Source organism: Siniperca chuatsi, linkage group LG21 (genome assembly GCF_020085105.1).
Source record: "Siniperca chuatsi isolate FFG_IHB_CAS linkage group LG21, ASM2008510v1, whole genome shotgun sequence".
Taxonomy (NCBI): domain Eukaryota; kingdom Metazoa; phylum Chordata; class Actinopteri; order Centrarchiformes; family Sinipercidae; genus Siniperca; species Siniperca chuatsi.
In genome coordinates this window covers 4,979,693-5,266,464 of record NC_058062.1, presented here as the reverse complement: position 1 = coordinate 5,266,464, position 286,772 = coordinate 4,979,693, and the positions used below count along the sequence as shown (strand labels likewise).

Below are 286,772 nucleotides of genomic sequence, written 5' to 3'. Positions count from 1 at the left end.
TAAAAACTTCAGAGCATCTGCATTGTCTATAGCATGAAAAGCTAGACAGCATTGGTCTGACCTTAGAGCAAGAGGTTACCTGTGGTGCTAACAGGGAAAGAGAGAATAGAGGTAAAGAAAGACAGGATTTAACCTCCTTTACCTCTGCTTCTCGTTAGAGGAGATATGAGAAAAGAAGGTAAAAACATGTCCCATCCACATGAAAACATTCTCTCTAGAACAAAATCCAATCCAAACCATCTTGACGTTTTGTTTTTTTATCCTGTATCATTTATATTTTTCCTCTTTGTCTGTTCTTCACCCCTCTGGTTCGATGCCACCCAGTGCGCCCACTTTTTCTAAGAAGGCCTTTCCGTCAATCTCTTCTCGCTGTGCCTCCTTCCCCTCCTTTTTTATCTCTTTCTGTCCCTCATGCTCTCTTTCGACAGCCAACGCAGCACCTTTAATGGGAGCTATCTCCTCATTAAATACCTGCAGGTGTCTGCAGCGCTTTGGCAGGGATGGAGAGAGAAAGAGAGACGGAGACAAAGAAAGATACAAAAAGAGAGAGAGCAGTGACTGGTGTTGTTCAGGCCCTCTCCGACATGACATATAGCTAGATTCCCTGTGCTTAATTTGAATTACTAATGTCTCCAGAGGCAAAAGAACCGAGCGTAGGGACCAAGGGTCAGGAGGAGAGGTTGGGCCAGTATCCCCCACCCGCAGTGATCTGGCTTCTCCACATAGCCTTTTCGCCTCTTTGACACTCTACTACACAGAATAAGACAGGAAGAAAGACAGGAGACGAAGGAGGGCAAAGAGGGAGAAAGGAGAAGTAGGGAGGCTGAGCAGAGGGGGGAGACAAGGGACAGGTGGGGAAGAGGTGAAGGCAGAGTTAGGGAAAAAAAGTAAGAAACTGTGATGTTCAAAGTGGGAGGCAGCAAGAGATGAAAGGAAAAGGAAAAAGAGGTGGAGGAGATTGGATTTGAATGAGAGATAAGATGGAGGGGGAAGAGAGGAAGTGGAGGGGATAAGAGAAGAGAGAAGAGGGAGAGAGCTGGACTCTGGGGCGATGGGGCTCTCTCAGATGCAGGACGAGACCATCTGGACGAAAGCGGAGCCAGGTCTCTGACAGTAAACACTGGGCTTCACTTTCACATGGAAAAAGACCAAGAAAAGAGATTCAAACACCCGTTCCGCACTGTCTTACCACCATCCGCCCAAAACCCAACTCCGCCAACCGTCCTGCCCACGTGCTGGTGGTAAACGCTACCAGACATCACTTGGCAATCTCAACATTTACTGCACACAACATGCCACTTCCAGACTGCCTTTTTTTCTACAACACACACAAATGTTTTAAAATTGATTTTAAAATACTGCTTCCTGTCTATATATCTATCTATATGCTTTAAGAATATGAACTCTTTAGACCTCTCAGGTCATCTGGGGATGTTCTGCTAAATGTTTCCTGAGGTTAAAAAATGGTAAAGCTTAAGTTACTATGCTACACACAGGTAGAGAAAACTTACTATAGAGACTACTTTTAAATCTTAAAAAATACTGAACAATACAATACAATACAAAAACTGATTTTACCTTGTGTATAAAATGTGCTATATAAATCAGGTTTGCCTTGCCTTGCCTGTTCATCAGCAGAGCTGGCTAAATACCACAGTACAACAGATATACACGGGGGAGGAAGTGGCCACCGAGAACTTAAACCAGCAACCCCACCTCCTCCCCTTCAGGAGAGTGGATGAATTCAGTGAGAGAGGACTCTTCAAGGTAACTAATCCCTCTCTCTTCCAGCTCATTCTCTCCAGCAATCAGTCCCATCCTCAAAATTATGCCCCAACGAGACACGCCTGCACAAACACACACAATATATGCATAAGATACTCCTACACCCACACACACACACACACACACACACACACAACGACTCTACCCTCCATCCCACATGGCTCAGGAGAAGGCACTGCCCCTCCTACCCCTCTGTCAATAAGCCCAGTTTGGAAACACTTTAAACAGACTTGCACATAGCTCCGCTACAAAAAGGGAAAACTTCAAGACATGCTCTCCCCCATACCCACAGGGTTAATTAGAATTGTTTTAAACAGCCACTGCCATGCTTTTTAAACATTTATGGGTGCATGCATTACAACTAAGGCATTAACATATCCAGGAAGTTTAACCTATTCTTTGCTCCCTGGCTCCATTATGAGGAGCAGAGGGGAATGAGAGGGAGGACAGTTGACCTCTGCTGCCCCCTATGTTACAGCTGAAAAACAACAAGGGGATTTTCAATGAGGAGCAGCAGCCAGCTTTGGATCAGAGGAATCGGAGCCAAGCCACCATGCCAGCTGAATGACAATCAGCTTGTATGTTAGTGATGAGAGAGAGATCTAAACCCAGAGGCTATGTAGTACCAATAAAAACATACATTATTCACTAACAGGGACATACAATGAGTGGCAGTGATGAATAAAAATATGAGTGAGACAGGAATTATAGTGATCACTCCAGGGCAAAACCACCAATCCAAACAATACATTTAGATATTTCAACAGTATTCATTATTTTTTGATTCTATTAAGATTATACATTCTGAGGTAATCCGAGTACTTCTACTAATGTACATACAACTCAGCATCAGTATGATCCAACATCCCAATTTTGGTTTTAAAGGTTAATCATAGAAGTCTGGGTTTGTCTGCAATGTTGAAATGTCTCATTTGATGAATAATAATTTTGATCTAGCAATATAAGCTATAAGGGTCATCATTTTTGAATGTGCCTGTACTATGAACTTTTGGGGGAACGATTTTGAGCTTAAAGATGAAGAAAACGTGAACTCTGTTTAACAAATAACCACAGTTCAGATAAACTGTCTCAACCCTTACCTCGCAGAAGAGTGTTAATTTGTCATCGGGCAGCAGACCGTTGGCCTCATCCAGCAGGAAGTCCCTCCTTATGAACTTTTTGAAACCCCAGTCCTTCCCCTGGACAAAACGGTACGCTCTCTGGCTCTCTGGAAAAGAAACACATGGACAAATAAGGAGAAACAAGTTTATTTGGAGACTTTCACAACGTGATTAAGCTCTGTGTGTGTGAATGTGTGTGCGAAACAGAAAGTTTGTTATGAGTCATGGCCATAAGCAGCGGAGGAACAATGGCGAAAGAGGCTGGGTGCAGGAAGTATTGCCTGCAGGGAGCTTTTAACACTTCAGAAGAAAACAGAATCTCTCTCTCTCTCTCTTTCCCTCTTTCACTCTCTGTATCCTCTCGCTGCCACATAAAGACTAGTGGTAAACATGAGATAGAACTGCTGTGCCTCTTTGGCCAAGAAGTGAGAAATTGCAGGGATCAAAGCAGTCCAATTATCATGTGTTTATGGAGTGCCAATTATCTCTGACAGTGGCAGGAAGGATTCTGTAACACTCAGTTGCACTACAAAGACACAGGAAAGGTGCTGGAGTTCTTGTGTGTACAATAGTCACACTGTGGGGGCGGTCACAGCTATCTACAGTCACTTAACAGTCACAAATGCTCACATACAAGGTCAAAAGTAACGACAGACTATGACTGCCTCAGAGATCACAGCAAATTAAAGCTAATTGCAGATAGAATTGAAGCAAGGCACTAACACATACATTCTGCAAGTAACTGGAGCTCTGTTGGAGGGACGTAACACCATTCTTTGGAGAAATTACATCATTAGCCATTTTGTTAATGAGAAGAAAATGCCTCCTCAGACACTGCTCTGGGATTTCTGAATGTATGGAGACATCTTTGTCTATTCCTATCAGGGTAGACATGCCTCACCACCTGATGAAGGTAATAACCTCAAGCTGTGTATCTGTGTTATTATGTATCCTGTCCTGTAAAGGGTTAAATGGCATCAAAAGATGTAGGAAAATGCACCCAAGCTACAAAAGAACCACTAAAAACCAATTCATTATTCAAGTATTTTAATTTCTTTGGCAGATGTCCCTATACACATGATGTTAACCTGCATCTGGATGATTGGATTGTGTTGTAAAAGAGCAGAAACACAATCCAGGAGCAAATTCACTAAAAACACACTGAAGATCCAATCACCAAAATCACCAGAAGAGGTTGTCCGATGCTCATTTGGCTGTAAGTGTAAAAGCGATGTGTCTCCAGTCTACACACAGTATATCAACTCCATATATGTAAATGAGCATTTCTGCATGAAAGCAAATCCTTTCAAATATGCAAACCAAATAGGGAACTCATAGAGTGGAACGCAAGTATTAAGAGGGTAGGCACCTTACGCCTAGCAGAATGTGATTTGCAAGAGACATCCGATTTCAACCTGTACATGAGGATTATTTTAATGTAAATGCTATCATATCCCTAAAGGCATGAAATATCATGACTTGAAATGTACAACTATTTGAGACTTTTAAAATGGAAAATAAGAAGAATGTGCAACTAAAAAAAGAGTCAAAATAAAAACAACTGTATAGAGCCCATGTCTGCTTGAGGTTATGGAGGGTTTTAAGGGTCAAAACAATAACTAATATATTAAATACCTAAAGAATGATATAGTTAAATGCTTAAGTAAATGAATACATGTATAATTACATAATAAAATGCTTAAATAAATAATTAATTACATAATTGAATCCTTAATTGTCACCATAAATGAATAAATCACAAATTAAAAGAGACATTAAATATATATGTTAAATTTGTGTATTTATATATTTATTCATTTATATATATTTACACATTTGCATATTTATTTATTCATTCATATATTTATTTACTTATTCATTTATTCACACATTTATTTATCTATAATTTTATATACTTTACTATATACTTTCATTTATCTATAGTGTAACTTGCTGCAGCAAAATAAATACATCTGTCAACTTCATCCATCAAAAGTCAGGGAGCGGGTTAAAGCCTCTGATTGGTGAATGAACAGTATTACAGACCCAGCAGGCTCAACCAGTCGATCGCAAATACAGCTTCATTAATTTCCGTGTCAGTCAGGGTCGATATCATTCCAATTCTGTTCAGCTACAGCCAACATACCTAGCTACCACTGTAGCATGCAAGATTTCATTAAGTTCTGCACCGGGTGCTGCCATCTTGAATTAGGCAAAAGCAGTACATTCAAGATCAACCACCAATCACAGGGCAGAGTCCGCCCCTGACTTCTGATGGATAAAGTTGACACATTTATTTATTTTGCTGCAGCAAGTTACACTATGGATAAATATTATTAAGTATTAATAAATCAATAAATAAGTAAATTAATAAATAAATATATAAATTAATAAATAAATAAATATACCAGTGTGTAAATATATGTTTTTATAAATAAATGAATATACAAATAAATTTAACATTTATAAAGTACTCGGGTCGGCTTTTCCGTGAAAATGCAAAGGATGTAATGTTTATGTGTGCTCTCGAGTGCCTTCTCTCTCCGCTTCCCCACAGTGTCAACAGTGTGTGACTGTGACACTAGCTAACATTAGCTTAGAAATGGAGTCCGCTAACGTCAACAAATGACTGGCACCCACTACAACACAGAATCGAACACAAAGTCCAAAGTCAAAGCTAACATTACTGTAAAACGTGAAATATATTGTGGTTTTAGCTGGTGAACGTTGGCTTGCATGCTAACGCGGATGAATTGTTAGCTAGGTACAGTAGCAAAATACTGTCTTGTGTGGATAACATCAGCTAAGTCTAGTCTTCTTTAGACCTGGTAAAAGGGCATGAAGTAGTAAAAGACTCCTGATAAAAGGCGACTGAAACAGGCTATAAGCTACACAGTCACCACATACCAAGAGGTCATCACCTCTCACGTTCAAATATCTGCAGTGTGTGCACACTACATGTGTTTAGCCCCAGCAGTTCAAACAGATTTCTCTTCAGGCTGCTCTTGCGTAGAGATCCCAACAGGAGATCTGCTGATAGATCACAGTGGGAAGCACTAAGATGAAGTGTCAATGCTGCTGTAAGATCCTTTATCAAATCCCCTGTTTGGATCTGAGGGAGCAGCCAGCCAAAGAGGGGATTGGTGGAGGACTGCAGTGCATATGCAGTTACTGCCACCACTGCTCATGCAGGGGGTCCTTCACTGTAATCCCCTGCCTCTAGAGACTGCTGACAAAGAAGCTGACAGAAATCACCATGCAAACACACACACGCATTAGCATACATGGAAACCAATGCACAAAAATTACATATCTATGCATTCCGCTTTTTCACAGCACTCTACTTTGTTCATTGTTCTGCCACTGTGTAATAGAGGGGGAGTGTCAAGAGTCACAGAGTTTTTCAGACCAAAGATTTCTCAAGCAAAGCTGAGCAGGTGTGAAAAGAGAGTCAAACTTTTGTGGCGTGTGTGCACTGTACTGTTTGTGGCTGGGTAGACACAAAGCAATAGACTTAGTACCTGGATCCTTCTCAAGGGTCTGAAGAAACTCTTTCTCTGCTGACTTTCACCCACTCTTTCATGTCCTTTAAACATGTTAGATAAGACCTAGCATGAGAGACCCAGATGAAGTCCAGAGGCACATAATCTCCTTGTTAAGTCGTGTTATTTGGGTATGAAACAAGACTAGCAGTGATGAGTGAGGACTTCCCCAGTGGCAGTTTCTAAAGCTAAACTCGGGTGTGAGGAGAGAGGTTGGCAGGAGAGTGAGACAGGGGGAAGCAAGCCAAGAGGAAGGGGTGAGGAGAGGTGAGAGGGAATGCTGAAAGAAGCTCCAGCAGACTAGGGGAATAGGAAAGAGAGGTGTGACTTCTTCAGTGCTTACCCATGACAGTGAAGTGCCTGTGTGGCTTGTGTGTGTGTGTGTGTGTGTGAATGTACACATGCATGCAGGCAGCGATAATGAAGGTGTGTGTGTGTGTGTGTGTGTGTGTGTGTGTGTGTGTGCTGAGCTCAGCTAATGCCATGCTGCCATCTCTAGTGGGGCATCAGAAACCTGCAATGGCAGAGAATCAAGTGCAGGTCAGATCACTGGCGCTCACTCTTTCAGTGAGCTGGCCAAGGTGGCGGGAGTGCAACCACTGCCAGAATACCAAAAAGAGCTGGACAGTGGTGGAGGGTGCAACTGACATATCCAACAGGGAAAGTGTGAGAGGTGAAAAAGACTGGTATGAAAGACAAATTGACAAGCGTAGATAGGAGATTGTGTTACGTGTCACAGCACACTTGTGGTGAGGACATTTACTGTATTGTATTTGTACTGGGAAAATGATTATGGAATTTGTGTTGAAAATCACAGTTACAATGTAGACGTGTACGGTTACCACTCAATAAATAAGATATGATTTTCAAGGATTTACCATACTGCGATGCACTTTGATAGTTCCCCGGCATTGAAGAGCAAAGTTTCTCACTGTGCCAAAAAAAGACTGAAGGTGATGAGGAAGGTGAGAAAAATGAGGTTTGAGCCGGAGACCAAAAGAAGAGGAAAGCGGGAGCGATGCCATGGTGTTTAAGTGAGCAGGCCATCCATATTCAGGCAGAGGGCTCAGGGGCACGGTTGGCACACAGAATGAGAAGGTCACTAGAAGACGAGCTGGCATGTAGAAAAATAACAGCCGACACAGCAGCCAGAGTCAACATCTCATCCTGTCTGTCACTCTTTTGGCCTTCTCTTTCACACATTCAACTTAGCAAAATTCCTACACTAACCACTACTCACAACCACCAACAGACGATACTTACATCCATTTCCCAATCTCTCAAAACTTACTGATGTGAAAAGGCAATTAGCATAGCCCCTAAGTGAGCAGACCTCAGTCTATACAACTGTATATTTATCTCACTAGTTACAGAGTTTCAAAATCTAATTTAAAACTTAATTCCCTCTACACACTGATTCACATTGGCTGGCATAAAGCAGACAGATACACATATAAACATGACATACAGTCTTTCAGAGAAGAAAATCTAATCTCTATTGAAGATTGAGCTCTATAAGCTAGTGTCAGCACAAACATGCCTATTGACATTCTTTCTACCAATGTCAATACTATCTGATTATGTCAAGACTGACCAATAGCTTCTACTCTATTAGCCGTGCTCCGCTCATCCACACAGAATGCCTGATCACCTCCATCAGTTACTGAGGGCAACAGACTCTGACAAGCTCACATCCAGAGCTTCAATTAACCGAGAACCCAAAAAAACACAGAATCTCCAGCTACAAAATATAGAAGCAGCCCACACCAAAAACCTGCTGTAACTAGACTCTCCAGCTAACTCATACACACATAAGCTCACTTAGCCTTTGGCTACAACACAACAAAACCATTGTCTGTAGGGGAGACTTAACAAGGAGACTATTTGAATACAGAACAGCTTGCGGCAGAGAATGAGAACTTTCCATCTCTCCTCTCCAAGCTGTCAGAACAGGAGTCTGCAGGGGGGCAGATGTTTTCTCTGGCAAAAGGAGGAGGACGGGGGAGGGGGGGTGTCAAGAGACAAGTTACAACCCACCCAACAGCCTCAGAGGAGAGAACCAGCACATTAAGCCAGGGAGAGAAATGATGTGGCCAAGCCGAGAGTACGGGAGTACGGTGTGGCGAGGGGAGGTGGTGGGCTGCCACTGCCGCCTGAATCTATCTTCATTAGCAAGTACAGACCATCAGAAGATCCAGACACAGACACACACTCTCTAGTGGGGGGCTCAAGGGCTGATGCGGATGTGTTGTTTCATCAGATAATGTCAAGCTTTCCAGTCAAAATCTGCCATCGTAGTGCAGCCTTCAAATCTTGGATTGTTTTTATACATCTTCCTTTAATTACTGCGGGTGTACTTTAATTGTCAATATGCACACGCCAGTTAGCCCATCAACACAAGTCAAAATTTATACCCGCTATCTGGGTAAAATTAAACAATGAGTACCAATTCTCAAACCCATTAGTGACACAAAATGGCTTGTAAATAAGGAGTTTGCCTCCTCCAAAAACTACAAAAACCAGAAATTCAAAACGACACCTCAAACACAAACATCAGCTGTTCAGCTGTTCAGCTGTTCAGCTCAGTACTAAGGATTTCCATCAGTAGGATTTTGACATGTGCATTCAATAGCAACATTACTCTGCTATGTTTCAACACAGTGTACTTACTACAGTTTCAAAACATTTCTTTCTTTACTGATTATCCACTCATACTTCTACCTAACTATTCCTGTTTAAAGTTCTCAGACTTAATATGCATTGTATTATAAATTGTCCCCACAGGGACAGAGTGTATAAGCAGGCTGAGCAGTGACCTGCCACATAAACAGTCCACAGCCACCCAGCTTTCTTAATTAAGGCACTTTGTTTTTATTTGGCCTCTTTTCCTAGAGGCCTGGATTAAATTGGATTCTAAATGATCCAGAACCAATAGAGCAATCTTTACTGCCATAATCTTAGACAGAGTGCTCACTAAACTGTCACAAATATGCTGGCAGTTGGGTAATTTTCTTTTGTGACAGGGCGAGCCAAGTGGAGAGCCCAGGTCTCCCTAGGGGGATTGTGGGAAGATTGGAGGAGGGCATATGGCAAGAATGGGGTAGGGGGTGCACCATAGAGCACACCATTTATAGCCGAAAGCCCCTTGAGACACAAAAAGAGACGAGGAGAGGAAAATGAGATCCTCTTCACTTCACTCAGTATTCCCCACATTCAGGCTTTTCTGGGGTCATTTAGGGAAGCAGTGCCCACGAAATGGCCAAGTAGTGAAGTCAAACACCTCAAAGATCTGTTTATTACTCATACTGCAGACAAATCCGCTCCACAATACCACATAGCCACCAGCATACAGTATGATAGGCAGGAGAGAAAGCTTTAAGGACAATAACCTTTTTTGTGAGCCTGTCGCCGAGAGTTAAATGGTGGTATTCCAACATTACAGGGCAGAAGTGGAATAAAAAAGGATAAAGAGAAAGAAAGTGACATTGTGAATGTGAAAGAGAGGAGCGAGAGGTCTTAGTTAGCAAATGAGGGACCGAAAGTACACACGAAGGGGTGGGGGCGTCAAGTTCACATGGGGGAATGTTTCTCAGCAGGAAAAATGATTTCCCTTTCTACACAACCTGCACCGCAGGGGGTTGTACACAGTTTCACTGCATATGCCTACGATTCAAACACACTTCCGCCTCCTACCTCCCCTCTCCCTACCTCGCACCCGCCCCGTCTTCCCTCCTCCACGCTTCCTGTGCAGTGTGCTGCAGGGTGCCGGGAGAGAGGGAGGCAGCCAGAAAGCCTGATAACCAGGAAGCGGTCACATCTGGCCCTCACTAATTCAATTCCACACAAGTTTGCTTTTCCTCCCCATAACATAACCTAATTTTTAAAAAAGCAGGAATTGGAGGCGCATTCATTTCCAATTCATCAACGGGTAGAGAGGCGGACGAAGACTTCTAAAAAGGTTGGGTCTTTTTTAATTAAAATCCAAATTGCCCCACGCTACTTTGAATTATACATTTACTAGAACCAGCAGTGATTACACAAGCCCATATGGCTATCAATACCTCACATTATTAGACACACTTGGAGTATTAGACACACTCCCCACCTCCTACATTTACAAAGTTCTGTGCCCCAAAGACACAGGTGTGACAGGAGTTTTTAATTTTGAACCTTTCAAACTTTGAGATATCCTCAGTTTTCTGCTGAACATAGACTTCTATGCCGGTTGGGCCTAAATAGTTTTTCAGTTATTAACACCAACTTATTTCCAATGACAAGAAAAAGAAGAAAATCATAGACAGTTAAAGAAAATGAAAATGAGGACTTGTCTATGTGTTTCAGAGTTCAGGCCAGTATCTGTTGTTTTTGGTTAGGGTCAGACTTACCCATGGCTTTGGTCTCTTCTCCCTTGGCATTGAGGATTGAAAACTTAAACTTGGCGCGCACCTCACTTTTTGGGCAGCTGACTAAGAGCAAGTAAAGTGACAGATAGTCTTTACTCTCCTCATCCAGACCTTTAGGGTTCACACGCAAACACCTGGAGGTAGGAAAAAAAAAAGAAACACACTGATCAGACAGATAAAGCTAAAAGGTAATGTGATGCTTCAATTCCTGGAAGTATTTTTCTTACTGTTTGTATGCAATAATAACTTTATTTTATTAGTAATGACACTCAACACATTTGTACTCACTAATAGCCAGACTTATTCTAAAAAGACCATTACAAATTTTCATCCTTGGCTTTACAGTCAGATCGATTGATTTCATCCACAACCCTTCACTTGTGCCAAAGTGATGGTTTCTGGCTCGGCCTGGAAGTTAACGTGTAGTTCATGATATAATAACATGAAATTTTGCCCACGTGAACAATAATATCTCAGCATAGGTGATTCTGCAATACACGCTACTGTATGCAGCATGAAACCATCTCAGATATATCATGACATCTGTTTAAGTGAAGTAGAAAATACAGCTCTAAAAAAGGGATTTTTTTACAAAGCTGTAATCAAAACCATACTCTTATTTATTCACTCAATAATGAATTTTTATAGACAGCTGAGATGAAACACGATGAACCAAAGCCTGAGCCTTTTTAACACAAACAGCAATATAAACACATATTACAATATATCAATGTCAAACAGCAACAAAATGGCAAAAGGAATAACTACGCAGAACATTTCACAGCTCAACGTGCACAGAAAAGGAAGGAAACACTTCTACCTCAGCAATGCAACTGTGTAACAATATCAATATGGTATCGTAGCCAAGACCGTAACACAACGATTATTTGACCCACCTCTATATCTGACCAGGGATGCAGCCTTCTAGCTAACCTCCTTGAACTTAAAATGAAAGGTGAGAATCCTAAATCTACTGTAGATCCAATATTCCAGGCAAAATGCATCCACTTTCTTTCAAAACAAAAATACATCAGGCACATGAACAATATATTTTACACAGGGTATTAAAACGATTTGCTGTGTTCAGGGCATCAATGCTACGGCCAAGTCATAGTCTTTTCATGTTTACATACAACAATTTCACAATTGTATATAGTTGTAGGACAGTTAAATGAAACACATTAACTTGGCCATATGGACTATTACTTAACATGTGAAGCACCTGGAAGCTGTAATTCTACTAAACCATTTGAGACAAATACATTTTATACAAACACTTAAAGATTGTTACTGAATTTCATAATGTGCTGGAGCTCTCTAGACTCAACAGTGATGATAAAAATCTATATACATATATTCTGTAATGTATTAATTTGGTAGGCAATTTCCCAATAACTCTTAATACTTGCCTAATCAAATGACCCCTATTAATAAACTGTTGGAAGGTAAAAGAAAAATGGTAGTGACTGAATTGAGTAAGTACTCATCTGCAATTCATAGTTGTTGTTTTTTTCCTGTATTGTAGATAACCTACCCAACATTCTTGACAGGTTCTTATTAATTCATCAGTATAAATCTTTTCATTATTATTATTATTGTTACAATTTGTTCCCTCTTGCTGTAATGCCTAATGGTGTGGGGCTAACCTGCAGTGCACTTTGGATCTAATTTCTCTAACAAGCATCGGTGAGAGCATTGGAGAAACAAGGATTAATGCTACTGACAGCGAGGTATGATACAGAGGGCTAGAAAAGAATTCACTCCAATAAGATGAAAAAGCTGGTAAACAGTCTTGGGTAGGCACTTAAGGAGGAAGTGGACTAATGGCATTATGTCCAAAAACAACTTAGGTTGATGTGGTATTTGAAAAAAGGTTTTTCTCTGAAATTGCACATCTCCGTTTGTTTCTAATTTAAGCAGGTAGCAGACCAATCCCAGACCCACTGTTGTGTGGTGTTTTACCTGGAGCTACAGTGATTACTTTCAGCCCCCTCAAAATGTCTATAAAATATCTGCCAATGCTTTTGTGTGAGATACAGAATCTGTTTCCCTGCTCTGTGGAAGCTCTTCTGTGAACATGAAACAGTGTCATTTTATTTCAATACTATTCAATACCAAAGTCTTGCAAGTGTATCTTGAGTCTAGCCTACTGTATACCTAATAAAAACAGGATAGCTGTTTATATGGATCTAATTTGTTGTCATAAGATGAAGTTCTCATCAATCCAGCCATCAACCCATCAGTCCATGGGAGTCTAGGTCACAGTCAGGCTAAGAAAGGTGGCCCAGAAGTTCTTCACCTCAGCCACTTTGTCCAGCTCCTTCAGGGGGGATCCTGGGGCTTTCCGAGACCAGAGGGGATAAATAATCCCTCCAACATGTTCTAGGTCTCCTTCAGGGTCGACCCAAGTCCACCAACTCCTTCCAGAGTGAACCAGTGCAGACTGAAATCGTACTGCTGCAACTAAATCTGTGTTTTAACAACTGACCAAAGCCTCCTTTCCAGTGCACTGTAATAGGCTTTCCTGGGAGGCAGAGCAGTGTGACACCTCGATATTTAGAGCAGAGCCTCAGGTACGTCAGCAATTCCTTTGTTTTTCATGAAGAATATGTCAAATGTACAGTAAGTCTGAGTAGTTAACTGGCTATACATTTTCAAATTTTCCCCAGTGTTCGTATGCTTACATTTATGTTTAACACAGACATTTATCCTGGCATTGATCCTGTTTTTATCTTTCACTCTGGGCCAGATTTGACTAAATTCAAGCATGACAAATTCAAGTGCTACAAAAATTATTATTCCAAACACGTGTGTAAGTAAACACCAGTGGTAATGTGGACTAGATGAAGGCACACGAAATGCCACTGAAGCAGTCAACTGTATGCTGATGGGTTTAATCTCTTGAAAACAATGTTCTACCGCTCAAAGATGCAAGAACTAGATAATACTTGTGAGATGGTATTTTCTCCAACATCTCTCTCAGAGCAAGAATGTTGTGTTTTCAATATCTGATAGCTGCAACGGCCAGCCTTCACCAACCATTTGAGTTTGTCGTTGGCTCCTGAGGAGAAAGTGGAGCTTTTGATGACTTCTCCCATCTCCTCGCGACAGAAGCTGAAGTTGTTGATGGTCCACATGTAGGAGAACTTCACCACTTTGATCTGTGCAGAAAAGACACAGGAAGGGCTGAAACCAGATCTCTTTATTTATATATTTATCTATTCTATATGGGTAAGTGGTGTTTGGTCAGCCTGGACTTCAAAACCGTACATCAAAACTGCCTTTCATCTTAATAAACACTGACAACAAACGAAGGGAAAGAAGAAAGGATATTGTAAAAGTGGCAAAAGAAAAAAAAAAGAAAAACAATTTTGCAAGGACATAGAGGAGATGAAAAAACAGACATCATCAATGACATACTTTATCTAGCTTGGATCTTAACAGGAAAGTGATGTCTGAACGAGCAAATCTTGTACTGCAATGACAAACACAATTTCACAGTATGGGTAACCTTTAAACAAACTCCTAAAAAGGCACATTTCTGTGGGAAACAAATTATACTCGTAATATCGAATCAGTCAGGAAAACACAGTAACTAGAACAATCCAGACTTTTTCATTCCATTCAACTGCTCATTGACCAGTCACATAAAATATGAAGCTTTTCTGATTACTGACGTTCTTTTAAAGTGAACTTCTTCTTTCTTGATAAACAGGCTTACTTTCAGATACAGAATGAGGTAGATAACACTTCTATCAGTCAATCAGTGATCACACCCTTCAAAGAGTACTCCACTGACTTAGCATTGCACCTGCATAACAATGTCGGACTCACAATGGACAGTTTTTTAAAAAAGGATCAAGAGAGGGATGTTTACGAATGTAGCGACACTGCTAATCATATCTTTCACAAATCAACGTTTTCTCATGTGAGCTCACGCTTAGTAGGTTTTCAAAACATCTGGCTATTGGCAGTCACAAGTAGGGAAGTGCTCTACTGGAAATATGTCTCTGTCAACCCTGAAACGTAAATTTGACAATGAGAACCGGTCAGTTCAACCCTGCCTGGACTGGCAAGTTTTTGTTTAATTTAAAGCCATTTTTAAAGCCATCTCCAAATACCTACTTGCATTTGTTTAATATTTGTCATTACCAAAAACAAAAAAAAAGGTTTTAAATAGGCTGCTGAAATCTACATTTCCTGGTTTTAAAATCTGGCCCAATTGAATTTGTAATTGAATAGCCTCAAGCAGAGATGAGGAGCGGGCTGCAGAGGTCTGGTAATCTCACTTTTTTCTGACTCCACACTTCCAAATGTTTTTCATTTTCAAACTTGTAGTCACTGACACAGCTCCCGCTGGAGCCACAAAAGGCTTTTTTCACATATGCAATTGTACTCGGCAAGAGCTGTAAACAGATTTTGATGTGTAAGTTAAGTTGAGTTCTCCTTTAATTCCTAACAGAGAAGTATCTCAGCTTGTACTGAGTAGTAATTGCGTGCTTGATCAACAACAACAACAAAAAAACTATTTGTTGACATGAAATTGAAATTGCATGAAGTCTTGTAATTAAAGCAACTACCAAAGAGGATAAATTAGGTTATGCGGCCAATCACATGCACTCCCCACACACACAGCAGAGTCATGCATCCCTCCTCACCTGAGTATAACACCAGCTCTCAGCCATGGGAATGCTGGACATTTCCACCGGGGGAGGGGGGCTTGGGACTCTGGACATTGCCAGCCTTGATGCAGAGATGATCGGAATGGGGCCGGTGCACCAGCCAGATGTGGGGTGAGGTGGTATGGGCCGTGTAGGGGAGGGAAGGGCCAATAATCAGTCAAGCTGGCCGCCTCTTAAACAACACCTGCCGTACGGAGAGCTGCAGAGAGATGAATCCAGTATAACAGGATGTCCAAACTCCAAAATAGCTACAGGCACCCTGTAGGGACACAGAAACACAGTCATTAAAATAACTCTGACTTTAAACTACTGAAGCACATTACTATGAAAAGCTGTGACCTTGTGTGAGTGCTAGTGTGTATGTGTCTGTATTTGTGGGTGTCACTGCAATTCCTTAATGAATGTTTAGTCTAATTGAGCGGTATTTCCTAGTAAGTAAGGGCTCTGAATTCATTCGTTTTAAAGGAGGGTTCAGCATTCAAAGCACAGCAGCAGCGCACGCTCTGCTTCACTGGGGGAAGCCTTCCTTTGTCTGTGCTTGGTTTTGTCTTTGTTTTGCTTTGAGAGGAGCAGAGCGCTGTGCCAACCATCTGATTCCAGCCAGGCTGCACCCGTCCACTGTGGCTCTAAGTGAAGTGCAAGACTTAAGACTTTCATCTCAAGCTGCCAGTCTGTACTCGCACAAACACACACACACACACACAAGGTCACACAGTACTTTCAAAAGCCAGTGCTGGCTTAGAAAGGTCAATGTTGTTTTTTATAAGAGCCTGAATTCAGAATTTTTTTTCATTCTGAAATGCTGCGATTGAGATTTACACTGCAATGGCCACGTCACCTCTCACAGGGAAACTTCATTATTTTTGCTACACTAGCAGTCTCATGGGATTGAAAATCGTGTTGAAAAAAAAAAAAAAACAATGCGACAGTTTGGTTTCAAAGCTTCATTTCTCTGCTGCCTAAATCTCTCATTTCCGCTGGTTTCATCCTCTGCTCCTCTCAAGTTCCTCTCCACACATTTCATACCTAAGTCACCACAAGGTCTCAGGATCTGGCTTTTCTCACTCAACCTGCACGTCCCCCCTATCTCCTGCCAAAGAAACCCTTCCACTCCGCTACTTAATTAGTGGCTGATTGAAAGAGAAGTTCAGGACCTGAGAAAACTTGGCAGAAACTGAGTATCAGGCCGAGAGCACAGAGAGACGGAGCGAGAAATGAGAGAATGGGTGAAAAGTGAAAGAGACCTCTGTCTTCGCGAGTGGGTTGGAGACAGGAGAGGCGACCTCGACAGCTCCAGACCCAGACACGACTTAATTAATGTTTAGAGATAACGCCTGCATCTGATCTTCCTCAATCTAGTTCGCCCCTTTTCTTCTTTTGTGCTATCTGTATCTGATGAAAAACACTGGTGGCATTTTCGCTCAGTAAAACAATAAAATATTAATCACAAAAGTTGGGAGAACAAGGCTGCACTGATTTGCAATTTAAATTACCTGAGACTTCCTGGCAATTAATTATAGTCTATATGAGTGAGTGAGGGCGTATACACGCACGCATGTGTGTTTCTCTGTGTGTGTGTCATCATTCGGGCTTGTTACACAGCATATCTAAAGCACAATTTACCAAGTGCTTTTCTTGTATCCTGTCCCTTAAAGAGCACCATGAATGCCAAGTAATCACAGGGAATCAATTTAAGAAAACATGACAACACTGGCAGCACTGCTAACAGCGTCACCGCTTTCTAAATAGACCCAGATGACACTTAACCATAGTAAAGCTAAGGATGTTTTTTTCATCCTTTTCATGACAAACATCAAGAGCAGAGCGGCAAGACGAAAGCAGCAATAACAACTCAGAGAGATGCAGGAGATGTGTGCTAATCATAGGACTCAGAAGAAATGTCGGCAGACAGTTCGTTTGTCATGGGAATCAGATGATGACAGCGTGAATGGGAAGAATGACGAATAGGTGATATGGCACAGAGAAAATAAATATTGTCACATTACAGTGTATGCCGGGCAGAGATTTACAAAGACTTGTGTGTTCCACCAAAAGGCCATTAAAAGACAAAGTAAGGAGGTAATGGAGGTGCTGTGCTTCAGATAACGGAGTGGTTATTGCTGCTACTTGGGCTTCATCAGCACCTCACAGGTTGGATAAAAAAGCAGTGGAAATAAGGATGAAGGTAAGGGTGATTAGAGCGAGCGATACGGAATGAGAGCAAACTAGTTCAGATTCTGCACAGTATACGTCTTTATCTCTTCTCTGGAAAATACAGCAAACTTAGGAACCAGATCATCATATTGCATACATGTATGGAAAGGCCCTGCTGTGAATACGACATTGTGAAGCCTATAATGTTTAGTTCTTGTGGGGATTCAACATTACAATTTATGAGGGCTGATGTTGTACTGAATTGCACTGAAGTAGAGAGTGGATTTTTCCTCAAGTCTAAATAACAATTGAACATCATAAGCTTCACAGAGATAGTATCTATTGCAAGGCATTTTTATTCAATTGCATTAGATTGTATAGGTGTTCATGAGCGTGTTTACCTTTGTACAAAGAAGAACACCTTACAGTATCTGTACATTATTTTTTGATTAACTGTTTACATGCTTAGTCTATAAAATGTCAGAAAATTCTAAAAGACAGTCTAAACAGTCAAAACCACAAATATATTGATCTTACAATGATGTGAAACTGAGAAAAGTAGCAAATCTTCAAACTTGAAACTGGAACCAGAGAATGTTTTGCCGTTTTGCTTGATTAATGACTTAAACGATTCATCGATGATCAAAATTGTTGGCGATTAATTTTCTGGTGATTGACTAATCGATAAATCGACAACCAATCAAACATGATTTGCATACAACAAAGAAGTTAAATTGCAAGTAAAATAGAAAGATTACAGTTTGAGTTAAATTTTTATGGTAACACACATTATCTTTCATATAAATACAACACCCTTGATTTAAACACAGTTACTTTGACAACACTACGATGAAGTTTCCTATTGCTAAGAGTCTAACAACAGTTTTGGCTGAACACCACAAAATCAAGGAAGAAACAAATTTGTATGATTGTGTGTGTTTGTGTGTGTTTTGCGTGTGCACTGCAGCACGTGTGTGAGTAAGAAGCAAGGGAGGGAAGGAGGATGGGCCACCTCCATCCCCCATCCTCGTACCATGCCTGTTTTCAGAGAGGGGAGCCAGATGAGGAGAGTGAGAGGAGACCTGGAAATCATTTATACTCATTACGGAGAGACAGTCTGCTCTCACTCTGCCAGTCCAGCCTCCGTCTCTCTCCATCTCTCTGTCACACACCTCAGCACGCCAGGGACGAGAGTCTGACAAACCAACAGACAGATAGATTCAACTTCCTCTGTATAAACAAGAGCTAAGCGAGGTGATGCTGCATCTGCCTCCCCCATCAGCATGAGAGCCGAAGGCTGCCAGCTGCCCAGATACTGACCAGACCATTACAGCCACACTACATACAGTAACCACATCACAAGCTCATGTTACACACTGAGTCAATACACGATACTCAGCTCATGGTGTAATAATGCTTGTGCTGTGATATTAATTCCATCTGTAAATTTTACATGGTGATAGCATATATTTCTGCACATATGTTACCTCCATCTGCGAATCTGATAATGAACAGCTTACAATGCATATTTACACTCGAGGACACATTTCTGTTCATTTGTTTTTCCATCTGTGCCCGTGACAATCTGAATAGCTGGGGATGCACATGTCGCCTGCACAGCCATCCCAACCTGCAGTCTGTCTATAAAGACAATGCTTATTTAACCGGTTTATTTTCAACATGTTCAGCTGTCGAACTGTGATTATTATTTTTATCTTTAGTACTTCCCTTATGCAAAAACGAAAGTGATGGTTTTGGCCCTCTGAGGCTGTAATGCTCATTATACACCAGAAAACTAAAATCTTGGGTGAATTAAAAATGGAGACACAGGTTTGCTATTCTAACACCTTTACCACTAGAGAGACAAAAAAAGTTTTGGTCTGAGCCATGGTGCCAAAGAAAAGCCCAGTTTGCAACATTGCAAGAATCAAAGATTTCTGGATAGAGTTTGTTGGATGTTGTACAGATTATAAAACCTTATACAGTAAATAAAACTGACTTGACTTGTTGCCTAAATTATAGGAGGTTATCTTCTGCACAGTGACCAATTTGAGATATTCAGGCTCATCTTGTCAGGCTCAGCAATATACTGTCAGACTGGGATCAACTTTCATTTCAGTGTAAGCTGAAAGTCACATGGTAAACATCAGCATATTAACGTTCATGTTAACTTTTGGATGTTAATATGCTGACATTTTAGCATTGGACGTTTTGCATGTTAGCACGTATTATGTTCAATATGTATCTGCAATTATTTGTTACATTTTCACCGCAGACATTTTGACACGTCAAAGCAGAAATAACACAGGTATAAATAGTTAGATAAATTAAGGATGGTCCTGGTATTGTGCATGCTGGCTCGCTGTCACACTGTGATGGCTTACTGGGACATTTAAGTAGAACCAAGTTATCGTTAATGTTATTAGTCAAGTTACAAGTTAAAATGTCTGCTGTGAAAAAAGCCTACCCATGTAAAATGTGTCTAAATATTTAACTCAAAATTGCTGGAACAGACTGACGACACTGCCATTGAGCCACGCAGTTAGCATGTTATTGCTATTAAACAAGTTCAACTTTAGCTACCCATCTCTTTCATAATATGAGTAATATAATGATTAAGGGAGCTACACAGTGAGTGTGGCTACACAGAGCCAGTTCATTGTAATATTACAAGTTTCTGGGCGTCCAGCAGCCTGGTGGTTTAAACACATACAATAGCTAACTTCCCGCAATGTCCCCAGTTCAGTTCCATGTTGCATGTCATACCCCTCTCTTTCCTAATGTTTCCTGTCTGATCTCCCTTGTCACTGTCACATAATGGCAAACACAAACTTCTGTATCTTTACTATCAGTCACTGTAAAGAGTCCTCCCTCCTAAGCAAATGCCAGCCCTGTTTAGCCATGAAAGGTTACATTAAATTAGATTTTGTTTATGCAATTATTAATTCAAAAGGCACATAAGATAACTTTACAGTATCTTTTCACTGGAAAGATACACACACAATACAGCTGCTGGTGGTGATGATAATCCCTATATATGCAGTTATATCAATGGATTTGAATGAAATAGTTTATCCCAAAAATCCTTCAATATGGCCATATGGCAGGAACTTCAGGCGACCAGGCCTGCTGTGAAATGGGAGGTTAAGAGTGACAGAATAGAGAGATGGAAAGCCTTCTGGAATTCATTACAGTTATTGCTGAGACTCTCAAAAAGAGAAAATAAATTCATTATAAAAAAGACAAAACAAAAACACATTCTACATGCGAGCACACAAGCAATTACAAACACACACACACACACACACACACGCACAAAACGTGTTAAACTGTAAAGCAAAATGAAAGGGAAACATCAAATACACAGAACCACCCACTATCCTCTCCCTTCAGGCCCCGCTTCCTGCTGGGAGGAGAAGAAAACGGGTGGCACGGCGCTGAGACATCACCACCAGGTGGACAGGGGGTGGAGCTGTGTGATTTGGCTGCTGCAGAAAAGGCTAAGATCACAGCAGGGATCCTGGAGTGTTTAGAGGGTCACCTTGTGCGACAATAGGCGGCGAATGAAACAGTGAGATACAGAGACGGGCTGCAGAGTTTAGAGGCACAGACTACAAAGGCTGAAAACATGCCAAAAAGCTGACGCTAAGTGACAGAGTGTTGCAGCTTTGAGCGTATGCGTGACGCATTTCTGAACGTAAATCAAATGCCCACATGCTAGCTCACCTCTCCACAGCTTAGAGTCAAGTGCTTTTTTAACAACCCCCCCACCACCACCCTCTTCCTTCCAGCTCTGGTGAGAAATCTGACAGAGGGTTAATGAAGCCTGTTCATTATAAGGTCAAATTCCATTAAAAGTGGAGGGGAGCTCCAATGAAAGCTTACAGGGAGCATGTGCAGATGCATCTGGGGGATCAGCAAGATTGATCAAGTGAAGTAGCTGACTCCCATTTCTAAAAATCATACAGCTGGCTGGAGGTGCACTTCCTGTCAAATAAGCACACACACACAGGGATCATATGACGGAAGTGATTCCAACTCTCCATTATGAGAGATTCAGGAGTTTTGGCAGCAGACAAGCAGAAGGTCACGAGAGAGGAAAGTAGTGCAGAGGTGACATTAATGTCAAGAAAATTTTAACTTTTTGGAGGTTGCTGCAGGTAAGACTGGCATGGAAAAATAGACAGGGGGGAGGAGAATTTCCTCTCAGGTGTGAGTGAAAGGCACATGTCTGAACAAGGCTGGATGTGGAGCATGTATGGAAGCATGTCTGCAGTAAAACAGTGTCTGTCCACCTTGCCTGTGGCTAGCCATGAGACTGTTGTGGAACATACCATTTAACTTTCACAACACTCACTCAGGGAGAGAAAAAGAGGGTGAAAACAGGAATAAGAAAATGCCGGGAACAGTGGGCACACATGCATGACAGGGCTGAGCGCAAACTCGCCGGCGGTTTGGGGAGACACTGGAGTGTGTCGGATCCAGGGCCAGAGGAGGTGTGATGGATTAAGAGGCGCCGGCAGAGACAGAAGCCCTCCCTGAACCGTGGAGCAAACCCCAGTGAAACAACATCACCATCCCTCTCCATATCACTGATGGTCTCCTCTGTCTCTCTATCTCTTTTTCCCATCACTTTACCTACCCATTTTCTCTGCCTCTCTTAAACCCAGTCAACTGCTATAAAACCAGGCAACCATGCCAGTGCCACACTTCTTCCTGATTGCTTTAGTCCCTCGTTTTGATCACATTTCCTACTTTAGAAGATATAAAATTGAGAAAAGTACTCATTTGTACAGCTAAGATGACAAAGGTACCATAAGAAGTCTCACATCAAGATAGTGAGAAAGCCCAAATTAATAATGTTAATATCCTAGCTGCACCTCACTGCATTAAGTGTACCTATCACTACTATGAGTGGTAATATTAATTAACTTAATTTTGGTGTCACATTTAGAGATAAGCAGTCATTGCATTGATGTTTTGGACTACATTTCTAAGAGAACACTTCACAGTGTTGCTAGTACTTCAACATAAGACTGACAGCAGTTTCCAAAATACATATAGACTACTGAAGTGACTAGTGAAGCAAGTACAAGTATAGTCATGCCAAAAAACAATCATGTCTTTAATGAACAGGGGCAAACAGTTAAATAATAACAATGTGATTACTCTATACCTTTTAAATTATTCAAACATTCCACATAGGGAACAGTGCAATGGTCAAACCTTGGTGATATGAGAGAAAAAGATCTCAGCTCTCATCGCTACATCATCATTTAACATAATCAATGGCCTAAACTGGCTAAAAGCTGTCTTAGCCTCGTAATGCCAAGACTGAAAAAGACAAAGAAGAGAGTATTTTGTCAGCATTTGGTCCTTGCCATCATCCTTTCTTCTCTCTCCCCATCTCTCCATCCTTTCTGATCTTCCCCAAATCCCTCCTCTGGTCCTGTGTCTCAGTATGAAGGTCCTGGAGGTCAAATCCTAAATCCAAACACAAACAAAAGAACAGCGCCTACATAACATTCACCTATACCCATTTAAACCATATTTACAAGTAACTGACTTTAACTACAGTCAAAATGTTGAACACTTGGTCCCCGTAACGTTTCCATATTTTGCCACAGAGCTGCAATCTGTGAATGAATGTCTGATAAGTACATGGTCTGGTGTACTTCATTACACACACAAATACCTTTACCGCAATGACTTTCAGTCTTGGTAAATCCCATTACACATGCAAATATATCTATCGGCATACTCGTCTCCCAATATTTTGCACACTCAGCTAGAAACATCGAATGTTACATTTTCAATCTGACCGACCTGTAAGAAAGATAAAGGGCTCATTTGACAGACACAATCTGCACTGCTGCTGTACTTAATTGGCAGTGATAACAGTTTTGCATGTGGTTCAAACACACAACCCTTAGATAAGGCCAAATGTGTACGTATGTGTACATAAACATAATGCCATGCTGTGAAAAACCCAGACTGGAGCTTTAAGTCCCACATCTAAAGCCTTTCAGTCTGTGCTCTTGCAATTTGTCCTTACACACTACTCCAATATGATCAATTCGCCCTTTACAGTATACTCACAGCACAACACTTCTGTGACAAAGCATAGCAACACTTCTAAACAAGAGCAGACAGGCACACAAACACACACACACACAGCAGAGAGAGCCAAATCCACTGAAAATTAGAGATTTGAAAAACTAAAAATTATATACTCTGAGGCAAACATCAAACCACAGTGGGCCTATGTAGCCAAGACAACAACAGAAAAGTGCTTTTTAAATGACATAATGATATTGGCAGCAGTCCACAGCTCTCTCACTCAGTCTTCTTCTCCAACACAGACAACCACTGAAACACAGCAAAGTCTGTCTAACCATCAATATAAAAATCTTTTTTTTTCTCGGAACTAAGCAGATAGAGAACAATATTTGTGCAAGAGCGTTTGCATGCGTGAGGTAAAGCTTCTTTCACCATCATCCACACGACTACTAATCTTACATATTACCCTGCCTGTTTATTTTCTGCCCTGCAGAGGCTCGCTCTCCACATGAAGTTTTATTCTCATGAAGTGAGCCGAGCCTAAAGAAAAAGGGAGGAGTGAATGGAGTGAGAGGGAGTTGTTTTGTTACCACACTCAGTGCAATGATGCAATTTATAATTAAAATGCAAATAGAACGACAGGGAGTGTCTCTTCACCTTGTTTTCACTTTACTCCAACATTCTCAGGGGAGACCCATCTTTGCCCGGGATCAATGTATCAGCCAGTAAATCAATTTTCATATGAAGCACTGAAATCAATTTGTGATTTAGGCTATACAAAATCTGTACAAGTACAAGCGAAAGCTTAGCTGCAAGAAAACTTGAGATGCAAAGACAGACACATCCAGCCTATGGCTATAAAACATTTTTCTACTATGCTATGATGATGTGTGAGGGATTTTTAAGAGCTCACATCCCTAAACTGAAGGCTAAAAGCAATTATTTCGGCAACAGGAAAACAGAGGCCTGTCTGACACATCCGCCACTGGCCTGTCTCTGTTTTGACTATAGCTTATCACAATAGGTGGCTCAAACATCCCTTAAGCTTCAATCTCAACAAACAACAAAGACAAACGCTGTGGAATGAATCATTTGGGGGAGTTTTATTTCAAAAGTGTGCCTGACAGAGAAAACGGGGGGAAAGTGGAGAGGAGGCCTTTTTTAGTGGTTGTCCTTCAGCGTGACTTTGTCATGTAACACATTTCCAGCTCAATTATCTGCATCCAGTGGATTTCAAACACATTTAGCAAGGACCAGAGAGTTTGGCAATTAGCAGGAGCCCTGGCTCATAAGGGGGCCAAAAACAAAGCCTGTCTTTAGCTCTATCTTTATCCCCTCCGCATGTCTAATCTCTTCTGATCCTTCTTTTTTCACAGAGAGCATTGGACATCATGTATACACTCAGTCAATACCTTTATGTGCCAACAGGTTTCAGCTTTTATAGACCAAAGCATGATGCAAAACAAGATACAGTCCCAGATTCAAGATAAAAAAGTGAACCTGTGGGTTATTAATGATGACACTGTATGCAACATAAAACACATTTACTAGATATTAGTTATTTCTGAAATACTGAGCAAAAAATGTCAAGTAAGAATTGTTCCTTACCTCCAAAAATGTACAAACAAAGAAATATAATATAATATAGCATGTATACTCACAGAACATCATCTATAGAACAAAGGGTCTTGGCCATGTTTGGGGATGTGAAAAGATACAGAGAGGAAGAAACCAAACTTCACCAACCTGCTAATGCTGCACTGTGTAAACCTAATGCATCTCTGATGAGACCAACAACCTTTGCTATTCATAAGAGAGCTTGATAAACAATCAATAACTACAATACACTATGAATCTGATTTCTATAGAAATCAGAACTTGTTGTGATGACATTTCACACAGAAATACAGCATTCTGTAAAAATCAATTCAGTGTTCAAAGTATGTCATGACATGATTAGAATTCCAAATATAAAAGGTTAAGACCATGTCAGACTTTGGTCACTAACCTCCTCCTCATGCTGTTCTCCATTTTAATTACGCTTTGAAATCATGTCAGCTTCCTTTGGCGCAGTAAATTGCTTTCAGTCCATCCCCAGATACCTATAAAGGCTCATTTCAGCAAGGGACAATTTCATCTTCCCTTCACCCTGCCCCTTCACTACGATGCTTTGTCCAGAATCGCTACATTTTTGCTACCAAGTGCAGTATACTACCTACTATATAAGGTCAGTGTATTTGAAAGTTTCTATTATATGCCGAACATGTATGTACTATAAAGCCATACAAAAATCCCTCGGTGGAACACAAAATGTAGAATTCAATGGTTCGCTGTTGCTCCTAGGATGACAATGGTAACACAAAATAATCATGCATCATTAGTGTCTGAAATCTCAAAATAGAGTAAACTATTGAGTGTTTAATATGTTTAATATGTAGAGAATAGTGGATGAGTAAATAAGGGAGTGATTTCAGACAGAGTGAGGTTTTACTCAATTTTTTTCTCCATTTTCTCCTCACCATTCCCTCCCTGCTTTCCAACAATTATAATGATGAACTGTGCCGGCAGCAGTACAAGTCACTGAATTTGTGAGATGTCATCTTAAACAGAGGCAGAGTGAGTCATGTGGGCAAGAGGAAAAAAACAAGAAAAAGAGTGGTGTGGGCAAACTTGGTGTGGATCTCCATTAATGTTTCCTAAATTAATCCCCAAATATAGAAAGCATAAATGACAGCAAGGTGTACCAGACTACCTTTTTAGCTGTTTAGTATCCTAGTTTCAAGAGACCATCAATAAACAGAATATCAATAAAAAGTAAACATCTTTTTGTTAAGCAGATGTATCCCTACTGTTGGTCTTTCCATTAGCATATTGTACTTCAAACCCAAGTGGATCCACACACAGAGACTCAAGAGGAGCCAATTAAGATCAACTGTTCACCTAACTTGTCATACTGTCTTATCACTGTGCTGAAATATGGGGATCAAGGGCAATCTAATGCCATGGGGGGAGAGGAGGGGTCAAAACTGGCATTTTTCCATACAACAGGCCAGCTTCACCTCAGGGGACAATATTCCTGCTTCTTACGAGATGTCACATCTAATCTCTTTCTCGCAGGAGAAGCTTACATTTGAGACCATTCAGCAGTAGCCGCTTAGACAGGGAGCCACAGTACAGCGTCCTCTTTCATCCTTTCTTGAGACTGTCCTCCCCAGAATAATTACAGACGTTTCAGCTAGTGCACCAAAACAACATTATGTTAACATTCAAGTGACAAAGTCCTCTAGCAGCCGTAGGAATTATGACTGCTGACCATCAGAAGCAAAGGAGAAAGTAAAGTGATGTTATTATAGAGCAATAATCCCGCGTAAGGAGGAGAGTGGATGGATGGGTAAACAAAACACGTGTTTTTGTTGTTGCTGTAACAACAAAGGTCCGCAACCTTAACGAAGTAGTAATTTGAACGCAAACCATGATCTTTCCCTAAAACTAACCTAGTCGGGTTTTGTGCCTAAACATAACCAAACCAACCATAGCGTTGTCACATCAAAAAAACTGATTCGTTTTTCACCAGTGAGTTGTAACGGTTGTGTAAGACACACCTTCCGATTGGGGCATCAGATCAGAAAATGCTTCTATGTGTTGTTCTAAGGTGAACACGGTGTGCATTAGAAGTAAGAAATATCACACATGCAAGAACTGAAAAGTCAAGCAAATTCTAAACTGATGTTTGAAATGCTGCAAAATGTAAAATGCAATTAGGTGTGTTTCCATCAGCTCTACCGAGGTTAGATTTGATCAGAATTGGCTTCCTGAATGTAAAGACTCAAAGTACACATCAACAACAAAGGTGTGAAGTCTTCAGAAACTTTCAGAAACAGAAATAACTAGACCTGCAAGCAGGTATTAACGGGGTCCAAGCCTCTGGTGCAAGTCGCAACATGGCCCACAGAGGCAATGTGAGTCAGACCTGCAGTCCCATGAGCGCGATGGAAGTCACAGGTGGAGATCAACACAGAGTTTGGAAAATATTCAGTTCAGAAACAGTAGTTTGGAAAATATTCAGTTCAGTAGTCTGGAAAAATAATTTACGCATATTTCATTGTTTTGCAACAATAGCACCACCTAGTGGCCGTTTGGTGCACTAAACCTCGTGGGGCATGGGAAATTACTGGCCCAAGTTTTGTGTTAATCGGACAAACATATATGGAGATATGACATCACTTCTTGTTTCAGGAAGTTGTTCCTTTATAACTTACGCATATATTGTTGTATATTACGAGTATAAATTCTTTAAATAACATTTGATCATGAGGGTCCATAGATTCCACATGAAAATTTCGTGCAGGTCAGACTCACAGCCAAGGAGGAGTTTGAAACAGTAGGTTTTGCATTTTAATATATATATTTTAAAAAAATATAGGCGGAAATGGGCGTGGCCTTGCATAACACTTACGGTGTACGCTGAAGTACCATTTTTACCAACAGAAAAATTAATTAATTAATTAAATTAAAAAATCTGAGCGATTTCAATAGGGTTCCCAGCACCGCTGGTACTGGGCACCATGATGCCTTGTATTTAGGGGTCCAAGCCCGAGTGGAGTGTTAAACAAAGACATTCACTAATTTATAATGTAATTCACTACCTAATGGTTATACAACCACAGGTATTTTATATTTAATTTAATGAGTGAATGCATCTATGTCATCATTTGTCAACTAAAATTTTATCAAGGGTTTTTCATTCCTATTCAGCTTTTCTCATTCACTACAGATAAAGAATTCACACGAATTCACTTACACTGTATGGAAACCCAGGCAGAGTCTCACAGACCTTGAGAAGATTTGGAGACAGGTGCACATGGTGCTCTCTTTCTTATTGCTTTGCTGTTGCTCTTTTCAGAGAAAGGAAGGGAGAGGAAAGGTAGTTGCGCTAATAAGTTCAGTTCTATCCATCGGTTGCACTTGGTACGACAAGGGTTAGTCCTTTTTGTGGCCCAACATCACTCTGCCTCCCAATTACCACATTTACACACACATACACACACACACACACACACATATATTCATTTATATTCTGGGAATTTTAAATGCTCTCCATTAAATTCATAAAAAATGGATTGTCTTTTAAAAGCAAAAGTGATCTCCTCACCTTTTATACATTGTTATATATACATTAAAGAGTACATACATTATACAGTGAGGGCTGAAAATGAGCCATCTCACTCTAAAAAGTGTCAAACTAGAGCCTTGATAATAAAAAAGGAAATGCCAGTAATACTAAGCAGAGAAAAATATTGCTGATCAGATGAGGCATTAAGAGTACGACTGAAAAAAGGAAACTTTTAAAATATAATCATCAGCAAAACTTGTACTAATACTGAATTTCACTGCTATTTCCATCACAAAGAAGTCAGATGAATGAGTCTTTACTTGTTGCTCAGTGTTTTTTTTCACATTTTTTAGCTAATTATGCACAGAATATTCAATTTGTGCGGCATATAGTATGTTAATGTGGTTTCAATGACACTATACATTTTTCATTCTATAGCTGTATGTAACTTCTTTTTAGGAGATATGACATTAAAAATGCAAAGATTTCAACAGTTTCAGTATTTACATATAATATTCAGGTGACATTTTCAATATTCACTCCCTGAAGAACCCTAGTTGAGATAGCGGTGGGCGTTGAGTGCCTGCAGTCGTATGTCTCTGTTTGGCTGCTGGCACCTAAATGCCAACTTCTATCTTCGCAGTACTGAAGTGGAAAAGACTGTAAAGTTGCAGCCACAAGCTAATGCCAGACAACTGTGAATGTGTCATATCATCTGTATTAATCAGCCAGTAGTCTGATTTGAGATCAGTTCATTACCTGCACACGGGGGCTCACAGAAAAGCCAATATGGAGGAATCAAATCTGAACTCCCACAACACTATTAAGATAACACCCACAAAATAACTGCTGGTGTTAGTAAAGGTGACAAGCCCCTGTTTGTCATCCTCCAAATTCAAGCTCCTAATTCATGTTAAGGTTACATGTGTCCCCCTCAATATTCTTTGCAGCGCTGAGCCTTTTGGAGGGTCATCAGATGGTTCCTGGTGATGTAGTCGGTTCTGAAAGCAGGAAATGCCAGGCAGATAAAGCTGCTAGACTACCACAAACACACACACACACACACACACACACTCATACACAGAGTGACATTTCAGATCTCCGCAGTGAATCTGGGACTGTAACCAACAGTTATGCTCTGAATCCAAGCCTTCCTAATTCATCTCACTCTCTTTCGCTATCTCTGAGAGCACTTCTGTCACAACCAAACTTTCAGCGCTAAAATTCATCATCTCAGCCTATTCTGCCATTTGAAATTACTCATGTTAACTATTCCACACGTTTCTTCTTTTGTCTAAATGGCTCTGACAAATCAGCCACATCAGGCTGCCTTTAGTGGAGACCCCCACTGAGATTATCACTCTAATGAAGTCATTTGAGTCAGACAGGCACATTCCAATCTCTGTACGAACAATCAAAAGCACCAGAGACATTCTGTGCTACGGCAGATGCCAAGATGGTGGCAACAACAGACAGTGATGGACAGAGGGACAGAGGTAGATAAACAAAGAAAGAAAGTGAAAAAACACAACAGTGGGGAGCCAGACAGCATTTATCTTAAACACATACAGTAAATACATCATGAATACTTAAAGATAATAGGAGACTTTAATAAAGGAAGAGTAGGTAAATAATGGAGGAATGAAAGCAAGCACAAATGAGAAGATGAAGGGACTTGCCTTATTCTTACACTAATGTATCTAAATACAAAGGTTTTGTCCAAAGAATATGACCAATGAGAAAAAGAGTAAGAAAAAAAGAACCAGGAATGTTCTGACAGACAGAAACTGAGAAAGCAAAGGAAACAAGGAAGACAGACGTCAAAACAAATCAGATTCCAGTCCCTGTAACTTTGGATAAGCAAGATAGACTTGTCTTGAAGAAGTAACAGAAGTAACTGAAAGAGGCATATTCGTCAGAGCCATTCAAAGAATTTCCAAATGCAAATATTTCTGTGTAGTCTTGACTGTGAGACGCCATCATCCATTTGATTATACTCATAAAGCTTTGCATTTTAGAATCATTTCCTGCTGTTAATATCCACTCAGAGAGAGCTGCGCCATATTACAATTTAAAGAATGTGAAGACCTGAAGTTTTAGACATCCTGGTGTGGTCATTTGTTGCTAATCAAAATATCTACAGTATAACAGTTTCAGAGACATTATTAAGAGATAAGTGCAGAAGGAAGAAAACCAGACATAATGAGGGAAGGAAGGATGAACAATAGGAGACAAGGAGAGAAAGAAAGGTGCAAGGTTCAGCTTTATTGTCCTTATACAACACAGGATTGCACAATGAAATGCAATTGTAGCCCCCTGCATGGTACACACAGAAAATGTATAAACAAATATTCTAACATTTTAAATTAGAATAGAATAAAACAATAAAATAGGCAATAAAACAGAACTAAGTATATAAAAGTAGCACTAAAGGAAAACTAAAATTACATTTACAAGGAAGATATACAGTTACGTATACACATATATGTATATATTATGGCTGGACCCGAATATTCGACTACTCAGATATTCGTTCATTGGGTAGGGGCATTTGATTTTCAGTTTGGGATTCGCATATTCACACACACACCTACACCTCTGTCTCTTACTGCACACTGCTACGTGCGCACGTGCGCGCGTACACACACACACAAACACAAACACTGGCTAACCCCGCCTCTCTCTCTCTCTCTCTCTCTCTCTGCAGAGCATGTGTGATTGTCAGTATACCTAGAGTGAGGGGAGATTGTCCACTAGTTAATCGATCGTGGATGCAGTCTCTCGGACAGATAAAAAATAAAAATAAAAAGTGATGCTGGGCAATAAACAAGCATGAAACTGTCCAGTCCCATGGTACATCCACTGTACATTGTGTACTGGTTCTCTTTTAGTATGTTTTCGAACTGAATTTAGGCTGCCTGTAAAGGTGCACAATATACTGGTCAGCTTGGGACCAATATGAAAATGAAAGCTGTTACATGGCGTCACTTTGACGTGTTGATGATTCATTTGTTAGTTAAAAGTGCATGAGCATACATTTTCACTTGTTTTTAGCTTTAACAGGCTATTTGTTTAAACTTGATAAATACTAGACAATTCTAAATTGTTACATTTTAATACAGAACTGTATGTATTTTTTACATTTGAACAAAATGATAAATAGTTAAGATAAATAGAGAGTTCCCTGTTGTAATATTCACAATAACTTGTTTTCACTTAAGGCAACAATGTGAAAGTCAGCATCTCACAGAAAACCTTTCAGGGATGCACTTGCTGTAGAAAAAAGAACAAAATGTTATGACAAATTGAATCTTCTACTGTTCATTTGAGTTCAAGTAATTTGTGCTCTTAAACAATGTAGTGATTAATAAATCAGGGCAGATATTAAAACAGCAGTGTTTTAGTGAATATCTAAATCTGCACCAAGCATTACAGTTAAAGTATAATAAGTGAACTCTACTGGTGGAGACTAAGTATATGGTGGCACTGCAATGAAATGAAAAATATAGGTCGAAATTATAGCTACGCTATCAAATAATTGTAAAAAGCTTAATATTATGCATCTCTTACAGTAAGTATGCTACAAATGTGTGAACTTTTACTAATGAACCAAGAGTTTGGTTGAACTTTAAACTTGATCAACATAAAAGCAAACAAACTGACAAGCAAAGTAATTTGCATCCAAGTATGCCATTGGACAAGCAGTGACGGTCCACCTAGTGTCCTTGAGTGACCACAATTTACTGCAGGACTGACAGCTAACAGTGGCCGTCTGCAGTGCCAAGAGAAAAACTAGAAAAACACAAAGACAGATGGTAACAAAACAGGAAAGGAAGAAAAATAAAGGCAAGAAGTGAGTGAGAAAGAAAGCAAACAAGTAAGCAAGAAAGACATGAAATGAAGATACAGTAGAAAGAAAGCCAGACTTAGTCAGGAGTCAAGACGTGTGTGGCCCATCAAAAGGAACCCTACTGGAGGAAAAATATAAATAAAACACAATCATTAACCAGCTCTGCCACACTTAACAAGGAGCTCGGAGAGACGAGGGAGGAGGAATAAGTGGAGGGAGCCGCAGGGTTGCCGCGGCAACTGAAATTAGAACCTGGGATAACAAGAGAAATGAGAATGTGTGGGACGACCCAGGTGAGACAGACAGACAGGGGAACGAGAGACAGGGAGAGACACGGAGAGAGAAAAGGATTCATAGAGTTGCCTCTAATCCGGTGAGCGCCGCTCATACAACAATGTGATAAAGAAAATGGCTGAATGCGTTTTCTTTTAAAATCTTAAAAAGCGATGGCAGTAGCTCATTCAACGTAATACACGAAGAAACCAAAAATGTGCTCTCCTGCGATGTGACATCATCTGAATAAAAAAATGCACACTTGCATACTGCAGCAGGATTATTGGAGCGAGACTAGATATTTATAAATACAGTGTTCAAAATAATAACTTCCAGTTATTAATTAAGTCAATTTTATTTGTATAGCCCCTAATCACAGTGAGTCTCGAAGGGTTTCTCAACACCCACACTATAAAAATAAATGAAAATGATGCCTTCCAACCTCAGACCTCACTGAAAATGAGGAAAAACTCCCACAAAAACTTAATTAAGAAAAACGGAAGAAACCTTTGACAGAGCCACTTCATCATCAGTAAACAACAGACATAATATACAGACAATGATTTTTACAACACTGTGATAAATTTGAAAGCATCCATCTCATCACAGCTGACAGAAATTAATTTAGATGTGAGCAGTTATAAAGCACCTTTCTCTGTCAGCTCAGAGGTTGCCAAGAGACAGATAATGCCAACTGGAGGCTGGCAGTTTGTAAGGTCTGAGTGGTAAGACCTAAAATGGCAATACTGGTCCCAAGGGAAGGAATAATTAAGGCATAAAGATCTAAAAGGCTTGTCACATATGGCTGACCAGCTGTCACATCTGTCTGTTCATATTCATGCCGGTAACAACTAGCCTATACTAAAGCAGCAGCAGAGTATGTAATGGCTGAGCATTAAATGTCAGCTGACTGAGCTACAACTAAAGGCTCGCACAAGAAGGCACACCGAATGAGGAGAAGCCTGGCATTTAAAACAATACACAACCTCCAATTCTCATTTTAGACGTTCACTCCCGAGTGGGATGTCTCAAAAAGATCTATTCCCCTGTGGTTCTACTTCACACATCCCCAGTGTTCAGTGTTAAGGAAGGCAGCATTGCAGAGCCAACAGAGGAGCACAATATTTAAGAGGAAAGCATTAAACTCTGCAGAATTCCTTAGACATGTCTCCCCTTTTAGGTCAACAAGGTGTTGCAGTGACAATCCCTCAAACGGAGGACCTTTAGGTGCAGCCCGTCAGCAAACATCTGCCCTGCTGATGTGTCAGTGAGCAAAGCACTGAGCCACTTGCCTGCTCCAGGAGAGCTGTGAGATTGTCCTCATCAGAAAAAATACAGCATTGCTTGTTTGTTCCAATTCCTACAATAACCTACATATGTTTACATTTCCCTAAGAAGCGACCTCTTGCGGTCATGTCAATGTCTTCTCAGCTCTCACAACGTGTGTGACTTCCACGCCGAAGACCTGTCTCCCACTTGGTTTCTTTTAAACATGACCACAATCTTTTCCTTTACCTTAACCAAGTCATTTTAGTTTCCTAAACTGGCCCAGACTTTAACCAATGAGTTGCCAAATTGTAAACCCTCAAATAACTGTCATATGGGACAGTTTGGAAGGGACTGACAAACAGACATTTTGTCCTTTAGGTATGAGGACTTGCTGGTTGTGCATCTAACCAAGTGCTCTGGCCAAAGAAAAAGAGAATTTCTCTGCAGGGATAATGAAGGTATCACTTTTATGGCCTTTGCAAACCATAGTCAGCTTGTTTTGGTCCAAATATGAGAACAAGCAGTTGCTCTAATGCGTTCATGCATTGGTTGTTTTTATGATAACCATACACAATTTTCAATTCAGCTGTAATCTATCAACAAAAGCCATGTGGGAGGCAAGTTAGTCAAAACTAATCCAATTGCTGTCTGTGTCACTTTGCTCAGCTTTGTGGACTTGCAGTCTTGGCTCTTTGTTTGCACTGAGCTTCAACACTTCTTGTCTGCTCTTTTGCAGAGTTTAGAAATGTATTGAAAAAGCATTTCACTGCATCTTGAGTGCAAGTTTGCCCTTGGTTCGTTTTATTTGTTTGTTTCAAGTCTCCTTATAGCCATAAAGGGTCACTTCTTGTAAATGAAGGTCTAACTCCTAACAAACTGCCTTGCTGTTCACTTCAGGTCCACATTTTCGAATGTCTCCGTGCGGTTATTACTGAGTTTAAAAGCCACCACTCTTACCTGTCTGAATGAAAGAAACTAAAAGATCAAGACCTAAAATACACTTCTTCAAAACTGCCTGGTGCAAATGCACCCTGGCTTAGGCCACAACGTGGACGGATCTAGTGAGTTGGGTTTGTGTGGGTGTATGCTGAACGTCTCCCTGGGAACCCTGCTGTGTCCTGATGTTTTAAATGTGTTGGGATGTGGTTGCGTGTGCCAGGTAACTGGCAGTAGTGACTGACAGGTCAGGTGAGCGCCGTGGTCTGCTCAGGCGTGCAGATCCAGCTCTTCTGACTGATCTGAAGTGGCTTCAATTAACTGGAGCAGCCAAGTGTGAGGGAGTGGTCTGTGAGGGAGTGGACGGGGGTGAGATGAGTGGGTCCCTCTGACAGGTCCTCTAACACCCCACCAACTCCAACCTTTCTCCATCTCCTCTTAGCTAATTGCTAAGCATCCATATGGAGACACTTGTCACTGTGATCACAGCAAATTGGCTGTAACTGCAGGGTCAGCAAGGACTGTCTTTCACTTGCGTATACAGACATACGTACAGAAAACACACATCTAGTCTTGCAGAAAAACAAAACACACCGTGGTTTTCATCATTTCCAATACTGAAACTATTTTGAGTTTCCTGAGAGAACAGAAATTAAGTCACAGCCAGGGAATCCAATATCGCAGGCACTGCCTCACGTACATCTGCAAAACCATATTCATGTTGATTCTGCATGATGCTCTGTCTGTGTGATAATATAGAAAGGAGGTGATTAAAATATCCCAGCATTTCTCAACAAATCCTACACACAGATTTAATTTTCATGGATATATGCAGCACCGCTGATGTTAGAAGACACTGCCAAGTGAAACGCTAGTTTCACTTTGATTATATGAAGGTAAATCACACTCCAAACATGTGGGAACATGGAGAATAGATTTCAACTGTGTCCTGGAATTTCTCGTGTCTCTAAATTTGCTCTACATTTACCTTTTAAACCAAAAAGAGAGATTTGCGCTTTTTTTTTACTTTTTATGAAACAATGAAACAGCAGACAAACCTGTACACACCAGCAGGCCAATATGTCACATCAATAATCATTTACTATTTTCTTCTCTCAGCACACACAAAAATGTGTCTTATGGCCTCTAACTGAACAGACTGTGCTATTTTATACTGTCTTTTCATCTAGCTTTTGCTCTTGCTTTCTTGCTTTCTTGCTGTTCTTGCTAGTTTTACATTACCTAATTAACATGAAAAAGTTTTCAGGGGAGGCGTGAAACTCACAGGCCCACATAATTTCCCCTGAAGGATATATTTTATTGTTCTTTTTTTTGGCCTCTCATGTTAGCACATCCTCCATGCCTCCGCCCTCATTTCCCCTTCTTAAGACCTGATCTCCTTCCTCTTTTCTCACTCTTTAGTCTTTTATTAGAACTGGGTGCAATTTCCACTTTTAAATGATAGCTGAATGCTACCTGAAACTTCTTAACCAGCTGCCATTTATATGAGCGAGTGTCTGCTGCATCCTCTGTTCTCTTGCTACTTGGTATTCCACCACTGGTAGGCTTTAGATTTTCTTCAGATTTTCACCTTCATTCATTTTGAAGGTTCGTGTTTTCTATTCAAACCATCCACCTTATTTCTCATTCTGGACCATCAATTTCTGCTTACCCACTATTTGGTTCAACGCTAGCCATCTGAGAATTGGTGTATGCATCTCAAAAAGCAAAACAAAATGTAGTTTACTTGAGAGAAATTACTGAACTACAACTTAGTGACTCGTTGCCACTCGCAGAACTACAAAGTAGACTATCAAAGACAACTTTAATGGCAAATCAGTGCAGAACACATGGCACCAGCGAGACTGCAATATTTATGAAACACACTAGTTACAAGTTAGTTTAAGACTTAATACACTTAATTTAAAGGACCAGCGTGTAGGATTTACTGGCAACTCGCAAAAAATGCGAAAGGCCCTATCTAGAGCCAGTGTTTGGTTTGTCCGTTCTGGGCTACTGTAGAAACATAGCGGTCCAACATGTCAGACTCCTCAGATAAAACAGCTTATCCTAAGGTAACAAAAACACAAGTCTTATTTTCAGGTGATTATACACTAATGAAAACATACCTACATATATTATATTCAATTTCTTCAAATAGCTCCTCCTAACTATTACACACTGGAATGGTATTAACATCAGTTTAAGGCCTTGAGTTTTGATAACATGGTTTTCATGTTTTTTTAAGACTTTTCCAGGACCAACAGAAACCATTTTATGTCAAATCTGTTCATATTTACCACTAAAATTTAACAAATGTATCATAGGCTGAAAATGTTTCTAACAGCCCCCACACCCCCCACCCCCCAATCCTCACCCCATTTGGTACTCACCTAGATCAAAGTTCCTCGCACATCTGTTCCGCTTGCTGCTGCCATGACTCGCCAGCTGGACTCTGTCTGTCAGGTCTCTCTGTCTGTAGGTGTGTCAGTGCTGCATGTCTGTCCAAAGCCTGAGCTTCTTGGCAAGCTGCAAACGCAAACAGCGGAAAGAATCAACAAGACTGTAGTTGTGAGAGCGGGTGTGTGTATGAGCCAGTGCCTTATCATATTCTTGCAAGAGACTCCTTGTCAAGTTGACTGTTTGTGTGCGCATCTGTTATGTAGGAGACTTGAATGCAGAACACTTTTGTGATGTGTGTGTGCTTGCGTGTGTGTCTGTGTGACAAGATATTACAAAGACACATGTTTTACGAAGACTGTAGTGAGGTTTACACAGCGAGACGGAACAAAGTGGGACAGGGACTCCTTACGTAATTACACCCAGCATTAAAACACTAATCCAAACACAAACTGTATCTGGACTGTATCCAAACTACAAACTAAACCACAGGTGTAAACAGAGCCATGAAGGAATGCAATTTCATTTCATCAAATTAAATGATGGTGCTTATAGCAATAAGATTCAAAGCAGGCTAAATGCTTTCTTAATACTTCTTGGGATATATTTACACTGACCCATAAATATGGATAAAAATCTTGTATATATAAATCTTGTGTATATAATTCAGATGTACACGCTGCATGTAAATGTGACGTATAAATTGCCCACAGAGGTCGCAATAACAGTACAACCGTCTGACAAAACAGACCCACTGGAGCCCACTGGACCCGCTGCGTAGAGCGTAGCGCGTAGAGCATACCCAGCGTAGAGGTATGCTCTGGCAGTCTCATTAAAATCCTCCAAGTCTAATTCTCTTTCAAATACCACCTCTACCTAAATAAACATGACCGAGGACGCTTACTCATACTCCACATGCCCGCCAACCACAGACGAACAGGATTTCACAGAGCCAGCTGGTTGTGTTTGGCCAACCATTATTCTAGAAAGGTCTGTGGATTGTAACAAATGTCTAAAGCTAATAATTCAGCAGCCAATCCATAAAGATGCCTGACATTTATGACATTTAAACTAAACATTAAAATTGGCTGATTTGGGTCAATTTTCTTTTATAACCAGCTCATAAAGTACAAAGCTGCATTTTAAAACAGACATGAATGACCTGAAACTATGGCAATAGCTACAGAAAAGAAGTTGCCTCAGAAGTTAAATAAATTCTGACACTAACTAAAATACTAAACACTAACTTACATTTGGCCCAGACGTACTGAACAAAGAATAGGCTACTTTTTACACTTAGGCTGTTTGTATTCATGACCAGTATCCAAGCTGCCTGTGGGCTTTTACCTCTGAGAGAGAGGAGATCTACATGAATGAATGAAATATCTTAAGATCCACATGTTTACACATACATACCAAGGAAATGTCAATCAGATGCAAAATACAGACGTGGAGCCCTGAAAGAAATGTCAAAAAGGGAGCCTGGCTCTGTGATGTGTGTATGGGCCCAGCACCTTCTGATCAATAGCACACCTTAAATGAATATGTGATCGTTCTCAGTGACTCAACAAAGAAGATGTGCACTCCAAACTTGGAAACAATACAAACGCAACCCGGATCAATAGGCCCCATTTAAAAAATCTATTTAATACCAACCTAGTTTATTAAAACATTTTCAACAGGCAAATGGGGACTGTCCATCCTGCCTAACACCCCTTCTGTACAATAAATCAGGATCTTTGTGGCTTTTGATTTGTGATATTTAGCAGTTAAAGTTGAGACTGTAACTTTAGTAATCCTTTTTTCTCATGGTCTTACATTGTTTCCAGTTTTCACCATTACAAAATGCAGTATGTAGCTTACTATAGCATACAAAGAATATTGGATATTTTCAGATAACTGCACAGCTTTGGCACAGCAGCCTCATCACTGTTCTACATTAATACCTGGCAATCTACTAGTTTCAAACAATTAGTCTACTGATTGATTCGCTGTGCAACAGAAAAATTAATTGCCAACCATTTTGATAATCAATTAATAGTTTAATGCATCGCAAAGATTCAAAACTGGTCCCAGCTCGTAGTATTTGCTGCTTTTCTCTATTTTATGTGGTAAATTGAATATATTTAGGTTTTAGACTGTTAGTCGGAAAAAATAAGCTTTTTTAAGATGTGCACCTTTAAAACGACTCTGGAAAAATTCATTGGCCTATCCAAAACGTATAATAGATAATGAAAATAATCCTTAGTTGCAGCTGAGTTCAATGTTTTGCCAGAAATCATTTGGAACATTAAGATCAAGAACAGATTCCTATCCCTAATCACCAATAAGTATTTTGGGGGACTTTCTTTAAAGTAGTTATAATCAATATGTTTTTATATTAACAATGGATCACATGACGCCTGTAGTAATGAACCCACAGAGAATTATAACCCAACTCTGCAGTTCTCCTCAGCTTTGCGGAGCTTTTGACTTTCAGCTTATTGTTTTGGTTTTAGGGCTCTCTCACCGCTCTCATAGTGTCATTTTCGGCTGCAGAAGGCAGCTCTTTTCAGCAAAAAAGCTCTAAAAACCAACTGCAAGCTACCTGCCCAGTACCAAACTGAAAATGGTCATCATTTTTGTAGTCTATACTTTCTGTATTCATACCAGTCGTAGGTGTGATACTGGGTTGTGACCACAGGAAATGAGGTATGACCTGGAGCTTGTAGCAACCCCATTAACAGTTTGGATAAGCAGGATGGGACCCGGCCTTCATGCCCTTCCTGTCTTCTCTGTCCTCTGTCGTTTGCCCTCCTGTGACTCTGGCAGTCTCAAGTGCTCAGTTAAGACAAGGACGGATGACAATAGACAATCCAACCAGTCGAGCCACAATGGCCTGACTGGTTGACCCCAGCAATGTCTGAGCATCATGAGACAGCACGATGTGTCCAGAAAAAAAAGCAAAGGAGAATGGAGCTGACAGACAGGGAGGTGGGAAACAAAAATACAAGAGCAGGGAAAATAGAAAGCAGAAAAATCAAGGGCCGACAAGACACAGAGGGGAGAGAGGCAGGATGAAAGATAGGTCGCTGTACAACAGGCTGATGAAATAGAGCAAGAAAGACAGAGAGAGAAACAGAAGCTCAAACAATAGTAAAGAAACAGAGGAACAAAAAAAGGAGACATACTAAAGGGATAGAAGACAAATTAAGCAGAGGGCAGAGAGGGACACAAAGAGATGGGGGTAGCCCAAAGAATATAAAAAATTGTCAGACTCAATTCTTCTCTCAAAAGAGAGGAGAATTAAGAAGGAAGAAGAAAGGCTTGCTCCTCTCCATCGCACCACTCCTAAAACCTGCACAGACTTAAAAAGACCAATATGTAGAAAGGAACAAAACGCCAGGGGGGTTACATCAAGCGCTTCACTACATCCAAAAAGAGCCACAGAGGAAGAATAACTGACACAATTAAGAGCATAACTGTCATCATAGCCAATCAACCCAGTGCCGCCCACACACGGGCACTGAGCAATAGGCCCATCATGAAGAAGGATGAAGGGCCGCTAATTCCCCCTAGCAATGCAGTACAGACTACTAATAGTGAATGCCAGATACCTTAAAGGCTTAAAGGCTACAGCATTGTAATGCAACACAAACATGAGATACGTGTACAAAATTGTTCCCATCACAACACGTTCCTGGCTCCTTTGCATCCTGAGAGAAAAGCTGACATTTAAATATAATCCTGCTGACATGCAAACTAAGTGCAGCCAATTCCATAACCCATATGTGCATCAGAAAAAAGAATGATGTGTGAATCTGAAACCAATCACAGGTGGATGCATGCTCTCACTCAATAAAATACAAACTAAATTTAATGAGCTCTCAAGCTCCTCCACAGTGACATTTCCTCATCCATTTCTCCATCTTTTACAACTATCATTCACCCTCCCTCCATTTCTCTTTTCCCCCCACTAACGCCCTCCCTCCGCCTCCCTTCGCCTCCCTCCACCTCCCTCGCTCAGTTTTTCATTCTAAATCCACTTCTCTGCCTCCATCTTTTTCTCTCTACATCCAAAACAACAGCCATTTCAGAAAGAGGGCCATCAATCTTCTTCAATGAGACCAGAGTGCGAGGGAGTGCCAAGGCTACAGCAGATAACTATCTCTCCTTACCCCCACTCAACACTGGGTAACATATAGAAGGAGAGGATGGGCAGACAGAGAGGCAGGGAGGTCGACAGCGAGTCAAAGAAACAATCTTAGATAGCAGGCGGACACGTTAGATCTTAACAGCCTCAAACCACTGACAACAGCGGAGGTTTGTCAAGTAAAGAAGTACAGCAGCTGAATTTAAAAACTCTAATCCTAACTGGCAACTCCAAACCTGACTCTTGATTTATTTCCACAGAGCGCTCCGCTAATGGAAAGGCATGAGCTACACTGCAGCTTTCATCTCCTGTAAATAGCTGGCTCTGGTGGAGGACTGGACTTCATTGGTCATTATTCTAATTTTTTTCATTATCAATTAATCAAATGATTATTTTTCAGTTAATCTATTGATCGTCTTGATCTGTCAAATGTCAAAAAAAGATAAAAAATCCCCATCACCTGCTCACAAAATCTAAGGTGTCCTCTTCAATTTACAATGTCTTTTGCTTGATAAATGACTTAAAGGATTATCAGAAATGTTGTTACTTTACAACTAATTTTATGTCCATGGAATAATCAATTTATTGACGGACTGTTAAGGTTGAGGTTCTACAACATTTTATCCAATCTGAATTGAGTATAAAATCTGCTTATTGTATCGGAATGCTTTCGAATCCCTTACCAAAACTGATTTGACATTTAGCTTTAAAATAACTAAAACTGTTCACTCTCTACTTTTGTTGGCTGAGAAGGCAGAAACACTATTTTTAGGGGTAGCTTAATTAATGTTCACAACCTGTTGATTAAATGTATCTGAATCCTTGAAATAACAAGTACAGCCTTTTATGTTGCACACTTTAACTGGCAGTTGAACTGGGAGATTATTTTGAAACTGATGTGACGCAATCAGCTAGATCACATCTCTAGAGAACAGTCAGTACCTGTTGGTCTCTATTCCTCTAGTTCAACAAGACCAATAGTCAACACTTAGTTGGTCTTGTTAAACTATAAAACACTCAGTCCACCTCATACCAGCTTGCAGAGCAGACAACAGCCAAAAGTTTCATTTTAGCTGTTACAGTCCTGTTAATGTCCTGAGCCGATCCAAAGGATAGCTATCAGGTCGATCTGGGTATATGTCAAGGGATAGAGATCGGCTAAAATACACCCAACCAAATCCGGATCCATCCTTTGTTTTTTGTCCACCTCTGCCTGCTAGTGTTGCTCTGCATTTCACTTACATATGCCAGTGAAAATGCGTAAATGTGTAAAATGATTTGGGCGTGTTCTGACACACAGGTTGGCAAATACATGGATTCACTGAGCTCCGACGATCGCTCCTCTCTCTCTTTCATATTAGAGAAAAGCATTGTACAAAACATTTATGTTGCAGCGTCTCATTTTTAGTCTCTCCCACTTCTCCCAGTAAAACTTTCATTCATATCATAACTATAATTCAAGTTTATAAACCTGTAAAAAAAACTTTATGGGGACATCCCTAGTTACAGAACTAATGTTAAATAGTTACATCTGATATTATCTGCACATTTGATATTTTAACGGGTAAAGCGACTGACGGCGCTGGGTAATAATGAGAAGCTTAAAAAGGGTGAGGAGAGAAAAGAGGTTTACTGAGAGACTAGTTAGCGTCAGAGCTCAACAAATCTGGGTATTTTGCGAAACGGGAACCAGATCCAAAATGGAACTCAACCATACTGACTGTTTCAGCACTTGCATGTATGTGAGTAAATAGAAAGGAGGTGGGGGACATGATGGAGCAGATGATGTTTATTTACTTGAAAAGACACCCCAAGCAAACAGTTATTGCACATGTGAATGTGTGTGTTTTATAAATTCACAGATTCATGATATTTAAGGACTCTAGAAAGTGTGTGAACGTGCGTGACGGTGCATTGACACTCAGAAAGGTGGAAAAGCCAGAGCCGTGACCTTGCAGCCGAGAGGGGTTTTTAACGAGCCGCCTCGCTGCCCTGTGTATTGCAGTGGCAATAATCCAGACACACACACAAACACACATTGTACAACACCAGTAAATCCAAGGCCGAGTGTGTATTTCTGAGGAAAGCCACAAAGAGAGAAAGCGATGGGATACATGGGAAAGTGTGGAGGAGAGATTTTGCACAGAAAATTCTCAACTAACACTAGTGTGGTGCAACAAAGGCTCTGTGATCTCTTACTTATACAACATGGTCGTCTCAAGCAAGTGTAACCACGTTCAATCCAAGGACACAACAAAACCACCAAGCCAGCTCTGACAGCTACATCCACAATTGAACATGATAGGGCTAATCGCTATGCAGCTTTCTCGCTGAGGAGAACCTACATGGGGGAGTTTTGTCAGGCATAACAAACTCTCCTTGCATTGTCACCGCTGTTGAGGAGGAAGGTTAAACTTAGAGCTGTCTGTAAAGCTGTCCCTCTGCAGCAGCAGTGCTCTGACTGGGGATCAGCGTAGTGTGGCTTCTGTTGGGCCTCTGGGCCACACAGTGATGAAGAGGAGGAGGAGGCAGCGGTGGGGCTCAGCCCAGCGCTAAAGACTTTGACACTAACATAATCACTGATAATTGATTCGGCTGGTGAGGAAGGTGCAACATTAAAGGATAAAAATGGCAGCAGTGGTGGTAGCACAGCGCTGGGGCTTAATGTGAGCTGATGGGGCTGACGCTGCCTGTCACACGCTGTCTAATCACACAAGAAGGGAAGATTCTGAAGACGTACACATTTCATCAAATCACTACCAGCCCTGGACCCGCTCAGCACCCTCAAAGGGGCTTTGATCAGCAATGGGCCAAGTAAAGCGAGGGGGCACTCAGGCCAAGGACGGCGGAGAAACAGAGGAGAACAATTGAAAGAAGACAGGCATCCCTCGCTGTTGCAGGACGGCCCTGAGATATCACATGACTGGACAGAAACAGCAGGGTGTATCAATGACTAGCACCCAAGGTTCAAACAGCATTACAACTTATTGAGCTTAACGTGGGCGATGACTTTGTCCAGTCCAGCCACCGTAATAAATATAGGCAGAGTTGATTTCACTTGCATGTGATTTTATTCAAATTTCATTTACAACTGATATTGGGTTCTGAGATACTCCAACTTGATGTTTGATTTGACTAATGCAGTTTTCAGATGCAAAGACTAGATCTTGAGCACTGAAATAAAGCTGAAACGATGACAGAAAATTAATCAGCAACTATTTTGATGACAGATTAATTGATTAAGTCATTTATCAAGCAAAAAATTACATAGTTCCAGCTTCTAAAATGTTAGGATTTACTGATTTCCTCTGTTTTATATCACTACATATTTAATATCTTTGGGTTTTGAACTGGAATTTAAAAAACGTCACCATGGGCATTAAGGACACTAATATGGGTATTTTTCACTATTTTCTGCCATTATATTTAGAAAAACAATCTACATATTAGTAAACATATTGGTCTATTTCCCTCTGTACCATGCACTAAAACTAAAGTAACATAAAGAAAAGGCAGCAAACTAAAATAAATGCAGCCTGTACAAGATGTTCAGAAGTTAATCTATTTGTTATTAGCTGTATATTTGCTTCTCGCTTCACACAATAATCAAAATGGAGCATAACAGTCAGCTAATATTGCAGTTACACTTTAGCTACTGTTATTTTCAGTATCTTATAATAAAATGACTACTATAATAAGTTTATTGTAACAAAATGCCATCCAGTAGGAAACACTTTCTACCTGAAATAAATCTGACGGCCTTCTCATTTTTTAGAGGTAATAAACACATTTTAACCTGTTCTAGATTCCTGATTTGAGCAGTTGTTGTTTCTTAACATGGCATAACATGGAGCACCAATTCTAGTCACCCTCACAGCTTTGTTATTAACGTGTAATGGAGATACATGAGGTAAGTCTAGTAGCGGTGACTGGGGTGTGCCTATCTGCTGAGTGAACTGATGAAGACGGAGGGCTCCCTGTAGCCTTACAGTCAGAGCACTGATAAATTGGCCACCCTCCATCCTTTGCCCAACCGCAGGAAGGATATGTGTGTTCATGAGAATCAGCATGGATGCCTGCTAGACTGGAACTGACAATATTAAGTGGCAGTGCAACCATTGTCATGAACACACGGGGCCAAGAGCACTGAGGAGCAGGAAGGCCTGAATACTAGACATAAAAAGGAGCCAGTCAGACTATCAGTCCTCCTCTACAGCACTGAGAGACTCAACTTAAATTAAAGGTTGCTGAGTACAAACAGCATGAAAAAGACACACATTTCCACCTTGTGCAGCAAACATAAACACACATCCCCTCATGTCGAAAATGGCTGGTGGGAGATCAAAGATTTTACAGATGTTTAAAAGAACCATAGGTTCACTGCAGGGGTCAGATATCTTACAGAGGAGCAAGGTAAGAAAGAGGGAGGCTGAGAGGGAAAAAAGTGTGGGGAATGGAGGGGAAAAGGGGAGCTTAAAAAGCTGCAGGCGAAAGACAGTAGGGAGAGAAGAGGAAGACTGGGATGACGAGTAAGTGAGAAAATGCAAATGCGAGGCTGCCAAAGAAAAAGAGGAAAGAGAAGAGAGAGAACGTGAGAGAGTACTATAGGGACTGTTGGAAGAGAATCTGAAGAGCAGAACAAAGCTGACAATGAAAAAATGTGGCAGGGGGGTAGAGAGCACAGGAGGAAATGGCAACACATGAGACTTGACGAGCACGTATCACGCAGCCTTTTGCTGCTAAAATGGACTGCATGCTTTCTTATATGTCCTTCAAAACGTAGTGCTGGCGGCTGTAGACATCACAGCACAATATGTTTCAAGAAAGAAAATGCAGGAGACAGAAAATGAAAAGATGAATACAGGTAGCAAGAAAGAGGGAGAAGTATAATAAAAAGGATGGAGTTGATCTGTTGGCATCTGTTTGTCACAAGCCAGAAGCACAGGGAGGAGTAGGAGGAGGAGTGTAGGCAGACTGAGAGGTAGCTCCTCCTCAGTCTTGTGCTATCTGGCTGTCCTCTACCAGCAGCTGGAGGCTAAACTAACCAGAAAGAGAGGAGAGGCCTTGGGAAGGGGTCATCCATAATTACCGACCAAAACAAAACTCAGGGATGCACATCTGCATCATTAGCAGAGGAGCCCAGAGTCCCCTGATGTCTACCTGCTGCACAACAGATCCCTCAGGCCACCACAGTGCCTGTGCACAATCGCCATACAGCGATGTCAGCCTCCTCTTCCTGAATATTCATCTGCCTCATTAACACTCAAGTGTGAAACACAGCATATTGCATGAGACTCCAGTTACTTGGAGAGAGAGCGAGAGTTGAGGGAGGGAGAGGAAAGGGGAAGAAGAGATGGGACACATGGTGACTGTAGAGGAAGCAAAGGGGAAGAGAGACCAAGTAAGAGGCAAAGCCTTCTTTTCATTGCAAGCAAACTTTTTTTGAATCTCAAGAGTGGAGGTGGGAAAAATGTCCTATATTGTTCCGGGAGCTGATGCCCTCCTGTCGCTTTTCCTTATGAAGCCAGACTAGGGCAGTATGAAAGCAGAGTCAGCAGCAGGGACAGCACAGCGGGAGCACAGGATGGGAATTTTACCCTGCAAATCCTCCAGCAATAAAAGCTTTAAAACAGCTGCAATTTCTCTGCTAAAGTCTGGCTGTTCACAGTAACTGCTAAACTGTGGAGGATATGTGTGAATACACATTAACACAAGTTGCAGCCGTACAGACATTCATACAACCCGTCCTTGTTCAGTAACAAAACACACCCGCACATACAGACGTACAAAGCCAGGCTGTCTTGTACGCAGACACTGATTCTGTCAGTCCACTCAGACAGACTCTTTCTCTCTGAGCCACTTGCCAACAGACACACATGTGGACAGATACTACCACACACAGAGAGAGGATTATTTTCTCTTTATGTTGTAATGCCAGTGAATCTCTTAACAGGAACTGCCAACAGGGGAAATCTCCCATCCTGCAGCTGTGTCCTCAGAGAGACCCTGGAAACTATAGAAACAGCAGACTCTATTTCCTTGACTTTCTCTTTGCGGCTTTGGTCACAGAAACAGCTGGCCACTCGGGGAGGAAGAGATGAGGCAAAGTCAGGCGATGCCCAAAATTTTGCCCCACCAGAGTCACTCTGGTCCTTTAAAGGGCACTGACAAACCCGCTGTAACATAATTGGACCAGGTCTCTGGAAATCAATACTGCGGCGTACATCAGGGGCCTCCACCAAAGCTATTTCATATTCCACCTTCTACACACGATTTCTGACAAATAAAACCCTTCAATTTCAGAACGGTATGAACTATCGATTTCACAGCCTTACTCTCCCTCCGCCTCCTCCTGTCCTCTCTCTTTTCCAGTCCCCTAACATTGACGTGCAACTCCTTTCCCACTCTGTTACAAGGAAACAGGAGTGGTTTCTGTTGGGGGTGAGGAGGGTGGAGTGGTCCTTACCAGTGAACCTCATAATTTTAGACCATTCAAACCCCTTACAAGTGGCTTCCCATGGATTTATTTAAATTGGTTTGGGACAAGGTCCTTCTACAAGAGAAGTTTCATCCATTTGTAACATGAATCATGAGGGCAACTACAGTAATATCTTTTAGTGTAGTTCTTTAATTATCTTTAAAATATTCAAATGTAACAAAGGAGCTTTTTTATAGATGCATTTCAGTTTTTTCAGTTGTTTAAATTCTCTGTTCTTTCTTTTAACTTGCTTTCAGTTATTACTCTGAAAGCACTTAGAGCTGCATTTCTTGTGAGAAAGGTGCAACATATACAGTTTGAAGTTTGTTATTATTATCTAGAGATGCAACTAATAATTATGTTCATTATTGAATAATCTGTCGATTACTCTTGATTAATCAGATAATTGTTTGTTCAGAAAATAGTGAAAAATGCCCCTCACAAGTCCCAAGAGCGCAAGGTAACATTTTTAAAAATGTAATGGTCCAAAATACAAATATATTCAATTTGTTTTTAGTAAAGACTTAAAAAAAACAGCAAATAATGAAACATGAGAAGCTGGAACCAGTTCATTTTGACTTAAGCGATTAATCAATTATCTAAATTGTTGCCTTTGTTTTTTGAAGACTAGTCAATTAATCGACAAATCATTTCAGCTCCATTATTTTTATTATTAGCCTATATCAAATGGTACATTACTAACTCAGGAGGCCACATTGTCTGCAAAAATAAAACAAAAATTGCAGGAAATGTTTCATGTCACACAATCACAGCATAGTATGACTCGAAATTTGTAATAATGTAAATATGCCATCTGTATGCAACAACTATCCATGTATATGAGTAATTGAGTTCTGTTAGACCCACATCTAGATGTTACTGTTATTGCTGTCATTAAACATCTAAACTCCAGTTTCGGGCTTCATGGACACTGTAGTTTTCATCAACACCCTCAACACTTTGTCAGACTGAGCCTCTCTTCGCTTTTGGGCATAATACATTATTCCCACTGCCTTCAACATTTTACCTAAAAATGTAATCCTTCTCAAATGCCAAATCAGACAATATTTAGATTTTTTAGATTAGATTCAACTTTATTGTCATTACACATGTACAAGTACAAGGCAACGAAATGCAGTTTAGGTCTAACCAGAAGTGCTATAAGCAAGTGCAGGATATAAAGTGTGTGCATAAATGCAGGATAGAGCAATATTATGAAAATGTTTTACAAGTGGTACTATGGACATTATATACAGATGGCATTACTATAAACAGAAGTATACTGATGGATATGTACAATAATGAATTGGACTGGGCAGCACAGCAGTGCAATGAATATTAACTAGTGCAAATTATGGACAGAAATAGTTAACAGTGCAGTAGATGAGTTATTGCAGTATTCAGTACATAGTACTGGAGTGCAAATGATGCAGTGTATGTATAAATAAATAGTCCGGTAGTGCAAATGAACATGTGGTACATGTATCAAAAACAATATAAAAGCAGCAAAAACAATATAGCAGCATTTAAAGTTAAGGTGTATGAGGGGACAGTGGAATCAGCAGGGGGCAGAGTTCAGTAGGAAGACAGCTCTGGGGAAAATGTTTCTCAGTCTGCTGGTCCTTGTCCGGAGGTACCTGAGGCGCCTGCCAGAAGGCAGGGGAGAAAACAGTCTCTGGGCAGGGTCAGAGGAATCCTTAAGAATGCTGCGGGCTCGACACAGACAGCGTTTGCTCTGGATGTCCTCAATGGCTGGAAGGGGAGTCCCTGTGATGCGCTGGGCAGTTCTCACCACCCGCTCCAGTGCCTTGCGCTCTGCAGCAGAGCAGTTCCCATACCAGACTGTGACACAGTTGTTTAGGATGCTCTCTACTGTGAGCTGAGGACATTTGGTTCTTCTTCAGTGTCCTCAGGAAAAAGAGGCACTGGTGAACCTTCTTGACCAGGCAGGAGGTGTTGGTGGTCCAGGACAGGTTCTCCGAAATATGGGTCTCCAGGAACTTGAAGCTGGAGACACGCTCAACAGCAATCCCGTTAATGTGGATGGGGTCATGTGTGCCTCCTCTATACCTTCGTGAAGTCCACGATGAGCTCCTTTGTCTTGGAGGTGTTAAGGAGCAAGTTATTGTCTGAGCACCATGTGGCCAGGTGCTGGACTTCCTCCCTGTAGGCAGTCTCATCATTGTTGTTGATGAGACCAATCACCGTAGTATTGTCTGCAAACTTGATGATGGCGTTAGATCCATGCACAGGCCTGCAGTCAAGTGTGAAGAGGGCGTAGAGGAAGGGGCTCAGCACACAGCCCTGTGGTACACCAGTGCTGAGTGTGATGGTGGTGGAGCAGTTGTGGCCTCACCTAAAAAGCTGAGGTCTGTTTGTCAGGAAGTCAGCCATGACAAAGCTGGAAATGGTAATCAAACCAGTAGGATGATTCACCATTTTCCAGGTTTAAATGCCAGATAATATCAGTAGAACTGGATTTGACTTTTAGGCAGTGACACTTTTAACTAACTGTGTTGTCAGTAATTCATATTCAGATGCCTACCCTGGGTCACGAGTTGTGCAGAGCAGCCTGGCAGAGACCGGGGACCTGACCAGTTCAGATCACAGGTCCAAACTCAGCATGCATGCATGAATTAAATACATCTAAATGGCAGATGGCGAGAGAGCTGGCTCGTGTCTGACTCCAAGACAGTGATGTAGAAGAAGCAGAGGATGAGGCTGCGTATTAGAGTGAGGAATGGCTTGGCTTGTCTTAAAGATTACTTTTCCTCTTAAAACATTCACTTCATCTGTGTCACTCCTGCTCCAAACTTGTTATTGGAAAATAGGAAAGGTGGAAAACCATTCGATGCCGGCACTGTCTACATCAGTCACACACTGACACACATATACACACAGAAAATACATTTCATCCTCCATATCCGAAACAGCCAATAGCACTGGAAGGCATTTGCGACCTCAATCCATATTTCAATTTCCCTCCTCTCATGCAAACTAATTCAATATTTGCTGCCTTCCCTCACAAGCGATCGGCAATGTGAGAAATGAGCTTCTTCTCATGCTGCATCTATAAAAGGCCCAATCAGAGACATTTTTGAGTGGGCCTCTGCCTATATCATTTATGTCTTTGTAGGCCTGCACACAGGCAGATTCTTGGAAGTAGCATTAGAGGACGAAAAATCTGTGCTTTGAAACATTTTCACCACACTAATACAAAATGCAGATCACTTTTCTCCATATTTTCTGTACTCAGAATGTATTCAGCCCACATTAGCTACATTTAAAACTCATATTTTACATCACACATTGTCAGTGCTTAAGTCAACAACTTAACTACTCATATTTTCAAACCAATTAAATAAGCATTAAGCTACCAGTGGGATGTGATGTCAGTCGAATGAGTAGTTCAAAAATGATATACTGTACCCTAATTCGAGATTTGACCCTTAAAGTGGAAATCAGCTTAAAACAAATATCGCACATCCATTTTTTCTACATTCATCAGTTCTGATTTGTTAACTTGTAAAAGTCCCTCACAAAGACAGAAACTCCAAAGCTGTAGGCTGTGATGCCATCAGCCAACACTTTTTGGAACTGATCTACTGACACAGCTCAGGAGACAGACTGGACATAGTGATAAGCCCAATTTTAGGCGAATTTACATATATTCTCTTAATCAGGCTCATTAGTGGAGTCAAACTCCATTCATTTAGAGAGTCTACAATGGATTTCTGACAAGTGAATGATTTCCAATTACTTTCTCCTCACTAACATTAGCATTTGATGCACTAACTGCTGTAGCATTTTACACTGTGACAACCTAGAAAAGACTCACACATTTTGACATTTTCCCCTGCAGCGCCATCAACAAAGCAATTCTCCAAAAGCACACAGCCAAATAAGAACATGAGTGTCAACAAATACAGTACATGGTTAGCTGGGTGCAGCAGAGTCACTGCTCCACTGAGAAGTGGTGCAGTGCAGATACATTTTACATGTTTACTAAAATGTACCATACTCCTCCAATCCTCACTGTTTACTTTGGACAGTATATTATTGATCCTTATATTCTTTCCTCCAATTCACTGTCAACGCATTCACGTGAGCATGCGTGCAAGTATGTACACACCAACATACCCATACTTATTTGATGTTGTTGAAATAGGCAAATATGGGTAAAAACACCTTCTCCAACTAGGATCCTGGCTACACTTTTCCTCACAACTCTTAAGCAAGCAGGTAATAGCGACAAATTTAGGGGCTTAAACGAAGACAGCTTTACGATGCCTGAGCGGCCTCTATGACTCGATTCCTGTCAGATTCTATTAGCTTGGCCTCCACTGTGTGTTTCGATTGGCTCTTGGCCTATTCCCAGCAGTTACAGAAGCACCTCCCGTAAATAAACCAAATGGCTGCATCTTGTAGTGTATGAAGAGGGGAGGGGGGCTCTGGGCAGCTGGGCGCTTGTGTATAACACATCTGACAGAGTGGTTGAATAGTTTAATATACAGCACCGAGCTGAATGGACACAGTTGACTAGAGGGAGAGCTCGACACACATCAGTGTAAGATTTTAGATTTGACTAGTGTTTAAGAAGAATACAAGCAGCCAGGCGAGAAAAGCACTTTTAAATCAAGACAAGTGGTTTCATTCCACTCCACACACACACACTCCTATAAACAAAAGAAAAAGTGTGTCTATCTGCCAGCTGCCAGGTGGAAGTCTAAGGAAAGGCCACCTGTCTAATAACTGTTTTTGATGCATACAGCTCAGCAATATGAAACTGAGCATCTGGCCTGTCCTCTCCAAACTGATCTTGTTAACAGCATGCGTATCTGTGTTCCTCTTATATATAATTTATTTGGGTGGTTCACCCAAATAGGTTTTCCCCTGCCAAAAAACTTTGTGTTTATTAATTCAACCAATCAGGGCTTGTGAATGCAATGCAGTTTGGCCACCAACACTGAGCTGCCAGATGTCCACTGGATATTTTCATAAGGAGCACACACTGTTTCCCTCAGTTTGAGAATGTATTTGTTGTTGTCCACCAAAAACTGAGAATCGTTTCAACTATTTTAAAACCAAGACACTTGTTCTTTATAAACCAAATACCCCAAGAGTAAAACAAAATTGAATAATAAATTCTAGCAACAATTATTAAAATGCAATGCTTGACATGCTGCGGCTGAATTGTGAGAAAACACAATGACATGACAATCAGCTACGTGTTACTTTGAATTTTGAAAATATCTATATACCAAAACACAGAAAAAAATCTATTTGGGAATAATACAGAAAAGCACAAGCTGTACTTCTTATTTAATAATCAATAGCATAATAATGATATTCTGTGGTAATATGGTAATGGTAAATATTAGTTTCATATACATATATGACTGTCACAGATCTTAATAAAATATCTACTTTATTGTTTGTGTATACTTCTGTATGGGCCTTTTTCACAGCGGACATTTTGACTTAGCAAGAAAAGCACAGGTGTAATTAATATCTTTAACAATGGCTTTAACAATGGCTTTAAGTCCAACAATGTATTTAAGTCCATCAGTGAGTCTTCGTCAGTGAACCAGCATACACAGTGACAGGGCCCTGAAACTAGTAAAGCAAAATGGAGTGCAGTACTTGTTAATATTATTAATTACACCTGTGGTTTTCCCTCTATGTCATGTCAAAATGCTTGCTGTGAATAAGGCCTATTGTGCTATAGTCTAATTTTTGCTGATTCTCATCAGCCGCGTGAGTGGTGGGCACCCATTTGACTTTTCTGGCACGTTTTTCTTCAGATTTGACTTGAAAATTTGCAAGGTCAGCCAATAGAAACAGCGTTGTCTCTATGTTTCTCTTGTTTTTAAAAATACAAAAGTAATTATTACAGTGATCATCACCCATTTTGTACATTATTACAGTATTTACAGTCGATGATCATTCTGGTCAATATTTTTTTATTACTTATGCTAGACGGTGACATCAGATCCTGCAGGGTAATTTTGTTAAGACTGGAATTGTGACTTAAGTGACTGAGTGATGACAGAGTTGCAGCACAATACAGTTTGATGATGAACGCTCGTCTTTTTGCTTTAACTTTCAGTTAGTGCTTATCCTTCCGTACTTCAGGCCACATACCTGTTACCACTTTACTTCCAGCAGGTCAGCCTCAGTCTCAGTGAATCTATTAACATTAGTACTTCCAGTCCATGTTTATCCTTCCGAAGAGAATTCAATTAACAGACAGCAAACTTTTTGATATCGACTGCATTTCTCTAATCCGCTGTTTTGTTTCTGTGCCCTAAAAGCTGCCAAGCTGTGCATGCCGCCCCCTCTCTCGCTCCCTCCCCTTCTCTCTCCCTAGCCTCTCCTCCTTCTCTTCTCTTGCACTCAGGCTTCTCTGTGCTGGACCATCAGCCGTCCTGGGACCTCTCTCTCTCTCCTGGCTGTCGGTGCCTCATCCAGTCGTTGATCTGGATCTTCGTCCCCCAAGAGTTTCAGCCTCTACCCTTCTCTCCCTCTCTTCCTAGTTTGCATGTTATCATGGCTCTCTCTCCCTCTGTGTGTTTGTTTGTTTCTCCTCTCTGTGTGAATGCTGTGTCCTATTCTGTTTGTGTGGCCTGTCCTCTTTCCAGGTCTCTATGGTGAAGAGGATGTGGTGTGGCTCAGAAGCTGCTCAATTGTCCTCCTGGATCCATCCTCTTCACTTATGTTTTACAATCTATATTTTGTCATCATAATTGAATATTGTCATGTATGACTTCCTGTTACGAATCTATTCTGTACACACGACATCTAAAGCATGTCTGTCCGTCCTGGGAGAGGGATCCCTCCTCTGCTGCTCTTCCTGAGGTTTCTTCCATGTTTTTTACCTGTTAAAAGGGTTTTTTGGGGGGAGTTTTCCCATATCCGAATCAAGGGTCTAAGGAAAGAGGGTGTTGTATACTGTACAGATTGTAAAGCCCCTTGAGGCAAAATGTGATTTGGGATATTGGGCTATATAAATAAAATTGACTTGACTTGACATGAACTCAAATCTTGAAAACAGCACTGAGGCCTGAGAAGGAAAGACAGTATTTTATTTTGCAGATGGAGCTGCAGCTCAGTAAAACTTGAGATATTTCACCACAATGTAAGTTTTGTGCATCAAGAATCCCTCTTTACCAGCTATGTAAAGAATATGTGTAACAGTAGGAGAGGAACAGTAAAATGAGAAGAATGCAAAGCCAGCCGACGAGTTATCTTTGAGATTCACATATTTTCACCCATAGACTGTTATCAATCAAACAAGAGTTCCATTCAGAGCATTTCTGAACTCCCACACACCTCCCTGCACATGCATACAATTCAGCTGAGCAGAAAACGCTGTGGGAACAACAAACTGAATTTTTAACATGCACTTTCATACAAAATAGAGAGGACTTATGCTGCCAAATACAACTTTATATGCAAGCATTCAACTGTTTCACCAACTATGCTTCTTTTTTATTGCTATTCAACAAATAAGTATTGAGATGAGTTTTTACATGCCCTTTCAAAAGACTTTGTGTTTAACGAAACACTGTTATTTTTTGTGACTTATTCCACCAATTCACTGTAGACTCATTTGTGAATTGTTCATTTTATTTTCTAGTTTAAGGCATTTTTTGTCTTGTTACTTGCCTCTGTGACTAAGTTTTGTGAATTGATTTGTTTTCTGATTTGGTCATTTGTTCTGACTGCTGTTCATTTGTAGGCCATGACCGTACCCACCACTGAGGTCACCGAGGTCCGGACCTCGTGAAGTTGTGAAATAATTGCCTAAAAATAACCTTACTTTGGTGCGGCAAAGATATTGTAAAACACCAAGATTACAGACTTGCTCATCTGATCACCATCATTGCTTGTGTGTGGGTGGTGAAGTGGATGATCTTGTCGTTACTACAAAAACTTTACTCAACACGGTGGTTCAATGCCATTCATTCTCAGATATCATCTGACGAATAGCTCCTGTGCGGTCGTGCTACATTACAGTAGCCATCCATCATGATGCCGGCTAGTTAGTTTCACGTGAATGAATTAACTAGCTAGCCAGCTAACGTTAACTCCATCCATCCAATGGTAGACTGATAAACTTTCAAGGAAAGATGAAATGCTTTTCTTTCAATTCAGTTTGTGTAAATGGTTGAAATGCATGTTAAAATGAGGTACCCCTATACATTTTTATTTTCACTGCAAGATTATCCTTGTGGATGCCGGTAACATTTACATATAAATATCACTTGACCCTGTGTTTACTTTCTTCCATTAATCAAAGCTCAGCTTTGAGAAGGGAAGAGATACAGGACAAGTTGAGGAGACTAAGAGAAAAAGAAAAAGAGAAGGCGATGGAGATGAGAGAGGAAGAGCAGGTACTGCCCACTGTGCCCAGGATATGATTAGCATTATGTCCCTGTGCCGTTCAACACAAACAAAAACTGACCTGATCGAATTCAAACAATGTAATTACCACAGAGATTTATGGGTTATTTGGTAATTACAGTGGAACCTATAGACTAATTTTAACAACAACACAAACACCTGGAAATATTATAGTGTAATAATATAGTATTAATGTATAAATATATTATGTATAACACACATTTTGCTTATGTTTATGTACTGTACTGACACATTTCTATAATTCAAATCTAAAATGATGCAAACTCAAACAAAGATGAAATAAAGAAGGTGTATATCGTTTTACTAAATTATTTTTAATACACTTTGGCAGGAGAGACAAGTGAGGAGTCACAGAGAAAGGGACAGACAGTGAATACAGGGGGTGAGAGAGAACAAAGAGTAGAGGACGGAGAGAGAAATGAACAGAAAGAATGTGATGTTGAAGGCAGTGAGACAAGAGGATATGAGAGCGAGGGAGCATGTTATGCAAAGCAGAGAGACACAGAAAAGGAGGCTGAGAGAAAGAGCACAGGACAGGAGACACAAAGGGAAAAGAGAGAGAGAGACCAGACAAGCAGAGCGATGCTGGAGGAGACGTGACAGGAGGAGAGGAGAGAGAGATGATGTCAGTCAAAGAGTCTTAAACGCCTTAAAATGCACATATTTATTGCCACAGCAAGCCCAGTTATTATGTTATGATACAGATTTGTACAGATTTACTTTTTTTGGGGGGGGGCACTTATAGGATTGGTACTCTGTATCAGCGAGAAAAGGTTGGATTGATGCATCCCTATTCATTTGTTTTGTGAAAAGTGTTGTTTTACTCTGCACATTCAAGTTGATTAAGTTTTAAAAGTGGCAACTGTGGGTTAATTCTAAAATTAAGGTCACTTACAAAACTGAGTCACAGTTCTTTCTCTGCTTAAATAAAAATACATCACTCACTTTCTTCTCTGGGGTTTGAACCCACTTTTACTTTGACAACTTAATTTTCAACCATGATGCAGAGGTAATGTTAGGACCTCACTCTGTATCGCAGTAGACTTTCTGCCGGACTCTCCCTCACTCGCTGTGTTTCTACCGTGGCAGGTTGCAACCTGCGGCTGTCCTGCACTGCGCATGGAGATGCAACAAAGGGGGAAACCGTGGTCACTATTTGGCAGGATACTCCGGCTGAGCCGGAGGATACAGCATCACATGTTTTTTTATAGTAGGATCATTATTTTGCATGTCCCTGATGAAATTTTCACACAAATAATTTTTGCTGTAACACATCCAGCCAACAGACCTCGGCATGGCATAGAAAATGACGAAAAGCAGCAGAAAAGTCATCCCCACTAGATCGACATCACAAATAACAAATCTGAGCCGTTGCTGAACTGCTAACATTAGCCAGCTAGCGGCTAATATTTAAGCCATGTAAAAGTGCTTCCAGCGTTAAATCAAGCCCAAACTTCAAACGTACTTTATACGGGGAAAATATCATAAGATACAAGCGATAAGTGTAGGAAGCACCAATTCTATAGCTTTAAAACTCACCTTTGTTTTGCTGTTCCGCGAAAGGGATGAAGGATTTTAAGAGGCGCTGTCACTGCACTTCCGGGTTAGACTGTGACGTGTACAGACGCCCAATAAGCGGCTGGCCATGCTGGGATTGTTTTGGTTTTGGACACTGGATGTTACACTGGAAAATCAATACATTTCTTACTTTAACTGCCTGATATTTAACACTTAATGTCAGTGATGTCCAACTGTAGTTTAGTTTAGTTTAATTTCATGATTTCTCTTATTAATGTTAATTTAGATATGCTAAGAGAAAACTTTATTGATCCCCTTTATTGATATTCAGCATTACAGTAAGAAATAGACCAGAGAGCAGTGGTGGAAGAAGTATTCAGATATTTTCTCTAAGTAAAAGTAGGTAAGTATTATTAGAAAATTGTACTGAAAGTATAGAATGTAAAAGTGCTAATTATGCAGAAGAAAGGCCCCTGTCAGAGTTATCTTAGTTTATGGATACATTTTTACTATTTATGCATTAAGATTTATGCATTTCATTGTAGGCATAAGTATAACTATCTTATATAGTGTTGGGCAGTTTAGCCTGGAGCAATGTATGATATTTTATAAGATCCTCAAATTGTCTTTAATCTGCAAAGTAACTAGTAACAATAGCTGTCAGATAAATGTAGTGGAATAAAACTTACAATATTTTCCTCTGAAATATTAGAGTAGAAGTATGAAGGAGTAGAAAATGAAAATACTCAAGTAAATTACAAGTATCTCAAAATTATAGCACAGAGTAAATGTTCTAGTATGCAAATCCAATTCTTTATTGAAAACCAAATTTAACTTTTAAACTATTTTCACCCAGAAATCCTGAAAATGTACACAACCCCCTTACTACACTTAATACACAGAGCTGATTTCTTTGGGTCCATCTTATTTCTTAAGGCGATGCAGCAACCTGAATTGTAGTTCCTTTGCTCTATTGCATATGGATATGTTATTAGCATACTCCTATATACCTGTCCCTGTAGCTTCATCTATCTCCACCCCAAGGTCTTGAGCCCATGTTTGCAAGATTGCATCATTTACTTTACTGAACTTATAAACTGCCTCCTAGCATCGTCCTGCTATAAACCTTTTGCAATGTATTCTATAAAGTAATTGCTCAGTTGGTGATATTTCCAGATTAAATTTACACCCAGTTTGATTCTGAATAAAACTTCTAACTTGTAGGAACCTAAAGAAATGTGTTTGAGGTAGTTTATAGTTCAACCTTAGTTCAAATGAAATAATTCTGTCCCCTTCAAATAGGTCTATCAAAACTGTAATACCTGCATTTTCCCACAGAGAAAACCCATTATCTGTCATTCCTGGAAGAAAATCTGTGGGGGGGGGTGTATTGGAGTAATTGGTTATAAAGCATCAGTTCTTTTTTCCCATTTGTTAATCACATCCCAAGCCTTTAGTTTAGATTTAACAATAGTAAACTCAGTTTTGACCAATATACCACCAATATCCGTAAATGATGGCAGCAAATGTCATCTGTAAACCCAGGACACGCTCTGTTGCCCCCCCCCCCAAAATCATTAGGCTCCTTACACCATGGCCATCCGCCATAGTAAATGACATCCCCCCCCCAATACTCTCTTCTTGGACTATCAATATGTTTCACTCTGAAAGAACAGACAATTCCATGATTATAATACTTCTTGAGCATGAAACTTAAATGACCCTGATGTCTAAACTATGTGCACATTAACATGCTTAAAATATGATATTTCTTATTATATGAAGGACAAAATGTAGCCAGATATCAATGTTGAAGGCATATCTAAAAGTGAAAATAAGTCCGTCTTTATTGCAGCATGCTGTGCCCGTTTTCCTTTTGGAGCTGGGTGCTTGATGATTTATAGTATGTCTTCAAGCACACACAGATAGATTGTATTTGTTTGTCACCAGTAATTGCTTCACTTTATTCCCAGAATTATGGTCAGTATAAGCGTAAATTTCTGATTTGGCAAACCCTATTAAATGCAGGAACTTTGCCATACATGTGGTTTTTGTGAATTCTTGCCCTCAGGAAAGTGGGGCATTACATCAGGATATATATCCAAGCAAGACATGTGAGGACACAGGAGATAATGCAACAAGCAATTAAAAATGTAATGCAAAATATAAATGATGGTGTCTTTGTAAAGATTTGCAGCTTCACTGGTTTGATGATATGACATGAAAAGATGTGCTATAATATGATTATGATCTTGATGCCAGCATTTAAATTGGCTATGAAGAGAATGGTGTGCAGGCTTGTTTATGTTGCAGATTAAAGTAGGCAGTGTTGCAGATGTTAAGTCACTACATGTGGGTAGCTGCCCATGTAGGGTATCTTGGCAAGTTCGCAATGTTATATGTTATCTCTTTTGAAGATTTAAATCACATTCATCCAACTTCAACAAAAGCACTTGGGATGCACTACAAATTTGCTGTGATGCTCATCCAAAAGGTTGTCTGGTGGGATATTTAGTTTAAGGCAAAGCAAATTAGAAAGATAAACAAAAAATGAAGAGGAATCTGGCAATTGAATAAAGGGAAGAAAAGAAAAGTTGTTATGACACCTGGATTGTTTTCTTCTCAGGAACACAATGCTGCAGGGATGATATTCATAAGATCTTTTCACGGGTGGAAATTGCTCCTTTGTTGTTTGAAACAGTCCATATTCCCACAGTTTTGAATTATGTACATCTGTGTTTACATTCTGCATTGCTATTCTGGTATTGGGAATAATGTTTTTTTCCAGCTTGTTGTTATTTAATGTACAGTGCATCCCTACGTGATTCATAATGTGGAATTTTCCCAGCTGGTGGGATGTTTCCGTACATGAAATTGTATTACTGTGTGACAATTCCAGCTTACTCCACAGGTCTGGCACCGTGTTCAGCCGTGGCTCAGCTCTGGAGTTTAATGCAATTATAAATAAATAAGCATGTGGTCGAGAAGAAGACAGGGCCCTATGGGGACAAGCTGAGAGAAAATAGAGGAAGTTTAATTAAAGCTGCAAGCCGCACTCCCACACACAGACACACAGTAATATGGGCAAACTAATACACACCAATTATTTAAGTTTTTGTGTGTGTGCACTTCACTTACATGCGTGTGTGCCTATAGCTACAACTATATAAAAGAGGAAATTGTGTGAGTGTGCATGCAGTGTGTGAGTATCTACATGCGCATTCTCGCGTTTGTGCCCACATCCATGTGTGCACTTGTCTACAGGAAAACCAATACAAGAGGAGGGAAATGTGAGTGTAGAGTAATCCCATGTTGTATTCGAGTACGGCCCTCTAAATTTCTTCACACCGGTTTTTGTCTCTTCCAGTATTTCACCTCCAGTAACCCGGCTATCACACTCTCTACACAGCCACAGTAAAATGATTTGGTGTATGCAGCTATGTTTTTGTTACATTATGTTCTGCAAAATGATTGAACTGACAGTCTCCTTGTAATTACCTAAGGGGTGCAGGCAAAGGCACAGCCAGTAAAAGGCTGATGAGAGAGTATTGAATTTGCACTTCAATTAGAGTGCTTATAAAGTGTGGATTACACAAGGACTCCAGGGCCACAGCTCTCACTCAATTACCACAGTGCACTATGGGAGGAAGGACAGCAGACAGGAGGGGTGGACAGTCAAGGCATCAGGGTAAAGGAGCGAGGTGGCAGAAGAAGACATGAAGAGAAAAATGTAAGAGATGTTGAATGTTGGTGCGGCCTAAGCCAAGTCTTTAATCTGAATGGATCCATGCAAAGGCAAGGGCAAAGAAATGGATTAAATGAGGAGAAACAAGTGGAAGAGGTCTCCCTCTCCAAGTTCTGGCCTTGGATTCATTCATTCATTTTCAGTCAACCTTTATTTAAATCTCATGGAATCATTTTCAATGATGTCAAGAGTAAAAAACAGAATAAATACACACAAAAAATAGTTACAGATGCAACAAGGGCATCCTAGCGCTGCATAGAGTAACACTACACTGATTTGAAATGCCTGTGTATGTGCATTAATTTCCATTTTGTGTGTTGTTTAAACAAGTCTCCTTCAAGTTGAAGGGGGTATACAGAGGAATCTGTTCAAAAGGAGCGTTGGGGGGAACCTCAACAACATGTCTGAGTCCCTGAGTTAATTCTCAAATGGATTATTGAGCCAATGAGTGAAATCACCGGCCATTTAGAGTGGATTTGTCTGTGAGGCAGCGATAAACGACAGCTAAGGCTTAGCTCCTCGATTGTGAGAAGGAGATGCTTGAAGGACATACTTTTAGAGTAAACAGGCCAATGGCAGTGAAGAAAAAAGAAAAATTTCAATGTGCTTGGCTGTACTTATAAAGACAATGTCAGATGATGTGAATAATTAATTGTTATAGAGTCTGATAAAGGGTTCTTGGTGCTTAATTACTGGTTGTGATGTTTGCATGAGGCACAATGAGATTTTAAAGATTTCAAAGTGAAAATGTGCAGAGGAGAATCACAGAAGAAAAAATGGGTTTTATTATCTTCTGTCTAACTCTGAAATCACTTTTACAGTACATAAGGAGGCTGCACAAACACAGCATGACAGTGTTATACGATACATATGGGGAGGTTACCTGAATTCAATTTGACAGTGTTATAAGATGTAACTGGCAGTTACATGAATGTGAAGCTCATGCTAATTGGATATGTGGATAAACAAATAAAGGACAACCTAATAGCTTACTGCAAAAAGGGATTTTATCTCTCCACGTATCTTTAATATCCCAGACTCTAGCAACTAGCAATTTTCTGTCTGTTTAGATCATCTCCCTCCATTCTACCTTTCTCTCCCTCACTCTCTCTCTCTCTCTCTCTCTCTCTCTCTCTCTCTCTCTCATTGCTACTGTCAACAAAGAATGTGCAGGCTTCCCACAGGCCCTAAAGGAATCTCTCACACTGCACTCACATAATCACTTTAGACCCGGCTGTTTAGGCCGACATCTCCACTGGGACTTACCAGCCGCTCACTGCAGGCCAAATCAGACCGCTGAGTAAAAAAAAAAAATAATAATCAACTGCAACAGTGAAACAAAGAAGTGCAAGTCAGACAGAGGAGCGTGACCAGTCTGAGAACATCAAGGACTCCTCTGCTAGTGGCGGAATGTCATACTCTCCTCCTTCAGTAATGGGATGATTTGGTGCCCTCCTGTATGAAAATGATAGACTTTAAGAGGCTTCCTTTGAGCACACAATATACACCCACATATTGTGTATGAACAGAGTGTGTCGCGTTATGTGTGTGGCAGGTCAGGCATGAGTCTTTCACTGCTATAAGACCAGTTTAAATTCCATCATTCTTTCCAAAGACCAAATGGGATCCAGAGCTTCATCAACTTACACCAAAGAAGCTGGATTTAATGACATGTTTAATGACTCCTTACGCTGGCAAATGGGCTTTATTTGAAATCTCCAGCGCCGTCAGAAAGAAGCCTTTTCTCCTCCAATTAGAGGCATCCTTTGGAAGACAGACTCGCTCAAGGATCATTTTTTCAAAGCTGGAGAAAGAAGAGCTGTTGACGCTTGGTCCCTCACTAATGTTAGGCTCGAACAGGCTAGAAATACATTAAACTATCAAGGAGGGGAAATATTTTTAACAATGGCAGGCAGCGACTGAAGCCTCATGGGAGTTGACAGCTTTTATGAAAAAGAGAGTTAAATGCAGTTGTGAAAAAGAGAGTTAAATGCATCTGCTGGATTAGACTCAATACCCACACTGGTTACTGCAAGGGTTAATGATGTCTTTATGTCAACATAAATGCTGCACTGTAAAGTTGCACACTTGCAGATGTGTTGCTCTGAATTAGACAAATTGTTATGTTCAAAGTAGCACATCCTTGTTCGGAGCATAGTTTGCCTCAGTGAACCAAATTATTAATATCTTAATTAACAACTACAATATGAAAAGTGTGAGACACAACCAAAATGAAAGATGCTTGTTTTTTTTTTTCAGGCTGTCAGGTTTTTTCAGAGGGCTGAGCTACACAGCTCAAATTGCCTGTCTCAAAAAGCTAATTCCCCTCCAGCAGTGAAATAGAAACATTTGCTTAGAAAAGGGATATAAAGAAACTGAAAGGGTTTCAGGCTAAAAAATTGTGAAATACTACATGTGAAGAGTAAGACACAAGAGCACATTAAGGTACAAGGTCTTGAAGACTTTTAATATGAAATTGCTGACATGTTTCACTTTAAAAAACTTGACACATTAATCCCTAAAATTTAAAGGGGTACTCCATCAATTTGGTAGTGTTCTTCTATAAAGTTGGGGGACTCAAAAGAGACTAAACGATCTTTACGTGGCCATTCACACATAGGGACTAGAGGCGTGACAGGCTGCCATTCAAGGTGAATGGAACAGCAGCTTGGCACCTCGCCTGTGATTCAATTCAAACATTTGCTACAGCACAGGTCAGGATGAGAAAGTTCAACTTTATGCAAACTGACATGCGTGAGCGACAACCTACAGACCTACACTTCCCATAATGCAACTTCATAGTTTCTTTTATTAGACCCTCTCTGTCTGTTAAATGCCCACATCTTTCAAACTCCACATACCGAGTTTGTAACACAGGTGTTCTCTTTTACATTTGAAGTCTCACCATTGTTTTGGGCTACAAATCACAATACAAAGAGAAATCATTAAGATCAGCGTAAAATATGATTCACTACATTTACTCCAAAGAGGCCCTCATCTGTGTCTTTCAAACTGCAGTCATTAATTTTAACTAAAGTCATTTCTGAGACAGAAAGGACACTGGCTGTCTTTCAAGGCTTTGACACGCTTGGCTCCATCTCAAATGTTGCACTATTACTCTGTTTCTAATTCAGAACATAAACAAGGACATGAAACAAATTGCCAAAAAGTTGCTGCATGAAGAACAAACCGAGCAGCTTTCTGTCAACAGACACTCCATTTGTTATTTCTTTTAACCACTTCATCTCCGTCCTGGTGTATCTGTAAAGGGCTTCACCTGTTAAATAAAATGTTAATAAAATGCTAAAGTACAGTGGAGTCGTACAAAACAGGCTTATCTGTTTTCCTGACACAGCTGGGGCATAATGACCTCATGTCACAGGTCGAAAACATTTTTCTGCCCTCTATCCCCCAAATGAGGCTGCCTCTGCTCATTAGGGAATCAGTGTTTTAAAAACACAGAAAAACAACCAGTGCTGCAGCCATTAAAGATGCCATTGACTTTTTAATTAAGTCTCATAAAGGGCCTATCAGTGTGAGGGCAGTAATGTACAACAGCGTAAAGCCAATCCCATCCCATTTCTGTGTTCTTTGAGACTTTAACAGATCTGTTCTCATTTCACGCTATTTAGAGAAAGTCTGGGACTGTAACACTTAACATCTCAGCAGTCTCGGGCATAATTTCTCATTATGTGCCATAATCCAATTCCACCATTTCATATGACCATTTTTTCTTTTAACCCCAACCAACATGTTAAGGAGAGTTTATTTGTACAGCACCTTGTAAGGCATAAAGAGACTTTAAAGTGGCTACAATCAATATTTTGATATTAGCAATGGATCATATGACTGCTTGCATGTGAAAGGGGTTGCTTTTACAAAGCTTAAAAGCAGCCTTTTACTTATTGTTTTTACTTATTTATTGATTTTCCCTTCCGCGACTTTTGGTTCATTTGTTCACTTTCACCGCTCTCATGGCGGCGTTTTGGCCACAGAAGGCAGATGTCATATTGGAGCATTTAGCTGCTAAAGAGCAAGATTTTTTTTCAGGAGCTCAAAAACAGAGCTAAAAGGAGAGTGAATATTGGACTTGCATTCACTTGGTGACCTTAAACACAACTCCAATGCTAATGTTGCTCTATGTTTTCTGCATGTGTAAATAAGCAACTGTTTTCTAACCAGTTCGCCATATCAACTAAAAAGCTGATAACATGTCACTTAAGAAGATGAATTAATGAATAAAGAAAGAAATAAAAAGCAGTGGAAAAAAAGATTTTGCGTTGCTCTTGTCACTTTCAATAAAAGTATAATATATTTTTATGGGTCGAGTGTGTGATCCCTACCACAAACACTTTTGGTTTGTTTTTTCTGTCTAGATATAAATGAGTTTGAAGTTGGATCAGGCCTCACATTTCCAGACATTTGTTCCAGATATGTGGTATATCCATTCTAAAAGCATGCTTCCCAATGTTTTTTTTCTGGTTCCTCTCAACAGTAAGCAAGCCAGCCCCAGACATACCCTCTGAGATGTCTGGCGGGTTTGTAATACAGAAGCAGGTCACAGGTGTATATTTTGGCCCTTAATCTTTCAGTGCTTTACAAGTCCTTTGACATACGGGTAGTTTGTGCAGAGTGCAGTAATCTGAGAACTGTAGTATTGTGCTTTGCTATCTTAGTCCGAGTAAGTACTCTAGCCCCAGCTGTCTGGTTGCTTTTTTGGAGAGACCTGTGAAGACACCATTATACTTGTCTAGCCAAATAGAAATAGAAACATGGATAAATTTACTAAAATATAGTCTTGGACATAAATCCTTCAATTCATGCTTTATTTTCATGGTGATATTCTTTATTTGGTTGTTGAAATTTAGGTTACTATTATTTCTCCAAGCTTTACGACTTATTTTCTTAAGCATTCAGTCTATTTAGTTTAACAATGTGGTGCAGCTGGTAAGTTGTATCTTTTCTGCAAAAAGTGTAAAGTATTTGTATGTGTTTGTGCCAGAGAAACATGAGTGAGAGGCAAAATTCAGATCAGGACAAAAATGCATGGCCTGGATTGACTACTTCAGACTCCCAGACCACCAAACAGACTTTGAATCACTCCTCTGATTCCCTCTGTAGAGGAATCATCCAGAGGGGAGGTGATATTGGAGAACCTTCACTCACCTCACACATGGGACAGGTCACAGTGACCTCAGATCTCCACAGATGAAGTTCTGAACAGGGGCGACCAGGGTGCAGTAACAAGACCGACCTCCTTATCTCCAGTTGGCACAAGATACCATATCTAATGATACATCCAGAAGATGTTACAAAGTCAGAAAGTCCAACTTTCTACATGTAGTGTGCAGTAGCAGTATGGGACAGTGCTACTGCAAGGAAATACAAGTCAGAAACTGGGTTGGGTTCATTGTGAGATTTCCAAGATGCAATTATCTGATATCATGTCAACCTGGCAGCGTATACCGTAAACGTAACTTTTAACATGATTATAATCCTCACAACAACCTTATGTTTTATTTCTAGCAGGCAACTTGTGAAGGAAATGAATTTTGCTAAAACTTGTTAACACATGCTATCCATCCAGCTTATGCTGATAAACATTACATTATCTGTTCCAAAGAGAACAGTATTAAACAAAATATTGTGGTTATCAATGCTAGTGGAAGTCACAAAATTTTAAGTTGAAAGTGCTCGCAACCAACCAACCTGAAATTTACAACTTCAAGTTTTCCTGATCAGGTTTGTATCTGACTTTCTTGCCCATGTTACAGTGTCGTTTCAGATGTAAACATGAATATGCCAAAACAACCAATAAACAACCTTTGCTCTCAGAGATAACAAAATAAGTTAAAGCTCCACAAGACAACATTTGTGACATTATATTTTGTGACATAATATTGATGTAAAATATTTTCTGGTACTGTCAATCCTACTCCTCGAATCAACACGACCAATCTACCGCTCTCTGCAGCTTTCACTGTTTTTCAGCTCATTGTACTGGTTTGCTGGTCTGTCTGGTTGAGTCATTCCAATTCTCACCAACCATCCATAGCTGCTCATGCTATAGGCTTCCTGTTTCGTGAGAAATGGCTCTGAGTAGCAGGTGACAAAAGCTGAATATATAGATATTTTCCTACGGAGTTTGCAGACCAAACCAGGGCTAAATCACAAATGACTATGGAACTTATAGCTGACCAGAAATATTTGACAAGAAAGAGGACTCCAATGGGATGCCCATGTTGATCTGTGTCTGCTGGATGTTTAAGTGACGTTAGAAAGAGTTTGCCACACATAAGAACCTTATAAGTCAGTATTTCAAGGCTCAACACTCTCTTCACACATAAAGAATTGATGGCACAAATCTGGGTTGCATATTGTTGATTGGTATGCAGGATATAATGTTTGATGGCATAATCTTAAAATCTTGGTCATGACTTTTGACCTCTACAACTCATTAAAAGTGCTGTTTTCTTTGTAGAGTACAGTATGTAAATAGATTTACAGTGCTTTGATGAACACATGCTGATGAGCACTTTTAACCTTAAAAGCATAAAAATGAAGTCAAGCTTGTGTTTTGCTCCCATAAATCTGGAGAAAGAGTATGGAGCTTTTTTAGTTCCTGAACACACTGTGCTGCTCTACTAATCAAAGACCTTGAGTCTGGTCCAGGACATTATCCTCAACCAATTGCATAAAGGCAGGAGAAAGAAGGTAATGGGGTTGGCAATATAAATCAGTGCACAAGAAACTCTATTATTGGTAAAGTAATGGGGACCGACGTTGTTTGTAAGCTTCAGCTGTTTGCTTAATTGCAGATTTACGAGCAACATTGGCTCTCATTTACATATGTAAATTCTAAGCAGGCCAACAGAGCTGTTCTTGGCAAAACTTCTGTTTGCCTGCAGGAGGAAAAAAGGGGCTGTGTGGCAAGAGAAAGAGGCAGAGAGATAAACAAACAGACGGAAACTAAAATAGAAAATGGAGATGGAAGGGATCGTTTAAGAAGTGATGAGCAGAAACCAAGCCAGAGCTCTGGGGTGTAGTGACGGTCTAGCAGAGGTGGTGGATGGATGACGAGCAGGGCTTTATCAACACAAGAAACTCAACACTTCACCTGAGGACACAGCAACTGTCTCCACTTTCCCCTACATATGGCAGCAGTCAGGACAAGTAAATAAAAGGACATGTTGCTCTTTCCTGTAGGTTAAACCAGAGAGCACCCCTATAGGTTGTCTGACAGTTGCAGGAGTCCTCAGTGCAGATTCCCCACTAAGTTCAAGGACTCTCAGGTTCACACTTATGTGCTCAGATGTGCACAGATGTTGTTGTGCCTGAGACTGTGATCTGCTAGCATTAGTGGCACTGTGTGTTATTAATTCATGTAGACAGCTGGGGACAGTAGGAGCAGGTCCCCAGTGTTTTACCCGCTTTCAGACAGCATGCCGTCAGCTAATATAGCCGGGGCAAGTGTGTGTATATGTGTGTGTATAAAGTCAGGCAAAGTTAGCGACTAGCTGGTGAACATAATGGAGCATTTAGCTGCTAAAGAACCAGATATTTTTTTCAGGAGTTAGTGGAGATCAAAAACAGAGTTAAAAGGAGAGTGATTGCTGGACTTACATTCGCTTGGTGACCAGAAACACGACTCAAGTGCTATTGTTGCTCCATGTCTTCTGGATGTGTAAGTAAGAAACTGTTTTCCATATCAACTAAAGGTGGTAACATGTCAGTGTTGTGTTCACAGCTTTGTTTCTGCTGCTCACAAATGGTCATGGTTATTGTAGGTTTGAGTCAACATTCAAAAAGTAGAAAATAAATTAATGAATATAGAATTAAATCAAAAGCAGTGGAAATAAAGATTTCAGTCTAGATTTAAATGAGCCTGATGCAGTGCTGAGCGAAACACGTTTCTCTTGTCACTTTCAATAAAAGATTCTTGATTATATTTTTCGGGTTGAGTTTGTGAACCCTACCTAAAGGAGAAAGTAGGGCCAGGTAATAGTACAACTGAGGAAGAAGGCACTTCTTACAGTCCATAAATGAGAGAGCAGAGAAATTTGAGTCAGACACATTTTGATCCTCATTGTTCCAGTGAGACGTCGTTTAAAAGTGAGAGCAAGCCAACATGGGAACATGCAGAAAAAAAGAGTTCAAAGTTCAAACTCAACCACCTGAGAGAAAAAATAAGCTTTGTTTAAAGGAATATTTGGCAACATTTTCACATAAATAAATGCTCGTCATTCTCTATCCTTGATTATGAGTAGCAATCTCTATGCCTGATTATATCAATCAGCAACAGAGATGATATAACATAAAAGTGAGTCAGCCTATTCCCAGTTCATGAATATACATTAACTCATCCAATCATCCAGTGTCTGGTTAGGGGAAAAACTCTAGCGTGCAGGAATTTAAGCATTTTACATTTACTGTACAGCTTGACTGAAACAAAATTGAAGAAGAAATGGGTGGTTAGCATTAGCAGTGACCACTACTGTACCTACAGTACCACAGCATGTGACTAATACGTGATTACCACCAACAAAAGAAACAAAACAACATGGTCTTGCATGTTTCCATTTTTGTTGCAACTATGTGCATTTAAATAAACTCAGTTAAAGCTATTAAACATGTTGGGCTGAAACCATATTACACCCAAAGATAGAAACCATTGGATGTCTCTCACAGAGCCCTTTCTGAAAAAATCATGGTGTTACTTGAAGCAGCATCGAGATATGCTACAGATTGGAGGAATGAAAGCCAGTTACTGATATACAGTTAATGTGACTTGGCAGCAGAGCAGGCTGGTGTCTCTGGTCAGTCTCTCTCTCTCTTTCCCTTATTCACACATGTGTGCATGCACATACACACAGACACAAAAGGCAGAAGCAATATCAATAAAATTCATTGCCACGTCGCCATGTATTCTCCCTTTGCTCTCTTTCTGATGACAGACTCCTCCTCTCTTCTGCTCATCTTCAGGCTGTCCTAATTCATAGATCCTCCTGAGGAACCATCAAAGTGCTACCTTCTGTATTATACCTCTTTCTTCTGCTTCTGCTTCATTTTACTCCTTTGTGTGCACACATGCACTCACACACTATTACACATTTGGTGCAAGGAATGTCCATAGTGGAGGTTGAGGAACAGTCCAGAAATGAATCCTACTCCCAGATGGTGAAGCTTATAGTGTGTGTATTTGTGGATATGTGTGTGTGCGTTTGCACATTCTTTTTTAATTTCTCACCTCCTCTTCTCTTCAACGTAGCTAAATCTTTTTTGTTTGGACCTCTGTGTGGGGAAATTTACCCACGAGTTGGTTACACAAGAGCATGATGTCTAAAGCTGAAATGAAGGTACTTCACTGCATGTATGTTAAAGGGGAATTCCACCAATTTTAGTTTAGTTTTCAGGTCTTGTACAACATATATAAACAAGTTGTATAAAGCCTTTTGTGGCTCCAGTGGGAGCTACGTAGAATCTGATAAATGGCCTCAAGTGATGTCACTTGAGTCAGCATCGATTGGGGCTGAAGACTACAAGTTTGAAAATGAAAAAAAATCTGAGGGTGTGGAGAAGTGAGCTTTCCAGACCTCTGTAGCCCGCTCCTCATCTCTGTTTGAGGCTAGCAGCTCGAGGCTACATTAGCTGCTACTAACATAAGACACCCAAATCTCACACCAAACTGTCTGCGTTTGAGTTGCATTGTGGGTAATGAATGCATGGAATAAAAAAGACAATATCTCTGGTTCTGCTGCTTTCATTTTGATCTTTTTTCCTTTAAACTGTCCATCGCAAGTCCAGCAATGTGATGGGAGTGAAATGGTAAATTGGTAGAGTACTCTTTTAGGTTAGATTAAGGGTAATTCTGGTATTTTTAAACCAATTTCGGGGTCTAAATGACTAATAGTTTGAAAAGGTTTTGGAAATGGTCCAGTAGATCACATCAGCTGGCAGCCGTGAAACAGGTTGCAATGGCTGTAACGTAATCCTGGAGAGCAATTGTGCCTGTCAAAAGTATGTCCACTAAAAGTGCTTGTTTTTGCCACTGACAGGCTCCGATTTTTATTCTAAGTGTCTGACAAAGTTATGGAAAGGATCCCTACAGAGACAAACCTTTTTGTTAAAGAGTAAGATCCTTTTTGTTTAACCAGAAACAGAAGTCTTGCTTAAGAAGTCTCACTCTGAAATCTCGCTAGAGGTGAGTTGTTGCAGGACGATGACAGTGGAAACGTGAGTCAGTAAGTCATCTTGTTCTTTGACAAAAAGACCCCAAAGTATGTAAAATAGGGCCCAGGTTTAAAAATTCCAGATTTAAAGGCTAACACCAAAGCACATTTTCTCCTTGCTGCTTTCAATCTGAAAAGAAAAAATGTCAGCTTCAGCACCACGGACAGCTCCATTCTGGAATTTTTCAAATGCCAGCATACAAAAAGAATTAGGATTTTTTTTCCCCTCCATTGTGCATTTTATTGGGTCACAGTTAGGCCACAATGAGCATGTTAGGCTTCTACAGAAAAATGCTGGTCTTTGAACACCTATAAAAACACATTCCCTCTCCAAATCAATAAATCCAATATGTTCAGTCAGAGATAACAGATGATCAGAAGATAGGTACTACGTGGTGCCAAGAGGTGCCTCCATCACGCCTGACTCACACATTTCAAGTAAAGAGAGTGCCCGCCAAAAAGCATCTCAAGGGACTGCCAATCACCTCCAGTAATGATAATACCGGAGACAAATGAAGGCAATAACTAGCAATAGGATTAGACCTCTTATAAAAGTGTGAAAGAGGGTGATTTGGGACATTTTTCTCTTCATAGTGCAAATATGGCAGTGCAGTGATAGCAAGTGTTGGACTGTTTTTAATGGGCCAGATTTTGCTGACGTTATCGTGGTACATGTTTAGCGAGTGTATATGCCTATTAAATGTGTATTTAGCTAATTTAAACCAGAATGAAAATGTAAAACTTTCAGCTTTTGAGCTAGAGGTTAAGACATAATATTTCACTTTTTCACCCAAATCCTTTACTTAAAATGTGAACCTCCAGTGTTTATATATTTCCATTGTTGGAAACATCAGCTATTGTCTCTCAGTAGAACCTTGTTACATTGCATATCTGTCATATCTGAAATGCTCTCAGGTTTTGGAAGCAAACTTTCCCTTCTAATAGTCAGCCTATTTTTGCTTCATGCAATTTGTTCTTTCTGTGCTTGCTGTTACCTACAGGAGAAATCAGATGCTTCAGAGCATCTATAATAGTATCATGTGCTCACAGAGGTCTGTTATCACACCTTGAAATACATATTTCCGCCTCATTTAATTTGGGATGTGGGAGCCTGTCACGTTTCATTTATTACTGCAGTGAACGTTATCCAAGGTTTTTGAAAACCTTACGGTTAATTGTGAGAGCGAACAAAAAAATCTGAATGTTTTTCAGCCATTAATTTCCATCCGATACAGGCAATTTAGTGCATTGTATTATTTATCACACATGATGCTGTGCACATTTTCTTTCCACCTACCTAGCTACCTATGTAGCTATAAATCTGGTTTATAGGTCTTATTACACTATACTGTAGTGAAAGGCACTGTAATAAGCAATGAGAAATTTATAGATAGATTCTATATTTGAGGAAAGCATATTAATACACACCTACTGGTCCCTGGGCTTTGAGTTATCAGGAAACCTATTGCAGCCTAATGCATTTCATGAAAGAATGTATCAAGGCTTTGTCAACAAACAACCTGGGTCATCAAACAGCACCTAACTGCACATCTATTAAGGCTAATCATCTGGAATAGATGGACATCGGTGTCCACGGAGACCTGAGATTAAACCCAGCAGGCAGCAGAGACAAACAATACGGGATACTGTAGCTAATATGCAGACAAAAACAAAACAGAAGCAATATTATTTTTGTACTGATCACTTGTTCATCTCTTTACGTGACCGGTGATTTTTTCGGATGATGAATTTACATTTGCACAGACAAGCTGTTTATAATACTGGCACAAGTGACAAAGTACATTATGTCTTGACTTCAAATAAAAACGTTAAGCATTTATTGCCAATTCTTTTTTAATTTCCAATTGCATTGTGGAAGCAAGTTTGCATTTCATATGCTGTTATGAAAGCAATATATAGGACTTCATTTGCATGTTATTTTGGGTAAGCCATCCACCAACTGCTGTTCCCTTTAAAACTCGTTCAAAGATTACAGGAAATTTTAAATTGGATTCCTCTCCTTTTGAAGGGAAAAAAACTCAAGGGATGATATTTACCAGCAAATGAGTGGTAAAGACCATAAACAAAAGAAACCTTCAGTAGAATACAGTCAAGAGGAAAATGTTACGTGGACTGTCAGTTCAGCAGTAATAAGCATACCAAAATGACACATACAGTATAGTGTAGATCCTGTTTTGTTCAGTTCTGTTCTAAAATGTATGTATGTTCTGTGAGTAGTGTAACCAAGAAAATTCAGTTCAGTTAATCTCTTGATTCACTTTGGACCTTCGAACCTCATGTACGTCAATACTGTTTGTCTGTTTATAACAAAGCGCTAAAAGAGAAAAAAAGTGCTGAGATGCAGTTATGTTTCTCCTCTGAACTTGAATCATTTCGTATTTGCACATTAGTTCATAAGCCAGTGGCTACATCAACATTATATTGAAATTTTAGGCTTATAGGCCTATCTAATGTGAGACATCAAACAGAACCACCAAATATGTTTATGTTATGATGGTTGCTGAAATTATAGATCTGTAAGCTGCATTTTGCCCTTTTGGTTTTATTGTTTGTCTGCACTTTAAAAGAACGTTAAATCTGACATGAATCTGATTAAATGTTATAGTGTGGGTATAATTATGTTATGGGACAGACGAAAAGCTCTCTAGTAGGCTAATGTGCCTGTGGTTGCTGCTCGCTCAACTTCAGATGGCAGCCAGTAGGCCTAATTGGCTACATACAGCCTAATCAGACTTGCTGGATTGTCTTGCTTAACATTTTATCCTCATCCTTGTATCAATTTTCAACTAAATTAGCCCGGTCCACCAGAGATGTAGCAGAATTAGGCAGAGGGGAGAGGAGGGGCTGCTATCACAGCCCTTCACTGCACCATCATTATTCACAGTCTGCCACGGTGAAGTCTGCACAGTGTGCCTAATGTCATTCATAAGCAAAAGAGTATACTAAATCCAGCATGTGTCCTGTTTTACCTGTCGTAACTGTCGTGCACTGTTGTCCTGCATTACTTCAGTATTCAGAGACGTTATACCGCCCCCTATAGACCAGGCTCATTGTGATATGCAGTACATTCCTGGGTCAGGACTAGAGTTTCGGGGGCCCTAGGTGATATGCCTTGTGGACCCCCTTCACATTGTGTGTGCTTGGGAGAGAATTGCAGACTTGGTGCTCTGTAAAGCTCTACAGTGAAGTAAGCAATGACATTTTAAATTGCCATGTTAGCAAAAGCTGGTAAAACAACACCCGGGGGAGGAAATGCCCTGATTTTTATTTTTTTAAAATAATCTTTCAAAGTTAATTCAATAAAACTCAGATGAAAACAAGGTCAAGAGACACTATAACAGTGTTAATTTTACAAAAACAGCAACCTCTTCTAAATCATTCGTCTTCAAACAAATATAATAAATGTTTCCATTATTTTACCTGCTAGTTCAGATGTTTTGCCTTTAACCGCAAAGGCCTTTGGCATAGGTTTCTAACTATCCAAAACTTGTCGCTAAATGTCACATCATGACAAAAAGTAATTTTTCAAAATTAGCATTTCCACCCCACTCAAGAATCAATTATCTGCAAAAATTATCCCCAACCGTGGACAAAAGGATGAAATTAGCGTAACATTTTTTTTACAAAATATAGAAAAACATACAGCCACAGATAACAGTCAATGGATTAAAACTGACTCAAAAACAAGCTTTTGGATGGCCCCTGGTGACCTAAGGCACTAACCATTTGGTGTGACCCCACTTAGAGTCTGGCTGGAGACATTTGATGCATGTCATTCCCCATCTTTCTCTCCTCATTTCCTGCCACCTCTCTACTATTGACAAAAGGCATTACATCTGAGTTGTCTCAAAGCATAAAAATCCTTTCCTAATTTGTCTTTTGTTTACATCCCTCTGCTGTCATTGATTTAGTATTGAACTGTGGAACTGTAGACTGACGACAGCAGCAGTAGTAGAACAATACAGGCAGTAGAGTAAAAGCTTTGCTCAGAATAGTGTTGAAGTTTACCCAAACTCACTATAAAAGCACCTAAAGGAAGTGTAGAAGGTGGAGGGATGAGATGAAAAACGCTGAGAGGAAAGGAATAGAGGCTGTGAGCTGTCTGAGTGGTGATGACGAGGAGAAAGAAAAGTTGCCTTGGCTGTGGGCAGATGCTGGTTGCAGTGCCAGCTGGTGGGGGGTGGGCCCACCTGTCTCTGGCTGTCCCCGTCTCCCTCTTCCCTACTGTGGAGGAAGCGACAGATGGAGTCGGAAGGTTCTGCTCCGGTCCCAGCGCTGCTTCTTCAGTCTGTCCAGCTCTCTCCCGCCCCTGCCTGAGGGCACCGTGCCAGGGGAACATGGGGACGGCGCCCAGCACCCAGCCCTCCACCGCCACAAGGGTCAATTGCTTACAGAGAGGGGTCGCCCCTCTGCCTCTTTCTCCCACAAACACTCTGCTACCTCCTCGTGGATGTAAGCAACAACTACATCTTCCCTCTTAAGTCGTGTGAGTGGAGATATTTCTTTATTCAGACAAAACATGCCCTCTCAAGGTCTATCAGCAATGCCAGCTTTGAAATTATCATGACGGGAGGCTTCATGTAAACGGCTCATTTTTCAGTGAAGTAGAGAGGGAGAGCGAGGGAGAGGAGCCAAATTGGATATGTTGCACATATTGATGTGAAGCTGTGTTATCCCTAAGGAGTGCTTTGGATGTATAGTGATGCATGTGGACTGTGTGGCAGCATGATAAGGAGAGAATCGTAAGGCATGGTGGAGGTCAAAGGGTCGTGTCAAATCCCCAAAGTACTGAAGTCCATCACAGGGTGGCTTGGTGACCTTTATGTCACTGGTTTAAATCAATGCATGAGGTCTCTGAAGAAGATCATTAGGGATCCGTGAAGGAGTGAGCCACAAACACCACTTGTTCTACTGGACCTCCTATTAACCTCCTGTTCATTTGTTTGTAACAATACACACAGCTCTCGTTAAGAGGAGCTGGTCCAAATAAAAGAGAAAGGAGAAAAGTCAGAACTGTCTGTCTTTATAGAAGCTCTTTCAGACCTTGTATCTGTTCTCTATTATCTCTCTGCAGATTAATAAATTCTTCCCTGCTTGGGTTTTACCAGATCAGCCTTCACATTTGTGAGTGTCTGTTTCATTAACAGTAGAGCTGAATTATGATGAAGGTCCTCTCTCCAAAAGCAGCATAACTGGAATGTTTCTCCTACCAGCAGCCCACGCTGCTGCCAGAGGTACCGTTAGAGCACATTAATCGATTCTCTGCCATTCAGGAAGAAAGTTATGGTTGTAGCAAAAGCTTCCTTTCAGAGATTAAGAAATCAGACCAAATCCCAAGGTAGTTATCAATATTTAAATAACAGACTTCTGTGGTCTGGTGTTTTACTGTAAAGAAGTGACAGTGGCCTCCTTCAGACTGTAGCTCTAAAGGGGACCTGGAGCCGAAAGGGAGAGCCAAAATTCCTCGACAGCTCTCTGATGAACTGCAGGGTATCGTGGGAGGCCGGTCTTTACTCACAGGAAGGTATAGACTTAAAGGTTTCTTCCACTGGCTTTTACGTTTCTTTTAAAGCCTCACAGTATTGTAATACATTGATTTAATAGAAATTATCGGGAGATTTTCCCACTACACGAAAAATTTAATTAGTTTTCTACTGGACCAAAGAATTCAGTGGTGAAAATATGAAGAAGATGGATGTGTAAAGGCAGTCAGTCGAACGGTTTGGTATTATCTAGACTGATAAAGCTTCTCAATTATCACCAAACATGAAATGAATCTAAAGAGACCAATTTTCGCCAAATAATCACGCCATTATCATTCATGACTCAATCACAGTGGAAATTACCAAGGCTCTGCTTGTGCCCAGCAGTGGAGAAGAAAAAAGAACAGACATGTGAGGAAACAAAGGGATGATAATGGAGCTCAAACCAGTTTGTGGCTCCGGTGGGACCAGTGTTCATGTGCATCACTGGGGTTTGGCAAGATATGGGCGCTCTGCCATACCTGAGCCTGATTGAGTGCAAATTAAATCTTGTTTCATCATTTGAATGGAAGGCAAAGAATGAGCAAAAATGGCCAACAATCTATTTGGAGGCAATATCTGTAAAGAAAATCATATCAAAAGAGCATTCAGGGACCATGTTTCCTCTGAGCTGAGTGCATTTGGTGAGTTACATCTAATATTTTATCGCAATGACAATACAGTAACATCTTGTTGGTCGGTTGTTGTTCCACTTTGTCCCCAGTATAAAGTCATTAGATGTTTTTGTGAACTGATGCCCCTAAAACTGCAATTCAGAAAAAAGAGAAGGATGACATGAATAACATTGTGTGAACTGGTTAAGGAGTGATGTAGGTCAAGCACATAGAGGTGATGCTGGTCAGCGGATGGAAGATGGAGGCCAAAATATTGAAAAGGTCCTGCATGTACTTACAATCCAACTTTTATCAGCCAGGAGAAAAGAGGGTTCCGTTTCCCAAAATGTCAACACTTCATTTTGGGAAATAAGCTTATTTGCTTTCTTGCCAAGAGTTAGATGAGATACCACTCTCATACTGTATCTGTTAGTTAAATATAATGCTACACACAGCAGCCAGTTAGCTTAGCTTAGCATAAAGACAGAAACCTGGCTCTGTGAAAAACGTTTTACAGGGAGGGGGATAGACTATTTCTTAGCCCAAAGTAGTGACTTCCTGAAGTCTTGTCATCACTGTGAGGTTTGGGAGACTTGGGAAGGTGGCTGCTCCCAATCAAGAATGATCTGGCACACCCGTAAACCACAACATGCCATTTTTATACAGACTAAACAAACTAGTTATAATCTGTTAATTAGTGAGATTTAGAGGTGCTGCCAGGTGAATTTTGATACCTTTGAACATAGCCAGGCTAGCTGAAAAGCCAGAGACTGTTTCCAGTCTTTGTGCTAGCTAATGGATCTTCTCATATAACTCTCAGCAAGAAGGCGAATAAGCGTAATTCCAAAAATGCTGAACTATTGCTTCAAGGGCACTTCACCTGGTCGCATGGCTGCTGAGAGACAAAATATTGCTGATCCTGACTAAAAGTATTGTGGAGTGCACATTAATGATGAGAAAGTAGACTCGGTGCAGGAAAAGATTTTTAATGCATAAGAATATTTGTATACCTTGTTGAAACGTTGACTCTTGTAAGCCATTAAAAGCCAATTTTTGCATCAAGGTTATGTGTCCGTTTTCTTTACTGTTGCTTTGCTCCCCCTCAACCTTCTTGTCAAGTCACCAAACATGTCTTTGAACATTGATCAACATTGATTCTATCATGTTTGAGTATGATAGAATGATTTTATTGCTTCCAAATTAATCTTTACAGATCAAAACTATTCAATTAAAATTGACACTATTTTGTCCTAAGAGGTTGGTCGGATGTTTGGATGCTGTTTGGATAGATTGTGGTGTGGTTGGTGGTGTGTGGATATGCTGTTTGGATAGCATGTGGATGGAGTCTGGTTGCTGGTGTCAGCATGGCTCTAATCAGCTGTTGGCAGGCGGATGAGCGGGCGGTCTCTCCCCGCGGCGGCACCCCGGGTCGAAAGCCGGTTTGAAGTTTAATGATGCCAGCTGCCAGCTCCACCAGGCTGTGAGCGCTAACGAGCTGGCACTGGCTGCGGACTGGGCCTCGGCGGCAGCACCTGGAAATGTAGCACATGTTTCAGAGGGGCGGGGCTCGGTCGGGGCTGCTGAGGGGCCTGCTGGAGACCCAGGACGGCACCGAGAGGCCCGCATCTCTTTGAAGAGCGCCCCAATTTCCATATTTCATTACGCACTGCTGACTGACAAGGCCGAGCCAGATGTTCTATTTTCAGCTATTTAAATTTTGACCTGCTTTCCTAGCATGGATGCAAAAAGAAAAAAAAAACAGATTTCATCAAAACACAGATGCTAAGGATGATGGGAACTTGGATCTAGCATGTCTGCTAGTTTTTGTTACCATTCTTTATGTCTTTCCATTCTAGTAAAGCATTGAGAGAATAATCACACATTAAGCGTTGCTCTTTAACTTACATATCCTTTTTCACGTCAGACATTTGACAATCTATCCTGAGGCATTTACTGTCTTACCCAAGGACACTTTAACAAGACACACTGGTTGTTTCAGGGATCAAACCTGAGACCTTGTATTTATGAGACAATCTCTAACCATCCAGCCAGCCCAACGCTGAGTTGGCTTCAATGTGAGTGATGCATGCTCTGAAACACCACATAAAGCATGCTCGCACAGCTTCTCTGTCCCTGAGATATCAGGGAAGATTAATTCCTGTGGTATTCCTGTTGAAACGGCTGTTAAATTGCAGCCTCCTTACTCAATCCCTCATGCAAAAATACATCGACAACCCTGACCTTTTTGTGCATTTGCTGCAAATGGCACTTTGTCATCCTGAGTGAGCAAGCTCAAGGATCAATGTGATTTTGTTGAAATAAAACTTCTACTATGCACTCTCTCTCTGCATGTATGAGTGTGTGTCCATGCATGGGCTTCATGAAAGTAAAACTGAAAAACTCTTAAAAGAGGAGGAATGAGGACGAGAGAAGGGAGAAAAACAAAAGACAAAGCAGGGGTGAAACACAGCAAGAACGAGTGGAGAGCAGCTCCGAGTTGATCACCAAATGGCAAAAAATGAGAGGCACCCTCTCTGCGAGAATCAGAGGGAGAAAGGCTTTCACTCATTACTCAGCACAGCTCACAGCAGGGGAGGGAAAGCAGTTTATTCCTTCTGTAATCTGTGTGAGTGTGCATGTCTATCAGACTGAGTGAAAATAGAGAGGTAATTGAGAGGTAACGAAGGCATTACAGAGGCAATATAGACACAGAGATAAAAGTGGATGAAAGCTATGACTGTTTTTTTCTTTTGTGTTTGGAATACTGGTTTGTTTCTGCTCACCATCATTCTGTGTGAAATATCTGTAAAATAATAAAATGAAGAGGGTGTATTTATTTGTGGCCACTGCGGATGTTGAACTCTTCTATATTGTTTGTGTAAAGAAATTTTATCATCTGCAAATCTGAAGTTTATAGAGAGTAAAAATAGGAGTTAGAACGATAAGGTGACATAATCTTTTAGCGTTTAGTTACAAGAATAGCTCTGAAGTGGAGGAGATATCACTAACAGCTCCCATGTGATAACATGATAACTATACTGTCAACAGTAAGTTTCTAAATGTGTGATTTCATGTTGCCAATTATGGCAAAAATTATGGCATATATTTAAATGTTGTTTAAAGACTTGGAATGTCACAACACTCTCTTCTTATGAATGAGGGATACATTAAAATAAGATGGATTGAGCATTTAGCTGTTGGACGGCCAGATATTTCCTTCCCGAGTTGGTGGAGACCAAAACAGAGGTAAAAAAAAGAGTGAATATTGGACTTACTTACACAAACACAACTCCAAATGAATGATAATGTTGCTCTGTATCTGTTGGATGCGAAAACTATTTGCTAACACAATGGCCACAACAACTACAAGATGATGATATGTGGATGTTGTGTTTGCAGCTTGTTGCGCTGCCCCCAAGTGGGCAAAAAAAATGTATTCAGGTTTAAAGCAAAACTTAACACAAGAAGTCAGTATCAGTTCTGTGGGGGGGAAAAGTTGCCAAAGAAAAAAGAGAAATGCTCTAGATTATTTTCTTGGCAGTGATGGTTTCATAAATGATAAAAAGCAGGAATTTCAGCCAGCTAAATGTCATCTGCATCTCTGTATACTCTTCACAGCTGAACTGATAAAATTTAAATACTCAGAATATAAATACTTGAAAAGTAATAACACAGGAGTCTAGCTGCTGCTGACAGACTGCACTTGGTCAGTGTTGCCTAAGCTTTATGTAAATTTCATGTTCATTACACAAAATAGAAAATCACGACTGCCATATTATGCATGGTAAACGACGGTAAACCATCTTGAATTCAAACTAAATAATATGGCTTTTTCAAGAGAATAATATTTCTAAGCAATCAAGACATCTGTGCTCACGCAAGGCTCTATGAAGATTCTTTAGTAAGGACTTGTTAGTATGAATGGTGCAGGATTCTCCGTTTCTGGGCTGCCTGACCTTTGACATGACCTTTAGAAGACAATTTGCAGCAGCAGCAATCGCCTTGCGCCTCGCCTCACATTATTTTCCCTCATTATTTTTTCAATGTTACCTTTGCAGTGTGGCAGAAAAGGGCTGGATTCAACAGAGGGGGCAGGGGTCAGGAGGAGGAGGGTAAAGATGCAGGTCAGATTGGCTATACAGTTGTGTTCAGCCAGTGTCCTCAGAGAATTCCCTGCCACAAAGCCATTTGAACTCTGAACCCTCTGGCTGTCTGTCAAAAGCTAACCCTCAGTTTTGTCTGTTATCTGGTTTGACGATTAGGAAAGCTCCTCAGACAGCAGTAAAGGACTGGACAGTGGCTACAGAGCTTCAGTGCAGGGAAACAAAACACAAAACGTGTGAGGAAAATCACTTTTCTCTGTACTGCATTATAAAAATCTATCTCTCAGGCCAAATGTAAACACAAATCAAGGCGGTCCATATAACCGTCTACTAAAACAATTCATTTTGATGTGTGGTTTATAAGATTTTTAGCCATGCTAGCAGAATGGCTTTTGGCATGCAATGTTGATCGGTCCACCACTGTGGTCCACACTGAAATATGTCAACAACTACTAGATTAGATGGATTGACAAAGAATTTTCTGCAGACACTCATGGTCCCCAGAGGATGACTCCTACTGACTTTGGTGATCCTCTTACTTTTCCTCTTACGCTACCACATTTGACATTTGTGGTTTTGAGTGAAATGTCTTGACAACTATTGGATGGATTTCCATAAAATTTGCTACAGACTTTTACGCTGCCTTCTTGGTGATCCCTTAACTTTTCATCTAGCGCCATGATCGGGCCAACATTTCCAATACTTTGGTTTGCAACTAAATACCTGCTGAACTAAAGGCACTCCCATCAGCCTCAGTTGTACTTTGTGTTTAGTGCTAATTAGCAAATGTTATCATGCAAACACAAACTAAGATGGTGAACATAGGAAATGTATACCTGCTAAACTTCAGCACGTTAGCATTGTCGTTGTTAGCATTTAGCTCATAAACCACAGTGGCTAAGTACAGCCTCACAAAGCCGCTATCATAGCTCTTGCTTGTTGATTTTAAACATAACAAAAAGTCTTTATTATAAGGCATTTTAATCTTCAGATTTAGCAATATTGACTTACAAAATCACCTATGCAAAACATTTATACATTTTGTAAGGTTTATAAAGTATATAAATACCCTGATTTGCAGAAGGATTTTCAGTCATCTGCAATGTACAGGCTGAATGGCAAACTTTGGGTTGCATGTACTTCCAAAGCAGATGTTTCTTTTTGCAATTTAACAGTTTATTTATATCAAGAATACCAGTTGTTACTGATTTTAATGCACTAAATTAAAGAAACCTGAAGCCCCAACATTTCAACATGAAATCATTTTTCTTAGTTAACTGAAATATTTCATCCTACACAGAAAGCTAATACTCCTAAACCTATTCATCCACCAGTGTTTGCTATCCAGCCACAAAGCATGTCACTTGCATTCATTTTGTTTCCATTAAACTGAAAATCCCAGGTTACATCAACAAATAAGTGAGCTCAGGAAAATAAAGCTATTTTGATGTTATTTCCATTTTCAAGAACTATTGAACTGATAGTAGTTATTTTGGTGGTGGTGGGGGGCTGAGTGATTAGAGTCAACAAGGTGAACACGCTGAAACAATTCAAATGTTCCAAAATGTAGCACTGTTACATGCTGTGCCAATAGTTCATTTTCATTTCCCCAGGTGAGAAATAAGAGATGTGTGTGGAGCTCTCCAGCGGTGGAAAGGGCGGGTGAAGTTTTAGACGTGGGCTTCTATTCAAATACGAAGGTCTCCTTGACATTTTCTGCACTGCGTTGGCTGCTCATCCTTGTCGCATTTTCCCAAGCTGCATATAGGACAGCACGACCTGTTGACATTTACAAGCTCATCTGGCTGAGCGCCTTCTATAAAGGAGAAACACTTCCATGTGTCCCACCACAGAGTCGTGTTTCCACTGCTCTGAGTGTTACACGTATCCATGTTATTGCTTTAGACAAACATAAATCAACCTTTGCAGGGAGAGAGCCATGTTGTCTCACTCTCCCCTTTGAAGTCTAACTACAGCATCTTCTGAAAGCTTAGAAACGTATGCAGCAGAAGCACTGGGCAGCTGGTTGGCCTCCAACTGGACTAAATACCGATGAGGTTTCATTACATCGACTGTACTGCCACCAGAGGGCACTCACTGTTCAATGTGACCAGGTTAAAGTCTGCCCCCGCCATACCGATAAGGATCTGAATAGCAGCCAAGAATCGTGTGCCACATAATTTACTAGCAGCTGGGTTAAGGCAGGACGAAGGTGACATGAGGTGAAAGCAAAGCCCATATAGGAACAGCAGAGCATAACATAACTGAGTGTGGAAGGTGGTCTGGGTGATAATGCAAATAAGTATATGTAATATGCATTAAAGTGACAATACAAATAAAAACATGACCCAAGATCAAGGACATGGAAAGCGAAATTCCCATAAATAGAACAACAATAAATGAAACAGGTTCTTTTCTCTGTATGGAGGAGAAAAGACTCCTTTACTTTATTGACAACCATTGAAAATGAGAAATAAAGCCAATGGGATGTAATGAGGAAATTTAAATATGAATCATTGTGCGGGTTTAGCCTCTGCATCCCTCAAGGTTCCCGGAGGAAGTTCAAAATGCGGCTGTGCGGATCAGCTCATCTTTGTGCTTTTGGTCCAGCAGATGTGATCTCTAGAAGTCTGGGCCCTGCTTCTTCAGCTTGCTGTAGTCCATGTTAACTGTGTAAAACTGAGAATACAAACATATCTTAGCTCAAGAACAAGTGCAGACATTTCAGATAAAAATGACTTAACAGCAAAAAGTGAGTTCAAGGTGAGTTTAGGGTGTGTGGCACAGCATAATGACATACTTTCCCTCCAGTTTACAGAATAATTCAATATAAAAAGATGATTTATAATATATTCTTGTAATAAAGTAAAATACTTGTCTCTGAAAACTTCAGGAATTAATTTGCCTTCTTGTTGTCCCCTGGAAACTCTTACTATTACTTTGATTAAGTGTGAGCAGTTAATGACTTCATCAGATTTGTTACTACAAGTCAGTGTTAACCAGATTATGCAATTTGATTAATCCAATTGAAGGAATAATCCATGGCTCTGCAACAAGTCTGGCAAAGATCCATACTATGATCCCTGAACATAACCCCCTACACTCTTCAGCACAGAAAATCAAGACTGTAACACAGCATGATTAGGTTTCCTAAGAGGTGAGTGATGCACACCTTGTACTGATCAGTTGGGGCCATCTTGTTCCAGGGCTCTGGGTTATTCTTGCGATCCCAGCTGCAGAGGAAAAAAATAGGTACACATTATGAAAGACTAATCAACAGAGACTGTAACTTGACAGACAATCAGAAGGCGGGTAGCAACAGATCTACTTGTGTTACAATAACTGAGCTGCAAAACTGTCAGCTTCTTTACCTTTTTACTCATCTGCAAATCTCATTAGATGCAGAATACATGTAACCCCCCACCCCCACCTGCCAATTTGGAAAAGGGCAAAAGATAAAAAGGTATAAAAAAAGACACATGAAAGTTTTATAACTGGAGTCCTCACCAGACATCAGGGTTTCTCAAGCCCAGACGAGCAAGGTACATCATGGACATGGCTGCCCCTCCACCGATGAAGAAGAAAAGGGGGATCAGCTGTGAGTGACAGACAGGAAGGTAAGAAACATTCACAGCTCAAGGAAGTACAATATCAGTAAACACAGAGACTGCTGACAGCTTGTGTATACTGAAAACACTGCCCTGCACAACTAACCAGGGCAAAAACTGCTTTAAAATTGACCGTTGCCTATAATATATATAACTTAATATTAAACATATGTTCACTCTGCCTCAAAGTCTTTGTCCTTGCGGACTACAGATATCATGTGTTGAGATGGGACAGTTTAAACCAACTACTTGCTATATTTACAACTTTCTTTCAGTCACCACTTCTTGAGTAAGTTAACTTAACGTTACTCATGTAAAATAACAAGATGTACAGAAATAACATGTGTGTTCTAGTGTGAGTAAACATCTCCAAGTGCTACGTGCTAACGCTACCTAGCCAGCTAACCTGCTAACCAGTAGCATCAGCAGACCCTCTTCTCGGCTAATGAGTTGCTATCGTCCTGTGGGTGAAACCGTGACCTAATTTGACTCGAAAGCATCAACTGCCAAAAGTCTTGGCGCACACGGCATTGGAAACTGAATTAATCCATACTTGTTAGAGAACAAAATAAATAGTGAAGCATCCCTTAGTTTTTTAAAATAATTTCTCAAAGTCAGTGCGGTCAAAGTCAGAGTACTAGCTTGCTAAAGCTAGCAACGCTAACTAGTTTAGTTAGCTAAGCCACAAAAATTCACAGATAACCCAAGTTTAGAACGAGATCTTTTAACGTTACACGAACTTTATTGAATATAACCCGGTTATACTTACAGCTGGGTGACTTCTAAGCTGTTTACGCACTGTAGCGAGCATTTTGGCGTTTGTGAAGGCTGATTTATCCCAATTTGTACAGCAATAAACGGATTACGAAAAGTCTTGCCAAAACGGTGCGCAATTTAATCCGCGAGATCGGGCGGAAGAAAGGCCGAGAAAACACACATAGGATGCTAGTCATACTGCCTGACAGACAATGGCGAAAACACATGATTATTAATTATTATGTGTATTATATAGAACATTTATGTGATGCTGCATGTAATAAATACCGAGTCATTGTGTATGGTTTCATCAATATGCTGCTGTGTCGCTTCAACCTTTATTTCCACACAGCATTTTATTCTGGCAAAGCTAAAGTTGGTAAAATGTTGCTACAATCACCAGTTTTCAACCCAAAAACAAAACCAATCCATACACCACCACAAAACACAGATATTTTTCTCTTTAACGAGTTGACGTTACACTCTAAATGTATATAATATATATATGTGTATTTAATCCTGTTTCACATAACGTCACTGTGGCTGTAGCTGATCATTTTATCAAGTTGTAGTATTAACTCTACCTCATGTTATATTAGTTTGATTCTCTTTAGATAATTAAAATGCCAGCATTTAATGAAAAATAAATAACAGGTCGATTTAATTCATTAATGCCAGTGACATAATGGAGATAGATAACGGAAACAGTTTACGGCTCCTGTCTCTCGTGTCAGTGTACAAATACAGGTGAACTGTCTGTATCACAATGTGACAGCAGGAGGCACTGTTTCCCTCCATCAGAGGAGAAGAAACTACATTAATTTTCAAGAAAATCAGTTTTAATCCTTTAAGGAGTTGTCCCCCAAATTATAATCATTATTCCACCTCTTTTAGTACTGTGTTTTCTCAGTTTCTCTCTTAAAAGATGGATTTTGAGGAGCCTCGTATTTAGGTTTTCTTTCATCCTGTTGATAACAGAGGTGCCGATTCCCTGCAATTGTGCTATTGGGGCAAATATTACCTTTATAAATCCAATGCACCTAGGTGCATTCCCACTATCAAAATGTGTTTAAATACTATTATTTGAAACACCCAAAAGACATGGCTTTAAAAAGAAAGATCAAAACATTGTATAAGCTACATGTTAGTTGCTGTTTGCTGTATGTCTATTTCTATCTTCCTGAGACAAATTCCTTGTATGTGCACACATACCAATAAAGCGGATTCTGATCCGATTCTGACTTTTTGATCAACAATACAAACCTTTCTCAACGTTAATAGTCAGAGAGTGTTAAGAGTTTAAGTGATAAGTGGTAAAACACAAAGTTGGTAATATACTTTTAAAATTTAAAAAACAAGTTGGCTAACATCTACATATGTTTCTGGTGGTCATGATTTTCACTTGTATTAATAAGTGCTGAACAATAACTGTTGGCTATTTTTCAGCCATTTGCAACAAGCAGCACCCAATCAGAGATGAGTATCTCAGCTAACTGATGTGAACCAATCAAGTGAAGTCTGTGTAATAAAAAGAAAATCACTATGACATATCACAATTTCCCTTTTATGGTAAGTTACTTTCAACTTGTAGAAAATAAAAGTAAAAACAATTCAATGATAAGATTGGACATAACAACAAGCTACATACAACCGTTTATATCTTATAAATGACATGATACTTGGCTAATTGTTTGCCAAGAAATAAACTACATATGTAATAATTACACATATTCAAGAAACAATTTGTAAACCAAGCCTTATTTGGTGATAAGTTCATGAGTTAAATTCTGGAAGAGTATAGGCCTTGTTTGGTTTAATATCCTTCCAAGGGAGGTGAGCTGGTTTCAGAAACAAGGATTTGTCTAAATACAGTATTTTCCACCTGTGTCTCTCAGCCAGTCCAAATTCCTCCTCAAAAGTGTGGCATCTTGTGGTCAAAAAAAGATGTTAATGGCTCATCACAGTTCATTCAGGACTTGATCCCAAGTGAAACGTGTCTCTTCAATGTATCAACAGTACACAACAGAAGCTGGAGTTGAAAACTACAAGAACTCTCTTTTAAATACAGTTAAGCTCAAAATCTGACCATACTTAAACAAATCATAGGCATGTACATTATACCTGTACAGGATGTCTTATGAAAATAAGAAACTGGCTCTAGAGTGTTTCCATTTGCTCTGCAATGTTTCTGTCTTTCTCTCATGTGCTCCAGATGTTTCAGTGAATAGTCTTCTTGGGGGCTTTGCCAAATTTAGCATCAAATCCGAGACCTAAAGAGAGAAAACCAAAGATGTGATTAAGGAGCAAGGGAAATCCAGAAATTATTTTACACTCCGGATTTAACCAATATAATTACTAATTTAACAAATAAAAATGTTTAAAAATATGAGCATTTCGGCATCTTCTCTAACTACGTCAGTGTTAAATTTACTGACTCCCCTTCAGTTATACTCTCAATGCATAATTTACCAGTCAACCAAGCGGTTTGCGTGGGAAGCTTAAGTATTCCCCAATTGGACCTAATTGTTATAACAAACACATACAGTTAACTGTCTTAGGCTCAGTTTAAGGCTTCAGCCGTGTTTTTGCAAGCACTTGGTAGCTCAGTCTGTCATCAATTTATTTTATATAGTGATACACTGCATTAATGACAAAAATGTGGGATCTTTGAATAAAGGCAAGGGGAAAGAGCAAGAGAGACAAACAGACGGCGACAATAAATCCAGAGAGGACAACCGAGCATTAAACCAGTATTAACTCTCACCGAGGAACACCAGGACAGTGCCAACCCACTGCATCATACTCATGACATTGCCAAACAGAATAACGGAGCCGAGAATGGTGAAGAACTTCCTCGTGGTGGTGACGATGGAGCAGGTCAGAGGCCCAAAGTACACTACCGTCATAAAGATGAAGGTCTGGTAAAGGAATTCAACAAAAAAAAAAAAAACACATTAAGGAATGTAATTTGGATATACTGTACACAGTCAGGAAACTCATCATCTGTAAGTTCAAAACTTTTATCACGGTAAAGGATTTCTTCCAACGGCACGTGCAACACAACATTACCCATCATCTTGTACACTGGCCACATCGAGTCCTTTTATCCATCAACCCACCTGGCCTAAAGCACTGGTCAGTCCAAACAGCAGAATGTTGTAGATGATGCTCGGGTGGCGTTCAGTAAAACTCAGGAACTCCCACACCTCCCCTGTCCACAATACCGCTGAGAGCAGAGAGGAAGAAAGCGTCGATAGAAAAAGAAAATTACATTAATGTCACTTAAAAACAACTTCGTAACTGAACATAATGTCACGTATTTCTCCCTTAGTTGCCTTATCTTTGGCACTGATGTGGTGAGAAAATCAGTGTTCATGGTGTGGACATACGACACCACCAAGTGGTGTAATACAGTAACAACAGTTAGATGAAGCCTTGGTGTTGGGGTGTGATGGATTCGTGGGAGTGGAGGTATAAGAATACCTTTGTATCTTGGGAAATAGCAGCACTTCAAAGCTATCAAAGTATCTTTAGATGCAGTTTTCACAAAGTAAAACTGAGGACTCTGAAGGCATTTTAATGCAACCTAGAACTGAATTTATCACTTTTGAAAAACAAATATAGCATTTTTTTAATGTAATATGGCCTATGAAAGTAGGAAGCAGATGTGCTGGAGAGATGGGCACTTACTAAGAGATAGCAGGCACTGCCAATTAGTTTGTTATAAGGATGATAACAGTCTCTCAGTTCTCATACTGGCTTTGACCTTTTGATCTTTGAGGTGCAGGATTCCTTATCTATAAAGATAACACTGAACACTTCGCCTCAACTGAATGAATGAGTTTTTGGCTCCTGAGAGAATAGTGTTCACCTTTTCTTAAAGAGCCTCTAATGCAGCCATTATTGGTGGGGGGGTTGGGTTTTTGTTTTTTTTACTTTTTTACTGGATTTCCATTAAATACTGCGTCAAAGCAGCTATTCATCCTGGGGTCCATGTAAGAATTCATTGTGACAATACAAGTCAACACAACAAATAATGACGTAACCTATACATAATCAATACAGCACAGTACACTGACAGCAATGATATAATATATACAGCTGTTGATATTAAAACACCCTAAAGCGATATGGCCTTTAACTGTAGTTTGATAAACTGTTGAGTGTACTAGCAGCTCAAGGAGACCAGCATGGTAACAAAATATATGACATGTTAATTGATCTGGGCCTTTAGTTCAGACCATTTTAGACCTTTTCAAGGAGCAGGCATGTTTACAGTACATGTACAAAACTGCAGAATAACCAAGTATACTGTATAATGTGCCACTGGTGAGCAGGTAAACACAATATATGACAATTACAAATTTTAGCTCAAGAACAAGCAACTATGTGCCATTGAGAGCCAGGATATAGAAACACTACACCAGTTTAATGCAAAGACAATGTTGTGTAGTGAAATTTATAAATGAGTTATACATAACATTACTATAATTATAAAGCAAAGCAAAGATTACAAATATTTAAATATTTGCTTTCAGCATTCTCTGAGAGTTATTCTGAGAAAGCTTTGCAAAAGGACGTTGAGTGCAGTGTTTCTCTTTTATTCTGCTATATTTTGGCAGTACTGAACCATATCAAGGTGATTTTGCTCATTAGTTTCTCCTCCCTGGCTGCAGGTGTGCCAATCAGTGAAATGGCCTGGTGTAGTTTTGGTTGGAATGAAACTCTCCATGGTCTTGGCACTTCACGGCACACATTCGGTTAGACAAGAGTTTGGCAGAGAGCACGGTTGACTCACCTAGTCCCAGCACCAGAGTGGACCACATGTTGATGTTCAGCATCATGTGGTTGGCACTTGTCTGGAAGCGAGCCCTCATGTGGTCCTGGGCCACACCAGTCAAACCGTCCAAGGTCAGAGAGACCAGCTATGAGACAGCAAAACACACCACCAAGCCACAAGACACATGTCATAGAAATGTCAAGTAACCATGGCTACAGTAGGGAGACATAGATAGATCGGCAACATATGGCAATAAATGGGACATAAGTGAAATGGATGGAACATAAAGCTATATTAACTCACCAATAGAATCTCTCCAAACCCAAAAACATGGTCATCTGCAACAGCTGAGCTCTTGTTAGGTTTGTAGAGGAAAAGAGCTACACCGCTCACGATAAGCAGCACACACAGGTACTTAGCCAGTGGGTATTTCTTCCTCAGTATTGTCACACCGAGGATCATCACTGTAACAACACAACAACAGTATGATGGATGTATTTTAGCCATGGATTCCAAGGTTGACATCTCTAGGGTTTGAGTTAATCCTACTCACACCGCTGAGAGTGGAAAATATGGATGGTGAAAGTGTGTGTGTGTGTGTGTGTGTGTGTGTGTGTGTGTGTGTGTGTGTGTGTGTGTTTCTATATGTGTAACGAGATAACCAAGCAGTGAGCGTTGAGATATAACCTTCTTGTACAAACAGAACATACTGTAAACTGCCATATATGCTCTCAACTCAAGAATTTGCTTACTCAATGTGTCCTTGTTCAGTTTAGAAAGATATCAGAATCTCGTTTGTCAAGTACCAAATACACATGGGTTATTAGACGTGGTGAGTAAGTCAATATTGACATAGATCATAGTAGGGCTGCACATTTAATCGCAATATTATCGAAATCACAATATGGCCAAGTGCAATATCCAAATCACAGAAGCTGCAATTTTTTGATAAAGGTGTGTATGACAAAACACCATAATAATGAAGTACTGTAATGCTGCAGAGATGCGCTGGCCTACAAATGTTGTTCTCCAAATGTAAGAAAACGTCTTTGTTTGATACAGACCCCAACAAACGTCACATCATCATGATTTTAACTAGTTTTTTGATATTTATTCATACCTCTATTACTGCTGTGCAATATCCTCTGTCTCATTATAATCTTAATAGCTACACTTATCTTGACAGTTCATGCACTATTACTTATACCGTATTATTATAAACCCACTTTGTACTTCACACTTATTTTATACTTATACCCACTTGGTACTTAATTTATCTTGACTGTATTATAGTGTATTATATTTTGATTTGCTTAAAACTTCTATTCCTGCTGATGTGATAGTGAGCTGCTGTAACAAAGAAGTTTCCCCTCGGGGATCAATAAAGTATTTCTGATTTTTTCAGTGAAAATGCAAATTGTGATGCAAAAATTATCATTCCCACTAATCGTGAATCATATCGCAATCGTAATATCTGTCAAAATAATCGCAATATGATTTTTTTACTATATCGTGCAGCCCTAGATCATAGCTGAGGCCTGAAACTTGCACTTACACTGAAGCAGAGGTGGGTAGTGACAAAATGGCAAAAATGCATCTGTTTGATAGAGCTGTTAATCCTCAGTTAATTAGTTGTATTTACTATTTGCAATGAGCACAAGTTGTATTGGACTTACCTGAGGGTTTTTACTAACTCAGTACTCTTCTAGATTTTGTAGCATATAATATATAACCACAAATATTCATGCATTGTCATTACATGTTACCAGCTAGTCTCCTATTAGGAAATAGTTTTAACTGTGATAATATTATTTCTTTCTTAAATCATATTATGTATGTGATGTGTGGGTATCCAGGTGATATGTAGGCAGAAAGCAGAAGGCTAACTCAAAGTGATATTATCAGATTTACCTGGTATGGGCTTGCAGGATTTCCCCAACACCTATCACAGCAAGAACATAGCTTTAGGATACGATAGCACCAACCACTAATGATACACAAATGAATCCAAAAGAATCATATTAACCAACTAACTTTGCCACATCTAAAAAGGGCAGACTCACCTGTGTGGGGTAGTTGACATACTGAAGGGCAGAGTTACTTGACACCATGGCTCCAAGATAAGAGAGGGAACACAGCCCATAGAGCCAGCTCTTGGTGTGATCCGGCTTGGAGCCCTCAAAAAACTGAATCACTGATGATAAAGAGGCATCAACAAGCCATGATATGATACATTTACAAGATTTTGATTACTGATATGTGACTGAATGTACACTGTACAGTGCAAATATTACAGTCAGGCTGATAAGTTAAAATTCAAAACACAATTTCGGTCATGACTGTACTGAGAGGTTGCATGGCAGATTCACAACTTCAGAAATATATTTTGGATGCTTTTTTGTGTCAACCACTTTTGTTAGTTTTTGTGTCTCTTCTGTACAGCACATACTCACAGATCTTAGCAAACAGAGAACTGATAATGCACTGGATCAAGACCAATGTCCGGGCGAATCTGAACTTCTCCTTTTTGTCTCCCTGACCATAATCACCTCGAGTACTGGAAAAGTCAGAGAAACAACACTGTGTTGAGTGCAAAAGATCACAGACAATGAATCTGAAGCTGAAGCAGCCTACAACAGCCTTCCTGGCAGGAGCATGGGTGCAGGGGTAAAGAATGGAGTGCTCTCATGAGTTTCCAAGCTATGAAAAGGCCCCTCAGAAAGGCATGCATTAAATTACCTAACTGACAGGGCGGTGTGGTAGTGGTGACATTTTGTTTTAGCAGCATTGCTGCTTGCTTGCTGGTGTCAATGGGCAATAGTAACCAAGAACTCATAGGAAACAGTAACATGAATATTGTTTAATAACAATATATAATGGAAGGTAATCATTCAGTTTTGTGAACAGGCTGCTTGGGTGAGACACCAGTTTTGAGTCATCATTTTGAAACCAGATATTATCCCTGCCCATTCTAGTGACTTAGGCAACAACATACCATCTGTGTCATGCCTCAGTATGTGATTATGCAATGGAGGCCGAGCACCCCTTACTTCATTTGCTCTTTCTAGAGAACCACAAATAACCATTATGACGTGTTGATTTTTTACAGTTGCATGTTAGATGGACATTTAATCAAAGTATGACCCCATCTATGAGATATAATGACACAGTACCTTTAGTGAACTAGAAATACAGACCACCTGTTCAAGTGTATAGGGGCCAGTACTTTGCATTTTACAGAATGTTGCCCCAAATTCCATTCCAAAATCTGACGATTTAATGTCAGACTTGCCTTTCGTATTGGCATAGGCAACGTTGTATACCTCGCATGAGATTGCATAACGAATGCTTTAAACACACAAGCACATTCTGTGCTTTGTTGTGCATTACCTATAGCTATGCCAAAATAAAATCAAGCTCGTATTGATTCGGTAACTGTCGACATGCAAGCCAACATTAAATAGGCATATTTTTGAATGGAATTTGGCACAGGACAGAACCACCATATGTACCAGCGGTTTTAACATAAACCAAGCAGGTAACTAACTTTTACTTACATAGTCTCTTGTAATATTCCGTAATAAAAGTAACACACGAAGACTCCGAGGAAGCAAACGATGAACCGTATTCGCATATTGTCCCACGGCGAGGCTGGCTTCCCAGACCCCTTTCCCGAAGCCATGCTATCGTCCACTAGATCGGGTATGGTAACCGACACCGCTCCGCTCCCCGCGCCCCTCACACCGACGTCCCGCTCCACTATAGCCGATGTCACGAGCCCGGAAATGGTGCTCGCGTTTTGACGTTAGTTGTGGTTTCTGTGGTAGTTAAAGGTTTTGCTAATAAATATCGTCAAACCTTCTTGTGCACAGTAACGTTAACTGCTTTTTTAGCCAAATCTTGCTAACAGTACCTTGTCTGGAGCTGCAGACAGTAAGATATCATGTCATTTGTTTATTCTCTATCATTCTGAAGTCTACATTTCTTCTCCAGGACAACTGTAAAATCAAAAACATCACATTCCCACCGGGTACGGATAAATGTACTGTCAGGCGAGTACAGTTTTTCATTGAGAAAAGCCTATATTTAGTGGGGAGGAAAGCGGTCACGTGAGGAAATGGATTTTGTGAAAGGACCGCAGTGGTGTTAACAACCAAGCCTGAACAATTAGATTTAGTTTAATAAATTAAATCTTGAACACAAATGCATGATTGTGTGTTTGGTGTAACCGCGTCGATCCAATGGCAAAAACGCTACCAGAAAGGTGACTTGTTCTTGTTATAATTTATTTGTATTGGCCGTGTTATGTCATCTGGCAGTTGTAAAGGCAGCTATTACAAAATATGAGGTCCTTCCTTGAAAATGTCGCATGCCTTTTTGTCGTCCTAGGATGTGGATTAAATTCATTGGTCCAAGTAAGGCAATAGATCCTCTCTCGGCCAATCACAAAGCAGATGTCGGTGAAAAAAGGCGGTGCTTAGGTTTAACAACAGCAAATCCACGTGTCAGAGACAACCACAACAACAAGAGAAAAACCACAGGTATGAAACTTATTATAGAAGGTATTTGAACGCCCAGAAAATGTGGTTATTTTATTTTCTTCATATTGGCAACAGCAAACTAAAGACTTTTTAACTGTGATCACCCTAAAAAGTATGAAAAGGGTGCATATTTTTCATTAGCGTCTGCTTATTATTTTTACTACAGGGCAAGTTTTTTAAATCAGTGTTGCATTGGATCCTGCTGACAAAGACTGTGTTTTATCCAGCTGAACATATTCCATATCAAAGTGAATATTGAAACATTAACGCTCTCTGGCCAGAACCACTTGGTCCAAAGAGGCTCAGGGTGTGACCCATTCAAATTCTTAAAAAGCTGACAAAATTGCCAAGTTTGGTTAGAACAATGCCTGCCATAGGCAAGTAAAGCTAATAAAACATTAATTCCTGCTTATAAATCACCAAAGTATAAACAGAAATACAAGTTGCTTATTCAGTGAATACAAAAACAGTACCACCAGCCTCATAACTCCTTATAAAGATACAAAAATACATATCTTCCTAGAAATGCATCTGTAGAAAAGTAGGCCACCATAAACTATAGGCCAAACATTCAACCAACAGATGTGATGAAATGTCAGTAACAAACCCATCAAGTACTTTGTTTTTCATCAATGAAGTCTCTCAAATTAAGATGAAAGTTCATCTAAACCTAATGCTTTACGAGGAGATTAATCAATAGTAAAGGATAGTAAGAAAGTAATAGTCATGTTCTAAGTGCATGGGTTTTTGACTCTGAATTCAGTTATTTTGACATTACAAATGAAAACATCCCTAGCGGACTAAAGTCTTTGTCTGAACTGCATACCTCAAACAATATTATATATTTTTATCAAAAAGAACAATGTCAAAAACTCAGTCAACCGTAAAACTTTTCCTGTAGTCTAATCCACAGCCCATATGGAGGAATACCAGGACAATTTAAGTGCTGATGAGGTAAATATCAGCTGAATCAAAGCATCCTGCAGGTGGAAATAACCAGTAAAGCAGCAAGATTTTAGGCCAAAGTTAATCAAAAGTATGATGAAATGCTTACAGTCCCAAAGTCTCTTAGTTTGATCACAGTGATCGTGGCACGTTACAGCAGTGATGTATACACAGGTATCTGTTGGCACCCTAAACATCCAGTTTCAGCAGGTCCTGGCAGTGTGGTTTAGTCCTGAGAGGCTCTGCTCAGATATCCACCTACTGCATGCCCAGGTGCCTGGTAGGAGAGACCTGACCTGGGCAGCCGGTGACCGGAGAGACTGACAGGCCACGGAAGAGGAGGTCCATGGAGGGCAGGAGGGGCTTCAGAAGACTGACGGGGCAGAAAGCAGAGCCTCCATGGGGGGTAAAGTTGACTTTATTGGGGTCGGGACAGGATGGCTGGAGGAGAGGCTCATCCTGACAGGCAGACCTGGAGGTAAAGAGATGGAGAGAGTAGTTGGCATGTACCCCAGGATACTGGATCATCAAGGGCCCCAAAAGCCACAGCTTTCCATGTAGTTCTGCATATTTATAACATCATAATAACAATTAAGTTTCCAACTAACTATCATTTTCATCAATTTTTTTCAATAAATTGTTAAGCCTATGAAATGTCAGAATATAGTGAAAATTGTCATTCACAAGTTCCCACAGCCCAAGTGAGTGAATTAAAAGGATAACATGTTTTTTGTGTGTTTCCACTGATACCATGACCGGAGAAAGCATCTATTCATTTTGGCATTCTGTTACTAAGATAAGGCGAATTTGCACATGATATTAAAATTAAGATGTAATTTCTTGTTAGATGATCAATGTTAGAAAGCTTTAGAAGTGCATGAATTAGAAGGATTAAATGTTGTTTTGTAGGTTTCAACTGATGCTGTGACTGAAGACGTATGAACACAATTACAGAAAGAGAGCTGAGAGTGTTTTTTTTTTTTTGTGCAACCCACAATTCAAAACCCAAAGAGATTACACAGAGAATAATACAAAACAGAGAAAAGCAGCAAATCCTCACATTTGAGAAGCTGGAACTAGTGAATGTTTGACATTTTTCCTTGATAAAGGATTTAAAAATCATCAAAATCGTATAATACAATTAAGTCGATTAATCAACTTATAGGTTCAGCTCTAATTTCAATCACAATATGTGCCCATGCTGGAAAAACAGAAATTTAAAATGGACTGCAGAACCCACACATTAACAGTGGCCTTCTGCCAACCTATGCTACACAACTGGTTAGATATAAGTTTAAAATTTGTGTGACGTTTTGTTTGATATGATCTTAATTTAGAGCTTTAATGTTTTGCTCTGTTAATACTTGAGGGGGGGTTTAGGTCACCTAGCGGCTTATTCCGGCCATAGTGACTAAGGAGTGCTTACATGATTATATGATCTATGCATGATGTTTTGGTCCAAAAAGTGTTAACTTACATTCCCTCCTCGCATACTCGTACTCGCTCGCAGCCTTCTGGCGGTTCGCGCTGGAAGGAGTAGGTTTTGTTTGGACGAGGAGAGGAGGAGCAGGGCTGCAACAGAGGAGGCTCCAGTGCAAATGAAGGGAGCGACGTCGACGGAGAGGGACACAGGGTCTCACAGTCCACCGGCTCTGCACAGAAAGACAGAAATATCCAACCTTTTATTAATAATACCATAAACAAATACAGAATGAAAATTACACGTCGCTATATCTGTTTAATACCTCAGCATACAGTTTAAAAGCACACCACAAACATGTAGGGTTGTCTAACCTGGCTCTCCCATGGGACAGGGAGATTGTGACTGAGACAAAAGAGATGGGTTCAATGGACAAGGGGAATTTGGAGGCGACAGAAGCGATGGATCTAGAGGACAGGGGGACTGAGAAGGAGAGAGGAGGGAAGGATCCAGGGGGCCCGGGGAGGGCTCGCTCTGAGAGCCACTGCTGCATCTCTGGGCAGGAACAGGGGCCCGGTGGCCATCTGGGATATCCAAAATCTGGAATATTCAGGTGGAAACAAGTAAATGGGTCAGAGAAGCTATGGAAACAAAAGAGGGCAGAGTGCGGTAGGCTTTTCTGTCTGGGAGGGACAAGTAACCAAATTTAGCTAATTGTTTCATGACAACAAGCTCATCGTCTTGAGATCATGACATATCATTCATGATCACAACAAAAGTCTTACGTTTAAGTTTTCTTGACATCACCACTTAAAATTCAAAAAGTTTTTAATGACATCATCAGACTGTTTCTGCTGTTATCAAAATAATTATTACAATATCTAAACAAAACATGCTGAGATCAAACATCAGTTATTTTGCTATTATGATTGCTAGCATGTGCTATGCAGCTTGTTAGATAATAGGTTCAAATTTTGTGACATTTTAGTTTTGAAAATTAAAGTTATTATCGGAGCTTTGATGCTATGATGCTCTAATTGCTCTCTCGGTACTTGAGGAGAGTTTTCGGCAGGGGCCCAAAGTATGTTTTTTGCCCTGAGGCCCCCAGGGTCATAAATAACAAATTACATAAATGGCCTCTCCAGCCTTCAATAGTTTGCATTATTTCTTATGATACAAATCCATAGAATAGTATAACACAGTAAAGTCTGTAAAATACATGGAATTTAAATGAGAATAGGCTCTTTTAAGGGAAAAGGCAATTATACATTACAATTTTCCATACTTGTTGTTGAAAGTTTATTAGGGGCTTGGTAGACGCGTTTTGGCCAGTAACACCTACATTTCCTACTTTTTCAAACTCCTCCTTGGCCGTGAGTCCGATCTGCACAAGATTTTCATGTGGAATCTATGGACCCTCATGATCAAACGTTGTTTGAAGAATTTTACTCCAAAAAATGTGTAAGTTATTAAGGAACAACTTCCTGTAGGTTGCAGCGAAACATCTGCAGTCATATCTCCATATAGGTTTGTCCGGCTAACACTAAACTTGGGCCAGTACTTTCCCACGCCCCACTGAGGCTGAGTGCAAAATGTGGCGCTAATCGGCCACTAGGTGGCGCTTTTGTTGCAAAATAATGAAATATGCTAAAATATTTTTCCAAACTTCTGTTTCTGAACTGAATATTTTCCAGTTTCTGTGTTGATCATCACCTGCAACTACCATCACACTCGTGGGACTGCAGGTCCGACAGGCATTGCCTCCGTGGGCCATTTTGCGACTTGTACCGGAGGCTTGGACCCTGTTAATACCTGCTTGCAGGTCTAGTTAATCTTGAATTTGCATCTGCCTCACTGGTTGTAAGCATAGCTCAGCGGCCTAACCTCATGCTGATCATCAGGTTTCTCAGAAACAAACGCCTCCTCCAGCTCCAAGTTTAGGCCTTCAACACTACGTCGCAGCCGTGGGGCGAGTCTGTTCAGCGGCATCAGGGGCATTGTCTGGAGAAAAGCAAGTCAAATTCAGGCAAATGCAGAGGGAATATGCTTGATTGTGTATTTAAAGCAACTGTTTCTTCACTTGTACAAAATTGTGGTGTGGTGTCTGGTTCTCTACTGCCTGTGTTTTAATTGTATAGTGCACGCATGTAATCGCTGTGGGGGATGGGGGGTCACAGGTGCTCGCAGGTCGCACCGGAGCACGCACTGTCTGTGGTTTTATTGAACATCCAACATGCAGCTGCTGGTTAGAGTTAATACTGAAAATACAGAGAAATACTTAGTGTTCTGTCATATTTACAAAACGTGCTTGTATACAGACTGTGTGTAAGGTGTGTGCACATGTGTATACAAATAGGAGCTAGTACAGGCAAAGCCTCATTATTTCCCAGATCAGCAATGTTGACCATTAGCCATTAGTTCTTAATTTTATGTATTATTTTAATGTGCTGATGGCTGTTCATTACCTTAACCATAAAGGATTGTAAATAATTTAAATATTTAAAAAAGTTAGTTTTTTGAGGGTTCCATCTACCAATGTCTGATGGTCCCCCCTCAATGTCTGACTGAAGATTTCGCCCTTGGCACAGTATGATATGCTAGTTTCAAATTGTCTTTCTGTGACAGCATGTCAGTAACACAGGAGCTTTGATGTCAGCAGTTCCTAAGAAAAGCACCAGTGTTTTTTATATCCCTGTTACTAAGCTCTTCCTAGTCTGCCAGTGGAAGACAGTTTGGCATCAGTGGTAGTCATGAAAACTTTGTTCTTTGTGTCTTTACCTCATGTCATCAAAAGACAAAAGGGGCTACCTGAGTGATGCCTGCTGCATGACCTGCTGGCAGGGGGTGGTGGGGGAGCTCATATCCTGCTGAGGGAGCAGCATGGCGGGAGCGCTTCTGCAACTGGTGCCTCAGCTTGGCCACCTGAGGGCAGAGTGGAGAGAAAAATGATTCAGGAGTCACTATGTCTCATTCTGAAAAGGGAGAGGTTGCTCACTTTTCCCTCGGGGGCTGTATATATTTCATGCTATCAGTGAGGGGGGGCGTGCAGAGTAAAGGGTGTGAGTACGTGTGAACTGCTACAGTGATGGACTGAACTACTTGCCTCCCTCAGGTGTTCTGCACTGCCCCACGACGCTGAGCGCTTGTGTCCGCCGACACTTCTCCTTCCTCGGGTCTCCTCTGCCCAGGAACTTGGAGTCTTTGAAAAAAAATATTATCACAGTGTGGGAAATAAAGAGTCCAGTGTTTGTATATCAAACTGTTGGGGGCTATGGTAGAAAATGGCCTTTTTTGGCAGTAATTCTGGCTGACAGCAAGGCTGACCTTTTGGAGGCCTCTTACATTTTTTGTGAAACCCAGTGAACTCCAATCAACACAACAACTTGAGAATACAACGCAGAAGTGGAGCCCCACAGCTGTCTTGCACACCTGCCCCACAACAGCTGTACAGAGGAAGGCGACAAGAAAACCACTCTGAGCTGCAAAACAGCCCCGCTTCCACACACATAAGAAAACATCCAAACCACATCATTGTAAAGTCTATAAATACAGTGCAAGTATCAGCATTCAACACCTCAGTGCACTTACACACATGCAGTAACCCTGTTATTCACAAAGTCACGTACTGTAGAGGAAAAACAACTAAGACAAACAGCCAACAGGCAGACTTTCTTGCGCACTTCTTCTTTTGTCAATCACAATTCCATAACGGCCTATCGTACCGATTTCTTCACATTGATTCTTGATCTTCTACCAGGGGGAGTCTGGTTGACTGCTTCCGGCTGTTGGTTGGGAGCAGACGACTGGCAGTTCATCATCACCAGGTGAAACCCAGGTTCAGTGGACCACAGGGTCAGATACTCACAGTTCTGGTGCCTCCACAGAGTCAAGTGCTTCACAAACTTGCAAACAATCTGATCCACTCACTGGTCCATGCCATTCATAAGGCAGCTAACATTACACACAGTCATTTAGCTCACACTGCCATACTATGGCTATGTCATGGTCTTCTGTCCCCAAAATACAATCTGTTCTTTAGCTGTCGGCCTCACAACTCAGAGAAATCTAACTGGTGCCTGCAGGAAAACATCGACACCATCTTCTGCCCTCGACTCACACATAGTCCCTCGCCTGGCTAAAGAAGTCAAAACGCAGCATAAGTCAGTCATACAGTGACATCAGTGTAGAGTTACAGCTGCCAACCCCCCCCCCCCAAATCATCCAAAACATGAACGGGGGGATCATGGGATACAAACCTATAAAAAGACTCAAAGGTAGCTGAGCATTTGGTGTGGCATAGCTAGTGTTTCCAGCTTGGACGACTCATTAACGTGTACTTAATTCCTGTTTACAATATGGCCACAATAATAGGAATAGGTCTGCAACTAATGATTATTTTCATTATTAATTGATTTGTCAATTCTATTTTTTTCTATTAATCTATTAATTAATCTTGAAAAATCTGACAAATGTCAAACAACAGTGAAAAATGCCCCTGCCAATTTTTCAATTGCTTATTTTGTCTGATCAACTGTGCAAAACCCGATGATATTCAATTTACAATTATATAAAACAGAGAAAAGCAGCAAATCCTCACTGGAAGGCTGGAAGCAGAAAATATTTGGCATTTTTGTTTGATAAATTCCTTATTGATAGAAAAATCTATCTATAAGGCCAACTATTTTCAACCAAGTAACTTGTTTATCAAAATTGTTGCAGATTTTCTTCAACTAACTGATTGACTGAGTAATTATTTCAGCATTAAACAGTAATAACTTATAAAATTATCTACTGACCCTGAAATAAATGCGACCTTACACGTTTTTGTTTAGACTGTGTTGATTACATTTTTGTGGTCATAGTGTTGTTTTTGGATTGCATTGTATTATAAGGTTGTTATAGTCTTATTTTGTCCGCACACATATGCACATCTGTAGAATTACAGCATAGTTAAAGAAGGTTAACTACATTTATAATTGTTATTCGGTGTATAATTCATTTAAAATTATGCACATAAATATGTTATGAGGTGAACATTCTAAGTAGAGAGAAGAGTTGGTTTGAACGGGGCGTCAAGGAAGCCATTTTTGTGAAAAAAGAAAACCCCTCTTTGAACAGAAATGGTGGACTGAGATTCAATCTGCCCAAAGTCTATCACAGTGTATTAGCACCTTGGTCACGCCAATCATATTCATAGTCTTGATTCTGAAAACAGTGTCCAGATGACTACGACTGAAACCTTTTCTACGATGACTATAATCTAATAATGTTAAAATATCCAGAACTATAAATCCACATCAGTGATTTTTTTGTACGATTTGCAGGAAAGTTGACGGAATTAATGATGAATATTGAAATAGCAGCGAACAATCAGTTATATCATCTGAAGTAATGCAAAGGAACTATGGCAGAAGGGGTGGTGGTGTGCATGTGTGTGTGGTTGAGGAGAGTGCTGGGGGATGGGGTGTCTGTATAATGAGGTCAGGAGGGGTCTGTTCCTTACAATGGAGGCAAAGGGGGATCGTTCGGGTTTAAACTGTGTCAGGAGCGAAGACGAAGTTGCGGCGGGGCTTTGTGCACTAGTTAGGAGCAGATACAGTTGAGGGGGGAGCAAGGAAAGAACAGCATAGTTTAAAGAAGAACAAAAACCACTATTTCCAGTTGGCTGCCTTCTACCCGCAGCGTCAAACTGGAACCACCAGACACCTGCAGAGCCAACATCAGATATCTTGTCATCTATAGAAATCCTTAACATACAAGAAAAGCAGAGCAGAGAAAACATTTGGTCTCCTGTCTGCTTTTTTCTGCAACATGAAGCAACAGGTTTTATGGGAAAAGTGTTCTTACACCAGCAGTAGCAATGACATAACAGACTGCCATTCACCTAGACCTGGTTTTGTTTGATTACAGTCATTACACCAAGGTATCATAGCTTATTTGCCAGTGTCATATATTATTATTCACCTGTGTGGCTTTGTCATTGACACAGGTAACAGCCGTGCTCTCTGCCTCTTTGGGCCACTGTCCCTGCAGATAGGGTCCAACGATGGCGTCCAAAGAAAGAGTTCGGCGGATGGTGGGTTTCGGTGGGCGAGACGTCGTCCTGTCAGCTTTTTGGGAACAGAAATAAAACACATTAAGTCTGTGAGCATGTCGGGGTTGTGCAAGCCTTAACTCAGTCTGTCTAGCAGAAGTTATAAAAACTCACACCTGTGTGATCATGTTTAAGCTTGTATTAACACTGCATGTGACATGCATGTGTATAAAAACTCTTTAAGAGGCTAAACAGTATTTTAACACCAGTGGTAGTTGTTCACAGAATTGCTCCCAGGCTTCCTCCCCACCAGTAAGCATGCAGTGTGCAGAGTTGAGTGTGTGCATGCTGGCAGCTCTTTGTAATCTCTGGCAGGTGTGGACCATGCCGTTGACCTGGAGCAAAGCCATCCAACGACACAACACTAGCAACAGTCACCACAGGCTAATAGTATATCTACCACCAACCCAAAAACAGACACACACAGTATGTTGTCATCAGCCCACGTTGCAGGGCAGACAGGATGTATAAATAAACACTGTTACATGGAGATGTGTATTTCATGTATACAATTACAGAACAGTGTACCCAAAGTAAAACAAAGAACCCTTAAAAGCTGCTGCTGTGTTAGCATGAAGCATGCAGCAGAGATCCCACAGGTCAGAGTGCAAAGGGGCGACTGAGAGTCCAAATAACATTATGAGAACAGTGTTATGTTTCAGGGTAAGCAACCTTCATTGTTGACTTAACTTTCTCATAGCATGTTGGAATTGTACTTTTTAGACCACATATCAAGTAAAAAGTTGGAGTTAGTCAAACTAAAGTAGTTTGTTCCCTGAGTTAGCCTGAGAAGCATGGCATTTTCCTTTGAATAATAACCACTACAGTCATCAGATCAAGCCTGCCTTTATTAATCAAACAGTTGTTCTACTTTTCTCAAATTAAGTGTTGTAAATCAAAGATTTCTGTATAAGCGCAAGTTAAAATGTAAGAACTTTTTTGTTCAAAAATGGCTTCATCAACACTTTTTCATTTTATTTTGTGAGTACCTGGGACAGATGTTACATGCTTTCCTTTAGGGCCACAACAAATTAACAATTATTTGCATTACTGATTAATCTGCTGATTATTTTCTTGATTAACCAATTAGGTGCTTTGTCTATAAAATGGCCATCACAAAATGCCCATTGCAGTCTCAAAGAGCCCCGGTTTTTGTTGGAACAACAGTCCAAAACCTAAAAATATTGAATTCATAATGATATAAGACAGAGAAAAGCAGCAAACCTTCACAATAGAAAAGCTTCCCATTTCTCTTTACTTTAATAAAGAGAAAGAGGAGTAATAAGAAGAGAAATTAAGTTTGTTGCAATAGAATCCACTATGTTATCACAAACACCCAAAATGTAATCATTGACCATGTGAAACATAATTTCTAAGGCAGATTGTGATGGTAGCGTGACACCAAATAGACTTTTCAGCTCTGGACCACATGGAAGTGAATGCAGATTTAAACCCCCTCCTCCTCTGTGTGTATTTACCCGTCTTGACCTCTCTGCAGAGGAGAGCTGAGCCCCTCTGGAGCTGCTGGTATGGGACTGTGGCTCTGAGGGGCTGCAGGCTGGGGTTGCTGCACCCCCGAGGTGCTCCTCCACTTCTGCCCGACATCCCCCACTCCGCTCCCACAGCCGAGCTCCGCTTATGAAAACACACACACACACACACACACACACACACACGGCTTTGCTTCTCTTCTTCCCGTCGGTCACTGCAACTCTGCACGGCGCTGGCTTTCTTTCTGCCCACATTCAGTTCATCCACGGGGATTATCCAAAACTCTGATCGGGCCTCTTGTTGGGCACCCAGTTTGAGCTTTCTTTTGTGATGATAACCATGTTTTTGTTGCTTCACAGATTACTTTCGGGTTGAAAAAGCAGAGACGAGCTGAGCGAGCTTTGCAGTTCAACGCATCTTTATAATTCGCGCATTATCTTTCATGTTGAAGTCAGAAGAGGACACCAGCAGAGACTACGCGCTGCTCTCACTCATTGCTGCTTGTTTCCCTTGTCTGCAAAATGACAACACAACAGCTCAGCGCAACCTGTGCAACTATCTCGTGTAGCATGTCATTCCAGTGGAGGGCGAGCTGGTTGGTTGCTGCAGAATACTACTGAGCACTTATTGGTCGTCACATCCATCAGTCTCCTAAAGGGAACCCCAAAAAAAAAAAAAAAAAGTTCCCGTCCATAAAATGTTTCCTCCACTATGCGGGGCATGGCTCTTCCCCTCCTCCCCTTTAAACCCACTCCTAAACCCTGGGTCTATTCACAGTGTATATGTGTGTGTGTGTGTGGTCTCCAAAGTGTGGTTCAGAAACCCTAAAGGTCGCTACAGAGGCTCAGAGGGTCCAAACGTCACCATTAATAATTTTGGTATGGCATTGGGAGAAAACTGGTCACTTTCCTCGATGTGCATTTAGATGAAGCTATTTCAAGCAAGTTATAATAAACAAATGAAAATAATATTCGTTTTGATATCACGTCATTATCCATTGTGTCCCAATAAATCATTGCCCTACCTAAATATACATATTTTGTTCATAACACATGCATTCACAATGAGTTTTTAACTTGCTTAGCTACCATAAAATGTCTTGAGAACACTGCTTTAAGTCAGGGGTCTTTTTTGTACTGTTTAAGCTACTTTAAATAATACTTTTTGCTTAAATTATTGCTGCAAAAATAAAATCATGAAAACGTAAAGGCCTCAACTGTAGTCACAATTACTAATATAATTTTAAAAAAAAAACATACCTCTTTCATACAATGCAAAGAGTGCACTGTGTTTTATAGACAATAAAACAAACCTCATCCACATTATTCAATAATACTTTGATGTATATTTTCCTACTACAGTAGGTACCCAACTAGTTATATATTAACTACATGAGCAACAAACAAACAAACAACACAATCACAAATTAAACTCAAGCAGTATAAATATTGTTATGGACCAAAAGGCTTTAAGGTGACAGTTTTTCTATTTATGCCCCATGTGTTAACACTTAATATCACATGCATATACTCTCATTAGACCTCAGTAAGGGCCTTAACAGAAGCTTAATGAACTCTCCTGCACAACTCAAAAATGACCCTGCAGGTGACATTTACATTGCCAACAATATGTTCTGGCAACAACACATAGACTGCAGGAAGTTTGGTATAGGGCTCAATGGTTACAGTGTTATAATCAGATTTTCGATATTGTGTGTACTGATGAGGATTGCAGTATTTCTCCTGAAAGAAATACTAAGCATGTGTACCAGGTTACAGCATTGTGTGAAATGACATGAGTAAAAATGAATCCAGTGTGTAGATGTATTCTGTATTTAATAGCCATTTTGGTTGCATGATTAAAGCTTTCTCATACTATCTGTGGCTCTGTTGACTGTGGTGGGATGTGGTGCTCTCTGAAAGGCACTGTGGCTAAGAGAGTGAGGGAGAAGCAAGACAGGTCCCCCCATGAACAACATGGTAACGCTCTTCTACGCTGCAGCGAGAAGACATCAATCTCTGTGAAGAGATCATGATCAATCAGCAGCAACAACCGCAAGAAAATGAACACAAGAAAGATAGGCAGGTAGGTATTTCATTAAAATGCCACATACATCCTGATTCTGTTACTATTACTATTTTCTCCCATCCTTATTCACAAAGAGATCAGAGGTCATGGTCTGCTATAAAACAGCAGCCATGCAGGTGTTAGGGGCTTCAGCTTCTTGATAATGGACATTTCAGCAGGATGGGTGCTTGCAGGTTGACAGAAATGTTATGGCTGCAGTAACTCAAATATTTTGATCATATGGAGAAACCATCTGTACAGTCCAACCTGGCCTAGTTGGTTAAAATAAGATTTATTTTATTTTTATAAATTAGCTACCCATGTTTTTTCCTGTCAGACCCTCAGGTTGTTCTTAGGAATTTATGAGCATTCTGGGCATTCATGCAATATGTTACACTGTTTAATGTTAAACCACAAGATGGAGCCAGAGCACATGTCTCCCATGAAACAAGCTGCTCAATCCAACATCTCCGTTAACTTCCTGTTTTGGAACCATTTTTAAAGTCACTGCTTTTGGCATCTTCTTTCTGTTTCTCCACAGAACCCTACATTACTCTCCATACAACGTTGTGATCTACACAAACAGACCCACATAATGGAAAACGGCAGTTTATTGCAACTCAAACAAAAATAACCCAATGTGTATGTGTAAAAAGAACATACTGCTGTATTGGATAAAATTAGATAAATGAACATATGCGGTAGCTTAAGATTTGATAGAATCAATAAATAGCTGCACAGATTTAAACATACTGTAACAGTGTTTGATTACTCAAGCAGGAATGATATGCACTTTCAGGGGTGGCAGACCCCAGATACCATTCGGTCACACTCATAACACTTTCTTTCAGTGCTACGTCACTGTAAGGACAGTCTTTCTCTCCATCCTCTACTTTATATGGGTAATCTGTATCTCTTGAAATGATCATCACATCTCTCTTTGCAAGTGGCTGCATTGAAAGAGCTGCTAGTGCTGTTTTGGTTACATTTTGACAAGAAAATTTAATAAAACAGGCCAAAGGTGCACAATCACACAGACGATGTCATATTCAAATAAGGAGCGAGATGGGAATACAATTTAAGGAAATGAATGGATGCTTTGACAGGAATTTGCAGAGGAATCGCATGATCGTGGATGAAGGGATTCACAGATAGTACAAAGTGGTTGTGGGAGAGTGTGAGAAGAGTCGAGCAGATAAGGCAAGGAGAAGGGAAAGAACCAAAAGAGATGGATCCTTTCAGCTTCATGATGACTTCACTCTCTCATGTGTACAAAAATCCAGAGATGGTGTGTCATGACTTTCCTGTTGTATTCTCATGGAGCTGTTGATGGTCTTGCTTGGTGGATCATGGGAGCAGGGTTTTGGTCAGGTTTTTGGGGCATGGTCAACGCAGCATCACCAGGCAGACGGGCTGTGGGTTAAATCTCTGTTGTTGTTGGTCTGGAGCTCCTAGCTGGGAGAGAGCGCAGGGCTGGGTTCAGTGCTGATGTTGACCAAACACTCGCTGGACTTGAGGCTGGCCAGGGACTTGGAGCTTGGTAAAGAGGCCAGAGAGCCACACAGACCCAGCATGGAAGGAGTGTTGTCTTTTCCTACAGGGACAAAACAGAAAAATATCTTCTGATCATACATAGCTCAAGCTGCCCACATGAAACACCATAAACAGGCATCAAGCCTTTCTTTGTGTGAATATGTATGTACATGTGCATGGGTGGCTGCCTCTGAAAGGCTTTTATGCAGTAGTGGGAAGAGCACAAATATATTCCTACTCAAGCAGTAATATTGTTACTTTAGTACTGTGTTTTCTATATTGGAATATATTAAGTAAAAAGTATCTTATTTAAAATGTACTCAGTTAGTTACTTAGTAATAGTGCATAAAAATGTCTGGCAACAAAAATACAAAACAGAATTACAGTACACTACAAATCACTGCATGTTTAAATACTGCAGTGAATATTTTGTGATGAATGTACTAGAAGAAGAAGAAGTATTTTTACCAGCTGAAGTCCAGGCAGCATCTCCGTTCTGTCTCCTATCAGTCTTCTGGGAGTCAGAGTTCAGACTGACTTCAGCAGAAAGTTGCTCCAAACTGTGGAAACTCCTCCTGGGTGGACAGAAACCATCATCATGGCACAAATACCTGAAGCAATGTACTTTACATTAATTGCACCTATAAGCATCTGCTTATTTATGCTATGTGTGTTATTTACCAATAGGGATCATATATTTAGATATGTTTTATCTTCCATGCATTATAGCATCACAGAAAAGCTATGAATAAAATAAATAAATACAATAGAAACATACTGTTCGTGTCAGTTTACCTGCGAAAAAGCTTGACATCACCCTGGTTGTTTGTGATGGTGGACCACTGGTTGACCAGCGGGATGGAAAGATCTTTAGCCAGATGGGACGAATCACAGGGCATGAGGGCAGAGCTGGATGAAGCACAGAGTACAAATTTTAATCTTAGCAAGCAAATATGTACATGAACATCAAAGGTGGCAGTAAAAAAGTATGTATCTCTTGTGAATTTCAATGAGCCACTTTTTTGTGTGCACAAAGTTCAGTCAGAAGTCATTAATATCACTCTTACTTAAATATACACTTCCTGATGTTGTTACAGCACCCAATAGCGCCTCCAAATTTCAAAATCAACACAGTTCATAGCTGAGTTTAAAAATATCAACGGTAATCTGGGGAGTAAAGGTTTGCACCTTTAGGTGTGTTTTTATTGTTTCTTAATACACTTTAAACCAAATATTTTCAGTTTCTTTTTATCTTTTATGGAGAAAAATTACCAGTTAGATAAAGTAAATCTTCCATCAAAATAACTGTTTCTAGTTGTAAGGTTATTTTACAGCAATACTGTATAATGCTGGAAAGCTAAAGTGCATTTGTGAGAAAAGGAACAAATAAATTTTTTTATTCCAAACCGAATCTTGAGTGATGAGGTCTGAAGCTCATGGTTATAGTTGGAGCTTTTTTAATCAGGTGACTGTAATCCAAAGTTTGTGTGTGTGTGTGTGTGTGTGTGTGTGTGTGTGTGTGTGTTGTTTTTCTCACAGTTGTGCCTGCAGCTCCAGCACAATGGCCTCCAGCTCCTTCTTCTCCTGCTGGCTCTGGACCGTCAGCTCCTCCACCTTGGCTCTCAGACACTTGTTTTCCGTCTCCACGTTCTTCAGCTGTGACTCCCGCAAGCGCACTAGCTCCTCCAGGTAACCCTGTAACATGAAAGTAAGGAGACAGGGATTTGTGTGTAGAAGCCCATAGTGAGCAACAAGAATGTAAACAGCATTAACTTGGTTTTAGCAGTTGTTGTGAGTCACCTTCTGGGCATAGACGATCTTAAACCTTTGCTCCATCTTGCGACACTTGTTGCTCCAGCTCTCCTCGTCGGTCACCAGGGGGATGTAGGGATGCTCTGGGACACTCTCCTCGCTGTTACTGCTGTCCACACTGCGACGGTCCTCCTCATCACTCAGGTAATCATAGCTACACAGCAGAGAGGCAACAGTGTTGCAACGCCGTACATGCACACAAATGTGATGCTAATAGTTGAGTGACAGGATCATCTGGGTTAGTCTCACCTCTGAGTGAACTTCAGGTACGGTGTGTAGTCAATCACAGCTGGGGATTTCCCATCCAGAGTCTCCCCCTTCAAGCAAAAACTGCACAGAAACAGAGACAAAAAAACTAACTTGAGAATTGCATTAATGAAAAGCAGATTTTTATGTCACAAACCTCAAGGGTGTGTACATTATTAGTAAATACCAATGTATTGAAATGTAGTATGGAAGCCACACATGTAAAAACATGTTAGGCTTTATTTGTATACAGTGCATGCACTTACTTCTGTATATAAAGAGTAAATATGTTTCAAAATTGAAAAAAAATGGCCACTTTTATACTGCATGTCAGACATAATTTCACTTACATAACTGATACAGAAATACATTAAAAATGAGTACATATACATCTTATCACAATGCATTATTCATGAATACATACTCTCTACTAATACCTTAACAGAGTTACTCAACGTAAGAGTTGGGGCCCCACATGAGGTTGCTTTCTAAGATAGATATATTGATATTTATTTGATATATGTTTATTAGGAAATTAATACAAATAGGTTTGAAATAACTTATTATTTCAGTATAATCTCTTTGAAGATCGATCTGTACTCCTAAAATAAAATATGCTATACTCAAATTCATATTACAACTTGAAGACTCTTTCATTCCTAAATATTGGGCATAAAAACAATGTAACAGGCCAGAAAATGTTAGGATACCCTAACTTAGGATACTTAAAATAGCTTACAAATATATACCAAATAACTGTGTTGATGTAAAAAGCCTGGGGTGTACTGGTGTATGTACTTATATCTTGAAACACTCATATATATATATATATATATATATATATATATATATATATATATATATATATATATATATATATATATATATATATATATCAGAGTCTGCAGTGTATGTCTTCACCTGAAGTCAATGGCACTCAGTCCAATCAGCATGCCAGTCAGGACTGTGGCCTCCTCTCTCAGCATAATGGCTCCATCATCATAGAACCTCCTGTCAGGTGAAGAGGTGGTTATCATCTCTGAACTTTCGGATATAATACTGATACAACAGTGATTCTACCTGCAGCCAATTAATGATAGATTTTATATGTATTTATAGTATGTTTGATGTTTTAAACATCTGTAGCAGGTGTGTACTTTCCTCTGGTGCAAAAGAAAGAAAAACTGAGTGATTAGGATGAGCGAGCATGGCCACCATGAAGGTCAAGCATCCCTGCAACAGGGGTCACTTAGAATAAAAAATGTGGCTAAAATAAACAAAATCAAAAATGTGTCGATTGTGCCTTTAATTCATTAGTCTGACCTGGTTGTTCTTGTGTCCCTCAGAGCAGTGGACACATATTCAGACAGACGTTTCTCCATCAGCGCCACTCGAATCCATGCACGCCCCTGTAGGACAACGTAAGAAGTGAGTAGGAACAGAGGGCTTTCTTTGCTGCTCTCTCTAGCAATATCCCACACACATACAGACTCAGTCATGCACACAATTCTGCATACAAATACCCTTGCCTTGGCTCGTGATGTGCTGATGTTCTCTATATTTTCGATGCTGGCAATGCAGTTGTTCTGCACCTTGCTGCATGCCAGCCGGATATATTCCCAGAAACTGCGCTGGCCATCTGAGCTGAACCAGCTTCCTGAACCTGTCCAAGATTAAAACACAGCAGTTAATCATTTCTGCGCTGATAACAGCCCACACTGTAGTTTTTGCCCTTAATAATATAATTTTGTTTCCATGGATAATTTGTACAGTATAATCTATGCAGTAGGTTTCTATTCCAGTTTTATATAAAATCTTACATATTTAAGTTTTTACTGTCTCATATTCAAAGTCACATTAACTGATTTGTCCATCTTTTCCTGTGCTATATGTTACCTGCAGTGTTACCTTTGAAGCGGTGGCTGAGGATGTGCTCTAAAATGGCAGCAAAGTTAATAAACTCCTCGGATGAGTCATCTATGGGCTCTGCTGTGTACTTTTCTAGGAGAGTCTTTACAGAGAATCTGAAATAGAAACACACAGAAAAAGAGGAATTAGAAAAACGAGACAATGCAATGGAAAGAAATTCTACTTCGCATATGTGAAGGATTTGAATTTTCAGTTCGTTGTGTGCTGCACAAGCTGCAGAAATGCAGCCGTGCACTGTACTCAGGCAGACAAATGTACTACTGTATTTGAACGCTGCAACAATAGCTGGGAGGAGTTTTTTTTTCCCTTTTTTGTGAACCACGCCATCTTATCATACTGAGGTCACCCCAATTGTCTTGTGTACTGCACAATGTACCCCTTCAGTGCTTTGGCAGTGTTATCATGAAAACAACACAATTAATCCCCTGTCTTTTCAGCCTTTGTGCATGTTGTGCTTCCAGGTCCCTTTGAGTCTTGTCTCTCAGAGGGACCGGCCAGCATCAAAGAATGATCAAATAATTCCCTCCCCCTCATCTATACATGGTGGTCTGATCTATTTAGGGCCACCGCTATCGCAGCTTTAGTTTGGCTTTTGACCTCACACGCACACCCTGCTGCACCACAGGCAGCTATGCAGCTTGCATGTTAGGAGCCAGCATCCAGGCAAGGGCTCGGGCTGACTGCCTCTGCTTCGATGGGCAACACTAGCATCACAGAGGGCAAGACTGCCCTGGCAGTGGGAAGCACCTCCATAGCCAGGGGAAAGACTACTGTCTCCTTGGGCAACTCCTCCATCTTCAGGGGAGTGACCACCACCTCCATGGGAGACTCCACTATTCAAAGGCAAAAGACGACTGTGGCTCTTGGACGGGCCAGCTTCACCCGGGGAACCACAACCACCTCCTTCCGCAAAGCCTTGATGTCCAAGCGAAGGAACACCTAGATGGAAAGGACCCCTGAAGCCGGCGCCAAGACACCCAAAGCAGCCAAGCAGTCCAAAAAAGACTCTAACAATGAGTGGAAAACCACATTCTCGTCAAGCAAGACCTCCTTCACCAAAGGCAGGGTTTCGATCCTGAGGACTAAGTACGCCATCTCCTGGGGTAAATCCTCGATCTCCTGGAGCCGAACCACCGTAACTTTAGGCAACACCAACATAGCGGTGGGCAAAACCTCTGTTACACGAGGGGAGACCACAAGCGCTCTCACCACTCTGACCTTCACCCATGGGACCAAGTCTGTGTCTGTGGTCAAAACTACCCTCATCAGGGGCAAAGAAACACACAGCAACATCTACTGGGATTTTCACACATGATTCCAGCACCCACTTAAAAACCCAAGGATATTTCTATCTGGTCAGTTTTAGCAGGTCAGTAGTATTAAGAGTCAATAAAAAAGAGCTGCTATGTTTGTGATTAATGTGTGTCAGGAATTACAGGTCAATGTGGCATGACATCATCTGTTACCTGTTTGCACAAGATACAAAAGTAGATTCCCAAGTAAGAAAGTGAGTTGCAGATCTAACGGGTTTGCAATCAAGAGTGAGATTTTCCAAAGCCATGATGAGCATGTTATGCAAATGTGACAGAGATGAGATGATGGTTTATAGTGTCTACTTGGCAGGGAGGGAAAGTGTGAAACAGCCGTGTGGGATGTATATGGAGATACATTTTCATCAGCACTATTTTCCTGTATATTGTGCATGTACAGTCATCAACATGTCTACATCTTTGGTATGAATGTGGTATTTTTGTGCATGCTGATAAGATTTGTTGATATTCTGATGTCTGCCGGCATTTCCATAACTATGCTGCCATATGACCACCAGGAAACAGTTTTGAACTAGAAAACTGTAAAAGCTGGTTGATGTAACAATGCTTATAAAAGTAACATGTCTAAACACTGCTTGGCTTGATTGTTTTGTAAATAGATCTGAGTTTTGTGAGACATTATATGATCTAAATGACAAAATAGTGGAAATTAAAGACTCAAATGCATAATGACAGTTCAGCGAAGGACACAAATGGGTAATAAACACCAACTGAAGGAACCACACCCATATTTCAAATGGAGGGACAACGGTATAGGAGAGGTGCAATCAAAGTCTCAACTACATGTGGAGAACATGAACACATTCATCCTTTCTCTTATTGAATCTGACACTGTGCGACTCATTTCACATATGGTGTATACAGTTGTACACAAAGGCTATGTCTTACAATCAGAGGCTATAGGGAACAATGGCTCAGAAGAAAGTGATGTCACCGCAGATTGCCCCCCTTTGCAACAATGTGTCCTTCAACCGTCCGGTGTCGTCGTGGAGATGGGACAATCACTCCACTGTCCCAGTCCCCCCAGATAGGCTGTAGCCACCTACGGCTGCCTCTGTCCATTCACAGGGACACATGGGTGGTATGCGGCCTTCCAGAGCCCACGTCAATCAGCTCAACAAAGGCATTATGCAACACGGGGGTCGCACTATCCACGCTTAGCATTCTGGTCTGCTCTGGATTGTAGCTGATGTTACTATTACCGCCGAGGGGCAGATCAGGGCGTGCTGCATGAGTGTGCGATGCTTTGCGTCGAGTGAGCCCCGAACCCCATCGTCGAATCTGGGTCAGGAAGACAAGCTTCTCCTCAATGGGCAACACCAGCTTCACCGAGGGGAAGACGGCCTTAACCCTGGGCAACACCAGCATAAAGAGGGGAAAGACCAAGCTTGCCATGGGGAGCTCCTCCATCACCAGAGGCAGGAGCACGACATCTCTGGGCTCCTCCACCATCACCAGCGGAAAGACCAAGATCTCCCTGGGCAGCGCCTCCTTCAGCAGAGGCTCCACCACCACCTCTTTTCGGAAAGCCCTCTTCCCCAAACGCAAGACGCTCTAGATGAGAGGGGATCTCATCGCGGGGTGGGGGGACTGGCACAAAATGTCACAAGAAAACAGCACCATCACAGAGAACATATGGACACCACTACAGCATCTGCACAGGGTCTATTCCAACTGAGAGCGAAAACTGGATTAAATTTACTTTGGGACCTTTGACTTGTTTTTGATCATGCCGGATTTATCATGGAAACAGGTCAGTGGCATCTAAATTCTGTCTTATAATGGTATCTGTCAGGTTTCAAGGTATAATGGAGCTCCAGGATGTTTGGTAGGGTTCCTGCAAGTATGTGCTCTACTCCACCATGACCCACAAACTCTGTTTTATCAAAAAAATCCACTTAGCACGTGATGCCAGTTTGCCAGTAAGCACAAACATTGTGTGTTGGGGCAGAGATTCACAATCATTGTCACATTTAAGCTCTCCAAAGAGATCCACTTTAGAACACAGGCGGTCCCTTGACATGACTTTGTTTTAAGGAGTCCCATCAGAAAAGAAGTTTTGTTAGATATGACTTCATAGAGAATTGTTCTATTCTGTCTGAAACATATGATGAAGAGTGGGTAGTGAAACATATGGTCAAAACTAGTCAACTCTTTGTGCAGACTTCCAAAATTCCTCATTATGCAGTGCGCCAAGCCCTTGGAAAACCACCAAGTGCCCCCAGTGGTTCCCAGGGCCCAGTATGGGAACCACTGATTAATGGCTAAGCTACCCATTTGTTGATGTGATAGCATTTAAAATCATAACAGAAGAAAGTCAACAGTAGCAAAAGGCCTCTCTGACCAGATAAAGTGGCAGCGTTATCTCAAAAGGAACATTACAGCAGATGATTGTAAATTAACTGAAGTCCTTTGATCTGAAGGGGAATCGCTGGCATGCCTCAAATGCAAATGAATGGAGTGGAATAGCAACATGTTCTTGGTACGATTTGACACTGAAAAACAACTGCAGGGCCTTCTGACAAGCTTCTTTTGTGCCCCCTCTCACTCAGCCTGGATCGCCGCCAAGCCCACTCTCAGCTCTCTTTAAATGCCCTCTTGTTCTCCTTTCTCACCCCTCTACTGTACTTACACAAGTGTGTTTGATCCACAGCACCACCTAGGATAATCCAAACTACATTTATCAGCAGTGACACCTAACCTAAATACACAAAGCTTCACATTAACTTTCTCAGCTTTCTTTTATTTTCTTTTTTCCTCACTCCCCCATAAACATTTCCATGACTCCTTTCTCTTTCTCTCTTCCTCTTTCTGTCTCTCTCTTTAGTCTTGGCATAACCCGCAGGATCAGATGACACAGGCGGACTCCTCTCTGGCCGCAGCATTGTGTAACACCAGCCAGTGCTGTGTTTATCGTCCTGGACTGTTGGGGGAGGCGTCCTGTCCTGTACTGGATCGGCACAAACAGCCAAGAGAAAGAATGCCGTGTGCTTTCATGAATATTAAGATAGGAATGATAATTTGGGCCAAATTCAAATAGACTAAAAGACATAAAAATGCAACAGCAGCAGGGTGTGTCTCTCTCTCACCAGACCCCTCTGTGAATAAGAGTCCAGGCAAAGTGTTTTATGGTCAGTGGAGGTGTAGAGGGATTAGTGTTCAAGATTGACAGTAAGGGTGTTGGGCTGAGAAGTGCTTAGAGTGTAAATCAGATGTTTGAAACTGACAGGGGGGTAAAATGAAGAATAAAAGGGTGTCACAGAGAAATTGGTGGTGAGAGAAAAGGCTGATCCACAGATGAGAGATGCCCAAATGTTTAGTCAAACCTATAGAAACTTCTGCTGTAGTTTCACATACTTGATGGTATGGTAGCTTCGGAAATCAGGGAAAATGCAAAAGAAGGCTGCACAGAAACTGAACTAGAAAACAATGTTATTCCAGACATGCAGGTTCACAGATTTCCTATTATTTCTTAAAAATTGTACTGAGAGGTGGAAAGTGGCACCCCTTACGAGTGTTCAGATTTTAAAAAAGCACAAAGAGCCACCCACTTGCAGAAGCATGTCTGTGACATATGAATATGTTGTTGTGTTTACTACAGTACAGAAGATTTTATTCTCTACTCTTGAGCCACGCCCCGGAAGAGCTCAAACCTCAGCCAAGATGCACCAAATCACCATCCTCACTCCTTTCACTCCTTGTTACTTTTGTTTACAGGAAGCAGCTGAAGGCATAACACCTTACATCAGACCCATCAAGTCTCACTCATCTTATCTATGTTTTCTTAGGTTCACCGTGTCCACAGCAACACTGTTCCTCCAGTCACAGACGACGGCATGAGAGCTCTTAGCCAGACTAAAGCAACAAAACAGTACATTTTTAAACATTACAGTACATCATGTGGCCTGTAAACAATTTTGATCAATTTGTTGATCTTCCAACATTTTGTCAAATTAAGATCAGATAAACAAAGTTAAACTGGAGTTGACATGAAAATTCCCACTGACTGCAGAAAGCCCCAGCCCTGCCATGTTAAGATAAAACCTGTTGCTAGTGGCAACAGCACAGAGATACAGTAGATCACGATGACACGGCTGTCTCTGTGGACATGATAAATATCACCAAGTCTCCTCAAAGCCATTAAGATAAAGTTCCTTTGGATTTTCTGATGCTGTCAGGTAAAAAACATTGCAGCTAAAATCATGGTTATTTTTATGTATTACCCTTAGTCTGAAGGCTGATACCGATACCGGCTGATACTGATGAAGCCACTGCGGGAGGAGAACATCTAATTTGGCTAAACAAAAAAATCACAAGTATTCTTCTTAGTCACATTTTGAAGTTGCAACTTTTTAACCTGACCGCGGCAGTCTCTTCTATTATTTTTCTCTTCCATTATTATTCTTAATTTCAAGTCTTGGTTTCAGTTTATCATGAGACGACTTCATTGCCTTTGAGTTCCCTTTTGTGGTGCAAATGTTTGGTCAGGTTTTCCTTTATTATACACAAATGTCTATTACTGTACATATGTGTTTCTAATTAAAATGGGTACATTCTGTCAAGTATGACACTGTAAACAAGGCACTGAAACATTGAGCAGACATTAGACAAGTTCCTGTGCCTGGTACTGGTGACCCACATTATGCCAGATCACGTAAATACACTTTTAAAAAAGGACTGTGATGCCAGTTTGTCTTTGTAATGACCCCCAGTAACAGACATTGTTTACGGAACATGTGACAACAAGTGAACCTGAACAGAAACAGCCCCCTTCTCTGAATTCCCACAGAAAGACATAACTTCATCAACTGAGTTGTTGGGAATTGAAAGTAATCTCTGTGTGTGCAGATTGTATTTTAAACGTGTATGATGTGTGACAGTGTGACAGTGAGGGAAAAGAGGTCAGACTTTATATATTACACACATGTATTAGGGGAAAACAAAGGCTTGGCCTGGTGTACTAATCTAGCACTAACGTCAGCTAAGCTACTGTAGCCAGGCAGCAGTTCAAGCTGTGGAAGTAGCTGTGTCTCAGCAGCACGACAGAGCTTGGATCCTGGATCCTGCACCAACATGGCGCCCAGCCTGCTTCAGTGCACAGCCAGAAGCCCACTGCTGATTCAGGATCTCTCTCCAATGAGACTGTACAAACACGCAACAACCTTTGACTACTTGAATCAACTCTGACCAGAATAGCATCAAGAAGAAAAACATAACAAGGTCAGAAACATCATTAATGAGGAGATGCAGATCTGACAGCGACACAGACATGCCTGGAAGAAGTTGCCCTCCAACTGAACCTAATCAATGTCATGTTGTTCATTAGAAAATGGAAAGAAACTGTGTAGTAAGCATTACTGATGGAAAGCTGTTTGAGATATATTTCTGTCTTGTCCTGTGTGTTTGTCATTAAAATGCTTAAATGATTAAATTGGTCTTAGCACGGTCAGGCCAAACTGAAAACAACAGTCTTTTTGTGCCCTCGCTAATCTTTCTGTGTTGTAAGTCCATTGTGAGAACTTTTCTTTCTTTGCAGACATGTCTGTGTGTGTTTTGCTTCACTGTACGTGTCACTAAAATGCAGACAGGACCTTGCACAAAAAGGTACTGGAATAAAAACGCTTGATTGTGTGTCTATTTGAGAGTCTGGACATTGTCTTTTTAGTTTTTTGGTTAATTTAGTTTTAAACACCATGTACAATCACTGTGAATAAGGCCAAAGACAAAGACAGTAAAATAAAAAATAAAACAGAACAAGAGAGTTAAGAGCAAGATGTGGATGCATGACGTCACTTTGGCAGAACACTCTACATAAATAATTACATCCCCGTCTGCAAGATAATTTATGACTATAGTCAATTTCCAATTCAAGACCCATAGTAATGCTATAACACATTTTATGAGAACACTATAAAAGTATCAAAGTAAAGCTGCAATTTTCCTACAAGTCTCTGGTGATATCACAGAATATAAAAATACTATAAAGCAGAATAAGGACATTTTTTAGAGCCAAAAATTCCAAACAAATCTCTCATTTCAGCATTTCAAATGTAAATATTTGCTGCTTTTCATAGTCTTATATGGTAGTAATTTGAATATGTTCAGGCTTTGTACTGTTGACAAAACAAGCTATTTGAAAATGTCACCTCGGGCTCAGTGAAGATCAATATTTTTCACTATTTTTCTGACATTTTATAGACTAAACAGTTAATCAAGAAAATTAATGAGCAGATTAATTGATAATGAAAATACTGTTAGTTGCAGATCCAATTGTAGCGATATCAATTTAAGAAATTACTATGTACAACACTGAGACAATAATAATGGATATGTATTTTCTGACTGCAGTTTATTTGCAGTTTGCAATGAACTAAAGTAATCCTGCAGAAAATATTAAAGGGATATCCCTCAAAACATAACAGCTACTCGGCATCCCTGGTAAGAATACTATTATTAATTTAAGAGTGAAACTATAGGATTATCAATGCAAAACATTAATGTATGTATATTTTAGATATATTTTGCCATAATTAACAGGAAAATAATACTATATTATTGAGTCCCTCAGAGACAGTTTAGTCCCAAAAAGAATATTTATGACGAGATTTTAAAAAAAGTTACTGTATGACAGACTGATTTCATATTCATTTAATGAAATATTATATAGAAATATTATATAGATTTTAAGCTTCCTTAACTCTGTATTAGACTTCCCACAGGCTATTTAGATCAGGGGTTCCCAACCTGAGGGGTCACAAAATAAATGTGAGGGTGACAAGATGAGTAAATGGATAAGAAAGAAAATTATTTATCATACACAAAAATAGACTGATTTTTTCTGACTTTTCTCTAACTTTGTGCTTTTTTCTTGTGAAGAACTGGATACATGCACATCATCTGGGCCCCTGGAAATCATTCAAACTACTCACCAGTCATGTCTGCACTAAGGTCTCAGCCTGTTATTAGGGGTTACAAGTAGACAGTCCTTAATTTTAGGAGGTCACAAGACGAAAAGGTTGGAAACTACCGATTTAGATCATACTGAGATACACAACAGATGACGTAAATGTTAATCATGTGTATAAAAATGACATCACTGTGAAAGAAGCCTCGTTACTTGCCCAGTAACATTTGAAATCCAAGAGACGTAATTTACACAAGCAACTGGACATGTTATGAAATTGTAAGACTTGCCATGAGGTAAGTTAAGCTCTGACAGTTAAATTGATGGACTGTGAACTCTCACAGGAGCCCTGTGCATCAGAGAGCACAGGGCTCCTACAGCCCCAGCCTCTCTTAACAATGTGTCATATAAAGACTGCACATCACAGTCCATCAGCACTCACTGTACTGTGTAGGCTGAGGGACACCAATTAGGGGAGGAGTCCTTGCACTGCTCCAAATGCCCTTGTCCCATTCAGGCACTCAACCTGACTGTGATGGAGGAGGAAACCTGCTGTTGTATTTTCTCTCCAGCTTTATTCTAGGACTGACAGTATTAGCCCACTAGCCTCATTTTTTATCCTTTGAAGCTGCATTTATCAGTATAGACAGGAATCAAGCAGGTGTCTCACCCTGTTAAAAAATAAAAGTGACTTTCCTATGAGAGATTTCAGAGGGATCCTGCATAAATGTCACACCAATGATCTTTAGAGGAATGTTTCAGCAAAGTGCAGGAAATGCAAAGGTTGCTATAAACTCAGTGTTTGAGAGGAACCCATTGAAAATTAAGGGAATATTATAGGTAGGCTATTGTCTACACATGGGTGTGATGGCAGGGGTATGTGAAGGTGAAAGCGCACCTGCCTCCTCTTCATCCCTTACATTTCTAGAAATGTGCCCATTATTCTGCATTATTTTTCATCTATTTTGTGTCCTGCTACCATTGTTTCACCTCAGGAATGACCTTGTTAAATAAATGTCCTCCATTGTGGTCAGCTTATTGAAATCATGAAGGGAACAGCATGCACATGAAGGGAACAGCATGCAGGGACTGGCAATTGCAGATAATGACGCCTGTCGACGGTGTCGTGATGTATACCTGCAAACCGTGATGAGGTTTTTTCGTTCCACGCCGACGCTCCGAGCAGACGCCTTTTTCGATGTCAGACCCATAGCCATTGCTGTCTGAATGCAGCCCGACTCCATCCAGCGGCGGCCCCGGGGCCTCTTCGGGATCCGTGCCCAGGCCAGGACCCCTCCCTCCGCGGGCCCTGTGTCCTACAAACACCCGGTGTCCTCTGCGGGGAGCCACGGATGATGCTACTGCTGCTGCTGGAGGAGGAGGAGGACAGGAAAGTGGCCACCAGCGTCCAGTTAGAGATGATTAAATGTACAAGTTCCGGCTAGAACTTTCGAAATAAAATCACCTTCACTTATTTGCTTTTGACTGTGCTGATTGTCGAATAATGATACTTTTATTTCCACCTTTATTTCCGGATTTATTCAGCGTACGTCATGCACTTGGCACAGCTGAGAGACCAGTGGAAACGACACCTTCACGTATTTTTGTATCGGCCTACTCGTAGCGTTCAATACATCTTCAAAACATAATCAAATACATCGTTGTTTTGAATTTTACAATATCATATTCAAAAATCAAGAACAGCAAACAAAGTTTCCAATTTCACACTGTTTTTTTAGTTGTTGGGGATAATTTTAATGCATCCTTAATAATCGTGACAGAGAAGCACAAAAAACAGGCACGCTTCTGTCGTAAGTGAAGCACATTTGATGTTTTGTCAAATATTTGTATTTTTACAATTCTAAAGCTGCTATGTACAGTGTATGTAGACTTTTTGTCTAATATTCCCCTGTTTTGCATAGTTCAATTATGTGTTTTGAGGCAAAATAACATCCAAAAAGATATTGTAGGGGTACATGGATACCAAATTGATTGATTAACTTTCTCGGTTTAAAATTTGTTTACAGAGTGGGCACACAATTGAACATGCATAATAAAATACATACACAGTAAAAACAATCAAAGACATTGTCCACACATGGCAGATACCCAGTACCACTGTCAGCATATATGATGTCATACCACAAAGGCAGAAGGAAACCAATACAGCAGTAAACAGTACACCTGCATGGACACCATAGTCTATCATGCCATATTTCCGTGAACAGTGAAGGCATCATATACCGTGTGTATCTTCTGCGAGAAAAAGTACGTTTAAGAATTTGTTTCGTGAAATAATATTTAGAATATGTTTTGGTTTTAGAATAAATAAATTATGGACAGTAGTGATTCTCCTCTAGACCAGCAGGAGGCAACAAACCAAACTCATTTATGAAAGACTCCGCGACACTAGAGGGCGCTGTGGGGGCAGCGGTTATTTATATACTGAAGGGAAGATGGCGGAGTCTGACGAGACAAAAGCAGGCCCTTGCACTTTTTTGTTCAAAAAATCTACTAAGAAATTCTCCGGACGAAAGAGAAAAGCAAGCGATAGCGACAATGGTAGTAATTACTCATTTAACACATTTTTCTAATGGTTTACATGATGAGAATCCCCTGTGCTGGTAAGGTCGTGGCTATTTGTCAACGGTCCTGAAATTTCAAACACAAACTAACGTTACATTAACTGGCAAGTGTTTGTGTATTCTTGTATTCCTGTCTTTAATTATGACACTGACATGTACCTGATAAGAAACAAACGACAGAAAAAAAAGAGCAAGTCTGTATAAACTGTGGGCAGGTTGTGACATTTTTCGTAACTGTTAAAAAAACAGTTCCATCAGTTGTGCTGCGTTTCAGCTCCCTCGGAATTTGGAGGGCTATGACATGTTAATGCAGCCTGCATTTTCTCTCTTTCTAGTTTATTCAGATGTCGCTTGACAGCTAAGTAATACAGAAATTGGCAGATTTAATGTCAGCTATCACCCCGTGTCGGCTTGAATGGTAGCTTTAGCTGTAAAAAGTTAGTGCTTTCATCATTGATGGAGAACAGTTTTCCGACTTCAAGACAAAATGCAAAACAATAAGTTCAACTTGTTCTTTTTTCAGATGGCAGTGGTGATGAGGACCAGAGCTCTGTGGTCAGAAAAGGAAAGAAAGACACTCGAGTCAACCCCATGATTCAAAGGGTAACATAATAATAATACTATTTTTAAATCCATTTTGAGTTTAACAGTGAGGTAAGCCTGACCCTGGTCTTGTCCCTGTTCAGACAAAGAAGGTGGAGAGAGATGCTGCATCTTCCAGTGAAAGTGAAGATGACAAGGGAGACCAGAAGATCACTGTTGCATACAAGTCCACACGGTCAGCAGTGAGTTGAGACTTTTCTTCCATATTGCATGTTTGCAATGGTTTAAACCCCCTGGTCAGGGAAAGTGAATGAGAAACAATTGCCTCCTCCAGCAACTATTGTTAAGGTGCCAATGAGCCAGGTAAACAACCTCCCAGTTACTCCAGTAGAGCTGCTCAGTCCATGTTTGTTTGTTTGAGCTCTGATGGTTTGGCTGTTTGTTTTTGTGCATTCACAGTCTGGTATGTTGAAGCCACAATCTCTTGGCTTGATTGGAAGTGCTGTAGAAATCTCTCTCACTCTGCTATTCTCTCAATCTTGCCCCCAAAAAGAAACCGGAGGGACCTGAGGACATGGGTGCAACTGCTACATATGAACTGGACACAGAGAGAGACAAGGACGCTCAGGCCATCTTTGAGAGGAGCCAGAAAATCCAAGAGGTAGAAGATTTTTGCAAAAAGCTACAATTTAATATACATTTATGAAGTTTTTCATACATTTGAATTTTTTTTTTAGTTTTATTCAGTATTGGCATACTAGTGTCAGTGCATTGCTGTTGTAAAAAAAAAATGCTGCTCAATTGAGTTCTAAATGTTGTATAACTGCAACAAGTCATATCTGAAATATCTCACCAGCCTTTGCATAACAGTAAAAACTACCGCTATCTGCTTATGTAAAATTTCTGCCAAATAATTTTGAAGTTCCCTACTTACTGGATGAACCCTTTTTCTTCAACAGGAGCTGGAGGGTAAAGATGACGATAAAATCTACCGCGGCATCAACAACTACCAGAAATTCATCAAGCCAAAAGATACCATCATGGGCAATGCTTCCTCTGGCATGGTCAGGTAAGTACTAAGCCGAGACATATTCATCACATGCTTTCATAAGACATTCTTCACCTATGAATGCTAGTGTGCAATGAATTTTTCTTGATACAGAAAAGGGCCAATCCGAGCCCCTGAACACCTGAGAGCCACAGTCCGGTGGGACTACCAGCCGGACATCTGCAAAGACTATAAGGAGACTGGTTTCTGTGGTTTTGGAGGTGGGTTTGAGATTTGTACCATTAAAATATCAGTCACCTTTTTAACACCTTGGCCATTCACTTTAGCGTTCTTCTCTGCTGTTGTTAGACAGCTGCAAGTTCCTTCACGACAGATCAGACTACAAACATGGCTGGCAGATTGAGAGGGAACTGGAAGAGGGCAGATATGGAGCCAATGGTGAGTTCAGGAGGGGGATTTCATGTCAATTGTTTGTGCCTGCATCAGCATTTCCTAAACAATACTGTGCTCTCATCTAGATGATGAGAACTATGAGGTGAGCAGTGATGAGGAAGATTTGCCCTTTAAGTGCTTCATCTGCAGGGAATCCTTCAAGAATCCCATCATCACAAAGTAAGCCTCTTTCCCTCTGCTTCTTCACTGTACAGAGCCTTGTTTATTACCAGTTGCAATGTGTTAACCAGTCAAATATCTCCCAGGTGTAGGCATTATTTTTGTGAGGCCTGTGCTCTTCAGCATTACCGCAAGTCCAAGCGTTGCTATGTGTGCAACAGTCAAACCAACGGTGTCTTCAACCCCGCTAAGGGTAAGCAGGTTCTGTCAAAAGACCTTTGAGAAGGAGGAATAAACTACTTATAAGAAATTCATGTGATGAATAAAATCCCTTCAATCATGTTTTCTGTTATTTTCCCTTTATTCCAGAGTTGATGGCCAAGATGGAGAAACACAATGCTGCAACAGACCAGCCACCATCAGATGAGGAAGATTAGCAACATCTGAACCTCTTCAACCCTCCCCATATGTTTGTCCATGTGCATATTGAATAAAGTAACTTTTTTTTTAGACAGTTAACTGCCTCACTGTGTATTACCATCAAGTTAACATTAAAGTGAACAATGTTTATTGTTAAAAGGCAAAGCTTGACATTTGCAACATTTTACTTTGCCCTCACTTTGAAATGTACAAGCAGACATAACAAGCACCAATGTAACATTCACGTTTGACGTAAGTAACATCACACCCAGAGTAAGTTTAAGGAAATACATACTTCTATGCTCTGAAAGTTAAACTACACAGATGTTATGCTTAACCTCTGTGCAACAAAAGTAATGCGTAAAGCATGAGATGTAGTTTACACTGTAACACAGGCAGAGAGCTAAGAAATGCGTATACATGCTGTTCATTTAGTTGATCCTCGGGACCAAGTCGAAACCTTCCATCTGGTGTAGAGGGGGCTGACTGAGTGAGGTGTGAGGACCGGTGTGCACCCCTATGGGGGTCTCACTGAGCAGATGGGCCACATCAAGCGGCCATGTTCAAACAAGAGGTAGAGTGCCCCCTCTGAATATTTAGTAGCAGCTTCCCACTGATCCATTAAATGAATCTTGAAGTTTAGGCTACATCTACATCTATGGACCCTCCTCTGAAACAGCAACAGTATAAGGAATAGAGGAGTCCTGTTGTGTTTTGGCTCCAGAGGGCTTGTAATGTGAGTACAATCTGTAAACAGGTGTGAGTATGTGTGTGTGAAATCGAGAGACCATCAGTGCAGTGCAAGAGTCTGCGTGTCTAGAGAACAAAAGCGTGCAAGGGACATCAAAAAGAGGCAAGATGGCTGCTGGCTTTTAACCTCTGTCTGAGAACAGCAACTCCTTTTAGTTTGAGTTTTGAATTATTTACAAGGGGACAATTACAAAAAACATCTTGTCCTGTATGCTCAGAGTTTCCCCATCAGAATCCTACAAGTGTCTCCGCACTGAGTCCTCCACTGTCAGAAGTCCCAGTCGTCCACCTCCAGGTGGCTGAGACCCGACTCCAGACTGGCCAGTCCAGAGGGAGAGTCCTGTGGCTGGGAGCTGTCGAAGCTGGAGATAGGCGACACGGGCCGCAACAGCTCAGGCAGGGCCTCCGAGGGCCGACGTTTGATCTGAGAGGGGGAAAAATAATAACATTTGGAGGACAATCTTTAAATATTACTTTTTCAATGTATTCTTCACATCATACCTTAAAAATATTTCTTTTTATTCGCACCCAATTTTATAAAAGTAAAGCATGTGGAAACATGAATGGCATGGTGGAGCATCTTTTGGCAGTCAAGGCAGCTAAGAAAACGTGTTTTCTATTTGTTAAGTCACCTTGGTTGTATTGCAGTAGCTAGAATTTATCCATTTATCTGGAATTTGTGACACTCAAGATTATGCCTATACAGTTAATGTACAAGTATTTTAGAACTCTGGAGAAAAAAAAAACACCTCTCTGTATTGTAACACCACAAAGTCCTGTTTAAACCAGAAGTTCAGCAAGTTACAGAACAGACATCAAAAGGAAATTACATACATAGCTACTAAGCTCAGAAGATAATTTGTTGTACCAGAGGTAAAAAGGGCCATAGTAACAAATAATAAAATAGTAGAAAATGTACAGTTGTTTTCATCATTGATAATGTCAGGATTAGCCTGGTATCTTACACACCTGTTTGAAGAAGGGATGGCCTACGAGAGTGGTGGCAGATGGTCTGAAGGAAAACAAAGGAAAAATAATAAATGTCTTGACCCTTAAAACTTCTACAACATGTCCTATATAATATTTTAGCATGCAGGAAGAGAAAGGTCAACCTCTTTTCTGGGTCTCGCTGTAGACACAGCTCAACAAAGGCGTGGAAGTGAGGGGAGAACGTCCGGTTGTAGGGGTGTCCTGATGACGAGGAGGAGGGCTCTCCGTTAGAGTGGCGAACACCTCCGGCTCCTGGACCCTCGCAGATCCCAGAGTCAGCCCCAGAGCGTGACGGTTTCAGCGACAGCTCCTCTGGTGGGATAGTGGTGGTGTCCAGCAAGCACGGCACTGTCCCATTTAGCTTCTCCAGCAGCATCTGTGGAAATGGGGAGTGTTAGTTTATGATGTACAGTTTTTAAAACCAAACAAGCTTAATTGTACCACATTACTCTTTAGTGTTTGTGCAAAAAAAATAAGGTTTGACTGAAAATTAAACGGACAGCGGAAGTGATGACTGATGAAGCATAAATTACTAGCTACAAACATAATGTGGTGCAGAAGAACAGGTAGGGAGTTGATAGCTCTCTTCTCACCTGTGTAGCTGGCATGTCTTTGAAGGGCACATGTCCATTTGCCAGTTCGCAGGCTGTGATGCCGAGGCTGTAGATGTCTGACCGAGAGTCGTAGCCCTCCAAGTTCTGAGAAAAAACATTCACATATGAAATTTAATTTACTGTCAATTTCATCACTATTTCACTTCTGATTTCTTTTCATTTTGTTGATAAATGCAGCATGGAGACTTGTGGACCAGGGACAGAGACAGTATTATATAATGCTTCAGTGTCGAGAAATGCAGTACTGTACCTGCTGCAGCACCTCAGGGCTGAGCCAGGGCAGCACCTTGACGCTGTACTGGGGGAAGTCGTGGACAACTCTGGCCCTCTGGCCGTGACGGATCAAACTGAAGATGCTCCGTAGACCTGACATGCATACCTGTCCGTCTGCTGAGATCAACACGTGGCTGGCCTTCACACTCCTACACATAACCAACGACAGTTAAGACACTGAATATCACACTAACCTGTATTTACAAGTATGGTTAGACTGGCATGTTGGTTAATCAGTATTGTCAATTTATTAAAACCAAATGTAAGTATAGGCCCAGAAACCAGCACAAAAAAGAAATAATGAATTGCATATTGTGTAAAACAGAAATACTGGCTTGTCCATCTTCTCCATCTATGACATAATGACTCTTTCCCCAACCACTGTTAGTCCTGGTCAATGATCAAGTAATGCTACAACAGTTGATAACCATATGCAGCTTTTTTATTTAGATCGCACATAACTGTTTGAATCTGTTTGTTGTTATTATTGTTTTAGGTCAAAGTTAACCAGAGTAACTCTTCCAGTAAGACCTGGGAGGATTTTATGCAACAGCTTCATGGTGTCATCTATAAAACCTGCAATGAGACAACCTCCACTCTCTCCTAAACAGTTTCCAAATATTTAGTTTAATTAATTTGGCATGGAAATTGTATGTGGTAGAAAAAGACATGTCTGCCTTTAAAAACTCAAACCCAATGTGGAAGTGTATCTTACCGGTGCACATATCCCATGTGGTGGATGTATTCAAGAGCTTTGAGCATGCCCAGCAAAATGTAAGCAATGGTCAGCTCACTCATACCATCAGTGAAATGTGTGCAGATCAGATCTCTGGCTGACCCTGAAAGACCATCAAACACAGATAATCATGATCAGAAAGCTGCCCTCTATTAGTACAGGCTACTTTAAAATATCGTTAACATACCTTTATTACGTATAATAAAATACAGTGACAGTTTTTTCTTACCATAAGCCATGAAGGGGGTGATGACCCAAAGCTCATTTTCAGCTATGAAGATGCTCTTGTAGGGTAGAATGCTGGGGTGGTGAAACAACTTTGACACATGTAGTTCGCCCTGGGAGGCAGAGAAAAGGAAATTACACCTTACTGTGTCAAGACGACAGGCAGAGAAGAAAAGATGATTTTGCATCTAATTAGGCTTAGGAGGGTGAGCAGTAAAGACAGGAAAATTAATCAGAACAGAGACACAAGGGTTACGTAAAAATTCCCAATGAAGCAGTGAGATGAAAGAAGGGGAAGTGTATGCACTAACAGGAGAGAGGCAAAGACTATGGGGAAGCTGAGTCATGACAGAGTGATGGGATCGCGTGCTGATGCAGACCTGCAAGTAGGTAACCATGTCATTAGTGCATGACTCCAAGTCAATTCGTCGGATGGCTACGCGCTCCCCAGTGGGTCTGTATCGAGCCAGGTTCACCATCATCAAGTCGTCCAAGCCCCGGCCTAAAACACAGACACAGACTTCATTTAAAAACTATGTCACTGTTACACAAGTATCCTCCAGTCCTTGGTTTTTGACTATTTTATGTTGTAAAGATGTTGTAAAATACCAAACAAATGCATAGCTTAGCAATAGTACTGTTTAGCTACTGTCCAAAAACTAAATTGAAAAGTGAAAGAATTACATTTTTACCATTTGGTTACAATTCATTAAAAACTCCAATATGTATTGAAAATTTTGCATTCTTAATTTTTTCATATAATGGCCTTTACATACCAATAACGGTGAGGAGCTCGTAGGAGCTGCTGTCAGGGAGGAAGCTGCCCATGGTGTCCCAACGTGGGAGGGAGGTCAGACTCTCCTGACTGTCCTCATGGGCCTGGAGGTAGAGGGGAGGAAACAGAGCGATTGAAGATGGGCTGTGACAATGACTTCACTTGCTACAGTGCAGGACTGTGTTAAAGATCTTGTGAGTGACTACCGGAGGGTTGGTCATGTGTGTGAGAACTGTCAAAAGATCACCAAAGGACAGGCTGAGGTGTGTTATCATGACCTCTGGCACTAGCCACAGAAAAAAGGAACAGGAAAAACAGCAATTGGAAGACATTCACACATACTGGCACTCAAACCATCACCACTGTAAATGCAAGTTTCTACTGTAGGTCTAGTAATGAAAACATATTCCAATACCATAGATCCACTAAATATAAAACTGTGCATGTTGTTTTTATAGACTGAGACAGTTACAATATATAGTAGTTTTGAAACCATAATATGTGGTTACTGTTAGATTAACTATTGCATCTATAATAATAATATTTATTGTAAACAGAATATCAAATAAATACAGAATCACAAAGTGTGGCCTACACATAGTGTATCTACCTTCCTGTGTTTAGTTAAAAATCATTTTAGACTTGTACAGTTAAAGTAAATATTCTTGACAGTGAGGACTCCTGAATTCCATCAATTTATCGCCATTCAAATGATGGAAATGGAAAAATTGCAGTAGCAAGCTGTGGAGGCAAATGAAGACAAGCTGTGTGAATATTTGGATTGTTTCCATGGTGACCAGAACGAAGACGCACATTCAAAATTAGAATAGTGCACTTCCTTGAGCATAATTGTATCCTAAAGGCACAGGATGACTTCAAGATCAAGATCAGAGACACACAACCAAGAGATAAAACCAAGAGTTGTTCCATCTGTGAACAGATGGCTGGAGGTGAAGCCAAACGATGCCTTTTGCCATACATAAACTTTACAGACTACATTACATTAAAACTGGCATGACACCATAAAGTCAAACATGCTTTGGCAGCCATCAGTTCAGGGAACATCTGTAAATGTTGATCTAATCACATGGGTTACTGTACAAACTGCCATCGTGATCAGATTCAGAACGGGTTGGCCATGCATTGCTAAAGCTGAACACATGGAACTCCATCCATCTACAGTCCGCAGGGACACACAGTGGCTGACAACAAAGTGTGACACTATCACTTCACCATCAACTCAACAACGGGCCGTCACCACAGACAGGCAGTGTCAAAATGCAAACTCTCACAACACAAAATGTTCTTAAAAAGACAGAGTAGTGAGGTGACACCAAAATCCAAAACAAAGTAGTTTACTGGAGCATGTTAACAGCATACTGAGGACTCAGAGAGGACTATTTAGATAGGCTGTATGAAAGGATTATTTATTCTCTTACAGAGGAAAAAAACTAGACTGTACGCTCTACCGTTTGCCCGTCTTCCCCAACAGAGGCCCTGGTGAGGTGAGATGTCCTTCTGAGCTATGAGCATGTACAGCGTGTCATGAACTAGACTCATGCATAAAATGTGCAAAGCCTCTGGGGTTTGTGGATTCCTCTACATATATAAATCTGTGTGCGCACATACACATGCATGCACGCACATACACAAAGGCAAATGGGGGATGATGATGCAGTGACAGGAGTACCACACTTACTTTCCTGTGAGAGAGTCCCTGAGCTTGCTCTGGGGTAGAAAAACCACATCAATGACAAAGACATGTACACACACAAAACAAGAGAATCTGTGTTTAGAGCAGCTCTTGAACTGGGAAGTGCAGCATCTGGTTGTGGGAGTTTGCAGCAGGCTGCAAAATTTGATAGATGATCTTTGCTGGTTTCCCTGTTACTAACAGGATTTGTCTGAACCAGCAGCTTTGTCTTTCAGGTGACCACCCAGTGACACATCATTATCAATACAGACAGTTTTCATGATATCATGATAATATGATTAAACTAAAACTGCACTGCAACAGCAAAAATGAATTCTCACCCCAGTAAAATGCTTACATCTGCAAAAAGACTTAATTAAATATTTTCTTACCAAAGCAAATGAAAAAATGAAAAACAATCTAGATAAACCCTGCAGGTTCTTCCAGGATATTTTGTAAGGAAATGGGAACACAGCACAGCCAAAAGAGAAATGATACACTTGAACAAACATGCAACATTGAGCAATGACCTGCCCGCAAGAAAATGAAAATGAGGCAAAGTTTGCAAAGAAAAAAAGCATAATCCACCTCGCCATAATCTTTCCATAATACACAAAAGTAATCAATAATAATTCAATAATATGCCAAAAAATTAGATTGATTATTAATGAGGAGAAACATGGCACTTAAAAAGATAAACAAACCACTGATACACAGCCACAAACACTCCGTCTTTAAGCTCTAGGAAGCATGGAAAGACTTCATATCTAATTTGCAACTCACAAACTACAGTTCTGAAAATTACCCTTTCACTCTACTTTCAAATACAGTAAAGGACTTCTATATTTCTTATCAAAATCATATATGATCTAGGGTCTTAATGTGACTGCTGGAAATATCACAGAAAAAATAAACCAGTGGAGCATAATCAGTCACAGTGGGGAATTACCACCATCAATTACTGCCATGGTTGATAAATGTAGCTTCTGTTTAGTAAGCCATTTTGGCTAGAAATCGACAGTAGTTCAAATGTTCCAGTCCATTTAAAAAATAACATGGATGGTAAAAGCACTGAACCATTCAGGCCTTGAGGCCCTTTTTTTTTTTTAAATGTGTATGACTTTGGGAAGATTTCTTTTCTTGGGACTCATTTGCTTGGTCTTGACCAAGACCAACATAATTATTTATGTTTACTTTTATGAACATACAACCAATCACCCCACAGTAGACTACAGGACACATTTATGACTGGAAGGTGGGTGGTTTTAATTCACAGACTACTGGAAAAAGTGGCAACAAGTGAATAAGAACCTCTTTCACCACATTCATAAACTGTGATAATGAAAAAGACACTTAACCTCCAATCCTTCTAGCAGCTCTGTAGCCAACAGTGGATAACTAACTGAAGCAGGAAGTATGCCAGTCTGCATAGTTATGGTATTCACGGTTTCAGGTCAGATGTCAGCCATTTTTGGTTTGTTTTTTTCTACAGCTGTGTGAACGTAAGTGTAGCTATGTTGGTCTTTGTATCCACCCCACAATGAAACAGAGTGTAGATTTGTTCTGAGCCCTAGTACACAAAACATAATAAGGCAAAACTAAACCCCAACACATCTATAAACTAGTCAGCATTCCATTTATTCACTCTTATTTTCTATCGTGTCAAATGTATTATGTACATACTGTAGGAACAAAAATGAAGTCTTGAAATGAGTGACAGTCTTCGTCTCTAATAACCCGCTGGTTTTGCACTATTTCAGCACATAATGAAGTATCTGATGAAGTGTGTGAATGAGTAAGTAGTGCAGAGGTGAGATAAATTCAGTGTGAGTGGGCAAGTCTGATATTCTTAAAACTAAGAAGCCCTGCTGCTGCTGTACAGAATTCAGCATATCAAACTCTCTGGAGTCTGATTAACTGAAACTCTGGATTATGCAGCCAGCTGCAGCATTTTTTCTTGAATCACCAATTAAATGAACTGAATTACATACGTGAATTGTAATGACGCTCTGAACACTGCAAAACCAGGAACACCCTCATAACAAATCACAACTAATCCCCTGGAAAAGCCCCAGTTTTACCATATCTGCACGAGAAGGTGCAAACATAGTCTTTTTGTACTTGACAAAAAATTCTTTCTGCTTTAAGTTGCAGTCATGAATAATTGTATAAGTTGTGAGCCTAAGAGAATTCAATTGCATTCCTTGTTCTTATCCTGTTGTGCTTACTAGTTTACATACTTTGTGTTTGTAAAATGGGTTGTATTATTGTGACTGTACATGTAACTGTTGATTTGGATTATTCTTAACTTGGACTGCTATTATTCAATCACTGCTATCAATTCATGATACCATGTAGGAGATACACCAGCCAACACAAAAATATGTATATCCTATTTGTAATTACCACTGATGTGAAAGGTTTTTCCAATTATCAGCTCGTATTTATAGTAATTTCATTATAGCATGAGTGCAACACTAAAGCTTGAAAACTAGCACATGCTGGCTCAAACCTAACTGCTATCTCAAAGCTCGGCACCACACTGAGTTCTATACTTTGTCATATCTATATCTGAAGTACTAAAAGTTCTGATTAAATTCAGTCTGTTGCTCAGTAAAGAAAATGTGGTTAAACACATGAGTTACCACAAGAGGGATAAAGTCAAATTTAGGTATAATGGCAAATGAAAATATTTGACAGCCAAAAATGAGTATGCAACTTTTTACACGCAAGATAAACACATTCACAAGAAGCATTAAATAAAATGGCACACACTTAAGACAGGTAACAGTTTGCTGATTGACTGGATGTAAACTTTCAAGATTGTAATTCAAGGATGACATCTGAGAAGCAGAGCAAAGCAACCACTCACTTAGAGCAAAGCTTCAACCAGAACAGAATGTTGTTTTCAAAATGCTGACGAAGGACCTAATGTGTAAGCAGTGGTTTAGGAATATTGAACCTTTTAGTTGTATCTCAGTTTGTCTTGGACCTCACCTCCAAATAACTCCAAATCCCGCAGGCTCTCCACACTCAATTTCTCAGATACCCAACGCTGACAGACATAGAGGGTTAATGACAAACATGGAGAAAAGAGAGAAAATGCAAGCAAGAATAAGGAACTGTTCCACAGAAACATAAGCATATTTAAAGCTGTTGAATGAAGATGGTTCATGTTGACTTCCTAATTTGCAGCTGTAAAAGTTTTCTGTCTCTTGTGTGGAAGAGAAAGTCATAGAAAGCTCAATTTTACATTCTCAAACTGGTCTCTGTAAGAACTTTATAAATATAACTGTACATTATTGTCTTATCATGATAACAATAGTGTCTGGCTGCTTGCAGTGAAAGCTGTCATAAATGTGATTATGGGCCGATTTCCCTTACAGGGATTAAACCTTCTCCTGCCTATTGATTAAAAACATACGAGTACTGTAGATTTAATCCTAGGTCTAGGATTACATTTATTCCTTGTTCAGGTAACTGGCCATGTAATCCTATGTCTAAAATAGGAGGTACCTGGCAAACACTTACGAGAAAAGACATGGATCCTCTTGAGTGTGTTACATATGAAATGCTGAAAACACGTCCAGAGAATACCTGTGAAGACAAATGAAGAAGAAGAGGTCTCTGTTTAGTCTCCTCCTGCTGGGGACAAAAGTCACTTGTGGTTGGTCATTCATGCTCATTTCACTGATTTCACTTTATTATCAGAACATTTTTCTGATATTTATTTGTCTTGCATCCCAAGGCGTACACTGTTTCACATACGTAACAAAACACAACATTTAACCAAACAACAAAACAAATACTAGATACATATATTACATCAGACAAATAAGTAGTTGCAGTACAAACAATTTTATTGCTCACTCTCACATTCAATGCTTAGTCTACACAGGTACGCAGAGGCCTACTTAGAACCCAAACTCTGATTTAACAGTTTTACAGACTGAGGAACAAAATAGTTCTGCAGTGTGTTCAGTTGAGCCTGTGGGAATCAAAATCTACTGTTTGATGGCAAAATCTGATATTCTTCAAATAAATTATGACAGAGACAACATTCCTTTATTATATGCAGTTTTAAAACTTGATTCCAGCGTTTCACCGACAATCTTTGAGCAGATACATAGTGTAGCAGTCTAGCTTTAAGCTGAACAGAGAGGCAGCTGTACCATGCACTGATTCCATGCTGCATAACACTCTGATAAATACTAGGATCATCTTCAGTGCCTAACATAGACAACAGTGTAGTATCATCAATATAAATGTATTTGGAATATCAGCTTCACAATTGCCTGTATAAATTGCAAAGAGTAGAGGAGAGCTTACACAACCCCGGGGTGCTCCTGAGTTAGTAACAATGAAAGTTGAATATGTCTGATTAACTTTAACTATCCGCACTATTCATATGAAATGAATGAGATGAGGATTAACCAGTAGTTGAATTGTCTTTATCAATAAGAGTTATTATCATTACTACACTTTAGAATTCTATCACAGAATACATATAATATCCTGAAAAATAGCACACATCTGTACAACATAAATAATATTTGATAGTTTAAGTGATACTGTGTGAAATTACTTATGTTTTGGCACATAACCAAACATTAACTTGTCTTGCCTAATGCATGTTATGCATATAAGTTATTACTCATTAAAGTGATTATTAAACCTTGTATAGCAAAGTAAAGTCTACCAACCAGATGGTCTCTCAGTAGTTAGTGCTGGCTTGAGTGATGATATCTATATTCACACTGATTTTGAGGTTGAAACCAATCAACATTCAATGAATAATGGTGTTTATAATGCAAACACAGATATACTAACTTCCAACGATAGCAAGTGATGTAATTTGAACAGACCAAGAAAACCAAATCACTAACTTACAGAAGATTCGTCACAACCAGAGCTGCTAATGGCTCGATAATGTTGCTATGATGGAGGGCGCAGGCTAGCAATAGTAAATTACCGTTAGCTAAAGCAACTACCTTGACTTATTTTAGCAATAAGAAACTGCATTATTTTAATGCCTTAATAACTTACCTATATAATGTTTAGAGCAGCAATGCCTTGTTGGAGTAATATTGTTTTTAAGATAACTTATTTAGCTAGCCATTCTCTCCAGCGACATGTTTTTGGCAGCTCTCCACAACGCCTTCTTGTTGGTTAAGCGCCGTGTCACGTATGAACTACGACACACCCACGAAGAAACTTGGCGCGCGCAGATGACGTAAGCACCGCTTGGTCTAACTACTGAAAACACTGGAGCTTTTACTGGGATCAGAAACAGGTAAATACGCCCTGTTAGCCGCTGTTCCGAACTCATCGATACATTCAGTCAACGAAAAATGTTATCGTATACTACACTGGGTTGTGACAGGCACCCTAACTAAAACCACATTCACGGCTGAGTGTCGACCCTAGCTAGCCTCGCATACTCCCACCTCGGCCTCATTTTGCGGCCTTGAGCTAATGCTAACGTTTTGTATAGATAGATGATAGATAGATAGTGGTCAGTGTTATATTGTTATCAAATTACTGTGATGCAGAGTAACCGCCCTGGCCAGCAGCTGAATGCCAATGCTGTATTGCTTTGTATCGTCGTATTTAGCAGATGGCTAACTAGCTTTATGTTACGTCATTTTTTAGCCGGATAATGTTCTCTCCTGCAGAAAAATTATGGCTAATAAATATTGCTTTTTGGCAAACATGCGTACCTCCGTAGACATTAATGAAAATGTCTTATGGATTGCGAGTATTTATTGCAACATTCCTCTTATGTTTAACCTACACATCTACGTAGATATTTACAGTCGGGGACGAATTTAAAGAAAAAGAGTGGAGAAACATATCAAATGCAGATGCCTTCAAATCTATTTAGTGATGTCTGTGACTGTCTCTGATGCTATATGTCCTTTTGTTATGTCTGGCTATGTTTGATGTTCTTTCTGTCTGCTGTACTCGGGTCGCTCTTGCAAAAGAGGTCTTGATCTCAATGAGATTACCTAATTAAATAAAGGTTGTGTATATAAATGAGGGAATATCTTGTGGAGGACTGGTGTTCATCCCTCCAACAGAATTTCACAGACTTTGCAGGGAGCACTGAAGCTGTTCTGGAGGCTTGTGGTGGCCTGACTCCATACTAAGACACTTCATGTTGATTTTTCCTTTAAGTTGTCAGTTTGTTGGTATAATAACAGAGGGATTTTAAGCTTTTAAAGGCTAGTTTCCCCTCTTGTTTTCACAGCTCAGACATGAACTGGAACAAAGGTGGTCCAGGTGTGAAGCGAGGGTTTGGGTTCGGAGGATTTTCCCTTGCAGGGAAAAAAGAGGAGCCTGAACTTAATCAGAAATCTCACACATCATTCGGAGCCACAGGATCAAGTGGGGGATATGGGAAGAACCAGCAGCTCCCCTCATTCTACAAAATAGGGACCAAAAGAGCTAATTTTGATGAGGAAAATGCGTGAGTATTACATCTCTCCCATACACATACATACACTTCTACATATTTTCAGTTCAAACCCCTGAGAAAACTATCAGTATATAATGTGATTTGTGGTATTGGATAATTATAAACTGCATCTTTGTCAACAAGATATTTTGAAGATGATGAGGAGGAGTCCAGCAGCAATGTGGATTTGCCATACATTCCAGCTGAGAACTCGCCCACACGGCAGCAGATGCAGTCTGGTGGTGGCTCAGACAGTGAAGATGACCCACTGGATGCCTTCATGGCAGAGGTTGAGGTGAGAAGAGAATTACAGTTGTGCAGAAACAAACTAGAATATCCTTCCAAATGCTTAATCTGCTTTTTTCTCTAACAAATTTCTCCTCCAGAACCAAGCAGCTAAAGACATGAGGAAACTAGAGGAAAAGGAAAAGGAGAAAAAGTCAGCCAAGTAAGACTTAAATGTGCTCATATTTGTTTGATTTTTAGTCACTTTTAAGGTCCTTATGCAGGTGCCTAAATTGAAATTTGACCAAAATGAAAAAAGGATTGCCCACAACTGAATTAAAATGTTGTGAGTGAAAGTTTTAGTCCAGTAATTTGGGATAATTATACTGTTAATTTGTATTTAACTCCTGTACAATATACTGCTTTTACAAATGTCTTAACTACCAATACAAATTTAGCATTATGCAGAAATTATATCTTACGTTTCTCCAATTACTGGCACAAAACATTTCACATCCAGCAATGTTTTTGCTGGCTTAACAGATATCAGGTAAGCAGAGTGACCATAGTCATAATGGGATGTGGGCTGTCTTGGGTGTATGAACGAGCCGCAGGGAAGTTTTTTTTTTTCTCCGCTTGTCATTTCAGGGGTATTCGTGATGACATTGAAGAAGAAGATGAACAAGTGAGTGAGCCCTCCAAAGTTCTTCATCCACTACATCGTTGATCAGAGAGGTCTCCAGACCAAACATTCCCTAAATCTACCCTCTCTAATCTTATAAAGCCTCCTGCCTTCTCCTCTATCTGACCATGCAGGTTTCATTTAGGATCATTATGATGGAGTTGTTTTTCTTGTGTAAATTATTCTTGTTGTTTAGCAAGTGACAGAATAGTTGATATCAGATTGTGAACAGTAATTTATTATACTGGTGCCTGGATGCTGTGGTAAGCAGCAAACCGGCTCAGTTTTTCACATATAATGCTGTGCTCTCTGTAGGAAGCCTACTTCCGCTACATGGCAGAGAATCCCACAGCTGGGCTGACCCAAGAGGAAGAGGAAGAAAACATTGACTATGACAGTGACGGGAACCCAATTGCCTCTGCCACCAAGAAAATCATCTTGCCGCTTCCTCCCATTGACCACTCTGAGGTACAGTTGATAATACTAATTGAGCACAGACAGTTTAGTAGTACTGTCTCAACTATAGATCAACATTTTATGTCTTTAACATGTGTAACCTGAGTGATTTTGTTTGTGGGTTTTTTTTTTCCATAGATTGATTACCCACCATTTGAGAAAAACTTCTACAATGAGCATGAAGAGCTCAGCAACCTGACTGGAACTCAAGTGTTGGAGTTAAGGCACAAACTGAACTTAAGGGTAAGTCTGGGATTCATACATACTAGTATATAAATGTTATATAGCTGAAATGATACACATGGTGTAGTAGTTATTACTCTGACTCAGTAATTTATGTTTTGGCTCCAGTGCAATTTTTAGCAATATTCTTTTGGAGACATGGGCCTTTATCGTGTGTAAACTGTTGTTGTCATTATCATAATTGTTCTGAATTTCTGCCACTTTATCTTGTCAGGTATCTGGTGCTGCCCCTCCAAAACCTTGTACTAGCTTTGCCCATTTTGGCTTTGATGAGCAGCTAATGCACCAAATCCGCAAGTCTGAGTACACTCAGCCCACACCGATTCAATGTCAGGTATAGTCCAAGTTTATCTTAAGGTTGCAATATAATTGAATATAAATGTTTTTTTTGTTTTTTTTTATGATTTCATGAAGAATCTTTGTTGTTTTTGTTCTTAATCTGGGTTTTAGGGTGTGCCCATAGCTCTTTCTGGACGTGACATGATTGGTATTGCAAAAACTGGCAGTGGCAAAACTGCAGCTTTTATCTGGCCCATGCTGGTTCACATCATGGACCAAAAGGAACTGGAGGCAGGTGAAGGGCCCATTGCAGTCATTGTGTGTCCCACCAGAGAGCTTTGTCAGCAGGTAAGAAATGGGAAGGGATTTAGTCAGACTTTGTGAATGTATAGAGGATATTTGCTGTAGTATTGTAGTAAAAATACATTGTTAAATGTTTTGCCAGATCCATGCAGAATGTAAGCGTTTTGGGAAAGCCTACTCATTGCGTTCTGTGGCGGTTTATGGAGGAGGCAGCATGTGGGAGCAGGCCAAAGCTCTGCAGGAGGGAGCAGAGATTGTGGTGTGCACTCCGGTAAGAGAAGAGACGACCAACTTTTGTCTTTGACCTGCTGAAAATTCACACTCTACTGTTGCAGCAAATGCGAGGTTTACTGTTTGTGTATTTGCACAGGGTCGTCTGATTGACCACGTTAAAAAGAAGGCCACGTCCCTGCAGAGAGTGACATACCTGGTGTTTGATGAGGCAGATCGCATGTTTGATATGGGCTTTGGTGGGTTGGCAACTGGCATTATCAGTGCTGTAACAAAGATGCTGTAAACCTGTTTTGTGCACTGCAGCTTATTTCTCTTTTCCCTTTCAGAATATCAGGTTAGATCTGTTGCTAGCCATGTCCGCCCAGACAGACAGAGTGAGTGGGTTTCCTTAAGTATGAAGACAATGTTTCCCTGTCATAAGTAGCAAACCTTCAGAGTGTTTTTCATCATTCTTAATATGATTTCCTTCACAGCCCTTCTGTTTAGCGCAACTTTCCGAAAGAAGATAGAGAGGCTTGCCAGAGACATCTTGGTAGATCCTATTCGTGTGGTGCAGGGAGACATCGGAGAGGTATGCAGCATCACACATTATCTGATAACTCTGTAGGTACACAAAAAGACAAATTTGCTAATTTATCCCTTTTTCAGTGTGTCTCAAAGTCCCAAAACACAAATTTAAGGCTACAAAATTCTTAAATACAGTTACAATACTCCTAATAAAACCTTTCATTGAAAAATTTAAAACATGTATTTTGAAGTAATGTTTGACTTGAAAATGTGGCAGTCAGTATTTAAAATGCACAGATGAACTATTTTTGAACTATTGTGGCAGCAAAAAATTAATGTTTTTAGGTGTACAGTATTTACACTTTCATTAAAATGTACAAAAAAAATAATAAACACGCTGTAACATACAGATCCCACGTTTTAATTACCTTCCTCTCTGACCAGGCCAATGAGGATGTGACCCAGGTGGTGGAGCTGCTGCCCAGCGGGACGGATAAATGGGGCTGGCTGACCCGGCGGCTGGTGGAGTTCACCTCCTCCGGCTCAGTCCTCATCTTTGTCACCAAGAAGGCAAACTGTGAGGAACTGGCTACTAACCTGACCCAGGAGGGCTACAGCCTGGGCCTCCTGCATGGAGACATGGACCAGAGTGAGAGGAACAAGGTCATCAGCGACTTCAAGAAAAAGAATTTGCCTGTTCTGGTGGCCACAGATGTTGCTGGTGAGTACAAGAGAAGGTGTTGATGGAGATGGGAGAAGTTTTCTACTTCCCATTTCTTTTTCTTCTTGTCGTTTTCTGTTTGAGCATTCACATGAACGTATTTGTGTCCCATTTGAAACATCTGCTCTGTGAAGTGTGTCTACTGTATATTGACAGATGAGTAACAAAGTATCAACTTACAATTTAATCTTTTAACATTTTCCTGCTTCCTGTTTTTATTCCTCCCCAGCTCGTGGTCTGGACATCCCATCCATTCGCACAGTGGTGAACTACGACGTGGCACGAGACATCGACACACACACACACAGGATTGGTCGAACTGGTCGCGCTGGAGAGAAGGGTGTGGCTTACACTCTCCTTGCCAACAAAGACACCACATTTGCTGGTGACCTCGTGAGAAATCTAGAGGGAGCTAATCAAGCCGTTTCCAAAGAACTGATGGATTTAGCCATGCAGGTGAGATAAACAAGTGAAAGAATCAAAAAAGCTGTGGAGTAAATGTATTGGTTTTTAGGAGTGAATGTTTGAATGAACTTTGTTCTGTTGACATTTTTTCCCCCAGAATCCCTGGTTCAGGAAATCACGATTTAAGGGTGGTAAAGGAAAGAGGCTGAATATTGGCGGAGGTGGTCTTGGTTACAGAGAGAGACCAGGCCTGGGGGCTGACAGTTCTGTGAGTTACTAATTAATACACTGTAAATCTGCTGCTGCTTCTTTTTTTTTTTGTAATATGGGTATAATCATAGTAGTTACAATGCACTGTAAAATGAACAAATATTAACAACAATTCCAGACTGTACCTTTTAAACTTTGACCCTCTGACAGCTTTAAAAGCTCTATGATGGCTAAGATATGTCTTTTCTTTTGGAGAAAATTCAGAGATGTGAGTAACTCTCTGTTGTCTTTGCAGGAACGCAGCAGCAGCAGCAGGAGCTTGTTGTCTAACACTAGTAGCTACGAAGACTACAGCAAACCAGCCGCTGGGGCAATGGGAGATCGCATGTCTGCAATGAAGCAAGCCTTCCAGGTAGAACTCTCTCCCTTTTGTTTTTCTGTCTTAATTATTATGTCTTTATTATATCTTTAATTTTAATCACAGTTATTGTGATGATTTTCCTTTTTTTAATACTGTTTTTTTGTCTTCATGTTTTTTATTTTTATACTGCATGTGTGTAATTCATGTTTTCATACTTTAAATTCATACATACATTTAACTTGATACTAAAATGATGCTATTGATACTGTTGTATTGTTACTTGTGTTATGTTTGACAGTCCACATTTTCTTGAATGTACAATTTGTATGTTTTCTTTAACCAGTTGGAAATACTGCAGTATTTGTAAAAAAAAAAAAATCTTAAAACATCTCACTCACTCATAGGACTGGGTCTTGAAGTTTTCAAACAGCATTGGTAGTAAAGTGACTTTTAAAAGGCACAGTCTTAGCACCTGGCCGAGAAATGGTTTAATCAACTGTATATTAATCAGCATACTATCACCACCCTACAAATATTTTGGTCATTTTGTGTCATGAGGTAATGAAATCCTTAATTTGAAGTTTTAAAGTAAGAATTTCTTGTTTTGCCTCCCAGGCAGCTAATCTCTTCTTCTCAATGTCTGTTTTTATTCTAGGCTCAGTATAAGAGCCACTTTGTGGCTGCGTCCAGCGGCCCTCCAAAGCTCAGCACCAAGTCTAGCAGCTCATCAGGCTGGACCAGTGCCGGCAGCCTGAGCTCCGTGCCGACAGAGGCCCCCAACGGTTCAGAATGGTCCCAGGGCGCCACCTTGTCCATGTCCAGCTTCACCAGCGCTGGCTCCCTGAGCTCAGTGCCCAGCAGTCAAACCAGTTCACAGCACAGCTACCCTCCGCCTGCTCCTCCCTCACAGAGAGACAGCTCACGGGACAGACATGGGGAGGACCGGGGCCGCCATGGAGACAGAGATCGTGACCGCCACAGCGACAGGAGCGATCGACACAGTGGAGAGGATCGCTACGGAGACCGGGATCGCCATGGAGACAGAGATCGTGACCGCTACGGGGACCGAGACCGCCACAGCAGCAGCCGTCACAACGATAGTCGTAACGGAGATGGAAGCAGGAGGGACAGAGATGATCGGAAGAGTGAGAGGGATGGGGGAGACAGGGGGAGTGGGGAGGGGAGGGACAGGGGAGGGGATGAAAGCTTTGCTGTCCCTGAACCACCAAAACGTAGAAAGAGCAGGTGGGACAACTAAAGAAAAACACACACATCAATAGAATAATATGTGCAACCAACTGCTCCATGATGAGCTTGTCTCTTGTGTAGGCAGATAGCAGAGCATATCAGAGGCTGACACAAGCACAGGGGGATTTTGTGGACTTTGAATAAAAGTGTGCTGACGCTCCTGTCAGGTTGGTTAGGAACTCAAGATTTGGTCAGAGCTCAACAGAGTGTCAGACAGATCACACAAGCAGCTCAGAGACAGCCACTGTACATACACCATCAAGACTGTTGTTATTGTAAGTTAATAGGATCAAGGAATAGAGCTTTAATGAATCCTACTGTCACTAAACAATTTAAAGTTAGGATGTGTTGGTTGTTGTCTTGTTTTCTGTCACTGAGCTCCAAACATGCTTTTGTGCTTGCAAACCTGATGCTTTATTTTGGATCTTTGCCAAGTGTGTTTGTGTGTTTGAGTGAGTCACACACGTACATGTCAAAAACTATGTATGGCTCTTTTTGTGTCTTGTATTCAAGTTTTAGTGAAGTGCCTTTCCTTGGCATTTAGTCTGTCTGTGCTTTTGAAATGTTTTTCAAGAAGATGCATTTGTTTGTATGAGATGAATTTCAAGTGTTCATTAACACATGAAAAATGTGAAGTTTTGATTAAAAAGACTCCTTTGGCATCTACTTTTGTATCTGCTTTCTTTGACAGTCAAATTAGTCACTCTTCTGTTTTCCCCCTGACAACATCTGCACTGCTGCTGTGCTCAGTTCAGTCTTTAAATGAATTATAATGTTTGTCTCTGATCACCAAATACATCTGTAATAAGTTTTCTGAAATTGCCAATTTTATGCAGTTACATCAAGTTGATATTGTTTTATTTTATCATGTGCAATTCATGAGGCAGAGCAACAGGCATGCTGACTTTGAAAGACAAACCTGAGATGTGAAGACAGTTAAAAAGACAGTTGTAGGAGAAAGGGAGTCCTTGTTGCACTAGGAGTATTTTTGTCTAAATTGTCTTGATTACATTTTCTAGAATAAATTCCTATTATAATATTGTCATAAAATATGTATGACACGTATTCAGGCTTTGGTGCCGAATTAGAAACAAATTGATTTAGTGGAAGTACTAGTACGCTATCATGTCTGCCTTAGCGCTGGTAAGAAGGTGCCTGACAAAAAAACAACAAAACCAGTATTCTATTATACATCTTTTTATCATCTTTGCAAAATTTCACATTCACAAAAGTAAATTGTGTAACAGAAAACCTTTAGAATTTTTATAATGAATTTTTATAATTCAATGCAACAGTACATACAAACTCTACAAACCCCAAAGCCTTAAAGACTCAGCACACATAAATTGTATAATTGCTGAACCTTTTGTTCTTTTTCTTTTATCCTTTATTTACCTCTTAGCCCTTGGCATGTGTCTATTATTGTTTGTTATTGCACAGTTTTGCAATAAAGAATGTGTTTAAAAGGGAAGGTGCAGTGACGGGTACTTGACACCTGAAGCTACAGCTTTAACAAGTTAGATCTCCACATCAGAAAACTCATTAAATCAAATCTTCATTCGTACAGTTATTATCAACACTGACGTTACTGTTATCTACTATGATAACACTAATAAATTGTAAATATTGACTTAAATAACGGTTAAATTACTAGTACCACGGTTAGCCATGACAAAATGTAACGTTGCAGTTTCACAGTATGACCGCTGGAGGGCTAAATGCACTCGTTAACTCCACCTGCTGTTTTTGTTTGATGACAAAGGGCTTGTTATTAACACTGATATTACAAACGTTTACATGGCACATGAGTTGTAGTCTCTAACAGTGATCACTAGAGAACAATTAAGTGTGACTTGGTCAAGTTTATAACTATCATATTACATCATATTTTGTAAGTAGATCATGTGTTTTGTGTGTAAGTTCTTGATCCGCAAAGCTGTCAAATATATGTAATGTAGTGAATTGTACAATATTTTCCTCTGGATTGTAGTAGAGTAGAAGTATAAAGTAGCAGAAAAAGTACACTGCAAGTGCCTCAAAATTGTACTTAAATTGTACAGTACTTGAGAAGATATACTCAGTTACTGTACATTCCACCGCTGCTTGAGTGTTTCCATTTTCTACTACATATCAGAAGAAAATATAATAATAATAATATATAAATATAAATGAAAATAACAGCTATAGTTACTAGTGACTTTGCAGATTGAGATTTTACATGTGATAACTTTATAAAATATAATGCGCTGATACAGATTAAAGTGCCCAATAGTGTTAACTGCAGTTCCCATTAGCTCCACCTAGACCAGCTAAATACATTCAAATGCTCAGTATGCAATAATCCAACTATTTAATGTGTAATAATATAATTCCAATAGAAGCCTTTTGTTATGCTGTCACTAATGTACAGAAATGTTTTATGTGAGTTTGTGTGGTGGTTTTTATCATATGTTTTGCATATTTTTGTCATGTTTTCTGAATGTTATTATGTTTTATGTTCAAGTCTGTGTGTGTTCTGCAAGTCAAATTTCCCTTTATAAACAATAAAGTGAAAGTTGAAGTTTACTTTTGATACTCTGAGTATATATTGTTGATAATACTTTTGTACTTTGACTTAAGCAAGATTTTGCAGGACTTTTACTTGTGATAAGTATTTTTATATTGTTGTATGGTGACTTTTTCTTAAGTAGATTCTGATTACTTCTTACAGTGCACTTACAATTCAAAATAATGTAATAATGTAATCTCTTAATACATCAATGAGGCAATGTATCTTGGCCTCTAATATATCATTGTTCCAGCCCCCCCCCCAACATAATACATAAAGTAAGCAAAGTATAAAATGAATTAATTCTTACAAAATGCTAATTTTATTGTATTATTTTTAGACAAAATTACAGTAGTGTTTAGACTTGGACATGTAAATTCAAACAGCACATGTCCAAAATCACTAAACAAAATCAGGAGAGATATGATCAACTATAAAAGCATTAATATCTGACCAAAAATAATGCACATGCGAGCAGTAACAAAATAAGTGAAAAACACACACTCAAAACACAAACGGTACAAATATTATCAATGTCCCTTTTAAACCTGTTTAAATCAAGGCTAGTGGGGTGGGGTAATGTCTATGTAAAAGCCTGACAGAGGCATCCTTGTTCCACTCGCAGTTGTGATTTGTCCGACACCCCGTGAACGCGTGAGGAGCAGATGCGAACCAATAGCGTGCGACATCCTGCTGAAGAAAAAAAAGCTCTGTTGAAAACCGAGACGTGAAGCGAAGCGGAGGATAGAAACTCACCGGCACCAGCGTCTACAACAAAGCCTCCCATAAAAGTGAATGAGAGAGCAAATATCAACCTCCAGCCACTGACTGAACAAGAGTCTTTGTTATCAGCCAGTGTGTCGCAGACAAGAAACGCAGATGGTGAGTGTTTTTTCTCGTCTGTTTGCACCGTGTGTGTGTCTGCAGCCTCCCTTCCCTCCGCTGCTCTCTCCTCTCTGCTTCTTTTTTTTTTTTTTTGTCAGATGAGGTGAGGTGATGATGTCGGTTCACTCGCTAAAGGTTTAGCTAACTAGGAGCCAGTTTGTTGTATAAGCCGTAGTATGAATGTTGGATTTGAATGCGGTATTTAGGCAGAGTAACATTAGAGGAGGTTTTTGTTTTGAATTTGAAGATATTTTAAACGCCCGCCGTCGTGTTCATCAAAATGCTAGCAATGCGCCGCTTGTTTTAACGGGTGTTTGTTAGCTAGCTTACTGGCTAATTATTATCAACCAACGAGGTGATTTAAACCCACTGAATAATACATTTATTATTATTATTATTATTTGATACTCAAATAATCTCAGCTAATTTGAGTATCCCTCTTTCTAACATAATTAATTTAAATTTCAAATCAGCCGATTTGTAAATTGATATGTGGTTTTATATTGCGTGGCGTGATTTTATGTTTTTGTTTTGTTTGAGCAGCAGTTACCAGCCTTAGCAGATGAATGTGTTTTTTGTTTTGTTGCAAATGTGTGTTGTAACTGGCCTAATGTAGGCTCCAACCTGCTGAGTGTTACATAAAGGTCTGTAGTAATGCAAGTATGTACAGACAGTGAAGTAGTCTGTAATAGGGATTTCCAAGTGATTTAATCCCATAGACCACAAACAGAATTAAACAAATAAGCACATAGAGAAAAGCAGAAAATACATTTTAAGCTTGTTTATTATAATGTAGTTAACAGTACCACGGTTATGATGGAGGCGGGAAGTATACAGCACCCTCTGACAAAAGGTGATCTGATTGAGCATGTTTAGGTTCATATTAATGTCCTGGTTTTGAGTCCTACTTTTTTGGATATGACATTTACAGGAAACATGAGAAATGTGGTTATTCATAGTTATTCATCACCATATACATGATAATAACAGTTTCCAGGTTTCTGATCATCTCTCTCATTTCTGTACCAACAGAGAGTGATCAGAATCCTTAATCAGGTCTTTACATGCCACAGTATCCTGGTTTCTATCAGAGTACTCCAGCAAGCATACCCAGGTGTCTCAAAACCGGGATAAGAGCTTATCCAGGTTTGAACTCAGTATATGATCTTTACATGTGCAGCACATGACTGGGATACTCCATAAACCAGGTCCTAACTGGGATACTAGTGCGCACGCAGCCAAACTTGTTGAAGCTAAATGGTACAAGTGTCCTTGGACCCCATTTTGGAAACAAATGTCCGCTGCAGCTTATGAACTCACCTACAGCTGCTGAGATTGTCAGTTGAGTAATACCAAATTGATGAGTGACTGGATTTAAACCTCCGTGAATCAGCATTAGATTAAAACTCCAGGTGGAAGAAAATGTGTTTCACTCTTGATACAAATTTCTTGCCTGTGTTTGTGTTGTTGAGCAGTTTTACAAACTGCGCTGTGGTCTGGTAAAACCACTTTATATCCATCCGGGGCACCACATTTACAACAGTCTTTCATTATAGCCCTGGCATATGGCGACAAGGCTTAAGTAAGTATATGGTCATTTTCCTTTCCCGCCACCGTCAGTGGGCTGCCTGACTGTAATTTCAGTCAGTCGACTGCACAGATTGACACCCTTCTCTGCTGGCTGATTTATGTCAGTAGATTTGACAGGCTGTTGTTGCAATTTGACTTGTTGGTCCCGAAAAATAAACAAATAATGCAGATTTAGACACATTGTACAAAGCTGCAGCGGAGACTAATAACATTTATTGTGTTTGACCATATGCTCTTCTGTCAAACAATTACCATTAACGGCACAAAAACCTGATTTGTTGGGTATGTCAAAAGTGCCATATGTTGGGAGGGGGGGTGTTTTCCTGCTGTCAGATGTGCAGAACAGTATTAAATGGGTCACCAGAAGGTCCAAGCGATAGAGCTGCAGACAAAAATGGTCAGTGTAATAGCTGCATCCCTGTCTCTTTCTTTACCATTCCCAATCATTTATTGTATTATTATTAGGGTTTGCTTTGAAAATAAGAAATATAGTCAGGGTGGTTGTGTGAACAAAGGAACATAAAGCCTTTTTTCAGGCCTGGAAAAGGTGTTGATATTTCTCTGATTTCATGCTTTAAAGGGATAGAAGTGGTTAATATTTTACTTAGTTCACTACTACTTAGTTCAATATTGCGATGACGATATGACTTGTGATAAAACAACAAATATTGAAGTGTGCATATTAGCTATACAGTTACTATGTCAACCTGGTTGTCTTTAAATTCAGAACAGGATTAGAACTGAATAATTTAAATATAAGTAAAAGTTGTTTCTAGAGCCGCAACAGTAAAGTTTACTACAGCAAAGTCACTACATGAACTCAATAATATCTGGGGGATAGAAATCTGACTGTAGAGTGTAAACCTGTATTAAGTTTTCTGGCTCAGATATTGAAGGCAAAGACTTAGCACATTCCTTTCACTTTGATTTGTTTCATTTATTTAATTTTCCTGTCATGGTTCACTGCAGATCTCAGACAGATAATTTGTAAAAAATAAATAAATAAAAAATAAAAGGTTCAGCTGCACTACCAATACAGCAACAAATCAGTGTCAGTAATTGTCTAAACAATAACTATGCACTCACATTGCTTTGCATCGCTGTGGCTGTCAGTACTGATCTAATGTAGGTTATCTGGTTTGAAAAGACCTTAGGGCAGACTGTTTAGAAACACTCTACATGTAGAGTTTCCCCACAGTATCATTAGTCAACAGTCACATTTTTAAGTCTGCAGAGCTCTGTGGGAATCTATTCACTGTAACTTAAATGATCCACATTCAATCTAGAAAAAGAACTTCTTAAGACGCCTTTATTAGGGAAAAAGTCTCAAGCATTCATTGGCCTGTCCCTTGGCCTTCATTGTCCCAGTCGACAATGTCTCAGTCTGCCGTTAAGGAGCCTTCAGCGTGTGATGGAAATGATCTGTGATCACAGAGCAGATATTTGCATGTGAATTTTTTTTGAAGATGGGATAGTGCATGTTATCCTGAATTCCAGTCCTGTAGGAGTATTTGTTTGTGAAATGTTCGCCTCTTCTCCAGTCTGTGATATCATCTCATCAGTCGCAGCACTTGAGGTTTCTTTTCTAACTTCCAGGTCTTCAACACATTCTTTCACAGGCTGGTTTTGTTCTTTGCAATTTTTTTTAAAGAAGAAAACATAAACAGACCAGCCGCTGCAACATACCAGCACCAACCATCAGTTTTCACATCACAGATTTGAACACTATTTGGTTTAGGGTCACTGGACAAAAATGAGGGATGTAATACATTTATTCTTTAGGAACAGGCGTTGTACTTGGCTTTCTGACTTTATCATTGGTATCTGATTTTATGAATTGAAAATAGTCCAGGACAATGTCTTAGCTTGGTATTAGACAGATCTCTGACACAAATGATCAGTGGACTAGTAGTTGTGCCTCCAGGCAGCTTCTTCAAAGAAGTAACAAAAGGAAACACTGAGGGCCTTTTTGCATAGTTAGACAGACATTTCAGTGCAGAACTCAACTGGTTCTGTGAGCAAAAGATGCTGACTACTAATTGCAAGTGAACAATCAGTATCACTTTCTATCTGAAAGGGCACACTGCCTCTCAGAAATGATTAGTGTGTGGTAAATTTGAGTGTTTTGTTTCCTATTACTTTCAAGTTCTCCTTTGAATCAACAAAACAGCAAAGAAAAAGAACACATCTGAAATTCTGCAGGGTTTTTTGTGGTCTTTTAAGTCTAGACCTACAATTTGCTGCTTTATCTCTGTTCTATGTCATTGTATATTGAATATCTTTGGGTTTTGTACTATTGATCAGACAAAACATCCGACATTTGAAGACCTCACCTTGGGCTTTAGGAATTGTGATGAGTATTTTTCACTTTTTTCTGACATTTAATAGACAGAAGGATTAGTTGATTTATTGAAAAAAATAATTGGTAAATTAATTGATAATGGAATTAATCAGTAGTTGCAGCCCTAATTTTTCCCACCTTCTTCAAGTTAAGCAGTTTTAAGCGCTTGTCATACTACAGCAACATAGCCCCATATTTTGATAAATCCTTAAAAGGTTTTATATGGACCTTAACTGTCCCCAGACAGGAAATGTCTGTCAGCGGACCAAAGAAACATAAAGACATTCGATGCACTGTGCCTTTAGACACAGAAAACTGCCCCGTCACTTTCTCGTTGCATACAGGAAGCTCAAAAACGGAAGATAAGTAGTGTCGGACCAAATGTCCTAACACCCTCCCAGATGTGATTACTCTGCAGACTGTTGTGGTGAACCTCCATCTGCACTCTCAGGCTGTTTCATCTTTCTTTTATCAGTTCTCCAGCCAGTCAAGTGTCAAAACCTCATGTTCAGCAAATACTTAGTTTTCCATCACAGAATTTTTTTTTTCTTATCAATCCCATACCAATCTTGAGTTTGAGTTGGGTTTTTTTTTCTTCCCAGGCATCTTGTCCACATAACTTGCTTGTACTGTTCATGTTCAGCGTTATTGATGGAAGATTGCTGTCAAAGGGGGGCCTACATATCTTCCATGCAGCAGCTGTTTTATTTGTTGGATCAGGGCCATGGCTTGCAGGTCCAGAAAGTGCAATATACTGTAAGATGCTATCTGCAAGAAATATTAAACTTAAGACTCATGATTTATGTTGCTAGTACTGGACTGGACTGAAATGTTGTTTGTTATGATTAGTTTGAAGTCAAACTGCTTGACAACTGATAGATCAGCTTATTAACACTGTTTCGCAGTGTCTGAAGGATGAGGTTCTTCACATTTGTTCTGTTGTTTTCCACTCTGCTGTCCCAAATAATTAAACAATGATCACGTCTAAAAATAAGGGATGAGAGAGAGTGGAAGCCTTGTTTTGGATTAATGACAAAAGACGTTTGTTAACATAGCGCCTGCCTTCCCTTCTAGGGGCCTGTTGCAGTGAATTGTGCACCACAGTGTATATTAAGTCAGTGATGATCAAGTGTGAAGCAGAGGGGGTTTGTCTAATTTTGTTGTGTCCATTAGCACTAGGAAGAGAAAAAGAGCCGCTGCTTTTTCGCATTTGAACTCTATGAACAAATTGACCTTTCTCCCTCATAATATTCTTTAAAGTTGTTTTAAGTGCTCCAAATGGCTTAGATTTATGTCAGCAGATAGCCCTTGTAAACACTGAAATTTGGACAAGAGAGGTCTGGTTTGTAGTTTAGGTGAAGGACTTGCACACATTATTTTGAGGTTGTGTGCTTTCTAAACTATAACCTCAAATTCTCTTCCTATTACATCTTTTCCTGATTTTGAAAGAATAAGGACAGACTTGGGGGTCATTTAACTCCCCTGTCACATGGGTGGTCTGTGGCCTCGGGAAAAGGCAGTGGGACTTGTAATGGTTTGAATGTTGTTTTTTAGAGGATCCTCAACACCAAAGGTTAAACCCAAATTTGTCCCTCAGTGTGCAGATGATGATGCACAGTAACCCATTACTGATTACCGATTAAAGGAATAGTTGAGAAATACACATTTGCTTTTTGCTGAGAGACGATTGATACCACTAATATGCCTGTATGGTAAATGTGTAGCTACAGCCAGCTGGCGGTTATCTTAGCTTAGCACAAAAACTGGAACAGCAAATCATGGCTCTGTCAAAGGGTAACAAAATCACCTACCAGCACCTATAAAGCTCACTAATGAACAAGTTATATCTGGTTTGTTTAATCCGTACAAAAACTGAAGTGTAAAAATGACAAGTTATGGTTTTACGAGGGGGTTGTGTGCCACAATTTATTTTTCAAGAAATAGCTGTTTTTCCCTGTTTCCAGTCTTTATGCTAAGCTAAGCTAACCAGCTGCTGGCTATAGCTTCATATTTGCCATACAGACCCAAGAGTGGAATCGATTTCTTTCATCTAACCCTCTGCAAAAAAGTGAATTAACGTATTTCCCAAAATGTCGAACTATTTCTTTAAACAAATTCAAAGAGAAAATGGGCCGACATGTGCAGGTGTGATTAGAATTGAAGCAAGGACTCGGTCTATGAAGGAGTGATGACGTAAGGTAAGAGTTGAACCAGAAGATTTCACCACTTGTGTGAAAGTGGTCTTTGTAAGATATACCTCTCCGGCTGGCTCTAGCTTCTCAGACACTGGTATGTCAAATTGCTTCACGGTTAAAACAGTGTTGGGCATAGCAGAGCTAATTAATTACACTACAAAGCTTCTTTATTTATGTTTACATTGAACACATTGTTCTTTGCTCATAAAGGCCCTTCATTTTCCGCCCCTTCCTGTATTTGGTTATCCCATGTCTCTTTTATTAGCCAGGAGGACTCTTGAGCTTATTTGTGAGTTGTGTGCTTCTGAACAGAGATCACAATTCGCTTGTAGTTTATTCACGCTGCAGCTAAAGCAACCATACAGAACAAGTGGTCGTTAGCAGTCATTTAGTTGGATGAAAGTCAGTTAGGACTTTAACTGCTGCTGTCTCTGTTGGGAGACAGAGGAAGTCATACGTGTCTTTACAACTTCCTGCCACATTCGACATTCAAGCTGTTTGGTGGAAATTGAGACTCATGTACATAGAAGGCAAAAGAAGACAAGATGGCACAAGCTAATCTGAAATGTTCCAGGATGTTTGAGTATGAGTGTGTCTATGTGTGTTTGGAATGCATGCCTACCCCCTAACATGGTAAGTAATCTTGAGTGTGCCTTCACTCAGATCAGTTTTCCTTTTTTGGCTACATTAATTTCATGAAATCATATGCACAAGTGAAGGCCTTATTGACCTCTTTTTCCTGCTGTTACAGCCTCCCACTGAAGTGAATGTGAAACTCTATGAATGTGCTGTGAGAACTTTACACATTCAAACTTGAGTTTTCAATAGTGTTAAATCATTTTGAGAAGATCAAAGTTATGTTGGCTCAGTGTTTGTACGTCAGCAACAGGAAGTGGTCTAGCATGCAGTCTGCTAGATAACCAGCAAAGTGAGAGCTGTCTGCTAGCTAGCAGCAACATATTTACTGAGCTCAAGAAGAATCAGGGATGCAGAAGGCAGATAGTTGGGATGTGATTGCATCTACAGGAAGCTGCATGGCCTCACTAATGAGCCAATCATTTCAAAAGCATATCATCCGGTTCTCATGAGTGCAGACAACACCCTTGCTGCTCCTCCTACTCACTTGTTTGATGGTGCATTAAGGCAAAAGGTTCAAAAATAGTATGCAAATTACAATACAGAGACAAAATGCTGTTTAGATTGCTTATCAAATAGGGCCACTCTAATCGTTCCAATTTGTCAACCATCAGAGATATTGCCGTACTGTTTATACTGTGGTAGCCATGACTTTAATACCTCTGGTTGTTTTCAGGTTGGGAGCAATGTTGCACATCAGTGAGCAGGACCTCTTTGTCAGCATAAATTGTGCGCTTAATGCACATCCAAAATTTTGAGCTGGTCATGGAAGTGACGTCTTTTGAAGAGAGGATGACCTGTGATTTTACTACCCATATTTTGAACGGAATTGGTCTTTTTCATGGAAAATTAAACAAAAGTGTCGGATGCAGCCTTAAATATACATACACCAACTGGTGGCAATCAACAATCTGTGACACCAACAAGTCAAAAGGACTTGTTTATGGCAATATTGGATTTTTTTTTCCTCATCAATATGAAGAAGTACCTTGATTGTTAAGGTGTTTAATTTGCTGTACTTGTCAAAACTGACATTCCCATCTATATATGCTATCTATAGTCAGTTTCTTTGATTTTCTGGGTAATTTACTATGTCATAAAGATATATATATATATATATATATATATATATATATATATATATATATATATATATATATATATATATATATATATATATATCTCATGATATAAAATTACATGTACTGTGATAGAAGATTTTATCCAGATTGTCTAACCCTATGGCTGGTATTTCAGCCACTTTTCTTCAAACCCACTTGCAGTTTTTGGAAGTGCAACATACCATCATTGGTCAGTTAAACAGCTTTTGAGCTTAACTCACATCAGCAGGTCAACATTTTTATAAGGAAGATGGATGCACATACTTCATTCTGTCATTTCTATCGCTTTGGTGGACTCTTGATTTGTTATTTTGCCTACAAAGCAGGAAATTTTGCAAGTCAAAGAGTAATAGACCTGCAAAAATGAAGATCAGTAGTTGCCTCAGTTGCCAGAAGATTTCCTTCTTTGCAACTCTGGTAGCAGTCCCTGAACCCCCAACCCCCACCCACCTCCACCACTTCCTCCAGCTCCAGCCAAACTGCCTTACATAACAGGGTTTTAGCAAAGTCTGCAGTGGACTTTTCCCCTGCCTAAACAGAGACTGCCCTTCTTTCCTGCACACTGTCTTTTCCATGGCAGTTACTCTGTACACGTCTGAATATCTCTCTGTCTGTTTGTTATCTGCTTGAACTACCTGTTAGCCCTGCTTAAAGATGTGGCCGTGCTTGTTGCTGCCAGAGACCGGCTGCAATACTCGAGAGGGCAGATACAGTCATTTCTACTGTGTAACTTCCTCCAGCTTGAGATCGTGCAAGCTTTTCTCTTTCTTCTTAACCTTCTGAGCGCCTAAGGGGAAGTCTTTCAATTCCTCATGTCATCATGAACCAAACTGTAATTACCCGACAAAAACATCGACATCCACAGTGTGCAGGGAAATGTGGTGACCTATGTTAAATGGCGGCCACAGAATTAAAGAGTAAACCTACGATTGTGTGTGATTATAGGGTTGAGTGAAAGAAATGCTTCATTACATGCATGGATTACAAAGTTGCAAAAACATGAAGTAATTTTGAAGATAGACTGGCAGAATAGGTGTCAGGCATGTTATTTCAGTGAGAAATCTCCTACCATTTGTAAGAGATTTCATGGGATATTACCCTGTGAAGTTTCTTTACTGGAAGGCTGGTTCTGAGCTGTTCTGCTATGTTGAGTGCAGCCCCATGCAGAGCATCCCACAGCTCAGCTCACATGACCAGACAGAAGGCACCTGATCCTCTCCCAGGGGTGCAAAGAGACAGATGGAGCAAATAGAAAGAGGGGGAGAGAAAGAGAGATCAGATAATTCTAACACACTGGTAAAGGTAATAAGAGGACGGTGAAAATCCACTGGTGGTTTTTCTTCCATCCTTGTGAAGTTCTTCTTTTGCTTGTAATTTAATGGGACCGATATCTACTGTTTATTTCACCTACTATTTGTTGTTGCACTTTAAAACATTACAGGAGTCTTTACACACATTTGAATACATTTGTTTAAATGTTAAATTTGTTTTTCTTTGCTTATTTAGGACACCAGGAGCACTGAAGAGAAACCTGTCCAGCGATCTAAGGTAAATATGCATTATCTGTCTTTTCGTTCTCATCTCTTCCACATGGTTTTTCTGTGTTACTCTTGCCCCACTTCACTTCCATCAGCCTTTGATCTCAGAGGAGAGCAAAGGAAGTCTTTTCTGCATTTTGTGTCTTTTGTAAATGCTAGCTTTCATTTCACTAAGGATTGAGGCCTAGATCACTGCCTGTTACTGCCTAGTAAATCGGTATATTTGTGCTCAGTCCTTCAGCTTTAAGACCCAGAAGGAAGTGTGTTCATCATGTGACAAGACGGTCTACCCAATGGAGAGATTGGTTGCCAACAACCTGGTCTTCCATTCAACATGCTTTTGCTGCAAGCACTGCAACGCCAAACTCAGGTGAGTATAGTTTACAGTTTTCCTGTGTGTTTATTTTCTTCTTCTCCTGACTCCTTTTGGTTTGTATATAACTGTTCATTCCTCCCATCCCTGCAGCCTTGGCACCTTCGCAGCTCTTCAAGGTGAATTTTACTGTAAACCCCACTTTCAGCAGCTGTTCAAAAGCAAAGGCAACTACGACGAGGGCTTCGGACGCAAACAGCACAAAGAGCTCTGGACCTCCAAGGAGTCGGATAATATAACAAAGACAGCATAATCATGTCTGCCTGTGTCCCGGCCCTGTCTCTTCCTTTTCCTCCTTCTAACACCTCCAGTACATCACGATGAACACATGCCTCATATGCTGGGGCACTGTTACATCACATGCACGCTCACTTGCTTTTTAAATGCCATCAGAACAGATACATGCACAAACAGCTAGGAAATGATGGGCTAATCATAATCCATACCACTTAAAAATAAATTTTGGGGGTATATTTTGGGTTCAATTTTATTGATATGTGTATTTTCTTAATTTTATTTTCCAATTTCTTATTTGGAATTGGTAGTTGATTGTGACCAAAAGCCTTCTCTGGTATGGGAAGTGTTATAATAATCACTTTCCTTTTTTTATTCTTTTTAATAATTTGCACCCTTTTATTTTTTGAATAAGTAAACTGTATGCTCAGGCAAACATCAGAGGGGTTACAGATCATCCATGTTTTGCAGTAGAGCATACACTCAGGTCAATTTCCACCCATAGGATTTTAAAAAAATATTGCATAGTTTCACTCATTTTAACAAAACAACACAAATCAAAATAATAGTCCTCAGTATTGTGACTTTGATGTCAGCTTGTCAGGTTTCATATATTTGAGGAACAAACAGGGTACAGAGTACTGTAAAATAACCGTGCACATCAGCAACAGCTCACCTCGTCTTTTCATGCTTGTGTTTAGTTTTATTATTGTTCTATTCATCCCATGGTTTGTTCTTATTTTATTGACCACTTTGAGTCTTATCCTTGCATGTTGAGATGACTGGGTCTTAATAGCCTTATCTTATGACTGTATCGCTCTTTAGTGTTGTGAATGATTTTTTTAGTTCTCATTGATAGAAAACTGCTTTTAAAAGATTTTAGAAGCCCAATGTTTGGATTTATTGATGTCATGGCATAAGTTGATCCTGTCTGAGCTTTTATGGTGGAAATTTTAATGGAATTCTCAGATTGTGTTTTGTATACTATCTGTACATAGAGCTGTAGTGATTTGTGAACATTCCCCACCATACTGTACTCTCGTACGTAAGCCTTGCAGGAAATCACAGAATTTTGTTCCTTTGTCATTTCACGCTTGTCACTTGTTGGCATTTTGTGATGATTTTTCCCCTGCTGTATTTGAGTGTGTTCATATAACTGGACAGTTTTTATGGGGACGTAGACAGGTCCAATCCAATCATTATGTCTTGAACATCCATCATTATTTGTTCCCCCCCCAGTCCCATCCAGTAAGTGTGGACAGGTTTCCTTTTTAGATAAATGCCTTCTATTCTCATCTCCTGTCTTATTAGCTAAATACATCTTAGCTACTGGACCTATTTCTTAATATTGAACTTACAGTAGGTGTATGAGGGAGGATTTGTCACAGTATTGGTCCCCTAATGTGCTCCTGCATGCTGCATGCTAAACCCAGTGCAGAGCACCCCCTGCTGGGGAAAGTGTGACAGTAGCATCTAGTGTGAGAGGAAGAAAATAACTTTGCTGTGAATTTAGTAGCCTTTATTCAAAGTTTTGGAATATGTTGCCTCGGTCTGCAGTGCAGCTACTGCACTCCAGCCACTTTTTATCTTCTTTAATTCCAACACCTAAGAGAAATTTACCCAGTTAAACAAGATTTCCACATCTATATTTCATTCTATACAAAGAATGAGTCTAAAGCCATTTAAATCTCATTTTAGAATATGTCTGAATACCGAGACTTGACTGACACTTGAATGACACAAAGTACTTTTTGTGACTGAAGGTTTACTGTGAATTTGAGCACGCTGTGCAGAATAGAAAGCTATACTCAAACTGTGTTTTTTTTTTTTTCAAAAGAGAAGCCTTAGAAATAAATTGCTGACCTTATGGCTTTTTCAAACAAGACCTTTTGAGTGCACAGATCTTTACAAAGGAATCTCCTGATCGCCTTTTCAAAAACAGACCTGCTTAGTCTAGACCCACTCTTTAACATAGGATTACTTCACTCAACCAGCAGTCATTTTTCCTATCTAACCACTTTTTATCCACATATAATGTACAATAATTCTAATTCTACTGTGTGTGACAATGCATATTTTATATTTTCCTTTTTTCATTTGAAAATGGTCCTCTAGATCCCTGAGAATGCTTTAAAATCAAGCGTATTGTATCTAGAAATGCTGTCTTTGTCATTCTCTGTTAGCAGTTCGCCAAGGTACAACTGCAGAATCTGTGAATTGCAACTTCTAAGTGTAACAGAGCAGACAAGGTACATTTTACACTGGTGCCAAGAGGCTCAGGTGAATGATTGCAGTGTAACGTTTTAAATGTTAAACCTGTGAGTCATTTCATTTTTGTGCTAAACTTGATGTGGACTTACTTTTCAATGCTGTTGTCATCGAGATATTTTAAATGTATGCATCTTTGAAAATGTATTCTGTATTACAGACTTGACCTGTGGATTGAGGTGGCCTTACAGCAAAAGGACGCTTGGACTGTGTATGCAGTCTTTCTCCTCTATTCTCCCTTCTCTCTATTACTTAGTTGTGGTATGGAAGTGTAACATTTTAAAATGTAAGCGCCCCCTTTCTACGCCACTATACACAATCATTTTGTGCATTTTCTTTCTTTAGATTTTTTTTTTTTTTTTACATGCTTTTGGAGAAAAAATTAAATGCTGGTGTTGATTTCATGCAGTGATTTTGGTGTGTTTATTGATTATTATTATTATTACTATCAATTTGTGAAGTGGTAAGTTCCACTTTCAAACTTAAAAATATTATTAGTAGTAAGTATTATCAGCAAAATGTTCATAAAGTATCAAAAGTAAAAGTACTTCTAATGCAAACATTTTTAATTATTATATATACAGTGTGTGTGTGTGTGTATATGTATGTATAACTATTAGATTATACGAACGTCTTGATTAAATTAATGTGTAAGCAGCATTTTGTTGAAGCTGGTTGAGATGAAGCTGATTTTAACTACATATTGCTGAGTAGTATAATTTATAGCAATGCATCATATTTTATAAACTGATCATGTTGTAGCCTATGTGAAATCTGCATCTCTAAAGTAACCTGTGACTACATGTATGGTAGTGAGGTATATGTAGTGGAGTAAAAAGAACAATATTTCCCTGTGAGGTGCAGTGTTGGAATGTAAATGCATTTGCAATGCATACAGTACTTGCAAGTACTCTACTTGAGTACTAATTTGAGGTACTTAGAGTGTTTTCATTCCATGCTACTTGATATTTCTACGCCACTACACTTCAGAGGGAAATATTGTAATTTATACTCTACTACATTTATTTGATCTCTTTAGTTACTTTACTTTTTAGATTAAGATTTTACATATAAAACATATGAAGAGCTTATAAAATATGATAAACTGTTTTGGATTAAACTACCCAACATTATATAAAATAGTTAAAAGTAGCTCCAACTCGACCAACCACAACATTAAATGCTACATACACATGCATGAGTAATAATAATGCAATAATATGGTATATATAGTAGTATAACACTCACAGAAGCCAATTTTTTTGTATTTTGAGTACTTTAAGTACATTTTTCTAATAATACTTATGGACCTTTACTGAAAGATTAATCTAAAATGAAAATCATTATTTGCAGTCTGATACAAAATAGTTAAAAATTAGATCCACCTCAAACAACTGCAACAGTAAAATCCTGCTTTTACATTAATGCATGAGTAATAATCTAATAATATATATCAGTCACAGGGGCCATTTTCTGCATTGAGTACTTTTTAAGTGCATTTTCCTGATTATAGGCCTACTTATATACTTTTACTAAAGTAACATTTTCAGTTCAGAACTTTTACTTGTAACAGTGTATTTTTACAAGCGTGGCATTAGTACTTTTACCTAAGTAAATGGTCTGAATACTTCCCCCACCACTGTTTATGACTTCAATTAAGTGGCAAAAAGCTGCGTTAAGAAAGGTAAATTCCGATTTTCCTATATTTGAGAAGGCAGCATGAGCCTGATCTACGTCACAGCTGGTCCGCCCCACTAATAACATTGTGCGCGCTCCTGCAGAAAGACTTCGGCCGAGTAACAGCGCGTCCCCGCAGCTGCACGGCGCTAATATAAATAGTAATCAGAAATCCCCCTGGGAATAAATCCATGTTGTTACGTACGTATGGACGACGGATATTAAAGCATTTGGGAAAATATGGATCCGACCTTGGAGTACAAGTTTTGCGACTTGTTGGAAACATAAAAGCGGGTTCCGGTGGTGATATTTTTTCTGTCAGGAAGTTTGACGTATTCGGTTGAAGATTATTTCTTACCTTGTTTTGGTTGGGCAAAGTCGTGGCTACAGAAACCGTACGAGAACTCGTACGGTTGAAAAAGACTGCTTTTTTCCACATTAAAGTCAGTTTGGATCTCGCATGAATAACGTTACTTCAGAGTCCGAAGCTCTGTGAAGTGTAAACACCGATGGAGTTTATCCAACTTGGCCTCGCTTGACATAGCAAATCAAGTTTATGTGTATACAAACGTGTGCAGGTAGTATTTTCTTTCTGCCCGTTTCATTTCAGTCAGTTTTTACTGCAAGTGTGAACTCCACTGAATCAAATTCTTTACTTTAGTTAAAGGCCAGATAGGCCTTTGTGTATTCTTATATGATTATGTTTAGATCCATATTCAAGTTACAATGCGATGCAGTTGTATGCAATGCAATCATAAAAGTAAAGATATCTCCAGCCTAAACTATTATAGAGTCCAACCTGGCAACACGGAGAAGGAAAATCTGCAAATTTAGCAGGAAGTTGATCAAAATCACGGAAATCGTACGTTTTTTTCCTCTTTCGAGCTGATTCTCAAATGGATTTCATACAGGCCACACGGTTGTTGCTACACCTTGTTTGGTAGTTTTTGTTCGTATTTAACAAGGTTTTATGGGATGCAACTCCCTGTCCCACAAGCCTGAAAGCGTTGATATCTAGTGTGACCTCTGAAAATGTTTTGGAAATTTAAGTTTTCCAGAGATCCGAGGCTGCAGCGCAGCAGAAGTTTGTGTTTGGGCCACAGCTGGAGCAGTCTGATGTAGGCTTTCCATCGGAACATTTTCTCTGTAAAACTCACAGCTGTCTGATGTGACCGTGTTTGGTTTTACAACTGTGGAAAAAGTATCCGTTTGTGTGAGTGCTTTAATTTTCCGTTGAAGAAGACGAGCCCCTGTTACCTGGGGGGGTCAGCCCCGCCATGGCGCCCCCGCACTCATACACACACACACACACCCCGGTGTGTCGGTCTGACTGAGGGCACCGATGGACGTGAGCAGCGGCTGGACCTACTGCGTCATCTCTGCCGCGAGACACCGGTGACTGGACTCGGCTGCACGCGGGAGACGCCCGGTCTTGTCCTGAGCAAGGTCGTCAAGGCTACAGGTGAGTGTTGTGCACGTGACAGGGATGACAGGTATATGATGAGTGAATTTACGCTGCATTCAAATCATGTGGGAATAATTGTATCCATAAGGGTTGTGCTTGAATGCTGGGGTCATGAGTCCAAGTGTCCTCAATGCAACCCAGGTACCAAAAACAAAGTATGTAAAATGTTTTTTGTTATTTCAAAAAACAATTTCACAACATGAAGGTCTAAAATCCAGGTGGGGAAATACTGAATCCTTTATTTTTTGTCTGCATCAAAGTGGTCAAATTTAAATAGATTGAGAGTCTAAAAATACTGGAATAAGTATATATAATAAATATATTAAGTGTAGAAGGGGTAGTTGCTAAAGCCCCCGAATTCCCATTACAAATACAGAAGACATGAGTTCAGTGTCCTCTATGCTACAGCCCTGCTTGAAAATGTCTTTTATGTCACCTTTCTCATGAGAAACACTTTAAAATGCATTTGATCCGGACTGTCAGGTAGTTATACCCTGTGTGATCACATTCCCTGAGTTTATTTACCTTTGTTTACACATGGTCGGTTGGCTGAGCATGCATTCTCTTTTACAGCACCATCCTGTTTACAGTTGCACATAAAAATATATGATTCAAGAAAACAATTACGAACAGAAAAGAATAAGAAACAAACAGAACACAGAAGTGGTTAAAACAGCCACAAGCTTGTATGGGTAAGTAATTGAGTATGTTTAAAGTGACCAGCTAAGGAGGTATTTTGATTTTTAGATAACATTGCAGAATAGTAAGTGAGACTGGTACACTGACAGCAGGCCTTCTGGTACCCAAAGCATCATTGGAATGAGGTGAGACCATCCAATAAAGAAATACCTACAATCAAGTAGAGAGCTGTTTGTGATCTACAACTTAAGTCTTTTGCTTTAAAATATATAAACTCAAATGTAACACTCACAAAGTGTAGGGCTTTATTTGGCAAGTGTGAAAAAGTTGATCAGAACAACTCAAATCTATAGAAAAATTAAGCAGTTTTTGACCAAATACATTACAGGCATAATCATGCACATACTTGGAGAAGAGATGGAAAATCAGCACATCTGTGTTTACCAGCTGATCATGATTGAAAATATAGGCCAGTTTGACAGCTGTGTTTACAAGCATTACTAATGTCAACAAACCTTCAACAGCACCAGAACATATTAATAACTTAGATCTCGTTGTTGTTTAGTGTTAGGTCATGCACCAAATGAGCAAACAGATCTGCACAAGACAAGTTAGAACCTGTACAAACAGCGAGTCATTGCTTTTATTCATTACATTTTCGTTACTACAGTTATTCCTATGTTACATGAATGCAGCACCAAATGCATGGAAGTACAGTATAAGCAGCTAAGTTGCCAAGGTAGGCAGATTACAAAACCTGATTAGTAGGGGAATAATTTAAAATGAGTGCCGCAGTAGATTGTGAACTCTTGGATGTGTTCATGTGATTGTTTTGTGTTAATAGAAGATAGCAGTGACTCAATGCTTACCTCAGTAGGTGCTTCGATTTCATAACGTCCCTCTAACCCATCAAAATCTCCATGGATTTATATTTTGCATGGTGATGTATTACCTCAGCACTGTACATTTCTGCGGGATATAACCTTTAAATAGATAGATTACTCATCTGTAATGTGAAAATTGTGTGAACCACATGCCACTATAACTCAAAGGGATGAAGTAAAGGTGAGGGGCGACATAATGGAGTGTGCTGAAAAATACTTAGTCTCTCAGCCCATAACACTCACCGTGCCCTACCTCCAACCAGGCCCAGATTTTGATTTCTGCCACACTTATGGCGAGGTGTAAACTTAAGCTCCAGGCTTCAAAAAGTGCCTCCACAAACCTGTGGGTCCACGACACGGAGGTATCTCATTCTTGACTGGCAAATTTGAAATAGGTCGTTCATGTGATACTGTCCTGGGTTGTAATAACCATCTTTCTCTTGATGACAAAAGATAGTTGGCTTTTTGTGGTCAACACCTGTATAAGCTCATGCAGGCATGGACTACAGAAGGCCCTCGTTCTCTTTTATCTTTATTAACTTTTCTTTGACCATTACATATTGTTATCTGAACATGCAGCAGAAGCAGCATTTTAAAAACTCGGACTGTGTGTGCACCTTGAGATTGTACTAAAGTGTATCTTTTTAAATTACTATTTGAATGTATCTGTATGTTTGTATTAAAATACTACAAAGGGCATTTGAAACTTAAGCCAAGGCAAGTACCAGTGACTTGTCGAGATTGCAATATTTAAATGTGGTGGGTTGCCCTGAACCCAAAACACATGTGCACCTGAAACAGGAGAGACATCAGGCCAGGGGATTTTGCTGTGAAGCACTGAGTCCAGACGCATCACTGGCCAGAGACAGACTAAGAACTGTGGCTGGGAAAAACAGTCTCAGACTAAACACCTCTCAAAGCAGACAGAGAAGAGAGGGGGTAGGAAAATCCATGTAAATCCTGCTAGTCCTGGAAATGTGATACAAGGAAAATAAAGCAGGCACAGCTGACTGGACTGGTAGAGCGCAGTCTCCTTCTACATTGAATTCCCTGCATTCCGCTTGGGAAGTAATTAAAATCAGGAGAAGCAGGAGCGAGAAGAGGGTAGCTGGGGGAATGGACAGAGAGGTTAGTTGTTGTGTTGACTACAACAACCCCTTGAGGTGCACAATTTGAGCTTTTATCTCCAGATCCAGCAGCTTTACTGTGATCTTTGGAGAACATTTTCTGGGTAGAGAGGAGATAATGTGATAATGAGTGTTCTGAAATGACTGTACATCTTTGCAACTAGTGGGGGGATTACACAGCTCATAAACTCCATGTTATTTAGTATGGGATCAAATGGCATAAACATGAAGTTCGAAGGGTTGAAGGACAAAAGTCCTTGGCACCAACTCCGTGGGCAGGGGAACATAAGAGTGGCGGAAGCTTGAAAGCAATGTGGCAACGCTCCGCCGACCATAGACGGACATGCCCGGCATTCCTGTGGGTGATTATTACCCAGAAATCCACAGAGTCAATGAGTTGCCTCAGGTGCCGATGCTGCTCATTTCATACATAGTAATAGTTTCCCGCATCCTTCTGTGTCCTGCAGTTCAGAAAAACAGTTGCTACCTCTCCGGTAGGCTCCATCCTCAGACACCGGTTATCCTGGTCTCTGTCCTGTTTTTTGTCACAGTTATATTGCAAATTAAGCTAGTCATTAGTTCTCTAGGCTTACCAGGCACCTAACCACAGAACTAATATATATTTGCTAAGTAAAAGTAAAAGTATATTTCTGGGCAAGGTAAAGCACATGTCAAGGTGAAGCACTAACTGTGTTTATAGTGGACTCTAGTGACTATAGTGGTTTATATCCCTCTCTTTTCCACAACTTTTTAGACCAATGGAAATTACAGATCTGCAATTTGCCTGAAAGGCAAATCTTATTTGTAGTAACAGAAAATCCCTTACCATTATAACTTAGACAGATATACAAGTAAATATATGTATATAGAAATTGGCTCATGATCAGACCAAATATTTAGTTGTCATCCTGCTACACTTACAGTAAAACACATGCTGTGCCCTAACAATGATAGTTATGATTAGAGATGCACCAATCCAGTTCTGTATCTGTGCCGATACTGATCTTATCAAGCGGATCAAGTATCCGCCAGACGTGACAGATCCAGATTCTATACATTTTCTTTATCAATGTCAGTTAAATACATTTAGTCACACTGGGCTGCCAAATCAGCTTTTATCACCACAGCAGTCCCTGGCTTCAAATTACTGTGCATAAAATGATCCCAAGGAGTTTCACGCAGTGAGGTATACAGATTTTAAATGTTTGAAAAACAGAGCTCTGGTATCAGATAGAATTTGGTGTCAGCAGATACCTGAGTTGAGGTAATGGAATCGGGAGAGAAAAAGTCAGATCAGTGCATCCATAGAGATAGTTTATTCAAATCAAGTCTCTGATTTGATGGGTAAGTGATGGTCTTTTGGTTTTGTTACCTGTTTTATGCTTTTGTTAAAAGTGATAAGTCAGTCATATCTGCTTTATCAACCAATATTCATCCATCATCTACTGTAATTGTGAAAACTAATTTTGTGTTTAAGGACCTCAATGTCACAAGAACACAAGAGTCCTTTTGTGTTCTCCTTTGCTGAATTAGTTTAAATTCTATGGTTTATTGGTAAAAATTTGGGGGAAATCCTCTCCACTGAAGGAAATGCCTCAGTTTATAATGCTGTTGACGCCTTGAACAGGGCAGATAATATTGTCCTGTTAACATCTACAATAGAGTTATAACACAGCTGAGTTAGGGTTTTGCAGAGAAGTTTGAAGCTGGTAGATATTAAAATGGCAGAAAACTTCCCATAAAAAACATTCTTCCCATATGAACTATGCCAGACTGATCGCTGCCAATGCAGCTTGAATTTCAGCCGTTTCCAATTGTCATTCTTTCTTATGGGCAAAACACACAACACACATTCTCACATGCACAGCACACTTTCTCATTCACTCAGGCCTTCAGTCAGAGAAATCCTTAGGTCTGTTCTGCAGGCTCAGGTTACATTTTTTACATGCCTGCAAGGAATTATGCAGAAGGGTTTTTGCTGTAAATGAAAATTAGGTTCCTGTTTAGTGTCACATTAAAACACTCTACCATGTAATTTAATTATCTAGATACCATATAATAAGGGTGCAATACAGCCACTTCGTCATGCCAGCCTTCACGTTTCATACTATGATTCCCTTTTTTCTCATGTTTTATGGGCTGAGGTACTTGCACACTGACAAATTTTGTGAGACTGGCTGATAACCTTTGTCATATGTCATCTCCTGTCTGACTCAGTGACTCACATCCTTCTGCTCTGTCTCCAAGCAAAAGAATATTAACAAAAACAGTACCAGCCTCAAATTTTACACTCCTTATTCCTTATAACTAATTGATTTCTGTATTTATCACTACAGGCTGTGGAGGGGTTGGCACAGCAGAGACAAGTTTCTGAAGACTGGTTTGTAGACCACGTACACAAACATCGCCATAATGAGTAAGTCTTCTAAATTCTGGTGTTAGACAGACATTTAAAGCATGGTTTCCTCACAGCATGAGATAAAAGCAGACACACACACTCACACCAAACACCATCCCTGAGGCGAGCTGCTGCAGACACTGTCGGGTGAAGGATTGGTTTTCGGTGTTGTGGAGATGGGGGTCTGGTTCTCTCCACTGCCCCGGGCTGTATGATGTCTGTCCAAGCTACACAAAGAGAATATTTTCTCTTCGTGAGCTAGTCCAGCCAAGGCAGAGCTTGCCCTGAGATCAAATATGGGAATAGGCATATCAAAAACACTGCAGTCCTTCCCTGCCTCTAATACCCTGTCACAGGATAGTCTCCATATGGCTGTAGTTAAAGATGACTGACTAATTGTCTGCACACACCTTTTAGTGCAGAACTAAGTGCAAGTGGGCTCATATCTCTCTTTTTCTGTCATACACGCACACATAGGCCATCCATTTTCCAATCCACACTCTAATTGTGTATTTTTCCCATCCCATTATCCTCTTCAGATGAGAGGCAGGCTCTCCACTCTATAATGAAGGACCTGGTTGCCCTCCAGATGACGCGGCGCCAGCCTGTGTTGTCATATGACAGTGGCAAACCCAAGACACCGTCCCAGGCCAACAGACAGGTGCTGTATAGCTGCATTTCCACAAATTTAATATTTTAGAGGACTGTAAGCCTACAAATGGCTTGGTCATACACCAGGATTTAAACCCAGGAATAATGGAAATGGTGCTGAGTGACAGTGTAATACCTTTGTTATTACCTAGGCTTTACATAAGTCTGAATACTCAGTATCATCCAAATAGCCTTAGAGTTCACTGTGAGCTGTTGCTCAAACATCTTGGTCCAATGCGTAAACAAACATTTATGAAGTTTTGTTCAAATTAAAGTGGTTTCAGTAGTGTAGTTCCAAATAAGCAATGTAGCCATGTGGTTAGAGAGACTCTGAAGCGCAAAACTCAACGCCACAAACATCTCCATGAACAGCCATGCGTTTTGTTTAAGTGTCCCTCAGCAATAAAGGAGGGTCTGCTGAATTAGAATAAAAATCTAAATAAAATTGCTGTAAGTCCTAAATACTTAAGGTGAGAATGAAGCGTGATAAACCTAGCAGGCAGAGAACAGTCTTCTGTCCACAGCATGACTCTTCAACCATCCATTTGCATCACAGTTGCATCACTCTAGGGGAAAACCAAACACATATTTGACACAGATTTGTCTTTAAGTTGTGTTCAGTATAAATGACACTGGATTTAGAAGTCAGGAGGGCCTTAAATGCTGACAAAATAATGTTTTTCCTCATAACTACGGGTCTGTCAACCATAAAATAAAAATTTTGGACCACTGCTATAATAAAGAACTATGTAATTGGGTATCACCCATGCAAGTATATTCTTGTTTCTTACAGTATTTCCCTCCAGCCCACACAGTTAGCTAATTTAGCAAAATTCCAAAGATAGCCACCCACAACTATGCCACTGCTGCATCTGAAATGTATTAAATCCAGTTATTTTCAACTTCTTCTCTAAAAATATATTCTGCTCATGTGGAAAAGTAACCAGTAGCCCACCCACCCTCACTTTCTACCACAGCTGCAGCCACAGAGAATAGTCAAAGTAGACAACTCATGTGCAGTGTAGTGTTTGCTTAAAACCAGAGATTGTCCCCCTGGGAAAGACAGTCTCCACCATTTTCCCACCTGAGTAACTTAGTTTGGGCTTGTTATGTATGGAAGTGGGTTTTCACAAATTATGTAGAAATGGAGGAGGTACAGAGTGACATGTCTTCCCAGCGAATAATCTTTGTATATGGCCAACAGGTAAAGACAGTGCGTGTACAAGTCAGTCTTTCAAGTATTTTCTTTTGGGAAAATTACATCTCTGACAGTTATTACATTAGTACATTTTATTAGTGAGAATTGCCATATATGGTACAATAATTGAAATATCAGCACAGCCATTCTTATTACGCTTTGATGACCTCCTTTGTCCACTCTTTGACCTTCATGTTTCTCTTGTTTCTCAGGATGATGTCAGGATAAAGTTTGAGTTCTCAGGAGAGAGGAGGTGAGTTTGGTTTGGGCTTTTTACATGCATGTTGTCTGTGTTTGTGTGTGTAGGCATTTTGCATACATATGTGAATGTATCTATACACAAGTGAGAGAGAGCATAAACGCAAACACAAAGACACTCATTCAGGCATGATGTTCTTGTCACATGTTTCAGTTCATGAGAAAGAGCACATCTCAGAGTCAAACACACACTCCAGCACTTAATTCAGACTGGTATGTGAGCTGCAGAATGGAAGGGGAAAGGACTGTGGTTAGTCTGTGCCTGCCAGCACAAACCACAAATATGCAAGGTGTACTTAGAGGAATCTGCACACACTAAAAACAGCAGCTTGTGTGGATTTTGCTTGTACGTGTGCATGTAACTCAAAAGCAGTTTCCTTAGCAGCCGGTACAAATCTCTCATAATCTGTCTGTCTATTTGATTTCTTGCTTTTTATGTGTAGGATCCTGATGTTTGGACGGCCTGTGCAGTTCGAGGAAATCCAGCATAAAGTCAAGACTGTCTTTGGCCAGCAGCTAGACCTGCATTATATGAACAATGAGGTAAACTGGAAACTCTTGTGCTGTGTCCCCACTCATTCTGTCCTCAGTAGAAAGGTCCTCGTTTGAGAAGCTGAAACCAGGGAATGTTTGATATTTTTGCTTGAAAAATGAATTAAATTTTAAAACAGTCATCAAAATAGGTGCCAATTTTCATTTTCTTTAATTAATTTATTGATTAAATGTTTGTACATTTTTAAATGTTTCCAAAAGCCTTTGTATGCTTGATTTTGTGTGTGCGTGTGTGTGTGCGTATTTGTTTTGTATTCTGGCAGTTGTCCATCCCTCTGCGAGGTCAGGATGATTTGGACAAGGCAATTGACCTGCTGGATCGAAGCTCCAACACGAAGAGCATCAGGATCCTGCTGCTCACTCAGGAGCACAACAATGTGAGACACACATACACACACAGTGGGTGTGGTCCATTGCACCACTGCCATTTCTTCACCATAGAGCCATGTTGTGAAAAATCTAATTTCCTCATTACGTTTACATCACACTAACTGGCTTGCTGACATGATGCAATTGTTAAATCATGTGTTGAAGCCTTATCTAAACCTCCTGTTCTCCCCTCCTTTTTCCAACTACAGGCCTCCTCTCCCTCCCACCACGTGCCATGTAAGCAGGTGAGGATCAAGTCCTCCCAGTCCACCGGAGACGTTAGCACGGTGTACCAATCCTCCGAGCCCAGGGGGCGCCACCTATCAACTGGTACATGTTTTCAACTGTCATTCAAAGTTCTCTCTAATCCTCTCTCCAACAGGATGGTTCACACATTGATTCAAAGGGGGGACATTGTTTTTGTCAGAAGCCTCAACATTTTGTTGATATTCAGTTATGGGTAGCTGTCATGTCTTCGTGCCATTGCCACTTCTTTTTTACTACCTCGAATTCCCTGTCTCTCGCCTTCTCTCTCGCTCTCTCTCTCTGGCTGTTCTTTCTTTAGCTTCCCCTTTTAGCAATGGGTCAGCTTCCTTTTCCTGTTCACCATCACTAGACGATGCCTGCTGGACAGCAGCCAATCAGATTACAGAATGCTATTAGTGTGGTGGACTAGTGGCCTGATTTAGGATTTTTTCCCCCTGGAGCAGGGGGATGAAGTGGCTGCAGGAGGGCTTGAGAGCTGGACAGCACCAGGCCATAAATACTAAAACCAGCTTTGAGCCTTTGCTCCTTTCAGTCAGAATGGAAGCAATTGGCACTTTCATTTGTTGTTTTCTTTATCTTCATGGCACAAGAGGGAGAGAGGGCCTTGCTGAATATTTTCATTTTTTTGACAGTCTGTGACAACAGTGTCACAAAAGTTACTACATGGATGTGTGTTTGAGTTGTATGAGTGTGGTCCCGACTACAGCATGATTGCTTTTGTGCTGCCTGTACTCCAGGGAAAATAAGCAACAAATCTCAACACAGATGAACATGGCCTATTAGTTTAAAAACTTATGCAAAGCAGATTTTCCAACAATATCATATAATCAACTGATGCCCTCACACACATCGTTGCTGACATTTTCATGCACTTTTCAGTTATCAGGCCTGTGAAGTCCAGATATTGTTTTAAATTCTTATTTTTCATTATTTCTTTTATGCTTATAACTGCTGTCTAATCCCAGGTTCTCAGAACACGGGGCGTAGCTCGCCACCTCCTGGCTACGTGCCTGAACGCCAGCAGAGAATCGCCCGCCAAGGTTCATACACCAGCATAAACAGTGAGGGGGAGTTCATCCCAGAGACCAGCGATCAGTGTGTGAGTCATCACTTCACTATTAATGGGGAAAATCCACCTTTAAAATAGAAATCATATGGTGTGTTGATGATCTTAGACTATTGAGATTTGATCACATAAACAGCTCTTGGGCAATCTGACAGGCAGAGCAACAAGCGGGCACAATCCCAAGAAATTGTTGCAGTCGTGCTCGTCTCACACACACGCCCCCCCCGCTGCCAGAGTTGAATTGTCTTGAACCTTTGTCTAAAATATTCCCTGAAAATATATAGGCCTCATAAACAGGAGGGCTTTCACATGGCAGGGCATCAGCGCAAGACTTTATGTATCAGGTAACGCTATGTATAGTTTTTTGCATAGCTAGGCTATAAAGAAAAAACAGTTGTACCGGCAGGGATACAGTAGTACACAGAAGCCGATTCCCTGGATACCACGCATAGACCATCTGGCGTTTACTCGCAGAGCGCTTGTCTATTCACATGAGGAGCGCAGTGAGACCCCGTGGATCCAAGCAAGTACGCAGGCGGAATGTCTTGTCACGCTCCCCGTGTGAAAAGACCTTTATCCATCTATACATTGCCAGCGTAGCTATAGATGTTGGCTCATGATCCCAAGGTTTTCAAATCTAAATTCTGTTTTAGGATGGATTTTTCTTTCTGAAGCATGTGTACACAAAGCACATGTGTGTACACAAAGCACATGTGCATACACACCCTTCATTTTCCACTGTGCCCTGTACAGGTGCTGGATCCCTGGAGCAGTGCAGAAAACTCTGTCTCTGGAAGCTGCCAATCCCTGGACAGCAACTCAGACAGGTGAGGAGCAAACTCTGCCTGCTCATTTCAAAAGTAACATTGACAGTTAATACTGCCTGCCAGGAACTCACTACTCTACTATACTTTATTATTTTCCCCTTGCGTTTCCATAATTGGGGTTTGCAAAATTGGAGTAACTGTAACATCTTCTATGTAAACACCCAAATACATCTCTCACTCTTCTTCCTTCCTTCTCCTCTCTCATAGCCCCTCACTGAGGAAGTCTCGCATGCACAGAGCCAAGAGTTACCCTGATAATCGGCAGGAGTGCTCAGGTGAGAGCAGCTACAAGAAAAGCTCCTTCCAAACTTCTTTTAAACGATCAGGACACCATGGTGGAGGATTTCTATAGACTTGGGCTGCAAGTTGTGAGAGATGCTTCCAAGTTCATGTTTACAACAAACTCTAAATAAAGTAGATTATGTGAATGTTGTGTGACTCAGTGTGCAATTGAGCTAAACTGTGGTTGAATTACAGAATAATCCTGCTGACCTTTGACCTGTGGATATTTGCTTTCAGACAGGGAGAATCATGTGTATGACAGGGTAGCAGGGAAAGGAGGCACCTATCCTCGTAGGTACCATGTCTCCCTGCATCATAAGGACCACAGTGAAGGTAAAACGATTAGTATCTTATCTCCATTTATCAACTATGTTCCTGGTTTCTTACGCTTTCTCTTTGTACTATTTCCTCCCTTAATCTCTCTTGTTCATCATGTGATATTTAACCTCAGCCAGCCTCTTTCCTGCTCTCCTTCAGGCCGTCGAACATTTCCACGGATTCGTCGCCCCCAGGGGAACCTGTTCACTCTGGTGCCCTCACGCCGGTCGCTCAATGGCAGCGAGGAGAGTCTGGGCAGCTGGCAGCTGGTCGACGCTCAGGGCAGGCTCCGTCCCCAAGATCGTTCTGTCACACATAAGTGTGAGTGTTGATCTAAAAGAACAAAATGTCCTTTATAAAATATACTTCACTTGTTAGAATGACATAAATTATTAAGGCATAAATAGATGATACATTGCAAAGTTCAAGGGATAATACTAATGCTTATTTTTTTCAACCAAAGCTGCTGAAAATCAGAGTAGTAAAATAATAAAAGTAAAAATTGATTACTATGTAAACTGTACCATATGAATTGTTGTGCCTCATTAAAAATGTACATCAATCAGGTTAAAGGAAAGCTTTGACATTTTGGAAAATACAGTTGGTTGCTATCTTACCCCGAATCAGATAAGAAGACAGAAGATAATTTTAACTTTGTGCATCCAATACAGAGCTAGGTCTGTTTAGCCTAGCTTACCACAAAGCCTGGACGCATGGGGAAACTGTTAACTTGTGAGGAAAATGTGTGAAGGGTAAAAGTGAAAATAATGCTTTTGTAATTCTGTAAAGACATTTGACTTTTTCATGTTACTGTTTCTTTTCTGTTGTATGTAAGATGTTGTATATTTTATGTAAAACATAAATGAACAGCTGAGTGTGTTTATTTTTATTTTTTTCAGCCCCCAGCGCTCCGGTGACGTGGCGGCGGGGGAAGCTTCTGGGCCAGGGAGCATTTGGTCGGGTTTACCTGTGTTATGATGTGGATACTGGGAGGGAGCTGGCTGCCAAGCAAGTCCAGTTTGATCCTGAGAGTCCTGAGACCAGCAAGGTGAGACACTAACATGGATAGTTCAACTTTTCATGTTTTCACAGAGACAGAATGCTTGGTTGTCTTGTCTCTTCCTCTTTTCTCTTTCTGGTACTGGTGAGAACATTTCCACTATTGCTTATGGCATGCTACCTCTTGTTACAGCTTCAGTTGCAAAAAATATTTGCTTTGCTGACAATGCATGTACATTTAGACAGCTTTTCTACCCCTGGTTGCACATTAAAAATTCAGTTGTTTTTGTTAGGAAATGGCATCATTTGCTCTTTACTCTTACAATATATCTCATAAATGCCAACACTACCGTCTTTTGTAAAAGACATAATACAATTATGTTGTGCATGTTAATCTGTTCAGACCATTATGCTGTAACGCAGGTAGTTAGCATAACGGATGAGCATTTAATTAATTAATCACCTATCTTAAAAACATATCTGCTTACATTTTATGGTCTTAGGTCAGGAGTTAAGCCACAAAAATTTAATTTTATCCCATGACAGAAATAATATAATCAATCTGAAGGAAAGAAATTCAAAGACTGAAGAAGTGCAATGTATTGAAGAGATTTTCTTTCCTCCCTCAACCCCCCTCTTTCCCATTTTAATGTCTTTTCCTGTCTTCCAAAGAGAAAACATGCACTGTCACTTCCTGTGTCTGAAAGGAGCCGAGTGTTATGGGGGGAGCGGTGGTGGTGAGGGATGATGGTTCAGCATTGCCTTGGCCTCCCATCACCCCTTCACACTCCCACCCCCCAGCTTGTAGCAGATGTGAATCACTTTGTTGTTTCTATTAAACTGGCTTCTGTGTTGGGACTTGGGGATTACTTTGTGCATCTCTGACTTCCCTTTCTCTCTCTATCTGTCTCTGTCTCTGTTGTGACCTCATTCTCTGAAGTAAACATAGGAACTTCTTTTGGGGAACTGCTATTGGCTTTCATTTACTCTCTGCTTTAGGTTTCACCTTTGGCAGACTTCACATTAAGTAATAAATCATTGTGTGTCATCCCTGTGTTTATGGTTACATTTGTTTGTCATCAGTGGTAACACATATCACAGCCTGCGAGTAGCCGCCATATCTGAAAAATGCATTTGGTTTTCAAATGAAAACAGTAAATCAACAATGATGCATTGTTCAGAAATGAGAATTTGAATTTTCAGTGTGTAATTTCCCTACTTGTCATTGTTTCTGTACAGGAGGTTAGCGCTTTGGAGTGTGAGATCCAATTGCTGAAAAATCTGCATCACGAGCGCATTGTTCAGTACTATGGCTGTCTGAGAGACCACAATGAGAAGACCCTCACTATTTTTATGGAGTACATGCCGGGGGTGAGTCCCAGCTACTTCAATGTCACAGCTTCAACCAGGGCTCAGAGCAATGGTTGTTTTTGCAAGTAGAAACCTACAAATCAGTTCCATAAACTCAGTGTTTGTGTTCAGTCTAATTGCATCTAACATTATGATGCAAGGCAGTTATAATTTAAACTCAGGCAACTAAGCCAGTCACATAAGAGCATGAAATAAAGAGGGGAGAAAAGCAAACAAAGGACAACATTCAGTTCGCTGAACTTTTTGAATTGATATTAAGTTGGTGATATAAATAATTTTAGGCAAGTGACGGGCGTGTTTCCTCTATTGCCACCTGAAATTATGCCCAAGGTTTATAAAGTGAAGTACCTATGGCTCTTTTTAATCGCAGGAACTTTTCTAGGAACCTTTTTAGGAACTCAGGAAATTTCAGTTTTAGTTCTTGTGCCATAGTTGTGTAGCCAACTTCCTGAGTCTAAAAAGTAGCGAGATAAAGAGACAGTGGAAGATGAAGTTTCTAAAGCAGAAAAAGAAGCAGAAAAAACACTCAGCACTGACGTTGTGCAGTCAGCCAGTAGTCAGCTAGTTTTTCTGAAGTCCTGGGGTCCACAAATGACTAATCATAGAGTGGATCAACGCTACTTTGTCTCTGCGTTTCTGGCCTTTTTATCTCCCTTTCCATCTTTGCATGTCTTCCAATATCAATTCAGGCGTCACATAAATTTGCTAAATAACATTGTTTTTTAATCTTTTATCAGTCTAATTTGCCTAATCACTGTAGTTCTTCAGATGCCCTGAAGATAGATTTAGTTTTTGAGTTTAGTTCCTGGGACTCCTGAGATTCTGGGACTATTTGGTCAAAATTCTCCAATACATTGCCTATGCTTTGAATGCATCACAAAAATCTTTCAGGTGCCAGATTTTAGCTTGGCTCCTGTACTCCCTATGTTCCTGGCTCAGACCCTGGGTGATGGGGTAGATTGGTGGCCTTAAACCCTGGATGTGTTCAGTCTGCGTGTTGTTGTATTGGTGTCTTTAGGCTACAGAGTGTAAAGCGTGTGCTTTCTTCCTATCAGGGTTCAGTCAAAGACCAGCTAAAGGCCTATGGGGCACTGACAGAAAATGTGACCCGGAAGTACACAAGACAGATCCTGGAGGGCATGTCCTATCTGCACAGCAACATGATCGTACACAGGGACATCAAAGGTAGTCCTGTCAATCTAGTATTATATTGTAATACACTAGATAAATGTTTGGACAGTGTTTTAATATATAGATGTTTGTGTTTCACAGCGTGTGGAAGGTGATTGGTGAGATAAATATTTACATTCATGTCAACTCTGGCTCTCAGGTGCCAACATCCTGCGGGATTCAGCGGGTAATGTGAAGCTCGGCGATTTTGGTGCCAGCAAGAGGCTCCAGACCATCTGCATGTCTGGCACCGGCATCCACTCTGTGACCGGCACCCCCTACTGGATGAGCCCGGAGGTGATCAGTGGAGAGGGCTACGGCAGGAAGGCTGATGTCTGGTAAGACCAGGAGATACACAGCAGTGTGGCTTAAACTTTGATTCTAGTTTATCAAGAAAGTGTTTTTAGGGATAGATGTCATGCTTGAGCTGAATAACTATTAGTTGAGAAGGTTTCTAAAGTGAAATTATTGCTAGGAGCATCCAGATTTTAAAGAAGTTTTTGCCTTCTTTAGCAAACTCAGAGGTTATTTGATAATAAGATGCCGACATCTCAATAGTGTATTAATACATATTGACACATAGTTTGAGTTACTGGAAGAATGTATGCCTTAATCACCTAGTGGAAGCTGTAGAACAGATTTTAAAAATGTATCAACTATGACACTAAATAATAGAGATACTGTATATTCAAAAGAGCATTTAAATGGATTCCTTTTGACTTATACTTTTTGATTTGTAATGGGATTTAGAAGTAAACTACTGTAAATACTCTGATAATCTAGTGTTACAAACAATGGAGAATGTTTTGCTTTAGGGCAATATAGCTGCTAATACTGCTGGAGTGAAACACTGACTGACAAACATGCACAAACACAGACATTATGGCTTTTTACATCTGAAGTATAAATAACAATTTCATAGAAATGAGCAACACTTGCAGTGTGTTTTTTACCATCTGCTTTACAGGACATTTCCTAGTAAAAAGTGTTTAGTTTGAAATAGGGACAAAGGTTACGTACATGTACTGACTGGGTAGAAATACCTTCAATCAACAAGATTATTTTGAGTAGGATCCCAAGTCACCAGGGGCTGACATGTGAATGTGTGAAAAAAGGAAAAATAACATGTCTTACTCTTAAAGTGGCACAATCTTTGTGCTCTCAAAGGGAAAACTGTTTAATGAATGTAGCCCAGTTCCAACACACTCCCACACACAGAGCAGACAACATTCCCTTATGCAATCTGATTGTGTGGTGACCTACCAGGCGAGTGATGTGATTGGCTGAAGGCCAGTCAGACAGGTCTTAACAGAGGTTGGTATGTTCCAGGTTCTCAGCCCAGGCTGGAGGGGGAGTAATGCTCCCAGGAGGGCTTGTACCTCCCAAGCAGGTGGAGGAGGCCCTCTGCAGCCAGCGAGTGTAAAGGTTTACACTCAAAACATTCCTTTTAAGTATTAGTGTCGAGCAGCTGACACATAATATGTGGTATTTATTTCAATTTATGTGATTCCACTGCAGATTAAACTAAAAACAATCATGCATTTCTTTTACAGGAGCCTTGGTTGTACGGTGGTGGAGATGCTGACAGAAAAGCCTCCATGGGCTGAATATGAGGCCATGGCGGCCATATTCAAGATCGCTACCCAGCCCACCAACCCACTGCTGCCCTCACACACCTCCGACCAGGCACGGGACTTCATGAGCTGCATTTTTGTGGAGGCCAAACACAGGCCCAGTGCTGAGGAGCTGCTCAGACATCCCTTTTCCCAGATTCTGTGCTGAAACCTGCCTGGTTTCTGAACTTTAACCGCAGTGTAGCACAGTAGCCTCAGCAGTATCATTAGCTTCCTTGGAACCCGTCCATGGCAGAAATCCGGACATGGAACTGGTCTAGAAGTCAGTGTTAAACCCACCGAGCCTCTGCCACCGTTCATGTGCTTCAAGAAGATTTTGTCTCCTCTCTCACAAATCCAAATAACAGACAAAATAGTTTGACAAAAGCAGTCAACAATGCCTTGAAAACCAATGCCAGTACATGCTCTTACAAGAGTCACCACCAGGGGGAAACAAATCACAGATTAAGTATCTGGTGGGCTGCTGATCCTTCTCAGATACAAACACGCACACACTCCAAATGATGCACTCCAAAGGCGACATCATTCAAGTCATACACCAGTTGTGTCTTCATAAAGTATCCTCTCCTGTGTTTACATTCACTTGTTGGGTTATGAGAAATGCCAGGAAGCCCTAAAGCGTTTGACATTTAGCTGAGAACCTTTTAAAAGCTACAGCAGGCCTAAAGCTCAAGTTTGCCCAGCAGATGTTGAACACCACTGGTGCACAACAGTGTTAATTGGACAGGATTGTTCTCTTTTTTCCTACTTTATCTGGTCTTGTTTTAAACAAAGAAAACTCCACCCTTAAACTATAATTCTGTTAAAAGCTATTTAAGCTATTTGTGATGCACTTTGCATTTCTGACTACATGTTTGTGTAGACTGGGTGAAACACAGATGAAGTGATGTCACATCTAGATATGTGTGGAGTAGTTACACTGGAGTTTAATAGAAGAACAATGTTCAGCTGTTGAAAACATCAATATTGAACACACCAAACTATACTGTGGTTCCAGCCCTTCAGAATTAAGATATCCTTTAATATGGCTCAGAAATCTTACAGGTATAAATTAATGATAAGAGCCAAATACACATATTTCTCCATTGACAGTACCCTCAATAGACCCTCGATGCACAGCAGCTACTAGCCCCAGTTGGAGCCTCTTGTGTATTACTGTTACATTCAAATCACAGTGGCAAACATCTGTTTCTCTGAAAAATAACTACCCGGTGAAAACTCAGAAGGTCATTTAACAACACTGTTACTGCTGTTCTGAGGGTATTTCCAAAATGTTTAAGACTCTTCTAACCGTCTGGAACCATCTGGAAAAAATATTCAGTGTCTTGCACAATAAAAATGATTTTTAACATGTTTCTCAAGTTGCAACTATAGACAGATTTAAGACAATTTTTTTTTTTCAAATTTGGTTAACAGGTACTATCCAGTTACTATCTTTGTTTGGATTTGTAAACAGAGACCCAACTTGGGAAACTGGTCAAAAATTATTTTGTTGTAATGTTTTAATATTTTTCTTGTGTTGTACAAAAAGAGTAAGAACATATGTAATTTCCAGCTACCTGGATAGAAAATACAGTCACTTGAGAAACAGTTTAAAAATCTTTTTATATATACATTATATAGTGAAGCAAACCAAATATGTTTTCATCCTGATGGTTAGAAGAGTTTTTGAGGGCTCTGGAAATACCTTCAGAGCAGTGGTAAGTTGTGTTGAATGACCTTCTGGGTTGTAGAAAAGGTTTCAGTTGTAGTCATCTGGACACTGTTTTCAGAATCAAGACGTTTCGGCTCCCATCCGGAAGTCATTCTCAATTGTGAAAAATGGTCTGAGAACTCAGAAAATTCTGAATAAATACCCGGTAATTTAAAGATTACCGGTTATTTATTTTTCAGAGAAACGAATGCTCAGCTCTGACTTGAATGTAATTGTAATACACGAGAGGCACAAACTGATGCTATGCAGCTACAATACCTGATTTTAAGTCAGGTAATTTTTATTTTTCTCCACAGAAAAAAAAACTCTCCCTCCACTATCATTATCACTATTGCTGTCCTTCTACCTGTGAAACTAACCAGTTGAGTCTGGGGCTGCCTAAATGTATTTGGAGAAAATAAGAGAATCAGTACATTTCAGTACATTGTAGGAATTTGAATCAAATAATCTACTCATATAAAGTATGAGGATGACATGACTGTGTAAGAGGAGCTGAGGGTGGATTTTTCTGTTTAAAATTACTTTTCCCAGTCTTGTTCTACCTTTAGCCTTAATGTGACTTATCTTTCTACCAACCAGCATCCTCTTGTAGCTCTTCAGTATCGCAGGTGTTCTCAGCAGACAAAGTGCCAAAAAGAGGCCGATAAAATATTATGCTATGGACATGGTATTAATTATATGTGAAAGTGAAGCAAACAATGCTTTTTATGGTTTGAAGATACAAACTAAAGGCCTTAATGTGGAAGTGATTTCTGTTGCCTAAGATCTTACAGTTCATGTGTGTCAGTTCAAGCCTTAGCTTAAGGATACATTTAAATCAGATGCACTTTTATGTAAAATGAATGTTGTGGGGTTTTTGTTCTCTTTACCAAATTTGATTTTGTTTGGTTTTTTTTACTTCAAATGTGAATTGTTTCATTTTTATTTATATCCCCATGTCCAATCCAATTAGATTTTATAAGCAAATATATATGTATAAATATATTTTTTATATTTAGACTATGTCAAATCTAATGATACTTTGAGGGCTTTGTGTTGTTCAAAGTAAATCATTGAAAGCAGCTGGTTTTGCAGACATTACAGAATTGGGGTTTATAAATGAAAAATGGGTGGAAAACGAACTCTGGCTGCCTGGTTCTTGTTCCAGCTCAAAAAAACTTTCCACACGTCCTTAGCTATACATTTAGATGACAGTATTACCTGACAGGTTACGGAAACTTTGCATCGTTTGGCCATACTACTTTGACACATCGATGAGGTCTCATGAATGAAACCTTTAAGGCTTAAACTGCTGGGAGTATTTTTTGTGTGATCTCATTGTTACTGAAATGTAATTAAAGGGTGTGTGTGAGCCAAAGACGAGCAGGATCGGAGCCAGTGCTGAATTTCAGAGCTCGCTTTTCAACCCAGATGACGACTTTGTTCATCCCAGGGTTCAGACAAGGAGTCCAGTATTGAATGATTTTCTGGGCAAAAGGTTTGCTGCTGAGAACTTTCTATGGGGCTGCTACAGACAAAAGGCAGCTAAAATGTTTGGTAATGAAAAGACAGTGAGATAAAGAACCCTGTGGTAAGCAAATGAATACAAACTAGTTGTTTAGAGATCTATATATGTAAATGTATGATTATGTATCATGACAGGACTTGCAGTGCAAAGTCTAATGTATCAAATTTATTTTACAGCAAGAAAATAGTATGTTCAATGACAGTGTTTATATATATATATATATATATATATATATATATATATATATATATATATATATATATATATATATATATATATATATAAACATATATGTTTATATATATATGTATATATATATATGTGTGTGTGTATGTATATGTATATATGTATATGTTTATAAATATGTGTGTATATATATATATGCGTGTATATATATATATATATATATGCGTGTATATATATATATATATATATATATATATATATATATATATAATCATATGCGCCCTCTCTCCAAAACAAATAAATTGTTTTTAAAAATTGTGTCAGATTGTGACTTGTCCAGAAAGACTGAGTCCAGTAAATGAATGAATACAGGAGACTGAACTCATTGTTGGCAGTAAGGAGCTACTTGATAGATGCCTTCGTTTTTCCTCTCCCTCTCTCTCTCTTTCCCTCATTTTGTTTCTTCCTCTATTTTTGCTCTTTTTCTCATCTCATGAGGAAAAACAGGAGGCAGACACAGGAAGGAGAAATTTCCACAACCGTGTCTGGCTCTGAGATGGGAGAACAGATTGTATTGAACAAAGGGCCTTTTTCGTGGCACAGAGATGCATTGCTTTTGACAAGTTTGGTTTTTATTGCCTTAATGAATTGATTCATTCTAGTTTGCCCTCTTTTTTTCACAGTACACAAGGAAAGGTTCAAGCCTTGTAACTGATAAGATTTTAGTAGTATCAGTATAGAGGGAAAACAAAAAGGTCACTTTGGAGTATTTTTCTGTTCGATCTTCTATTTATTTTCATGAGGAGCTGCTCTGGTCATGCACCCTCTTTGTTTTCTCATATATGGATGGAAAGGGTTTTTTTCTCAAATGAATCATATCCACTCTACCTAGTAAAAGAGTTCTTGGAAAGCAGAATTAGATTGTCAAAGAAAATATACCCAGCGTGCCAGAGACAATTACAATGGTCTAGTTTTATAATGTCCCTTATATTGAGCCAGAACAGAGGAAGCTGGTAGCTGTTTAACATTCAAGGTCATTGTGAATGTCTTTGTCTTCCTCTGCTTCCCTCTTGCTCTTTAATCCTTAGATGTTATATGTCAGAAAGAGCAGGATTTGTTTGCTTTATCCTGAATTTGACATATTGGGTTTCTGTTAAACATGAAATATCAGCTACCTCAATGTGGAATATGATTTTTGTGGCATGGCTCCACCACTTTGGTCCAGATGGAAATATCTCAAAAACTATTGGATGGATTGCCATGAAATTTGGTACAGACGTTCACGGTCCTCAGAGGACAGAGGATGGCCTCTAGCGCCATCATCAGGTCAGAATTGTAATTTGTCCAATACTTTGGTTTTTGGGTGTACTTTGTGTTAAATGCCAATTAGCAAATGTTAGTATGCTAATGTGCTAAACTAAGATGATGAGCATGGTAAACATAAAACATCTGTATGTTATCATTGTCATTTTGAGCATATTAGCATGCTGATGTTAGCATTTAGCTCAAAGCATCACTGTGCCTAGGTACAGCCTCACAGAGCAGCTAGCATGGCTGTAGACTCTTAGTCTTGTATTATGATATCCTCTCATTTCTGGCATATGATGTCAAATTTCAAGATTGATGATTATCAGTAAGTGTATCAACATTGAAACACCCATATGGTTTGAATAAAAGTTTACAGTCTGAGTTTGTATCTGAGTGCTGTGCTTGTTATGTGATGTGTTTGTGTGGTATGCAGTTCTCTCTGTGTGGTATATTTGAGCCCCCAGCATTCCTGCTGACAGGCAGACTGGAGCTTCGGGCCTGAACCGGCTCTCCGACGGCCCTCTTTGTGGCTGCGCTCTGTTTGGGCCCAATGATGCTGAGTCATATAGCCAGCTTGTCTGTCCCAGTTAAGCCCCCCTGATTTTCCTCACAGCTCATTCCCATGAGGCCTTGCTGGTTCAGTATCACCCAAGCATTTAGCTGTGTTGTTTTTTGCGTGAAAGTCAGTTTCCCAGGAAGGGTTTCATCTTAGATTTAGGTTTAAATTAAACCAGATTAACTCAAAACGGCCTTCTTAGACAAGATTTGGAATAGTCCTAGATTTAGTCCTGACTCAACTGAACAAGGGTCCTGGAGTAAGATAACCATTAATCCAGGACTAGATGAAGGTTTAAACATAGTCTCTTACTGACATGAGGAACCTGCTTAATGATTTTGCTGAAATTATGCCGTTTCCAAGATCATTTGCTCACCTTCAAGGAACAGAAGGGATCATTTCACTGCTGGATCCCAGACTTGCATCTGTTTCTCAAAGAGGAAAGCCTGCAATGCTTTCTCTCCAAATGCTGATCAGTTAAAGGTTTTTGGCATCAAGGTTTTTGTTAAGGTGTTCTTTTTTCTGCTTCCATTGTTTTGTCTGTTTTTACTTCTCCTATATTAGCAATTAGCCTCAGGCCATTACAATGAGCACATATTCACACTGAGGACTAACACAGGTGGTTGAAATTAATCTTGTTTCATTTAGTACAGGAATTCATGGTAAAGAAGTAACAAATCGAAGTTTGAGATGTGTTTCAGTAAGTCAATGTTTAAACCAAGGGTTACTATTCTAGATTAAGGCCTGCTCCTCATTTAATTTACACCCTGTCTGGGAAACAGGGCCTTGATGTAGTGATGAAGGTGGGGCTGAGACAGTCGTATTTTCAGCTCGTTAGTCAGGATTCAATTTGGAATGTGGCCACGTACATTCAGCCATCAGTGAGGTTGAGTGATGGTAGCGGAGAGGTTCACACTGGGGATTCTGGGTGTAAAATGCCAGAGCACAAAGCAAGTGTTGACTATTACGCAGTCAAACTTAGCTGGCAGCCATGTTTCCTTGGCCTGAGATCAGTCTGAGTCCAGCAGCATTAAGATTCTGCCCCTCACCCTTTTTCCTTGTAGGTCCTGCAAATGAAATGGTCTCCTCATGTCTGACACATGAATCAGCTGTTTGACTTGGCCCTTTAGTGACTCCAGCAGCAGGGAGGGAGGAGAGGGAGAGGTCTGCACCACCCCTTTCTTCTCACTCTGTGGATGTTTAATCTTCGGGACATATTACCTCAGTGACCAGATCTGAGGCAACGGCCGTGATTGTCTAAAAAATCCAGAGAGCTGAAACAATTCATGTCACCTTAATGATGCACCACGGCATTAATCCTTAGCGATGGAGCCTTTTAAATCAACAAATCTCTGCCAGACTTACAGTGTGCCATCTCATTTAACCTCTATTAACAGAGACCAATTGGAATTCAAGACACTGTGTTGTTGTTTTTCTTCCTTAATAGCAACAACACCCAGTAGCCAGATAGTAGAGTCATATAGGGCTTTATTCACTGTCTTAGTACCACTGGTTTCCACTCCCTGTGATTTTATGACCCAGTAACAAAGAGGTCCTGTATGTCCCATTGCTGTTGTGGTTTTATTACCTATAGCAACACCACAGTTAAATGAATATACCACTGTTTCTACAAGTTTTATCTTCTTAACAAAAAGTAAGAAAATGAAAGAGTTGAAAAATAAAATTATGTTATAATTTATAATAATGTTTTAATTAATTTTATTAACTGATTGGACAAAAAATAAGTTTTGCTTTTTCTTCTGAACTGATCATAAAGAAAAAGTATAAAGCTTTATATTTATTTTGACACTCAGACACTGTCTGAGAACCTCTGTCTACTTTAAAATGTAGTCAGACTATACAGTATTTGTAGTAAATATAGATAAAAGATATTGTTTTTAAAAACATCATTGCTGTGACAGTGTTTTGTGTCTAATACCTTAATGCCTTAATTCTTCTTGTCTTCAGGGATGTACACTTGGAGACTGGAGAGCAGGCAGTCAGTCACAATCTCATCTCCACAAATCACGTCCACTTCAAAAAGAAGTCAGAAAAAGATCAGCTGAAGTGCTCTGACATAGCCGGCCCTGTGGTTGTCAAGGTAATAGATGAAAATGGTTTTGTAACTCAGCCTCTGTTAGTGCTCTTGGAGTCCAGATTAGGTCTGCACTCCCCACTCTCTCCCTCCCTATATCCCATCCCTCTTCGCCTCTACCATCCATCTGTCTTTGGAGCCAACAGGATGTCTAATAACCCGAATATAGTGAATACCCGAGTCCTACAGTCTTACTGGAGCCTTGGCTACAATCTATCCCTGCTATAATAAATGTGTGCATGTGCTGCTGCAGCATGAGGGTCACCCAATTGCAGATGTACAGTTATGTGTAATGTTGTTTTGTCATGTTGCCAAGATCATTTCAAAATACACACTTTTTTGGTGATTGTAGCTAGGAGCATGGCCATTTTTAAATCACCCCTGTGTTCCTGGTCACTGGCTCTGGTGCATTTTTGATGACACTTTGGTGTACACTATGTTACATGGTGCTAAGTGGCACATGCTTCATTTTGTGTACAAAATTCTTTGCATGCCATGACATTAAAGATTGTAAATTGCGTTATGTGTCACAATATCAGCCTGATTCTTGCCATTTTTCCTCTCCCAGCCTGTTCATTTGCCTGCATACACTCCATTGTCATTTCAGATGCTGCCACTCCCTCCTGACCTGCAATAATTCCTGTTCCTGCCATTCCCCATCACCTGACTGCCACACCCACCTGCTCAGCTGTTCCCACTTCCCTCATTACCCATGGCGTATTTATACTGGCCCATTTCCACTTGCCAGATCATCTTATGTGTTTCTTACTAAGTGGTTCAGCAATTTCAGCTACCTGCCTATTACCCACCAGTTTGACCTCCTGCCTGTACTTTGGACTTTTGCCTTTTTGCCTACCCATTGCCTGGTTAAGTTTGCCTTTCCTCGTTTGCCTGCCTGGTTTCTTGACTTCTGCCTGTTTGTTGACACTGAGTAAAGACAAACTTATATTTATCTGCATCGTATCTGGGTCATGCTTTTGGGTCCAAACCTGCATTTTCTGAGTCGTCACATTATGTGCAAACACACTTTAGTTTGGTCAAGTCATATTTAACAGAAATGAATGAAGTTAAGATTAAGATAATTATTAGAATATTATTTCCGTGTTAAGTTATAACCCCTGGAATGAATAACACTTTAATGATATTTAAAGAGCATTTCATAACATAAAATGCACTTTTGAAATGTACGCTGAAAAGTTGTCAAAGTGTCAAGAAAGTGTATCTGTTTCACAACACAACAAATGTTTTGTCCACAAAATGCTGCATGTAATAATTTTATTTAATACTGTGTTTAGAGAAAGTAGGCTACTGACATTATCCATAGTAGGAAGTCTGAGTTTTTTGTAATAACATGTTTTATAGTTTTTATTATATACAGATTCATGAATGAAGTATTGTTTTAAAAGTGTATTGAGCAACCACATATTTAATTAATAGCATGTAATCAATTTCACAGTACATAAAGATTATGTATCGTTTACTTATAACAGCTATGAGTTCTCCTTTTCTAACGTTTGTGATAACACTAGTTGATTACTATCCCTCAACAAGGTGCATGAAAAGTATAGGTGTTGAACACCTGACCAAATAATGACAGGGACAATTTAAAGTTGATTTTAATGTTTAATGAAGTGGGCAATTAAAAAAAAAGTGATGTGATGAATTTAGTTCAGTTTGTGTGTCATTAAATATTAATCTAATATGACATAATTACTTGGAAATGTATTATCTCATCATCTGTTCATCTATTTTAAGGACACAGAGTAATACTGAAATGTGTGACTTTAATCAAAGACTAATCTAATTCCATGATAAATTATTCCCATTAGTGTTTATTGAATAATTGTATGCAGTTACAGTATGTCCTTGTAATGTAACTGGGATCCAAAGAAGAGAGACAACAGCTCTGAGGTTCTGTCCTACGTGCTGTTTGTCTCCTCAAACAGTGGGACCCAAAGAGTAATTCCACTAAATCCTGCAGGCTTACTGAGTGGACATTATCCTATAGCTTACATGTGCAACACACCAATGCAGTTAATATTTCACTCTTTCTGTGTGTCTAATTTATCTGCGTCATCTGTTTATCTGCTGTTGTTTTCTCTGATTAGAGAGTGAAGATCTCTTCCCAACAGCTCCATCCCTTTGTTCGATCAAACTCTGTTTCTGTTTTTGTGAGAGTGTATGTGTGGTCAGGTTGAATTGGTGGCTAGACCCTGTCACACACATTCCTTTTCATTCAGCTGGAACAGAAAGAAAGAGAGAAAGACAAAAAGTGGTGAAAGTAGGAGTGAGAGAGTGAGAGTGAGTCAGAGGCCGGGGAGAAGGGAGGAGTGGGGGAGGAGAGGGAGAAAGCCAAGAGACATTTGTAGTTGAGTGGACAAGCACAGACAATCACACAGCTCTTTGAGTGTCATGTAAACCACCCCTTCGCTCTCCCTTTTTGTCCCATTCACTGCCTGCCACCCTCCCTTCTCTCTGCCTTACTCTGTGGCCTCTGCTTTGGACCTGGGGGGTTCGCCTGCCTCTCTATAAAAGCCCTGTTTGTGCCCTGAGTGAGCGTCATTCCCCATCATGGAGAGTCAGAGATTCCAGTCCTCGTACAGGAAGCGTTTTGGGCCACAGGGCTCTGGCAGCACAGGAGTCAGAATTGGGAGCCTTTCTTCCAGCCGCCTCTCCTGGCATGGCACCACTCGCAACCTCACCCACTCCAGTCCGATGTCCCGGGTCTCCTTGGGCTCAGCCAACACGGCCCTGCTCCTGGGGAGCCCCGTGGACCGGCTGGACTTCTCAGCTGACTCCCTGATGAAGGCCCAATACAAGGACACGCGCACCAACGAGAAGATGGAGATGATGGGCCTGAATGACCGTTTTGCCAGCTACATAGAGAAGGTGCGCCTGTTGGAGCAACAGAACAAGGTTCTGGTGGCAGAGCTGAACCAGCTGAAGGGGAAGGAGCCCAGCCGCCTGGGAGACATCTACCAGGAGGAGTTGAGAGAGCTGCGCAGGCAGGTGGATGGTCTCACTGCTGGCAAAGCTCGGCAGGAGATAGAGAGGGACAACCTGGCTGCAGATCTGGCCACCCTCAAGCAGAGGTAGGAGGAAGCAGGGTGAAACTCCTGTGGATGGAGGATCATGTTGGTATGATGCACTGTCACACAGCAGCACCACCCTTTGTTTCTCCTTTGCGCTTATTCTCTTAAAAGATTGCTCTAGTCACAGGCATAACCACTACTTATTTTGCTTGCTTGTACTTTCTGATGATTGAAAATACATTTATATTAAATTTGGGACTTGTCGAACTTACTTACTTACTTTGAAAGTTTCTTGGGAAAGAAAATCAGCTTAGCCTAGAATATGAATGTAGAAGAATTCCTGCACAATTTTGTGTAATAAAAATAGACATTTAAAGTATAAAAGCAGGTACAGATACCTTCATAACGGTGCATAAGTTTAAAATTTTAATTTACTAATAAAAAGTCATGTAACAGATGGAGGGGAGGAGTACCAAACTCCTTCCTGCTTTCTCCCTTCTATATATCTGGGGTTTTACTCACTAAATTTCTGTTTTATCTTCTGTAAAGTGTGCAAGAATGTTTGTGTTTTTTTTGTTTCACTACCTCTTCTATGCATCTTTTTGGTACAAAGTAGCACTGGGATTACATCCTGTCAAATGTACTTGTCACTATCAAGAGTTGCTCACAAATGTGTAGACAACAGCTTTTGGTCAACTCAGCTGTGTTTTAATGTTGATGCTGTGCACTAGTTGTTTTGGATTTTGATAGATACCAGGACAAGAAATTTTATTCAGCATGCCAAGATTTAGGTCTCTCAGAACAAAACAAGACAGGTTTGTTGCATAGCTGAGTTTGTTCTTTTTTTAATTATGAATGCATTTAAATGCAGATTTGGTTTGTCTCTGATTCATTGGAATGCAGACCACGGTGCACTGGCTGAGCTTTACTCCTGGATCCCTCTTTTCAAACTTGATCCTGACTGAACCCCTCGCTGCCATTGAGTGAGTGTGGAGGAATGAGGCAAACAATGGTAGCCCTCCACAAAGGGAGCAGACAGCTAGGCAGATGTTCTCTTGTCCCCTGTAACATCAAAACACAGATTCACTGCAGTCGCATATCCAGTTTTTTCACTTAAGGTGCACACGTGGCATGAATCTATAATTTAATTTAGTCAAGAGAATAAGCGATTGAATGTTGCTGAGGGTGGAAAAGTCTACTTCAGACTCCTCTCTACCCTCTGACTACCACGCAGCTGCTGGTCCCCTGAAAGAATGCAGAGTGAATAGTGATGGCCGTGGCTGAGAGGGTCAAAGGTTATTTTTGTGACTCCTGCTGCTTTTCTCGAACCACTCCATTCAGCAAACTCTGCGTGAAGCTGTACAGATGTTCCCCCAAGTCTGGGCATTTACGTTTCCATGCCTCTGTGTGTATGGCAGATGGATTGCAGGGAGGTGTGTGTCTGCGTGTGAGGCTGTGCGTGCACACATGCACCCTTTGTGTGTGTATGTGTGTGTGTTTGTGTGTGAACTCCATCCCGTGGGAAAGGCCTCTGGCTGTTAGATTGGAGTGAATGTGTAATGATGCGTAAACTGCCCTTTCAGCTGAGCCCTGGTTGTCCCCTGAAGCACGGGGAGCAGCACTGAAGTTCACATAAAAAATCTGATCGAAACGCTTGACACAGGTTTCAGACCCCATAGACTCCTATTATACAGGAAAGTCTCATATAAATTACAGAAAACTGTATGCTTGTTTCTCTTGAAATACTGATGTTGTGCCATAAAGAAGCAAATAGAAAAAGAAATCTTCTACTATCAGGGATGAGAGCAAAACTGAAAATTGTTGGGATTATTTAAGGGATTTTTTTAATTTAAAAACATCCCAAGGAAACATATCTTATCAAAATTTGTTATGATATGTATACGCATGTTTTCCTGTAAAATAAGAATCTGGAAATTATTAAGATGTCGCTTCAATAGAATAATTACTACTTAACAAAGTACTTAACAAATATAAAAAGGACTGTTGTAGTCATTTGCTAACTCTTGCTAATTATAGGTTAACAAATGTTAAACTACATGTTCAAAGGATTTTTCTTAAATGACAGCAGGGAAATAAGCTGTTTGTTTTGATTCAGCATTGCACATGATCACCTATGAAGCACTTTCAAGCTTTTACTCCTTTTTTGCGACTTACTCAGGTTACAAGATGAGATTGGCCTCCGACAGGATGCAGAGAACAATCTGAATGCCTTCAGACAGGTAATTCTGCTGATATTTCTCTGAATTTATGATCTAAACAATGTATACATTCAGTATGTCTGACTGTCCATCCTCATTCCTCTATGTGTCTCATTCTTTGCATAGGATGTGGATGAGGCGTCTCTAAATCGTGTCCAGTTGGAGAGGAAGATCGATGCCCTGCAGGATGAGATAAACTTCCTGAAGAAGACTCACGAGGAGGTAGGAATTAAATTGGAATAAAGAGGTGAAAGAAAAAACATGCTCAATCAACTTCAACTATCACTACCTGTACCTTTAACCACAGTTAAGCACCTCATTTGAATGTCTACTTTTCTTTACTTCTTCCACTCCCTGGCCCCATCTCAGGAGCTGCGTGAGTTACAGGAGCATATCATGGCCCAGCAGGTGCATGTTGACCTGGATGTATCCAAACCAGACCTTACTGCTGCTCTGAGAGACATCAGGGTCCAGTATGAAACCATGGCCACTTCAAACATGCAGGACACGGAGGAGTGGTACCGATCCAAGGTCAGAAGACTCAGATATGCCTTTCATGAATAGTACTGAGGAGTACAGTAATACACGTCAAAATTACATTAGATGTAACTTTAAGTGTCCTTGTGAGGAGAGTGGGGTAAACAGCACATCACACATACTTACAGGCTGTTGGACTGTTTGCGTTTGTACACAGTTTGCTGACCTGACAGATTCAGCCAATCGAAATGCAGAAGCCCTGCGTCAAGCCAAACAGGAGGCCAATGAATACCGGCGCCAGATCCAAGGGGTGACCTGCGATCTCGAGGCTCTCCGCGGGACAGTAAGTCCACTAAACCACATAAAAAAAGAATGTGTGAAAATAGAAATGATTTTAATGATATATATTGAATCCACAAAATGACTGTGTATTAGGACAGTGACAAATGTTGTTGTGTCAGCTCTATATCATAGCACAATGGAACTGAAAATGAAACAATCAGGTTTAAGTGATGAGTCTCTAATTTGAGGATGTTTGCATCCACATCATATGAACAGGGTAGAAAATTTCACCCGTTTTATACACAATTTCCTTATTTTAGGGGACTTCTAGAGTAAACGGAAAAGTTAAAATAAACTTAAATAAAATCATCATATTTAATATTTGTTTGCAAATGGCTTGCGGTCAGTAACTGCCTGAAGTCTACGACCCACAGACATCATCAGATCTTCCCTAGTGATGCTTGCTGGGCTTGTACTGTAGCCAGTTTCACTTCTTGCTTGTATCAGGGACCTTTTGCCTTCAGTCTGGTCTTTAGCAAGTGAAACGTCCAACGAAAAAGTTGGATTGAGATCATGTGAATGACTTGTCCATTAAAACATTTAAACTGTTTAGCCCTAGGAAACTTTGGGTCGGACTTGAAGTCAAACTACCCTGATAAATCTTTTATGTTCTTTTGATAGACAATCATGCATTTGTATCTCTTAGGTTAACATATAAGAATAAAAATATTCAAAATTACATAAATAGTTTACTAGTTTAAGCACAACCAGCAAAGGTGATACTAGTACAGCTACCTGTACAGTAGTGAGTTTGCTGCTAACGTAGCAAACATATCTGTTTTCACCAAATTGCTCAGCATTAATGAGACTACAACACCACATTGATTGGTGGTAACTTTAAATAGAAGCTGTTTATTTGCAGTCAGTGAGAGTGAAATCAAGCTCTATTTTAACACCAGACATGCTAATGTAGGCCTATCATTAGCCTGATGCTAACCGGCACCATTTTTGCTGCCAATATGACCACATTAAATTAGTTAGTTTATCTAACCATTTACAACATTAAACCTGTCCAGACAGTAATATAATGACACTTGGTTCAAATGTTAAAACATGGGTGTCTTGTCTGTATGTTAGGATCATGTCCAGCTGCACTGTTCCAAAATTGTGAAACTACATATAAAAAGATCTACAACCACTACACTCTTTACCCAATATGGATGTAAACACCATCAAACACCCTTAAAGCTGATTTTCCACTGTGTCCACTGTGCTAGAGAGTCAACAATAGTAGAAGCAATTGTGCTCCTAGTAGTATTAGTGATAAAATAGCAGAAGTAGGAATACCAGTTGTAACAGTAATGGTACTGTTATATAATAGTAGTAGTAGTAGCAAGTACCTGCAAAAATAGTTGTAGAGGTAGTAGTGTTAGCAGCATTGGTAGGTTGAGTTAAAGTAGCAGACGTAGTAGTATCAGTAGTAAAAGAAGTAAAACTAAGAGTATTAGTGTTGGCAGCGGATTTGGCCTTTAAAATAATATGAATAGAACAATAAAATGAAGCCTCAGTAACCTACTGTTTGCTGCATTAGATGTTGGTGTTCGTTACTCTGTCTTGTCTCTTCTCTTTGAGAACGAGTCTCTGGAACGCCAGCTCCGGGAGTTGGAGGACCGCTTCACCATGGAGACTACTGGTTACCAGGATACAGTGAGCCATCTGGAGGAGGAGATCCAGGCGCTGAAGGAGGAGATGGCCAGACACCTGCAGGAGTACCAGGACCTTCTCAACGTCAAGCTGGCCCTGGATATCGAGATTGCCACCTACAGGAAGCTGCTGGAGGGAGAGGAGAGCAGGTGAGCCAGAGCTTGGCAGATTGGTTGGGTTTGACACAACCAACAAATGTAAACAAGTAATGATAGTAAATATTCTTGTTTGTCAGTGATTGTAGTTGTCCCTTCTCTGTGCCTCCAGGATCACCATTCCAATTCAGAGCTTTTCCAACCTGCAGTTTAGAGGTCAGTATCAAATGTGACCCCCCCATATTCTCTTCCCTTTATTGATTTAGCTGTTTTTGCTTTTAAGACACAGTTCAAATTCCTCAGCAAATTTCATGTTCAGTATATTTGAATATTTCTTGTTAACAAGTAGAAATTTTGGCCTGATGATCAAGGGGTCACCAAAGTCATTAGTAACTAGAGACCATCCTGCGATGGGATCACACCAGCCGTGATGCCAAATCGGTGTGTATGGTGCAATGGAGCAGTCCACAGTCCAACTGTCCACAGACAGACAGACATATAAACACCTGGCAAAGTACTCAAAATCGCTTCTGTGGTAGTTCCGCTACAGTAGGTGTTTCAAGGACCACATTTTGCCATGATGACACACACACACACAGACTCACAAGGTGAAAACAATACCAGCCACGCTGCCACGGCTGGTAATAACTTTTTGGGCACCATGAATATCCATAGGAAATTTTGGGGCTTTGGGTGTGCTGTCACCCAAGGGGTTAGGGCACTGTGTGCATTCCATTCCACTGAATGTTCCCCTCTTTCTCCCACTATTCATCCTTTAGAAACTAATCTGGACACTAAAACCCCAGAGGCCCACGTGAAGAGAAGCATCCTGGTTCGAACTGTGGAGACCAGAGATGGGGAGGTATGTAATATGCTTTTACAAAACAACACAGTTTTACTCACTCACACTGAAGCAGGCCAATCTGCACAGTGCACCCATTCCCTCTGGAGGGCAATGTTGAACCCTTCTGCAGGTTTTCACACACATTCACTGTTGCTCAGCACACCTGATGCCAAATGCAGCAAAAATCATCAGGGATTTGTTCTTTTTTCTATTTTTAACTCTGATCCCTTTTCTTTTCAGATCATTAAGGAATCAACAACTGAACACAAAGATCTTCCTTAAAGTTTTATGACCGGCTATCCCATCATCGTCACGATCTGAGGATTTTGAATGATTATTACAATTTTTTATTTTTCTTTCCAAACCCCAAAGCAGCCCCATCAGCCATCACATCATTTCATTTTTCTTTCCTTTCATCCTTACCCGCAGGCTAACATGTTTGTCCTTCAACCATGACACAACCATTAAATACTTCTAGACTCCCTCATTGGAATTTCTGCCAAAAACATCTATGTTCAGCTTTCACACAGATCCACAAATCCACCCTTAAATTGTCTGTAGCCTGTAAATTACTGGTAACCTCTTTTATTTTAACTGGGACTGACAGACCAGATTTTTAGCGTTGTTTCAGATTAGCTGCCGTAGAAGAGGCCTTGAAACGTAGCAGTTGTGTTCAGCTAATATGTAGCGTGGTGGAGGTTGACGTGTGGTTATGTGTATGTGAAATGTGGCAAGGGAAGTATAAGAGGGAGTTTGCAGGCGTCAGAATTGGATTTAGGCAGGGAATGAGAGATGTGTGTATATTAGAGCAGCTTTTGGCAGAACAACAGGAGAATTAGGGCTGTTTTTAACCCTTGTCTGGTGCTATTTTGCATTTCATTCCGTTGTTGTAGCAGCCACCTCTGTTTGTGTGTTGCTTCTTGTATTTAAGGACCTGCGCAGGTGTTTTCAATTAGTGCATTCCTGTCTCATGTTCTCAGATTGCAGTTGGGTGGAGCTATGCTTGGAGTTTTACTGACACCACGGAGGCACACTAGATATAGCCTAAAGGCAGGAGTCAAGCGAGATTTGTTCATGAAAATATCAGACATACAGAGACAGCTGAGAGGAAATCAGAATGAAATCACTGCAGAATCCACTGCTGAATGTTTGTATGCTTTCCACTCAGAGGGCAGTGACCATGGCAACCTTTACAGTGATGTCACATACATGCCGTTTATAAAAATTGTAAGTTTTCCCAAGAGGTGCAACAATACTAACAACAGAGTCAGAAGGGTCTGTACAAACCTACACAGCCTGAGGGGAGAGCTAATCAGCCAAAATATGACACACAAACAAGAAACAAGTGCGTGTGTAGGCCGTTTAACCTTTCCTCCATCACTTCACGTCTGTTCTTCTGCGTCCTCTAACATCACACACCCAGCTTGTGGTGTCCTCTTTCTCGAGAACACAACCTGATAACACATCATCATTTTTTGACACCAGGGCATGTAAGGGCATGTCCACTTATCCAGCAGAGGTGATAGGGACAGAGCCTCGTTGGAGGTGTGGAGGAGGTGTTTGGAAGCTGATGCGACCTTTGCTCTCCAGCCTCCAGTTAATCCACCAACCTCCCTCCTCCATATTTACCGGCCAATTTCAGTTGTATTTGACTGATAGCAGAGAGAGACGCAGAGCCAGCAGAGAGTGGAGATAACTTCCAACACATCCCACAACCCAACTCTGCACTAGAAACTCTTGTTTTTTATTTTGAAAGGGAGGATGCTGGGGTAAAAAGTAAAGGAAGCTGGAAAGAAGAATGGATGGATGGACGTCATATCTCAAACACTGTAATCCAAGCCTCGTGTTTTGTTAGAAGCCCCGCTGACTGAAGCCATGCTGACAGGCCCTGCCACTAATGAGAGTGGTTCTACACTGAAGCTGGCTGTCACTGTGCTCATCACCAAGGACATGCTGTGAATTTGTATTCCCATGTGCCTCCCACTTTCTCCCCTCCACAACTTCCACCCCGTCACTCAACCCCTTCTCCTTTTTCTCCCAATAACATGCAGCCCTCTCTTGTATTCATTCTGTTGTGTTTAGTTTTTTTTTTTTTTGAATGTTGAAGATAGAATTTCTTACTCCTGAGTCTTGTAGCAAAGACACAGCTGAATCCTGCATTTTTTGGAAGAAACCTCTGTAGATTTGAATATAACATTAGTTTTGACCAATGCTATGTGCTATGACATCGTGTTAACTTAACAAGAATAAAACATTTTATTTGTTAGAGTTGATGCCTCTTGTTTTGTTCAACAAGTCTTTTCTAACAAGCTTTCCATTGATTTTTCATGATTGTTCATGTGTTCCTTTGCTTCTTGTTCAATACTGGTGCATACATACAGTATATCAGCTTTCATCTCACTGAAATGAGTGTTATATATGCTGACAGTTAACTTTAGGGTATCAGAGGGCTGACAACAGCAGACAGACACTATTCATCATAACTGATTGTTTCTGCCCCTCGGCCAGGCCGTACTGCTGAGCAGATCACTTCCTGTAATATCACGGCTCATTATGAGTGTTACTGTATATCTGGGTGGAGAGATACAAAAATAGTGTTGCCTGACATGCAGATAAACACCTGCACTCAACTGTCAAACACCTGGCCTCAAGTTTAAAAAAAGTCTTTCCCCTTAAGTTTCCCCTTATGTCGCTTCATCGGTTTTATTTAAAAGGAGAAAAGATTACATGAGTGCTCTAAATTAAATATTTCAAGGGATACTAATCTAGAATATAATCTATCTAATCGAATCTAATCAAATCTAATCTATAATGTCCTCATACATACTTTGGGCTTCAGTTTGTTTAGTGTGGTTAAAGGATAGTTTCATGATTTTTTCAAATTTGTCTTAAAACAGTAGTCGGGTGCCAATATGTACAATGAAACAGTTTTTGCTTGCTGTTTAAGGGATCACTCCGTGAGGGGATTTCAAAATAATTGATGGGGGACAAAATTCACAGTCCTCATTTTGTGCAAAAATACATTAGAAAGTTTAACCAAATCCAACATGAGGCTTCTGAAATCTGAGTTAGACAAATAAATTGTTTTAGTACAAAGTGACCACAGCAGCTCAGCAAGCCAAAAGCAAAAGCTGTTTCCATGTACATATGGGTAAGTGAGTATTGTTTTAAGACAGACTTGAAAATTGTAAACCTATCCTTTAAGTTTTATGTTACTCCATTTGATAAACACAAGAGCTGTTGCATTCTCCAAATCATCTTGGGTCTGACCGGCTCCCTTCACTACAACAAATACTTTCTCCCAATTAGGAAAGCCTGAACCAACTGAAAACACTCTAGCGGGTGTTGTTGCCATAGTCACGGTCAAGTATGGTGACTGTTCTGTTTGTGAGGATTCAAACAGTGTTTAATATGATATACTGTGAAAAATAAGTTCAATACTGACAATTTAATTGTAATAAACAGTTGAAAAAGGACTTTCAAAGTGGCTCAGAATATAATCAAAATTAAAAAGATTGACGGCGCATTGCTTAGAGTGAACATTTTTATTGATTTGGTTAAATAGAAGCATGAAGACAAATATAAGAGCAGCTATAATCTAACAAACAGATGTACAGCCTATTTTGAGCTCAGAACTCTTCTTCAGGCAACATCAAGAGCTCAAAATGTTAGATTATGCCCTCTCTTTTTGTCTTCTGCTTTTTATCCGCTACTTGGACATTTAACAAGAAAGTAATGAAAGCATGATGACATCAGAAAGCCTCTCAATATGGTCAAAAACACAAATGCATCAAAGCATCATTATCATTTGCCAAACTAAACATTTGTGTAAATGAAAGTTACAAGTTATTTCAATGCTTTTAATGACCCAACATGGAAGTCCAGGATATCTATGCTTTCCACCAGCACATAAATGTGGCATGAGTCGCTAAATATTTTAACTAAACAGATTTTTTATTCAAGTCATCATGAAGAACACTTTTTTATCTTGAGCTTCAGTATATTTGAGAGAAATAAATGAAAATGTCACATACAACACCCATGCCTCTGTAGGTAAACATGTTCTTCCAGTATTCTGTTTTTTTCTCTGGGATGATGTGTGTGATGTGTTTATTGAAGTGTGACTCAGTAACTGAGTGTGTTTAAAGTACAGTATGTATCTGTTTTGCCCAGCTCTAATCAGAGGAATGGAGGATCTCAGGTCTGCACTGAAGGCGACCCTGAGCTGAAGGAATTCCAGGCAGATAAAACTCTCAGGCAGTCAGGGCTCTGGCGCTGACGTCTGGCTCTGAAGCACTTTCCCATCCAGTGCGGTTTCACTGGGCCGGGAAGGGGCGAAAAGTAACGGAGATGGGCATTTTTAAGCTCATTATCTTTCCACAGCTAGTGAGAGATGACAACAGCTGTCATGTAAGCTATAGAAAACATGAATACACACAGTCACCTGGTCTCATTAGAAAATGCCAACGCTTTTTGTTGAAATACACAAACAACCCAGGAAGTGTAGGCATGACGGAAATACCCTTAGCTGAGAAAGTAATGCCTACAATTTTCTCTCTTCAAGCCATTCCTTACTTCCCTAATAAATTCTGGTGATGCTTTTCATGGGTGCAGCAATAACTTCAACATACTGGAAAGCACTTACCACTGCCGAGGCTGCACAGATTGTTTAATTATCATTGCAAATGTTTAGAAATTTTAACTTTGCATCTGATCAGAACCTGCATCAAAAGGCACTAGAGTTGAAATGACATCACAGTGTGATGGATAATTATGGGATGTGCCAGACGTGCCATTTTTTTCATTTAAGTGAAGTAGTTAATTAAAAAAATGACAAAATGCCCTTAAATATTCCTGGTTTACCACCTGGATGTGAATCCACACCAGAAACTTCTCAAGTGAGTTAAAGATATCCAGCTGACTAATAAAAACACAAACAAAAAGACAAATGAAACCGAAAACATAACATCATTTGTGAAGGTAATAAAAAAAAATTATGTTTGACTTTTCAGTACTTATATGAGGAAATAATCAGAGAGATGCTGCAGCAGGTCCTACAAACTCAGACGTATCATCCAGTGTTGCAGCCAATGCTCTTTGTCTTTAGGGTTCTTTGTCTTTCGCTGCCCTCTTTAGTGCACATTCCTGTCTTACTTGGCTCTCACACCAAGGGGTCATGGGAAGGCATGTGGACTCCTTGGTTAATTTTAGCCCTCATTTCATCAAGGCCATTGAGACAAAACACAGAGCAACCACCTCAGCGGATCTGCTGGACCGTGAAGCCACGTTCCCTCTGATCTCCAAACACCCTTTACAGCCTGATACCTGATACCAACTACTATTCTTTGGACAAAATGGAGCGATGACTTCTTAGATGTACAGGTCATCTTAGAGGGTCATGAATGGTCTCCTAATGCTCTCTGTTTTAATGATTTAAACAACAATTGGTCACGTCTAGATTCCGTAAAGCTCAGATATGGAATAAATATCATTATGGATTTTAGATTAAGACAATCCATGCAGGTGTTGCCAGTGGTGTTGGAGACATATTGAGAAAAAGGAAGTATTGTAGGATCCGCCAAGATACTGACCTGTAAATACCACTCACCAGTAAACATCACTCAGCCTATTTGGTCAATGAAACACTTCTGTGGCAGCTATACCCAAACAAACAAACCCTAACAAAGTGCAGTGTGTGTGTGTGTGTGTGTGCGTGTGTGTGTGTGTGTGTCAAGAAGCCACTTGGAGCCTCTCCGTGTGACCTTTAAGTAGGTATACAATTGAAACTCAGGCCTGAACGTCTGCTCTGTGTATATCTCTGAAAACAGGTTGAGCCAGCTGTCTCCTCTTTGGTTTCAGGGAGAAGATTGAGCCCTTTAAACCATATGACTCAAGACCAGGTGAAAACACATGTCATCAAAGTTGAATTGCAAGTCTTTTTGTATTTTGCAAATCTGAATTAATCACATTTGTACCTCAAATTAAGTCATGTGACTCGAATCCCCTGCAGTCTTTGTCTAGCTGTGCTACAATAAAACCCAGACTGGACATTTCTGCGCCTGTAAAAACCAGAGCATGTCGTCTCCTCACCAGACTTTACAACCATGTTTTGTTTTCATTTGTAATTTTTGAACCTTTTTTGTTTTGACAGCTCTTTTTCTGCTTAAGTGACACTTATCCAGCTCATCAGTGTGTTGTGATTCATGACCCTTGGCCCTCTCTGCATTTGCAAGCCTAGTTCTTCTTTTGTCCCACTGTGAGTGAGTTAAAAGAACAGAGAAAGAAGCTGCTTCAACATACAAACAAAAATGTTAATTTTCTGAAAGATTTAAAGAGGACAGACACCACACACACACAAACAACCATATGACACTAGAGTGCCATTTTAAAGCTTATCGTGACTATAGATTAATATAATACTCCAGAAGTGTGACGGCAGCCACAGAGCGAGAGGATGCTGCTATTTTGAGCTCAGAGACTTGCGATGTAGAGTGAAGCAGAGTAAACTGATGAGGGTCTGCACTCTGTCAGTGCCAGACCACTATCAAGTCATCCACAATAGAATAAATGTAACTTTAGGAGACGGATTTCAAAATAAAACATCCCGTTATCAAGAAATATCTTCTGTTAAAGTATTTTTAAGTCATGCAAAGCCCCCAAATCCCAACATATTCTGACATTTAGTATAGTCACCCCAAATCCTTGCCCTAGATTTTTTTTATAATCCCTAAATGTATTATAGCCTACCTCTATACATTCTAAAATGTCATAAACTCGGGTGACATTTGAGATTTGGGGGGCATTTGAGACATTTGAGGGCACTATAACGACAATGTATCTTTAAATATTTATTACTTAATACAGGCTACTATGACCGAAAATGGCTTTTAAATCTAATTATATTTTAAAATGTGGAAGTAGTAGTACAAATCTTGTAGTACGAATCTAGTAATTTTGAAAGAAAAAGAAATTCCAGGGGCAATGATTAGAGGACACTATACTAAATTATAACAAACAAAATAATCTTGGGTGTGCTTTACTAAATTTTTGGATTTGGGGGCGCTGTAACAAATTTTGCGATTATAACAAATACATTTTGGGCCCACTAGGCTACCCAAGTTAGGAAAGTTAGAAACGCCTACCATGGCTACATGAAGACATATTCACTCAGCTTGTACCAGCCTTATTCCTGCAGACTTGTATTCAGAGAAAAAAAAAATGTTTTGCCTTTAATTTGAAAGTCTATCAAACATTATTTCCGTTCTTGTCCTGGTTAACTCAGACTGACTTGACGCTGCTGACAGTCGCTCTTGTCGAGCCTGGGGACGGTGGAAGGTCAGTGGATCCAGGGAATCTGTCTAATAGGAGCTTCTTCTCTGCCGTCCTCAGTGTCCAAACTTGAGGGAGAATTCTGCGATTATAAAACAAACTGAGAGATCCTGCACTACAGCTTTTGTTCCCAACTTCTTCTCCCTAAACAGGTTCCCTTCACTGACGAGGACACCAAATAGTGGGGAAACGGTTTTTGTACTGTTTATTTTTATTTTTAAAGGTGAAGTGATGTTGCATATGGCTTTTGCAGTATTCTAGTCTACTTTTTTCACATTGTCGGCGTGAAACATCCTGCATCTGCTATCGCCCTGGCAACCAGACCTCCTCTCCATCATTCTCCAGCGCTTCATCCTTCACCATCAGCTGCAGCCTCCGAGAGAAATCAGAACCTGCTTTTGACGCTCGTCCTTCAAGTGGAAGCAGATTGTTTTCTTTACAGGTGGCACTTCATATCTATTTTTCCATTATATATACATATATATATATATATATGTATATATAAATTTTTTTAACTAGCAAGGTTCATGTGTCGGAGAAGTCTTTTCTCTCAGCATCAAAATGCCTGTGAGACGCGGTCATGTTGCGCTCCAGAACACCTACCTGGACACTATCATCAGGAAATTCGACGAGCAAAGTAAGTGCACATGAAATTAGTTATGACCATGTGATGCTGTCAAAGTGCGGACATACAGTTGACCTCCAGATAGTGATTATAAAACACCCCCCAATGACAACAAAAAACGTTCAAACGTTCATAACATGCATATTTTAGCACTTTTAAACATCTTACATAGTCAGCTGTATCATTTTGATAATGTTGAGTGATGTCATGTATTTTAAATATTTTTTAAATGTTTTTAATTAATGTGAACCCAAACAGGTGTACGAAAAAGTATGTAAAAGAGTTCAGTTTAGTTTGCCCTGCATTAACCACATCCTGTGTTCAAAGGGGGTAATAATGTCCTCAGTCCCTTAAAAAGGATTTCTGACAGCTTATGGTTATCATCAGTAGGAGTAGTGTGCCAACAGTACATAAACTATATTTATGCCAGGATTGTTAAAATAGAACATTGTTGCCAATAGAACCTGATAGTATGTCATTTTAAATTATTGTAATGAATAATGTGGGTGAAATCTTGTTACTTTGGTGCCAAAGCATATTTTTTTTGTGTTAACTTTTTCACCTATTAGTTAGTTAGTAAAGTTAGTCATATCATGTTAGTTACAGTTACAGCCTCAGTCTCCTGTATCCTTTATTTTTCACACACGATTGGTCAGTTTTATTGTGTTCAAATTTATTTAGACTCTTTCATTGCCTGAACAGGTGGCATACTGACAGGCTGGCCATGTTACAATGGAATATCTTATCTTATTTGTATCAGTGATGTTGACAGCCCCCTCGCTGCGCCTTTTATGTTTTAGGGTTATTTCACCGGCATGTGTGTTTGTTTGTGAGTGCTCACCTGATATCTTACATTGTGTTCCATTAGCTCACTCACATGTTCCACTGGCTGCAAAGAGAGACCAATTCTCACACATTTAGAAAGAAAAAAATATTTTTTTCCTGCAACCACTAAGGCCTGTGGTATAACACGGCTGTTACATTTGATGTCTTCTTTGGACCTATAAGGTTAATTTGTAACTCAGTTTGACCTAAAGCTCATATTTTGTACATCACACATTGCATATAGTCATATTCATCTTGTTAATATAATTTCTTGTTTAAAAATGCTATAAAACATTATACCCCAATGGAGTATAAACATAGTCTGCTTTTCAGTCTACCTTTCAATTCAGTTTGTCCCTTTTCTCGTTGGTACATTTACCCCTTGCCTACTTGCACCTTACTATGGGCCACTCACAGTGTGTTAGATGTGTAAGACTGAAAATAACCGTGACGTCCTGATCAGATAGTGACCAAACATGGAGAAATAGTTGTCAGTTCTAGTCTGATTAGATCTGGGGACAATAATATTTGAATCTTTGGAGCTCCTTTAAAAAAGCTCTATTATGCAATGCCTCTATTGTATGTTTGTTTGTGTATGTGTGCACGCGCAGCCACATGTACGTGCACGACCAGGTGAGTGCACGTGACGTGCCACAGCGGTGCTGCTTAGCAACGGTGTGACGATCAGTGTTTCCGCTTTGAGCCCCAGATAATGACTTTGGACAGGATGTGCTTTCCACCAGAGGAGCTCACCCATTTACTTTAAAGAGAGGGACTGAGAGAAGAGTCCCCTCTTCTCATCTGTGTGGGCAGCAAACAGGGAGAGCTGTTTATCCCGGTTCCACCACAGGATAATAAAAGGGCCAGTCAGAGGCTGCATATGTATGTACTTTTTATTCAGCTCATTGAACTCCTCCATTAGCAGCCTTCGAACAAAACTGTCCTAATTCACTTTCATGGTGGACAGTGTTTTTGGCATATTCGCTGTTGCCCGTGCCACGTACATTACACTCATCAATAACAGGAACTGGATGGTATATGAGCTTCAAAGTACTATTAAGGATTTTTCTGAGTGCAGAGTAACTCGGAGATACTCAGCAAACGTTTGACATCGCAGGAAAACCCATTATGTGATCCAGTTTCCACCTGACACTGTATAGCCACAGTGTTTGCCACTGGATAAGAGTTTATTGGTGGTCGACTCACTAAGGAGGGTCATGTATTGGTGGAAAGACACATCAGAGTCCACTGCTAAACAGGATTGCATTGCGCTAACCTCCAATTAGAGAAGTATTTGTATGTATGATATGTAAGATAATTAATATATGCATGCAAAAAAACATTTGGAGTCGAGACAAATATATTTGGGTGGGCTGCCCAAATAAATTCCATATATGGGAATACACTGCTAAAGCATTAGATGACATTCATCACAGATAAATAATTTGCTGCTTAAAATTTAAACAACAGATTAAAACACATCCAAAACCATATCAAACAAAAAAAGTGAATGTACATAGTCTACAGCATAAATAGAGACTGGAAAATACAAACAATTTATCAGAATAAACAGACATTAACATATTCTAGCAGTATAAGCATAAGGGCAAACATGTGGATAATTCCAGTTTAATTAAAAAATGTCAGGTACAATCTTACAGGCTAATCCTGACAGACGTCAACAACCTGTAAACTCCCACAAGTTATGTGAGAGTAGGTGTGACGCCACAGAGGCTTGTGTTGAAGTGCCCACCTGCTCCTCCTGAGTCCCTTGGGAGAAACTGTGAGGCTAATAACATTAGCACCATGGAAAGGTGGACTTCATTAACGCTAGTTCCACTTCAGCTGATTGTCGAGTGGAGAACAGAAGATTTCGAACACCTGCATTGTATTTGATTAAATCAAACAATGTAAGTGTAACTATATTATAAATACCCTATACATTTTTTTGATCAATCACTGTATCTAATGACTTTAATTAGGCACCATTACTGCCCTTCAAACCAAAAAGCAGTCAAAATTGAATTAAGACCACTTTTTGACATTTGTTTTAGTATATGACATATTATTATGCCATAGAAATTTATAAATTCATAATTTCATTCATTTAAGTTAAAGCTAGCTGGTGATATAGCCTCAGTTAGCCTTAACTAAAGCTAAATTTCCCTACTTTTTCCTTCATGCTTCCTGTAACTGAAAAATACATTTTGAGGATCCAAAATCTTAGTAATTCAGTTTTGTTATCCCATATGAATGAGGGAGTAGCTTAATCCAACCATGACAAAAAGTAGCAGCAGCTAAACGTGTCCTGCTAAAAGATTAAAGCCATCCTCTCCACTCAGTTCTCACTTCTTTAACGCAACCAAATTCTCTGAGGCGACTCACAGTGAAATATCTGTCATGACATCCCACAGGGACACTGATGAGCTAGTCACTCATTTTAATCAAACCTGTTTGGTAGTACTTGATTCCGTTGCTCCTCTCAAAAATGGGAGGTAAAAATCTTGAGCTCTTCAGCGCCTCATTGATTCAACTCGGGCCTCACTAGGAGAATGGACATTACAAATCTTCCATGAAATCCTGAGAAACTGAATGTTCATATATCAGAAAATGGTTAAGGATGCAAGAGCTGCTTTTTTCTCAGACCTTATATCCAAAAACTGTCACAACTCTAAGTTTCTGTCCCAAGCCATAGATTCAGTAATTAACCCCTCACCCAGCCACAGCCTTGAAGCTTCCACAGAGAAGTGTGAGGAATTTTTAGTCTATTTTACTCAGAAGGTTGAAAATATAAGATGCCAGATTTCACCAGCTGACATGGACTCCTCTGTTATGCTGGGAAATTCAGCTGTTAAATAGTCTTCAACTAATTTCTTTATTGTTTTTAAAGGATATTGTCTCTCAGATGAGGTCCTCTACTTGTTGCCATGATGTTGTTCCAACAAAATTTCTCAAAGATGTCTTTGACACAGTAGGTCCTAGCATTCTGTCTATTGTCAACAGTTCTCTGGCCACAGGAACATTTCCGTCTAATTTTAAGCATGCAGTAGTTCAGCCTCTTCTTAAAAACCCAAACTTTGATGCATCAGCTTTTAATAATTTTAGACCCATTTCTAAACTGCCTTTATTTTAAATAAAAAGTTTTAGAAAAAAATGTTTTTACCCAATTATTATCTTATCTGAACCATAATAAAAAAATTTGTATTATACAGCACAGAAACAGCCCTTGTCAAAGTAGCATATTATCTCCCCTTCACACAGCAGATGCAGGAGAATGCTCAATCTTAATCCTTCTAGACATTTGTTCAGCTTTTGATATAATAAACCATGCTATTTTAATTGAGCACCTCTAACAGTGGGTAGGTATCTCAGGCTTAGCACTGAGCTGGCTTGAATAGGACTTTCTCTGTCACTATATGTAAGCTGTCTTCATTATTGTTGTCCATAACAGACACATCACCTGTGGGGTACCACAGGGCTCAATTCTTGGCCCCATCCTCTTCTCCCTTTACATGCATCCACTAGGTCATATAATTCATAAGCATGTTTCTTTTCACAGCTATGCTGACAACACACAGTTATATCTACCCTTAAGACATAATGACCCCAACTCCTTCAGTACTCTCAGAAACTGTTGCAAGGACATTAAATGTTGGATGTCAAAACATTTCCTTCAGTTAAATGAAACCAAAACTGAAATAGTCTTATTTGGGCAGCCAAAAGCAAGAAATAGTTTCTTACATGATCTAGGGGACTTATCATCTAATATAAAGCCTGTGGCCAGAAACTTAGGAGTGATTTTTGGCTGTGACCTGACTTTCAAGGAGCAGGTAAAGAGAGTTGTGCAATCTTGCTTCCTTCAACTCGGAAATGCATCAAAAATCAAGTCCTTTTTATCTCATGCTGATTTAAAAAAGGTAATTCATGCTTTTATTCCGTCTTGTCTAGACTACTGCAACTCTCTCTATACTAGCCTCAATCAAAAATCAATCTCACGTCTCCAGCTTGTTCAGAATGCTGCAGCTAGAATTTTTAACTGGCACTAAATGTAGAGACCATGTTACCCCAGTCTTAGCACATCTGCACTGGCTACCAGTAAGATTTCGAATTGATTTTAAAATTCCGCTGATTACTTTTAGAGCGCAGAAAGGTCTATCCCCTAGATATGGCTGACCTTTTAACTCTTTATGAACCGGAACACAGTCTGAGATCCTTGGGCAAGGCCCTTTTGGTTGTTCCACAGTCCAGGCTCAAGACTAAAGGTGACTGCGTTTTCTCTTTTAGGGCGCCTGTACTTTGGAATGACCTGCCTGAGGAAATTAGGCTAGCAGAATCTGTTTCATCTTTTGAATCCCTTCTAATAACACTTTTGTAAACAGGCATTCATGTGAATTCACTCCCTATGCACTGCTGGTCAGAGCTTGGAATCACTGCTGACCTTCTCTTGTAATACCTTTTACTCCTAATTTTCATAATTGTTTGGCACACACTTGTATGTGAAGTTTTGATCTGTTCTTAATAGCACCTCTGTTTGTTGTTGTGTTTTTAGCTGTATCTGTCTACCTCATATATTACCAGTAATGTATTCTTTATTCCTACTGTTTTTGGGTTTACTGTATGGAAAGCACGTTGTAAACATTGTTTTTGGTGCTATACAAATAAAGTTATTATTATTATCATTATTATTATTATTATTACTAGCTATCTTTGCAAAGTAACATTAGCTGTAACTGCCATCTCAGCCCTCAGCTCATCTTTAAGATTGTCCAAGTGTAAAATAATATGCATAAAATGGCATTAAATTTACAATTTATATAACTGTTACATGGTTTGGCTAACCGGCCTCTAAACTTTGAACATTTTTTCTCAACTTCATTTATAGAAATACTAAACTATAGGGAGTTTTGAAGGTGTATATTGTTTATAATAATAAGTTTTAACAACTTAGTTTCTGACATTACTTACTTTGTAACTTCAACCCATGGTCACTGTACATAGGCTATTTCCACTTGGATTTCTTGCCTTTTTAACCTGGGATATGACACTAAGCGTCTTCGTCCCTTCAGATCGCAAGTTTCTGATTGCCAACGCCCAGATGAAGAACTGTGGCATCATCTACTGCAACGAAGGTTTCTGCCAGATGTTTGGTTTCGCCAGGGCGGAGATCATGCAGCAGCCTTGTACCTGCCAGTTCTTGGTGGGGCCTGGCACCATGAAGAGCGCCCTGGCCCAGCTGGCACAGGCCCTGCTTGGCTCAGAGGAGCGCAAGGTGGAGATCCTCTACTACGCTAAGGAAGGTAAGACACAGGAGGAAGGGAGAGGAAAGGTGAAACACAAGGAGCAGAAAGGTAGAGAATTAAAAACCCCTGTGAGCCTGTTTGCAACCTCAGATCCCTGGGTAGGAGCCTTCTGGCCATCCTAGAATCTGAACTATTAGACAGCTCAGACAATCACTATAATAATCCGTATGTTCCACTGTTTTCCCATCCTCTGCGAAGAAACCTGATTGGAGAGATCCTAATCCAGGCTATTACCCTAACCATCATTCAGTCATTTGCTCCTTTTTCGGCCATTTAAAAACACCTTATCAGTGACTGCTCTTAACTTCTGGAATATGGATGGGGAAAGTGATAATAAGTTGTATCCAGCAGATTGTTTGCCCCTGTGCTCAATGCTAATATTTTTGGTTTTAGCATACACAAAGTAAGGAAACAAACACAGCTAAGGCTAAATGATAAATAATTTTGGATGAATATAAACCTATCTCACCTGAAATAGTCCCAAAAATACAGTATATCTCACTACTTTGAGTTAATGATGTTTCACTCATCTAACAAAGATGATGATAAACAAGACTAAGAGTCTACAGCCACACTAGCAGCTCTTTTAGGCTGTACACAGGGTTGAGCTAACGTCAGCATGCTGACATGCTCACATTGACAATGCTAACATACTGAGGTAATGTGTACCATGTTTGCCATCGTAGTTCAGCGTGTCAGCATGCTAACATTTGCTAATTACAAAGTACACACAAAGTTCATCTGAGGCTGAAGGGAATGTCATTAGTTTTGCAAAAATGTGGTCGAAACCAAAATATTTAGTACAAATTGAAAGTGAAATTTTTACCTGATAATTGCGCAAGATGACACGTTACGGGATCACTTACAACAAGGGATAAATTACAATTCATTCCGATGGGGACACAAATGTGTGTATCAAATTTCATGGCAATTCATCCAATAAATGGTGAGACATGTCACTCAAAATCAAAAAAATGTGTACCAACTGATCAACATTGCCATCTGTAAAGCCATGTCGCTAACATGGCTAAAAACACTACTCATTTTCATTACTAGACCAGTCGATTTGTTTTAATAACAATCATTCAACTTGGTGTAAAGTGTCTGATCTGCCAGCTACACATTGATGATGTTAGCATAAATAATTGTAATAATAAGTAGTATGACCAACAAGACAATCTGCCTTATTCCAGGAACATGCAAAAGGCTTTTAAAATCCTAACTGAATCGATAAAGACTTGTCTCCCTTCACATTTCTGTTGTTAATCATTTCAAAAAGAATCCCATTCAGATTTTCCCAGATTCTAGTCACAAAAACCAAACATGGAAAACACGATAGATCAGGATGAAAAAAGAACTTAATCTCACACCACTATGTGTGGCGACTATTCACGCTGACCTGCCATGTTTTTTGCAGACCACTACAGACTTTCCATGTTCTTGAAAATCAGTCAGGTTTTATAATCAGGCTTTAAATCATGTAGTGGGTTCTTGGCACTGAGTCACCTCCCCAGCAAGATCAGGCAGGCAGACCCAGCATCATATTCTTAACCACTTCTCGAGACCTGTTCCTATTGATGCACATTTGTTTTGGCTCTCTTGTTCTGCCATGTCAGTTTGTTGGTATAACCTTAATCCCTACTCCCCTTCCTCCTCAACCATCTTTCCCATGCTTTCTTTCACATGCTCAGCCTGTATTTATCTTTAATGCAAAGCTTTGATTTTAGAAAAGTTATGTGCAAACCAAAACATAATTATCATAGATGGGGAAGCAACAAGGAATGAAAAGTGTAGAGACTTAGAGATGGTGATATTAAAACTGTAATGAGAGAACTGAGTGAAAGTACAGAAAGAACACAGTGAGACAGACATTTAAACTTTTGATCTCTGGGTCGGTGGCATTTTACTGAACGTTCTCTCTCTGCACAGAGGCACTGAGGCAGAGACACATAATGGAGGCAAGCTAACACACCAGGCTCAGAATGATTACAGTCTTCCACAATAAATGCAAATACATTTACTGTCTTCTTACATACACAGACATACACATACACACACGTGTCTTTTGTTACTTTGGCCATTTGGGCATGGGGCATACAGTCTAGAGTGCTGTTGTCATGGAAATGCGATCAGCATGCCAGCTCAAATCCACTAAGCATCTATTTGTTTTGTGTCCTGCTTCCTACTGTGCTCCCTGACTGAACAGGCAGAGAAATTTGCGTACAAGCGGATACAATGTGATTCAGAACAAGTCAGCTGCTCTCAGAAGCTGTTTTTTTTTCTTTACCTCCAGACTAAATTTCTGTCAGAGTTTTCTCAGAGTGGCTATGTGAATGGGACTAAATGCAGGTACTCAGTGTGTGTGGATGTATGGTCCTCTTTGTGTATGTGTGTGTTTTTGTGTGATCTTTTCTCTCCCCTGTTTCTATTTTTAGACCACACTGATTGCAGAGGGAAGTTAGACCTGACGGAAGTGTTGCTCATTTAGCCTTTTTTAGCTTTCAGTGTTTGAACTTTGTCCCTCCTTTCCCCTCCAATTCTCTCTCCCTCCTGTGGTTTCCTCCCTCATGACTGTCCTTAAAAGCATGGCCTCATAAAAAAGATCAGATGGCAGCAGCAGATGCAGATTGTGGGGGTATAGTTCAGTGGCAGAGTGTTTGACTGCAGATCAAGAGGTCCCTGGTTCAAATCCGAGTGCCCCCTATTTTCCTATTGATGTCTGCCTTTATCTTTCTCTCTCTTTCTGTGTCTAAAGGGACCTGCAGACCGTGCCTGGTGGATATTGTCCCTGTAAAAAACGAGGAAGGCAATGTCATCATGTTCATCCTCGACTTTCAGGAGCTGATTGATCGTTCTGTTAAGAAGTCAGGCCTCAGGCAGAGAGTCGCCCAAGGATGGATTTACTGTAAAGCCTTTAACATTTGTCTTATACCTTGCCTGCATTATTCACACTTCACTAAATTTAAGTTTATAGATGTTGAGTCTTTCTCTGTTCCTACGATAAACTGCTACATGTGATTTTGCAACTATTTTGCTTCAGTGATTTACATTAATTAATTTGTGTCACATGTCATCACAGTGGTCAGTGTGGACATTTTAATTATTAACTAAACCATGGTTTTAGTTTACAGTCATGGACATAGTAGGAATTACCAACTGTACATGTACAAAAAGAAGACCCTGTCTGATGCAGTAAAAAAAACTTAATCCAGGTGAAAGTGTGTCCCAAAAAGTATTTTGGGTTATACAAAATAATTGCATATGAACATCATTTGTAGTAGATAAAGTTGGAGTTTTGATAATGGCTGAGCTGAACACAGTTTCCCCCTCAGGTCAGAATCGCAGGTTGAAGATGAGGCTGCCGGTGCTGCGGTCCATGCGACGACATTCACTTTCCAAAGATCAGTTTGAAGGAGTGGTAGTGGACTACCTGCAGGTGAGGTGGTGTACACACACTTACAACACACACAAGAGATCTTGCAATGTAGTATGCTTGTGTGTATGCATGCCTTGCATTCTGCTGTAGTATGTACTGACATGTGACAGTAGCTAAAATCTATACAAAAAAAGTAATACTACATATCTACTATGCATGCCCTATGCAATGACATCATTTTTTAACTTACTGCTGACACTGCCTCTACACTGACTTTACTGTTATTCACACATGCATGGAGAGCACAAAACAAAAAACCTTCTACACTCAAATTATTTAGAGACAACAAACTCTTTTGGTGTGGGCTTTTCACGTATGAAATTCCAACCATTGAATATGCACTGTGCAGTTTCACGTGTTGGCCGAATAAAACAGCAGTGAGCATTGTTTGAAATTAAAGAACTGATTTCTCAGCCCAAAAGACACCAAAGGGAAGAATGAGTGGAAAAAAATCTACAATTGCTGAGTTCATCTTTCTCTTCTCAGTCTCCCATTACTTCTGTTTAGACTTCTCTTGTGTTTTGATAAATCACTTCTTGTGAGAAACTATTTCCCGACAGTATCCATACCTGACACCGGAACTGTACGGGGCCAAGTCAGGCAAACTTACATGTTGGGCAGGAATGAAAATGAATGAAACATTCCTTTCTTTTACAGGTCTACTTTGTATTGTAGGCTATACGCTTGGTTGACCTGATTTGCAAATCACAACAGAATTTTGGAAAAGCTGCTGACAGATAATATTTTTCTAAGAAATACTCATAGCGTGTGGTTTTTTAGAATTTTTCTACACCTGAGACATGGCCTCCTACTCTCTGTCCTTGACAGCCAAACAGCGAGGAAGTCCCTCTCAAAGAGTTTCGGATCCCGTCCAAGGAGAGCTGCATGCAGTCTGAGACAGAAGCTCTGATAGAACAAGACCTGGATCCTCCCTCCCCTGTAGCCCAGTCCTCCACCAAGCAGCGCTCCCTGCTGACAGACCGGCTGGACCCCAGCATCGCCTTCCCCAGGGGGACGTTACCTCGGAGCTGTTCTCGAGACAGTGTCCGCAGCCTCCGACGCGCCTCATCACTGGACGACATTGATGGCATCAGGGCGGAATGGAACAGTCGACCTGGAGACCACCGAACCAACAGCAGTGAGTGTCTGACTGGGACGCTGCAAGAGGGAATTTGTGGTTACGATATAAAATTACTAGAAGTGTTATTGCAGTAGGCTATCAGTGCTGTATTTGTCTCTTAGAGAAACTAAACTATCTTTACAATGCATGTTTTCATCATATTAGTGAAATAAAATGTGTTTTAACAATTAAACTTCTGACAGGAATATAATACTGTATCACTCTAAATTAAATTACACCAAGCATGCAACATTATCCACATTTTTTGGTTACATTGGTTGCAAATTTAGATCAAATTAAACTCGTTCAGTTTGACATGAGCGCTGCGAACCCTGATATAATATAGATATTGTTATGATATGATTACATGATTTTTTTATTTTATTTTATGATTACATGATTAGACAACAATTGATAATACTGAATTATTGCCAGTCTAAGCTTCTTGTATGGAATACTAGTTAGGAATTGAATATTACTTTAACATAGCACATTAGAATTTTAACATAAATAAATTATACCAGTTTCATTTTATTTAAAGATAGTTGTATAATTACTGTGAACACAAACAGCAGGAAATGATGTGAGTTAAATCATAAGATTTGTAATCTTGCAAATCATACAGAACATAATTCACAAGCATTTTTTCACCTGAATGTTTGTTTACCTTGTCTGAATACACATCAAGTCTTGCTGTTCAAAATAAACAAGTAGCAACATGCTTTGAGACGGGAAGCAAAAGGGTTTGTGGAAATATCTTCATTTTGGCACAACAGAAAATTATACACACACCTCACCTTTGAAATTCATTGTGTTTTGGTCAATCAGGGTTTTGTGTCCAAACAAAACAAAATGATTATTTTCACCAGGAGATTTGACACTTCAGAGCACATTATCATTATCATACCAAGGCCACTTACCAAGGGAGAAAAAACTTTATGTATTCAAAAATGTGTCATTTATTAGGTTTTTTGTGGTCATTTTAACCCACGCCAGGTCAGTTTCAAAGAGAATTAATGTTACATAACATGAAGCATCAGTATTGTTGCTATAAGTGCCTGCAATTTAACATGGCTTGCAGAGAATGGTGGCTAAAATGTTGACTGAAACTATGTTTGAGTTGTCATATTATATTAGATTTTCGGGCATTTTTTTCCTTTATTAGAGAGACGACAGGAAGAGAGGGATGCAACAAAGCTCCCTAGCTGGACTGAACCATGAATGTTGTGGTTCATGGTTGGCAACTTAACCCTTAAGTCATGGCGACACCCCAAGTTGTCCTGTAATATGATGCCATGGTATAGTATTTGTAACAACACTAAAAACTGGTCAAATAAAAAATCAGATATGTTGAAAATGATGTAGTAACAAAAACTACAAGCAGCTCATGACAGATTTCTCACCATGATTCACTGAAAGAATATTTTCTGTCAGACAAGAAAAGACAGAAATAGAAAGTACGATCACAGAGCTCCGACATCCATATCAGAGAGCATTGCTCTGAGCACGTGCAGCCGCCTGATGGTTGTTCCAGCAGAGACACACTAATCAATCCCTCTGTCAGTGTGTGTGTCTGATTATGTGTTGTGGGTTTGTGGTCCATTTGTGTTAAAATTGCACATCACTGCACATATGTCCCCCTCTTCTCTCAGGGGAAATATTTTGTGAGGAAATCATATTTTTTGTGCAGGATACAGGTTCCAATTACACTCTGGACTCTCACCCTGTCTGCCACATTTTCTTTCATTTTCACCATATTTGTACGTCCATCTGCGTCTATGAGGCTGAGGGGAAATGCAGTCTGTCCTGATTCCCCTGTTGAGTGCTAGAAATAGTGGATGAACAGAAACAGTTCAGGGCTCGACAGTAACGGTTGCCAGGTTGCCATTGGCAACCATTTTGTGAAATTGGCAACCAATTCTTGGCTTTTGGTTGCTATCAGTGGCAACCCCTTTTTAACATTTAAAAAATAGGGACAGCAAATGTGCACCCTAAAATTTTTATTTTTAGTATTTGTTGCATTAGTGATATTTAAACATTGCTGTTACAGTAGGAACCGGAACCAGACAATGCTGCATGTGCGTTGGTGCGTTTACTCGCATGCGCACAAGTTCTGTTTTAGAGAACCTGTTTTAGATACAATGGCATAAACAAATGTGCTAATTGAATTAATTTTTGAGGGATCTGTGAACAACATGACAACAGCTGCACAACTGGTATTTTGTATAGCAGGAATTGAGGGTGAACACTTAGGATTCAAATTCTGTAAAGTATCAGATAAAACAAACGTCTACTATAATAAAGATTTTTAACATTTTTTGTCACATTTTCATTATTAAGTTGATGTATAACTGCATAGTATCTTAATTACTCAAAATATAAGATGACTAAAAATGGCAACCATATTTTCAGTTTCGGCAACCAAAAGCTGACCACTTTTAAAAGTTGGTGTTGAGCCATGCAGTTTGTTCCTAAAAGCATTTTATATATTATTTTATATTATTTATATATAGTATATATTTGTTTTAAAATTTGGTCATGATTTGACCTTCAAGTCTGGACACTTTTAGATGCACTGATTTAGAAGTACATCATAGCAAATTTTTAAAAAATCACATTATATTAGTTTTTATTCTCTTCTTGTTTTCACATCTCACTACCATTCATAATTTTCCTTGATCTGCTTTTGAGCCTTAATTGCTGATGTTGCTGCTCTCTGCTGCAGATCTGAAGCCCAGCGCTCTGAATTCCACGTCAGACTCAGACCTCATGAGACATAGGACTATCGGCCGCATTCCTCAGGTTACTCTCACCTTCGGCTCGGACCGGATGAGACCTCCTTCGCCCACAGAGATTGAAATCATTGCACCCAGCAAGATAAAAGACCGAACCCAGAACGTCACAGAGAAGGTCACTCAGGTCACACAGGTAAGAGGAGTCCTTTACCATGTCAGTGAAAAAAGAGAGATGATAAATCCCATCTTTCTTTCACTCTTTGCATTTTGTTCTTGTTCAGTTATTCTGTGGTCAAAGTTAGTGGGGCCCTAAATTTGAGATTTCTTATTTTTGGTTACTTACTAAATTTTTTAATTAAAAAATTTAAGATTATTCTTCTGATGCACTAATTTTCTTTATTTCATGGTTCCACCCCTAGAACTGTGGTCATTGTTTGCTATCTTATTTTTAAAATTTGAAATAACTTGCCTCGCCTGTTAGCTTGCTTGTCATCATTTTGCGTGATGAAAAGTTAGTAATGGATGTGCCTGCACCCATAGAATGACGGATGGAGTTCAATGGAAAAAAGTTAGTTGAAACAAGACTAAACCTAATATGACTTATTTTTCTTAAAACAAAAATAAATTCTGCCCATGAATTGAGATAATTCCACTTGTCCTCAGTGCAGTTTCCCTTATTTCAAAAATGTTCTAGAAAGGTATCCATGTCATGATGACACAGAATGAGGCAGATCATTGCTCAGGTAGCAACATGGACATTTCTTGGAAATTATTGGACAAAATTATCTCAACCTATTTGCAGATTGTTTATGTATTTTTTGCTTGTTTCAAGATAATACAATTAAAGGACTTAGTAATGGACGAATGGAGTTTTTTGCAATGTAGGATTAATATTGTTGGATAACATCAAGTCAAGTTCAGCCTCATATTTTGAGGTTGTGGTAACAAAGTTTCACAATAGCTTTGTCTTCTAGCTGTTTTTGGCTGTTCCTGAAAGTAAGGATTTGTCACACTGTTCATTGGGAAAAGAAATAATATCAATCATATCACATTACCATTCCTGTCGATAAGGTCAGGTTGTTGGCCATAATTGTAGTTGATCTAGTCGCACTGTCACATCCAGTCATTGTCTCTGCACATAGATAGTTCAGAAAAGATGTCTATAAATGTGTATTGCTTCTGGCTCAGTGAAGATGCTAAAAGACATCTGCAGTCACAGGGTGAAAGTGTGAAAGAATAATCTCACCTGAGGTGTGACATCTATGGCACCAGCAGTAGAACACACTCATCAGCCACCTGTCATCACACTACCGTGTCTCTGTGCACATTTTGGCACACTGTTACCTCACACACAGCAGTGGAAGAAGAACCACAATGGAAAAATACTCCAATACAAGTTTCTGCAAATAAATAAGTATTATCAGTAAAATGTGCAAGTGTTCAATTCCGGAAATTGGAGATAATGAAACAACGAAGTGTAGTTCGAGATTTTTCCTGCTTTCAGATCAATTGAAGCATAACATACTCCTGTGCACTTCAAGAAATTCTTCTAAAACCCTCTAGTTAATGTCTAAAAGACATTGTGTTGTCAAGGTGAAGCACACTTGTTTCCCTGGGTTCCTAAAAATATAATATTAATATAAATATAATAATATTTCAGAGACTTTCTTTTTGGAATTGTTTGCACATTTTATGAGCTTATGTTAAATTGAATATTAAATCTGAATTTGCAAAGTGACTCTTAGATGAAGCCGTTTGATAAATGTTGTGGAATACTAACCACAATATTTACCTCAGAAATTTAGAGAAAAAGTAGTCTCAGAAACCGGTAATAATATAAACTGGTAATATTCAAAGTAGTGGCACCTCAAAATTGTAAGTACTGAAATAGTTTACTACTTGATTGAATACATGTATTTACTTTACACATCTGCACCAACACACACACACACTCACAACCAAAATGTCATGTAGTTGCCTGTTCCAGGTCCAGGACAGAGCCGCCTGTCGGACACTGTGGGGCTCCCTCAGTGCATCACATTAACCCAGATTATCTGAGGGGCTTCCACAAAGGTCAGTTGACTTTCATTCCAAACACACTGAGCCAAAGAGGTAGTGTTTTTGGCCCAGTTTATCTGTTTGTTTGGCTGTTGGTTTGTAATTTAGCAGGATAGCTCAAAAACTTGCTAACAGATTTCAATGAAATTTGGTAGGAAATTGGGCCATGGGCCAAGGAACAAATTATGTAGTTTTTGGTGAAAATCTAGATACAAGAGCATGAGCATCAGGCCATTTGTAAAGCACTTTACATTTGGTTGTGTTGACAGACAGCCTTCATCAAATCTGGAATATGATTGAATTAAAAAGAATTGGTCCATGTTTTACTCAGCAAAGTAATCCAGATAACTCCGTAAAAATGCTTCTTTGAAGAATCCCCTTAACTCTGTGGTGTAGGGTAAACAAAGTTATTTTTTCTTTGGATTTCTTGGTTCAAGATGAATCGATCAGTATGCATGCAATCTTCCCCAATTGGTATATAATATATTTGCATGAGACTGCAAATATATTAGATTGAGGTGAAATTGCATAATATTTGATACAGAACACAATGTGCAAATGCTACCAAATTTAGATGATTGTAACTCCCAGCGTTCCTGCAAAATTTGATGGCACCTAACCTATAGATACAGAATTGAGTCTGCCTGTAGGCATTTAAATTCATCATTGTACAAATCTCTATTAAACTCAGACAGGATTTAGGTATTCGCCAGAAATAACGGCCACTATCAGACATGTAGCATGCATAGCTTCTAAATGTGCGTTCATCAATGGGTCCTAAATTTGAAATCTATTTGCGCAGCACTGTTATTGTATGTGACTGCTTTGTGATTGAATGTTGCTGCCTTGGTAGTGGTGAGATCTCACTTCTTCACACCAGGAGGGACAGTGGTATCGACAGCTGGCTGTGACTCGCTGCACAATGCGGAAGCAACGTGGCTTCTGTGGCCCTGGAAAAACTGACTGGCACAAACAGAAGGCCTCCTAAAAGGCCTGGCAGAACACTTAACTTGTTATCTCGACTCTGTTGACGTCAAGTACAAGTTTGGATAAAAAGTGAGCGCTCCTCTGTTAGCATGGCAGTGGAGTGTTTGTCTGCTGCTCAGTAGGTTTGTTTTACTCTTCGGTATGTTTCGGTTGGATGGTAGAGTGTAGTTATTACAGCTATCTGTCTCTGGTATGTCTCCTGTTGACAGACCACACACAATCTTCCTCAGGTCTTCTTCATCTTAACAACAATTTTATGCCTTTAAATCTTGTTTTTAGTCAAAGGGCTAAGATATTTTGACCTGTTTCCAGTACAAATCAACTTGTTTCAATAGCTGTTTTATAACATTATATAAATTAACAATCTAGTGGCAATTTATGAATCTCCCTCTGAAAACTGCATTAAAAATGATAAATTATATGGCCACTTTTGCAGAAATTTTATCTTGTTTGATGGAAAACAATACTATACTTTTAGTATTGTCTTTTGTATGTGTTTGGTGTGATGTGGATAGATTCTGTGAAATCCTAGTGCATTAGGTTATGCTTTGGTGTTTTAGCTGTCAAACACTCTATGATGTCCTCCAGACATTCATTAAGACATAAAAAATGACTGCTTTGAATAATAATTTGTCTCATGTGGTTTTTCCACAGAAAAACTTCTATTATCTTGTTAAAATTCCTTAAAATTGCATCTTCTCCTTCTCCCTCATTAAAAAATCCAGAATCTATTAATATTCAAAAGTTAAACTACTGGACACAAAATGTCTCATACTTTAATGAAAAGTCCATTCTTAGTGTATGTGCACTGGAGGCTTCAAGTTTCCACATCACACTTGTGTAAGTTGCATATTGGGCCAATGATTGGCTTTCTAAACTAGTTGTGATGTCACAAAGTCATGTTTGTATGTACACATGTTAAATTGAGATTTACCGCACAGAGAAACTTTCCCCCTTGAGCAGATGAATGTGAAAACAGGCTTCTAGTGTCAAGCTCTGCACATACATCATTCTGCACAGTGATGCTCAAACATCCAAGTGAATTAACAATAATAAAACACATTTTTGAGTGGAGGGGGACTTTAAGTTTCTGTAGTTTTTTATTTGTCCCATCAGCCATGTTGGTTGTCTCTGCTTGTCCATTTGCATAAATCTACCTCTTCTCATTCCAACCCAGAAATAAAAACACTTTTCTTTGGAAACACATACAAACATTTAAAACTTTCATTAACTGAAAATAGACTAAACCGATGTTGTTTTAGTTATTTAGTAAGAAGGTAGCAAAACATGCATTTGTTTAAAATGTTTTGTGTCAAATTAAATTGATCATTATTGTGTTATAGTTATAAGAGTGTTTTATTCACAGCCTGAGGTATTGTTGTATCTAAGCAGTAGGCAGCAAAGAAAAGGAGGCACTCACTGTTGAGTGTCTAAGGATGCATAAGCAGATGGTGTGGGTGTGTGTGGGGATCACAGAGTGTCTGTGAAGCTTTCTGTGAGAGTGGAGACGGGTTCTGGTGAGATGTAGTTATGAAAGTGAGTAAAAAGGGCGACGGCTGTGAGGCTATTGAGCGGCACTCGGTGGCTTGACGCTGCCAGTGACCTTGGCCTCTGGAGCTAATGGAAGTGGAGGGCATGCTCTCTGTGCATCTGTCAAACCTCCAACTGCCCACTAAATCACACTGCAGTCCCCTCTAGCCGTCTTCATGTTGGTGCCAGTTTGAGTTTTTGTCCTGTTAAAACAGCTTGAATTGACTCGCAGTCGTATCATAGTCGTGGGGTCACAGACTAAAGCCAAGCCCTGCAGGTCAGGTTTTAGTTCACAGTAATCGTTGCTGCTGCCATGTGGGAACAAACTGCAGCAGTGGTCAATAACCACACCAAGTGCAAGTTTTAACATGTTGTTTACTTATAACTAAATCTATAAGCATATGTTGCCTTTACTTTTGGTTATGTTCCGTTATACAATACAAAATTCTTGTTATCCTGACTTTATAATTGGATTTCGATTGGCACCTTACAGAAAGGGAAATGAAGGCTGTCATTGATCTTTGTTCATATTGATTTGTCTGCATAACATGAAGCACACAGTGTGATTGATGAGGCTGTAGCTTGTAAAAGACTGGTTACTGTAGAGAAGCCCCAGTGCACTGTAACTGTAGTGTGTGTGGTTTGGGAAAGCAGAAGTGTGTTTATATGGTGCCCCCTGGCTTTGAATGAGCTTACAACAGGAAACTGTAGAGGAATCTGGATGCAGTTTAAATTGGAAGGGAGCACCATGATTTTCAAAATGTGTGACATAAGTGTCTGTGTACAGTTGAAGTATGTGTTAAACAAGTTTATATTCACTAAGGGTTATGATCTAAACATGCTGATTGATCAAACTTATTATACAAGAGCAACCATCACTGGGTGTTAGAGACATTATAAGTTCATGCCCACATCTGGGTGGAATATGAGGTAATTTCTAGTTTCTTTAAATACAATCAGTTAATTACACAAAAATGTACTAAACTATCCAATTATTTAGAAAAATCTAAATCATACATGCCACTACTATAATATTACAGCCATAGTTTTAAAAAAGTACAATGTATTTAATCTGTCTCTTTTTGAGGCAATAATGACTTTGAGTAACTTATAGAACAACACGTGACCTCAGAATCAGCACAACATGGATTTAATTTTCTATGTCCATAATTTGCTGACTCAAAGAGGATTATGCAAAAAATACAAACACACAAAACAAACAGACATGGTTGTAACACATGTTAATACACAGTATTATTTAGCTAACCATAAATCAGGCTGCCTAAAAGTTGTAGTCAATAGTGAAGAATATACAGTAGAGTGTTACAGGAAAGCACTGGCATCATAGTTCAATTACAACTTGACTGTTTCGTCTTTTGTCATGTCAAGCAGGACCTACTTTGACTTTTAGCAGTTATTGCTTGTTGAGCACTAGTGGAGGAGGCGGATGCTGTCATCCATAGAGAACCTGGATAATTTTTTATGTTTGAAAAAGGATCCCGCTGTGAGGGTTGGGCTACAGGCAGGGAGCATGAGCGAGAGAGCAAGAGGGAGGGAGATACAGATGGACAGAGATTGCCTTCTCCCTCGCTCTCTCTTGCAGTCTTTTAGTCTTCTCCCGCTGTTTACCCTGTGGTGCGCTTCAGCATGAGCTTCAAGCATAAACTGCAGCCTGTGAGTACCTCAGCCTTACTGGGTCTCTCACGGTCCCTGGTGTCCTCCTCAAACTCTAACCTTCCTTTTTTAACTCCACTTCCATGTTTGTTTGCTGCTGTTGTACCTTTTCCTCCTCTTCCTCCCTCTCTCTGTCTTCATCCTCCATCTTGCCCTTCCTGCTTATTTACTGTAGCTCCACAGGTGAGCAACATCAGCTTTATCCAGGTTAAGGAGATGCCATGTCACCTAGCTATGACAAGGTCCTGTAAGTCTGTTTGGACAGTTTTCACAAATTTTGTGCACAGAAACTTATTTTGCTTTTATAACATTTTGCATTTGAATTACTCCTGTTTTAGGTTTCCTGAAGGGGTAAAGTACAGAAATAGGTGCGGTGTTATGTTTAGAGTGGAGTAAGACAGGATAAGGAGGAAAAGTTTGATTTTATCTTTTCTGAAGTTCTTAATGGATGGTATTTGCAAGAAGAAAGATTTTGCACTTTGCATTGTGAAAAGTAAAGAGTAAAGTAGGGATTTTTTAGTTTTCATAGCAGATAAACTACAATCCACAATCATGTCTGTGTTTTTATGATTGTGACTATTTAGTATTCAAGCTGTACTTACTACTTTTAAAGGGATAGTTCGGGTATATATGAGGTACTTATCGATAGTCAGTGTGTTACCTACAGGAGATGGGGGTCGGCCGGCAGCCAGCTTGGAGAAGCAGACAGCTGCTCCGCCGCAGACGCTCAGCTCTGTATTGTTGTGAATGGGGATATACAGAAAATACGTATATTAACCAAAAAAAAGTTCGACCTAAAAAAATCAATATAAGTCGAAGTGTACTGACACTTTGGTTGTCTACTAATCAGTCATTATGCAATAAAATGTAGTGAAAACTAAAAACTTACTTTGAAGACAAACTGTCATTAGGCCCTTCCGGTCTGGGACGTTTTTTCCAATTTCTCTTCGGAAAATTGAAGAAGGTCCGCAAGAAACCAGCAGTCAATAAGGCAGGTAACTCTGGATGGTTGGGGATGCAGACTTTGTGCGAGGCGCTGCCTGTATAAACTGGGCTCACAGTTTATACATCTGCACCACCAGGTATCTTGGGCCTCCATCTCTCGGCCTCCAGCTCGGCCTCTAGTTTCCACAGAAGTTTCTCCTCTCTCTCTCTCTTTCAGCCCGTTCAGTCTCCATCTGCAGCAGTTCTTCTTCTGTATACTCCGGCTCATAAAGGCATCCTCTTGTCTCCACAGTGAACCGTATTTCTTCGTCGCTGTCATAATCACTCATTTTTATTTTCTTGTATTTGTTGTCTCTTCAATAAACCGCTTGAACTACGACCTAAAAGCTGATGTGCGAGCGGCGCGTATGCGTAGGATTACGGAAGTCCTTCGGGTGAGAAAATGTAGTGCCAGAAGAAAATGGCTGTCTGACAGCACGGTAAAGCGGTAAGAATTGAACTTTTTATAGCGTACATTTAGACTGATATTGAACCTTTTTTGGCGGTTAAAATGCGTATTACTGTTGATCCCCATTCACAATAATACAGAGCTGAGCGTCTGTGGCGGAGCAGCTGTCTGCTTCTCCAAACGCGCCGACCCCATCTACTGTAGGTAACACACTGACTATCGATAAGTACCTCATACAGCCCCACAAAACCCGAACTATCCCTTTAATGCTCTAGAAGCAGCAATTTCATATATTTCACAATGACTTTCATGATTTATATCCTGTTCGGTCTTTAAGCTTCCCTTGTTGCTTACCTATTTTCAATCTGATATATATGTGTGTGTGTGTGTGTGTGTGTGTGTGTGTGTGTATGTGTGTAAATGTATAAACAGTGAACTCTTGCTATGTTAATTATAAAGTCAGAGTAGCGTCAGAGAGCTGTTGCTGTATAGGCCTACTGGTGCTAGCAGTTGTTCTCTGGCAGTCATTATGAAACAGAGCTGTGGAAAACATCAATAACTTAACATTTCATGGTTGAGTGAACTTTTGCTCATGTGTTTACATTCTCATTACTGTGTTGTCTTTTCACATCTGTTCAGCTACTGTGGTCAGTTGCTGACACACAGAGGAGTGCCACAGGTTGTTGTGTTAGAAGAATTCAGTGAATCCAGCGTGGTTTCCCACCTTAACCTCGTTTCTAATTACTGTACGCAGTATATTGGTAATAAAAAAACATATTTATGGAGCAAGAGCAGAAGCCAACATCCCTCTATCATTAAAGGCCATTGCGTGCTATAATGGAAAACGATACAAGCCTTGATTATTCCTAGTGAAGATCTAACTACATTTTTCGCCCCTGCTTTTTTGTTTACCAAATATGGCCAAGTACACATTTAGTTGCTTTTTTGATGTAGTACTGTGTCCTTGAGAAGCAATTTACTTTGACTATTTCTGGCCACTATTTTCATCTAAGCTGGGAAAGTGGAAAGAAACAGCATTTCATGGAGGGGGGGGGTTCTTTGATGAACTGGAGTCTAAATAGACAATACCATGCTAGACTTTACTTGTGGTTTCTGTGTGAGTTTAGTGTTTGGTTGTAGAGGCACTGCAGCTACTCGTCATACAAGTCCAGCTTCTTTTGTCATGGTGACTGTGACCATAATTATGCAAAATAAAATGCAAATGAGGGTCTAACCCTCAGGGTTGTGAGGAGATGGAAGAATAACAATGCACTAAGAGCATTTTTTACATGGGCTGGTTAGTTTGTGTAGATGTGGACGTCAGCAGTGGGGTATCAGAAATATACAGTTTGTTAGATGAGAGCATTTTCACACCAGCAATGACTGTTAAATCGGCCATATAGAGACCTGACCTTGCAGTTAACAAGAATTAACTAAAATCACTCCTCTGCATGGCACCCAATCGATGCCGGCACTTTATTCTGGTCCACAATTGAACAGAACACTGATAGGAGGAGTCACATGGTCTTGATAAAATGGAATCACATGGTGCATCAGAGGCAGGTGAGGCTGCAGTGGGCTCTTTAAAAACAGCAGTTAGTGATTTGTCTTAGTGAAGTGCATGTGGAGAAGGGATAGAGCTTCGAAGAGACTCTGTTAGAGCTGAGTCTGTGGTTTTTCTGCAAGAAAGTTATGCAGGAGAGGAGATGGCCATTACACAGCAGGAAGGTAGGGCTGCTGAGGGTTTGGAGGAGCCTCCTCCTCTGCTGCTGTGGTCGACACCAGGATGAGAGCGTGGACATGGAGGCTCTAATTGTCATACCGGTCAGTGGGATCTTAGTACTCATTGCTTTACTGACTCATTCACTCTTAACTTACTGTTTGGTGTTGGTCTGCCTGTTGATGCAATTAGACAAATCACTCAGGGAGTGGTAGTAACAGTGGATGGGGATTTGTATACTGGTATGTTTTGCCTCGCTAAAGGCTGGAGTTGTTTCTGTTCTTTTGCTGCATTAAAAAATTTGCATATTGAGAAACTGACTGAGTGTGCATATGTTGCCCTTAAAGTGCTGTTACATTTTCTCCTGCCAAACTTGGTGAGAATATTTTGAGGAAGTTGTTACTTACCTTCAGGAACATAATATACATTCAAGTCTGATTGGCTTTGACATAGTGTATCCACAATAAACAAGCATTAATACATACAACAGGCTGTGCAACAGCTACTAATTCATGCATGCGCATTTCCCTGTCTGAAGTAACAACTATTTTATTGTGTGAATATTTAGTTAATTAGGGTATTTTGTGACAGACATGTTGTTTTGTTGTGAACAACACCTTACTTTCTAGTGCTTGGTTTGGCTTACCCCATGTCTTTTTAAATTTTTATATCTGTCTATGAGAAGGGAAGGCTGGGTCTGTTATCTGTAGTGATCTAATTTTTAATCTAATTTAAGCCAAGCTACTGCTGGTGACGTCAACACTTCCTACTTCCTGCAGTCCAAAACCATTTTGCTAGAAGGCTTTTTATTATGATGCACCTACAACAAGTGTTAAGTCTGCAAACTGTTGACTGCTATTTTCATTCTTCAGCAATACTGTCCCTATAATGCACTGTGCCAAGTTTTTTTTTTTTTTTGGTTTGTTTCCACCCCCAACTTCAGCACAGTAGGTGAACAAAAATATTTAGGCGGCCTGCTTTAACATACAGCTCTGTAAATGTGAAGAGAAAGCAAGCCATTATTTCAGAAATTAGAAAATAAGAACTTATAGCTGTTCTAATGAGTTTGGGGTGTTTTGTGTAGAAGACTAAATATAAAATAGAAAGAACATACTGTTTTAAACCATTAAAAACTACAGTATCTTCCCCCTTTACCATGGAGGGTGAATTATGGTGCAGTGCATGAATATTAAACCTCATCTGAAGAATTAAACCTGCTGAAAAATTTAAACTTATAAAAAATTAAACCTGAAAGCTTAGTTATTTTTAGTTAATGAAATTGATACTGATCATTAAAGTTATTGATCTACAGGCCAATGAATACAAATCATTTTGTTGTAAAGTCACTTTTGTCCTTTTGGATAATGTTAGTATCCTGCTCTTCCTCATTATAGTGTTTGCTAAAGTGGAAGCAATGTGTACTTTACATGTTCTCATCTCCTAACAGATAAATCAACTATTGGACAAACCTCCCAAAATCCTTCTATTCATGTTTGAAATGTGTGCTTCATGAAGTAACTTGTTTTCAGTTCAGTCCCTATAAAGTACACTCTATCCCACTACTTAAGGATCCTTCTATCCTACCTCCATTATTAATAACATCCTCACCATCCTGTCCTCCTCAGGTGTTGTCCCTTGGTGCTGACGTGCTGCCAGAGTACAAGCTCCAGGCCCCACGCATCCACAAATGGACCATCCTTCACTATAGCCCTTTCAAAGCCGTATGGGACTGGGTCATCCTGCTGCTGGTCATCTACACCGCCATCTTTACACCCTACTCGGCCGCCTTCCTTCTCAACGAGGTGGAGGAAGAGCGGAGGAGAACCTGCGGCTACACCTGCAACCCGCTCAACGTGGTGGACCTGGTGGTGGATGTCATGTTCATCGTGGACATCCTCATCAACTTCAGGACCACCTACGTCAACCACAACGACGAGGTGGTCAGCCACCCTGGACGCATCGCACAGCACTACTTCAAGGGCTGGTTCCTCATCGACATCGTGGCTGCCATCCCCTTTGATCTGCTCATATTCCGCTCCGGGTCTGAGGAGGTGAGACAGAAGGAGAGGCAGTGGATCTCAGTGACCTCACAACATCAACACATACATTTCACTTCTCCCAATGTTGTCTGACAAAGCTAACTATACCTTTTTCACAACAGACAAAAGGTCAAAAAGCCGAATAGATCTTTGCGTATAACAATTAACATTAATGATGGCTCTGTTCCATTTAAGCATCTCAGTAGGTTTTGCCAGTGAGCCAGGAAAATGGAATGCAGCCATTAGTCATATTAATTACCCCTGTCTTTTTCTGCCACAACATATCAAAATGTCTGCTATGAAAAAGGTCTGTTGATATTTAGCAGGCTACCAGTGTCATCAGTGGGGTTAGACCAAGCTGAAATCCATCCTACACTCCCAGCTGGCCTCAGACTCATGGGATATGTAGTTGCTGTAATGTGTAGTGCTTAATCCTAACAAAACAGTTGTGGTTTTATCTTGGTTGATGTTCGCGTCCTGTGGTTCAAGTAGGTTGAACAATAGAAGGTTGCATGCTACTTTGCTGAGACATCAACCCTGAGCACACCCCTTGCAGAGCAGTCACAGGTCTTCTGAATTGCGAACTGGAAAAATACGGCAGCTATTCTGGCAATGTCAAACCTCCATACCTTCGACCAAAATTGGAAACAAGAAACAGGTCATGCAGTTGTTGATTTTATATATATAACAACTACTTTAAACAGTAGTTAGTGACATGTAGAGTTTTAAGTTACAGTTAATCTATTTGTTGCCTAAACGTCTTTGCATAGTTCACTGATTGGTCCAACTTTCAGATCCTGGGTTTGGTGGATGTTTCCCAGACTGAGAGTGGAAAATATTGTTTTGTGTTTTTGAGACCTTAGTTAGTGGTGGTGTGTGGGAGGTGTCAGGTCAAAAGTCAGTTTAAATCTCAGTGATTAATAGACTATGTCATTGGTTTGATCTTATTTTCACTGCCACAAAAGCGTGCTAAAATCATTAACACTAACTCTACTACTCTCTCTCTACCAGCCTCAGACAACCACTCTGATTGGATTGCTGAAAACAGCCAGACTGCTGAGGTTGGTACGAGTGGCCAGGAAGTTGGACCGTTACTCAGAATATGGAGCTGCTGTCCTTTTCCTCCTCATGTGCACCTTTGCCCTTATTGCTCACTGGCTTGCCTGTATCTGGTATGCCATTGGCAACGTGGAGCGCACAGGCTCTGCCCGCATCGGAGGCATGAAGATCGGCTGGCTGGACAACTTGGCTGACCAGATTGGTAAACAGTACAATGACAGTGACGCAGCCTCTGGCCCTTCCATCAAGGACAAGTATGTCACAGCCCTGTACTTCACCTTCAGCAGCCTGACCAGTGTGGGTTTTGGGAACGTTTCACCTAACACCAACCCAGAGAAGATCTTCTCCATCTGTGTCATGCTCATTGGCTGTGAGTAAAGTGGGTCTGAAATTAGAACCCTTTTAGGGAGAGCACTCGCTAGAACAAATAAAATACCTTTCAGTTTTAAAGCGGCTATAGTTCAATGGAAATGTGTGTCTTTAAGAGAGCAACAGAATCAGGGTGAAAGCCTCGTTCTCTAAGGTTTTGAATCCTGATTGTGATGGTTTTTGTGATCTGATTGGACCAGCTAATGACCAGTATTTTGTGGCAATATTTTAAGCTCCAGTCTTCATATTTTTAACATTTTCATGCTATAAAATGCAAATATTCTGTGTGAACCAAAACTAAGACCATAAAGGTGCACTAAAACGTTCCACTGAAATACAGAAATAATGACAGGGTGATCCATTGCATGTACTGTATTTAATCACACGTGAAATTCTGGTGTAGTAGATTCTATCTTAAAATCAGGAATTAATCTTCAAAAAGGTTATCAGACAATTAAATAAATGAAATGTTTGTTTTTTTAAATAAGACTTTTTTACACCTTTGTTCAGTGATGATGATGATGATAACATAACCATCTAGTATCTATTATTTTAATGAATCACCCATACTGCTCTTAAGATACAGATGCAAATTAGCTTAAAGCTTAATCTGGTACGGTGCATCAAATGGTGACATTTATGTTTTAAACTGTACATGGTCCCTTTTAAATAAAAAAAATGTAATAAAATATTGGAAAACTGACTTATCAGTCTAAAGCAAGTGTGACAGATTTTGTCTGAAAGACAATCTTGGTATTTTTAATAACCAAAATAACTACCTGAATTTCATCCTTCAATATTGTGTTTGGATGATCTATTTAAGTATTATAAACATGTTGCCAAAGGATTTAAAATACAGAAATGTGTTCTAGTTGCTGTAATTTGTTCTAATTGCATGCTGTTGCCTGTTTAGTAATATTTTCCAAATTATACATTCATGTAATCTTGGTATCCTCAATTCCTCCAACATACAGTATTTCTGTTGTCTATCCTGTGCAGCTCTGATGTACGCCAGTATCTTTGGTAATGTGTCGGCCATCATCCAGAGACTGTACTCAGGCACAGCCCGTTACCACACCCAGATGCTGCGGGTCAAAGAGTTCATCCGTTTCCACCAGATCCCAGGAGGCCTGAGACAGAGGCTGGAGGAGTATTTCCAACATGCTTGGTCCTACACCAACGGCATCGACATGAACGCTGTAAGTCATGCAGACATTTATACACACACATGGTCAGCACTATCTCACAAAAGGCAAGAGCTCTATGTTTGGGTAATGGCTAGAAAGATGTTTTTGTTGGAAAGTGGATGTTTAGAAAGATGTTGTTTGCTGCTATATACATTTACACAAAAACTTTCAATTGCAAATTAGTGTTTTGGTTCTCCAGGTAGCAATGCATGTGGGGGTATAGCTCAGCGGTAGAGCATTTGACTGCAGATCAAGAGGTCCCCAGTTCAAATCTGGGTGCCCCCTGTCCTGCCCAATAACTCATGGACCTTTTGTCTGCCTGATCCCTCAACTGCTATATTGGCCACTCAGCTGGAACAAATATTGAGAAGAGCTGACAATGCATGTTTAATTTCTACTTAAAATTCTCAATTTATGTTATGCCTCAGTCAAACCTCTAGGCATGTAAAGTGCAAACATCTACTTATTTGTGCATTCATTATCAACATAGATACTGTAGGACTATATACGCATTTGTTGTGCTATCCTCAAAATATGTCATTGAAACATGCCTAACAAATTCTAGGCACTGAAGTGGATGGTGAAAAAAACAGCTTTACAAAAAATATATATTAGCACACTTGCTTTCCTCAGGTAGTCTTTTGATATATCCCATTGTTGTCATCATTTGCAGCATTACCTTTGATATTCTGTGTTTGACCTACATGGGTTGTTCGCCTTGTTCTTTGCTGTCACAATGACCCAGTTTTTCCACATTGAACTGAACAGGTTTTCTATGTTGCATTGCAAGTGAATTTGCTTTCAGAATGAGAAATAGTTGTTTTTTTATCTTTGCCTTTCAACAAAACCTTTGTCACAGTCTGCTTTTTGTCATCTATGACAGTAGGGAGTATAGCTCAGTGGTAGAGCATTTGACTGCAGATCAAGAGGTCCCCAGTTCAACTCTGGGTGCTCCCTTCTCAATTAAACACACATACGTGAGTGTTTCCACTGAAGCTCCTACTTTGGGAGACTACATTTTTAGTGATGATGTGCGTCATATCGCTGCTGAGCTGCCAACATTACCAAAGCATAATGCAGCCAGAGCACAGCATTAGTGCTTGCCAATTCAATGTGAGAATAGATAATCACTTGGAGCTACTGTCCTTTGTGCCCTGTCTGAATCAATCTGACACATTGCTCTCCTTCTCTCACCCCACAGTTTCTTTTTATGTACATTTCAGATTCATTTGGCATTTGTTAGATTACATGGTTTAAAAGATATAAGACATATAGGTGCAGGAAAAATGAAAAATAACATGAAGAATTATTTGCAATAGATTCACCCAACGTCCTCTGTTGCCCTGCAGGTTTTAAAGGGTTTCCCTGAGTGTCTGCAGGCTGACATCTGCCTCCATTTGAACCGCAGCTTGCTGCAGAACTGCAAAGCTTTTCGAGGTGCCAACAAAGGCTGCCTGCGGGCTCTAGCCATGAGATTCAAGACCACCCACGCTCCACCGGGTGACACGCTGGTCCACAGTGGGGACATTCTCACCGCCCTCTACTTCATTTCCAGAGGCTCTATAGAAATCCTCAGGGACAATGTGGTGGTGGCCATACTAGGTGAGCTGCAAGCCACAGTGGAAGTTCTGTTTACTTTGTCCTTTTTTCTAGTAGGGTTGCAAATCAGCCATTATTTTCATTATCAGTCACTCATTTAAATAATCAACAAATCATTTTACTTATAATGTCAATAATAATGACCAGTGCCCATTACAAATAACCAAACTCTAAGATGAAATCTTGAAATTGGAAAAAAATTTTCATTTTACACTGCAGAAAAAGAGGTAAATCATTGCATTTTTGAATGTGTAACCACATCATGTCATAAAATGTTTGTTAAATAACTACAAATAACTAACTAACTAGGCCTACTGTGCTTTTCCTTTTGTCGTTTTTGTGTATATGTTTGTTCTTCCACCCTCTCATGTCTTCCACAAGCTAGAGACACAACTCACTCTGCCCTTTACACCGCACAGCACACATACATGCACACTTCTCTGTGTGTTGTGTTGCCAGAGGTGTTTGGGCACAGCTCCACTTCCATTCCAGTGGCATTGATCATCAATAGGGCCAGCACTCAGATCCAGGCTGCATAGGTCATTTCTTTTTCAGCTGTGTTTGAGGGGACCAATTTGTGTTGAGCAGCAGTGCTGTTGAAGATCAGTGTCACTATAGTGCTTTGTTTTTCATTTGTTTTGGATCAGATTCATCCATCAAAATGTTGTCAGTAAACTATTTTCACTATTATTAGCAGTGGCTTGTTCACTTGGTCAAACATCTATTGATTAACTGTTACTTTTTTCCCATGCTTGTCTTTCCTTTTACTGCGGTTTCTTTAGGAAAGAACGACATCTTTGGTGAACCCATCAGTCTGTATGGGAGGCCAGGTAAATCCAGTGCTGATGTCAGGGCTTTGACGTACTGCGACCTTCACAAGATCCTGAGAGACGACTTGCTGGAAGTGCTGGACATGTATCCTGACTTCTCTGACATGTTCTGGAACAACTTGGAGATCACCTTCAACCTGAGAGATGTGAGTGCCACCAAAGGACGATGTTACACATAGAAACACCAATCTAATAGTGATTGCAGGCCTTTTGCATAATGTGAGCCTAAGAAAACCTGTCACTTCATGAATTAATGAATTAAGACAACTTAACTCACACTGTGGAGTTTTCATTATAAATATAAGACCTATTGTGTGTATCCCTCAAGCCTCACAAACATGGCAAAATGAATTTCCTACCTCCTGAAACATTTGCAAAGTCTTTTTAAAAATGCTTTGAAACCTGCATTTGTTATATCAGCTTGCAATGTTTTTCTTCTCCTCTTTTACTGGCATATCGCCACCTTCTTGGCACTTAACTGCCTCTATGCATGGCATGCACAGCAAAAGAAGCTCTATAGCACCACAAGTGGTCACAAACAAGTGGTCAAAAAGATATCACTTATTCATACCTACTTAGACTATCTCTTCTCAGTTTTATATTGTATCCTTGTCCTTATATTCTAGGAAATATTCCATCCTAAAAAAATGTATAATTGACTTTTGGTAATGTACCTGCCATGTCTTGGCCTGTTGTTTGTGTCCTGGTGTGTTTTCTTTATTCTTGTGGATCCCTGGCTGCTTCAGTGTAGATTTTAAATTCAGTAGCACACAATCACTTCTTTCTTGACTCACCATTACACCAACCTTATACAGGCAAAAAATCTTCATAGAAAGGTCACAGGCCCCAAAGGTGTGATAAAGATCATAGGTTTATTATACATAATGATGTAAGACAGTCCAAGAATGTATATATCCTTTAAGTATGAGATCTGGTGTGTATTTTTGAATTACTGAAGCTGATATGTATCAGGCAGATAGAATAAACCAGCCAACCCCAACCTCTGAATGTGGCTACCGCCGGACAAGGCATCGGAGAAGCTCCCTGCGTCGTCGAAACCGACCAGGTGAGTGAGGGACAAGGCATAACAAATTTCCACATGTTTTTTGTGTTCTGTCTAATCTCCGTATTGTCTTTTTCTGGCTGTCCTGTGACCCTGTCTGTACAGACGGGATGGACCGTGAGGACTCTTACCCCAATCAGTCCTGTCCGATTGCAAACCACCACCGGGGCACGATGGCAGGACGCCACTGGGAAGACCTCTGCAGCAGCGCTAGTATCTGTTCACAGTCTAGTGATGAAGAGATGAAGCCCATGGGACACAGTAAGGGGGAGCTGTACCCCCCTGGGGGTGACACCAGAGACTATCCCCCAGCAGTGGTCAACCTCCTGCCTCACAGTGGACCTTCAGCTGGGATGGGACCACCTGTAGACCTTGGAGGACCACCATACTCAGGTAAAGACTACCTACAATCCTTTCATCAGTCACGTCTCCAATAGGCCCCATAGAGCCTTAAAACATTTTAGAGGTGTACCAGATTACTTTTTAAATCTCAATTCCATCTGTGCCCTCTTCAGAGTTTGCACCTGAGATTCTTTCCCCACCAGGTTTACTAAGCTGTAGTTTTTCCAACACACTTTTGCTACATCTGCAAAAAACATCAGGTAAAAATAAAGTAACAATAAAATTACAAATAACTAAAATGATGCCAGCACTAAAAGTAGTAAAATTACACCAAAATTAGAATAAAAATGGAAAATTATATGAAAATAAAAACTAATGAAAAATCCCAAACGAGAATAACACTGTTAAGTACACACTGACTGGTCCTCCTAGACAGTCGATCTTGCCCACAGATTGCATGATTTATTGAATAACAATAAAGTGTTTCAAAAATCAAAGCAGGATTCTTCTTCTTCTTCACAGCAGCAGCCCCTATTAGCATGTCAGGCCTGTATGGCTACTGGCCAGACCGCAGAGCCAGTCAGTTTTCAGAGAGCCAGAGACAACCGTCCTCAGTCAGGGCCAGTTTCCACCCTCCACCCTGCACTGAGGATCGGCCCAGTGAGCTGGAGTCCAGACTGGAGCTTCTGCAGTCCCAGTTAAACCGGTCAGTTGGTTTTATGTATGAGTAGTAACAAATGAAAAGAAAGGAAAAAAAAAAGAGGGGGCACCCGGATTTGAACCGGGGACCTCTTGATCTGCAGTCAAATGCTCTACCACTGAGCTATACCCCCTGGCATGTAGGAACTAATAGGTGGTGCCTTTCATTATTATTATTCAATGACCAATATTTGCCTTCAGGTCACTTCAGCTCCTCCCTTCTTCTCCTGCAGTGTTTGCAAATCAATTCCCAGCTGGTTGTGTAGACTGTGTTAATGTGAGTTGCATGTGTATGAGAGAAAGGGAGGAGGGAGAGGAGGAGGGAAAGACAAATAGAGATAAGAAAGGGTCATGTGTGAGAAAGAAATTCTCAGTAAAGTAAGTCATATAACTGCCTGTCTGCTTATATGTGCATGAAAGAGTGAGATACTGTAGAGAGAGCAAGAGAGAAACCTAGTGGACATTTTTGAAAAAGCAGACTCAAGATTACGAAGCATTGCGTCAAAACATTAGTAGAACTTTAAGCTGTGTGTTTCTTTGATCGTGAAGATAAATTCCTGAGGTCACATTTGCTGATGTCTCTCTTTATCCTGCCAAGGCTCGAGACCCGTATGACAGCAGACATCAATGTGATCCTGCAGCTCCTACAGAGGCAGATGGCCCCGGTGCCTCCAGCCTACAGCGCTGTGTCCCCCAGCCCTCACCCGCCTCACCCGCCACACGCCACCAACCTGTACAGCACGGGACCACCCACAATCCACACTGTCCCTCCAATCCAGCCAGTACAGATCGACAGCTCTGCCTCACTCCTACAGGTGTTGTGTTCAGTTTACATATTTAAAGTTATGAGAAGTTTGCTGCTCTGTAGTCATCCATTTTTGGATCCTTATGGGACTAATTCCAGCAACATCAAGTCATTTTAACCTTTTCCAAAGCTGTAAATCCTTTAACTTGGAAATTAAAGGAATATTTTGACATTTTGGGAACTATGCTTATTCTGGCTTTGTCCAAAGATCACAAAATCCACCTACCAGCACCTCTAAAGCTCACTAATTAACATGTCGTATCACATGTGTTTAATCCATACAACAACTGAAGTGTAAAAACAACAATTCCCTGCTTCACAAGGTGTTGTGTGCCGAACTATTTCTTGGCCGGGGACCAGTAACTTCCTGGAGTGTCTGCTGGTTGCCTGGCAATTAATGATCGTCAGAGGTGCTGGTAGGTAGATTTTGAGGAGGAGGAGGGGTCCCCACAACAAACTAGTCCTGTCTGAGTTAGGCTTAATCCTTCTCTCTCTTTCCAGAGTCCAGACTCTGACTCCAAGCACAAATCCAAGGACTCCCTGTCCAGCGGGATCCATCTCACCGTGGCCTCTGATGACACCGTGTCCATGTCACCGGAGGCTGACCCACCACATCTGCCCTCTGTGTACCTCAATCCACCTAAATTGTTAGGGGCCCAAGAGCCTCCTGGACTGCTATGTAGCAGCCAGCGCTTCCCCTCCCTCCCTGAGCACCTGGAGACCTCCACAGAGATGCAGGAGATCCAGAGGCATGTCTCTGACCCTGTCTTGCCAGGCAGCTAGAACACCAATCACCAACACCACCCAAAAGCCTGGTCCTTTGGACAGGACAGCCATATGTTCCCCGCCCTGTTACTTCCTTTTTCCTCCCTTCAAAACCTCCTCTGTCCTGTTCAGATGCTGCTGTAGAGGTTGGGATGCCTTGCCTTCGACGTCACTGAGGGTTCAGAGTGCCTCCTGTTTCTTACATACAGAGTCTAATGGCGCCCTCACAGGCTACTGTGGTTTTGTGCTCCAGCGTCCCTTCACACCCGAGGTCCTGTGCAATGAAGAGATTATTCCTGCCCAGCAGGGTGGGAAGACTGTGAAAATTTTGTTGACAGCAAACACATACATACATACGCATACATGCGTCATGCTGTCGTTGGATCTGAAAGCTACACAATCTGCATCCCAGGCCAAGGTTTCCTTGAACAGAGGTGAAATGTCAAGGACTACTAATATGTTTCACATTATCTACATTCACTTTGTATAACAATTGCACATTTAGACTTGAGGAAAATGTAATCATTTACTTGGAACTGAAATTATTTTCCTAATATTAGAGATGTATTGGCTATATTAAGAATGATACATCTAGTAAATGTAATAACTATGAGTGTTATAAGTTAGAGACTCACTATTGCTGTTTTGGTGTATGTTGAAATAATATCAAAAGGCATACCATAGCTGTCTGGCACACTGTGAAGGATGGTGGTGCAATGGATGTAATTTTCATCTCATGTTTCATGTTCTGACTTTTTGACATGAATCAACAGTACTTGTTAAACGTGTCATTTGATCAGGAGAAGGTATTATAATGTACTCGATCAAGCAGAGCAGAAAAACGTTATAGTTTATTGTACATTTACACATAGCTCTTACAGTTTTGTTTTGATCATGACTGCTTTGCTTGGTTTCCCCTGTTTCTGTGTCTGTATATCTGCGCTGTTCAACTCAAACATGTGTCAACTACTTTTGCAAAGTGGCATGGTCACATGGTTTCAACATCAGAAGACTTGTTCTCCTGATCATTTTGATTCACAGAGGATAGACTTTGATACTTAGGTAAAAATTGCAGAAGGTTGTTTTATGTCAACGGAGTGACAAGTGAAGTGGATGGTAACTGTCAATCACAGACAGACGCAGAGGCGTCGTCTCAAGGCGTCCTTTGTTACAACGATTTCACAGTTCCAACCACAGGTGAATGTAATGACTTTTTAAACATTTCTAATTCTGTATGTTTCTTGAAGCACAAATTCCTGTTACTTATCTTTTTTTAGATTAAAGACACTGCAGAGTTACACTGGGAGTTCAAAATGCTTTTCTCTTTCAGATTACTCAGCAAAGCACTGGGATACTAACTGCAACACCACATGTAATGTCACAGAAGAAACATTCAGCACTATGTGACAGTTGACTAAACTCTGCAAGTGTACACTGCAACTGCAAGTCTGATTCAACTGATGGACTTTCTTGGGTGACTGAGAATGTATTTAATGATGGAAATGCAGAGTTAAACCAGGATGGGGTGTGACATGTTAAGCAGCTGCATTTGATGCGGGTTGAAGGATGAACAAACTTGAATGACACTGTCAAGATGGTGGTGATGAGGAATGACTTCTATACAGTGGTGGAAATTAACTTAAAAAGATTTACTCAATCACTGTGCTTTAATACATTTCTGAGATATGTAAATGTTATGTTACATTATGCGTCTACTTCACTACATTTCAGATGGACAAATTGTACTTCGTACGACAATACATTTATTTAACAGTTGCTGGTTAATTTTGAAAACCTGTACTGGGCACCTAAAATATGATGCACTGTTATACAGTAAATTCAATTAACCAACAGTAGACATAACTTAAAATAAGCTGCACCTCAACCAGCTTCAATATTTAAGGAGTATACCAGTGATTTAACACTGTTTTGATCATGTTAAGCCCAAACTTCTTGTTGGCTCACCAGTGCTCCATAAACAGCCAGGTTTAGCGTAGCTTGGCTGAAAGTCACTAGAGATGCAGTTATCAGTAGAGACAGAGTAGAGGGAACAAATCTTAAAATTAGCTATGGTGGAAAATAATTATGTACATTTATTTAAGTACTGACCTTGAGTAAATGTAAAAATTTGAAGTACTTGTACTTCACTGGAGTGATTCCATTTTATGATACTTCTACTCTACTCCAGCTCATAATGGAAATATTGTACTTTTTAATCCACTACTTTTATTTGACAGCTATAGTAACTAGTTACTTTTCAGATTAACATTTACATAAAAAAACATGATAATTTTATCAAATACAATGCATTGTTAAAGATTAAACCAGTGATTCCCAACCATTTTGGCCTGTGACCCCTGTGAAAAAAGCAGTGCCTAGTTGGGGCTTCCTTTTCCATTTCAGATGTCTACGAGTCATTCGCAGCTCCACCAAAGAGACATCGCTCTCCCCTCTAAACCTCTCAGATGGTTTCATTCAAATAACTGTCCAAGACCCTAAGAGGTGAAATTATCCAACATTTCACAATAAAAGGAATGATTAGAGATTTTTTTTTTAAAAAGAATACAAATTTGTGTAACTATTTTGTCTTTTTTCCTCTCCCATTAATCATCTCATGACCCTACACATTTATCTTTCTGGCCTGACTGGATATATAAACTTCCTTAACCTTTACTGTATGTAAAGTAGTTGAAACTAGCACCATCTCAACCAGTTACACCAGTAGAATGCTGCTTACTCACTGATGTACCAGTAGTTACAATCTCTTGCTGTAATATATGATAATATGTCAGTCACAGGGGCCAATTTCCAAGAATGAGTACTTTTGATATTTTGAGTACATTTGGCAGATTTTAAATACAGGACTTTTACTTGTAATGGAGTACTTTTACACTGTTGGCTGGTATCTTTACTTAGGTAAAGGATCCAAGCATTTCTTCCACCACTGGAAATTAGGTAATGATTTGAAAGTGATGGTTAACCAATCTGGTAGACCAACATCACCTTTGTATTATAGCAGCCACCTGGGAATGAAATTAAAGAGACTGAAACCTGGGAAATAAAACAAACATTTATCATTTGCTTAGATTTTGGTTCTAGGAAATGAGAAATAAGAATTTAATTTGCCAACCTGTCTATAAAGGACACACGTGCAACACACATTCACACCACCCAAATACTTGCTATGCAAACACAGCAGGAGACGGGAGCTCTAGATCTGATATGAAATCAACACCACATTAACATCAGGGGGTATAGCTCAGTGGTAGAGCATTTGACTGCAGATCAAGAGGTCCCTGGTTCAAATCTGGGTGCCCCCTGTGTGCTTTTTATACACATTATGACCATAGGCCATGCAAAGATAACAATATTGATAATTCCTAGTGACATGTCTCTGAAAACCAACTTCACAAAACAACAGTACAGCAACAGGTTTGTTCCTAGGACACGGAGGAATACAATTTATTAGAGCAAATTCAATAATAAACTTTATGAAAAAGCTACAACATGAACACTTGGCTTACCAACATCTTAAGTTGATATATTTATATGTATGTACATTTTGCCTTGTAATGGCATGCTACAAGGACATGACCCTTTAATTATTGAAAACAACAAAAAAAAAAAAAAAAAAAAGAGAGGCAGACTCAGTCAGAAAGTTGTTTAACTCTCCTCCCCTTTCACAGCTCACTCTAACACAAAGAAAACGCAGCTTTCCAAGCACAATCTTCTACAAACAAAGAAGAAGAAGAAGAGAATAAGTAGGGGGTTAAAAAGGCTGAACGACGTTGCTCTGGAAGGTTCTGAGTGTTGCTGTACATGGCTGCCTCACAGCATCAGCAGCCAAACTAAAACACATCATGAGACGACAAACACCGCTGCAGTGATTCTATGAATCCCTCTCACGTTATATTACAATTTTAAAAAAAATGCACGGGTCACAAGTTTGAGCCTCGATACTTTCATTTGGAGAGAGAGGATACTGGACACACACCCATTTTAAAAATTGAACAGCTTAAATTGCCACAGGGGTAAACAAGACTATAATGTACTGATCTTTGAATCACCAATAATATGGTAGGAGTCCACAAGAAGGCTACGACATATTCCTACATATTAGAGGGGTCATCTTCTGCCACCTACAGTAGTTTGTATCAACCTTTACAAATCAAACAGATGAAACACACTACATCTAAACCCTTCATGATAATCTCACAGCTGGCTGAAATCACACTGAGAAGTATAAAAATCTGATTTTCATGGACAACTGCTAAGAGTTCAAAGCTTCTTACAGCTGCTGTACAGATGCCGAACACTACCTTGTGAGCAAAATAAATAAAAGCTTAAACACGTTTAATAGAAGAACAATGGAGGAAAGAGATGGGAGAAAATGTAAACCAGGTTATTGTGGAGTAGGTGTGTGATACTCCAAACACGTTCCGAAAGTTCACTCGTGACCTCATCCTTGTCTTGAAAGCAGTGGGACGAGGACAAAGAATTAAGTCCAAATCTGAAACAACGCTCCTTCTTCTTCTTCATCTAAATGTTTGTGGTTTTAGACACGCAGGATCTCCAGGCAGTTGTTGTAGCAGATGGCGATCCAGTCCGGCTGCGTGGAGGCCCACTGCACGTTGTTAATCTCCCCTTCAGCAGTGTAAGCCAGGATGGGATCCTCAATGGCCCGCGGCATCTGCTGGATGTCCCAGATCAGAGCCTGGTGGTCGTCGGCTGAGGAAAGAGGACACGCAGAGCGGGCATTAAAAGAGATGTTTCAGACTGAAGAAGCAGCTGATTACAGATAAAGTTAAGCCTCGAGGTCCCTTTATGCTGTATGATTTAAGGTTGTTTCAGACGAACGTTAGTAATCGTGAGAGAATTCTGTTAATCAAAAACGGTGGTCTTAGATTGTACTGTGACAATTGAGACAAAAAGAGCAAGGACATATTAAAGCGTTATTTTGTATTAAAATATACACTCCGTGGTCATTTTGATAGGTACACCTATACAATCTAATGCAATCCAATACAACTTTTACTATTATGATGCCTATAACGTCCAGTTTTTTTTTGACACTGTCATAGAGGTGTTAATTCAATTAAATGTTTTAGTGTTGAGGTCATAGTTAGTAATGGTGTTGTGCTGGGCAGCATTATACTGAAAGGTGTTTCTAATATTCCACCACCCTTATGTTTACAAATATGGAGGATAAAACATTTGAAACACCTCATATAACGCTACCTTTAACTATGACCTCAATAATATATTAATATATATATATATATATATATATATATATATATATATATATATATATATATATATATATATATATATATATATATTAATATATATATATATATATATATATATATATATATATATATATATATATATATATATAATATATATATATATATATATATATATATATATATATATATATATATATATATATATATATATATATATATATATAAAATCAGAATCAGAAATACTTTATTGATCCCCGAGGGGAAACTTGTGTTACAGCAGCTCATTATCACATCAGTGCACACAGGAATAGAAGTACTAGCAAAAAATATAGTACAATAATACACTATAATACAGGTCAGACAAGTTACTCAAGTTTGGAAAAAAAAAAGAAAGCTAAAAGTTGGAAAAAGTAAGACGACGAGATGGAGCTACGGCACCAGGCAGAATGCACGTCGGCGCACGCGCACTAGGACGTATAATATTCGTAAACGTAAAATTTATGACAGAGCTGTTGTATTGAATAGCAATAGATCGTACATGTGTACCTTATAAAGTATCCACTGAGTGTAAAATACTGGAAAGAAGGTCAATATATACCAAGACAACAAAAATTATAACATTTTTAAATTTTGGTTCATGTTGTACAACTTGAGTAAGGAGAGATGTAATTTCCAGCTACCATCTTTGTTTGGATTAGGAAAATGAGGCACCTTCAGAGCAGCAGTGTTGTTAAACAACCTTCTGGGTTTGTTAAAGATTGTCAGGTAATTATTTTTCAGAAATTCGGATGCTTAGCTCTGTGACTTGATTCTAATGGTAATACATGAGGCACAGACCGGTTACCTATTAAATAACTAACTAAATACCTATTCACAAGGTATTTGTCGCACAATCTGACATTCCCATTTAGTGTGATGTGTAATTAACTTGTAAGATTGTCGTTATCCCACAATCTACAGGTGCCTTTACCTGCAGTACAGATGTGACATGAGGAGTGAGGGGCCCAGGCGATGCCGTTGACACAAGCGCGATGGTTGTTCAGCCGAGCCACCGGAGTGCAAGGCACACGTACATCCAGGATGACCACCTATCAAATAGAAATATTAATGCTAGAGACTAACAGAGGTGGAAAAAACACTCAATTCCAGTGTGCAGGGAAGCACTTGGTTCCCATCCAGTTACTTTCATTAGAATTATATTATTATATGTATAAAATATTAATGTGAAACTTTGGTAAAGTGTCCATAAAATTAAACATTTCTTTTTTTTTTTATGCTTACGAAACTGGAAAGTCCTTTAAGAATTAACGGAATTGCAGGCTTATTCGGCTTACCAATGTTTCAATTTTAATAAAAAATAAAATAAAATAAAAAAGGCTGATAGGCTGAAAGAATCGACAGCAAACTGACCTCCATGCCGTCCATGGCCATTGTGGCCAAGTAGTTGGGGTCCTGCTTGTTCCAGCAGAGGCGAAGCAGTGGATGGTGCTGGGGGTCTTCATAGATGATGGTGCTGTGCTCCAGGTGCCGGAGGTCAAACATGCGGACGGATCCATCAGCTCCCACAGAGGCAAACATATCTCTTCCACCTCCTGCACGGCTGAACGCGATGTCATACACCTGTAAAGACACAAAGAAACACTGATTTAAATATACCTGTGTACACAAACACATAGCGCTTCATTTTACAGTGCAGACACACACAGACCTCTTTGTCGTGAGCAATCAGCTGCGTCTTTACATGTCCAGACACCAGGTTAACACGTCCTAACACCTGACCAGTCTCCAACCCCCAGATAGTGCAGGTGGTGTCAATGCTGGAAGTGCCTGCAGAATGAACCAACGTGTTAAAAGTATACAAATTAAAGATCAACAAAACCCAATTTGTAGCCTCTTTACAGTTTATCATATAGTGGATTTTTTTACCGAGCAGATTGGGATCGACTTCATTCCAGTCAAAGGAGGTGAGGGGAGCGCAGAAGTCTGAGTTCTTGTTGTTATTCAGCAAACATTCAAGACGTGTTTCTGTATCGCTGACCTGCGAGATAAATGCAAAAGAATTTGGCAGTGAGCAGACTTATTAAAACAAGCACTATATTCAAGCCGATGTGCCATTTTACAGCTAAACAAACTGATTTTACCGCCACAGCACTGACTAGTTTGCGTTTATACCACAATTGTGTGTGACTGATAATTGACAGATAAAGATGTCTTCTTTTTTGTCTCTTGAGGCGCAGTCATGGAGTACTGTAGTTCACAGGAACATACAGGGAGTTAAAGGATAAGTAAGGCTGGCAATATTCTATTGTATTGTTATTATCAACAAATCACATGAAAAGGCAAAACCAACACTGTGTTAGTCATTCTCTCAATACTTCCTGACTTCCCTATCCTGCTTGTGACACTAAACACCAAGGTTATCGGTGCCTACTTAAGACTGAATGAAAAACTGGTCGCAAATATATAGGTTTTTTTTAAAAGGCTAAAGTAATTTCCTTAAACAGCTTGGTGCCGTAGTTTTAAGCAAACGTCTCTAAACAGGAGTGAGTAGAGCATTTGTTGAGAACTACTTCCAGCTGTGGATTAATACATATTTGGTGCTCTAGTGATGGTGTATGTAGGACTGACTCAAAATAAACCACAGTGTGTGTTCATCTTAATGAAGGAAAGTGTCACCCAGTGCAACAATGTGGCTGCCTGATTTGTTTTTAATAGTTTTTGGACAACAAAGGAGCTCTATGGCAAAGAGAAATAAGATCATATCAGGCTTTTGCTGCACAGGCAACACTTGTTAGTTAAGTTAAGTTAAGAGTAGGTAAGATAAGATTGTTGGAATTTGATGAACATAAAAAAAATAGATATATCACCACACATATACTGTAACAGCAAATATCCTACCCTCCAAATGCGCAGGTAGTCCCCACTGGTGGCCAGCAGGTCCGGGTACACCCCTTTAGTGTCTGGTATCCACATGATCTTGGTGGTGGGGTAAGGGTGGTCAAATGTGTTCCTGCAGACAAACTCTGAGCTCTCCTCTTCCAGACCCACCAACTGAACCTGGGCAGGAGCAAACACATTACCTGTTATTTCAAGAAGAGCCAGACGACTGTTTACAGGGCTACTAGGGTTAGAAATAGCATTAGCTATATATGGTGTTAACTTAATAAGGGATATTACTATTAACGACACAAAGACAGGCTTGCTAAATACCTACACAGGAACACGTTGTACTTTTGTGTAACTGTGGAATAACAAGACAGACAGACATTGTGATTTGTATGCCTTGATGCTGCGCAGGACAACTAGCATTAGCATTAGCTCACTAACGTTACCATCTTTGGCGTTACGTTAGCTGTTGAATGGCCATAACCACACTACGCACCTTGTTGTTGTATTCCTCCACAAAGCTCCCAAGTGCCAGCCGAAAGCGTTTGTCTGGACGGACGCTCCAGTTCATCGCATACACCGTCCATGGCGCCTCGTATTTGTAGATTTCTTTTCTTTTCCCGTGAAGCGACATACTCCCGAACTGTAGCTGTTGTCTGAGCAGCTAACACGCTAGCGTTAGCTAACTACGAAATAAGTAGTCTTGCAAGCAAACTACTACCAGTTACTTTAACTTGCAAGGGCAAATATACGCAGATGTGGTGACAATGACCATTTAATTAAACAAATCTTGTTTTAGAGCAAGATTTCTCCCCACTTTACTTAACAAAGAGTAGCATTTCTCGTTACGACCTAAAGAACGGCCAAGTCCGACATATTACACATGACTTCCGGTTGTTAATGTAAAAATAAAAGCATTGATTAAACAGAAAGTATGGTCTTACTAACTTAGAGAGAGTCTAACACTCAAATAGATAATTCGATAGAAATAATTCTGTCTTTTAGGCAAACATCACATTAATGAAGCCAGATTTCTTCAGTTTCTACAGGTTTCTCACCCTGTTTTGTGATGAACTGCAGACTTTTTATGATTCTGTCTGTAAAAACTCTAAAAACAAGACATCGCTTCTTTTAAGAAACATTGTGAACAAGATTGTCAGATGATTTGTATTTATGTTTATATGTTTATAATTTTGTGAACTTTTTCTTTCTTTTTTTGCGTTTTTATTCCCCATATTTCTATGACTTTGTTTGTGTAAAGTATTATATTTAACATATAACTTTCTAGATAAGTTTCAGCATAAGAAATTCACGCACATATAGTGTCAACCACACAAGTAACTAATATAAAAGTTTTATTTAAAATGTAACCAGAGGACTATTGTTATAACTAGAGTTCATGGTTCTCGTGAGTGCATAATAATAATGAGTGTTCATCGCCCTTCAGTGGTCACAGTGCGTAACTACACCCTCTTGTGAAGTGTGTTTTATTTTGAACATTTGAACCGGAAGTATGATTATATTATTGTCTCCGACTTGACAAACACATGTCGTTACTGGATACTCGTGATTATGAACCACAGCCGTATTTATAAACACACAGCTTGACAAACAACTGTAAGTGAGAGGTAGAAATTACTTTCTACTTTCTCTGTTATTTTACCTCTATTTAGTTTTTACAAACGGGAATATTTTCTCTGTGATTCTATTGTAATAATCAATATAAAATTATGACAGAAACAAACCAAGGCTTAATATAGACTGTTAACTTTAGCTAACCAACCTCCCCCCTCTATATATTACATTACACCATACATGAACACATCGAACACACTAATTAGATTATAAATTAGATTTTATAAACCATTTAAGGATCCGTACTACATAAGTCACTTTCTAATTACTGTTCTTCACATACATTGTTGTCAAATTCATCCAGCAAAGCACATCCTGAAATACAGACGATCTGTCGTCATTTTCGATAATCATTTCATACTTAAGTGTATCTATTTTATTTTGTTTTTTAATGTAACTGTAAAAACATCAAACACACACATCTTAAGCTCCAAATGGGAATCGGCTTGGAGTTATCTGCTAGCAGACGCGGAAGAGTGCTATTAATAGTGAAATCAACATGATTGTGTTTATAATTGTGAGTATTACTGCCCTCTAGTGGTTAAAGTAAGTAACTGCAACTACACTATTATCAAGTTAGACATAATAACATACTTACACTTCCGGTTGGGACATTCAAAATAAGTTTACAATAGATGTGATGTAGTTACGCACTGTGACCACCGGAGGGCACTGAGGGTATGCCCCTGACCATACATTCAAATGTGCTTTATTGCCATAGTTATACCATACACGCCCATACAGTATTTCCCCAGCATGTTGCACAAGGTTCACAATACAAAGCTTGTCAAAAGCTTATTTAAATATCCTCCTGTAACTGAAGCCTTTAAAAATAGATTTGCTCTCACACTTTTACATGTGGTAAAGACACTTTACTGTAGAAGAATAGAGTAGGGAGGTGCAAGGAGAAGGGAACAGTACACAGAACAACTTTATTGTCAGACCGTAAAGACACTTTACCGCATGTTAACTTAATTTTTACTTGACTTTTAAAATGGTTTATTATTGCTATTATTATTATTTTTATTTACTTATAATTTGTTTATTTAACTTCTTAATTAATAGTGGATTTCCAGTCATGTTCTCAGTTGTATTGTAAGACAATTGCAAACAAATGGTTTGGACTTTACTACACTATATGTGCTATACAACAAACGTATAAATATACTATAACAATTTGATGATAATCACACAAACTATACAAACACTATTCTCAACTAGACAGAGTTGTAGTTACGTACTGTGGCCACTTGAGGGCGCTGAAGACCCAAACATCAACTCCACTAGCGTCAAGGCAGATATAATAACAGTATGCAAATACTTCCGGTTAAAACATTCAAAATAAAACTTTCAAATTAATCACGTATGCAGGCGCGATGGTGGTCACGTGATTTCTGTGGTGTTGAAGGGAGCCGTTGATACATTCTTCCGCTATACTTTTGTTTTGAAAGGTCGGTCCTGTGTCGAATGCTTCAGGCGTAACGTCACTACTAAGGACGGTCCAGCTCGACCAGCGTTACGTTTATTGTTATAGTAATTCTCCAGGTGAGCTCCTTATTCGTATTGTTCACTCGTTTTGTTTTAATAATACTTTAATAAGTGTTAAAGAGCGGAAATAATGCTGCTTTCCGTTCAGGATCAGGTTGGGTGCTGGCAACAAGGTGTCATGCTAGTTAGCCACTGTTAGCATGCTAATGGCAGATTTGCTAACAGTTAATGATAGAGTGAGTGAGTGCTGGGGGATGGGTCTGGTACTGCGATTTGATTTGATTACGGCTTGTGATTTAATCCTACATATGTCATTAGGTAAGCACACATGGTTAGTTTTGACTAGAATGCCACCATAAAAACGCAGAGTCAGTCATAGCCAGTTATTTTAGCCTGTTAGCAAGCGTGCCGTAAGTTAAAGGTTGGATCGTTGGCTAAAGTTAGTTGTGCTAGCGACAGTTTCTGGTTGAATATTCACCGGATTCAAACTCAGCTCCTTAAGTTTGACTGAGTTTAACCTTTACGTTGCCCCAGTAGTGCCACATTTTGTTTTATATTGATATACTCTTGCTTTAGCCTGTTATTCCGCAATGACGATGACACTGGGAATTTAGTTGCGTACTCTGATACATAAAACAACGTTTCCCAATATTTAGAGTTCATTTTCTTCATTAGTCATTGTTTTCTAGTTAGTTTGTCCGTAGGGATTTGTTTCTCTTTGGATTTGTCACGTGAATGCCTGCTGCGTGAGCAGCGACTGACTTGCTTACTGTAATTAGGACCAGTTTAACCAGGACAAAGTTTAAGCCCGAGCAGTCAAATGGGTTTGTTTCATGTAAGACTAATATGTTAAATATTTACATGACCGTTGTAGTATAACGTTGTTGGCATGAAGGGATAACTTGTAGCAGGTTGACAGTGCTTCCAAGTACTTAGTAGAGACTATAATATTAAGGCAAGCCTCAGGCCTCATTTAAATACGGCTAATACACAAAAACCTTGCGCTTGCAAGTTGCAACATGTATTAGTTGACAAATTTCTGAATAGATTTGACCTTCAACTTTCACTTCTTGCTTTTGGAAGGGTGTGTAAGAGTGTTCTTTGCTATTGTTTACAATTTGTGTCAGGCATGTTAAACTTCTGTATTTGACCTTCTCTGTCATTTCTTAAACCTCCCTTATTTACATGTTTTCCTGTCTGTTGCATCAACTGCCTTTCACTCTGCTTTTCCACTTTGGTGCAGGTCACACCATGCAAAGTGCATATCTCCTCCTGATACCGGCGCTGCTACTCCTCCTGGCCCTTCCTGTCTCCAGGGGACGCTACAATGATGACTTTGATGATGGCGAGGACATAGCAGACTTTGATGACAATGACTTCGCTGAGTTTGAGGACATGAACGACGATCCAGCGGCCGAGGCAGAAACTGCCCCTCTTCCTCGTGTCTCACCGTCCTCACAGCCCGAAGAGGATGAAGATGAAGACGAAGCCACTGTGGAGCTGGAGGATGGCCAGGATGGTTTTGACGACTCAGAGACACAGGTGTCTTGTATTGCTGTTTACAGCTTAATTCTTTAGCACAGTTTCCATAATAAGTCATTTTTGATCATGTATGACATTATATTAATTTATACAGAATCTGTAGCAAAGCTCATTAAGCTTCATGTTTCCATAGGATCAAGACATGTACAGCAAGTATGACCAGGAGGAGTTTGAGGGGATTGGAGACATGGAGAAGACTGGCCACTCCATGAAGGACCCCCTCATAATCCACACTGTAAGCCGGGTTTATTGCTAAAATCTTCTCACCTACTGTCTTCTGCTGATTGTGATCTTCCCAGGCTCTGAATGTGCACACAATTTCTGCTCTCCTTAAAAGATGCTTTTACTGTAAATGCATTTGTGTTTGGGTGCATGCTGCACTATAAGGCTTAATTCATGATCTGTGTGTTGTCACTGTGATCAAAATCCACTGTTTTGTAGCTGTGTGAGGCCACTACGAGGAAAAATGAAAGCAGTAGAAATGCATAATACTCCACTGTTTTGTAGCTGCTGCTGAATTTTGTTGGTTAGCGAGGATGCTGGCAATTTACATAAACTACTCTCATGGAAGCTCAACAATGGCAACACTGAAATTGTAGCCTTTGGCAACTGATTGCTTTCAGCCTAAATTACCATTGTTTCATTTGCATTGATACTGATGAGAGCTAGATGTCTAAATTGGCCAGGCCGATATTAGCTTATTGCAGATATATCGTTATTGGCGTATATGTTGGCCAACAAGTAACAAAAAGTTGCAGTACAGAAATGACAAAATAGGTTTGAGGTAAGTCAAAACGTGTCATCATTACATAGTTTGTCCACCAGAGAGCACTGAGTTGATTTTTCAACTGTAAAATGTCCAGTTCAGTATGTATCTTCACAATTCTTTAAAAAAAACTAATTTAAGGGATCTACAGCTAGATTGTTTGTTTATGTTGTTTAAATGTTAATGCAGCCTATGTCGTTATCTGATTTAGAAAAAAAAACTTAACCTCTCAAATATCAATACCAGTATTGGCCTCAAAAATCCAGTGTTGGTCAAGTTGTAATACTGACAACTGTTTGCTGTTTCTCTGCAGGTTCCTGCACATCTCCAGAACAGCTGGGAGAGTTACTACATGGAGATCCTGATGGTGACCGGCCTGTTGGCCTACATCATGAACTACATTATTGGCAAGAACAAGAACAGTCGCCTCGCTCAGGCCTGGTTCAACTCACACAGAGAACTTCTAGAGAGCAACTTTGCACTAGTGGGTGAGTTCTTCCACCTCTGAGTTGTCTCCTGTATACAACAGCAGTGTACGAAATACTACTGCATGTGCTTGAGCTTCGTCCCTGGTTCAAATGCATGAAATGGTGACAGTTGGTATGAAGCCGCTCTTGTGTTAACTGTCAATAATTTGCATGTATAGGTGATGATGGCACCAGTAAAGAAGCAGTGAGCACTGGGAAGCTGAATCAGGAAAATGAACACATCTACAACCTGTGGTGCTCGGGCCGTGTGTGCTGTGAAGGCATGCTGATCCAACTCAAGGTATGGGCAAAGTGTTTTATGTATAGGTGTGTGTTGTTGTCACTGTATTGTGTTAAATACACAGTCATGTAATGTTCCCTGTGGTCTATTCAAGTTTCTGAAGAGACAGGACCTGCTCAACGTTCTGGCCAGGATGATGAGGCCCGTCTGTGATCAAGTGGTATGTATTAGTCAAATAGCAATTCGAATAAGTCTGTGTGGAGTCTGTGGAACGCAAAACACAGATGCACTGGCCTGTGCTTCTAAAAGTAGTCTCGCAGTCACAACCATTGTCTCATCAATGATGTCTGTCTGTTTGTAGCAAATCAAAGTGACTCTTAATGATGAGGACATGGACACTTTTGTGTTTGCTGTTGGCACCAAGAAGGCCATGGCCAGGCTTCAGAAGGAGATGCAGGACTTGGTAAATATCCTCCACAACTTGTGCATATCAAATTGATGCAATCTTAAGCTATGTTTATTGTACAGTACTGTTGTTACTACACAGTTGGATTGGTTTATTGGCAGTCCTTGTTCACACTGTTACAGTGTCGTTAATAAACAATGAACTCAATTTTTGTTCTTTTTCCATAGAGTGAGTTCTGCGGGGACAAGCCTAAGTCTGGGGCCAAGTATGGGCTCCCAGACTCCCTGACTATTCTAAGTGAGATGGGTGAAGTCACAGATGGGGTGATGGACAACAAGGTGGTCTTTTTATGCTTATCTCACAGTATTACTAAGAAAAGGCACAGCAGAGTCTAAGAATACTGAACAGGGTTTCTTGATTTGGCCACCAACATCTTTTTGTCTTTAAATACAGCTCTCTCATGTGTCTGGATCTGTTTTTGGTATTTTTAGATGGTGCATTATATCACCAACCATGCTGACAAGATTGAGTCCATCCATTTCTCGGACCAATTTTCTGGTCCAAAAGTTATGCAAGAGTAAGTATTTATTTAATCTTTTTGTCTTTTTAATCTCTTACATGCAAGTTATTTAGCATATTCGATTGATTTTTCGATGTGATACTAAAATTTCCTGTGTGGTTTTGTTAGGGAGGGTCAGCCCTTAAAGCTGCCCGAAACCAAGAAGACGCTGCTGTTTACATTTAATGGTGAGCATTTTCTCTCCTACTGAAAAATCTTCACTATATATCATGACCCCATAATTTGATTTTATTGGTGTATTTAAGGAACACTTTTTGTGTGTGTGTGTGTGTGTGTGTGTGTGTGTGTGTGTGTGTGCGTGTGTGTGTGTGTAGTGCCTGGCATGGGCAACACCTCTCCCAAAGACATGGACACTCTGCTCCCTCTAATGAACATGGTGATCTACAGCATCGATAAAGTCAGGAAACTCCGCCTCAACAGAGAGGTGAGCAGGATTCTAGTGCTGTGGTGCATCATAGTGCATCCAAATGGCCACTCACTTATTTGCTGTATTTTGTGCTTTTAAATTTAAAGTTGATTAAAGTGTAGATACGAGTCCCTTTATCCTCCCTGCATATTTAGGGCAAACAGAAAGCTGACAGAAACCGGGCCCGTGTGGAGGAGAACTTCCTGAAGCAGACTCATGCTCAGCGTCAGGAGGCAGCTCAGACTCGCCGGGAGGAGAAGAAGAGAGCTGAGAAGGAGAGGATCATGAATGAGGAGGACCCTGACAGACAACGTCGTCTGGAGGTCTGAAATTGGAAATGCCACACACAAACCCCAGAAAAAGACATTTAAAGGAATATTTTGACATCTGCTTTACACGTTCTTGCTGAGAGTTAGATGAGAAGATTGATAACACTCATGTCTTTATGGTAAATATGTAGCTAGAGCCAGCAGCCAGTTAGCTTAGCTAGCTAAGGCTGGAAACGGTAAAACCATAATGTGCCGTTTTTGTACTGATTAAACAAACGATACATAACTTGTTAACAGAGCTTTAGAGGTGTTAGTAGGTGGATTTTGTTTCCCTTGGATAGAACCAGGGCAGCTGTTTCCAGTCTTTATGCTAAGCTAAGCTAAGCTAAACCAGATGCTGGCTGTAGCTGTACATTTACCGACGAGAGTCATATCAATCTTCTCATCTAACTTTCATCTCAGCATATTACCCAAAATGGAGAGCAATTATTTGAAATAAAAGCACACAAATAAGTATAGATCTTTTTTCCACTGTTAATATTTATGTCTCAAATATTTTCTTTTTGTTCTTTTTCAGGAAGCAGCCCAGCGGCGTGAGCAGAAGAAGATTGAGAAAAAGCAGATGAAGATGAAGCAGATCAAAGTGAAAGCCATGTGAAAGACCACCACAGGGATAGTGAAACCAGCACACATGACTGCAGTGCTCAGCGCAGACAGTTTTCTCCAGCTTCTCTCACAACAGTCCACAGCTCTGGCTTACAGTCGCTCTGAACAGACATCCTGTGCCTCTGGGTGTGTCAAGCTTAGCTGTCTCTGTCACCACCTGCTCCATTTGGTGTGGCTAAACCTTAATGACTGAGAGTGAACTGTCCATGTCAAGTGAAAGAGACTTTCTCACCATCAAATCACACCACAATTCCTGCAAGGATTTTTTTTTTTTCTGTCCAAACATCTTCTCAAAATTAATCAAAGCTCTGTTTGAAAGCTGTGTAGCTCGGTGAGCTTTTTAATCTAAAATCTGCTGGGAAGGAACACACTATTTGGTGGTATTGGGCCACATTTTAAAAGGAATGAACGCATTGCTGTGGTTTCATCGGAAATGTATTAGCATTAATATAATCTTAAACAATACTATCAAGGAAATTTTTATTTATATCTGCTATGCTTGGTTTCGTGCAGGCTGTTTATAATGAATATCTGAGCAAACATAATAAAATGCATTGGAGTCTGTTGGAAAACTGTTTGTGTTTGTTGTTAATTTCAAGTAATTGACTTAATTTTCAAGGCAATTAATGATGACTGACGATGGGTGCAAAAAAATGTGGCCTGCGGGTCTTAAGACAGTTGTGTACACAGACCTTTTGGTAGCAGAATGGGTGAGGTTTAATGCTAAATTTAACTTTTAGATTGTCTCAGCAGTTTCTGAACTAGATTAGGTTACATCTGTGCGGCTGACAAGCTAAAATGGATACAACGACCTTGTCTATCCAGATTTAAGTCTGGGTCTAATGCAAGTCTGGGTATGATCAAACCTATGATGCCCCTCGGGTTATATGAAAACACAAGAATCTCTTGGGTTTTTTTGGCCACACGATATCAAAATGTAATGCAGTCCTTCAACACAAAACCATAAATATGCTGTCAGAAATTAGAGTTAAACTCAACAAAAATTAGCATTGCAGCTTCTCAGTGGGATTATGTTTTAAATTGCACAGTGTGATAGTGTCCACCCTTTGTAATCTGGAGATCTAACGGTGCAGATGACACAGTATGATGTAGTTCCATAAATCTGGATTTTTCCAGTGGACATGTATGTCAATGGATCTGTTTTTAATCAGTTTGCTCAGTTCATTGCATTATCTTGCCCTAATTATTCATATCTAGTGTATATATCTAATTTTTTTCAGTCAGGTTTTATTTTACCTGTTTATGACTTTAGTAAAATAATATAACAAGGGAAAAGGATTTCCACTTTGAGAGAAAAATAATGAAATTCTATGACCAAGTATGCAATTTAATGGCGCACTTTTGTGGAAACCAGTTGTTCCACATTTTGACCGATGAGTGTGACGTTTTATATACTTTTTCTTCTTATTGATACACATTCTGAAATGTCTATTCTGTTCCACTCATATTTGCAAATGCAGTCACAAAATTATATGAATTCTCTCCAGCAATGCATCCACATTGTTTATTATTTATTTCATGGTGCATGACATAGGCTACTTTACTGATGGCAAACATTCAAACATTGTCTTTAGAGGTGTTTATTATGGGCCAGTTTCTGAATCCAACAGACAGCAGTCAACCACAACAGTATACAGTATGCAGCAGTGGAATGTAACTACTTACATTTACTAAATTACCTCACTTAAGCACAATTTTGAGTTAGCTGTACTTTACTTGAACATTTCCATGTTTTGCTACATTTTTCTTTTTACACACCTACATTTATTTGACAGCTGTAATTATATATTTACATAAGATTTGATATACAAAACCTATGACCAGCTTATAAAATATGATGAATTGTTAAGATTAAACTGCCTTACAGTAGGCCTATATAGAGTAAATAAAATTACCTCCACCACGACCAACTAAACCTTTAAAATGCTGCTTACATGTTTATGCATTAGTAAAAGTAATCCAATAATACAATATGTAATAACACTGATAGGGGCCATTTTGCTGCCTAATGAGTACTTTCACTTATGGTACTTAAAGTATTTTGTATTTTGCTTAAGTATTATCACTAGAGTACAATTTTGAATGCACTTTGAATATAGCTGTGCAATTTCTACCATCCTCTTAAAGGTTTTCTGTAAACACCATACCAAATGAGTCACTTTATTATTATGTCTGTTATATATTAAATATTAGAACTGTCCACCACTTGGTTCAGAAGTGTGATAAAATTGAGTTTGCGTTAGCTGAGTTGTCACTGATCAGCCTTTAGGGGGCGCGTTGATCACTTTTCTTGGTTTGGGTCTATGGTTTGTATCAGCAGATTCAAACATTTTCTCAACTGTAGAAATTTGACCATTAATAAAATGCAGTCGTTTACTCACTTAAAATAGATCATTTTAATTATATTTACAGTGTTGTATGCCGATGTGGTGGCTTCCGTGTTTTAGTATCAGTAACCGGGTTTGAAGAAAGTGCCGATCAGGAATCGTAGGCTGCATTCGCATACACTGATGGAGAACAGGCGAGGCTTTCAGGTTGGTTATGCGATGGCCGCTCTCTCAACAATATAGGGATTTTAAAGCGAAAATAATGGATTCGTCGCTCGCAGAGGCGTGTTGTTGTTTTGACTAACTACCGGAATGATAGCGGCATCGTTTTAGCTCGTAAGTTTTGCTTTGGCGCTGGGTCGGAGATGTCCCTTTTCTGTTAGGGAGTCAGTGTTTTTCTTGTTCGTCTCCCGGGCCTGGCTGTAGCTGCCTACACTGTAGCGGCGGGTTGCTACTTTCGGATGAGCGGGCAGTAGGTCTCAAAGAGGTGGGATCTGAATTTAGGCAGAAAACACGTCAGTAGAGCCTCGAAGAGAGGTGCATAACATGAATGTTACTGATAAAATGTTGTTGATGTGGACGGCGGGTTAATAAGATCAGAGTTTTACTCCTAACTAGATGTTCTTGCTAGTTAGCATTAACGTTAGCCAACGGCAACTTGCCCTAGCTAAAGCGAGAAGACATAAGTAATTTAACATCAGTAAACGTTATCTAACGCAAGAGCTACCGATGATGTTGTTCCTACGGAATAGTTCGGAACCCGTATTAACCTGCGTTTAACATGAACTCTGTCTTGACTTTGGAAAACACAGTTTCTTTGCATTTTGTTGGTGCAGCTAGCAGGTTGCTAGCTGAACTAACTGATCAGTGACGTAACGCTGGTCATTGTTTTGACAGCACGCAGCATCTTAGTCGAGACTGAAAACGTCCTGATTATTATCCTTTTTTAATTTATTTTTTCCGCTGCCTTGAAAATTACTATTAACAGACAGTTGTCAGAAAAACTTAATGTTTGGCTAACTGATGTGACGCAGCTTATCGTTCTGTTACGTTACCATACAGTGTACCTACTGCCAGCGGCCAAACATACTTTGGCTGTAATTACTGCAGCATTTCAGATCAGTATAGCTCTCTACTCTGCAGCTAATTTGTTAAAGCTTTACTCTTCGTGGTGATGGTTTTGACGTGGTAGCTGCTGCACTGTCTGAAATCATGGTTTTCCTTTGACACTCAGTTGTAGGATGGATCCAGACGGTGAGGCAGAAACACAGAAAGCTGTCAGTTTGCAGTGGAAGAGCTATAAACTCGTCCAGGACCCAACCATTCGGAGGGTCACACAGAAAGTCTACAGATATGATGGAGTGCATTTCAGTGTGCCAGTGAGTTGAATTCCAGTATTTTTCTCTATAATGTATGTGCCTAAAATTGTGTCTTTGAACTGCAACCTGTATAATTTTTACAGGACTCTGGATTTCCTCCTGTGGGTGAACTGCGGGACCCTAGACCCAGAAGACTATGGTCCAGGTATACAGAACTGTCCCTGCCAGTGCCGAAATTTAAGGTGAGACTCGCTGGTTGACATTAATTTCACACATCCCAGCAGCTTCATCTATTGGAATGACAAGTTCGTTTCCCTGATGTAATTTTTCTTCTCAGCTTGATGAGTTCTATGTGGGTCCCATACCCCTCAAGGAGGTGACCTTTGCTAGACTCAATGACAACATCAAGGAGCCCTTCTTGGCAGAAATGTGTGCCAAATTTGGTGAAGTTGAGGAGATGGAGATTCTGTTTCACCCCAAGACCAGGAAACACTTGGGCCTGGCCAGGGTTTTGTTTACCAGCACCAGAGGAGCCAAGGACACAGTCAAGCATCTGCACAACACCTCTGTAATGGGTAACATCATTCATGCTCAACTGGATATAAAAGGTAAGCTGTAACACATAATCTGAAGCATCTTCAAAGTATGAGCTAAGTTATTACAGTGATGCTTCAGACAATTTGGGGTTAACCTTATATTTGTACAGTGACAAAAAATAAGCCAGTATAAACATGTAACACATTTGAGATTTTGGTTTAAAACTGTGTTTATGTCCACACAAAACACATTGAAACACTGTTAACACAAATTGAAATATAACATAAGCCAGTTTTGTTTTTTTAAACAAATTTGTGTAGTGTGTGTCTCCCCAAGGCTGCACAACTCTCTAAATTTGTTTTTTTATAATTGCAAAGTTTAGGAGATTCTTACTCTGCGCCTTGATCTTTATACACATAGTAATACCCATAGTGAAGCAAAATCATGGGATATATGTGCCAGCTTTTTATTTCATTCAAGAAAGAGCTGTATTTTTGAGAAAAGTGTGAGTTACTTGCTTCTTGCCCCGACTTCCCACAAACCTTAACTGAAATCTGTTAATAAGTTTTGAGATATCATGCTAACTAAATGGCCCGACAAGCAAATGAGACATACTGGCTCTTGGTGGAGGCAGTTAAACCTAATGGAGTTTGCCTTGAAAACCTCATTATAAGTAGATACTGATTATGTCTGTGGTGAACTCATTTCACACCCTGTATTTATTTTTCTGTGTTTTTTGTTTTTAACCCAGGCCAGCAGAGGCAGAAGTATTATGACCTGATAGTAAACGGGTCCTACACTCCTCAGACAGTGCCCCTGGGAGGCAAGGCTTTGACAGACAGGCTCCAGCCTCAGGCCCCAACACAGCCACAGCCTGACACGGTATTGTCACAGCATAATTGTCACTTCAGTTATTTAATGATCATCTAGAGTTGATATATAAATGGATATTAAGAACACTTTGAGTTTTTCAGTAGCTTTATTCTTAGTCATTACCTGAGTGAACAACAGGTACTACATAGAGATATATATTTATATATATATTTTTTTCTGCACAGTCATCAGAAATCAGGCGGAGGCTCTCCAGTGATCTTGCAGTTTTGGCAGCAGGGGTCCAGGCCCTCACATCAGGAAGCATCACCCCTTGCTCTGCGGATACTGGTTACAGTGATCAGCGTCTGGACACGCCCCCCTCTTCCATGACAGGCCCCTACACCCCTGGCTCCTCTGCTTCATCTCAGGGGGGTGGAGGAACACCTTACAGCTCCAGATCTGGGACGCCTTTCTCACAAGACTCGGGCTTCACCGGCGGCAGGTTAGTTGTTAATGTTTAGCATATAGAGAGTTTCATGTCAGAATTTTACCTTTGCTTTATTGCTGTCGTTATCATGAGGCAAATTCAGGTCCCTCAGTCGAAGCTGAGACACTCGACATCTTTACCTATACATTATCAAATCATAATTATGAGTATGGGACCTCAAGAAATCATTTCATGTATGTTATTTATTTGTCTTTTTGTAAATATTTTGTATTATAATAACTGCTAATAACAATTGTACTACTTTGAAAATGTAGCTATAATTCTTCATAACTTATCTGCAAATTTTTAAACAACTCTCATAATTCTTTTGTTGTCTTCATATAAAATTTATCTCAGCTCACACAGCAAGAGTAATTGCTCCCGGGTTCTTTGCAGTGGTTATGTTGCATGGACTGCATGTTTGAACAGTGCACCAATGTTTGCCACCATTACATTACAAAACAAGTATTTTAACATTATGTTCTGCATAGAACATTCTCTTGGTACAACTTACAGTATCTCTGTTGGCTGAACATAAATTGCTAAAATAACATGAAACGGAAATTTTGGAGTTTGTGCTTTTGATCATTCGGATCAACTGGCAGTGGTGGCATAGCTAGTCGGTGGAAGAGTAGTAGTCGGAGACTGTAGTTGCATGTTTGTGAATGTCAATCATGCTTGGGTCCACAAAATAATAGTTTAAAATCTACCGCATTTGTGTCCTGTAGGCATACTGGCTACAACACTGGCACTTTGGGCAGCGGCTACCCTCCCCAGGACATGCTACCTTCCTCCTCCTCGTCTTCTGCAGTCTCATCTACTGTCGGAGGATACAAAGTGTCTCGTTACTCTGAGGATGCGCAGGAACCTTCAGTGTATCATCGAGGTCGCCCTATGTACCCTCCAACCACATCGTACCGTCCCAACGAGCCGCCATGCTACCCCCCATACCCCAATGTTGGAGGGCCTGGGCCACACATCGCGCACCACTCCTCAATGCCTCCGCCACCTCTTGCCACCCAATACGATCAGCCCCCAATGTCAGACAGGGACCGTGACAGAGACTCAGGGGGCCGCTATGGGGCAGGGGGGATTGGCTCCAGGAGGTCATCTTACCACCACCAGCAAGACACAAACTCTTCTTCAAAGTACCATTCCCATCACTCCCATCACCACTCAGATCGCAGGGACGAAAGGGGGTACCGGCGAGACAGCCTGGGCTCCCGATCAGGTGACCACAGCCACCAGAGGCACCGCAACCATCACCATTCTCACAACCACCATGGTAGCAGCCGCAGAAGGAGCAGCCATGACCAGGACAGGGACAGGGACAGAGACAGAGACAGGGATAGAGACAGGGACAGAGACAGTGACTACTCCAACAGCTCTGACCCCAGATACAATTCCAACTCCCATCGCTCTTCCTCTAACAGCATGTCTCCTCCACCCTCCTCTTACTCTGCATACTCCTCCTCCAAAGAGCCTGCCCCAGCCCCTTCTCAGGGTTTGGACGTTTCCACCCGTCAAGGGGGCACAAACCTCGCAGAGAGGGGCTCTCTACCTTCGGTAAGTGCTGACAAAGACTACCACGCTGGTCACCACAGTACTCTGCCTCCTCCTCCCCCACCGCCACCTCCCCTCCCGCCAGCCTCAGTCATCGCAGCGGCTGTAGCTGAGACACTTGGAACACTGGACTTCAACCAGGACAGTCCAGCACGTGAAGAGCAGTGGACAAAGCCCAAACGCCGTCCCAGCACCCCACCTGCACCGCCGAAGACACCCCCCCCACCTTCTTCCCCGCCCCACCCCACCATTGCTTCCCCCTCTACATCCCCTTCCTCTACCTCCCTCCCCATCATCTTCCCTCCTCCTCTAGCTCCCCACTGCCCCCTCAACGTGACTCCTCTTCCCCAGAGCCAGATTCCACCAATGAGAGTTTACCGTTTGTCTACCACAGCAGCAGCCTCGACTCTCGTATTGAGATGCTCCTAAAAGAACAAAAGGCTAAATTTTCTTTCCTTGCCTCTGATGAGGAAGATGAGGAAGATAGGAAAGAGGAGAAGCAGAGGGGCATACGTGGAGATGGAGGAGAGCGAAGAGGTGGGTCAGGTGATGTAACAGGAGGGCACACAAGTGGTAATCAGGTGGGAGACAATGGGGAGAAGGACCACAGGAGGAAAGGGGAAAGAGACCGAGATGGCCACAGAGGAAGGAAACGGGGAAAGGGGGGAGAAGGTAGGAAGAGTCCCACTGTACTTACAGCAACCACACCATCCTCTTCCACCTACTCTTCCCTCATCCTGCCCCCAGAGGAACCCCAGCCCCAGGTTGGCCTCAGTGGGACTGGAGCTTTGCAGGAGGAATCTTCACAGGCTGGATCTGCTGATACACGGAGCAAAACAGGAGCACACACACCACCTTACAATGGACAGAGTCAGGTAAGATCAGTAGTGTGTAATGAAACTTCAGGGTTCAGACTGTTGGGCCTCAACTGCATTTTGTTCTGACAAAAGTTGCATTCGTCTCACTTTGTTGTCAAGTGGTATTAAACAAAGTAGCATAAAGGCAGCTTATTATTTTTTAGAGTAGGGCTGTAACATTGTATGGAGTGGGCACCTTATTGCTTTGGTTAAAAACAACCCCTAAAAAACCCAGTAATGTTTCATTTATGTATTTTTTTTGTAAATGGAAATGTTTTTGTTGTTTTTTATTATTAAAAATGCACACACACAAAAGAATATGCACATACAAATCTGCAAACAAAGGACTATTTAGTGCAAAGGAAGACAAAGAAAGGAAAGAAAAAATAACATCTTCAGTACACAGAAAAACACAAATATTGTACACATCCTAAGACCTATGTGTATGTTTTGGTTTTTCTTTATCGCAATTTTACTGTATTATTTTGTGGTTTTGCATTAATATGCTATTTTCTGACAGTACACTTCCTGATTCTGTGGTTGTGAGTTATCTTTGAAGCCCCACTTTGAACATGTAGTTAGCAGTGAAGATGGTGTTTAAACACTTAAGCAATTTCCCAACTTAAAACAGTAAACTCTTTGTTTTCTTTCAGTCCTCCCCTCATTCCTCAGGGGAAGACATGGAGATCTCAGATGAGGAGGAGGAGGAAACAACCATAACAACGGTGACCACCCACCAGCCCTCAGTCATCTCAGGTTCCTCACCCTCTTCATCCCAGGCTGCCATGCCTTCACAAACAACGGACCCTTCATCTTCACCCCCACCCATCTCTGACTCTGCACAGCACTTTGGCACCTCCATTCACCCTCCCATACCTTCCTACCCTCCTCATTTGCCTCCTCCACCTCCCCCTGGTTACTCCCTCCAGCCCCCACCTCCCCCTGGGATCCCTCCCCTGCCCCACATGGAGCTGCACCCCGAGTATCCTCCTCCCATGCCCCACCACATGTATGACTATGCCACCTCCATGGAGCTGATGAACCAGTACAGCGGTGGAGCTCCTATGTCCTTCCAAATGCAGACCCACATGCTAAGTCGCCTACACCAGCTCCGCATGTCGTCATCCAACGACACCCCTGGCCCCGGTGAGGCAGCCACAGCAGACTACACCTCCTACCATCTCCACTCTATGCCCCCACCCCACACACATCACCCCTACATGGACCAAGAGGGTAGCGGGGCGGGCTCTCATTATGACCAGGACCACCGCTACATGCCCCCACATGCCCTACCCCTACCCTGACCCCCACAGCACTCAGATTCCACCCCCTCCACACCATGGTATCCTGCCTCCCCATACTGGCTGGCCGCCGCACGTCTTACCACCACACTACCCCTCCTACATGCCCCCACCTGGCTATGGCACCATGCTGCCCGGGGATGGAGACGAGTACAGGGCTCCAGGGGAGGAGATGCCCATGCTTGCTGAGAGTCCACATGAAGCCACAGTGCAGATGGTTCTGGCCACTCTGATCCAGGAAATGAAAAACATCATGCAGAGGGACCTGAACCGCAAAATGGTAGAGAACGTTGCCTTTGCGACTTTTGACGAGTGGTGGGAAAGGAAAGAGACCAAGGCCAAGGTAAGGAAGACTAATCACAATAGTGCTGGTGTTTTTGTTTTTAATCTTGCTGTTCTGTTTTTTGTGTGAAGGTAAGAAATACTGCTTTATCCACGTCTTTGTCCCTTTTTGGGGGTTTGTTTCATTAAACCTCTTGACTAAATCTCTCTAAAATATCCTTTGCTTCAGACTGATTCTATGTTCAGATCAAAAACTGCCATAAACATCTTTACTTGTCCTTATGTGCGTTGTTGCTACAAATTTTGCTTTCTCCATTTTCAGTTTAAAAAGACTAAACTTAAAGGATCTTGCTGCCTTATAAATAGCAAGGGGGTGTTATCCTTTCCAAATCTGACACTACTTGATGGCAGTTTGAATTTGCCTTCCTCATTCTCAGTAGCAAGATGATGCCGCTGACCACATTGATAAGGTATCATTGTTATACTGTGTAATGGTAAAAAGGAATAAATACAAGTTGTAAATGTATCTCTGCTCTAGCCTTTCCAAACAATGGTTAGGGGGGTGTCTGCCTTACGGGATGATGAGAAAAAAGAGGAAAAGGTCAACCGTCCTCGGGAACCTCTCACGTCACTTGTGGATTGGGCAAAGAGTGGTGGCATGGAGGGATTTTCTCTCCGAGGAGCACTACGACTGCCTTCCTTCAAGGTAAAAGCACAACACTGCGGCAGATCTTGGACTGTATCTCCATGTTAACAGCTCATACTGATTTGATAAATTAAACACCTACTGATTACATACACACACTAGCAAGTGTCAATTTTACAGTTAACAAGAAATGTATCACCATCATTGCATGCCCCCCAGTTTGAGCCATTGTTTTTTATTTTGCATTTTAAAAGAAAACGTTCCCTAACAGTACTGGTCCCGGATTAAAAATATAAACATAGATTTAAAGTACAAAAATATTGAAAAAATGCTGTAGTGTTTGGTATTGTGCGAGATTTTGAAGCTTATGGTAGTTGTCAAGAATTTCCAGAACCGTTAAAATCCATTCTTGGCTGTGTTTCATTGATTTTTAAAAATTATTGTTGGTGTCCAATTGTGCAGGTGAAGAGGAAAGAACCTCAAGAGCTTGAAGAGGGAGACATGAAAAGGCCGCGGCCCTCGACCCCACCAGACGAGGATGACGAAGGTTTGCTGAGCTGATGTTGAAAACTTTAAAAGGAGGGTTGGATTAATAGGCCTGCATATAACCCATAAACTGTTGTCTTGTTTCCAGCTGCTGAGGGGAGAATGCCAGTGGCAGACAGGCATGGAGCTGAAAGAGACAACAAGAGGAGGAAAAAGAAGCCAAGAAGTCGTAAACCTTGGGATCTTGGCAGTGAGGGAGAGGAAACGTCTGATGGCTCCTCAACTGAAAAGGTGTGTTTTGTTTGATTTGTTTTAATTCAGTCTTTTCTTTTTTTGTTTTAAAGCAAACAACAGAATAAAACATAAACTCAAGAACAATAACACACACAAGGTACACAAATAAGTCCTTTGAAAACATATTTTTTATCAGATGTATTCATCAAACAGCAGGCTTATTAGTATTATATGCAAAATATATGAATGTTTGATGCATATGTCATGTAAGTAATAAGTAGTTAGATTTTTCATTTGCTTTGTATTAACAAGTTTGATAAGAATCATGTTCTCACTCCTATTGATTGCTAGATGGCAGCATTTCACTGTGATCTTTTAGTGTTGTAACTACAACCTTTTTGATGTGTAGGAGGATGAGGAAGAAGAGGAAAGTGAAAAGGAGTCTGATGGTAAATCACAACCTGTAATCTTACTACGATGTCTTTATTTCAATGTTTACTTTAAATTAAGCCAGTAATGAAACCAAATATCTTTTTTCTTTTTCTTTTTTTTAGATGATGCCCTTAGTGCTGATAGTGATGATGAGAGCCTCTCCTCGTCCTCTGATGGCTCTTCCTCTTCAGCATCCTCATCTTCATCTTCCTCTGAAGATGAGGATGAAGAGGAAGGAGAGAGGGCTGAGAGTGAAGGGTCAGACACCATGGATGAGTCAACCATGGACAGCACAACTGAGAAAGAAGATGACCGGTATGAAGTTTAAAATTTTGTGTTTTAGTTTATCTTTGAGCATTGCTCCTCAGAAACACATTTTGTCAATATTACATAATTAAATGTACTTTTCATCATGTCATTATTGCTGGCTCAATTTCTTCTTGTGTTTTTCTCAGGGAAAATAATGCAGCTGCTGTTCCAAAGGCAGAGGTCAAAACAGGTTAGTCCTCATCAATATAATTAACAAATGCATGTCACATCAACAAATGAAAAAATAAAGATCATCACCATCAACCATGAAGGTTAACCATTAAAGGAGGATCTTGACAATTTTTGAGTTTATAAGGGGTTTACCTACACTCTTTGGACTGTTGCTACAGCTACTTAACAGCTTTAAAAATAGCAACAATTGGAAAAGCTATGTTAAGTGCATTGTGTTTAGTTTGGATTAGTTGTTAAAAACTCTTTCTCTCAGGTGAAGCCAAGGACAGCAAGGCAGATACAACAACAGCACCTACCAAACGTCCTCCTTCGCCCCCATACCCGCGTCCCTCGTCGCCTATTGTTTTTGTGCCCCCACTCAAGAAACGCAGGAAGACTGTCTCATTCTCCACATGCGAGAATGACAGCAAAACACAACTGCCGACTGCACCGCTATCTCCATCTCCCTCACAAGTGGCAGGTGAATCTCCCCTCCTCTCCCCTGGCAGGCCTCCAGACTTCCCCGTCACTGCTGTCCCAACCCCCTCAGCTCGTCCCACTCAGGGCATCCAGCTTCTCCCCTTTGCCTCCAAACCAGGTGAAGGCAATGCCCTCATTGTGCCCCCATCTGGACGAACCCAAGACTCTGATGAGTCCAAAAAGGGACCACCTGTTTCTCCTCAGACCACCCTTGTCAAATCCCCTGGAAAACGGGGTGCAGGCAAAGACTCCCCCAAATCTCCCGCTCCTCCTGTTATGGTGTGCCGCACTGTGCAGAATCTGCCATTGGATCATGCCTCTATGTGCAGGATGGCCTTCGAGGAGGCCCCTCCTCCACCTCCTGTCAACAAACGGTCCAGAGGCAGGCCTCGGACAACCAGCTTGTCTGCTTCTTCATGTCACTCCCTCAGAGAGGAAGACGAGGATGAGGAAGAAAGTGAGCAGAGGTTGAGACTCAGAGAGCAGCTGGGAGCATCAAGCCTCCTGCAGCTGGCCTCAGCTTCAACCACTGACCTATCTGTGTTGGCTGACGTGGCCCTGAAAATGGACCCTAACGCTGGGGACTCAGAGGAGACAGAGACATCTGATGAGGCAGAAGAGCAGAAGATGGAAGATGATCTCTTCTCCCCAGAGACACTGGCCCTGGTTATAAGCCCTGAGGGTGTAATTGTCCTGATGGAGCACAACTACTGCAAACCCCCTATTCTCCCAGTACTACCTGGTACCAAAAGGACTTCCTCCAAACAAGACTCCTCTGTCTTGCTCCCAGCAGACCTCAACACTATTTCTGGGGTGCTTGAAGCACCAGAGGAGGTCATTGGTGAGGCGCTACCAGCCAGGGGAGATACAGGAGAATACTTATCTGCAATGGGAGTGCTTTGTGAGTCTGAGGATGTTGGCCAGGCTGCAGCTCTACCTCCATTGTCAAAGAAGGTCATGGTTGGCAAGGGTTTCGAACTTGAAAAGGACAAGAGCAAAAAGAGGAGAAGAAAAGACAAAGAAAACCTTGAGGTTCATCACACAAAAAAACAGAAGGAGCAGCCAGACAAGAAACAGAGGAAGCGCAAACTAGAGGTGCGTGGGACTTATGGTTTGTTGTTCCTGTAAGTGTTTGTGTCTTAATCAGACAGTGTGTCACAGGTAATATGGCAGTGTTACAATGTGTCTGACACAATAGAAATATGACTCATTTGTAGGTCCAATGTTAGATTCCTGTAATGGTGGCACATAAACTTTTTATGTTTTTTGGTAATGTCATCAGGTTTTTCACCAGGAAATGGGAATACCAACATGCTACAGCACTACAATATATTTAGATAAAAAAGTTCAAAACTGTTTTTAAACTGGCATGACAAGATTTATATTGCCAGCATTGTATCTCTCTGTGTGATACATGGTGGATTCTGGCTGGAGGATGTTTTGGAGCAGCAGGCAGAGCGGCAGAGATGTGGCCCTGTGCTCCTTTCTACAATAACAGTAATCAGAATCACTGCCTCAGTGTTTTATTTGAATGTGTCCAGTTGGTGTTTATCAAACATCAAGCTAATGTCAGCCTCCGTCCTATACTTGTGCAGTGAGTTTTTCCTCACACATGCCAGGCTGATTGTGACTGACTGATTAAGCCATTTGCCTCCAACTGGAAAAACAATTAGAAAGCTTTCTGTTTTGCAGCATGCTCTTGCTCTCAATTAATTACTGCAAAACAAACGTACAGTGCATGATCAGTTTCGTCTGCTGAACTGAGTCAGACAGATCCTGAAGCATCTCTTTTCGTGTTATCAATTTATTTACCATAATGGTCCGAACAGTAACCTGCCTCATTAAATGTCTGGTCATTGCAGTTTAGAACAGCACCTGTGCTTGTTCCCCATGAAAATGAATGTTATATTTCATAAAAATGTAATAGTCCTGCATACATACATGCATTTTGGTAAATCTTTCAAAACGTAAATAACTCTTAACAAGATTTAGCCGTTGGTTCTTAATATTTTTATGGACCACATAGCTGAAACTGTCCAATAAATATGTCGAAGCGACTTAATGTATACAAGATCAGTATAAACCTTAGTGTAAACCTTAAACACACTAGAAACTAAAAGGCAACAATGGATAATTTCTTTTGCTTTAGTGTGGATCAAGGAAACTGAACTACATGTGTGAACTCAGCCTTAGTGCTTGTCCATAGTGTTCATTCACAGTTCATTAGTAGTAATATTCCTCTTCCTATGCGTAGGACTCAGACTTTGAGGAAGACGTGGACGTAGAGGAGCTTGAGTCTGGGGAGCTGTCCAGCTCAGACACAGAGGACGAGGTGGTTGAGGAGGTGAGGAAGAGTGAGCGCCTCTTTCTGCAGGAGGCAGGGTTAATGTCATCCCAGCGCTGGCCAAAACCTATCCCAGCACCCGAGCCATCAGCCATGAAGTTTGACAACCGCAGTGAGTTTGAGCAGATGACCATCCTGTATGACATCTGGAACTCCGGTCTGGATGGCGAAGACTTGATGTTGCTGAAGAAGACTTATGAGAAGCTGCTACAGGACAACCACAGCTCTGACTGGCTCAATGATACTCACTGGGTCAGCCACACTAATATCCTTATCAATGACAGCCTTATGTGTGATTGCCATAGAATTGAACTCCAGTTACCAATCTCCAAACAATCTATGGCTGTTCTCAAATCAATTAGTAGCATACTTTAATATGATTTTTTCTTTTTTTAAGGATAAAATGTGTTATGTCTTCATATTACTGTATGGTTTCCTGCTATTGCCCTTGACCTTTGAGCTGCACTAACCAATTTGCCGAACCCTCGGCGTAAGAAGAAGAACGCAGGTGGACAGCTTCGTGAGCATGTGACCGGTTGCGCGAGGAGTGAGGGCTACTACGCCATCAGCCGCAAGGAAAAGGACGTCTATCTGGACCTGGACCTGCCCGAGCAGGTCATACGAGAAGTGGAGAATGTCGACAGCTCGGTAGGCATACTCCCAATTCATTCTGACTCCTCTCTGATCCTTTGGTCTCTGTAGTATTAGTAAACTTTTTTTTTTCTCTTTACCACCACCATGCCTCTGTTGGGGGGATATGTTTAACAGCGATGGACTCGAATGTGTGGTTTTTCAATGATTTTGCTAATTAATTTTAAAATATTAGCTTATTTAGGTCTGTTGTTCTGACCTTATCGAACTAGCAATTTAGAAACTCAGCTAAAATACTGAAGATACAGTAGAAGGTTTTTAAAACAATGCAAGAAAAGTCTTAACTATAAAGGAGAGCTTAACAAATACTGCTCTTTTTAAGTTTGGTTGGCCCATTTTTTACAAAAGGAGTTTGCATCAAGCATCAGGCTGAGGTACTTAAACTCAGCTTTTTGAGTTAAAGTTCACCATTCCTTGTTTGGAAAGTTGAGACACAAAAAATCCAAACATGGTTCCAGATGATGTGGAAAGAATTATATTCCAATGATTACTGAATATGGTTATTATAGACGGTTAATATGACGCTTGATAGTACCCCTTTGGAATTTAATTGGCAGGGAAGTAAGTAATTACAATTGGCGCACAGTCATTTGACTCAGAAGTCTAGAGGTTGCTCATAATTAGACGATACAGTAACTTATGGTTGAACACAGCACATTAAATTAGATACAAAAAACTTCATGTCATAATATCATAACTTACATACATACAGATTAGTTTTCCAGAATTACATATTCGCAACTTTCTGACGTAGAACTTGACCACTGTGCAACCCTAAAATGCTGTTTTTGAGATGGTTTAAAGATTTTTTTATTTTACCTTTATTCTACCATGAATATTACCATTGAGATTCAGAATCCCTTTTACAAGGGAGTCCTGGCAACAGCATAACAATTTCACATAAAAGAAACAAGCAACAGACTTAAAACAAACAACAGATTACGACAGTCAGTTATCAGCGTTCAGTAACAGGACATGTGCATTCAGTGGTCAAGTAGTCCTTAATCCTGTTTTTATAATTATAAAACAGTAGGTTATAGATAGATGTACATTTTCTTTTGTTAGTTAAACCAGTAGTACACTATCTAGGGTTTATTTTTTAATTGTAAGTATTTAGAAAAGCTGATATGCTATCTTACATTAATTCTAATTATTGCCTCAGATTAAATCCTGTTTTTGTGAATCAGTTTGTGCTGCATCTCTGCAAGAAAGGTGTTATACAAATAGTTATTTTTATTAAACAAAATGTAACATTTTACTGAAAATGAAAGGATAAAACCCTGTTTGCACAAATTATACAAGAAAATCTAAAATAAATTAATGTGCGTTGAAGTGGCCTGGACTGATAAAACTGTGTTCAGTGAGACGGATGGCTAACAGCTGTTTAAAGTGCTCAACAATTTGGAAAACACTTGGTTTTATTTGCTGGAGAGCTCCACAGCTAAACTGGCACCTATAAACATTTGGTTTAGTAACATTTGGAGGTAGACTAGGTTTCCAAAATGTCACACGTTTCCCACTTGGAGTTAATTTACAAACAGCATACTTTGAATCAATCAAACAAAATAATGCTGACCCCTCACATCCTGAAAAGCTTCTGGAGGGATAAACATTTTATATCTCTGCTCACAAAATCCACCAGATTCAAAAGTGATTTTGAAACCCCAAACCCACTGCTACATATGCATACCATGTGCCAAGTTTTATTATTACTCACTTGTCATTTTCTCTTTCTCTCACTCACATTTTTCTTATCCCTTCAACCTTCCCAAATGTAGTCATTTTTCAGCTGTCATTTTCATCATTTTTCCTATTTTTATCTATCTGTTACTCTTGTATAATTTTGGGAATTGACGTTTATTGGGTCACATGAGGAGTGACTGCCTACATATGGCACACACACATCATGATGCACTATCCATGGTGCCTTGTAGTCAGTTATTATTCACACACTGTCAGATTGTTCTTAGGGAAGTATACAGTCAGGTCATTTGCAAACTACCGCTGATTCACACTACTTTTGCTGTGGTTTTGTGCTGGAAATCTGCATAGTTGTGTTGCGTTCCTACGCAAAGCTTGTATTTGCCGGTAATGTGTTTTCCATTCTGCTTTTGTGCCGTGTCTCACTGTCACTATGGAGAAAAACATGTCTCTTTATAATCAGGCACACACAATTCAGATTTTTCGTTACCCTTGGCTTATTGTTTTGATGTAACCTCAATGTTTGTAGAGATACAGTATCACCTACTTGGCACAAAATGAGATGTAATTGATCAAAGTAGCCCAGCAACTTTGAGGTATCCGCTCTGGTCTGAGAAGCGTTTGCACATGTCCCAGGTACACAGTGATGTGTTTTGGCCTACCTGGTGGTCTGACTGTGGACGAGTAAACATTGGAAACATTTTCAAAGCACAGACTGTGCTGTTCTTCAGAAAGGGTACAGATAATATGTTCCTACTAAATCATAAATCATTGTTAAACAGTTGTTCAGGTTGATCATTATGAACTTTGAACACCACCCTCTGTCAAGTCAAGCCAAATTGAATTACAAATCACATTTAAAAACAACCCACACTGACCAAAGTGCTGTACAGACCAGAGCAGGTAGCTAAAATCACAAATGAAAGAAACACCAACATAAACAACACTCCTGGACGAATGAGGGACTACACCGTCTTAATGAGTACTGTCAAGTTAAGTGTAGCTTATTAAGATGATTATGAGACGGTGGATATTGCACAGCAGTAATAGAAGTGTGTGTGTATATATATATATATATATATATATATATTGCACAGGAATATAAGTATTGCACAGGAATATAAGTATTGCAATGATGTTAATGATCCAATGTCCAATTTAGTGACTTAAGGTCATAGAGACTAACACTTAGTGGGAAGAGTTAAAGAGTTTGATGGCCACAGGCAGGAATGACTTCCTGTGGTGCATTTTGTGGGGATTAGTCTTTCGCTAAAGGTACTCCTTTGTTTGACCAGCACATCGTGGAGTGGGTGGGAGACACTGTCCAAGATGACATGTAGTTTTGCTCCTTTCTGACACCACCGCCAGAGAATCCAGCTCCACCCCCAAAATGTCACTGGCCTTACGGATCAGTTTGTTGAGCCTGTTAGCGTCCGCTACCCTCAACCTGCTGCCACAGCATGCAACAGCATACAGGATAGCACTGGCCACCACAGACTCATAAAACATCCTCAGCATTGTCCGGCAGATGTTGAAGGACCTCAGCCTCCTCAGAAAATAGAGGCGGCTCTGGCCCTTCGTGTAAACAGCTTGAGTGTTCTTAGCCCAGTCCAGTTTATTGTGAAGAGCTGTATGCATCCTTAACGTTAGCATACAGGTCCAGTGTCCTCTCCTCTCTAGTAGGACAACTCACATACTGGGTGAAATTTGTCAGTGTTGTTGAAACACTGACATGGTTGAAGTCACCTGAGATCAATATGAGTGCGTTCGTGTGTTGAGTCTGGAGTTGGCGGTGTGAATGGCATTGCACGCCGATGCCGAGTTAGCAGAGGGGGGGATGTAAACAGCCACAACAATGGCATGTGAGAATTCATGTGGCAAATAATATGGCCGGAGTCCCACAGCTAACAGTTCAATGCCTGGGCAACAGATACTCTGCTTGATAGTAATGTGACCAGGGTTACACCATCTGTTGTTGACCAGCGCAGCAAGCCTGCCACCTTTCCGCTTACCACTCCAGGTGCGATCCCTGTCGGCCCAAACAGTCTGAAAGCCATCGATGGAAACGTTATGATCCAGGATATCCTGGTGTAATAATAGTAATAATTAAATCTGACCAGAATGCACCAGTAACAGTAACACATTGAGGGGAAAAAAACACGGTAAATTGATATATATCTTTTAAATTAAATTGTCTTGTTTGAATGGGCCAAAAATGTAACTGTAGACTACTGGTAGGCCTATTTCTAACATAATTTAACCATCTAAAAGTGAAAAATAGAACCATAGATATTTTAATTAGACTCTACCTCATTGATCGCCATGATCTTAAAATTGTAATAATTCTCTTCCTCAGTTCTTGGTTTAACCCTCATATGAATCTCGAGATTGCAAAGAATCCGTTGATACCAAACATGTCATACTAGCTTACTTGGAAAGGGGCTAAATATCGCTACAAAATCTTTACCGCGAGGTCCGCGACACCTCAGTGTCAAATGATTGCTTGTAATAATTTTTAGCCACTTCATGAGCTCACCTTGTCTCACGTCCTCGGTACCTGTCTCACCTGCCGCTGCTCCACTCTCAGTGGCTGATTCTGAAACTGAGGGCCATATGTTTCATGATGTTAAGCTTTGCCTTCAATCTAAACAGCTGCTGATATTAGCTTAAACCATTCTGAAACTGTGTTAGTTGTGCTCACCTTTCTTTTGAAAGAAATAAGTCAAAAGCTCTTTCCTTCCTTTTTTTCTATTTTGGTACCCTGATCTCCGTTTCTTGGGGAACGATGTTACAGTCCACGTTGGTACTCCAGCATCAGCAGCCACTCGGCTCGATTAGCTGCCTTTAGCGATGAATCCCAAGAGTAGACTAAACCATTTTGCGCCTTTTGTAAGGGGTGAGAGAATTACTTAGATTACTTACTTAAAAAATTGCAAACAAAAACAAACTTGTCATTCCAGGCTTTTGGAGGGCCTTCCCCCCATTGGGGCCCTTAAATTTTATTTAAAAAAGGGCTATCAAAAAAGATGAACACACACAAAAGAAAAATAAGTGCCGGTGTTTACTGTGTTTTTGACCAGGTTTTGTCCACTGCAGAGTTAATGTCATCTTTGTCTTGTCATTAGCACCATTATTGTTGTTTCTATGACCCTGTGACAGCCCTGCTAGCTACAACTACGCTCACCTTTCCACGTCTGCTGCAAGCCATCTCCAACATAGATGTTGATGTGTAATTTAATCCATATATTTATTACTATTGAAAAAAATATCAAAAGGACACATTTATAAAATAATAATGTTGTTAAAGTGTTATTAAGGATATAAGGATTATCTTTTTATTTTTAACAAGGCATGAGCTATAACAGCCATTGACTACACAGGTAATACTTGTTAAAAGGGTAAATTCATCATTGGTTTTGGTCTTTTGGGGGGATTCATTTATAAAGAGAAATAAAAATGTAAAATAACAGCAGGCACCTGCATTATCTTGAAGAAATTACATGAAATAAGGCAAAAATAGTAGGTTTAGGACCAAAGACAGAGCTCCTTTGTTTTGAAATAATGAGCTTGAGAAGCTTCATCTAACAGAATCTGTATCATCTTTTAAATCAGTTCTGAAAATGTTATTTCATACATTTGGGCTTCCTTCATGATTTGCAGTAGGTTTGACATATATACTACAATTGTGCTGTTGAACAGCGTTAGTTTAACTTTGTTCCCTTTTAGTTTTTACATCTTGATTTGAGTTGTTTTTTGTGTTTTGCAAACTTTTATTAAAGGTTCATCCAGTTAACGACAACTTTGCTGATATCGTGTATAAGAAACACAATTCAAAGTTTTCAGAATTCATATCCTGCATTTGTTGATTGTGTAATGCTTCATGATGCAGTAATGAAGTGGTTGTTCCTACATTTAGTTTAGTATGCATTGTAGAAACAGAAGAGAAACTTGCCTCCTACCTCTTACCATTTACTTGAAGTCTTATGTCTTCTCAGTGGTGTGTATCGAAATTAACTTCACCCACACTAACATGGCTATTGCACATTAAGGTCAAAGTGCTACTCTGGTTCAGTTTCCTCCAGCTCAAGGCAATATGATAAAATGAGATTGTGTCACAGGCCACTTTGTAAAGCTCTTTGCTGTCTGTTTCCTGCCAGGGAGCTAACCGCGTGCTATCAGAGAGACGTTCAGAGCAGCGCCGCCTCCTCACCGTCATCGGCACCACGGCTGTCATGGACTCTGACCTGCTCAAACTCAACCAGCTTAAGGTACAGCCAGTTACAGCCACGGTATCTCATGTACCCACTCAGTTACAGTGGTGTGCAAAAGTGTTTGCCCCCTTCCTGATTTCTTATATTTTTGCATGTTTGTCACACTTAAATGTTTCAGATCATCAAACAAATTTTAATATTAGTCAAAGATAACACAAGTAAACACAAAATGCAGTTTTTAAATGATAGTTGATGTTATTATTAAGGGAAAACAAAATCCAAACCTACCCTGTGTGAAAAAGTGATTGCCCGCTAAACCTAATAACTGGTTGGGCCACCCTTAGCAGCAACAACTGCAATCAAGCGTTTGTGATAACTTGCAATGAGTCTTTTACAGCGCTGTGGAGGAATTTTGGCCCACTCATCTTTGAAGAATTGTTGTAATTCAGCCACATTGGAGGGTTTTCGAGCATGAACTGCCTTTTTAAGGTCATGCCACAGCATCTCAATAGGATTCAGGTCAGGACTTTGACTAGGCCACTCCAAAGTCTTCATTTTGTTCTTCTTCAGCCATTCAGAGGTGGACTTGCTGGTGTGTTTTGGATCATTGTCCTGCTGCAGAACCCAAGTTCGCTTCAGCCTGAGGTCACAAACAGATTGCCGGAAATTCTCCTTCAGGAGTTTTTGTAGACAGCAGAATTCATGGTTCCATTTATCACAGCAACAGTTCCAGACCATCACACTACCACCACCATATTTTACTGTTGGTATGATGTTCTTTTTCTGAAATGCAGTGTTACTTTTACGCCAGATGTAATGGGACACACACCTTCCAAAAAGTTCAACTTTTGTCTCGTCAGTCCACAGAGGATTTTCCCAAAAGTCTTGGGGATCATGAAAATGTTTTCTGGCAAAAATGAGATGAGCCTTAATGTTCTATTTGCTCAGCAGTGGTTTTCGCCTTGGAACTCTGCCATGCAGGCCATTTTGCCCCGTCTCTTTCTTATGGTGGAGTCATGCAGTTCTTTGGATGTTGTTGTGGGATCTGAAGAAGAAAAAAATTAAGACTTTGGAGTGGCCTAGTAGAGATAAGTTGAGCAAACTGTTTGCGAATGTTTATTCAACATCTGTTGCATAATAGCTGAACCTTGGATTCAGATGTGAATTTGATACAGCATTCTAGTGAGGCTGACAGACGAAGAAGAAGAACAAAATGAAGACTATGGAGTGGCCTAGTCAAAGTCCTGACCTGAATCCTATTGAGATGCTGTGGCATGACCTTAAAAAGGCAGTTCATGAGAAAAAAAAAAAAAGAGGAGGACCCCTCTTCCATTTACAACCAAGGAAAAGCATAGTGCTTTTTAGCTTGTTGCCCTGTGTATAATACAGAGAAAACTCTGGCATGCAAAAACACTGAAAACAGGAGTAAACTGCTACCCTAGCTTTGTCTACGGTGCCTTCTGACAACTTCAAAGCTAAATACAAATTGCATGTGTGTGTTTTACACATGTAGAAATTGCGAGACGTTGTGATTTAATGACCAGTTTGCTTACACATTAGAGCTGTTCAACAAAAGCTGGACCTGGTGGCTGCATGCAGCATCTCAGAAGTCTTTGTGCTATTCAAGGCTAAACATGTCACAGCTATCTCTGTGTTGAACACGCACACATGAAATCAGTCTCGGTCTTCTCTTCCCTTCACCAGCAACTCCCTAACGAAAGGGTGGTGGCCGTTTTACACTAGAACTGTGACAAATGCAGTAAGAATCTACTTAGAAACTGGGTGGACAACTAAAAATGCATATACGTAAATCAGCATTTTCTGCTTACATGTGCATTGTACCAGGCTGGAGTTTCATGACAATACAAAGTATATATTCATCTCAGGGCCTGCATGCTTTGGACATTTTTGCCAAGACCACTGTTAAAATTAGTCTTTTCTGTCCTTTTGTAGTACCGCAAGAAGAAGCTTCGTTTTGGACGCAGCAGGATCCACGAGTGGGGCCTGTTCGCCATGGAGCCCATTGCTGCTGATGAGATGGTCATTGAGTATGTGGGTCAGAACATCAGACAGGTAATGCTTCCAGTCTTTTTCAATCTGTGTTGAACCAGTGATGATTTTTTCCAGACATCTCAGTATGTTGTCCTAATAACTGTTTCATGTAGTGATTCAGTTATTCAGCTACAAAATCTGAAAGCATTGCATTAAGAAGGGTCCATTATTCCATTATTGGTGCATTCTAATATAAAGCACTGTAAATATGACAGGAAATGAAATGTTACTCATGCACCTTTACAGGTACCTGTATGTTATAGTTGGTTCAGTGTTCAGTGAGCAAATGTTTGTGTGTGTCGTGTGTCCAGATGGTAGCTGACAATCGAGAGAAGCGGTACGCACAGCAAGGCATCGGAAGCAGCTACTTGTTCAGAGTGGACCACGACACAATTATAGATGCCACCAAGTGTGGCAACCTGGCACGATTCATCAACCACTGCTGCACTGTGAGTCTGAACATCCTCAGTCAACACTCGTCCATATCTGCCATGTTTGTAGTTGTGGGTCATAGCTGACACATGACTAATTTCATTGTAATTTATTTCTGGTTGCTCATCAGTGTCCCATTGCTTTGTTCCTCTAGCCAAACTGCTACGCCAAGGTCATCACCATAGAGTCCCAGAAAAAGATTGTGATCTACTCAAAGCAGGCTATTGCCGTCAATGAAGAGATCACCTACGACTACAAATTCCCCTTGGAGGAGAACAAGATTCCTTGCCTGTGTGGAACAGAGAACTGCCGTGGGACACTGAACTAGTGGACGCGCTTCAGTTCCTCACTTTGCAACGGCCAGCCAGACCTGGACACCTGGTTCACCCTCCTCAGAGTGTATTTCGAAACAAAGCCACCCTCCAAAAACCCCCCGCCACTCCTCCGGATGGCCTCACAGCCGTCCTCACAATACCCAGGCAACAGAGACGCACACACTTGCACTTTTCAACTTGATAGTTTCACAAGCCAGTGAGTTACCTGGCATGTGAATACTATGAGGGGGCCTCTGTTTTAGCTTTTCTGTGGCAGTATTATTTTACTTGATTGGGTAATATGTTCCAACCAAGTTGTTCCATGGAGACAGGCATGAAAGGTCTTTCTATTTCCATGCCAATATCCGTTTGAAGGAAGACAATGAAAACTGAAAAACAAAATGCTGGTATCACGTAAACCACAGCCTGGATCACTCTTCCAGTGTCAAATCCCTCCCTGTAACCACCGACCCACACAGATCTGCACACAGACGCACAGGAATATCAGTCAAATTCAGGGTTTTTAAAAGCGCTTGTTAAGGGCGCACTTTTAAGATGACAAACTTCAATTAATTTGGTCTTCAGTTATGCAAGATTTCCAAGTGTGAAGATTGTTTTGGAGCTTTTTTTTTTAAATTTCATTTCATAGTATTATATAATAATATTACTGTTGCTGTTATTAATGGTATTTAGTTGCATTAGCTGTAAGCATCTTACAGTGAAATGAGCTTCAGTGTACCCACCCACTGTCCTTAGTGGCTTGTGGTTCACCAGCCCTATAAAACTGTCCCTTCTCGACTGCGTCACTCTCCTGATTTGTCACAACCTTCTGTCTGGATGAGAGTAAAGTCCTTTGAACTATTGAACCCAAAATCAAAAATACATATTTTTCCTCTTACCTGTAGTGCTATTTATCCGTCTAGATTGTTTTGGTGTGAGTTGCCGAGTTTTGGAGATATCGACCAGACCTTGTTATGAACAGTTCCATATAGAAACTATTAGTAGAAAGAAAATAGTCCCTACATGAAAATGCTCACAACAAATCTGTGGATTATCTTGAGTAGCCGGGTAATTTTTGGAAAGAGACATTGCTGTTGAGTTTTTCAACAGCAGTGTTGGCGCTTTGGGCACCACAAGCCGAGCGCCACATAGTCCCATTATATTCAAAAATTGCAGACATCTCTACGGGCCGATATCTCCAAAATATGGCAACTCACGCCAAAACAATAGATGGATAAATGGCACTACAAGTAAGAGGAAAAATATGTATTTTTGATTTTGGGGTCAATTGTCCCTTTTAAAGCTATGTCAACAAAAGAACTTGAGGAGAGTTCGTTGTATTTGTTTGACAGGTTTACTGTTTGTTTGTGTTTAGTTGTTCCTTCATGGAGTTCTTGTGTTTTGTTTCAACAAATGGCAAACTGCAAGTTCTTCTGTCTTCAGCCGTTAAAGCAAATATTACCACCAAACTCCTGCAGGTCCTAGTAAAAATGTGCAGTCAGTGTTTAACTTAGTCACTCTGTGTGCTACAAATGTTTTTAAAAGGCACATTTATTTGATTAGATCAGGTCTTTTCGAAGGTTTAGTTTAGTAAAGTTTAATTTTTCCCCTGTTTTGTGGACCTTTCCAGAATGCATTAGTATGTTTTTTATTTGAGAGTGTGGAGTCATTCGCCCTGTACAAAACATCCCTCCCTGAAAAATGTATCAGCTTAAGGCAAACAAATGTCCTGCTTACAATCTGTTTGCAGTGTAGATGGGTGGAAGGTATACATAGATAAGCCTCATCAGGTTTGTGATACGCTGCAGACAGTGGGATGTATATGGCCCTTGTGTTGTGTCTCTGGTTTTCATATGGCTATGGCCGTCCAAGGTTTAACTTTCGTTTTGAATTTTTAACTAGCAGAAGACTTTTTGTTTCGTTCCGTCTCAAACAGGAAAATCTTTAAGATATTTTTTGTTGCAATGAAAGCCTTTCAGTACAAACCAACCCTCTTTACTACAGGATAAAAAGATGAAAGGAAAAAAAAATCAAAGTACATGTAAATATTGTAGAGGTGTTTGTTTCTCGTAGAAACACACTGATTTCAAGCTGTAAATATGTTGTTCCTTTTCCTCTCTCCATGAGGAGGAAACATGTACATACCTTCCATTCGTTTATTTTTTATTGTTTTTCCTTTTAATTTGATTATTTTATTATTTGCAATATTTCTCTTGTATTAATGCGTTGGATCCTTTATTAATGGTGCATTAAAATATTTTTTAAATAAATGAAAACCTCTTGTTCTTAAATAACTGTGTCCTACAACTGTTAATAGCACTGGAGTTCAGCCAGTGATTATATAGACAACTATTAGTGTCTGTTGTGGAAACAGAATTATGGTTTTAATTCTCTACTTACAATTGTTAATAAACAGTTGTGTCAGGAAAGGTCTTCCACACTGTCTAAAGAATCCTGATATTCACAACACTGTATGGATCATCCATTGACCCAGGTAACACAATGTAATTTCAAATTAAGAATAGAAAATTATTAGGAAGTTTTTGTTGTAGTTGTATCTTTAATGCACCTGTATCTTAGCAGGTTGTGTTGTAATCTGTAGGAGTACATTTTTCCTGTCTTCTGAAAGTTTTGCTTTACAGTCTTTACAATGAGGTACAGTCTATGGCTAAAGCCTGTAGGCAGGCTGTTTAATAATTAAAGGGCCAGTAACCAGTCCATGACTTTTACCAGTTATGGTACTTTACAGTAGAATTGTCTCCTACTTGAGAGTCTTTCCCCCTGTATGAAATTATATCGTAATGCCTAGCTTTGAAGTAGCAAAATGACCAAAACACATCCCTCTTGTTAACCTGCTCAAAAGATCCTCTGTGCTTTGTCTCATAGTAGCGCTTTACATTGCCACTTTTAATTATCGCCACGGTCTCGGCCCATATAGCAGGTAACATAAGTACTGAACACGTCACCATTTTTCTCAGTAAATATATTTCTAAAAATGGTGCTATTGACATGACATTTTCACCAGATGTTGGTAACAACCCATGCAATCCACACATACAAAGAAATTGAACCATAGATGTCCATAAATTAAGTTATGTATAATAATGTTAAATGACACGGAAAAGTATTGAACACGCTTCCTGAAATTCATTTAATACTTCGTACAAAAGCCTTTATTGGTAATGACTGCTTCAAGACGCCTCCTGTATGGAGAAACGAGTTGCATGCATTGCTGAAGTGTGATTTTGGCCCCTTCTTCCACACAAACAGTCTTCAAATCTTGAAGGTTCCGTGGGCCTCTTCCATGAACTCTGATCTTTAGTTTTTTTCCATAGATTTTCAATTGGATTCAAGTCAGGTGATTGGCTGGGCCATTCTAGCAGCTTTATTTTCCTTTCTCTGAAACCAACAGTTTCCTTGGCTGTGTGTTTGGGATCATTGTCTTGCTGAAATGTCCACCCTCGTTTCATTTTCATCATCCTGGTAGATGGCAGCAGATTTTTATCAAGAATGTCTCTGTACATTTTTCCATTCATTCCTCCTTCAATTATATGAAGTTTTCCAGTACCGTATGCTGAAAAACAGCCCCACACCATGATGTTTCCACCTCCAAACTTCACTGTTGGTGTGGTGTTTTGGGGGTGATGTGCAGTGCCATTTCCCCTCCAAACATGGTGTGTATTATGGCATCCAAAGAATTCAATTTTGGTCTCATCTGACCAGACTATATTCTCCCAGTGTGTCACATGCTTATCCAAATGTTGTGCAGCAAACTTTAAACAAGCTTCAACATGCTTTTTCTTCAGTAATGGAGTCTTGCATGGTGAGCGTGCATACAGGCCATGGCGATTGAGTGCATTACTTATCGTTTTCTTTGAAACAATTGTACCTGCTAATTCCAGGTCCTTCTGAAGCTGTCCACAAGTGGTCCTTGAACAACTCTTCTGATAATTCTTTTCACTCTCCATCTTGCGAGGAGCACCTGGTCGTGGCCGGTTTATGGTGAAATGATGTTCTTTCCACTTAAGAATTATGGCCCCAACAGCGCTCACTGGAACATTCAAAAGTTTTGAAATCCTTCTGTAACCAATGCCGTCAGTATGTTTTGTAACAATAAGGCTGCAACTGTCTTGCACGAGCTCTTCGCTTTTACCCATCATGAGATGTTTCTTCTGTGAAACCTTGGTCATGAGACACCTTTTTATAGGCCATCAGTTGGGACTGAACCAGCTGATATTAATTTGCACTGACAAGGGGCAGGATTGCTTTCTAATTACTGATTGTCTTGGCTTTCCATGCCTTTTTGCACCTCCCTTTCTTCATGTGTTCAATACTTTTTCTCTGTGTCATTTAACATTATAACACATAACTTTATTTATGGACATCTATGGTTTGATTTCTTTGCATGTGTGGATTTAATGAGTTGTTACCAACATCTGGTGAAAATTTCATTTCAATAGCACCTTTAGAAACATATTTACTGAGAAAAATGGTGACGTGTTCAATACTTATTTTACCTTAATGTTTTAAAATAATGTTAAAAATGTAATAATGTTAAAAATTTACAAATCGCCTATTGAGTACAGTAGATAGTATAATAACGTATAATAAGAGTTTTACTCTATAAGAAAGTTATCATATCATAATGCGTTGCCATAAGTAGTTCTGGTGGGTAATAATTTAGTGGAGTAACCAGTCTGTCATTTCTATTATTGTAATGTCTGTATTGAAGCTGATTCCCAGTGGATTTTGTTCTAGAGCGTCGTATCTCTGAAGAGGTCTAATGTCTTACAATCGGAAATTAGTGCTGAAATACATCAAGATATTCCCGCTCTGACTCCCAATTCGCAAGACTATTTCTGTAACCGGTTTTGTTAGTTTTGTTCTGGTCTGATAGTTTGTGCGTATTTTCCGAGCTCATTGCACTGGCTTTTTGTATCTTTGTTCCTACTTCTATTTTAATTCATTTTTTATTTTGTTTTAATTTAATTTAATCTTATTCATTTTTTTCATTTCATTATTATTATTTTGTTCTCTTTATTTTTATATTTTTATAATAATTTATTGTTTATTTTATTTAATTTCGTTATTTTTTTACCCCTCCTTCTTTTATTTTACCTTTTGTTATTTTCAGTACTTTTACTCTTCTCTTTACATTGTTATTGTTTCTGAGATGGGTAAATGCCAGTGACAGTGGGTTCCTGACAGAGGAACCCTAACGTGGTATATGTATGTGAATGTTGGATGCGATTGTATTGCAGATGTGCCAGAATGGTTTAAATGGACCACTGATGCTGAGCACTCTTTTGAAACAGACTCTATCAGACTCGTTATGAGATCCTCCTCTCTACACCTATCCTCACTATTGAACGCTCAGATAAATCACTAGCTGTCTCAGTGGTTCAACAGGAAGATGCTTGCATAGTGGAAACTACAAAGTCTTATTTCCTCATTGACAGAGTTCCTACAATGCACCTGCAACTTCCTGTTTAGAGAAACATTAGAGGAAGTGCTCAATTCTTGTCTACAAAGACTGGATTTCAGCAAGTGACGATAGGAAAGGGAGGGCTGGAAAAGCTTACAGCTCAGATGGTGACCTGAGTTGAAAAATCTCTATATATCTGCATGACAAACATCTGGCAAGCCTTTGTTCGGTGTAACACATTATTCTGTTAAAAACATCTAGACTGGTATTTTTAATGTGTACTTGAACTGAGCTCATGAACTCATGAAATGAGCTCATGAACTGGAAATAGCAATTCATTGTTTGTGGGGAAAATGTTATGAGTCACAAGCAGGCTTGCAGAAACTGGAAATAGCAGGATCTGGTTTGTCGGTGTGTAGTTTCAAACGGTAGTACTTGAACTCCAAAGTTCAACAAGTTATTGCCTCATTGTTGCAGGGGTGACAATTGAGCAATTGTACCCAAATACTCTCGTCAAAAAACATCAAACTAATCTCCATGAAATACTCTGACCTTATATGGAATGATATTGCTCCATGAAATCCCACCTGACAATAGTTTGCTTTGACTTAATTCAGAATGAATTGCAGAAATGGGAAGTCAACATTTTAAAGTTTTACAGTACAGCCAAACGTCTGATCAATTAAAGGGGAACTCCACAAGTTTAAGTATGTTCACAAATATTAGGGAGTATTACTGCATATGTGAAAAAAAGTTGTATAAAGCCTTTTGGGACTCCAGAGGGAGCTACACAAAGTCTGATAAACTGCCTCATGTGATGTCACTTGATTTTGAACCTGAAAAAAAAAACTGGGGATGTGGATTTAGAAAGAAGTGATCTTACCAGATCATCTCTGCTTGAGGCTAGTGGCCAAAGGCTACATTAGCCACTGCAAGCATAACACACCTGAATCTCCGATTGAACTGTCTGCATGTGGTAGAAATTCTGTATTTTCTGGTTAGTTTGACCTTTGGTGTGCAAAGGCCTTAAATCAAAAGCATCCTCTCCCTTTCCTGTGGGAATGTCTTTTTGACTCTCACACAGATCAATTAGAAAACCCTGTCTCTGAAGGAAGGAGGAAAGATAAGACAGCCAGGTGTATTTTGTTATGAGTGTATTATTTAAACAGAAGGATCTCTGTTAAATACAGCGTTCACTTTTTATGCCATTGCTCTGTCTATAAGAGTGGACTGTAACTTCATTGTCTGGCAAGAAAGAACAATGCATGGAATAATAGAGACAATATCTCTGGTTCTGCTGTATTGATTTTGATCCTTTTGTCCATCATGAGTCCAATAGTGTTACGTGAGTGCAATGCTAAATTGGCGGAGTATCTTCTAAGTCACTGTTGGACAGGAACTCAGGGTCCCCAAACCTCACCACATACTTGAAGCTGTGTAATGTTGTAGTGAATCTTGACAAAAGTTTGAGTAATAAAAAAATGGTGTGGTCTGTTAAAAAAGAAGGTAAAAGAGTATACCTTCAAAATTTAAACTGTTTTGGATCTTTGAAAACACACAATGACTTTTTGCACACGATTTGAGTTTTAGATCTTTTCAGCTAGCAGCTTGGCTTTAGAGATGTCGGTTTGTCCGGCGGTCCACCACTTTGTCCAGACTGAAATATCTCAACAACTATCTCTTGAGTTGCTATGAAATTTTGTATAGACATTCATGTTCCCCAGAGGGTGAATTGTTAAAACTTTGATCCCCCGACCCTTCATCTGGCTCCATCATCAGGTCAACATTTGATTCTCTTACAATTTGATTTATGACCAAATACCTGCAAAACTAATGGCATTCCCATCAGCCTCTGCTGTACTTTGTGTTTAGTGCTAATTTGCAAATGTTAGCATGCTAAGCTAAGATAATAAACATTATACCTGCTAAACATCAACATACAAGCATTATCACTGTGAGCATGTTAGCATGCTGATGTGAGCATTTAGCTCAAAGTACATCCTTACAGAGCCGCTAGCATGGCTGTAGACTGTTAGTCTTGTTTAATCCTGTACCGGAGCATACTCCTTTTAACTGATCTGGAAGCATGGAAATCCCCAAAGCCTATGTGCTTACTGTCACCTTTAATCATCATGTTGGCATCCATCCTTTTATATGACACAGCAAAACCAAGGACAGACCTTTGACCACTTTCCCTCAGTTAATGTATGGCCTCCAAATTATGTGTAGTGGCCTTGACAGTTCAAGGACCAAAAGTAATTGATGTATCAGTACGTCAGTTAATTTACTAGCGGATAGATTTATTCTTCCAAAACCCAGGGATAATATCAGTCAGTATTTTCAGTGTACATGGTGAAAATCAGTGGCCAGTCATTGACAATTATGCATGGACAAAAACAAAAATTTAGCTTTCAGATGCTATATTTTGAGAAACATGTCAGTTTTACATCTCTGAACATCTTGGACTTCGGCTTAGACATATACTGTAGGTGAATGTCCCTTAAATTTAAGCACATTTATAATTAGAGACAATGCCAAATTGGGCCTGATCAATGCTCTGGTTGTATTATTTTATGTTGTATCTCTATAATAACTATTACCACAATATAATATTTGGATTACACAACTTAACATCTTGTTTTCACAACATAAAAAAGAGGCAATTTAGGGGGACTTCACAGGCTTTGTAAAATGAACTGGACGTTGGAGTGGGATCTGCTGTAACACCACTGCAAATATAGTTTCAAGTGCATACCAATCTCATGTGCACACCCAGTATTATAAGATCCTTACCACAGTGAATGTGTTAATAAATCCATAACAGCACATTCATCCCATCAGTGAGAGCTGCTCAGTCAGCACATGCACAGAAAGAGCTGCTCCCGATCTTGCATGCACTTCCAATCGTGCGATCACATGAACATATATTTAGAAAAGTCAGTGGATCACCAGAGTATTTAAATTTTCTCTTCTGGGGAATATGAATATCTTTAATGATACCACTTACTAATAAGGAACTCTTTCATGGGCTTATAAATTGTAACTAATGGCTTT

General features: G+C 40.1%; 15 protein-coding genes, 2 long non-coding RNA genes and 5 other non-coding genes across 37 annotated transcripts in view; 13 read left to right on the top strand and 9 right to left on the bottom strand.

Annotated features, from left to right (window-relative positions):
• The window catches only part of LOC122868874 (speckle type BTB/POZ protein), a 157,154-nt gene extending 98,881 nt beyond the window's left edge, over nucleotides 1-58,273 (bottom strand). For all 3 annotated transcript variants that reach the window (XR_006376196.1, XR_006376197.1, XM_044181285.1), the window contains exons 1-6: nucleotides 58,165-58,273; nucleotides 37,582-37,717; nucleotides 15,510-15,792; nucleotides 13,891-14,012; nucleotides 10,834-10,985; nucleotides 2,886-3,013 (exon numbers count right to left, since the gene is read on the bottom strand). Coding sequence is in view for 1 of the 3 variants with exons in the window: in XM_044181285.1 (XP_044037220.1) it covers nucleotides 2,886-3,013; nucleotides 10,834-10,985; nucleotides 13,891-14,012; nucleotides 15,510-15,587 (480 nt within the window). In the remaining 2 variants the exon portion in view is untranslated. The remainder of the gene's footprint in view (nucleotides 1-2,885; nucleotides 3,014-10,833; nucleotides 10,986-13,890; nucleotides 14,013-15,509; nucleotides 15,793-37,581; nucleotides 37,718-58,164) is intronic.
• A 26,513-nt stretch (nucleotides 58,274-84,786) lies between these two features.
• On the bottom strand, nucleotides 84,787-86,916 carry ndufa4a (NDUFA4 mitochondrial complex associated a). The gene is made up of 4 exons (XM_044181108.1): nucleotides 86,755-86,916; nucleotides 85,885-85,973; nucleotides 85,550-85,610; nucleotides 84,787-85,056 (listed from the first exon to the last, which is right to left on the bottom strand). Exons 1-4 carry the CDS (start codon nucleotides 86,794-86,796, stop codon nucleotides 85,000-85,002), a joined length of 249 nt encoding a protein of 82 aa, XP_044037043.1. The 5' UTR covers nucleotides 86,797-86,916; the 3' UTR covers nucleotides 84,787-84,999.
• A 1,373-nt stretch (nucleotides 86,917-88,289) lies between these two features.
• Nucleotides 88,290-95,641, bottom strand: slc35b1 (solute carrier family 35 member B1). The gene is made up of 10 exons (XM_044181107.1): nucleotides 95,435-95,641; nucleotides 95,079-95,339; nucleotides 93,975-94,078; nucleotides 93,585-93,715; nucleotides 93,433-93,463; nucleotides 91,825-91,985; nucleotides 91,540-91,666; nucleotides 89,861-89,967; nucleotides 89,506-89,659; nucleotides 88,290-89,011 (listed from the first exon to the last, which is right to left on the bottom strand). The coding sequence occupies exons 2-10, from the start codon at nucleotides 95,201-95,203 to the stop codon at nucleotides 88,959-88,961; spliced, it is 993 nt and encodes a 330-aa protein (XP_044037042.1). The 5' UTR covers nucleotides 95,204-95,339; nucleotides 95,435-95,641; the 3' UTR covers nucleotides 88,290-88,958.
• Nucleotides 95,642-96,074: 433 nt separating this feature from the next.
• Nucleotides 96,075-106,606, bottom strand: fam117aa (family with sequence similarity 117 member Aa). 2 transcript variants are annotated; one of them, XM_044181105.1, is made up of 8 exons: nucleotides 106,000-106,606; nucleotides 104,392-104,537; nucleotides 101,531-101,626; nucleotides 101,236-101,349; nucleotides 100,312-100,428; nucleotides 98,802-99,027; nucleotides 98,485-98,659; nucleotides 96,075-97,479 (listed from the first exon to the last, which is right to left on the bottom strand). In XM_044181105.1, exons 1-8 carry the CDS (start codon nucleotides 106,124-106,126, stop codon nucleotides 97,266-97,268), a joined length of 1,215 nt encoding a protein of 404 aa, XP_044037040.1. In that variant the 5' UTR covers nucleotides 106,127-106,606; the 3' UTR covers nucleotides 96,075-97,265. The 2 variants fall into 2 exon arrangements, with proteins under 2 accessions (XP_044037040.1, XP_044037041.1); XM_044181106.1 differs by lacking the exons at nucleotides 104,392-104,537; nucleotides 106,000-106,606 and adding an exon at nucleotides 102,150-102,843.
• A 2,066-nt stretch (nucleotides 106,607-108,672) lies between these two features.
• On the bottom strand, nucleotides 108,673-123,265 carry rundc3aa (RUN domain containing 3Aa). 2 transcript variants are annotated; one of them, XM_044180675.1, is made up of 11 exons: nucleotides 122,972-123,265; nucleotides 113,567-113,694; nucleotides 113,200-113,333; nucleotides 112,994-113,079; nucleotides 112,592-112,681; nucleotides 111,674-111,754; nucleotides 111,413-111,578; nucleotides 111,150-111,307; nucleotides 110,408-110,521; nucleotides 110,081-110,187; nucleotides 108,673-109,673 (listed from the first exon to the last, which is right to left on the bottom strand). In XM_044180675.1, exons 1-11 carry the CDS (start codon nucleotides 123,076-123,078, stop codon nucleotides 109,531-109,533), a joined length of 1,314 nt encoding a protein of 437 aa, XP_044036610.1. In that variant the 5' UTR covers nucleotides 123,079-123,265; the 3' UTR covers nucleotides 108,673-109,530. The 2 variants fall into 2 exon arrangements, with proteins under 2 accessions (XP_044036610.1, XP_044036611.1); XM_044180676.1 differs by having other exon boundaries at nucleotides 113,579-113,694; nucleotides 122,972-123,264.
• On the top strand, nucleotides 116,485-120,567 carry LOC122868589. Its single transcript, XR_006376150.1, has 2 exons — nucleotides 116,485-116,683; nucleotides 117,758-120,567. It is a non-coding gene; the product is annotated as an uncharacterized LOC122868589 (long non-coding RNA).
• A 973-nt stretch (nucleotides 123,266-124,238) lies between the features above and the next one.
• On the top strand, nucleotides 124,239-127,042 carry rnf113a (ring finger protein 113A). Its single transcript, XM_044180680.1, has 10 exons — nucleotides 124,239-124,396; nucleotides 124,943-125,022; nucleotides 125,106-125,204; nucleotides 125,516-125,623; nucleotides 125,922-126,031; nucleotides 126,125-126,231; nucleotides 126,320-126,409; nucleotides 126,490-126,583; nucleotides 126,670-126,776; nucleotides 126,893-127,042. The coding sequence occupies exons 1-10, from the start codon at nucleotides 124,291-124,293 to the stop codon at nucleotides 126,958-126,960; spliced, it is 969 nt and encodes a 322-aa protein (XP_044036615.1). The 5' UTR covers nucleotides 124,239-124,290; the 3' UTR covers nucleotides 126,961-127,042.
• Nucleotides 126,866-138,180, bottom strand: strada (STE20 related adaptor alpha). 3 transcript variants are annotated; one of them, XM_044180677.1, is made up of 13 exons: nucleotides 138,046-138,180; nucleotides 136,531-136,596; nucleotides 135,997-136,054; nucleotides 133,006-133,034; nucleotides 131,308-131,410; nucleotides 130,912-131,033; nucleotides 130,536-130,644; nucleotides 130,286-130,409; nucleotides 129,548-129,719; nucleotides 129,277-129,381; nucleotides 128,806-129,059; nucleotides 128,663-128,705; nucleotides 126,866-128,117 (listed from the first exon to the last, which is right to left on the bottom strand). In XM_044180677.1, exons 2-13 carry the CDS (start codon nucleotides 136,540-136,542, stop codon nucleotides 127,962-127,964), a joined length of 1,287 nt encoding a protein of 428 aa, XP_044036612.1. In that variant the 5' UTR covers nucleotides 136,543-136,596; nucleotides 138,046-138,180; the 3' UTR covers nucleotides 126,866-127,961. The 3 variants fall into 3 exon arrangements, with proteins under 3 accessions (XP_044036612.1, XP_044036614.1, XP_044036613.1); XM_044180679.1 differs by lacking the exon at nucleotides 133,006-133,034 and having other exon boundaries at nucleotides 138,046-138,060; XM_044180678.1 differs by lacking the exons at nucleotides 133,006-133,034; nucleotides 135,997-136,054.
• On the top strand, nucleotides 138,154-145,996 carry ddx42 (DEAD (Asp-Glu-Ala-Asp) box helicase 42). 3 transcript variants are annotated; one of them, XM_044180672.1, is made up of 18 exons: nucleotides 138,154-138,292; nucleotides 139,250-139,468; nucleotides 139,601-139,751; nucleotides 139,843-139,904; nucleotides 140,330-140,366; nucleotides 140,679-140,831; nucleotides 140,958-141,062; nucleotides 141,277-141,396; nucleotides 141,513-141,689; nucleotides 141,787-141,915; nucleotides 142,015-142,114; nucleotides 142,205-142,252; nucleotides 142,352-142,449; nucleotides 142,830-143,106; nucleotides 143,336-143,562; nucleotides 143,669-143,779; nucleotides 144,017-144,133; nucleotides 144,738-145,996. In XM_044180672.1, exons 2-18 carry the CDS (start codon nucleotides 139,257-139,259, stop codon nucleotides 145,338-145,340), a joined length of 2,727 nt encoding a protein of 908 aa, XP_044036607.1. In that variant the 5' UTR covers nucleotides 138,154-138,292; nucleotides 139,250-139,256; the 3' UTR covers nucleotides 145,341-145,996. The 3 variants fall into 3 exon arrangements, with proteins under 3 accessions (XP_044036607.1, XP_044036609.1, XP_044036608.1); XM_044180674.1 differs by lacking the exons at nucleotides 138,154-138,292; nucleotides 139,250-139,468; nucleotides 139,601-139,751; nucleotides 140,330-140,366; XM_044180673.1 differs by lacking the exons at nucleotides 138,154-138,292; nucleotides 139,250-139,468; nucleotides 139,601-139,751; nucleotides 139,843-139,904 and having other exon boundaries at nucleotides 139,914-140,416.
• A 2,582-nt stretch (nucleotides 145,997-148,578) lies between these two features.
• Nucleotides 148,579-161,463, top strand: limd2 (LIM domain containing 2). Its single transcript, XM_044181695.1, has 4 exons — nucleotides 148,579-148,760; nucleotides 158,153-158,194; nucleotides 158,418-158,554; nucleotides 158,651-161,463. The coding sequence occupies exons 1-4, from the start codon at nucleotides 148,758-148,760 to the stop codon at nucleotides 158,808-158,810; spliced, it is 342 nt and encodes a 113-aa protein (XP_044037630.1). The 5' UTR covers nucleotides 148,579-148,757; the 3' UTR covers nucleotides 158,811-161,463.
• A 1,362-nt stretch (nucleotides 161,464-162,825) lies between these two features.
• On the top strand, nucleotides 162,826-185,046 carry map3k3 (mitogen-activated protein kinase kinase kinase 3). Of its 2 annotated transcripts, XM_044181776.1 has the most exons (17): nucleotides 162,826-164,198; nucleotides 169,188-169,267; nucleotides 169,789-169,910; nucleotides 171,311-171,351; nucleotides 171,800-171,899; nucleotides 172,172-172,285; nucleotides 172,487-172,607; nucleotides 173,510-173,643; nucleotides 174,364-174,437; nucleotides 174,645-174,712; nucleotides 174,957-175,052; nucleotides 175,197-175,358; nucleotides 175,937-176,085; nucleotides 177,276-177,407; nucleotides 178,463-178,592; nucleotides 178,738-178,915; nucleotides 180,131-185,045. In XM_044181776.1, exons 2-17 carry the CDS (start codon nucleotides 169,264-169,266, stop codon nucleotides 180,357-180,359), a joined length of 1,854 nt encoding a protein of 617 aa, XP_044037711.1. In that variant the 5' UTR covers nucleotides 162,826-164,198; nucleotides 169,188-169,263; the 3' UTR covers nucleotides 180,360-185,045. The 2 variants fall into 2 exon arrangements, with proteins under 2 accessions (XP_044037711.1, XP_044037710.1); XM_044181775.1 differs by having other exon boundaries at nucleotides 174,957-175,358; nucleotides 180,131-185,046.
• Nucleotides 185,047-189,965: 4,919 nt separating this feature from the next.
• LOC122869167 (glial fibrillary acidic protein) lies at nucleotides 189,966-198,498 on the top strand. Its single transcript, XM_044181877.1, has 9 exons — nucleotides 189,966-190,669; nucleotides 192,789-192,849; nucleotides 192,955-193,050; nucleotides 193,198-193,359; nucleotides 193,523-193,648; nucleotides 195,220-195,440; nucleotides 195,559-195,602; nucleotides 196,166-196,248; nucleotides 196,471-198,498. The coding sequence occupies exons 1-9, from the start codon at nucleotides 190,149-190,151 to the stop codon at nucleotides 196,510-196,512; spliced, it is 1,356 nt and encodes a 451-aa protein (XP_044037812.1). The 5' UTR covers nucleotides 189,966-190,148; the 3' UTR covers nucleotides 196,513-198,498.
• A 5,013-nt stretch (nucleotides 198,499-203,511) lies between these two features.
• On the top strand, nucleotides 203,512-239,411 carry kcnh6a (potassium voltage-gated channel, subfamily H (eag-related), member 6a). 6 transcript variants are annotated; one of them, XR_006376193.1, is made up of 18 exons: nucleotides 203,519-204,196; nucleotides 210,076-210,306; nucleotides 213,065-213,214; nucleotides 213,642-213,745; nucleotides 214,574-214,883; nucleotides 217,591-217,793; nucleotides 226,929-227,066; nucleotides 228,588-229,013; nucleotides 230,013-230,430; nucleotides 231,429-231,628; nucleotides 232,966-233,218; nucleotides 233,998-234,191; nucleotides 235,018-235,111; nucleotides 235,214-235,501; nucleotides 235,973-236,156; nucleotides 236,748-236,964; nucleotides 237,456-238,916; nucleotides 239,050-239,411. XR_006376193.1 is itself a non-coding variant. In XM_044181269.1 (17 exons), exons 1-17 carry the CDS (start codon nucleotides 204,121-204,123, stop codon nucleotides 237,735-237,737), a joined length of 3,765 nt encoding a protein of 1,254 aa, XP_044037204.1. In that variant the 5' UTR covers nucleotides 203,518-204,120; the 3' UTR covers nucleotides 237,738-239,411. The 6 variants fall into 6 exon arrangements, 5 of the variants coding, with proteins under 5 accessions (XP_044037207.1, XP_044037204.1, XP_044037203.1 ...); XM_044181269.1 differs by having other exon boundaries at nucleotides 203,518-204,196; nucleotides 235,976-236,156; nucleotides 237,456-239,411; XM_044181268.1 differs by having other exon boundaries at nucleotides 237,456-239,411.
• trnac-gca lies at nucleotides 212,941-213,012 on the top strand. Its single transcript has one exon. It is a non-coding gene; the product is annotated as a tRNA-Cys (tRNA).
• On the bottom strand, nucleotides 213,383-225,281 carry LOC122868864. Its single transcript, XR_006376194.1, has 4 exons — nucleotides 224,739-225,281; nucleotides 218,847-224,582; nucleotides 218,656-218,732; nucleotides 213,383-214,903 (listed from the first exon to the last, which is right to left on the bottom strand). It is a non-coding gene; the product is annotated as an uncharacterized LOC122868864 (long non-coding RNA).
• On the top strand, nucleotides 231,830-231,901 carry trnac-gca. The gene has a single exon. It is a non-coding gene; the product is annotated as a tRNA-Cys (tRNA).
• Nucleotides 232,502-232,573, top strand: trnac-gca. Its single transcript has one exon. It is a non-coding gene; the product is annotated as a tRNA-Cys (tRNA).
• trnac-gca lies at nucleotides 236,212-236,283 on the bottom strand. Its single transcript has one exon. It is a non-coding gene; the product is annotated as a tRNA-Cys (tRNA).
• A 1,358-nt stretch (nucleotides 239,412-240,769) lies between the features above and the next one.
• Nucleotides 240,770-246,756, bottom strand: dcaf7 (ddb1 and cul4 associated factor 7). The gene is made up of 7 exons (XM_044181273.1): nucleotides 246,354-246,756; nucleotides 245,870-246,028; nucleotides 244,898-245,009; nucleotides 244,680-244,798; nucleotides 244,382-244,591; nucleotides 243,942-244,059; nucleotides 240,770-242,447 (listed from the first exon to the last, which is right to left on the bottom strand). The coding sequence occupies exons 1-7, from the start codon at nucleotides 246,489-246,491 to the stop codon at nucleotides 242,275-242,277; spliced, it is 1,029 nt and encodes a 342-aa protein (XP_044037208.1). The 5' UTR covers nucleotides 246,492-246,756; the 3' UTR covers nucleotides 240,770-242,274.
• On the top strand, nucleotides 240,968-241,039 carry trnac-gca. The gene has a single exon. It is a non-coding gene; the product is annotated as a tRNA-Cys (tRNA).
• A 2,126-nt stretch (nucleotides 246,757-248,882) lies between the features above and the next one.
• Nucleotides 248,883-254,895, top strand: ccdc47 (coiled-coil domain containing 47). 2 transcript variants are annotated; one of them, XM_044181104.1, is made up of 13 exons: nucleotides 248,883-249,037; nucleotides 250,224-250,522; nucleotides 250,656-250,757; nucleotides 251,602-251,776; nucleotides 251,935-252,056; nucleotides 252,151-252,216; nucleotides 252,358-252,459; nucleotides 252,630-252,740; nucleotides 252,894-252,979; nucleotides 253,091-253,149; nucleotides 253,297-253,406; nucleotides 253,544-253,711; nucleotides 254,235-254,895. In XM_044181104.1, exons 2-13 carry the CDS (start codon nucleotides 250,232-250,234, stop codon nucleotides 254,313-254,315), a joined length of 1,473 nt encoding a protein of 490 aa, XP_044037039.1. In that variant the 5' UTR covers nucleotides 248,883-249,037; nucleotides 250,224-250,231; the 3' UTR covers nucleotides 254,316-254,895. The 2 variants fall into 2 exon arrangements, with proteins under 2 accessions (XP_044037039.1, XP_044037038.1); XM_044181103.1 differs by lacking the exon at nucleotides 248,883-249,037 and adding an exon at nucleotides 249,274-249,298.
• A 1,971-nt stretch (nucleotides 254,896-256,866) lies between these two features.
• Nucleotides 256,867-280,584, top strand: setd1a (SET domain containing 1A, histone lysine methyltransferase). The gene is given in 23 exon segments (XM_044181102.1): nucleotides 256,867-257,007; nucleotides 257,906-258,050; nucleotides 258,134-258,232; nucleotides 258,328-258,598; nucleotides 259,279-259,409; nucleotides 259,586-259,842; nucleotides 260,556-261,673; nucleotides 261,676-262,265; nucleotides 262,901-263,526; nucleotides 263,528-263,891; nucleotides 264,369-264,536; nucleotides 264,939-265,023; nucleotides 265,111-265,253; nucleotides 265,606-265,645; nucleotides 265,751-265,943; nucleotides 266,084-266,127; nucleotides 266,383-267,683; nucleotides 268,843-269,197; nucleotides 269,399-269,580; nucleotides 275,442-275,552; nucleotides 277,449-277,568; nucleotides 277,859-277,996; nucleotides 278,134-280,584. Coding segments are annotated over 22 exon segments (6,648 nt in total). The 5' UTR covers nucleotides 256,867-257,007; nucleotides 257,906-257,912; the 3' UTR covers nucleotides 278,308-280,584.
• Nucleotides 280,585-286,772: the final 6,188 nt, after the last annotated feature.

What these genes read in the sequence shown, in the direction of transcription:
- LOC122869167 (XM_044181877.1), top strand. Translation starts at nt 190,149, where the DNA reads ATGGAGAGTCAGAGATTCCAGTCCTCGTACAGGAAGCGTTTTGGGCCA. An exon ending in ATCTGAATGCCTTCAGACAG is followed by an intron (nt 192,850 to 192,954) that starts GTAATTCTGCTG and finishes TTCTTTGCATAG; the next exon opens with GATGTGGATGAGGCGTCTCT. An exon ending in TGGAGACCAGAGATGGGGAG is followed by an intron (nt 196,249 to 196,470) that starts GTATGTAATATG and finishes TTTTCTTTTCAG; the next exon opens with ATCATTAAGGAATCAACAAC.
- fam117aa (XM_044181105.1), bottom strand. Translation starts at nt 106,126, where the DNA reads ATGTCGGGCAGAAGTGGAGGAGCACCTCGGGGGTGCAGCAACCCCAGC. An exon ending in ATGCAGCAGGCATCACTCAG is followed by an intron (nt 100,429 to 101,235) that starts GTAGCCCCTTTT and finishes GCTTTTCTCCAG; the next exon opens with ACAATGCCCCTGATGCCGCT. An exon ending in CTGTCCCATGGGAGAGCCAG is followed by an intron (nt 98,660 to 98,801) that starts GTTAGACAACCC and finishes CTTTCTGTGCAG; the next exon opens with AGCCGGTGGACTGTGAGACC.
- rundc3aa (XM_044180675.1), bottom strand. Translation starts at nt 123,078, where the DNA reads ATGGAGTCGGGCTGCATTCAGACAGCAATGGCTATGGGTCTGACATCG. An exon ending in CTGAGTGCCATTGACTTCAG is followed by an intron (nt 111,755 to 112,591) that starts GTGAAGACATAC and finishes GTTTCTGTGCAG; the next exon opens with TTTTTGCTTGAAGGGGGAGA. An exon ending in TGCTGCCTGGACTTCAGCTG is followed by an intron (nt 109,674 to 110,080) that starts GTAAAAATACTT and finishes TTGTCCCTGTAG; the next exon opens with GAAAAGACAACACTCCTTCC.
- strada (XM_044180677.1), bottom strand. An exon ending in ACATGGTTACCTACTTGCAG is followed by an intron (nt 130,645 to 130,911) that starts GTCTGCATCAGC and finishes TCTGCCTCCCAG; the next exon opens with GGCGAACTACATGTGTCAAA. An exon ending in GCCATCCCTTCTTCAAACAG is followed by an intron (nt 128,118 to 128,662) that starts GTGTGTAAGATA and finishes TCCCCCTCTCAG; the next exon opens with ATCAAACGTCGGCCCTCGGA.
- ndufa4a (XM_044181108.1), bottom strand. Translation starts at nt 86,796, where the DNA reads ATGCTCGCTACAGTGCGTAAACAGCTTAGAAGTCACCCAGCT. An exon ending in AGCTTAGAAGTCACCCAGCT is followed by an intron (nt 85,974 to 86,754) that starts GTAAGTATAACC and finishes TGTCACTCACAG; the next exon opens with CTGATCCCCCTTTTCTTCTT. An exon ending in TTGAGAAACCCTGATGTCTG is followed by an intron (nt 85,611 to 85,884) that starts GTGAGGACTCCA and finishes TTTCCTCTGCAG; the next exon opens with CTGGGATCGCAAGAATAACC.
- map3k3 (XM_044181775.1), top strand. An exon ending in CTGGACAGCAACTCAGACAG is followed by an intron (nt 174,438 to 174,644) that starts GTGAGGAGCAAA and finishes CCTCTCTCATAG; the next exon opens with CCCCTCACTGAGGAAGTCTC. An exon ending in TTATGGAGTACATGCCGGGG is followed by an intron (nt 177,408 to 178,462) that starts GTGAGTCCCAGC and finishes TCTTCCTATCAG; the next exon opens with GGTTCAGTCAAAGACCAGCT.
- ddx42 (XM_044180672.1), top strand. Translation starts at nt 139,257, where the DNA reads ATGAACTGGAACAAAGGTGGTCCAGGTGTGAAGCGAGGGTTTGGGTTC. An exon ending in CCTTCATGGCAGAGGTTGAG is followed by an intron (nt 139,752 to 139,842) that starts GTGAGAAGAGAA and finishes TTTCTCCTCCAG; the next exon opens with AACCAAGCAGCTAAAGACAT. An exon ending in AAGGAGAAAAAGTCAGCCAA is followed by an intron (nt 139,905 to 140,329) that starts GTAAGACTTAAA and finishes TTGTCATTTCAG; the next exon opens with GGGTATTCGTGATGACATTG.
- slc35b1 (XM_044181107.1), bottom strand. Translation starts at nt 95,203, where the DNA reads ATGGCTTCGGGAAAGGGGTCTGGGAAGCCAGCCTCGCCGTGGGACAAT. An exon ending in ATCCTGCAAGCCCATACCAG is followed by an intron (nt 91,986 to 93,432) that starts GTAAATCTGATA and finishes GTGTTGTTACAG; the next exon opens with TGATGATCCTCGGTGTGACA. An exon ending in CACTGTCCTGGTGTTCCTCG is followed by an intron (nt 89,012 to 89,505) that starts GTGAGAGTTAAT and finishes TTCTCTCTTTAG; the next exon opens with GTCTCGGATTTGATGCTAAA.
- kcnh6a (XM_044181268.1), top strand. Translation starts at nt 204,121, where the DNA reads ATGCCTGTGAGACGCGGTCATGTTGCGCTCCAGAACACCTACCTGGAC. An exon ending in CGCCCAAGGATGGATTTACT is followed by an intron (nt 213,215 to 213,641) that starts GTAAAGCCTTTA and finishes TTTCCCCCTCAG; the next exon opens with GTCAGAATCGCAGGTTGAAG. An exon ending in AGGTCACTCAGGTCACACAG is followed by an intron (nt 217,794 to 226,928) that starts GTAAGAGGAGTC and finishes TTTTTCTGCAAG; the next exon opens with AAAGTTATGCAGGAGAGGAG.
- rnf113a (XM_044180680.1), top strand. Translation starts at nt 124,291, where the DNA reads ATGGCGGAGTCTGACGAGACAAAAGCAGGCCCTTGCACTTTTTTGTTC. An exon ending in AGCAAGCGATAGCGACAATG is followed by an intron (nt 124,397 to 124,942) that starts GTAGTAATTACT and finishes TTCTTTTTTCAG; the next exon opens with ATGGCAGTGGTGATGAGGAC. An exon ending in TCAACCCCATGATTCAAAGG is followed by an intron (nt 125,023 to 125,105) that starts GTAACATAATAA and finishes GTCCCTGTTCAG; the next exon opens with ACAAAGAAGGTGGAGAGAGA.
- dcaf7 (XM_044181273.1), bottom strand. Translation starts at nt 246,491, where the DNA reads ATGTCGCTTCACGGGAAAAGAAAAGAAATCTACAAATACGAGGCGCCA. An exon ending in AGTCGATCCCAATCTGCTCG is followed by an intron (nt 244,799 to 244,897) that starts GTAAAAAAATCC and finishes TTCATTCTGCAG; the next exon opens with GCACTTCCAGCATTGACACC. An exon ending in TGATTGCTCACGACAAAGAG is followed by an intron (nt 244,592 to 244,679) that starts GTCTGTGTGTGT and finishes GTGTCTTTACAG; the next exon opens with GTGTATGACATCGCGTTCAG.
- ccdc47 (XM_044181103.1), top strand. An exon ending in ATGGGGTGATGGACAACAAG is followed by an intron (nt 252,741 to 252,893) that starts GTGGTCTTTTTA and finishes TGGTATTTTTAG; the next exon opens with ATGGTGCATTATATCACCAA. An exon ending in AACTCCGCCTCAACAGAGAG is followed by an intron (nt 253,407 to 253,543) that starts GTGAGCAGGATT and finishes CTGCATATTTAG; the next exon opens with GGCAAACAGAAAGCTGACAG.
- limd2 (XM_044181695.1), top strand. An exon ending in AACCTGTCCAGCGATCTAAG is followed by an intron (nt 158,195 to 158,417) that starts GTAAATATGCAT and finishes ATTTGTGCTCAG; the next exon opens with TCCTTCAGCTTTAAGACCCA. An exon ending in CACTGCAACGCCAAACTCAG is followed by an intron (nt 158,555 to 158,650) that starts GTGAGTATAGTT and finishes CCATCCCTGCAG; the next exon opens with CCTTGGCACCTTCGCAGCTC.